Source organism: Pantherophis guttatus, chromosome 4 (assembly GCF_059756535.1).
Source record: "Pantherophis guttatus breed Tessera chromosome 4, ASM5975653v1, whole genome shotgun sequence".
NCBI classification, from domain to species: domain Eukaryota; kingdom Metazoa; phylum Chordata; class Lepidosauria; order Squamata; family Colubridae; genus Pantherophis; species Pantherophis guttatus.
This window is the reverse complement of record NC_142066.1, coordinates 117,281,387-117,569,744: the sequence shown is the minus strand read 5'-3', so window position 1 is coordinate 117,569,744 and position 288,358 is coordinate 117,281,387. Positions and strand designations below refer to the sequence as shown.

The window sequence follows — 288,358 nt, the reverse complement described above, 5'->3', positions numbered from 1 at the left end:
CATCCTGCTCTCCTGAAGTCCACAAATCAGGAAAGGTAGGAAGTTTGCCTTCCACGCGTCCACAAATGTACACATGTTATATGTGTTATGTTTCCAACTAAGAGTGATAATGAAAGCTGTAAATTTTGGAGCGGTGAATTTTTTTTTCATGGAAAGTATCTTGGTTATCCCATTTCATACACACCCCTACAATCTTATAAGCAAATAGCACAGATTCCAAATGTGTGGGCAACAGCTCTCATAGATTCAACCAGCTTCCTTGGGACTGATGGTAGATGTCGTTTGAAGCATTTGGAAAATACTGTACGGTTCGCAAAATCATAAACTTTAAGATGCCTGAGTTTCAATTCCCAGAATTCCGCAGACAACATCGTATGACTGCATGACTGGATAGAAATGTCCACACGTCCAAAAATTGCTAAGTTTCAGAAATCCTGTTCTATTGTGAAAGGCCAGTGTAGCAAAATTCCCAAAATCCCTTCCGTACCATACTCGACAAGGCCCCCTGAGAATCAACTTCCTCTGCGGACCTCTGCGGATTTGGCGACCAGCGGGGGGGATTAAAAGAGCCCTCTCATCCCCCAAATGGGCGGTTTCGTCCTAAGGTGTCAATTCCGCTTCAGGCAAATCCAGGTGATTTCTTAACCACTTTGATGAGTCAAATATTTACAAGATTGCTGTGCCAAGGCGTTGCGCTCGAACTGGGGGAGACTTTGGAGGCTGAAATTCACATTGCCTACATAGAGAGAGAGAGAGAGAGGGAGGGAGGGGAGGAAGAGAGAGGTTGGTGTAATGGAGACCAAGGGATCTACATTATTGTGGTATATAGTATTACAGATAATACAGTATACAGTATACCTGTATTATCATTTGGGCACGAAACCATCTCTGTGTGTTTGGGCCAGTCATACCTTCAGTGCACTAAGAAATAGGCAAGGGCAAACCGCCCCCCATAAATATTGCCAAGAAAACTGCGTGGATTTCTCTGGATAATCTCCAGGAGTGGCTCCAAAGCAGTATGTATGTATATATGTATGTATGTATGCATGTATGCATGTATGCATGTATGTATGCATGAATACACACTATCAGCCTCCGTCATGTCCCTGGTCCCTTCGAGCCATTGTCGTTTCCAAGGGGCTCCTTGCAATCTCTCCACCCTGCCAGGGATGACGCACCGCCTCCCCCACCGTGGTCAGAGGCAGAGATTGCGGAGCCCAGGTAAACAGGCTGCGAGGGGGCGGCGATGCCAGGCGTATTTTCAGTTAATAGGTAGAGAAAATGAGGTGTCTGAAGCGATATTGGAAACTACAAGATCGATGATCCGCCCTGTGTCCAATCAGCAGCCTTTAATTGACTGTATTTTCTAGGTAATTGAGCCATTCTGCCTCTAAATTGAAGTGGAAGATATAACAATACATCTTTCTCCCAGGAATTATTCATTACTTCATAATGAAATTTTCCTTTTGCTCCTTCTTCGTCTTTCGGGATTTTTTTGGGGGGGGGGGAGGGGGGGCGGGGACACCAATCCAAGCTGCCGCTTGGCAAGAGCTTCCAGGAGGAAAATGTGAACAGAGCAAGATGTAGGAAAAATTATTCTTGCGCGGGGGGAGGGGAATGTACAAGGCAATGATGTTTCACACGGCTGAACCGGCCTGGGAAGTTTGGAATATGAAAGCGGAGGGTTTGGTGAAGGAAACTCGGAAGGCACTTGAAAGCTTGAGAGTGGGGTGGGCGGATGGGTGGATGAGCCCGTTTGTGTATAAGTCACGTATGTGTCTTGGTGTGTCTCAAGCCTTTTTCAACCTTCACAAGCCGCCCAGACCCCACGCAATCTGAAAAGATTTTTGCTCCGGAGGGCAGGGCTGGTGGAAGTCCAGTGAGAGCATTTCAGCCCAGATCACCACCGGGAGGAAAGTGAGTTGCTCCCTGCCTGCCTGCCTGCCCTCCTCCTCCTCTTCCCTTTTCAAGCTACTCGTCTCCCGGCCCCGCCTCAGTGCCACTTGCCAGCCAGCCCGGCTCGTCTCCAACAGGCCAGCGGCGGGTTGTTAGCGGGTGATTGATTGCCTTATTAAAGCGTGTTCTTGTAAGTGTGACCGAAGGGATTGCACTGCATATGTTAGAAATAATGCTCATTTTAAGCAAGTGAGGGAAGGAAGGCGAGCAGGCGAGACACGGGTCAGCACTCAATAATCCCACCGACCGAGTCGACCTGGAGGGGCGAAAAAGTGGCAGGCTCTGATAGGGGGACCGGGACTTCCCCTATCAGGCTTACCGGACCCTCCTCATTCTCGCCAAAAAGTCGGTTGAGGCAACCGGAGGGATGGACCTGCTTGCACCAAGGACATTTTTGCTCCCGGAAGGTCTATAATTGGGGACTCGTCACCCTCGTTTAATTCCGAATTGATTTCTTTCCAGGTGGGGTGAACTGTGAGTGCAGCGAGAAAGCCGATCCGTACTGGCCGCTGTGAACCAAGAATAGAAATCATGCTGCTTCGCATCACTTTGGAGGGATATGCATCTATTTTATTACTTTTACGGTAATAAAAATATTTAAATAACTGCAATTGGGCGAAAGATCCCGCCAAAATCAGTATTCGTAGCGACTCGAATAAATGATTCTTTCCATTCTGGGCGGAGAACTGAGTCAAAGAAAGGGTGATTGGGGGTTCCCTACAAGTTCCCTCCCGTTCAAGGGGCTATTGTGCAATCAGTGGAAAAAGACGATGATATGCGATTCCGTAACCGACAGAAGACCCGAAATAAACGGTTTCTTTAGGATCGGTTTTCTGTAGCCCTTCTCTGCATTCCTATCATCTTTCCTCCCCCACCCCGCCTGGTGGTTGGCAGGTTGGGCGGCAGCTGCACTGAAGGAGGGTGCAGGCCAGGGTATCCCTGAGAAAAGGAGTGTGTCCTTCCCATTATTCTCCTGCACTGCACCTCCCTCTCTAGTTGCATTATTTTAATCCGAAATGGAAGCACTGCAGCATTAGCCACCATATGCCGGGCTAAATGCACCAGTCTTGCCTATAATCCTGGCAAGGATTTCATTGCCCCTGATGGCAGATCAGAGTGCCCTTTGCAGAGTGGGGGAGGCCAAGGGCCCTATCCAGTAAAGCCAGATTTGGGAGAGAGGGGGTGTAGTAAGGCAGCAGGGCTGGTTTTCTAGTTCAGAAGAAAGTGAATTAGGGATCTAAACACAGGACCTAAGTCTGTTAAACTATATTAAAAAGCTTATTAACTTCTCCTATTTTCCCCAAATGGGAATTAAGCAAATGATCTTTCTTCAGATCCTTAATGTGTGCCTGAAAGTACCGTCCTTTCCAGTAAAATAATCCAATCCACATTCCAGACAATTGATGGAGATGGTCAATACAAAGGGAAATGAATGACTGAATATACAATATGGAGAACGGAGAGCCAGATACTAACTCCTAAATTATTTTTTCCAATAATTCTGATAATTAGCCGAATAACCTGACTATACAGATGGGAGGTTGAACAACTAACCTCGTGGTGCGACCAGAACTGAACACACTCAAAACCATAGAAATGGTGGTAGACTTTTAGGAGAAACCCTCCCATACTACCACCTCCTACAATTCTTGACAACACAGTATCAACAGTAGAGACCTTGAAATTTCTAGGTTCTACCATATCACAAGATCTAAAATGGATACCTAACATCAAAAACGTTATCAAAAAAGCACAACAAAAAATGTTCTTTCTGCACCAAATCAGAAAGCTCAAACTGCCCAAGGAGCTGTTGATGCAGTTCTACAGAGGAATTATTGAATATATCATCTGCACCTTTATAACTGTCTGGTTTGGCTCTGCAACTCAACAAGACAGACACAGACTTCAGAGGATAATTAGAACTGCAGAAAAAACAAGTACTACCAACCTGCCTTCCATTGAAGACCTGTATACTGCATGAGTCAAAAAGAGGGCTGTGAAAATATTTACAGACCCCTCGCACAGTGGACATAAATTGTTCAACTCCTACTCTCAAAATGATGCTATAGAGCACTGCACACCAAGACAACTAGATTTAAGAACAGTTTTTTCCCCCGAACACCATCACTCTGCTAAACAAATAATTCCCTCAACACTGTCAAACTATTCACATTAGGCTGCATTACTAGTACTATTAGTCTTCTCATCGTTCCTATCATCCATCTCTTCCCACTTGTGATTGCATGACTGTAACTTTGTTGCTTGTATCCTTGCGGTTTATATTGACTGTTTCCTAATATGATTTGATTGTTTATTTATACCCTATGACTATCATTAAATGTTGTACCTTATGATTCTTGATTAATATATCTTTTCTTTTATGTACACTGAGAGCGTATGCACCAAAGACATATCCTTGAGTGTCCAATCACACTTGGCCAATAAAAATTCTATTCTATTCTATTCTATTCTATTCTATTCTATTCTATTCTATTCTATTCTATTCTATTCTTTCTATTTCCCTCTCCCTGACTTCTATTGACAAATTAATTATTTAGGGCCAGTTCCCAATAATTCATGATTAAATCAAGTTGATCTAGCAAAAAGATTCTACCTAGAGTCCACAAGAGGAAAATAATCTGCTATTACTGTGCACAAAATAAATGTGGGGGTTGGAGGTTGTACAGCAAGAGCATAAGATGAATGGTCCAATTTTTCAGGGTGTTTATCTTAGAGAAATAGGCTCAATGCCACTGATTGAAATTTATGTATTTTAACTTGCTTAGGAAGCTAAGCAGAGTTGGATCAGATTACTACAGATAGTCCTTGATTTATAACAGTTTGTTTAGTGACTGTTCAAAGCTACAACAGTGCTGAAAAAAGTGACATGTCCATTTTTCATCCTTATGACTGTTACAGCATCCCTATGGTCACGTGATTTATATTTGGATGTTTGACAATTGATTCACATTTACAATGGTTGCAATGTCCCGATAGTCCCAGAGTCATGAGATTTCCCTTTTGCGACCTTCTGACAAGCGAAATCAATGGGGAAATCAGATTCACTTAACAACCATGTTACTAGTTTAAGAACTGCAGTGATTCACTTAACAACTGTGGTGAAAAAAGTTGTAAAATGGGGCAAAATTCACTTAATAAATTTCTAGTGACATACATTTTGGACTCAATTGTGGTCATAAGTTGAGAACTATCTGTACTTTGGTGAGAGACCATCAATGGATATTACAGCTACAGGATAGAGTGAAAGGAGAAACAGTACCAGAAGCTGCCGCTGTAATTGCCGAAAAAACTTACATATCCATGAAATCACTAGGAGAAAAACTCTTCATAGCAGAGTTTTTCAAACATAACTCTTTAAGGTGAATGGAGTTCAATTCCCAGAATTCTCCAGCCAGCAAGACAGTTCTTTAAATTGTGTAAAAAACACTGTTGTATAGAAAAACAAAGAAAACATTTTTCTTTAAAATAACAATTATAGTCAGCTAATCTGGTTTGCACCTTGGTTTTAGTCTAGACTGAGAAATTTAACATTATTCCCCAAAAGATAATGGCAGACCACTTTGGTATGGTTGCCTCCAGACACAAGTAAGTCCCTGAAATCATCCTGAATGGAGCTGGATGAAAGGCCTTTTTCCTAATAATTTATTTGTGTCATCATACACAAATCTCTTCAATAAATTTCTGCAGGAAAGAGTTCAGGTAAACTTCGTGGCTTATCTGCTCTGAAAGAAATCATAAAATGGCAATACATAAGCATGTTTGGAGTTGGAAACTTTTAACTCAAAATGGGCCAAAAACCTGTTCTTTGGAAAAAGGTTTGAGATTAGGATTATTCTACTGTTCCTAAGTACCTTTCCTGTTTGGAGATTTACCACACATAGGTTCTCGTTGCACACTTTTATTATGTATCTCACCAAAATCTAAACTCTGCAGAGCTCCTAAGATCATCTTCATAGCCATGCAGAAAATTCACTCAATGGTTTTCTTTCAGTAGTGGGTGGGGGGCAGGGAAGAAAAAGAGGCTGCTTTGCCTGGGGAGAACAAGATTGCCACTTAAAATATAATATGAAAGCAGTAAGCAATTATTTAAAAGAAGGCTGTTTAGAAAAAATATTTGTATTTATTGCAGCTGCTTGATTGGCCTCGTTAAAGCTCGGAGAGCACTTAAATTGTGTTACAATCTCATTTAAATCCAGCATCGTTCCAGCAAGATGAGGCGCCTGAATAGACCAATCACTCCATAATGATGATGAATGAGAAATTAATTCAAATACAAGCGAGACAATTTAAGCCTTCATCTGTTTAAATAGCCTTTCAAGATTATTCGCAACTGCAGGTCACAGATTTAATCAATTGTCCAATCTTGTGAAAGTCATATCCCTTTGCAACTTCATTCAGATTATTTATAGAGAAACACAAGACCAATAAAACCAAGCCAAAATGAAGTGAGGATAGCATTTAAAGGATTGGACGGCTTGAGGCAAAGCTCAGCTTGTCCCCAATCTGAGATTTCCACTTCGGTGGGCTACCTTGCCCATTATCACCCAGTGAAGACAGTGATAGACATTGTACTACAAGATGTTCAGAAGGTGCCCAAGTGTGGAACATTTGATTATGAAGATAATTCACAAACCATATTTGGATGGGTTAAAACTGGGAATTTATCTTGGTGGGAGTGCCCTCACAGTATGGTCAAAAGAATCAAAGATGGCCACCACAATGAGATAAGCCCCACCTGATCAAGGTGCATAATTAGACCCAGCCAAAGTGAGGTGCGGAAGTAGGTTGGTGAATGGCAGATTAAACCCTGGTAGAGAGCCGCTCCTCATCTGACGTCACATGCTGCAAGCTCACACTACCTTCCAGATTGCTTTTAACCACATGGACAACATCTGAAGAGAGTTTTCAACATGCACATTTATTTCAGAGTCCACACAGTGCTTTTACAACTCTAATTTTCTGCAAATAATCAGTGGGGCTTACTCACGTAAGAAGACACAGGATTGCAGCCTATAATTAATAAGCACAGTATTAAGTATGTTTACCAAGCAAACATTTCCATTAAGGTTAATAAGGCCTACTCCATCCCGAAGATGAGATCATTGGACTTAAAATAGTGATCCCCGGAAGTCACCATTTTATGCATATTTGGGGTGTTTGTGATAAATTCCATTGTTTTATTCCCAATTTACGAAGCACATTGACTAGGAATAAAATTGAAAGCAAACTGCTCAGAGCAAGTCTATTCTGCTTCAGTTGAAACGAAACTGAGTGTGGAGAACAGCCAGGACCAGAAAAGAAAGTTTTAGCAAGCTTTCCCTGATAAAAAGCTAGCCTTTTTCCATGTAATAAAAGTGCTAGGAAAATAAATATCCATCTGTCTGTCTGTCTGTCTGTCTGTCTGTCTGTCTGTCTGTCTATCATATATATATCTTCCTACCATCTACTATCTATCATCTATCTACCATCTATCATCTATCTATCAATCTATCTATATCTACATCTTCTAGCACTAAGTGTTGGCAGGGTTAGAGCAAAACCAGCAAGTGAAAAGCGGCAGGAAATCTTCCTTGAATTGCACAGGGAGAATTGTTAAGAATGCTCTTATTAAAAGTAATATTAGTGCAGGCTGCAAATCCAACTATCCCAGCTTGAGTGATCTTGCTCAATAAGCATGTAAAGCAGAAGGTGTAAAATAGGACTTCTTTTAGAGATAAGCAAAAGGCTTATGCTGTAGACATTCTACCCTGGAGCCGTGTTCCTCTATTTCTTCTAAAGAAATAGAAGGAATAGTAACTTTTCTGACTAACATTTTATTAAATCATTGAAAAGTAAACAGCTGTTTTGCTTTCTCAGGTTAACTTGGTGCAAAAAAAGAAAGAGCATGCTATACTATACACCCCTATAGTCAGTGTTGAAGAAGAGGAGTTTAGCTTGTATCTGCTCAATCTTGTTTGTGTGTGTAATTAACCATCATGTCCAAAGACACAGTCTGCTAGCTTGGAGAAATGTTGGGTATTATAGAAAGAAAGAACTCAAGCTAGGGAGCCTCACTGTTTCATTCTTCTGGGTTTTGTTCTTGTGAAAACATGTAGCTTTCTTTAAATTATAATCCACCCTGAGAGAAAGGTGACAGAAAAGCTTTCACAATAAATAAAGGATGATCCCATATTTTGGCATTTTCCTAGTGTTATAAGGGCAAAAGGACGATTAGAAGATGTTTTTGAGAAACAAACCAAGTGAAACTGCCAAGTCATAGCAAAGACTTGCCAACTGCCAAGTCATAGCAAAGACTTGGCAGCAAAGAAGGGGCAGTAGTCAAGTTATATAAGGTTAATGAACATCTTTAAACGCCAGCTGAACAGAAGTCCAGACAACTCATGGATTGGTGATAGGTCTGTGTAGATCTGATGAGGAACATTACTAGGGCTATGGGTCTTTAGCAAAAACTGGACAAGTAGTAGCAGAATCTTAGTAAGTTTGTTTGCAACTTATTGGGAACAATTAAACATTAGATAATGATTACAATGGCTGTATTCAATACGTTAAATTTAAAAAACCATCTAGAGTTCTTGTGGTTAGAGTCCTTAACATGCTCTTTTGAGAGTAAATTCCATTGAACTTAATGCCTGCAAAGTAGAACTGGAGGGGATTATTCACCATATGTATTTATTTATTTAAAAGCAAACTTTTTTTTCAAGAAAATGTCAGTATTAGGTTTCTAATAGCAAACCCATGCAAAGGAACCAGTGGAACTCATCCTCCAGGTGTGCCTATTCAGAATCTTCCCTTCCCTTCTGCAAACTGGATTATATGTCAGTACTTAGAGCCTGAACCAAAAGGCTCTGATGTGTAGTACATTTTACTTTGTTCAGTCGCTGCATTCATACAACATAGTCTTCCCTCATTTTTAATCATGTTTAATTATGCTCGGTCTGCATCCTTAAACCACATGCACAGGTGGTAAAAATCTGGATGGTTACTAGGATGGCCACAAAGAGATATACAAAACTAACCTAAAAAAGGTTGTTGGCGGAAGGCGTTTGGTCTCTTTTAGTAGCATGGATACAGTTTCCTAATTTGCAGGAGTCATGGGGCTGAGTGCAAAGGACAATTTGCAATCCAGTGAGTGTGTGTTAGATTTATATCCTACCTTTCAGTTTAGAAGCTCAAGGCTGCATACACAGAACTATTCTCCTATTTCCCCGCCCAACTCCTCTGTGAAGTAGATGGCTGAGAGCCACAACGTTAAGTCCCCAAATCCCCCCAGTAAAATACACTACCTGAGGATGGGATTTTTCATCTCAATCCAACACACCAGTCATTATTTTACACTAATTTCTGCAGCAATATCTGCAGGAAAAGGGTCAAGATGGTGGCCATAATAGTGTGGCTGGAGCTTCACTTGTTTCTATGTGCAGCATTCAAAGCAGGTGGGGCTTCGATTGCACCAACCCGGGCACCTTGACGTTTTTTTATCATGTTCTGGGGATACTCCTGGAGTCCTGCATTAATATGTGAATTTTTATATAGTATTTGCTCTAAAGCCAAAAAAGGAAAGTTTTCAATAAACCTATACAGAATCGCCCTTTCAATGAAAAACCTGTGAAAGTGCAGAGTGCAATCAGTTGTTCTTTTCAGGAGCCACTTAGGCTCGGGAACAACTCAGCTTCAGAGCAAATTAATTGGCTAGGAGACCTCCGGGCCAGTGAAGCTAAAAGTGGGTGGAGGAAGAGAGCCGCCGCCTCTTGCGGCGCAATTAAAAAGCGAGAAGCAAGTCGGCGAACAAACCTTGACGAGGCGGTGCGGTGCGGTGTCTGCGCTTAAACGAAGCTCAACGAGAGGGATTCCTGAAGCTCCAAGGGACTCCATCTTAGCAGTGGTTTTGACGTATTGCTGTCCAATTAATACCTTTAATTGGTGTCTTTTGGGGCAAGCAGAGAAATCCGAATCCTGCAATATTCGGTACGAGCTGTAGCTTTTCCAGGGACAGGCTTTTCCTATTACTGATAATTGTACATTAGTTTTACTTTTGTATACTGATCAACACCTAGTAGTAAAGACTACACTAATAACTTTGAAGGAGAAATGAACCTAAATTAAGGGGCTCCTTCATTTTAAATCACATTTCAGAGATTTTAGCATTTGTATTACCTGAAATAAGATTAAGACAGATTTTAGGAATATAATTTAACAAAGAGTTAAGTGTAAAAAACACGAGTTCACATGCAGCAGTAAAGGCTCTTTCCTTGTTTAGGATAAAACAGACAAGGATGGGAAAGCACAACCAGGGGAGACAAGGATTCACACAAGGTCTAGTTAAAACTTTGAAAATGGTTTCCTTGGTGGTTCAATTGAAGCTCTGTCCATTTTTCAATGTAGGTTGCAGATAAAATGGCCTTAGCTTTGATCACACCACTGTGGCCACCATCTTTTCTTTGTTGACCACACATATGGGAAGTGTAACCTCAAACTGGGAAAGTGGTCAGCTTGGGAAAAGCTGCTGGGTACCCTGTATATTTAAGTCCTGCCCTTGCAATTTTATAGTTTGGTGGCCTGTATATATACCTGAAAGCCTACAGAAAACAAAGTGAGCTTTGACAGTTTTTCCTTTTTTTAAAAAATTTTTTGGAAAAATTTTGAAAAGTGAAGGAATGTATTTATTCTCATGAGCAAAACAGAGCAAATACATTCCTTCACTTTTCAAAATTTTTCAGAATTCACAAGTATAAGTGAAGGAATGTATTATTTGCTGTGTTTTGCTCATTAGTATAAATAGGCAAAATACAGCAAATAATACATTCCTCCACTTATACTAATTAATATTAGAACTGGCATGATTAAAAAGTCTTATGAATAATGACAATCTCTTATCCACCACCCCTCCAGAAACGTTTCTTGTAAATGGAGGAAGATTGTGTTGATCATAACAAGTAAATGCATGTAAGACCAGAATTTACCCTGTAACCATGATAGGATAAACAGAGCAAACACTAACCTTAAGCCTGCCAGATACCTTGTTTAATTAAACTAAAGGCAAGACAAAAGTGATTCCAATCCATTAACAATTTACATAAACCTTGTGAAAACTAACCAATGTTGGCTTAGTAGAGAAATACCAGTTAATCAAACCATAATTTAGCATGCCATATAAACTCAGCTGAAAACTACAGGATAGTGCGTAAATGTGTTTCACATGTGGGTTAAAATCAAGCAATATTACAATTAAACTTTTTCTATTCCCATTTGTAAGCTTAAGGCTTGAAGGGTTTTATCACAAACTAGCTTGGGGAATGTTTAAGGGGATTATCAATCATTCAGATCATAGTTGTCCAAAAAGGAACTTGGTATTTTTTATTTATTTTTTTTGAAAATATTTTGCTTCTCACTCAAGAATCTTCTTTACTTCAGTGAAGTGAAATATAGTTATACATATATTTATTTTATTGTTTTTAGTTTCTACTTTTTATAAACAATCAAAACCAGAATACGGTCATAAATATCAATATGGCTAAAAGGAATCAGCAGAGAAAATAAAACATCAGTAGCAAATTTTGTCAAATTAATTATGATTACCCATGTTTCCTTTTAGAAAATATTCTAGAACAAATGAGTTTAATTCAGTCTACAAAAGTTATAAAAGTTCAGAAATTGGGAGGGTGGGGAGGTGGGGGGGAGAAAGGAGGGACTCAGACATTTTTGCTTCATTAGCTCATTATCCAATCAAATAGAGTTGATCCAATCAACTCAGTAGAGTTGATTTAAACATTCAGCCATAATGAATCAGGAACAGAGTCATCCAAGAAGAGAAATCAAGTTAAAGATATACATGCTAAATTAAAGCTGCAATTAAAACATACAAACTGTATATATATTGTTCTAAATAATAGTATTGCATATGTAGTAATATAATATTGCCTAAAGGTCTAACATTTTTCTTTGAAAAAAGATAACCATGATGGCTGTGACGTTGATTGTTATGATTATGAAGATGATCGTGATCATGTTAACATCGAAAGTGAGGATGATAATGAATATGACAAAGACTAAAAAGATAAAGAAGACTAAAAAGATGAAGAAAAATAGAAGGAATAAGAACAAGCCTAAGAATAAGATCAAGAAAAAGAAAAACAAGAAAAATAATAAAAGGGTGAAGAGAAATAAGAGAAATAAATAATAATTTTTGGAACTGCAGTTTAAGAGATGAAGAGTTTGCATTTGTCTTTTATTTCCCATCATTTCCCAGTAAAGTCTTTAAGCTAGAAATTTAATGAAGCTGATTTGCCAAACTATATACAATTTTCTATGTTCTAGCCTAGAGCAATTATTATTTTTGTCAAATATCTTGAAATTATTACTTTTGCAGAAATAGGGCATTTTTATTTTAATTGGGCCCTTTATTGACGATTGTTAATTTATTTATGACAAACATAAATCTGTTTCCAGGAAAGACTTCTAGGTTCCGGCAATGTTAATATACTTAGAAGAAAACTGAAAGAGAATCTGTCAAGTATCATGTGTGGGATGGATGCAGTGGGTGTTGTAACCCCTGGAGTGTCCAGCTTTAAATGAAACAATGATTTCCTTTTGTAATAGCTAATCAAATTGTTAAACATTGTACTTACTGGGAAAATGTGGTTTTATGGGAATCAGCTTAAGGGTGTTGAATTTGTAAAGACACGATAAGAACAATGTGTGATCAAAGGAAGATTAGAATTGTCAAGGCATGATGGTACTTCAATAAACTGCAGTAGGAAAACTGACTTGGTGTCTAGGTTATTGAAATGGGGGGAGGCAATCCTTCAAAGACGAATAACTTTAAGAATTTCTGTCTTTTTAATTTTTCTTGGGCTTTCTGAAAATTAAAATACAGGGTTCAGAGATCAAAGAACAGCTTGGATAGCCTAAATCTATATTGTACTGACAATACAATACAATACAATATGGTGGCTCAGCAGACTGATAGCATTGTGATTAACACCAGCTGTCTGCAATTACTGTAAGTTCAAATCTCACCAGGCTCAAGGTTGACTCAGCCTTCCATCCTTTCCAAGGTAGGTAAATTGAGGACCCAGTTTGGGGGGGGCAATAAGCTGACTTTGAATAAATATACAAAAGTATGAAGGCTATTGCTTAACGCATTGTAAGCCACCCTGAGTCTCCAGAGAAGTGCGGCATATAAATAAATAATAATAATAAAAAAGATTTACAGGAAGCTTTGAAAACATGGTGCAAGTGGTTTGGTGGTCACAAGACAAAAAAAAAAGGTACAACATAACCTATATTGGGCTGTGATCCAACTTCGTACATGCTATAAACACCAAATCCTATGGAGGGGGCGGGTTTAGGAGGGCTATCCACAGGGGAATTTAATAAAGTCAAGATTATCTCTGCGATTCTGACTTTTTTTTTAAAAGCATAGTACTAGTAAAAAGGGAACAGGGTTTCATTTGCAGACTCTCAATTGTCTTGACCCCCCACCCCAACCCCATCCTTGCACCAGGAATTTATACATGGAATTTATGGGATATTAACTCTGAATCTAAAAATATTAATTTTTTCCAATTACACTAATGTCTAATGGCCATCTATATTGGGGGGAATGTAGCCATTTTATTGTCCACTGAAACAAACATACTCATGGTTGTAGAAGCATCAATCTTGGTTTCATCCCATGGAAAGCATGAATTAAAGTAAAAGTTCACTGCAGAGGAGCTAGGGAGAGGGGAAGCGATAATCCTTCCTGTACTGAGTCTATTTTGCCACCTTCTTTCGATACTTCAGATAGATAATGTTACTGAAGATGTTTCACCTGGTGTAAAAACTAGCCAGCCCATTTCAGTTAATGGAAATATTGATTCCCCAGCTATGCCAATGAGATATAAACCTTTGAGGACCAGAATTGCAGTAATGAATTTGGGAAGAGTTATATCCAGATACTCCTGTCCTTGTCAGATTGAGAATTATGGCTTATTACTAATTCCAAAAGGAAATGAAAGAAATGTAAATATATGTTCATTTTTTAAAATACATTTGTTCATTCCCATTATTCCTGTCTCCTAGCTTTAGCATTCAAATAGCTTCATCAAGGCATAATGAAATTATTAATGCCTAGGGAAGGCAAAGTAAAATTCAGTATTTGTATTAATTATGTCTTCTTACATCTGGAGCGGGGGGGAGGGGGGAGGGAGAAATAGACCTATATAATAGTGAACTTTTGCTGAACAAGATGAATATAGTCTCATTTGTATTATGAAATATCTGTGCAAGGATTTTGTATTTACTGTCATCTTTGTTATTATCACCGTTTTCTGCCTTATGACATTCTAGTTTGTGGGGTGATATGAGCCATATGTTCACATGATATGTCAACTAATGACAGCTATAGATCGATGGATTTTGGATTGCTTAGAATTCATAATCAGATAATCAGCCTATATGGTGGACTGTAGGACACACTTGATTGTGCTTATAGAAACCAAAGCCTGCACATATTATGGAACATCTACATAGCAATATGTATAGGTGGGAGGAATGGATATAATTTGGTTGATTTGCTAATGATGCCCCCTCTTGACTGATTATACAAACATCAAGAGACAGCTCCAGAGAACAGAAATGAACAATTATCTTCAGAAACAGCCAAACATTTGTATGATTTCGTGTGAAAGTATTTGTTTTTTCATGCCTCAGTTCTAACAGTTTGTCACAGCTAGATTGCACAGTAAATTCTGAACCTAGAGTTGGAAAGATAGCAAGCAGGAATCCGAAATAAATATTCAGACACTTCTAGTCAAAGGTAAATGCTGTATGTCAAACTAGATTATTAAAAACAGATTTCTTGCTAAGGTGTGTAAATGCTTTTGTCTAATTCACTATTCTAAAATTCAAGGAAAGATTGTGGGATTGGTTGAGAACCAGGCATTAAAACGTAACCTGAGTTAAAATGGGGGTGGGGGTGGGAGTTTGAGGGAGGAGGTTCCAATTCTGTAAATGTGGTAGCAATCCCATTAAAATTTATTTTAATCAATTGACAGTAGAGCTTTGATTCTGCAACAATCTTAATTGTTAAGGTAAAAGCCTGGAAAATTTTGGATTGGTTTATATGACTTTTTTTTTTCTATCTGTGTGAGTTCTAATGAGAATGGTAAGATATATTTGCTATAGTTCATCAATGTTCCTCTAGAAAACAGTGCAGTAGGAATACTCTGTAAAACAATTCAGGAACATATTATATCTTGCATACATTTCTGATCATCTTACTTGAATAGCATCATAGGGAATTTGTTTTATTAAAGGAGAACAATTGAATTTTACAGAAACCCAGATTTGAATAAGATGTAACATTACCTGGGGTTTATTTAAAATGGAATTGATTATCTAATCGACCAAACTTTGGCCTGTGTGACATGCAGAAATGAATATTTGCAACAGACAAACAGCTTTGTTTTAAAACAGACCTCCTTTTTTTCTTGTTTGTTTTAGTTTTGGTTGCCAAAATGAAATGCCAGGTTGATTCCAATTATGCCCATAGAATAAGGCTATCAGGTATAATTACATGAGACTCACCATTTTATTTATAAGATCATTTTTATTCTTGCTACATCATTCAAGTGCTGCTGTATAATTATAGATCGAATAGCTGAGTTCTTTCTGCAAAGCCAGCATGCACCTTCTGCATCCTGACTTGCATATTAATACAATGTTGGAAAGTCTTAGAGAAGGAGAATATAGAATCATTTGGCTATTGAAATAAATGATGACTGCCTCACGCTCAGTTCTGGTGGGAACTGGATAGACACAGAATCTAAATCTGCATGCCACAGACATTCATTTCTAGTCAAAGCAGCTATGTGAAGATTTTGAAGCTAACATCAATATCTTAATTATCTAGACTTTTAATTATGACTAAACAGGAATCAAAGTGACTCTGTTATTTGTTATGGGCAGCAATCTATAATGACTAGAAAATTAAGGCCCATTAGCCTAAAGCTGTCAGATCTTATAAAAAAAGATAATAGTGTCCAGGCTAAAATTTGATATGTAAAGTGTGGGTGGACAGAAAAAACTATCCCTTTTCCCTGGGGTTGTATCTGTCTTTTAATTTTTTTCCCCTCTGAACAGCCCATTCAAATAATGGAACACTTGCATTTTTTATGTTTCAAATGTACCATATGGCATGATGAGTGTGCTGTTTAATTATACATTAGCATATCCTTACAGCAAAGGCTGGCTTGGTAAAGCAGATTGACCAAATGTATCTAAACTCCTTTGAAGTAAAGCTTTCTTGCCTATTGTTACTAGTTTAAAATCTGGGCCTATGGTATTCCCTGGAATCTACTGAAGATAATGAAGGTAATTCTCATTCCTCCTTAGAAGTAACTTATTTATCATATTAAAAATCAATTTTTATAAGAACTCTTAATATCTGCTCCCCTTCAGTGTTATGGAAGAGATCATTTCTACTAAATGTTGTACGATCAAGGACTAGCCTTTATTCTCACTAACCATATATTTACTTTTATTAGTTTATTATACTTGCCCAGGTCTTCTTAGATTTTACAAATGATCAGAGATATTATTGTTTCTTTAAAGAAAATGCAATAATTATAATGAACTGAAAAAAGGGCTATGGAACAACTCATAACATTCAACTCACCATGACCAACTTGCCACATCCAACTCATTGCGACCAACTCACCATGGCCAACTCACCACAGGACAATTCTCCATGCCCAGCTCATAGCGAAGAAGTAAAATAGAATAATAAAAGAAAGAATACAGAAAGAGGACCTAAATGAAATGTGCATGACCAAAAATTGTTGAATAGGCCTCCGGAAAGTTTTCCTGCAGCAAATTGACTGTGGTAAATTGTCTCATGGTAAGTTGATCATGGCTAACTGGCCAAGGTGAGTTGACCATAGCAAATTGACTGGTGAGTTGGTCATGAACAAGTTGCCTGTGCTGAATTGTCCCATTTTGTCTCATGGCACTTTTCCCCATGTATATTCTGAGCTATAAAAACATATTGTCATCAACTACTCTTATTATCTCCTGTGTCTATAAATAACCATGTTAGAAAGTTGCCTTTAAGGGAACAAAAGCACTGTACCCTCATAATCTCAATAGCCCATACTGAAATCCATATTGCAATTTCTATCTGCAAAAAGCATTGTTTTTGTTCTATTGTTTTGTTCTATTGTTAAATAGACCAAATTTTCATGATCATAAATTACCATCATAAGAAAGAGTGATATCAGATATTTGGAAGAACTTCAGTGATTACAGAAATGTAAAAATATATTGGGAGAAAATTACTTGGTTCTATTTGTGATGGTAACAATGGGAATCCTGAAACAGATCAATAAGGATAAGGTACTTTTGACAACTGAGAGCATAGAATAGGAATGGGAAAGAATATCTAGAAGGCATCCAAATGGTTTGGACTTTAAACAGAAGCTTACCTTGCTGCATTTTGCAAGTGTGTGTGTGAGAGAGAAAGAAAGAGTGAGAAGAAGTTACTAATTAATGGAGAAATGCTAAAGATATGTACTGATGGGACTATGCCATTGCATTTACAGGCACCAAACATCTGTGGATTGTATAGATTATACCTGCAAATGTATTTCAATAAGGGGAGTGGGTTACATAAATACGGGACTTGAATAAAAGATTTGTGGGTCTGCTACTTACTCCTTGGTGAATACCAGTCATAAAACAGCAGTCAATGACTGGTGAATCATTTCTTCTGTCCTGGCATGATCTAGGCAGGATAGTTTAACCTATAGGCTTGTAAAATGGGAACAGAACATGACAGATAATTCCTTAATATTAATTTACTTTTTTGGACCACACTAGGTTTGCTTTTCCAAGGGTAATCCAGCAATTTTCAGGAAGTGAATCCTCTGAACTACCTCTTGATTTTCAGGACCCTAAAATATCTCTGTTTTGATTGCCACACCATGTCTAGAAAGAATTTTGCAATCCACTATCAATTTGGAGGATTAATACATGGGAAACTATAAGAATGACCAGATCAGTATAGTCCTTATAGAAACAGAATGTTCCAAAGTTAAAACCTACACCCCATTTAATATGCCCATACACAAATATCATACAATTGATAATTAAGGTGAATATTCTTTCAGCTGAAAACAATCTGCATTATTGTTTCTTGTGGATCAGTTTTTCTTAAATGTTTCAAAATTGTATAACAGTAGCATCTGTAAATGAGGGATACTTATTACTAAATAGAATATTGAAATATAATATAGTCATCATCATCTGTATTGCCTTTACTTTAAAACATCAGCTGTAATGTACCAACTCCGCTATGTGAGCTGCATTGGTTACTGATGAGTTTCCAGATGCAATTCAAGGTGCTAGTTACCTCATGAGAGATCACTTCCCTCCCATCACTTTTGTCCATCCCATAAGATCCCACTGGATCCCTTTCTCTCATTAAGAATGTCACAGTAGCTGCCTTTTGGAATACTATCCCTCTAGAGATTTAAATCTGACTCTGCAAGCATTTAGAAAATTGTTTAAAATGTGACTCTCTCACACACCCCTCCAAGTTCTGGAACATGTTGATACTGTGCCCATTTAATGTGATAAGCATTTGTTCCTGTTACATGCTATCTCCTTTTTTTTTGTTTATTTAGTTTTCTTTTTAGGTATTTTATTTGTTTTGATTGTACCCTTCCTACAGACAGCTTTGATCTGGACAACTCTGTAAACCTAAATTATAAATATATCACAATTGGAAGTATAAGCTTGTATATGTGACAGTATATTTTGGTAGTGTCGAAGTGAGATTAGTAAAAGAAAATGTTAGAGTCAGCATAACATCCTGCCTATTTGGTCTTGCCTGAAATGGCTGGTGAACATCCCTTTCACAAGGTATGTTGAAAGAAAAAAATAATAAAATTTTCACTACCTTTTCATTTTATTTCAGGTCTCATTGAATGCTCATGATGTTCTCTATGATGCTTTCTGTGAACTTTTATCCACTTGTTTCTGGGTGATACCTGAAATCAGATCAGCTACTGCCTTCATGGTAAGTATAATTAAATGGATCTCAAACCCACAAAAAATTATCTTGGTCTTATGAAATTATTCATAGAGAATTATTAACTTGTTTGAAGAACAGTGAGATATTTTAAGAAATACTATATTTAGATTGTTTCAGAGACTTCTGTATACTGAAAGGATAGACCAGGGGTGGGCAAATGTGGCCCTTTTACAACTTGTGGACTTCAACTCAGCCAAGCTGTCTCAGGAATTCTGGGAATTGAAGTCCACAGGTTATAAAAGGGCCACATTTGCCCATCCCTGGTTAGACTATAGATACTTCTTAAATGGGGCATGGTGGCCTAGTGGTTAAGAGGATGGGTTTGTTGATGGGAATGTTTTCAGTTCAAGACCCAAGTACCGCATGATGTGGTGGTCTCCCATTACTTGCCCCATCTCTTGCCTACATAGCAGTTCAAAAGCATGCAAATGCGAGTAGATAAATAGGTGCCACTTCGATGGGAAGGTAACAGTATTCCGTGTGTCTTGGCATATAGTCATGCTGGCCACATGGTCATAGAAAGGGTCTTCAGACAACAATGGTTCCCTTAGCTAAGAAATGAAGATGAGCACCACCCCCTAAAGTCAGACAAATCATATAGGGGATCTTATAGATTCGAATAGCAGCATTTATTGCTGCGACTGGTTTGGTTCTGGACTTAAACAGTCATAGATACACGAACACACACATACAGATATATAGACTTCCATGAAATTTTTAAACAAGGAAAATACAACAATAACAATCAAGTGTGGTACCCTATCAACTGTAGATAGACAAATTGAATTAAGATGAGGTTCAGGCAGTACACATATATCCAGTTCTATTTTTCTTTTTGCTTGCTTCTTATCTTTCATCCTATTAGGAATGTCATTCATAATCAAGGCTTCAATGAAGAAACCAGATGGTTTTCTCTTCCCCTCCTTTCCTCTCTTACTCTCTTTTTTATTTTATTTTATTCCTCCCCCTCTTAACTGTATATTCATCCTGGGGCTTTACAGAGATTTCTAAAGAGCAAATAATTAATGGAAACCAGTAGGGAGAAGGATGCTCATTACTAACACAAATAAATAAAAACGAAGAAACCAGCATGTTTCCATAATTTCAACATATGTCCAAATATTACTTGTATACATTTAGCAGTTTTTAAGATAATAAATGAGAAGAATCTGATACATCAGTATTCCAGGCATTTTTAATAGTCATAAATTAGGGGAAGCTCTCTCTAAAAATATATACCATATTTTTCAGACTATAAGATGCACTGGAGTATAAGATACACCAAGATTTTGAAGAGGAAAACAAAGGGGAGAAAAGTTTTTGGGCTCCGTGCCAGTGGTGAAATTAAAATATTTCCCTACTGGTTCTGTGAGTGTGGCTTGGTGGTGGTGTGGTCCTGTGACTGAGTGGGCATGGCCAACTTGACGTCACTTACAGCCAGGCCCATTTAGTCACATGACCCCCCACCACCAAGCCATACCCACAGAACCTGTAGGAAAATTTTTTAAATTTCTTTTTTTTAAATTTTTTTTATTTGATTAAAAACAAACTAACAAAAAACAAAACAAAATACAGTTATGACAATATACAACATAGACAAAATACATTTAAATCAAGTCTTGCAACTTGAGCCTAACTAAGTAAAGAAAGTTACGTCAGTATTCTATACTTCTTTATCTGTATTTCTACATCTTTCACTATAAAACGATAATTTAAATTTGTTTTTCCATTTATTGTTTCCTTGGTTGGTATTCCCTTTCTGTCCTATTTCCTTTTCTCCATCCAGTCATACCATCGTTGCCAAACTAAGTAGTAGTTCATGTCTTCTTTTTCTTGTATTTTTTTGGTAAGCCTGTCTATTTCTGCACATTCCATTACTTTTGATATTATTTTGTCTTCCGATGGCGTGTCTTCTAATTTCCAAGTTTGCGCAAATGTAATTTTTGCTGCTGTCAAGATATGAGTTATCAAATATTGTATTTCTTTTTCATAATAATTTGTTAATATTCTTAATAAGTATGTTTCTGGTTTCAATAGAACTCTCTGGATGGTAATTTCTAACTGTTTATGGATCATTTTCCAAAATTTTTTTGCTTTTTGGCATGACTACCACATATGATAGTATGTCCCTTTTTGTGATCTGCATTTCCAACAGTCATGTGAAGTATTGGGGAGTATTTTTTAAATTTCTATTCTGCCTTTTTCCTTGTCGCAAGATGCCTGCAACTGCAGCCTCTTTTTTTCGGTGCGCCTCCAGGCGCTTCTCACACCAAAAGATGCAGTGGCTCGCAGGCTTCTTGCAAGCGAAAGTTACCATGGAGCCATTCCCCTTCTTAGACGTGACGCTGCCATTGCTGCCCTGTTCCATGCGCTGGCCACGCAAGTGCACACCCAACCTGCCACTGATGAATGATGAATGAATAAATAAATAGGGTGCACGCATGCATGGCTGGTGCATGGAACAGGGCAGCGATAGTGGCAGCACGTTCAAGAAGCGGAGTGGCTCTGGTAACTTTTGCTTGTAAGAAGCCTGCAGCTGCTGCATATTTCAGCGAAAGGAGCGCCTCCAGGCATACTGAAAAAAAAAGGCTGCAGGCAGCTCGTGACAAGGGGGGCAAGATGTGGGCTGGTGGAGAGACCAGTAGTGACTGCTCAGCCCTGGCTTGCCTTCCCTAGCAGCCAGCCATGGGAGGAAGGTAAAGACGTGCTCTGTTGCGAAGGGAGAGTAGGCAGTGGGCAGCGGGCAGCGAGTCAGTGGCAGCTCTGGGGCGACAGGGAATGGTGTGTCCCTGGGCCCCAGCCCCCCACCCAAGGCGAAGGGCGAATAGGCGGCATGCATTGCTTACCTTTGGTGAGCTGAGTGGTGAGGCAACTGGCGAAGTGAGTAGCTGGGCTGTGTGGTGAAGGGAAGTTATATAGTGCAGAGGTTGATGGGTGGGCCTAGCAGCTGAAAGCGTCGAGCGGCTGGAAGAGGTGAGTGGCAACTGGGCAATTGGGTGACCTGGCGGGCGTGGGTGTGGCCAACCAGGGGGGATTGATACTAGTTTGGTGAACCAATGCCAATCATCCCTAGCGGTTCTCCCAATCGGGTCTCAACCGGTTGGATTTCATGCCTGCTCTATGCGTCCAGTTTTTGCCCTCCCCGACAAGAGCACTTTGCAGGACTCCCAAACCCTCTGCACATCCCATTTTTGTGAAAAACAGGCCTGTTTTTGGCCTCCCAACCCATCCACATGTCATGTTTTTGCCCTCCCCAGGCCCCAGGAGCACTCTGCAGGGCTCCCAAACCCTCTGCACATCTTGTTTTTGTGAAAAATGGGCCTGTTTTGGCAAAAACAGGGCACATGGGGCAGGGTTTCTGGAGGCCAAATATATATATATATATATAAACATAAGACTGAAAAAGGAAATGTAGAAGAGCATCTCTATTATATGTGAAGAATAGCCATGTGTAGTCACAGAATGTTTTGAAATAATTGTAGCTCACTGGTACAAATCTTAGATACATACCAGGGGTGGGTTCTACTTACCTTTACTACTGGTTTGCAATGGGAGCGCGCACGTGCGCTTCTTTGCATGTGCAGATCGTACCTTATGATGTCCGGGTGGGTGGGTAGAGCCTCCTCCTGCTTCTACTACCGGTTCTCAAGAACTGAATAGAACCGGAAGCGCGTGCGCACTCCTGTTGCAAACCGGTCGTAAAAGTAAGTAGAACCCATCCCTGTCTCACAGGTGTCAAACTGGCGGCTCGCGGGCCAGATGCATCACGCATAGGCCACACCCATCCCAGCTCCGTGAAGGAACAAAAATGTCACGAAACATCAAGTGATGGCAATGTGATGCCGAGGGTTTGTCACTCTTAAGAAGGCAGTTGAATAACAAAGAAGTAAAAGTAATAATTAATCTACAAATTATGGCAGGCCCTGACTGTTACACAAATATCCCTGTGTCATTAACATGCAGCTCTAATAGCAGCAGCCTAATGAGAGGGAAAGTCATTGTCCACAGTCTTTACTAGCCAAAAGAAGACCCATAAACATTAGTTTTGGAATAGTTCTTCCAGCTTTTAAAACAGGCCACAGAATAGATGTAAGAGTTTTACTTTGAATGTGAATGGGCAAACAGCAGGACAGAAACTAAGGAACTGCAAAGATCAATTATAGCTAGTAAATTCTAAGAAGGAAAAAAATCTGGGTGAGTCAATGGTAAGGGCTCATCTTAACCATGTGCTGAGTTTATTTCTCTGGATACAAATCCCCTTAACATTAAACACTTACATTTCAGCAACTTGTAAAAGTCACTTCTTTTGTTATTCTAAGTTTATCAGACATCATTAGATCTTACATTTTGGCTGAGAATGTAAGGGCTTGTTTCTTTTCAAAAAATATGAGGTAAAATACTTAGCAGCTGTAGACATCTAAAGAAGAACTTAATATGGTTGAGAATGATGGATCAGCTGGGAGCAGTCCATGGAATGAAATCTGTTCCAATCTGAATGTTTCTGTTCACAGAGATTAGCTGTATAGTGTGCTATATATCTCTCCAATCTGCTTTTTTTTTTTTTGCTAAATCACAAGCAAGCCTCATAGGAAATAAATTAAAAATCAAAGCATCCTTTTGCAAGGCAAAACTGTAACCAGTACCTTGCAAAGAGATTTCACATACTTATTTTTGTCTGGAAATTTGGAATGTATACTTTTACAACTTTATTTGGGTACTGGCAATGTTAAATATTTTGTACTAGTTCCCATTGTTGTTTGTGTGTCAGTATACAGTAGAAAGGGATGTTTGCCAATGCAGACTCCAGCTCTAAATAATTTTCTCAAAGTTAGAGTACCTATACCTGCGATGGCGAATATATGGTACGTGTGTGACAGGTGAACCAGTAGTAAAACCGGCAGGAGGCTCCGCTCACCGACCTCGACGACATCAAAATGTTTCTGCGCATGCACAGAAAAGCGTGTGCACACGCGCATGAGCAAAGTGAGCATGTGCGCAGCCCCATTGCGAACAGGTAGTAAAGGTAAGTAGAACCCACCCCTGATGCGGAGCCATATTGGTGAGCACATGAGCGTTGCCCTAGCTCAGCTCTGGCCATATGCGCGCACTGGCCAGCTAATTTTTGGGACTTCTGGGCCCACCACCGGCAAATGGGCCATTTCTGACCTCCAGAGGGCCTCCAGGGAGGTGGGGAAGGCTGTTTTCGCCCTCCCCAGGCTCCAATAAAGCCACTGGAGCCTGGGGAGGGCGAAAAATGAGTCTACTGGGCCCACCGTGCCATTGCGTGCCAAAAGCGTGGGGAGCATGGGGGGGTCATGCGTGCATGTGCAGAAGGTGAGGTGCATTGAATTATGGGTGTGGGCTACACGCACGTGACCCCCCCACGTTCCCCCCACTTTTGGCACGCGATGGCAAAAAGGTTACCCATCACTGACCTATATGAATCTCTTCCAGGTGATGCACATATTCCTGAAATGTCCAAGAAATTGGTTTGTTGGTTTTTCAGAGTGTAAAATGGTTGCAGTCTCTTATTCTTCTTGGTTATTGTTCACCTCTAATTGAAATGTGCATGATGCTAGTGACAAGGGATTATCTAAGTGCTATTTCAAACATTCCAGGATGGTTACTTCTGCATTATAAAAATCCAGCCTGGATAACATGTCAAAAGCATCAAATCCAAGAGGAATAGGAAATCAGTAAAAGCTTCAAAATGTATGGTAATGTACTAATGTTACTGTACTAACAAACCAGACAGAAGTAAGGATGGTGCAATTCAGCATAGGCTGAATACAATTCCCATGGATTGATGGACATTTCCCAAGTCCAGTTGTATTTCTGTCTTAACTGAACTGACAATTGGTTTGTTGGGTCTCATCTGATCAGTGATCAATGATCATGTCCAGATACCTGCTGAAGTTATCTACCATGGCTACAAATTTTTGGATAGTATGATGTTTCCACTTTCTACAGACAGTAGAGCGACAATTTTATCCTTTTAATATCAGCTTCTTTCTGATATATTGCTACTAACTTCCTTATAATTGGGCCTTATAACTGGGTCTTAACTAAAAGTCTGTTGTGAGGGCATTTTTCTATAGAGAAATAAGTATTTCTACACTCTTTAAAGTTTGGCCTGCATATTTCATTGACTAAATTGCTATTAAACAAAAGAAAGAGAAGTTCCCTCTTCCTCACCTCTCCTACCATAGCAGTTGGTGGTCCGACATGGTGCATTTAACTTGCTTAGCTAATTTATTTAATCTATTGATTTTGATTTCAGGCTGCTTGCTTTCATTGGCTAAAATGGCTTATCTGATTTAACAATTACAAGATCATGGGAGGCATCGTTAAGATGGAACTGCTCTGATGTTGTGATGAAAACAAATGCAAGGAAGGTTTCACTATGGTTTTACTATTACAGGAACAAATTATTTCGCTTCATTTATTTTTCAATACTATGGAAGGTTGCATTTGCTTAACAGCTGATGTTTGCTTATGCCTAATGATTCAAATCATGTCTGACTGGATTTTATTTAAGAAGATATTAAAAACAGTGAAAAGTATTTTTAAAAATTGCAGAGTAAACATAAAAGATCAGCAGAAATCAGATAAAATAGTCTTCATTCTCCTTATTAATTTTGTCTATACATCAAGTGCTTTCTTGCCCCCTCCATCCAATATTTTATCCTGACAATATTTTATCCTTTCAACAGAATTGGATATCCTTTCAGAAGTCAAGGACACATTTAATACGTATTTTATTTTGTATTACTTTTTATTAATAAGTTTGATTAATATATGAAGATTGCGAAGTGAATGCTGTAAATCACATTTGGTCAAAGTGAATCTTGGACCATCCTTGATATATTAAATTAAGATTTGCACACATTTGTTACCTTATTTAGCCTACAATTATTGTATTTTCCCACCTAAAATTGACAGAGAATTCAGTTTTTAGCAATCAGATCAGAGAGGAATTTCAGGGATTGAGTAGATGCAAATTGTCATCACTGCCTTTTAAGGATTCTAGGATGACAGTGACAGAGCCCTGATGACCCTATGAGCTTTATGATGAGCAGAAATTACCCTAGTCCTATTCCAGATACTGTTTTCTAATTTCTGATTAAACCACTACATTTGCAGTCATATCTGCAGGAGAATTGTTTGCCATTACATTCTCACATTTTCTTCTTTTTAAAAGAACCTCCTTCCAGAAAAACAATCAACTTTTAAATAAGAAATACATTAGAATTATTTTTTTAAAAATAGTTTTTATTGAATATAAATATTAAAAAAGACATACGTAACATATACACAACAAACATTTATACAACATATACACAAAAAGAGTGTAATTTCTTCTTAAGCATTTTTTCAGAGTGACGTTCTACAATTCTACTTATAATATATTCCTTCACCTCTCTTTAATCTAATAATATTTTTTATTACATATATATGTATCAATCGGTAATATATCCCCTATATTTTTTGTATATTTCTAATTTTTAACCAATTATACCAATTATTCCATATTTTATAATAGTCTGATTCTTCTTTTTCTTGTAATTCTTTGGTTAACCTATCCATTTCAGCGCATTCTAAAATTTTCCCTATTACTTCTGTTTCACTTGGTATTTTTTCTTGTTTCCAATTTCTTGCGTAGGTTATTCTTGCAGCAGTTAATATGTGGATTGTAAGATATTTGATATCCTTAGGGTATGATTTGTTAAATATTCCTAATAAAAATGTTTCTGGTTCTTTTTCAATCTGTGTTTTTGTTATTTGTTCCAACCATTTTTTGATGTTAGACCAAAATTTCTTTGCTGCCAGGCACGTCCACCATAAATGATAGAAAGTCCCTTGTGCCTTTTTGCACTTCCAACAAATTGGGCTATTTTTAGGTTGTATTTTTGCCAATCTGGTTGGAGACATATGCCACCGATAAAACATTTTCAGTTGGTTTTCCTTGTACGCCGTTGCTTTCGTTAACTTTAGGTTTACCTGCCAGAACTTTTCCCATTTTTCCAAAGGTATTGTGTGTTTGATATTTTGAGCCCACTTGATCATCGTTTCTTTGACTGTCTCTTCTTCCTTTATAGCGTAGGAGAAATTTATAAATTCTACTAATTAATTTATTTTCTGAATCTAATATAATTTTATCTATTTCTTGTTTTTGATTATAAATTTCATATGTTTTTATATGTTCTCTATATTTGGATTGTATTTGAGTGTAAGTCCACCAGTCTATTCCTCTGTGTAAATCTATCTCCAATTGTTGTTTTGTCTTTAGTTTGCCTTGATAGTCAATTATATCTTTATATCTAATTATTTTTGTCTTATCTGTTTGGGTGCCTAATTGATTCAGCCGGTGCTAGCCAATTTGGTATCTTCATATAATATTGTTTTTTAATTTTAAGCCAAATTTGTAATAGTGAGTTCCTTATTGTATGTGCTTTAAAATATGAATGTGTTTTGTATTTCTCATCCCACATAAAGGAGTGCCAGCCAGTTTGAAGTTCGTGTCCCTCAATTGTTAAAATTCTAGAGTCCTTTAATTCTATTCAATCTTTGACCCACGATAGTACTGCTGCTTGGTAGTATATCTCCCAGTCAGGGAGTGCAGCTCCTCCTCTATCTTTTGTATCCTGAAGCAGTTTAAATTGTATTCGTGGCCTTTTCCCTTGCCATATAAATTTAGATGTTATTTTATTCAGCTTTTCAAAAAACGGTTTATCTATTTTAATTGGGGTGACCTGAAACAAATATAAAAATTTAGGTAATATAGTCATTTTGATGGCCGAAATTCTTCCTAGGAATGAAATGTGTAAATTTTCCCATTTTTCTAAGTCTTTCTTTGTTTGTCCTAGTAATTTATCATAATTGTTTTCTTTAATTGCTGATGTTCTTGTAGATAAGCAGATTCCTAGATATTTTAATTTTTTTGTTGTTTGAATTTGTATATTATCTGTCAAATCTTTTGTTTGGATTTCCGTAAGGTTTTTAACGATTAGCTTTGATTTACTTTTATTGATTTTTAGTCCAGCCACTTCTCCAAATTCTTCTATTTTTTGGAACAAATTAGGTATAGATTCCATAGGATTTTCTGTCAAAAACACTAAGTCATCAGCAAAGGCTTGAACTTTGTATTCTTCTCTATTAATCCTTAAACCTTCAATTCCTTGGTCTTCTCTAATTTTTTTCAACAGGATTTCCAATGATAGAATATATAGTAAGGGGGAAAGTGGACAGCCTTGTCTGACTCCTTTTGTTATATTAAATTTGTCTGTTATGTCATCATTCATAATTATCCTTGCTGATTGCTTGGTATAGATTTCTGCTATAATTTTCCCAAATTTTTCCCCAATTTGCATATTTTGTAGTTGTTCAATCATAAATTTCCAATTTTGGTTATCGAAGGCCTTTTGGGCGTCAAGAAAAACCAACGCTGCCTGCTTCTCCGGGTGTGATTCATAATATTCTAAAGCATTAAGTATTATTCTCATGTTGTTCTTTATTTGGCGTCCCGACAGAAATCCATTTTGGTCTGGGTGTATATATGTATTTAATATTAATTTAATCCTTTCTGCCAAGATTGCTGCAAATATTTTGTAGTCGGCATTCAATAATGAAATAGGTCTATAGTTTTGTATTAACTGGAGATCTGTGTCTTCTTTTGGAATGATTGTTATTATGGCTTCTGTCCATGAATTTGGTATTTTGGCTTTCTCCATAGCTTCATTATATAATCGCAACATATTCTCTCCCAATACTTCTTGCATTGTTTTATATATTTCTACCGGTAGCCCGTTGCGTCCCGGTGTTTTATTGTTTTTTTGCTTTTTCAGTACTTCATCTAGTTCTAGTTTGGTTATTGGCCTATTGAGAGTGATTCTTTGTTCTTCTGTGATTTTTGGCATTCCTGATTTCCCTATGTACTGTTTTATTTTGTCTTCCTCTATTTCCCCCTGATTATATAGGTTCGCATAAAATTTCTTAATAATTTCTTTTTTGGCCTCTTTACTATGTTGAATTTCTCCTTTATCATCTTTCAATCTTTTTTTCTGTTCTTTTTTCAGTTTATAGGCTAGCCATCTGCCCGTTTTATTTGTGTATTCGAAATAGTTTTGTTTTGCCATTTTTATTTTTTGGGCTAGTTCTATTTGGTTTATCAAATTCAATTTATGCTTAATCATTTCCCATTCTTCTCTTATTGTTTTGTTCTGGGGCTTTTCCTGGAGTTTTTGTTCTATTTGTTTTAGGTCTTTCTCTAAATTATCTAATTGTTTTTTCTTCTCTTTATTCTTTTTCCTCGTATATGCTATTACTAGGCCCCTTATATATGCTTTTAAAGTATCCCATGTGTTTTGTAAAGAGGTTTCCTCTATTTTATTTATCTGGAAGAATATTTTTACTTCCTTTTCTAACATCAAATTAAATTCTTTTTTTTTACATAATCTTTGGTTCATTGTCCATCTCTTACGTCTTCTTTCCCCTTTCCAATTTATGAATAGTGGATTGTGGTCTGCCCATTGGTTTGTGCCTATCTCAATTTTTTCTACTTCTATTTTGATATTTGGGGTCATCCATGCCATGTCCAGTCTTGACCAGGAGTTATGCAGATGGGAGTAAAAGGTGTATTGGGCCTCTTCTTCATGTGTTTCTCTCCATACGTCTGCCAAGTTTAGTTCTTCAGCCATAGTAAAGAATTCTTTTGGAAGTATTTCTTTTTTCTTTTGTAGTTTTGTAGTCTTTCTTTGCATTTACTATTGCATTATAATCCCCTATTACACAAATATCATCATATTCTAATTCTGCTAATTTTATATGTAGGTCTTTAAAAAAAAAACTGTAGTTTTTGGTTAGGTGCATAAACCCCTACAATTAACATTTTCCTCTTTCCTCTTTCTAATTCAACCATCATCACTCTACCTTGCTCATCGGTATAGACTAGTTTAGATTGTATTTTTTCTTTTACGTAAATCACTACTCCTTTTTTCTTTTTTTGGGCCAGAGATAAATATAGTTTTCCTAATTTGGGGTTTTCTAGGATTTTTTGATAATCTTTTTGAATGTGTACTTCTTGCAGACATATCACATCTGCTTCTAATTTTCGTAATTTTGTGAAAATTTGATTCCTTTTCTTTGGGGCATTTAAGCCATTAATGTTTACCGAAAAGAGTTTGATCTGTTCATCCATTGCCTATTGTATCTGTTTTTTTGTGTTTCTTGTTTCCATCCGTTCCCTAGGTTTTGCACCTTCTCTCTGTTCTCTCTCTTTTTCTTGCCTCTGTCTTATTTCTTTTTCTTCATTTGTTTCTACTGGTTCTTCTTCTTGACTTTTACTATCTGTTTCTTCCTTGCTTTCCTGTTCTACTTCTAGTCTAAAATGTGTGTTATGAAATTCTCTTGCCTTTTCTAGAGTGTCTATTTTATATTTTTTGTCTTCCCACGTAATTAAGATCCCCTCTATTGGCAGCCATCTATACATTATCTTATATTTGATCAATAGTTGTGTTAAAAACTGATATTGTTGTCGTAGATTTCTTACTCTTCAGGGTATCTGTTTTAAAATTATAATTTCTTTTTCATTATAGATCACCGTTTCTTCTCTAGATTTCTTATAGGCTTCATCTCGGATTGATTTTTTTAAAAATTTAACATGGACTTCTCTTGCCAATCTGTGTCTTCTTATATAATTTGTTTGTACATGATAAGTTTCTTCCAATTGTCCTTTTATTTCTTCTGGCTCTTTTTGTATCATTCCTGCAATAATCTCCACCATCTTTCCTTCTAAATCCTCATTTTTTTCTTCTGGGACATTTTGAAAACGCAAGAAGTATGAGGCCTTTTCCATTTCGAGCATGGCCAAGGAATCTGACATTCTTTGTTTAGTTGTAGGGTTTTTTGTTCCATTGCTTCTACTTTTAATTCCACGTGATCTATTTTTGTTTCCGTTTTCCTAATTCTCTGTTCATTTTCTGCTATAGAATTTTGAATGCCTCCAATTTTATCCTTCATGGTCTTGATATCTTCCTTAACTTCTCCTAATTCATTTCTAATCTCTGCATGGAACGTTCTCATTTCTTCCTGATTTTCAGCTATTTTTTCTTGTGTTTGAAACAGTGTTTCCTGGATCTTTTGAAACATATCTTGTATTACATTAGGTGCCATTTCCAGTTTTTCTTTTTCTTTCCCCATCATGCTATCTATTGTTTTTTGTTGTGAGGAGGAAGGAGTCATTACTAACGTATTGGTTGTAGGTTTTTTCCCTATCTTTGTTATGGTGGATATTGTAGACATTTTTAATATTCGTGTAAAGCTTTCCAACCTTAACATCAATTATTAAGTTATTCCTTAATATCTCTTTTCCTCTCCAAATACTACTTATACACCGCACAACTTATATATAGTTATATTATATTATATTGCCAGTTATCCCAGTTGAGCAATTAATTCTTATTCACAGTATAAATCTATTTACTTATCAATCAAGATTTTAATTTAATTTTCTTAATTTTCTAATTAGCAATCTTTCCAATTACCCCCTTTTTCAATCAGTCTATCTCAGAGATACAGTCAACTCATCTGTTATTTTGTATAAAAATCAGTCTTTCACTTTAACAATAATTCCTTGTCTAACTACAATTTCACAATACAATTTATAGCTATAAAAATATTGTCAACTTATATATTTCTTTCAAATATTAAACTTATTAATTAATTAAACGGTTCAAAATTAATAATTCACTTAATTTTTATTTTCTTTAGTCCTTATTGTCTTCTTGCTTTACCTCTCTCAATCTGTTCTTTCACAGTAAAAAAAAACGCGATCTGTGTCCATCTCAGTCAGTTTTTTTTTTAATTCTTCTCCCAGTAATCGGATCTCTGCATTCAGTTTTCAAATCTTTTTTTTTTAACTTAAGTTCTTATTGTCCAAAGTTATTTGTAAATCCAAAGTTCAAAATCCAGACAGGTCTTCTGTATCCGTGAAATTCACCACTTAGTCCGGTATTTCAGTCTCTGCACTCAGTTTTCCGATGTTTGGGGTTCGAATCAGTTATAATTCCCAGGTTCAAACGGCTTGTCTATATCCACCGAGTCCACAGGCTGCTCCTTTTACTCAGCTGTAAAAGTCCGCACTCACACCGCTTCGAGCGCTATTTCTCCTTTTCTTATGTTTGCTTAGTCATTCTATGGGATTCTCTCTTCCATGCTGTAGTTGTTTCCCCTTTTTTCCTTCTCCTCTTGTATCGCCGCTGTTGTAACTCACTTGTCTTCTTCTGATTCGATCGCGCGTCCCGTTTGCCACCTCTATTGTAGGTGATCTATCTGACAGTCACTCGGATTTGCTTCCACTTTTTGCTTCGATCTAGGCGGGCGCCATCACTCCTGTCCGCCGATAAGGCCGACTTCTTCTCCACCAATTTAAGAGGTTGATCGCTCGACCTCCCTGATGACAGCGCAACACCAGGGGGCTTCGCGAATTCCTCTTTCGTTTCCCGATCCCTCCAGTTCGGGAATGCCCTTAAAGAGCAAATAATGAGGAAATTTGGGTTTCAGAGACGGAGCCTCCGTTTCCTCACCCATTCGTGATGACGTCACCGCCGGAAGTCTCCATTAGAATTATTTTTTTAAAAAAATATGCATCTAGGAAAGCTATCTATTGATGACCTGAAGATAGGCACTTTATTTTTTGGGGTATAAGATGCACTGGAGTATAAGATGCACCATAGCTTTTGGGGAGAAAAATAAGAAAAAAGCTAATTGGCAGGTGGATCAGTCTCCCAGAATACCCCCAATCAGCTGTTCCCAGAGATGAATTTTAGCAACAGGTTCCTTGGCTGTGAGCTCTATGCCTTGCTTTTTTTTCGCCTCTGAAACTTTTTTCTGCCTCTGAAAGCCCCAGAAACAGAGCTTCAGAAAAAAAGCCTCTGAAGCTCTGTTTGGGGGTTTCTTTTCTGGAGCTCTGTTTGGGGGCTTCTTTTCTGAAGCTTTGTTTCTGATGCTTTTTTAAGGTCTGAAACCTCCGTTTGAGAAGCTGGGTGGGGCTAAATTCGTAGTATAAAATGCATCCAGATTTTCACCCTCTGCTCTCTTGTGGCGGAGCAGGAGGTCCCATGGTGTCCCAGGGCCACTGCGAGGCGGGGGGGTGGAGCTACCACAAGTGTCCCACACTGACTTACCTCAGGGCCCCTACAGCCAGGCCACCAATGCCTGACACCTGCCTCACCTCGTGGCAGCAGCCCCATCCAGCAGGACCCCAGGTGACCACTGGTGTCAGGTATGCTTCCTTCAATATCCAGGAAACTCAAACATTTTGAAGAGATTAGTACTTTTACTGAATATGAAATGATCGCAACCCAGGTAAAGCTGGAAGTGAGCAAAACGCGTGAAATAGCATCTACTAAGCTTCTCCCCCCCCCCCGTGTCCATTGGTCATCAGTCAATCCAAAGGTCTCCCAAAGGTCAGGTGGCATCATGTCTGGCAGCGCCATTCATCAGGAATGTAGGGCAGTTGGTCAGCTGTTCCCTTTGAAGATTCACTTTCGATTCTTTGGAAGACACCTCCTGCAATGGAAAAAAACACCCCCTGCTTCTTCCCCCCCTTCGCCCCCATAACTAATCCCTCCCCGTTTCTTATGGCAGCTGAAGCAGGCAAAACTGAGGCTGACATTCGGCCCCTCTTGCAGAAGAGACGTTATTCCTAAATAAGAGGAAAGAAAAGAGAGAGAAACAGAATATATACAATAATTAAGGTTTATCTGGGTATTTGGTATAGAATTGCTGTACTTTCTTGGGAGCTCGGACATCCCGTTTATTCACCCATTCAGCCTGAGACAAAGGGAAATGTTTCCAGACAATCAGATATTGGACTTTACCATGGTGTTTTCTAGAGTCCAAGATTTCTTTAACTTCAAAATATTGCTCCCCCTCTATGAGGATGGGAATTGGAGGGGTGCTTTGGTCAGCCCTTAGGGGAGATGAGTGTTCAGGTTTCAATAAACTAACATGAAATACAGGATGTATACGTCTCAACGTTTTTGGCAATTCCAATTCAACTGTTACTGGATTAATCAGTCTAATCACACGAAATGGTCCCACATACTTAGGCCCCAACTTTTTGGACTTCTGGGTAGTCTGTAAGTATTTGGTAGATAAATAGACTTTATCCCCCACTTTATAAATGTGAGCTGGGGACCTTTTCTTATCAACTTGCGCCTTATGAGCCCGGTGTACCTCATCTAATGCCTTCCGAGTCACTGCCCATGTGCTCTTTAATTGTTCAATCCAATCCATCAAGGAGGGATTTTGGGGACCATCTTGTGGTAGTTCGGGAATGGGTATGAAATCCTGGCCCGATGCGACCTTAAAAGGGGTGAATCCGGTGCTACTGTGTACGGAATTATTATATGCCACTTCTGCAAATGGCAACAAGTCTACCCAATTGTCTTGCTGGTAATTTACGTAACACCTCAGGTATTGTTCGAGCACCCCATTGGTTCTTTCACAGGCCCCATTTGTCTGAGGGTGGTGACTGGAACTTAGCCTCTGTGCGGAGCCTATCAATTTCAAAAACTCTTTCCAGAAACTGGAAGTAAATTGCACTGTCAGAAATTATTCTTTTCGAAGATCCATGTAATCGGTAAATCTGCCGAATAAACAGTTTTGCGAGGGTTTTTGCTGAAGGGATCTTTGAGCAAGGGATGAAATGTACTTGTTTGGAAAACAAATCAGTTACTACCCAAATGACAGTGCAGCCCTCACTCTCTGGTAAGTCCACAATAAAATCCATAGATATTTCCTTCCATGGGGCGTTCGGTCTAGCCACACTTTGCAGTAATCCAGGGGATTTTCCTGGAGGTCTTTTAGCCGAGGCACATACTGGACAACTAGCCACATATGCCTCTATGTCCTTTTTAAGTGCAGGCCACCAAAATTGTCTCTTAACAAGATGTAGAGTCTTGACAAATGCAAAGTGTCCTGCGGCCTTGGCATCATGAGCATATGTCAATACGGTTGTCCTTAAAGTGGTTGGAACATACAATTTCGATCCAACCCAAGCTAGTCCGTCACGAAGTGTGCATTCATTCGAGTGGTTCTTAAACCACTCCTCAGTTTTTAGCGCTTCTCGCAATTTTTCGAGTAAATCCCCCGAGAGTTCTGGTTCAGTTTTACTCTGCGCTCTGGTAGTGACAGGTGTTGCCAATTGTGTCAAGGGGATCATTGGTTGAACCACTTCCTTCTTGATGCTGTTGTACTGCAGCAATCTGGAAAGTGCGTCCGCCATGAAGTTTTTCCCACCAGGAAGGTAACGTAAAGTGAAATTGAAACGCTTGAAATGTTGGGCCCAACGAGCCTGTTTTGGTGATAGTTTGCGTGGTGTTTTTAATGCTTCTAGATTCTTATGATCAGTCCACACCTCGAAAGGATGTTTCACCCCTTCTAAAAATTGTCTCCATGTTAACAGCGCCCATCTAACTGCAAATGCCTCTTTCTCCCATATGGCCCATCTCCTTTCCGTGTCTGATAGTTTACGGGACGTGTAAGCACAGGGTTGTAATATCCAGTTTTCATTCTTTTGCAAGAGTATTGCTCCTACAGCTACGTCGCTGGCGTCAGCTTGTACTACAAAAGGTTGTTCCATGTCGGGGTGTTTGAGCACAGGTTCAGCCGCAAACAGCCGTTTCAATTTTTCGAAAGCAGTTTGACAGTCCATAGTCCATTCTAGTGGTTTCGAGGGTTTGGGCCTTACTTCCCCTTTGGTTTTTAGCAAGTCTGTAATTGGTAATGCGATTTTCGTGAAAGAGGGGATAAATTGTCTATAAAAGTTAGCAAACCCTAAGAAACTCTATAACTGTTTACGGGTGCGCGGTGCGGCCCATTCCAGCACTGCCCGGACCTTTTCAGGGTCCATCTCTATTCCCTCATGCAATATACGATATCCAAGATAGCCGATTTTGTCTTGGTGAAATTCACATTTAGAAAGTTTGGCATAGAGTTCAGCTGCTCTGAGTTTCTTCAAGACCGCTCGAACCAACTTTACATGGTCGGCCATGTTGTCAGAATAGATCAGAATGTCATCCAAATAGACCAACACCCCCTTATACAGGTGCTCGTGCAATACTTCGTTGATCAACTGCATGAATACAGTCGGGGCTCCCTATAGTCCAAAAGGGAGTACTCTAAACTGGAAACATCCCAGTGGGCAATTAAATGCTGTCTTCCATTCATCTCCCTCTTTTATTCTCACTCGGTAGTATGCCTCTCTTAAATCAAGTTTGGTGAACATTTTTCCCTTCCCTAAATGGGCTAACATGTCCTTCATGAGTGGGAGGGGGTAGACATTTTCTACGCAAATCGCATTCATATTTCTATAATCAACTACTAAATGAAAGGATCCATCTTTCTTTTCACGGAACATTACTGACTTGGGTTTGAATTCGGTCTTCCCGCCAGTCATCTTGGGTGCCCCCTTATGGTGGAAAGAGGATGACTGGTCCCCCATCCGCCTTCCTCGGAGTTCGCTTCATCTCAGCTCGATCTCTACATCCTCAGCTACTATGTACCATCTATCCAAATCATCGGGGACCCCCATGCTTCTGCAGTCTTGATATATCTCTTCATTCAACCCATCCTTGAAACTCTCCAAAAGAGCCATTTCTGACCAGCCTGTCATATAGGGTGCCAGTTCACGAAACTCTTGGATATACTCTGCCACCGGCCTCCAGCCCTGCTGAATGCTCTTCATTCTGAGTCTCGCCTTTCGTTCAGCTAAATGGTCTTCAAAACACCTCCTAAGGGCCCTCATGAACTGGTTGTAATTTCTCAGCAAGAGGGAGTTGTTATTGTGGAGAACCACCATCCACTCAGCAGCTACTCCCTCTAGGGCATTCGCGATGCTTCTGACTTTAGCCGCCTCTGTTTCATAGTCCTCCCCCCAATCCTGCATGTGGTTCCACACTTGGGTCAGGAAAAATCCCAAGGCTTTAGGATTCCCATCAAACTTCCCAGGAAGGGGGGGGATTTTTGGCTTTTTACGTCTGCGGGGGGTGGGGCTGCAAGGCTGGGGTTCTCTGGCCGGCTGCATCTCTCCCTCGAGCTGCCGAAGCCTGGGATGTTTCCTCCTCAAACTCTTCCTCTCCCCCGCAGGCTGTCTCTTCTGGCCTACCCCCTGGGGCCTGCTCCCCCCTTCTCCACAGGAATTCCAAAAGACTCACGGTTTTTTCTGCTTTCTTCTACATCACGGATAAGCTGCAAGGCTTGTTCCATCATGAGACATTCCTTTTGCTCTTGCATCCACACTGCCTCCTTTTTACGGGGTCTGGAAGTCGTCACTCCCCAGGGGTCCTCCCCCCAGTCCGGCAGTCTCCCCACTCCTTTCGACCATCTAGCTTCCTCCGGCTCTAAACGGAGTCTTTCCAACCATTCTGCAGTCTCTTTCTCCACTTGGAGGGTGGCTGCCGTTGAACTCACTGCCCCCGTTTGCTCTTCTCCATCACTCCCTCGATCTGACATATTTTGGATTTACAGTCCCCTCGGTTTTTGTCCGGGATGACCGGATGTGACTTCCAGTTTAATGTCAGGTATGCTTCCTTCAATATCCAGGAAAGGAAAACCCAAACTCAAACATTTTGAAGAGATTAGTACTTTTACTGAATATGAAATGATCGCAACCCAGGTAAAGCTGGAAGTGAGCAAAATGCGCGAAATAGCATCTACTAAGCTTCTCCCCCCCCGTGTCCATTGGTCATCAGCCAATCCAAAGGTCTCCCAAAGGTCAGGTGGCATCACGTCTGGCAGCGTCATTCATCAGGAATGTAGGGCAGTTGGTCAGCCGTTCCCTTTGAAGATTCACTTTCGATTCTTTGGAAGACACGTCCTACAATGGAAAAAAAACACCTCCTGCTTCTTCCCCCCCTTCGCCCCCATAACTAATCCCTCCCCCGTTTCTTATGGCAGCTGAAGCAGGCAAAGCTGAGGCTGACAACTGGCCCACTTCTGCTTTCTCACAGCCACAACAGAGCAGGAAGCCAAGCGATGTGCTGATGCTGTGGCCATGAGGTGAGGTGGGTGGGTGAAGCTGCACCATATGCCCTGCACTGACTTACCTCAGGACCTCCTCAGCCAGGTCATCCATGCCCCAACAGCTGCCTTGCCTCACGGCTGCGGCACCACCAAACCACTCAGCCTCCTGCTCCGTTGCAACCACAAGCAAGCAGAAAAATGGGCCACCAGCCATGTGGGCTCCTGCTGCATGAGGCGTGGTGTCCAGCAGACGTCCAGGTGTGGATGGCCTGACTGTGGGGGCCCGGAGGTAAGCTGGTGTGGATTGCATGGGGCAATGCCACCCCTCCACCTCGCCTCATGGCTGTGACACCACAAGCAACCAGATGGAATGGGATGCTGCCTGGCTGCACATGCTCTTAAGTAGGACTTATTTTGGGGGTAGGGCTTATATTAGGCGTACATGTAAAAATATGCTAGGGCTTATTTTCAGGATAGATCTTATTTTCAGGGAAACAGGTATTTCACATACATGTTTCTTCTACGTGCTCAGGAAATTGATAACATGTGCTGTCATTGTGACTATTCCTGGACCAAGAGACCATGATTATAGTGGCTCATGTCTTAGTCATCTCGTTTGGATTATTGTAATTTGCTCTTCCTGGGCTGCCCTTGAAGAGGCTGATTGGAAACTAGATTGATCCAGAATGCAATGGTGCAGGCAGTTTTTGTGGTATCTCATTAAATTCATATAGCACAATTATTCCTTGAGCTATACTAGTTCCTAGAAGGCTTCTAAGTGTGATTTAAGGGGCTATTTATCATATGGTAAGTGCTCTGTGGTATAGAACCAGGCTATTTTTGAGATTGCTTCTCCTCCATTGTTTTTGATTGGCTCACCAGCTCTAACAGAGAGCCCTTACATTAACTCCCTGAATTGAGGAGTTGCATTTCTCTCTGGGAACAGCATCTCCAGATGGACCTGATCCTATTAGCCTTTCATACACTTTCTCTGAAGACCTACTTATTTTTCTACATAGAAATTTGGGCCAAATTTGGGAAATTTGCTGGAGATGTGACTTACTGTTTCAGTCTTGGACATCATGACTTATTGTACAATAATCCATTTTATTATATGGGCACCATATAAATAACTTAAATATATAAAAATAAATAAATATATTAATACATGCACAATAATATATATACACACAAGAAGCCACACACACCCACCCACACACACACACACACACACACACACACACACTATCAATAGCAGATATGCTAAGGAGAACCTGTGCAAAGTGTAGATGAGCAGGTTGTCCATCTTGTTTAAGAGTGTTATTGGACTGACTGACAGAGAGAGCTATCAGGGATGAAATGCTCCCGGTTCGGACCAGATCGGACGATCCGTTAGCGATGGCGGTGGATAGTTCGGAGAACCGGTAGCAAAAATCCCTGCCCCTCCCACCCATGCCTACCCAAAAGCCTGGTCCCCACTTGCCCACTTGGGAGCTTGTTGCTTCTTTCGGGCTCGCTTGCTTTTCCTGCCTTGCTTTGGTTGCTGCAATCCATTGCATCAGCTAGCAACTCAATCTGCCTGACTGCAATCAAGCCAATTAGTGAGTAACTCAATCTTCCTGCCTGCCTGCCTTGTGCCTTCAATTTGGTAAATAACTGGGTTTTTTTGTGAGGGGGGGGAGAGCTTTAAAACAAATAATTAATTAGGGTTTTTTTTTTTAAGACATAGCAATTTAAAGTTAAGGAAGTTTTATATTTAGCTGCTTTTATCTAAAAATATAAATAAAGTAAAATAATAAAATAAAATATTTGTGCAGCTTTCTGAGATTTGGTGTGTTCTGTAGTGTTTCATTCTAACTACACAAACACACAAAATCTCACAAAGCTGTATGTGGCATTTTGTGTGGAAAAAGTGTGAAAGTTGGTTTTTGAGCTTCTTGTGGCTGTGTGAGGTTCCTGCTTGTTGCAGGGGGCATTTTGGGTGAAGTGCAGCTGCTTTTACATTGTGTGTGAGTCAGTTGTGTTATGCTGTGTGCGTGTAAAGTGTGAAAATTGGTTTTTGAACTTTTTGTGGCTGTGTGAGGTTCCTGCTTGTTGCAGGGGCCATTTTTTTTTAAATTTGATTTATATGCCGCCCTTCTCTGGAGACTCAGGGCAGCTTACAATGTGCTCACAAAATCTTACTCTGTGTGAGGTTTCTGCTTGTTGCAGGGTCAAGTGCAGCTGCTTTTATATTGTGTGTGAGTCAATTGTGTTGTGTTGTGGTGTGTGTGTGTGTGTGTAAAGTGTAAAGATGGTTTTTGGTACCTCTTATTGTTTTGTGTACTTTGTTTATTATTTTTATTATTTATTATTATTGGCCATGCCCACCAGGTCACCTGACCACCAAGCCACGCCCACAGGATCACCTGATCACCAAGCCACACCCACCAATTAAGCCACGCCCACAGAACTGGTAGGGAAAATTTTTAGATTTCATCCCGGAGAGTTATTATACAATTGTTGTGTTCAATAGAAATGACTGTGGAAAAAATGGTGGAAAAAACTCTTGGTGTCAGTTTCTTTCTGATCTAGTGCCCTGTTATGAAGGATCGAGGAAGGACCCAATAACTTACAAAGACACCAATCTGGATTGAATCAGATCATTCTTTTATTTACAGATGTTTCTCTTAGCAGGTATCAGCAACAACCACAACTGGAACGGCTTGGAGCGACCTTAAATACCCTAGAGGCGGAGCTTCAGGTAAGGAGTGTTCAGGGAAGGGGAGGGGACCAGAGGTGCATGGTTTAACCCTTGAGGGACCGGGCTAGGGGAAATATATTGAGCAGGTATGACATTTATCTGTGACAAATCCCCTAGTCTAACCTTCGAGTGTGCTGGTTGTCATAATTGGGTGTTGCTAAAGTGAACTCCTAGTATGGATGTTAGGTAAGAGTGCTGCTTAGATTGTAATGGCTTGGTGAGTATATCAGCTGTTTGTTCTTTGGTGTCACAGTGTATGGCGCTGATGAATCCTACCTTGGAGAGCTATCTTACGTGTTTGTGTTTGATGTCTATGTGTCTAGATCTTTGTCCTACTGTGTCTGCCATGGATATTTCAATGGCGGCCTTATTGTCTTCATATATGGTTATTGGGTATGTGGGTTCGGTCCAGATGCTGGAGAGTAGGTCGTCAAACCAAATTAGGTTGTTGGCTGCCTTGGACAGGCATATGTATTCAGCCTCAGTGGTGGACGTTGCTACCAAGTTCTGCTTGCCCGTGTACCAATGTACAGGGCTGTTGTTCAGAAAGAACACGTATCCTGATGTACTTTTCCTACTTTTTTCATCTCCAGCCCAGTCGGCATCTGCATAACAGGTGAGTGTTGGTTGTTTGGTCGTATCTGGTTCTAGTCGCGGTAGGCTTCTGAGCTATGCTTCAGGTATCTGAGTATCCTCTTGATGGCCTCCCAGTGGTAAGTGGTTGGATTACTCACATGCCTGGATAATAAATTCACTGGCAGGGCGATGTCCGGCCGAGTCCAGTTGGCGATGTACAGGAGGGACCCGATTGTGGATCTGTATAGTGTGTTGTCCTTGAACTCTGGGGTCTAGCTGTACATATTTTTCAAGAAGTCTACTTGCATGGGCGTGTCGCTCGGTTTGGCTTCGGCCATGTTGCACTTATGGAGTAGTTCTGTGATTTTCTCCTTCTGTGATAGATGAAATCCCTTGGGCATTTGGTCGATCTGTACGCCCAGGTATTTGCTTACTTTCCCCAGTGATTTCAGAGAGAAATGTTCGCCCAGTTTGTCTGCAAAGATGTTGCAGTCCTTCTTGTGCTTGCTGATGTAGAGGATGTTGTCTACGTAGATAAGTACGTACTCTGGGGAGTCGTTGCTCTTCTTGATGAAGAAGCAATTGTCTGCGGGTGTTGCTTTGAACCCTAAAGACTCGAGTACCTTAACCAGACACTCGTACCAGCGCTTTCCGGATTGTTTCAGGCCGTATAAGCTTTTGTTGAGTACCCATGTGTCACCTTTGTAAGTGTCTTTGCTGGGAGGGGCCTTAACATAGATTTCTTTATCCAGCTTGGCGTGCAGGTAGGCGGTTTGTACATTGAATTAATGTACTTCCAGGCCTAAGATGGATACAATGACTAAGGTGCTCTTGACACTCTCGGCCCTCACCGTTGGGGAGTAGGTCTCGGTGTAGTCCTCTGGGTACCTTTGTGCGAACCCCTGGGCTACCAATCGCGCTTTGTATAGGGCCTTGCCACCTTCCAGTGTTTTGATCTTGAATATCCATCTGGTCCCTATGGGGCTTTTGCCCTCTGGTACCTTAGCGGGTGTGAAAACGTTCAGCTCCTTGAGACTGTCCATCTCCTTTTCCATGGCAGCCTCCCACTTGGACCTTTCTTCCCTGGGGAGTTTGATCACCTCATCATAAGAGTTCGGTGTGATGGGGCTGTTGTGTAGGTGCATCACATAATCCTCGAATCTCTTGGGCATTTGGTTCCTGGTAGCTCTGACTGGCCTCTTGGGAGAGGACTCAGTGTCATGCAGATACCTCGCTTCCTTTTGAGTAAGTTAGTCTATCTTCAACTTGGGAGGGCCTTCTTTCCACTCGTTGGTCTTGACCTTCTGGCGTTTGGGCCCTACCCCCTCCTCGCGTGTGTTATTGTGTGTGATGGTGTTGTCTTGGCTTTGTATGTTGTGGTTGTCTCTTGCCTGTGGTATATCTCGTTCAGGTGTATTTTAGACCAGTTGGCCTGCTCATGGAATGTGGCTGTCCTGGAAATTATGAATCGGTTGTTGTTATCTATGAACCTAAACCCTTTGGTCCCTGGCTCATAACCCATAAATCTTAACCTTTTGGACACCTTTGGTCTCCCTTGCGGCGCAACTGCTTGGGGATGTGCACATCGGCGGTGACTCTGAATACGTGCAGGTGTGCTATCCTTGGCTTCTTGCCATACATTAACTCGTAGGGCATCTTGTTGATCACGCTGGACCATAACCTATTGAGGGTATAGTTGGAGTACATCAGGGCTTCGGACCAGAAATGTTAACTAAGCCCGGCGTCTTTTAGGGTGCACCTCACCATGGTCTGTAGTGTGGAGTTTCTTCGTTCTACGACACCATTTTGGAAGGCCGAGAACGGGGAGGAAGTGAAGTGTAGGATGCCCTTTGACCTTAGCCAATGTGAAAAATCCCTGGACAGAAATTCTGACCCCCTGTCGGTCATTATTTGTTTTATTCTGGAGTTATTTTGGACCTCTACCCATTTGTAGAACTCTTTAAACTTCTGATATGTTTCACTTTTGTGTTTTAAGGTGTAGACAAAGCCGTAGAGACTGTAGTCGTCTACTATGGTGAGGAAAAATCTTTTGCCGTATTTTACGGACGGCCTTAGGGGCCCCACTAGGTCCATGTGTACTAAGTCGAATGCGTGGTCGGTGGTGCGTGTTGCCCTCTTGGGTTTGGGTGCGACCTTGAGTTTTGAACACTTACACACTGAGCAGTCAAGGTAAGTTTCGCAGTTTTTTATTTTTATGCCTTCGGTACAATCAGTCATCTTTTGTATGACTGGGAAGCTGGCATGCCCTAGTCTGCGGTGCAGTAGGTGAGCGCACTCATCGTGGATGGGCTTCCCTGTGGCGATCTTCCCTACGTTGCGTGTGCAGGTGGTTTTGTCTGTTTCTGCTTCTACACTGGTGTTAATGCCAGGCGTGTCAGTGTCTTCTACGTGTAGGTAAGGTAACCCCTTTCTGACTATGACTTTCCCTATGTTCTCACTGTACTTGTTCATGAGTGCCTCCCCACCTTTAAATAGTATTTTTATTCCTGACTCCTTGCTGAGTTTCAGCGCTGCTAGGATGTTGTGGGGTATTTCTGGGACTAGCAGCACTCCCTCTATCTTCCCTATCCCTGGAAGAGTCACGTTCCCTTTTCCTGTCACCTGTACTTCACTCTGGTTGGCTACTTTGATTAGAAAGTTCTCCTCTGTGAATGAGAGTAGCCCCTTGTCCTAGGTGGTGTGATTGGTGGCCCCGGAGTCAATGAGCCACATGGTGCCACCTTGGTCTAGCTTTGGGGTTTGTGAATGTCCCCCTATCCCATACATTGAGCCAGTTCTGCTGTCCCTATTCCCCCTTCTGTCCCTTGGGGTTGGGGAGTCCCTGCGCCTGTGCCTGTTGTCTTGTGGGCGCCTATCTTAGTATCTGTTCCAGTACTCATGCCTATCTCTCTCTCTAAGGTTTCTGGGGCAATCCTGCTTATAGTGTTCCCTGGATCCACAACTGTAGCACTCTGTTGGGTCCTGTGGCCCATCTTGGAAAGCTACTCTTTTTGTTTGTCTGTGTTCCCTACGTGTTGGTTGGCGACTTTTTCTCAGGTTGTCTTTGGCTATTAGCTTGTTAGATAGTCTTTCTATGGATATTTGGCCTAGGCTGTGAGTGTCTAGGTGCGCAATGAAAGTGTCCCAGGTGGAATCTAGAGAGTTGATTATCACGCTCTTCATGGTTTGTTCTGGCACAACTTCCCCCCTTAGGTGTAGCTCTACCCTGATGGCATTCAGTTCCAAAAGGTGTTCTCCCATGGGGGCCCCGGGCCTTATCCTGGCTGAATAGAAATCCTTGGAAATCCTAGTTGTAGTGGCTACACTTTCGCTGTAGAAAAGCCTAAACATTTTTTGTGTCAATTCAGATACAGTTAGATAATGTTCAATACTGGGGTACATGGGTGGTGAAATGCTAGAAATTAGTAGGTAGAATGCCCTGTGATGCATGCAATCCTGCTCGAGAGTCCAGGGCTTCTCTGGGGGGTTATTTAAGAACAACAATACATTTTCCTTTAAGAACACTACCTGGAGTTGTTGGTACCACTCCAGCAGATTAGATCCATTCATTTTTAACTTTGGAAAGTCCTTAGCTAAATTCCCTGCATTATAGTTCACGTTACTTACAGCAGGTGTCTGTCCTTGGTGTTGAATGTGTGGATATCCGCAGTATGGCAAGGTAATGCTTGTTGGCAATTTAAAAGTCCCTCGTTGCGTTTTTTTTTCTTCTTCTCTCCATAGGCTGTTCTGCACATGCGCGAAGTCCATTCCGGCCATGGAGTCGTTGGGAAAGGATCTCACTGCGGTGGCTCTGGAGGAGAGGCCTCTCCTGGTTGCTCTGGCCTCCACTCTGCCTCCGATGGTCCAGTGGTGGTCTGGAGATGTCCGAGGAGTTGCTCCCTCACCGTGATGGTGTTCTGGTCTTCTCGGGCGTGCTCGTAGTGGCGGTGAGTGTTGGCTCTGTTCCTCGCATTGCGGTGCGCTCGGCTTCGATCGCGTGCATGGTTGGGCCTTCGGGATGCCCGTCATCATTGCTGGGCTGTCGTCGGTGTCCGTGTCCCTCGATCGGGTGGTCGGAGGTCTCCTCTCTCTGCCTCTCATCCCCTTGGCTGTCGGCTTACTTTGCACTTCTAGTTGCGGCCCAAATGCGGCAGTGAGAGTCTTAATGGCTTCTTCTATCTGCCGATCGTTTGGGTGCGTTGCAGTGTCCGGCCCAGTATCTTCGTCTCCTTAGCTACCACCTTCTTCGCTGCTTTGGGGGTTGCAGATTTTTCGCACCGGCCATTTTGAATCCTTAAATTTGGTTGGCTGGTGGTCGGCCATCTCGGCGGACCACATGGTCAAATATGGCCACCGTTTAAAATCTGGCACAGCATCGATTCCCTCGGTCTCGGCGTTGGATTCGATTTGGGCAGGCTCGCTTACTGGGCAGGTGCCTCTCGGCTTCGTCGATCGTCCGCCACCTTCTTTGGCTGCCTCGCAGTCCTGGAACAGTTTCCGGATCTTGGTTACAAGGTCTTCATTGGCTGCAGTCGACCCCAGTAGGCTCAGTATCTCGCGTCTAAGTTGATTGCAGTCTGAGCAGTCGGTTTCCTCGTTGTTTAGGCTTTCGACCCCCTCTTCTTCCTCGGAAGTGGAGATCTTGGGGTCTGCCTTGTCCTTGGGCCTCCCGGATGTCCCTGCCGGGGAATCACCATCCTGGGGGTGTAGTTCCTCCATCTTTTTTGTGTCTGATCTCGTGTGAGGTTTCTTCCTTTCTTCAACAGGTGCTTGTTCCTTGGGCATGTCTTCTTGTTATTGGTCCATTAAACCATCTTCTGCTACCATCTTGTTATGAAGGATCGAGGAAGGACCCAATAATTTACAAAGACACCAATCTGGATTGAATCAGATCATTCTTTTATTTACAGATGTTTCTCTTAGCAGGTATCAGCAACAACTACAACTAGAACGGCTTGGGGCGACCTTAAATACCCTAGAGGTGGAGCTTCAGGTAAGGAGTGTTCAGGGGAAGGGGAGGGGACCAGAAGTGCATGGTTTAACCCTTGAGGGACTGGGCTAGGGGAAGTATATTGAGCAGGTATGACATTTATCTGTGACATACCCTACATTTCTACCATGTATATCTGAAGACAACTGCAGTATCACTGGAGAGATATGCTCTGGGGGTTGATGAACACAAATGAGTGAGTTTGACCAATTCTTTCATCCTTTCTTCTCTTTTCCCTTTATCTCTCTTTCTGTTGTTCCTGAACTGATTACTTGAGAAGTGCTCCAAAATTTCAAATAGCTCCTACTTTTGTGCTACTAGATGTTCTCTCTTAATGCTAAAGCGATTTATAGGGATGTATCTAGATGTTACCTTAAGCTACAATAGAGAGAGCCTCTGGATAACCTAACGACCCAAGAAGAGAAGTGGTAGTTTTCTGTTAAAGCAATATTAAATAAAAACGTTTTCAAATGAATCAGTGACAATGGTAAAGCTCAGAGAAAAGAAAAGAAGTGGTGTAATGTTGACAGAAAACTTATTTTCAAGCATGCAGACTAAATACATCTATATTCTGCAACTCTGGCACTGTTATAGAAAATCTAACTGGGCAATGCAAATTTTTTTACCCCTAAGTGCTATGTGCTCAGCATAGTGAAGGTCCTCCCTGTGATATAGTTTCTCCAAACTGTAGCTAATTAGATACTCCTATAATAAGCAAATTTAATGATGTGTAATATAGGTGGTGAAAAGTTTCTTTTAATCTATTTCATTGGTATATATGAGCAATTCCTAATTTTATTTTTAGAACAAGCATTTGCTTGTCAAGCTAATAAATGAAAAATATTGATCTGATATCAAATAGAAATTAAAATATCTTTGCCTTCAAGAATTTCTTTCTTGATGATATATAGGAATTGTTTGGTGACAGTTGAATCATAAGGCTGCAGTTCTTGGTCCTTTGTGCAGCCGTTTGCCAGTTCATACAAATCTTTTGTAAGATATCAGAGCTATGCACTCAAATAAAAGCTTCTTTAAAACATCATGTTTGCCTAATAAAAACCACTAACTGAGGAGTGTTTCATCAAAGAACCTTCACAAGTTGTTTACTTTCAGCCAGGATGGTTAAAACAATAGTGATAGCAATCAATAAAAAAATCTTTTCATCAGTCAGATTTTATTATCCCAGGTCACCAACATTCAGATAAACTCAACTTTAGTTAATATAGTGGTTGGTATGAAATTCCTTTTAAAATGTTGCTTTCCCACTGGAACTTTCTTAATGTGCGGATAGATCAAAGGAATGCAAAGGATCACTAATCCTTATGGCTGGTTCACAATGGACCAAACCCATTCTCTAATAGATCCCTGTTCAGTTTTTGAAATGTCCCAGTTTTCTGAAAACTTGATTTCTAACTTACTAGTGGTTGTAAAGAGATAATCTAATACTGGGCAGGGAAGCTTTTGTGGACCATGCTTAAATTTGGAAAGTGGAGAAACTTAGGGCATAGTAGGCAGTGTGATAAGACAGCGAGAACAGATTTGTGTCTAAATTTTCAGGGATTTGCCTGCATTTTAAAAAAAATGTTTTTAGGTTATATTCAATATTATAGACATTATAGTATAGAGTTCATATAGCAGAAATTATCCAGCAGTTTTCAACAAACATAACAAGAGGCAAGAGGGAGGGAAGGGGGTTCAAGTGTTCCTGGACTACAGTATGTCCATTCTTCCATATACTCAATATTCCTTATTCCGAATGTGGTCACTTTTCCAGGTCTCAGACTCTCCCATCACTTCCTATGTCATCTTAAATTAAAACAAACTGAAATATTTCTACAAAAGGCAATCTGCCACTCACCATATGCCGCTCCCTTTTTTTGGTTCTTTAACCGTATGATTTCCAATCATCTAAGGCCTTTAATTTATTTTCCTGTCTACAAGGCAACCATAATCCATTACTTTTTTTGACTTTCCGATTCTTTCTAAATTTCAGCAGTCTCGTTTGTTCTCATTATATCATTTCATTTTTAAAAATAATTAAGCAGGTAATTAACCTTTGGACTTTTATAATTTTTCAGATGACTCCCTTTGACCCTAATCCACTGCAGCTCTCAGTATGTTATAATGTGGCTGATATTAAAATGTAACTCATACCTGCCGAGAGCAACACTATACTATTTATGAAACCATACAGTTTTAATAAGCAAACTCAGCAAGATTTTATCACTCTCCACCTATAATTTAGAAGTGCCGAATCATCAGCCCATAATTGCAGCTTGCCAAAGCATTGCTTCACTAAAACTAGCAAAGTGGCAAGCTATTGTAATACTGCTACCTGAGCACTTCACAATCTTTCTTTTGTCTCTGAGAGAATCCTCTCCAGAGGATTACAGTTAAATTTAAAAAGGCAGATTAAATCCAAAGGAAAAAAAATAATTCAGTGAGAAATTCTTCACTATCCGACTCAACAGAAAGATATATAATTTTAATACCATTATAATAAAGTAACTTTCACAGATATAAGTGTGCCTTATGTTTCAATAAGTAGGTATTTTCAAAAGCAGTTTGCTTTCTATCTAAGCCAAATTTCTGAGTGGAAATGGTTGTATACTTGTCTTTCTGCATTATTATGACATATTTATGCTATTCTAAACTCCCTTTTTATGACCTTGTAATCTCTTAATTTGAGGTAGAGTTGGAGCAACTAAACGGAGCTGAGCTTTTACTGGCCAGATGCACTTATACTAATGATCCCATTTTATAGATGCATCAACAATGTTGTAAGTAGCAGAAAAATATATTGACACTACTGTTGGGTAGATGGATTGAAGAGACTGGAGACAAGCTTCAGACAAAAGCTCTTTATTCAGCAATTATTTACAATCCAGCAGCTAGCCTCTCTGACAGCCAGCCCTTTTATAGGGAGCTGTCAGGGAAACCAGCCAATCACATTTAAGCATTCTTCCCACCTAAAGAGCGGACCAGAGAGAAAACCATCCTGTCAATATCTAACACCTCTCCCCTCTTAGTTGGAGCAATCCAATTTACATAAGTAGTCGTGCAAGTAGGTGGGGCGTTTGCTAGCTCTATTTGACCTGCGTGGCTCAGTTGGCATAGCAGGGGCAGGCTGAGAGGTTGTGCCTGCTGCTGCCTCTTCTCCTCCCATGGAAAGTCCTGGAAACTTTCAGGTGGGGTCTTGGACTCTACAGGAACAGGGTCACTGGAGGAGCATCGCTGGATTCCCGGTTCTTCAGATGCGTTCTCCAGTTCCATTGGGCTTGAATCTGCTAGGAAGGGATTAGAGTTAAATTCTTTTTTTTTTTTAATAAAAAAGTTTTTATTTTCTGATCAAACAAGTATACAATATAAACAATCATTCATACTATCATCAGAAAAAAAGAAAAAAAAATCAATTTGGTAAACTCAATCTTCATCCCCTCCTTACCACCCCCCACCCCCGACTTCCCAGAACAAAAACAGGGCATAGATTTCACCAAACATTCGCTAAAATAAACTAGCTAACTACAAGATTTAATAACTCCCAAGACCCCTTAACTCCCCTTTTACAATTTCATCAACCTCCCTTTATATAAACACAAAGTAACATGTAATCCAATAACTCTAAGAATTTTAAAACCATTAACAAATCTTAAACATTCAAACCTAAAAACATTTTTCCCCCTCCTATTTTTCTCAAAGTTCAGATATTTTGAAATCTCATAACAAAAAATAAACCTTAGATATTCACTAATTAAATTTCTACATTTTTATAATTAACCATTAGTACATTAACTAGAAAACCAAAAAAGATTAATCAACCATTAATACATCATATTTAAAGATCAATATTCAACTTTATACTTTTTCCCCCTCAATAGTTATAACACCTAAAACATAATCAATTTAAACCATGAATAGAACAACTGCAAAGCCAAAAAAAAAAAAATAATAATAATCTTCCATTCTTGGTTTCTTATTTTGAAATCTCATAACAAAAAATAAACCTTAGATATTCACTAATTAAATTTCTACATTTTTTAAGTTTCTAAATTTCCCCCTTCATTATTCCTCCCTCCAATTTTTAAAATTTAAAAGATAATCAACAACATAATTAACCATTAATACATAAACTAAAAAACCAAAAAGGATTAATCAACCATTAATACATCATATTTAAAAATCAATATTTAACTTTATACTTTTTCCCCCCTCAGTAGTTATAATACCTACAACATAATCATTTTTAACCATGAGTAGAACAACTACAAAGCCAAAAGAAAAGGTTAATCTTCCATTCTTGCTTTCTTTTTATATTTTTTCCAATCTTTCTGCATCCCTCCTACTTCTATTTTGAGGAGGTTTTTCATTTTAATTTGAGGTTGATATAACTGCAAAAATTGTCCCCTTTTTAAAAAAGTTTCCTCTGATTTAGAGCCCCCAAATCGCCTCTTCATGCTTATATAAATCAGTTCATTCCTTCGTCTGTAAAACCAAAGTTTGTCAAGAGTTTGTGAAGAAAAATTCAATTGTTGCTTTTCTATTAAATGTATAGATGCCACTGACAAGTCTCCTTCATCTTCTGAAACTTCGAAAGTCTGATCATTTACTACTTTTTTCCAAACCAAGTCATAATTTTGAAGGATTCTATCAATTTTTCCGAAAAGAGCAGAGAGTAAGCTCGAAAATTCTTGAGAAAATTCTTCCACCCTCTCTGCTGCAATATCTCCTGAGTTGTCATCATGCTCCGTAGTTGTTTTGATTTCCTCAGTCATTTCTGTTGTTATCCCTTTAAGAATTGCTATTTGGTTACTTATAGCTGCAGTATGATTATTCATGGCTTCTTTTATAAATTCTGTAAGTTCTGCATCAAAATACTTACAACTCTGTAAATCAGACAACTGTTTCGTTTCTGACACCTCCAAATAGCATCCAGCACTTTCAAGATCTCCTTTCTTAGAAGCCATTTTATTTTAAAGAAATTTTCTTTCTTCCCACAACCATAAAATCATAAAGTCAGAGCCATCCTTTTGAGCAGCATTCAGCAATTTCTTTATAAACAATCTTTTCCCAAACAGCTCTTCAAAATCTATTCCAGCAACTTAAAGCCAGTCTCTGAGCACGAGTCTATTAGCAAAAACTTTTTCTAACTTTCCCTTTTAAAATCGCAACAAAGAAACGCCATCTTAACTTCCAGCTCAGAAAATCCAATTAGAAACATTGTATCCCCGGAGTTAAGTGTTATACTTGCAAAAAGCTTGTCCTCCTGCTTCTGTTCCGCCTGCTTTTTTGAAATCATTTAATCTTCTGTTTGACAGCAGAAATTGGACGCAACACCTAGCTCTGTAAAAAACAGAGTCCCCCCGGATCCGGAGCTTCAGTGGGCTGAACGGGGAGCTCTCACCCTCCTAACCCCTGGAATTAATCCAGGGGTTTTCAGGGAGCTCTACCCTCACCACCTGCTCTCCTCCCCTTCTTTTCCCGAAGGGGAGATTTTCAAGCCGTTTGACAGCTGATTAACGCTGTCAGAACGGCTCAACGGAATCACGGGGGCGGCGGTCTAAAAAGACCGTCAATGGTGCTGCGGAGCCAACCCGGAAGTCAATCAGAGTTAAATTCTTGTTGTTCAGTTTCTAGTTTTTTATTGTTTGGACTGAGGTGGCTACGTAGTTGGTCTATGTGCTGCCTCCATTGGCGTCTGTCGTTTAGCCTAACTATATAAGACTTGGGGCCTGTGATTTTTTTTTCTACTTTGCCAGGTAGCCATAGGGGTCCTTCAGCAAAGTTTTATGAGTGAACCAGGTCCCTGATGCTAAAGGACCTGGTGTGGTTCTGCATTTCATTTGTTGCTTCGGGGGCATAATTTGGGTGCAGGCAGTCTAAGACTGATCAAAGCCTCTGACCCATCAGAAGCTCTGCTGGGCTTTTGCCTGTGACCACATTGGGTGTCATGTGTTGGTACAGGAGAAATTTGTCTATCCTCTCTTGCCAATCACCGAGTGCCAACCTGCCCAAAGCCTCTTTGGTAGACCTAACAGACCTCTCAGCCAGTCCATTACTGGCCGGATGAAAAGGTGCTATGAGGGCATGGTATATTCCGAATTCTGCCAGAAACCCCTCAAACTGGGTGGCCATAAATTGCGGCCCATTGTCCGATACGAGGACATTGGGCAGACTGTGGATGGCGAACAGTTTGCGGAGTACTTTGATTACTGTGTCTGCCATAGTGGTTCCCATTAGGATGATCTCCATCCACTTGGAGTAGGCATCCATGACCACTAAAAATGTTTGGTCATGAAAGGGTCCAGAAAAATTGATATGAATCCTAGACCAGGGGGCTTGAGGGCGATCCCAGTCTTGGAAGGCTGCCTTAGGTGGAGCGGCCGTGACTTCTGATAAGGTTGGCACTTTGCTACCCAATCCTGTATTTCCTGGTCCATGTTGGGTGACTACACAAAACTTCTGGCCAGGGCTTTCATCCAGACAATCCCTGGATGGCCATCATGCAATGCATTTAGTATAGAATACCTTAGACTTGGCAGTATAATTATCTGGTCCCCCCATAATGAACATCCCCCTTGTGTCGATATCTCATGTTGTCGAATCGCAAATGGCTTAAACTCTGCGCCAAAAGAGCCCTTTGGTCATCCCCTCCAAACCCAGTTCAAAAGATTTTGAACGTTGCATTTTTAGCCGAGTGCTCAGCCACAGTGGCAGACACCACGAGGCCAGAGTCCAGGCAGTCAGTAAGGAGAACAGGGATGCCCGGGGTCAGGTCATCCAATAAGTCAGGCAGGGGGCATCTGCTGAGGGCATCGGGATGTCCCAAAGTCTTTCCTGGCCGGTGTACCAGTTTGTAGCAGGATGCCAACAAGAAGATGGCCCACCGCATAAAATGGGGTGACAGGGCCACTGCTGTAGGGCGGTCACCCGCCAAGAGTCCCAAAGCGGCTTGTGGTCCATAACCAATTTAAAATCTCTCCCGAATAAATATTCATGAAAACACTTGACCCCAGCCCCGCAGCCAGTGCTTCCCTGTCCAGCTGGCTATAGTTTCTTTCTGCACTGAACAGCGTCCAGGAGAAATAGGTGACCGGGGCCTCAGTCCCATTAGGGAGACAGTGGCTAAGCACAGCCCCCACACTGAAAGGAGGACGTCACAAACTAGTACCAACGGTAGAGTGTCATTGTACTTAATAAAAAAACTGTCAGCCGAAAGGAGGCATTTAACCACAGCAAAAGTGGCAGCTTCTTTGTGCCCCCAGACCCAAAGGCTCTTCTTTGCCAGTAGTTTGTGAAGCGGTTCAGCTACGGTGGCCTTATTTTTCAGAAAAACGCTATAGAAGTTGAGCAAGCCCAGGAAACTCTGCAATTCAATCTGGTTCCGTGGAGCTGCGGCTTCCTGGATTGCCCTTACTTTGCTTTGAGTAGGATGTATGCTATCCCCATTTATTCTGTACCCCAGGAACTCGATTTCAGGGACTCAGATCTGGCATTTGCTGCCTTTCACTCGGAGCCCTGCAGCCCTGAACTTTGACAGCACCTCCCTCAAACGGGAGTGAAGTTGTTGCTCGTAACCAGCAGTAAGAATAAGAATAAGAATAATTTTATTTCTATACCGCCCTTCTCCCGAAGGACTCAGGGCGGTGTACAGCCTATTAAAAACACAAGACAACATCAGTTAAAATAATTTAAAATTATTAAATGAATTCAGCTCAATTTAAAACCCCAGGAATTTAAAACCCAATTTAAAATTGTTATGTTGATAGCCCAGCCTGGCGGAACAACAGGGTCTTGAGTGCACAATGAAATACCCGGAGGTCAGAGATCTTACGCACTTCCGGGGGCAGTTCATTCCACAGGGCTGGGGCTCCCACAGAAAAGACCCTCCCCCTGGGTGTCACCAGCCGACATAACTTGGCCGATGGCACCCTGAGGAGACCCTCTCTGTGGGAGCGAACTGGCGGGTGGGAGGCTATTGGTGGCAGAAGTCGGTCTCGAAGGTACCCGGGTCCCATGCCATGGAGCACTTTACAGGTGGTAACCAACACCTTGAATCGCACCCGGAATACCACTGGGAGCCAGTGCAGCTCACGCAGGAGGAGTGTTACGTGGGCACAATGAGTTGCCCCCATAACCACCCGCGCGGCTGCATTCTGGACCAGCTGGAGCCTCCGAGTGCTCTTCAAGGGGAGCCCCATGTGGAGAGCATTACAATAGTCCAGCCGGGAGGTGACAAGGGCATGAGTGACCGTGCGCAAGGCGTCCCGATCCAGAAAGGGCTGCAACTGGCGGATCAGGCGAACCTGATAAAAGGCTCCCTTGGCCACGGCCGTCATATGCTCTTCTAAAGACAGCCGTGCATCCAGGAGGACACCCAGATTGCGAGCCCTCTCTGTGGGGGGCAAGGATTCACCCCCAATAGTGAGCGATGGCACCTGCTGACTATATCGGGACGCTGGAAGCCACAGCCACGCAGTCTTGGAAGGGTTGAGTCTGAGCCTGTTCCTCCCCATCCAGACCCGCACAGGCTCCAGGCAGCGAGACATCACATCAAGGGCATCATTGGGGTGGTCTGGGATGGAGATGTACAGCTGAGTATCATCAGCATACAGATGACACTTCACCCCAAAACCACGGATGATCTCACCCAGCGGCTTCACATAAATGTTGAACAGAAGGGGCGAGAGGACCGACCCTTGCAGCACTCCCCATGCGAGACGCCTCGAGGTCGATCTCTGCCCCCCTGCCAACACAAACTGCGAGCAGTCAGAGAGGAAGGAGGAGAACCACCGCAGAATGATGCCCCCTATTCCTAACCCTCTCAACCGCTGCAGCATGATACCATGGTCGATGGTATCAAAAGCCGCTGAGAGATCTAATAGGACTAGGACAGAGGAACAACCCCTGTCCTGAGCCCTCCAGAGATCATCCACCAACGCGACCAATGCCGTTTCAGTGCTGTACCCCTGCCTGAAGCCCGACTGGTACGGGTCCAGATAGATAGCTTCATCCAGGTGCCGGGGAAGCTGTCGTGCCACCACGCTCTCAACAACCTTCACCACAAAACGAAGGTTGGAGACTGGATGGTAGTTGGCTAATTCAGCCGGGTCCAGGGAAGACTTCTTGAGGAGGGGCCTTACTACCGCCTCTTTCAAGGCAGCAGGAAAGGCACCCTCACTCAGAGAAGCACTTATAATTCTCTGGAGCCCGCTTCATGTAACCTCCCGGGAGGCCAGTACCAACCAGGAGGGACACGGGTCCAATAAACACGTGGCGGCACTAATCTTACCCAGAACCCTGTCCACATCCTCGGGAGCCACAGGATCAAACTCCTCCCAGATAATATTCTCAAGACCTACCCTCATCTCCTCCCCTGGACTCATCCAATCGGAGTCCAAGCCATCCCAAATCTGAGCGACTTTATCATGCAGGAATTGCACAAAATCCTCAGCACGACCCTGCAAGGGATCTTCCCGCACTCCCCCCCGAAGAAGGGAGTGGGTCACTCTAAACAGGGCGGCTGGGTGGTTCTCTGCAGATGCGATAAGAGTGGAAAAATGGTTAGATTTTGCCGCTTTTATCGCCACTAGGTAGGTCTTGATATAAGACCTCACCCGTGTCCGGTCGGAATCGGATTGACTAGTCCTCCAAATGCTCTCTAGGCATCTTTTCCGACGCTTCATCTCTCTCAGCTCCTCAGAGAACCAAGGAGCCAATTGAGATCGGCATCGGGTCAGAGGTCGCAAAGGCACGACGCGGTCCAAAGCTCCGGTGGCTGCACTCTCCCAGGCGGCCACCAGGTCTTCAGTCAAGTCGTGTGTCAGAGTCTCAGGAAACGGCCCAAGCTCTGTCAGGAACCTTTCAGGGTCCATCAGGCACCTGGGACGGAACCACTTGGTCAGTTCCGTCTCCCTGCGGCAAGGGAAAGCGGTAGGAAAGTCTAAGTGGAGGAGCGAATGATCTGTCCATGACAAGGGTTTGATGTCTAGGTTCCCTCTACCAAGATCATTCAACCACTGACCAGAGACAAAAATCAGGTCCAGAGTGTGTCCCCCTATGTGAGTTGGGCCTTGAACTAACTGGGTCAGGTCCATGGCCGTCATGGAAGCCATGAACTCCTGAGCCACCTCTGACGCCTCACCCGCAGACGGAAGGTTGAAATCCCCCATGACAATAAGTCTGGGGGTATCAACCGTCACCCCGGCAATGACGTCGAGTAGCTCGGGTAGGGTCACTGCCACGTGGCAGGGAGCCAGGTACGTAGTCAGCAAACCCATCTGCACCCCACGGCCCCACTTCACAAAAAGGGACTCACATCCGGCTATCTGAGGAACAGTGGTCTCCTTTGGACAAAGACTTTCCCTAATAATCACCGCCACTTCCCCACCCTTCCCCTGGGCCCTTGGCTGATGAAATGCACAGAAACCTGGTGGGCACATTTCCATGAGGGGGACCCGCCCTCTTGGCCCAGCCAGGTCTCCGTAATACCTGCCAGGTCCTCACCCCCCTCCAAAATAAGATCACAAATGAGGGGGGCTTTATTAACAACCGACCTGGCATTACATAACATCAGCCGCGGACCCTGGGCCTGAGATTCTGCACAACCCCGGACATGACTCGCGCATTGGGGGCCGGAGTGCATAATTGCTCGTAAACAGCATGTGCGCACCCCCAACACATGATATGGCCCCCTGCATCTGTCATACCTTCCCCTCCCACTCATTGTTTCAATTACCCTGTCCTTCCTATCGTCCCCCTGCTCCCCGGTTAAATTTCCTTTCACGACCCCTCTGTTGCAGCCAATCGACCCATCATCCCGCTCAGTCACTATCTGAACTCCTCCAGGTCCACTTTTACAACCCCCACCCTTCCTCCCAGGTCCCTTTAAAATTTTCATTAAAAATTTAGCTAAGAATCCAACAGAGTCCTAGGACAGAGGGTCTTTATATAAGTAGCAACCCGGAATCCCCTGCTCTCTCACAGCAGCGGAAGGAGTTGGTTTATACAGTCAGCAGGGAAAAACGTTTTTTTTTCGGCCACCCTCTCACAGTGGCCGGCCAGATGTCCAAGGCAAGAAATTTGATGGTATCTTCCCCTCTGGTAAAAGATGGTTCAAACAGCCAACTTCCCTCAGGGTCCACAAAATATTGTCCAAGTCCCCATCTGCCAGGAGTTTCGATGGAAATAATTCAGTTTGATTTAATATAATTTAAAGCGGGGTACAAATAAAGATGCCCAGTAGTTCCGTAGGAGGATAGATGTACATAAAAGGGAGAAGGGAGGGTGAGGGGGGGAGTAATTAGAACATCATCAAAATATGGCACTACCCTGGGAATTTTCTGCAGTAGTCTTTCCATCACACTCTGGAAAAGACACAGGACAACGCTAACGCCAAATTGTAAATGATTACATTTGAACACCCCTCTGTGCGTTACAATGGTTTGGGCCTCGGCAGTAGCGCCATCTATAGGCAGCTGCTGATACATCTGCGCGAGGTCCAATTTTGAGAAAATCCTTCCGGGGCCCAGGGAATGCAGAAGTGCTTGTCTATGGGTACTGGGTACACACTCTGCTGAAGTGCCTTTTTCAATGTGCATTTATAATCAGTGCAGATGTGCATAGAGCTCTCACTTATGACCGGAGGGGTTTCCCACTTAGTGTGGTCAACTGGCTCAAGTATGCCCTGCCAGATCAGTTTATCTAGCTTCTTGTCTATCCTGGTTTGAGTGCAAAAGGAACCCTCCAGGGCTTTAACCGAATTGGTGCTACCTTGGGGTCTAGACTAAACGAAATAGGAGTACCCACATACTTGCCAAGTTCTGGTTTAAACACATCCTGGAACTCCCGGATCAGCTCATTGGCCCACAAGCTGGCAATGGCGTTGATACGGTCACTCCCAATCAGAGGGACTCGAACTAGTCCAAGCCGAGCAGGTTTGGAAGGTTTTCTCTGATGACTGTTAGGGTCAGGTCACCCAGGAATTTGTTGAACTGGACTTTGAAGATTCTGCAGCTGATAACAGGGATCCAATTCCCCTGGTAGTCATTTAGATGCAAGTGTTGTCACTCTAGCTGGCTTTTTTGGATTTTTGGAATGGCAGCCTTCAATGACTGCCAGGAGATAATGGTTACTGATGACCCGGTGTCAATTTCCATGTCACAGGGCAACCCTTCAATTTATACAGTGACATGTAATATCTTCCTGCAGGGGGTGCTCGCCTGCCCTATTCTTGTTTGGCAGTTCGTTTCTGGTACTCTTGTGTTGACAGTTTTGCACCTTGGCTTCCATGATTCCCACTTAAAAAGTTTTGGGGCCTCTGATTTTGGCATGTCTGGGGCTGCACGATGACAGGTGGGCAGGTTTGCCTAGCAGACTCTTGCCAAATGCCCGTTTTTATCACAATGGCAACAGATGGCATCCCTCCAATGGCAGGATGCCCGAGGGTGCTGACCCCCACAGCTGGCACATGGTTGGCTTTTACTATCTTGCTTTGTGGGTCTCCTCCTTTTTGTGCGATAGACCTCATCCTTGCTGCTCTCGCTGCTTGCTCTTATGAATGGAGGTGGTTGGTTTTGTTGCTGCCAGAGCTGTAGCAAGTATGTGAAGGGACTCAGCTGCTCTGTTTGATGATTTGGTTGCCCTTGCTTTGTCCAGCGAGGGCTGCAGGTTGGCCTTGGCCAAGAGCCTCCGCTGAAATTGGAGGTCTTTGATGCCCCAAATTATTTGGTTAATTAAAATATCGTCCAAGTCCCTGAACTCACAGTGGGCAGTGGCTTTTCTTAGTGCAGCAACAAATTGATTGATAGATTGACCATTCTGCTGCATCCTGTGCCTAAATTCATAATGCCTCACTTTTTGGATGGTGCAGGAGCATAGTGGGTCTTTAGTGCATTTTGCAGCACTTGCCATGGTACGGATTGTACAGGAGTTGGTTCAGACAAGTATTCAGCAGTGTCAAATATGTTGTGCCCACAGTGGCTCAGGAACAGTGCTCTTTTCTGGTTGTCCGACAATCCGAGAAGGTTGTTCGCTTCCATGAAGCACTCAATTCTCCATTGAGGGTGGAGACAGCAGCCATGCTTGCTTGGGTAGTGACTCATACGATCAGATTAGAGGACTGAGCCTGTAAAAGTTGACAAGTCCTGCCTCTGTTGCCAGGGATCCCAGCTTTTGGCTCAGTCCTTCAGACTGGACAGTCGTGTGGTTTTCTGTCTCTGACAATTTTACTAATTTTCCTATTTCTCTTTTTCAGATGGTTGATATCAAGGTTTGACTCGGATTTCTCTTGGACTATTCTTTCGTGAGTGTGGCTAATTCTTTGTCCCTTTTTACCTCAGCAACCAGCGTTGCTGGGTTGCTGGGGGGTGGGGGTGAAAAGGAATTCTCTCTTCCACTTCTATATTAATTTTAAAAACCTTCCCCTGACTGAAGGGATCGTGGAGCTTCGCGCCCCCTTCCTTATTTGGTCAATCCTTTACCTCACCTTAAATATATTGTGGTAGCTGGAGGAGTGTTTGCACTCCCTACATTGTGTCCCTCTAGTCACAGAGCTTCACATTATAGCCTGGAAGCCATTTTGTCTCATTTACTGCTATTGAATTGTAAAAGAGATTTACCATCTCCAGCCTGTGTCTTGGCTTGCCTTATTATCTGATTGCCCTTTTCGCAGTGTTTCCACTTACTTAATTGATTTGAAGGCTCTGAGGCAGTTTTCGTTCTTGCGGAGCTTCGCACCCCTGTTTTTGATTGACAGGTGGCCATTTTGAGTAGGCATTCACCCGAAATCGCTGCGGAGCCTCGCACCCCCTTATTTGATTGACAGGTGGCCATTTTGGATAGCAATTTACTCAGAATAGCTGCTGAGCCCCTGTTGCCAGGGGATTTCAGCGTTAGAGTGTATTTTATTCATATCTGATTATTCGGTTTTGACCATTGGACTTCGTATTGGACTACTCTTCTTCTTACGGTAAGATTTGAACAAAAAATTTTACTTCAACCTGCCTCGATTAACAGCAGAGGCACATTGAAACTGGTCAGTTTCAAAGGTTAGTGGAGCTTTCCGCTCCCGGGGGTGATCCAAAGTCACCGGCTTAGCTGGTGAGATCCTAACAATTAAATAATGTTACCAGCTGTGGAGCTTTGCGCTTCCATATCGATTCTCCCAACAACTATAGCCATAAACTTTTCCATTTGAGGAGTTGTCTCACTCCCTGATTCTTGCCGCTTGTCGGCAGTTTTAACAAAGCACAGAGTTTTCCCTGCTATTTTAAACTGCCTCACAGCTGATTGAAGCTAATTAACATTTTTGCTACGAGGCTTGACTCTCTCTGGCTATCTCCGTTTATCAGAGCTTTTAGCAGAAGTTACTTTCCCCCTAATAGGCTGTTAAAGTGCTACTGCTGCTTAGCCTAACTGCCTCTCAGCTGATTGAATTTGGTGCTGGCTGTGAAGTGGAGTTTCGCACTCCCAAAGGCTTGCCACTTGTCGGCATTTTTTACAAACAGGCTTACTGCTTATTAATTGACTGAGACTAATTGTGTGTAGTCTCTCTACTCTGACAGTGCTTTGATTATTTGGCCAAATTAGACTGTTTAAGACAGATCTGCCTTCATTTGAGACTGAGCAGTGTTCAGTTTTTGCCAGTTATGCCAGCTTGAGCTCTTAGGTGACTGCTCGGCCGCCATTTTGTTTAAGGGCAAGGGCACCGTTTTTTTCTATCAAGCCTCCAATCCTTAGTTCTATGCCGGCTATAAGCATATTCTGCCCTTATAAACTAAGACTGCCACATCTGGCTACTGGAAATTGAGTATTGGATATATAATTTACATCTATAACACATTTATATTAATTTAAACTACTTTTAAATTTACATTACCCTATTACAGGGCTGATAAAATTTTAGGGGTGTCCTTTCAACCCTATTGATTAATTACGGCCAGACATGCCTAAGGCTCTAGCCAAGTCAAAACATGGCCATAGTGCCACAGTGCGTGAGCAGTCAGCGGCTTCTAAGATGGAAGCTTCCAAGCATACACAAGGGGAAGGAGTAGCAATTAAGCCTTGTTCTGAGGCTCCTCCTAAGTGCAAGGAGAAGCTACTAAGAAAACCTATTGTCAAAGACAAAGGCACTGGTTCTGCCCCATTGGCTATAACCGTTGGGTCTCCAGGAGAATGTAGACATGCCTCCTCTCTGACCCCGGATCAGATGTCAATGCAAGATTTCCCACTATTAGTTGAGTCATCTGATTTATGGGGATCTCCTCCTCCTGTTCGGAGTAACAATAATGTGGAGTCTAGCGCTTCCACCCTTACGGTGGCACAGTTTGTGGATAGCTAGCTCTGACAGCTTTCAGAGTTAGAGTGTTTTCTTTCATACCTGATTCTTCGGAATTGACCTTGGATGTCGTACTTGGCTATTCTTTTGTTTGCTGGACATTCTGTGAACCTTTTTACCTCAGGAAGCCTCAGATTACAATTCTGAGGTCTCGTTGAAGCCATTCTGCCATTCCATCCTTTCATCGAACTGATAAGTTTCTGTACGTTGGTGGAGCTTTCCGCTCCCGTGAGTGGCTCAAAATCACCGGCTTTGCCGGTGGAGCCCTGCGTTTTAAACAGTGGCTTCTCTTTGCAGAGTCTTGCATCCCCATGGTCTTTGGGCAGCCATTTTGTCACTGCCAGCCACATAACTGTTAGTGGAGTTTTTTGCACTCCCTGCCTCTCGCCGCTTGTCGGCCTTTCACCCAGTGGCGGCTTTTCTCCAGCAGACTCAATAGAGCCACTTCTCAGCTGTTTGAGACTAGCTGCCGGGTTCTGAGTGGAGTCTTTGCGCTCCCTGACTATCACCGTTTGTCGGTTCTTTTCCTCCAGGCTCTGATTCTTTCCTGCGGAAATGAACAGAGCTCTGCCCACTGTCACTATTAACCGCTTCTCAGCTGATTGACCTTGCCGCCGGCTTCAAAGTGGAGTTTTTGCGCTCCCTGTGGTTTGCCACTTGTGGCCACATCACAAGGGCTTGGTGAACTGTAAAATCGCCCTGATTTATTCCTAATCAACTCTTTGACTTCTCTTACCGGTCCGCATCTCAGCTGTTTGACATTGCTGATCTGCTCAGTAACGGAGCTTGGTGATCCCTGAGTTGGCAGCTTTGGCTACCATTTTGTTTAGGGGTGAGGCGACACGTTGAGCTTCTCTCAGGCCTCCAGTCTTTCTGACTGTGCCTGCTACCCTGGCCTAATCTTGCCTTCAGCCCTTTTGGCAGCCATTGCTGCACCTTACAGGCTTGGGGTTAATTGCCTTCTCCTTTCTCTGTTGGTGCCTCACATATTTATCATAGGCTGCATCTAGAATTTGACATTCCCCTGATACAGGACTGCCTTGCTTAACACAGAATCTATTTTCTACTCCTTGGGTGTTATACGGCCTATCATGCCTAAGGTTCTGGCCAAGTCAAAACATGGCCACAAGGCCACAGTAAGGAAGCAGTCAGTTGCTTCCAAGCATAAAGATGCCAAGCACACGCAAGGGGATGGAGTATCCATTAAACCTCAGTCTAAGTTTTCTGCTAGACGCAAGGAAAAGCTTCTACGGAAGCCTGTAGTCAAGGCCAAGGACAGTGGTTCTACATCATCTACAACAGCCAGGGTTTCTCCAGGGGAACGTAGACGTGACTCCTCTCCGACCCCAGATCAATGTTGCTGCAAGACTTCCTGGTGTCAGTTGAGTCAGCTGACTTATTGGGATCTCCCCCATCTGTGGGGTGTCAATGCTGTGGAGTCTAGCACTCCAGCTGGGTTGGTGGTTCATCCACCTGTATCTTATGCTCTGGTCTGAGCCTCTATGGAGGCCAGCCCAGCCCGAGACCATGTTTCTACCCCTTTACGTCCAGAGGACATTCAATGTATGATAGCAGCAATGGTGCAATGATCCCTGTCGGCTCATCCTTTTTCGACTGCCAGACCGATTACAGTGTATTTGGTCCATTCGGACTATTTGGCTTCGCGCAGATGGTGGCGGTCTCCAGCCATTTCTAGGGGCTGCCTTTTCTTTGAACCACAGTGGCTGGTCGAGTCATCATTAAACATCAACTGGCTTGAGTTACATGCAGTTTATTTAGCCCTTCGAGCCTTTCAACATCTAGTGTCCGGATCTCACGTCTTAGTTCTTACAGATAATGTGACGGCAAAGGCGCACATTAATCGCCAAGGGGGCACCAGGTCCAGAGCCCTTATGTGGGAGGCCAAGGGATTGGGTCTCTGGGCGGCGCGCTGGCTGGCTTCTTTGAGGGCAGAACACATATCAGGGGAATTGAATGTACGCGCAGACTGGTTAAGCCGACAACTAATTGATCACGCAGAGTGGCGTCTGAATCCTCGTTTGTTCCAGGTCCTGTCATCCCGGTTTGGCACTCCAGTGGTCGATTTGTTCGCATCGCCAATGAACTCCCAACTTTCACGATTTTTCACGAGATTTCCAGCACACCAGGCGGAGGCTGTGGATGCTCTGCGCTCCCGTTGGCCCCACGGGTTGCTTTATGCATTCCCCCCGATTCCCCTCATCCCGAGGGTTCTGCAGAAACTCATACAGGAACAAGCGGAGTTGCTCCTTCTAGCTCCACACTGGCCGTGAAGGTCGTGGTTCGCCGACTTTCTGCAGTTGTTGGTGTCTCCCCCCCTGGAGACTTCCCTGCCCTGTGGACTGCCTATCTCAAGGGGCGATACTGCACCCAGATCCCCAGTGGTTGCAACTGACCATTTGGAGATTGAGTGGGACGCGCTGCTGTGAGACAATCTCCCTGCCACGGTCATAAAGACCATCCAGGCATCTAGGCGCCCATCCATGGACCGTATTTACTCAGCCACTTGGCAGGCATTTTCTACTTGATGTATCCTACACAGCGTTGCTCCCATCTGGGCCTCGATAGTTCATGTTCTCATGTTTTTGCAGGATGGCCTAGATGAGGGTCTCTCTCCCAATACTCTCCGATGACAGGTGGCAGCTCTCACTTCGGTCCTAACCTACGGCTCCCTTCCTTCGTTGTCACAGGATCCTTTGATTCGCCGCTTCCTCAGAGGAGCCTCTAATTTATGCCCACTGGTGTTACATAGGTACCCCACTTGGGACCTTTCTATTGTTTTGACTTCTCTCACAGGTGCACCGTACGAGCCGTTGAAGTCTACCAGCCGGCGGCTTCTGTCTTGCAAAGTGGCCTACCTAGTGGCGATTACGACAGCTAGGAGGATTTCGGAAATCGCAGCACTATCGATGAGAAGCGACTTATGTGTCTTCCATGCGGACCGTGTGGTCCTAAGGCTAGATCCTACCTTTGTCCCTAAAATTAACTCTGTGTTTCACCATTCACAGGAACTTATCCTTCCAGACTTTTGTCCTCACCCAACCATTTTGTCAGACAAGAAGTGGCACACGTTGGAAGTCCGGAGGGCTCTCTGGATATACCTCAACAGAACAGCAGCGATCCGTCATTCAGAGTCCTTGTTTGTCTCCTTCCTTCCTGTCTTCGTAGGTTCTAAGGTATCCTCTTCTACCATCGGTCGCTGGATTCACCAGACGATTGCTACGGCCTATGAGCTTTGCTCTTCTCCTGTACCGGCAAGGTTGATGGAGCATTCAACATGCAGCGCGGCAACATCCGCAGCCTGGGCCATGCAAGCTTCCTTAGTGGACATTTGCAGGGCAGCAACCTGGACTTCTCCTTCCCCTTTTGTTAAGCATTTTAAGTTGGACAGGTTTGCCTCACAGGAGGCATCTTTTGGACGTAGTGTGTTACAAGGGGTTCTTGCGGGAGGAGAGTCGTTGGCCCTCAGGACTGAGCCCTCCCTTGCCTTACACTGTGAACTTGGGTATGTCCCAAGCATGGCTGCTGTCTCCACGCTCAATGGAGAAGGGGTGTTGGTCCTACCTGACACGTTCCTTCTCGTTGGGTGGAGACAGCAGCCATCCCCACCCATTTTCAGTCTGGGTCTTTGGGGTATTGTTTTTTTCTCTTTCTGGTACTCTTCACGAATGTTTCTGCCACATGATGAGCCTGTTTCCTTCCGTCTTCACCAAAAGCTGGGATCCCTGGCAACAGAGGCGGGACTTGTCAAATTTTACAGGCTCAGTCCTCCAATCTGATCGTATGAGTCACTACCCAAGCAAGCATGGTTGCTGTCTCCACCCAACAAGAAGGAGCGTGTCAGGTAGGACCAATGTCTCATCTCATCATATAAGTGCCCCATTTTTCCTTCACTGGGTCGAACAGTGTAGGCGGGTGGAACACAGACATGCTTGCCGCAATTCCGCATGTTTGAATTTGGCACGCAAGACGGCTGCCGTTCATTCTTTGCCGCCGGGCTGGATTGTCTCATTGTCAGCTCTTTTTGGTCTTAGTGATTCTTCAGTATCCCACCTTTGTCGCCAGTATTGGATAGATGGATTGAAGAGACTGGAGACAAGCTTCAGACAACAGCTCTTTATTCAGCAACTATTTACAATCCAGCAGCTAGCCTCTCTGATAGCCAGCCCTTTTATAGGGAGCTGTCAGGGAAACCAGCCAATCACATTTAAACATTCTTCCTGCCTAAACAGCGGACCATAGGGAAAACTATCCTGTCAATATCTAACAACTTCCAAGTTTCTTGTATGTCAAAAATCCAAATGCAATTCTAAAGAAATTTCAAACTGTGCATCATAGATACAAAACAGAAAATACAATAATAAGTCTACCTCTTCGTTGTCAGAAAGAGAAAACCTGCCAGAAGACAATGTTGCAGTTCTCTCTCTGGTAAGCCTATGCAACCTTTTAGGGACTAGAAGCTTGGCTTTTTAATTATGAATAACTAGGGAAACAGATGCCATAATGACTCAAGTGTAATAACATTTTAATGTCACCAAAATCATATACAGTATATTCTTGTGACAGCACCCAGATCAGGGCATTTCCTGCTATGACAAATCAAGTAGTTTCATCCTGGTAAATAGTAAAAACTGCACTGTTTCTTCAGCTCTTTGATAAAATGTTAATTTTTAAAATTTATTTTAAAGAAGATTCTATATTTACTTTTATTTGGTTGAGATTTGTTATTTTTACTATCATCATTTATACTTGTACTTAATTTGGGACATTTATTTGACTGAATCAAATCAAAATGATCACAAGAACTCTAAGATTACAGTTGGAACTCTAAACTAGAAATTGGAAACAGTGGTGGGTTGCTACTGGTTCGCCCCGGATCAGGCAAACTGGTAGTGGCGGTGGTGGGAGGCTCTGCCCACCCGCCCAGATGCTTCCGTCCATGTGCAGAGGCAGTGCGCATGTGTGTGAGCGAGCGTGCACCCACAAGCTAACCAGTAGTGACGGGTTTTGAAACCCACTCCTGATTAGAAACCTAGAAGAAAAAAGTTCAAATAAGAATTTGTACATTGAGAGAATAAGCAAATAAATATTCTGGGGCATATTAATATTTCAATGAAAAAATCAAGAAAACTATAAATTCATAAAATCCTTGTCCTCGTTTTCTATATATTAATTCTGAAAGTAATGGGAAATAAAGAATTTGAACTGAAACTCTTATTACAGGAAGACCAACACAATTTGGAAATTCTAGCTGAAACCTAATGGGATGATTTGCATAATTGCAACACAGCAACTGAAGGATTGGAAGAATGGGTGAAAACCCAGATGATTTGAGAAATATATCTTAAAAAACATTAAAAAGGAGGACTCTGTAAGCTTCAAACCTACCAGTCTGATATCAGTAGCTTAGAATGTTCTTAAACAGATCAAATAGCTATTAATCCACATTTATCCAGAAATCAAGTCAGAAACGAAGTCTTGACAAAGATGAAAGGTTCTTCTCTTCAATAGATAGAATAGCAATAGCACATACTTATATACCACTTTATAATGCCTTACAACCTCTCTGAGTGGTTTACAGAGTCAGCATATTGCCCTCCAACAATCTGGATCTTCATTTTACTGACCTCAGAAGAATGGAAGACTGATTCAACCTAGAGCCAGTCAGGATTGAACTCCAGACTGTGGGCAGAGTTTTTCTGAACTACTGCATTCTAAGCACCACCAGGGTTTAATCGGAATACCGTGGACATAATATATTTGGACTTCTCCAAATGGCCTCTTATTTAGGAAGCTGGTTAAATAGGTGGCACACATTACTATTTCATAAACTATAGTCAGGGTGCTCATCTATGGTTTCTTATAAACAGTAACGAAGAAACAGAACTGTAATGACACAAGATTCTGTTTTCTGTCTAAATGTTTTTAACATTTTAATTAATTACCTAGATAAAGTAATTGAAGATATACAATTACTTTTATGTAATTGCATAAAAATGGGCATTAAAAATTGCAGATTAAAATTTCAGTGACACAAAATGGGCAAGATACTATCTACTATTCTTAGACAAAGAAAATGAAGTTCAAAATAATTTTGATAGTTTAAAGAAGTGGACTGAAGATAACAATTAAATTTAATAGAGACCAATTAGAAGAGTTCATGGAATTGTCAGAACTGATTATGATTTAGAAATGTGGCATAGCTACAAATGGAATTCAGTCTATATCAATATATATGAACAGTTTCAATAATTTTGAAACTATGGAAAGTAAAGTAGTCATTCCATATGATGCTGCATTGCTCAGACCCTACTTCAAGTATTTTTTGGTACCTGGAATTCTGAAGTGAAACATTGCATGGTATATGGAATAATAAATTTAAATTGTAGGAAGGCAGATTCCAGTTGAATGTTAGAAAAAGCTTACCTAATGACAAGAGCAGACTGACAATGGAACTGTGACCAAAGTAACTGATGGATGTACTCAATTAGGAACTAAACAATTAATTGAAGTGGGGCATAGTTATATTTGGATTACTGCACTGCACAAAGGTTGTATTTGATGGATGAAATGACTTCTTGCAGCTCTCTGATTCTAGGTTTCATAGTACTCTATAAAAATAAGTTTTATACAATTTGTTTCATTCTTTTAGAAGATTTGACTATTTTCTTTTACAGTAATTTGTTTTCTGCATTTAATGAAATAATGATTCATATGAAGATCTATACTCTTGATCAACAGATACTAAATTTATTCAAGAATCTTTGTCATTATTTTTTGTTGTTGTAATCTGGCATATGTAAAAATGTCCTGATGGGGACAAGGATCTATGTAAAGGTAAACTAGAACTCACAGAAGTTCAATCTACAGCTGTTTTGTACTTAAACTCTTAAGAGCAAATCTTGCGTTATATTGGCTTGGAAATATTTTTTTAAAAAAACATAATTTTGCCACTATCATATTTGATATTGTTTTCAATATCTCTATAGTTTAAATAATAATACTTTAGAGATCTGCTTCACTTATGCCTTTTAAAAAATAATAAAAAGCTTCAGTTATGCAAGCATATAGCAATGGACTCAAAATCTCTTGTGACAGAGATCACTTTGGAAATTTAGGGAATATTAGCATTCAGAAAAAAGGACTGCCCTTAGAAGGCATATCATTGCCAAATGACTGTCATTGTGAGTGAGTTCTGTCACAAAATTCCTGTTTACAAGAAAAAGATTGAAGATATTACCTATTTCCCCCATGGAAAGCCTTCATATTTTTTTCTAGGTGAACATTGTTCCAAACAAAATCCTGAGCTCCAACCTCCCTTTATGATTATTTTTTAAATAATGGGGTATGGGCATGAAAACCCAGATGCATTTTTGGCAATGAAGATGGTGCTCTAGTTTGTATAACAGCAGTCCCTTTATTTCTAATTAAAAGAATATTTTGAAATATTACGTGGGACAGAAAACCTATTAAGTTAAAAGTACCTAATATAGGACTAGAGATTTATTAAAATATACACATGCAGAGCTTTATGGGAATGACATTGAAGTCTGCTAGCAAATATTGGTACTCCAAAAGTTAACTATAATTCCCATAATCCCAGCTGTTATGAATGGCACTGATGGGAGGTGATCCAAAAATAATTGGAAATCATTCCAACCCTGAGCTAGACTTTCATTTTAAGTTGCAGATCTCAATATCTCAATTAAAGAGTACTTTATTTATATATTTATTTGCCTGTGATTAGAAACCTAATCTTTAAAATCTGATAATTTAAAAGTGATCATCACATGAAGGAAATGAATACAGTATTGCTGATGAAAGGCTCTCAGAAGCAAAGTGAGTCTCTTGGTTTTTAGGACCTAGGATTCAGATGACATTCACTCTTCATCCTACTGACCAGCTGAGTATCTAGATCCATCTTTTGCAATTTGGTGTCCTTTTACAAACTTGTGAGAATGCAACATGTGAACCACTGTTTGGAATTCTGGACACCATATTTTTGAGTCATCTGGAAGGCTCTATCCTGGGGAAGGCATATTTGTACAAGAACTAGGAGGAAGCAAAATGCATTAGTCAGTTTGGGGCAAATGCAGAATAATAAAAAAGTCTTATCTTTTATTTGATTTCCTTAAGCATTTTTAGGCTGTACCATTAATAACATTAAAGAGGAGATGGACAATAAAGATACAGGAGGAAAGTATATTTTGAGAAAAGGTCCTCTTTCAGTGTCTTCCACCACTTAGTTCAATTCTTTGTGTACACATCCTTTTATTCAGAATCTTTATTGCTGTTTGCCAAAAGGGGAGGTAGGGAGGCAATGCATTGAAGAATGTGAACAAAGGAGAAACTAGCTTTTTCAAGCTGCCTCTCTGTGTGCACCAGGTATTGCTCATAACACCACAGCTTTCTGCCTTCATATTTTTCAAGTCCTTTCCTTGATGTAACCCAATACTTCCCTTGCAAATAAAGGAAGTTGCCTGACAAATTGTATACTTCCCCCACTCTGGTGGGGCCACTCAATGACTTTATTTTTATAAAGAGAAGAACGAAAAGTTTATAATAGGATCGGTTTTGTTTGCAATTTGTTTCTAATAGATGCCAATAAGCCAGTTAACTAGGCTCCAGTTAATGGAAATTTTATTGTTTTTCCCCTAGTGTGCATATGACCTTTCCTTAGAAGATCATGTGTTTCTTGAAAACATGTATCTGCTGCTTCACATCAGTCCTTCTTTCTGTATGACCATTGACTTTCCTGAACCTTTATTCCAAGTCATTGCTTGCCAATTTGGTGGGGGCAGGAGGGGGACTTTGATTGGCCTGTCAGAAGCAAATTTAGAGCAACATTCAGCTTTTTGTTTCCTGTGTATTTCTCCAAATATAATATCTCCCCAAAGAAATCAATGATGCTACTCAACTAAAGAGCATGGTAACATCTCCAGAGCAGTAAATTAATGGTATTTCTTGGATAGATGGTTAGAGATTTCATAATAAAAAATGGATAAAAGATTACATATCACACAGAGCGAAACTTTTAATAACTCAACATGACTTTACTTAATGGGTTTTATTCATTTTAATCATTATAGTGTCAATAATGATTATAGCCTTATTAGATTCTAGTGATTGAGGAGCCCGTTTATGAGATATTGAAAATCTTCAGTCACATCAGTGTGCAGGCTCTGTTGATCTGAGTGCAACTTCATCTGGAAGAAGATGGCTTGTCAGAAGGTTTTCAATTAATATTTTTAGAGAATGGTTTCTGTCTCCGGTGACCTAGGTCACAGATGACTTAAAGATTCTACCACATCAGCTTCTTTAAACAGAAGACTAGTTTAGCAGCAAAGATAAATCAGATGAGAAAAAAAAAAAGCACAGGATTTTTTTTATAGTAAGGAGCTCTCTGAGAAAAAATTAAAATCAAAATATTCTGCTTTCTGTACCATTGATAACATAATTATTTGGTTTTGCTTAATCTCTGTACTTCTAAAATGAATATCATTAATCATTTCACATGTAAAATTCTACATGTATTATCTCTCTCCGTCATTTACACAGTAATTATTTTCTGAATTTATCTGCATAAGATATTTGAGAATCTATGTAGTATCATGGTTAAAATGTTGCACCATATATGGGAAGTCCATATAGAAATTCCTGTTCATGTAAAAAATACACCAGTCATTAGAGAATCTTTAACCAAGCAGTGACATGGATTAGATTTCTTACAAGCTACAACCTAAAATAATCACAGAAGCTAAGTAGGATTGATCTTGATTTGAATGGAGAATCATTGGAAATTCTGGGTTTGTTGGCTAGGCATTAAAGACAGTAGCAGCAAACAACTTCTACATCATAGTGAGGAAAATGATATGGATGCTGTCCTCAAAAGTCTAGCTTAAGTTCATGTAGTCTTTATTCTTTGAACTGTGAGTGTAAGAATTTGGAGATCAGAAAATAATGCCCACTCTTCCAAGTCCTTTATAGGAAAAGCAAAAAGTGAACATTGCTAAGAATACATACAGTGTGTAAATCTGAGTCATGCTGAAAATATTTTCTTGACTAGGAGGCACACCCAGCCAGCATCTTACGTTATTCCCGTCTAGTTCTCATTATTATTTTTATTATTAAATTGCATTTATATGCTTCATTGCACCCACTGACTTGACTGGTTTGACTCTCTGATAAGAAGTAAGAAAATCTTGTCTAACTGAGATACTTTGGCAACAGCTTGCAAGATCTATACTGGAGGATACTACAGCCTCCCTTTGTAAATTTGACTGCCTTGTACCTTTTAAGTTTCAATATCAAGAAAGCAATTGTCAATAATTTTTCTTCCTATGGCAGATTTTGAAGGATAATTATATCTGATGTTTACTTGAGTTCAGAGGCTAGTTAGGAATATGGATCTAAGGCAGCAATTGCCCCTCTAAATTAATTTAAATTTAAAACATATTTGCTATAAGATCTCTGAATAATCTTTATTATTACTTTATTTGCTTTCTTGCTTGCTTACTTACTAAAAAACATAACCTATCCTTTTCCTAAGACTCTGAATGGCTTACATGCAATACATATAGTCAAAATCCCCTAACATAAATAATAAAACAGTACTGAAATATCAGAAGACATTGTCAAAACATAATAAAAACAGTGACATAAAATCATTCTTTTTCTCTTGCACAAATATTTTCCTAAAGGAAGAAAGTAAATCAGGGATGTCTACTTACATTTCCTTCTTTTTACCAAGAATACAACTTTTGTAAAGATTTAAGTATACCCAGTTCAGTACAAACTACTTGTGAGAAGCCTCTTAATCTGACACACAGCAAAAAAGATGACTTTTGGACTACTTCTTTTATTGCAATTTAACACACATTTTACTGTTTTCACTTATAAAAATACTACAGTTTAGAGACAGTGGCTCCTTCTTGCATCCATGTATAAAATGTATGAGAGACTTCCAGAAAGCAAACACCAAAGTAAAAATATGTGATTTAATCATACACAAACAATATTTGTGAAATTTGCACTGCAGTTTTATTTTAGTTTCGATATAGTGGTTTCATTATGTTGGGATTGAACTATGATATCACAGTACAATCAACATATTATTGTATATTATGATGAGAACTGCCTCAATCAAATTAATCCTAACTTTCAAGGATTGTACAAAGAATAGAACCAGAGAGCAAAAGTGACTGTCAATTTATCAATTTAAGCACATTCAAAGACATTCTTGGAAATAAATGTTGTTGATGTAAATGTTCTATCATCTTTGAGGGGAGGACATGAAAACTTGCTAAAGGAATTACCTCTTTCTTGGGCAAAGAGAGCATTTGGGAATTGCTTAAGGACTAGTAGGGAAGTCTGGTGATGTGGAATCTTAGATCTTTCATTTCTATAGATCTAGATTGAATAGTCTTTTCTTAGTTTTAGACCTGACTTCTCCAAAACCCAGTATAAATGAATTGTGAATTGAGATACTTTAGTGAAGCAAATCAGAAGTAAATTGCTCCTTCCAATAAGTATACTTTGGTCCTTCCTTGAAATGGTGGATTCACATGCAGCTTCATCAAGCCAAAGCCAAGCTCTAACTAGAGAAATGAATCAGCTGCTTAGCATAGTCTCGTGAATCTTGATTGAACTGTTTCCAATACAGATATGTCCTTATAAGCACAAAAATTGCAAGCCTTAAGACTTCATGTTTGACTGGTTTAATTGCTGCTGGAATACAGTGATACTCTACTTTGATAGCTTGTAATTCTGATTATTGCATTATGAACATTCACAACCATGTTGTAAGCTTGATGTTTTCAAGAAATAGAAGAATGGAAATAAATGCCAGTAAAACCCTTAACTTGCTCAACTTGATTTTTAAGTTGAATAGACTTTGATATGATATTTAGAAAATACAACCACTTTCATTTGAATGATCAATTTCTATTTTTTCATCACAACAGTATACATCAATGCATATAGAGCTTGGTAAAATCAAATTTGGGATACTAGTAAGTATCTCTACTAGTAAGTTACTCTACTTAGTAAGTAGAGTAGAGTAGAGTAGAGTAGAGTAGAGTAGAGTAGAGTAGAATAGAATAGAATAGAATAGAATAGAATAGAATAGAATAGAATAGAATAGAATATTTGGCCAAGTGTGATTAAATATACAGGGAATTTGTCTCCAGTCCAGAAGCTCTCAGTGTACATGAAAAGCAACGGAGTAATAATAATCATAACAATAATATCAATAAGAGGGGGTAGTAAACAAGGTAAGGAGAATAATAATAATAATACTACAGCCATGTAACGTGGGTAAATACACAGCTGGTCCTTAACTTACAACAGTTCTTTTAGTGGCCATCCAAAGTTATAACAGCACTGAAAAAATAGAGCTATGGTTGTTTTTCACTCTTATAACCATTGCAGCATCCCTATGGTAATGTGATCAAAATTCAGATGCTTGGCAATAGATTCATATTGATGATGGTTGCAGCATCCTGGAGTCATATGATCACCTTTTGTGATTTTCTATTAGAAAAGTCAATGGGTTGATTGGCAGATTCATTTAATAATCATGTTAGTAACATAACACTTTCACTTAACACTTGTGGCAAGAAAGGTTGTAAAACGTGGCAAAATTCACTTACTTGTTTCACTTAGCAACATAAATTTTGGCCTCAGTTGTGGTTGTAAGTCAAGAACTACCTGTGCTTAGGCATAAAACAGTATTGTGAGAATTAGGTATTTAGTAGAGTGATGGCACAAGAAAAAAAAAACTGTTCCTGTGTAGTAGTGGTGCCCTGAGGGGACGAGTTGAAGCAGTTGGTGTCCTCCTTCTGACTCATGCAATGCACAAGTCTTCTATGGAAGGCAGGCTGGTTGCAGCTGTTTTTTCTTCAGTCCTAACTTTGGAGTCTGTTCCTGTCCTGCTTGGTGGCAGATAAGTAAGCAAGATCATTAGGAGTACATTTCAGAGAACTTGCCAAAGTCAGAGAGTAGTAGTCACAACTGAAAAACCAGTTGTGCAGTTAGTAGCATAGATTTAAAACAATAAAGAGACCAAAATAATCTATACTTGACTCCTTTAAGAGTAGAGAGAATATGCATTTCAAGATGTCTTAGTGTTTTTGTGCACAAAATCACATGCTGTAATGTGGCCATTTTTGCCACCAAATTTTGATGATGTGATGTCAGGCTGTTTTGGATTGTGAATAGGATTCTGAACAATAAGCTATGGCAGGGGTGGGCAAATGTGGCCCTTTTACAACCTGTGGACTTCAACTCCCAGAATTCCTGATACAGCCAAGCTGTCTCAGGAATTCTGGGAGTTGAAGTCCACAGGTTGTAAAAGGAGTACAACATGTAGTCTACTGCTTATGAGTTGCTATCCCTCCCCTGACTGAATGCCTTATGGTAGTATACAAGTATCTAGAATAATAATCATATTTAGAATGTAGTTGCATTACTTAAAGGCAGATCTAGATATGCAAAACCTTTGGCAGACACTTCAGACAGGAAACTTGGTAATAATGAAGATGTGTCATGAAGGCAAAGTATTTTTTCCAACTCACATAGAAAGTGAATTTCTTCTCTTGTTCTGAGGAAAGTACATGCCTGAAAGCAAGCAAACTCAGCCACCTGCTTGCATAATCCAGCAATTGATTTTAATCATGCAATTTCCCTCACAATATTTCTGAAAGTCCAAAGAGTTGTGATAGCCTGTGAAAGCATCAGTGGGGAATTAAAGGGACAATTAGCAACACACACTTGTCAGCTATTGGTAAAACCAGTTGTCAGCTATCCATCCATCCATCAATCAGAATAGAGCTGGAAGGGACCTTGGAAGACTTCTAGTCCAACCTCCTGTTCAAGCAGAAGACCCATTTCAGAGAGGTAGCTGTCCAGTTTTTTCTTTAAAACTTCCAGAGATGAAGCACTTATGACTATTAGTTGCTACTACCAACTATTATATGGTGTTCTTTAGCTTTTTAAGGATTTATAGTTGTTTTAGAGCATACCACTAGGTTCATCACTACAAACCAGGTTTCCATCAGGTGCCTGGAAAGTTTCAAAACTCATTGAAAGTTCAAAAGACCAGCCATTGTCATGTTCTTATTTACTTACAGGGCAGAGAAAAGGATTCTAATTTAACTTTATCCTGATATCTGATAGAACTTCATCATCACTAGGATGTGTCTCTATTTAAACATCCCTTTCCTGTGTAATCTAATGGCATGATTCTCACTTTTTTCTAGGAAGAGACTGCATTTTGTTTTACATAATTTTAAATGAACACATAAAGGCAAAGGTTTCCTCTGTCCAGTTGTGTCTCACCCTAGGGGGTGGTGCTCATCTCTGTTTCTTAACTGAGAGTGCCAGTGTTGTCCACAGACACTTACATGGTCATGTGGCCACTATTTGCTGAGGCACACAGAATGCTGTTATCTTTCCACCGAAATGGTACTCATTTACATACTTACATTTACATGCTTTCCAACTGCTAGATAGCAGAAGCTATGGCAAGTAATGGGAACTTACCCCATTGACTGGCGCTCAAGTCTTGAAGCTGAGATGGCTGACAAACTCAGTGTCTCTAATCACTGAGTCATCATGTCCCTTTAAAACAGTGGACTCCAACCTGTTGTATGTCCATTCAAGTTGTCTTTAGCAATTCCAGTTTTAAAGCAATGTTTTCTCTTTTATTCTAACACATCTTTTGCAGTGTTTGTGGAGATTCTCAATCATTCATGTCATAAATGTCTCAAACGTGCTTTTCAAAAGGCAACTGGACTGCTTTTTCTTGAGGAAGAAGAACAAAGTGTTTTGTTTCTCATCCAAGAAACTTCATCAGTTGTGATGGTATTGGTAGGGGAGTGGGGAAGAGGGATGGAGAATAACTACTGTGTTTCCTTGAAAATACGACCTACCCCCCAAAATAAGCCCTAATTGACCCCGCCCACTCCAGAGTGCAGGGGGTGGGTGAGGTGCATATGCAAAAATTAAGCTAGAGTGGGCTTGGGGGGATGGAGCTTCCCTATGTATCAGGACTCGCACCCCTGATACCTGCTTTGCCTTGCTGGCCAACTTCTTCTGTGGCCGCTTGCCGCTGCTTGCGCACATTTCCCCCGGCCTCCATTTCACTGTCAAAGGCCTTCCAGAAAGCCCTCTGTAGCCGATAACAGAGCTTTGGATCAATCCGAAGCTCTTTTATTGACTACAGATCCTTCTGGAAAGCCCTCTGCAGCTGATAACAGAGCTCTAGATCGATCCGGAACTCTGTTATCGTCTGCAGAGGGCTTTCCGGAAGGGCCTCTGATGGCAAAACAGTGTCAGCCCTGGAGGCCATCTTTTTCTTTGGATCTTCAGGGATACCACCCTTAGTGCTGTGGGGAAACGGGAGGGGGTTTACATGGAGTTGGTGGATATATATAGCCGTAACAACATTCTTTTCTCTGGGAGTCAAGGATGTTCAACCTCTACCTGGAGAGGTGTGACTGGGGGATCATCTCCAGTTGGGACAGTATATTGATTGAACCATGTAATGGACATGTGGGTGCAAGGGAAGGGACTTTGACTTTCTTTCTGGTGGGGAAAACCAGGGGGCTTTCAGATTTGGCTTTTCCCAGATGTGCCAATATGACATCTCTAATAAAATGGAACTTTGAGGAACTGCTGGCCTTGGAGATTTCATTGGTGTTACTTGGAACCCTGACAAACAGAGGTCAGGGGGCAATGCACTCATCAATCCAGACCTTGTTTCCTGGCTGCAGAAGGCTTTCCAGAAGGCCTCTGACAGCAAAACAGGGGCTGGGAGTGACATGCGCGAGTGGCAGCAAGCAGACACAGAAGAAGTGGGATGGCAGCAGGCCACTGCTGGGCAGGCCTGTTGGTGCCACCACTGCAAGGTGAGTCAGTGTAAGACACCCCCCCCTTCCACCCTGAAAATAAGACCTGGACCAGGTCTTATTTTTTGGGAAACACAGTACTGCCAGTTGATACTGGGGTGTGTAGGAGGATGGAAGGATAGATTCTGGCCAGATTGGGGTGGGGAGGGAAGGATTGTGTTTCTTTGCAGTCATCTGGTCCATTAGCACTCTCTATAAAAGCTCTTGAGGCCACTTGGGGTTTATCTTTGTCCTCAGGGTGTGGAATCTTTTTGTCACTGCTGCAAGAGCTGCATGAGATAGGTGAGCGTGTTATCCCTCTCCCTCTGTTGAAAGAGAGCTGCCCAGTGTTAATATAAATGGCCTCTTTTAGCTTCTTTCAAACCTATGATCCTCTCTATCTAAAATTTGGTCTTTGCTGTCAGCAAAAGAGTGACCTTTCTCTTTCAAATGCAGATAGACGGCTGAATCTTGTCCTAATGGGTTCAATCTCCTTTGTTGTGCCATGAGCTTGTGAAGTGGTTTTGTTTCACCAATGCACATGCACATGAAAAACATTGTATTACAGACTCATATCCGTGCTTTGATTCCAGTGCTATTTATCGCACTGGAATAGTAGTGTAAATAAGAACAAGGGTTGGTCCTGACTCTGCACATGGTTTGCGGTTAAGGGTGTTCTTTTTTTAGCCAAGGCAGTGTGCACTAACTCTAATCATGGCCTTTTTGGGTCCCCTGTTTGCGAGATAAGCTAGTACTGAATTCCCATTAAAGCATACCTTATTCTTTCTGGATTGAAATTGGTCAAGTTTTCCAAACGTGGCTGCACTTCCCCAGCATTTTCTGGGGAGGAACACAGGAAGATGTACTTCATCTGCCTCTGCACGGCTGCATCATTGGTGTTGATGAACTACAACTCCCAGCATCCTTCACTGGCCAGCTGTAGTTACAGTAGCCACATCTGAAAAAGTGGTGTTTCTTAATTCTGAAAGAAGAGAACAGGGGCAGCTACCATGTGGAGGAGATTTCCCTGGTTTCAAAACTTTTGGACAGCCATTTGTCTAACATAGTTGAAGGTCTCCTTCTTGAGCAGACGCTTGGACTAGATGACCTTTAAGTGCCCTTCCAATTCCATTATTCTTTCAAATCTTTAATGTCTCACTGCATTGTATTACATATATCACATTACTCAGTTTTTGTCTGGGTGTTTTATCCTTGGGGTTGATTAGCTTCTGCCTTAATGTATTCTTGGGTTTAAAGTGTACGTATATGTTTTGTTAGTTGAAAATTCTCCTGAGCTTTTCAGATATTCCTGCAATGTATAGAATGATAACATTGCTATCTTTGTTGTTCTCTTCTTTTTCTGTAATGGAAGAGCTCCTGCTGAATCTTTTTCTGGATTTGATGAAGGCCCAGTTAGGATAACCACAAGTTCTGAGGGATTCCTTGATGTGTTTTAGTTATTTTTCTTTTTCCTCTTTGCCGGTAGGCAAATTTTCAGCCCAGTGGTATAGGGTTCCGATCATTCCCATTTTGTGCTCCAATGTGTGGTGAGAATCAAAATGTAAATACTGAAATATTTTATTACTATTCTTTTGCAGTGGAAGTGATGTACTCTCTTTACCAAGGATTGATTATTTGGTCAAAGGTTAGGATTTATCTATTTTCCATTGCCATTTTAGGATAGAGCAGGCTTCCCCCTTTTGTCTGGTAACTGGGCACTGCCCTCCCTGACCATTTTAGTTTGGAGTGCAAATTGCCTGACTTTTCTGAAATTCTAGCCGAGTCTTATAGGACTTCCCTATAGAGAAAGGATTAGTGCTCTCTTTTGAACAGTGTATCCAAAATATGTGTTTAATTAACAACACTATTTTTTTTTTTGACGAAGCACTAATCTTGTATGCAAAGCCTTGATTGAGAGACAGGTGTGTGGCCAGTTCTGTCATAAATTAGCACATGACTGATTTTTTAAAACTGCTTCTGCTGATGAGGTTTTGAGTAGTTATACTTTTTAATTTTCTTTGCTACGGTAATGGGCCATTTTGCACATTCTATATTGGTTTGGGATGCAGCCGGCAAATCGGCCCAGTTTCATTAAGGAGATCTATTTATGGCTGTGTTCCCAACAGCAAGGGACTCACCATGGGAGGAGAAATGAAGCTAGGGGACTCACCAATCACTTTCTTGAACTTGTTCTGAAAAAACCTGTAAGGACGCAGCAGCATCTCCGCTATTATTGAGTCAGAAAAACACATTTTTTATGAGTGCACTTTTCTGCCAGAACAAGGACTGGTAGAATGCAGTATATAGATTGATATTCAGGCAGAATTGGAGAAGAGAAAATTGTATATAACTGAGTTGCAAAACTCCAAATGACTAATAGATACCAGCAAATTATCTCCGTGTTGCCCTTAAATTGTTAGTGGCATAATAGTTAAGGCATCAACTAGAAGAAGATTAGGTTTGGGGTTCTAGTCTTGTGTTCTTCATGAAGCCAGCCAGGGGAGCTTGGGCCAGTCAGTTATGCTTAGCCCTAGGAAGAAGGCAATGCCAAACTATTTCTGAAAATTTTTTCCAAGCAACTGCAAAATTTTACTGTATCTAAACAGATCAAAATTTATAAATAGATGGCCGGATGCTATTAGTTCTGTTAAAAATGAATATCCTAGTTTTCTTCTTTCAGAATTCCTTATATAAACAAAGCTATCTCCTTCATTATTGGTCTTCCTGATAAAATCTCCAACTGTGTGTAAATTTTCATCAGCTTTATGGGTGAGAAACTAGGCTTATTTACTTAAGGGCTATACTGTATTCATTCAGCCTATAGTTGCCCTTCCGTCTTATGCACGAATTCAGCTTAAAAAGCAAATTTGGTGTAAATGGCTTCTGCAGAACTTCAAAGTGACAGTCAAGATGAGAGCAGGTTTTAAGCAAGGAAATGACATATCTGAGCAGTGATCAGTTTTGCTCTCTAGGCAAGCCTATTTACAACCACTTTCCATTTTAAATATAGTAATAAAATACCAGGCTAGCAAGCCTCCTGATAAGGCTAAAAGCAATACATCCAAATCCAATCTAAATTTGACATTGCCTAGAACAAGAATTCACATTGATAAGTTAGGACTCATTTACAGTGCAATAAATGGGTGGGTAGCTATAATATGGGTATTAAACTTGTAAAATATATTGATGGCAAGCAAGGGCTAAATAAATAATTTACTGTGAATAGATTGGAAATCTTTACATGGTACTTAATTGACCATTCATGCTCCTGTGTTCTTGATGGGTTTCCATTTTGTATTTTCTTATAATTCTCTCTCTCTCCCTTTCTCTCTCTCCTCCCTCCCTCCCTCCCTCCCTCCCTCCCTCCCTCTCTCTCTCTCTCTCTCTCTCTCTCTGTGTGTGTGTGTGTGTGTGTGTGTATACTGGAGCTCAGTTTTCCTGTGTGCATTTCATTTACAACACTGATTAACTCCCTTTCTAACTTGTCCATCAATTACATTCTTCCAGACATGCCTGTTTAGAATAATTGACTGTCTTTCCTGCATATGAAGCAACTCCTTTCATTTCTGAATTCATCTTGAAAGTGATGTGACTGTTCTTTGTGAATGTTTCTGGGTCAGAAAATTATTGGCATCATAAAAAACAATGTTTCTATTTTAATCATGGCTAGTTGTATAACCCACAATACCTGGAGTTATACATTATTTTAAGCTATAAACCATGGTCACTAATCAAAATGGATAGGTTCATGCAACATGCTATTCTCAAAAAAGACAAGTCTGGTACTGGTTAAGGTACCAGGAGACTATCAGTTCTAGTCCATTTAGACAAGAAGCCACCTGGTTGACCTTGGTTAGATACTCTTTTTCAGTTGTAGAAATAATATTAATAATAACTTTATTGTCATTGTACGTATATACACAGTATACCCATACAACGAAATTCACTTAACACCCAAAGGCCAGGTCCAACACACATAACAATCCCCAAACACACTCCCACCCACCACAATTCCCCACCCCTAAACCAGCCAAACATCCACACAACAGACCAAGTAATGCTGTCCAACAGCTCACTGATGGTGAACCTTTAGTTCATTGTTGAGTGCAATTATAGCACTGGGATAAAAACTATTCAGAAAATGTGTGGTCCGAGTTTTAATTGTTTTGTGTCTTCTGCCAGAAGGCAACAGTCCATAAAGATTGTAAGCAGGATGGGAAGAGTCTCTGAGAATGTTATGCAACTTCCTCAAACAGCGAGATCCGAAGCAGACAATTGCAAATTATTTCCAAAGTCATGCCAAAAAAATCATCAGGAGTCAAGGCTGACTTAAATAATAAAATAAAAGTAAAGTAAAGTAAAATAAAGTATTCCCACCATTATTCAATGTATTCCCATACATTGAATAATGTATTCAAACTACATTATGAATCAGTCAATGTTTTCCTGTCTAGACAAGCTATGATAAATAAAGTAACAGGGAAGTAAATTCCTGTTAATATTTCCAATTTTTCACTCATCTGAATACTAACATGGTGTACTTAAAAATGACTTGATGGCACATAATCAATCAATGACAATAAAAGCAAAGAAGCATAATCTATGCAAATGTTCCATTGTGACCATGAGTTTGGAGCCAAACCTCCTTAAATCTCTGGTACAAACTACAAACTATACCCTTTCACTCTATTCCAGTTTTTGAATTCTGAAAGCACCACAATGCTATTTAATTAACTTAAGAAAATGATTGTCTGTGCTATGTGGTACAGGAACTATTTTTAAAGACAGCTTCCTAAATGTAATGTACCATAGAATTTTATAATGGTTTGATGATATTGTCAGATGTATTTTTATTCCATTCTTTGGATACTTATCTTTTTCACAGATAAATATTTTGCTGAATCTCTGCTGGAATTCCTGTCTAATTACTGCCAGTTCAGACATGATTGTCATCTGTATGAAAAGAAAAGATCCAGATGATAAACCTAATTTCAAGATTAGTTCAGGTAGGTGAATACAGCTGCTGAAGTCTCAAGATGTTTCTGTATGATAGCTTAGTCTTGACAAAAAAATATATCAATTAGTATTACACTATTTCACTTCCTTTTAGACCCTATAAAGGTCCCCGGTAGTAATCCATACAGATAAAGTCATCACATATAAAGTATTAAACATAGCAATGTATCCTAATATAAGCAAGATATTTGGAGAGGGCAAGACAGTTAAGCTTCAGCTAGCTCAGGGGTGTCAAACTCAATTTCATTGAGGGCCGCATCAGGGTTGTGTTTGACCTCAAGACGGCTGGGGGGCATGGGCAGGGTGGGGGTGGCCAGCTCAAAATCAGTCATTGGGGGCACCTGTGGTGGCCCGAGCACTCTGCCAGTGAAAATGGAACTTGGGAGAGCCATGTGTGTTTTTGCTGGCAGAGACACTGCAGGCCAGTCCTTCACTATTTCTAGGGCAGCCCTACGGGCAAGATCTAAGCCTGATTTTGACACCCCTGGTCTAGCTCACCCAATAGTAAAAGATTATGGGAGTTGTAGTTCATAAAATGTTAAAGCTGCCAAGTTTTTCTCTTTTCACCTAGCTGAAGCCTTAGTACAGCCTTTTTACTTACTCGTTTTCTTTCTTTCAACACAGTTAGCCCTATTTCCATTTGCTTACATCATCTGTTTAAGAAAAAAAAAATCTGCTCAGTCCCAACTGAACTCATGCATTGAAAAATCTACCTCAAAAAAACAGTCATAAGAAGGCACGGCATGATTAAAATTTTACTAGCTGTTTTCATAAAAGCCAGAGATCTTTCTCCATAGGTATCAACTCGCCCTTTAATAACTAAGATAACAAAACTGTGTGTATACTTATAATATGCATATTGTATCTACTAAGTGCAAACAAAACATAACAGAATTAATTGAACAATCACAGCAAAGGAGGTCAAAACCCAACAAAAACTGAAGTACTCATAATGACCCTAGAGAATTTAAACAGATGGACTCTTGTAAAGCTAAGAGGATCCCTGCTGGTGAGGATATCTTAGGTAAAATTCAAAATGCCTCATTAAATTGCTGGTTAGCTATGTGGTGCCACTGATGTGGATCAGGCCAGGGATGCATCATCAATGTACACATGAATCATGCCCATATGTTAGGGATGGACTGACTTGCAAAATTCATGCCTACTTCCACATTTGAGCCCTTTTTGAAATTTCATAGGCAGAGTGCCTTTTGAGAGCTTTTGTCCAGCTCAGTAGAGTGGAAGAAATAAGAGGGACTCCATGGATTTGAAGCTTTCCTCTTTCCCTGTCTTGCAGTGGTGGTTCTAAAGGATTGCCGTCAGTCTTCGATTGCCTATGAAGGGGAAAACAAATTGCCTATGAAGGGGAACATAGGAAAAGTTGATAGACAACAACAGCAATCTGCATTTTCTTCACCTTAGCAGGAACAATAACCAATTTAGTCTCATACACCCTTTAGTCTTAGAACAAATTAAGGACAGACAGCCCACCCTGGAGTCCTATTGATGAGGGTATAAAAATTATTCAAATATAAAAAGCATCATGAAAACATGTGAGAGATTAAGAATCAATATTTTAGCAAAGCAGGCCAGTGTTTGTTTGCTACCAAGAAAATTTCAAAGGTGGTAGCAAGTAAGCATCCAAAAATTAATTGGATATTCACAACTTTAAAGGGCTCTAACAGTTGCCTTTCTCAGTTCAAATGAAATCCAAAATTCTTGATCTTGACCTCTCTAGACACTAAATTATTGCAAGCTCTTGGATGACTAAATTGCTAGTTCATCAATATAATTTTTCTCCTCAGAGATTTTTTAAAAAGTGGATAAATGAGAGAATAACTATGTAGTAAGATATGACTGAAGGTGAGTGGATTGGCAAGTGCGTGTTGAAATAGGCGATTCCTCAAGATATTATAGAAACTGTAGCTGTCACCAGAACTGTTTAGCTTATCATTGCCACATTTACATTTGGAAACATAAAAACACAGAATTATAAATCAAGGAGAGGCTGTTACACTTGGTTACTGCAGGAAAACAAAGTGAAGTATCTTGGAGAGATGACTATTTTGTCCCCACTAGAGACCATCAGAGAGAAGAGCAATAATAGCATTGTTTCTGTGAGGAGCAGCTGTTTTAAGGTGTGCTAGGATCTGTCAGCATAAACAATTTGTTTCACCAAGACTATAGGCCTCAGATTATTTCTTGAAAACAAGAATATATAATAATATCCTCCAGCTGCAACCAGGCCACCAGAAAGGCAGCCAGTCAGAAGTCATGGAAACTGTGATCTAGGAAAAACATAAAATCATTGTTGTGGCCAAAACAGAGGAAGGGATTGAAATCGGGAAAGCACTATAGTTTATTTCCAACTGGTTTACACAAAGGAATCTACCAGTTTAAGGTAACATTGAGAATCTAAGAATTATATTTCCAAGATTTGAAGAAGGATTTTTCCCAGTTGTTTCAAAAGATTCCAGGCCCTTAGATGCAAAGCATCAGGCTTGATAAGAAATATAGGCATTGTGTTTTTTTATTTGCTATTCCTTTGAATATGCTTGCTGAATTACAAGCTTACCTTTTAAAACCTTACAAAGATTTGATTCAAAGATGTTTTGCCTGAAAATTTATATATATATATATATATATATATATATATATATATATATATATATATATATATAAAATATATAATATATATATAATTATATTTATATATTATATAATATATAGGTCTTTGGTTATTCGGGTCTTCTCCCACGTAAAATTGGAAGTGTCTTGGCAATTTTACGTGGGAGAAGACCCGAATAACCAAAGACCTACATAAATTTGCATTTCACCATTTAATTTGCGGGGCTTGTATGATAAATGCAAGAAAGCAAAGATGAAAATTTGATTCAAAGATGATTCAGTGCACCAGATCAAATATGCTCAAATTGATTTGGTTATTCAATGGATTTTTGCATACAAGCATAGCTTTATTACACTAAAAATCTATGAGTTGATCTGGTAGTTTGAATAGATTTTCAGTACTGAATTGCAAATTTGAATGGAATCAACAAATCAATTTTCATCTTGCCTCTTATAACTTAACCGCTGCAGGCTCATGGGGATACATTTTCTTACTTAAGCTACTTGCCTCTATTTGCAAAGCTTTCCTAGGGATTCATTATCCCAATTCCTTTGATCCTAGAGATAGTCCTAGATTGGAAGAATGTGTAGCAGCCACTTCAGATAGCCATTTTGAGGAAGATAATTAGGTATGGGATAGCCTACTCCACATTGACATGGTTGTCCACTGATATGGCACTTTACTTTTGATGAAGGTGATCACTTCACAGAGACATTTTTTTCTAAAGTAAAGAATTAGGTAAACAAATAAGGTTATTGAGAAATAAAAATACAGTTAGGTAGCATATCCTTTCCTTACTATTAGCTCCATGGGGTAGATTTCAGGATTATTTGCTACGCGACTATCAGGCATATTTTTAATGTCTGAACAATAGATAACTAAAGCTGTAATTCAAGGTTCATTTATTCAAAGGATATGGTCCCAACCACCACGAAATTCAGATTTATTTCTGAGTAGACAATGAAAAAAATATTCTGTAATTAAAATGCTTTACTCCAGTATTTGTCAACATGTTGGCTAGGGAATCCTGGGATTTGAAATTCATACATCTTAAAGTTGCTGACTGCTTTAGTCCAATTATGGAAGAGATAAATCTTAAAACCATTAATATGTTACATAGCATTGTTCTTTTTTTTTACTGTTAAGGTTTAAAAGTAGAATCCAGTGAACTGCAATTTAAAATCATGTTCCCACTTTTATTTTTCTTTTCCCAACCACATTGTCATGAACCAAATGTACCAGTATGTTTTTGGAAATATATACTACTTTTAAAAGGTTTACTTATCCTAAACAAATTTCATTATCCTATAATATCAAATTATGTCTTCCAATAAATAGATTATATAATAATCTATTCAGGCTAAAGACAAACATTGGAAAAATAGGTTTGTCTTTCCCAACCTTGCTGTTGTTTCTCTGTACTGATTACAGTGACTATATTCCAGCAAATGGCAATATTTACCTGGCTTCACTGAGATGTGAGAGTAAGGAGAGTTAGACCTACATAATGCCTGATAGCTATCTGAGTAATTTTGAGAGTTGAAGTCTTAAAGTTATAAAGATTGAGAATTGCTATAATGTTTTTCTCTTGGAAAAAATTAATAGTACCTTATTTCTATAATATGGATGCATCGAAGCAGTCACTCAAGTTTTATTCAAAAGTATTATTACCTTTTTGCTAGTGCTTTTATTTCACCACTACCACCAGATAATTCAGCAGAAGCAGCATTACTTTAAAATTGACAAGTTAAAATGCCCACAGGATTGTTTTAATTGCAAAGAATAGTGGCTCTTTTCTAAATTAACTGAAAACCCATAGGCCGCCAGGGTCTCAACAGTAAGGCGAACATCCTTGCTGTGCGGAGGAAGATAAAACAAGAATGTCATCAAGGTAACACAACAGCCTAACTGAACGGATTCTAAGAGAGACCGCCAAAGAAGCCAACACCTTCATAAAGGTACGGGGAGCCGAGGACAGACCAAACGGTAAGGCCCTGTACTGGTAATGCACCCCCCCGTAACAAAACCTTAAAAACTGTCTATGGGAAGGGAGGATAGGGACGTGCAAATAGGCCTCTGTAAGGTCTATAGAAGAGAGGAGATCACCCCTCCTGACACCGGCTAGGATAGTGCTCAAAGATTGCATTTTAAATTTACAGTACACAACATACCTGTTCAATCGTTTTAGGTCCAGAATAGGTCGCTACCCCCCCGAAGACTTAGGAACAAGGAACACCCGAGAATAGAAACCCATACACTCCTGACCAGAAGGTACCAGCTGAATAGCTCTGATGGCCAGGAGATGCTGAACCGCAGAATCCATAAGGGACTTCCTTTCGGAGTTACGAGAAAGCGGACAGCAGACAAAGGTGTCCGGGGGGGTGGAGATGAATTCAATGGCTAGACCAGAACGTAAAGTGGCCTGGACTCACTTGTCTGAAGTGGACCTCTCACAGACGGCAGCAAAGAGGGTCAATCTGCGCCTATGGGGGGATCAGCAATGCAATCAGTGCCGGCGACGGATGGAACAACCTCCTCCCCCCCGAAAGGGCCGCTTAAACCCGAACGATCTGCCCCAAAGGGACCTATCTTGAGCGCCTTGTTGCCTACCAAAACTATTGTACAGCTGAGGCGAGGAAAAGGAAGAGAACCCCCCATATCTGCACCTCGAAGTTGGGGCCATGAGGGATACGGGGAGAAGCAGGAGTCCCCTCTGTGATACACCGCCGCCAGAACCTTCTTCTTGTCCCTAGTTTCCGTCAGGAAGGGTTCTAAAGCCTCCCCAAACAGATGGGACCCCCCAAATAGGATAGAAGCGAGCCGCCACTTATGCCTGGCATCCGCCTGCCAATGGCGGAGCCAGACCAAACGGCGAGCAGTGACCACAGAGGCTAACGATTTGGCAGCAAAACATGCAGCAGAAAGGGTCAAGTCCGCAGAAAACTGGACTGCAGCCACAATCTTATTGAGGTCCTGCTTGGCTCGAGCATCCTCAGGCAACAGTTTGTCCTGCAATTGGCGAAGCCACAGCAAGGTGGTGCGGTTAAAGAAGGATGCCGTAGAGGCTGCTTTAATGCAGCCCCCTGGTGAGCCCTCTGGAGAACCAGGTCAGCCCAACGCTCATCAGGTCGCAGGCCTTCATCAGGATCGCCCGGAACATTGGTGTTAGGCAGAAGAGCAGCGATGGGGGCATCCAACGACAGCAGTTGGAGAAGAGAGTCCAGTTCAGACGCGACATGGAAATTTGTATGGTCGGTAGAAGACGGAATAGGAGCTGAGCCCGGCGAAGACCATTGCCACTTCACAACGTCTAGGAAAAGCGGAGGCGTAGGAATAGACATGACCGGTTTAACCGGCTCCGCAAACATAGGGTCCAAAGCCCCAGGAGGCACCAAAGCAGAAGGTTGGGAGGCCGGAGAAGAGAGCTGTGCCATGTTCACGGCCTTAAATAGGAGCGACTTGAATAAGGCCTCTGGAAAAAGGCCCGAAAAGGCTGGTTGATCAGGTGGGAGATTTTCGTCATCTGACAACCCAGAGTCACTATAGTCTGCTTCCGACAAGGTCAAGACATGAGAAGCATGGGAGCAAGAAGGAGAGTGAGGAGCCCTGGAAGGCGCATGGTCAGAGGAGCATGGCCAATCCGGCGAGACCGACCGTGCCAAGCCAGAAACACTGGGAGGACGCAGTCCAGCAGCTAGAGATTTTTGTACTGCAGCCTCTATGAGTTTCTGCAGTTGGTCAGGCAGAAGTGGGCAACTCAACGGCTCTTGTGAAGAAGCTGGAACCGAAAGAGGCAGAGAAGCATCATGCGTCACTTCAGGAAGCGGAGCGGCCACGGGATCAGATGAAGCAGCGCCCCACAAGTTCGTAGTGGAAATGTTGACAGGACAATCTCGAAGGGACAGCTGATCTGGAGTAGCCGGGCAAATGCCCCGCGCAGAATCCAACGAGGTGGAATTCACTGGAGGTTGTGCTGCCGGAGACTGAGAGTTAGCGCTCACTTTCTCACAAAGCTGCGTGAGGACTTTATCTCTGCATTTCTCTACCCTGGACAGAGCACTGCCATGTTTCCTACTCTTATGCTGAGAGCGCAAACTTTGAATAGTAGGAGGTGGTGCAACAGGCGCCTGCAAAGACCCATGGCAGGAAGCAGACAAGTCATCTGATTGTCCATGCGTAGGTGAGCCGGCCTTTCAACCGTGCTTTGATTTAGCTAAGGCCTTCGGCATAATGACCGATTGCAGGCTATTAGAAAAAGTCACAAGACAAATAACAAGCAAGGGAGCGCAGAAACTCCACAAATGATTGTACATGCTCCACTGATTAATCAGACAATGCCAGGGGAGCGCAAAAGCTCCACAAAATGGCCGCTGCAGCTCAGACGATAATGCAAATGGCGGATAGCAATGCAGCAAGGAGCACACGTAGGTCCAGGAGAGAAGGAGTCCAGCTGCTGAGAGGAGAGAGCACGAAAACTCCACAAAGCACAGTCACAGTTCAAGGAGCAAGCAGATAATGCAGCAGCACCTAGCAGAGGAGCGGTAGGAGTGCAAAAACTCCGCTAATTGGCTCAGCTGTTCGTTGGGCTGTCAAAGGGCCAAAACAGGAGCCGACAGCGGTACTGGAGCCGCTAGCACAGGAGGCAGGGGCAGGAACCAGTCCACAAGTTAAGAAAAGCAAGCAGGAGCTTCCAGGAGGGCTGAGTAGCACAGCGATAACCAGTCCAGCAAGAACGACTAGTCCAAATTTAAAAAACTCCGGGAAATGAAGGAAACGATCTCCAGTGGCGCGAAAGGTGACAAAATGGCCGCTGCAACACAGACTGCACAAAAAAACACTGATAAAAAAGTGGCTGAGGTCCTGAGGTCCTGAGGTAGACGGAAGGCAGAGAGGGTGTCTGATCCTCCAGAAACAACCCCCCAATCCGATAGCAGCGCTCACACACGCCTTCAAACAACCCCTAAAGGGGGAGAAACCCTGGATGGCAAAAAAAGCCTCTTTCACTTAATCAGAAGCACCCCAGTCACAACGAAAAGCAAAACTTGCAGAGTCCAAATGCAACCAAAGTCCAAGGGATAAGGCAGAAGAAACGTCGTAAATAGTCCAGATCAAAAAAACACCAGAAATCCAAAGCAGAAGAGACAAATTTGAGATTCAAAGAGAGAGCTAGAGATCCACACGCCAGTCCAACTGAAGGACTGAGTCAAAAGCTGGCCTGCCCCGCAACAAGGGCGGGACTTAAAATTAATGGCAGACTCAGTCCTTCAATCTGATTGGGCGAGTGCTACCCACACTGGCTGCTGTCTCCACTCTCAATGGAGAATTTAGCTTTCTGCTGAGGGACCAAACATGAACTGTTGTACGTGATATTTGTCACAATCTAAAGTTCATTGGTAATGTGTTGGTGGATGGGTATGTTCATACATTTTGGGACAGGACTAGAAGAGCCATATCAATAGGATTATTTTCAGCAAAATTAAAATGGGTGCAAAATGATGAGCTATGTGTAGTGATATCATCATGCGATGCTACGTTATGTACTTGCAATCTGATATCGTGATATCATTTGCCTCCCCTGCGAACCCCAAACAAACTAGACAAATGATGAGTAATAGTTAAAGAGGTCCTTTGTCTCACTGTCCTTATGAGTTTCCAATATAGGTGGCCCAGAATATTCATCTAAATAAGCCATTAGCCTGATTCAGGAAGGACAGGGCCTGACAGGACCATGCGAGATCCTTGAGCAAACTGGGAGATTATCAAGAAAGATACTGCAGTCAACACATGGCTGGGAGATTGCTGTTTGTCCATCTCTGATCTAACTAATGGTTAGGAGCAATGTTTTTTCACTCAAAGAAATCCATAGAGTAATTGTGTTTATTTGTAATAAAAACATTGAATCAAAATAACACGCTAAAAATTAAGTGCATATTTTGAGGCAAGGTCTCTGCTCATATCATCAAACATATAAGGAATTGTAGAAAGCTCCATTTTGAAAAAAAATGTGAAAAACTATTTATTTGCCTTTCTCTACCCAGTTTTCTGAACTAAAAAGTTCCAAATATATAATCATATGGAATGTGCTCTCATTCCATCCACATTTTGATTGTGTCTTTCTATGCTTTTTCCAGCTATGGTCCACGTGATAAAGTAACAGCTCCTTAAATTGGTCTGACATTACTTGTTTACAGTTTACTGTATTCTCTATGATTGCTGTACCTAAACAAACTCCAAGAATCATTAGACTTCATTACTATAGCCACAGTCCATGGCCTGTTGTATCCTATCCTAACTGCATATGAATTGTTTTCTATCATTATAAGGTACAAAGATAGTTTTAATGATTCCATCTGATGCATTATTTATTACTGATATTTTAATATCTCTGAGCTGTCTAGAAATCAGGATAGATCAGTGGATACAATTCAAGCATAAATTGCATAAATGAGTACAATAAATGTTGTTCCTTTATTACCTTATTTAAATTCTATGGAAGAAATCCAAGATAGCAAACAGTTACAAATTAAAAGCATTTCCCAAATGTAAAGACACCCTAATAAGAAGGAATGCTGTGATGTTAAATAGAAAAAAAAAAAAAACCTGACATATCTCTAAAAAATTTAACCTTGAAGATGATTCAGTGAAGTTGATGACCTGCCAGATTTACTGGGGACCATATTCAATATGTGGGAACACACACACACACACACACACACACACACACACACACACATACACACACACACACGTGTAAAATATGTTATATATTGTAATATATAAAAAGATGAGTAAAATTGAGGGGAGAAACAATAACATAAAATAAGTAGGAATGTCTTGGGCAGGGAATTGGGAGAGGGCTGAAAAAACAGTTTAGTGTTTTCTTGGTTATGTGAAGCCTTTGTTAAAGTTGGGTGTTTCCAACCTCCATATGGTGGGCAATTGTGCCATTGTCTCTTGGCAGTTGTGATCCAAGGAGATGCATAAAAATTGTCAGTCTTTCAAGTGGTCCTGCAAATTGACTCTGTTTGCCAGACAACTTTATACAATAGTTGTCCACTCATTCTTGAGGAAGTGAGAATCAAATCTTTACTTAGTGGTGAAGCTTTGTAACCTTTGTACAATTTCCCAATATCTTTTTGCTTGCCTCACAGTGTCATTGTGACAATCTCATGAACATAGGAAGAATCATTCACATCATTGGAATAAACAGTGTTCAAATTGGAAATAATCAGATACACACAAAAAAAATGGATATACAAATTGAAGAATGGAGCAATTCACTGATTTGCATTAATAAAAAGAAATCAATATAAAATACTGTGCTTCTTTTTTAAAAATCCTTTTTTTGCTAGAAGCTACAAGAGCTTAATAAGAGATATCTGCAAGATATGGTCGTAAAAGTCAAGATGTTGATCACAATGTATATAAAAAACAAGAAGAGCTTCAATCATACAATTGCAGCTGCCATCTTGTCTCTTTTTTTAAAATTACACCCTCCAGACATCCTTGATTGGTGAGAAAAAGCTTTGTTTAGTCTGCAGATAAAACAAATAGAAAAGCAGCCTTTTCCCTTGGTGGTGAATGTTGCAATATAACCCATGTTTACCTTATGTTGCTAGGAACAGACAGAAGGGCAGAATAAGACTGGTAAAAGCTTTCATATTATCCTTAAAATGTGTTGAGGCAAAGGAAAGGCCATGTAGGATATTTGCTTATGCCATTGAAAAAAGCAAGTCTTGTTAGGGAAAAAAATATGTATAGCAAGGCTCCTGGGAGCAAAGATAAGTAAATTTCAGTAAACATTGTTTTGCTAAACAAAATCAGAAAGATTTCTTTTGCAAGGGAACAAAAACAAGAATCTAGCATGGCTAGAAATGTATTTAAAGACCATAACTGCCTATCCCCAACCCATCCCCACACCTCCCATATTAAATGGGAGGCAAGTATAACAAAATGGCTACCATAGCTTCATATTTCTTTTATTGGATTCATATTATTTCATATGTTTATACAATTTTTATAATTTTTGCCCATCTTAAGATAACTCTATGTTGTCATATCGATTCTATTCCCTAACATATCCTAACAATTAAAGCATCCACAATAAATCAACATTTATCTGAGTAACACCAAGGCAATTAATTAATTAATTAACCAACTGGACAGAAGTCCACATTCATAAAAATATATGTGGACAATATTAATAGATTGTGCGCACATAACATGTTTAACCAAGTCAGTTAAAGGTCGGTTGCTTATACACTCACACAACATGCCACTTTAGTTAGTTTTTTGTGGGTTAGCATGTAACCACCACCTTTTAGCTAATTTTTAATTACTGAATTGCAGAAGCATATAATTCAGTAATTGAATAAATATATTGTGTGAATGAAGTCTGTGAGGTGTTAGTCTGATTACTGATTGCTTAGAACAGCATTAAGCAGTCTTCAGGCAGCACATCATCCACAGGTTCTGAAATGTTCCAAGCAAGGGCAAGGAATCTTGAATACTGGAAATGACATTCTTGGCTGAACCATAGCTTCAAATGTCAGGTGGGAATTATTGAGTGACATTACACAAGTCACATACAGAGAAATACAGCAGAAGTATTAATGATCTTATTTCCTGGATTGATTGCGCGATGAGTATACACAATTTGGGTCTTTCTCAGTTATAGCATACCAAAGAAGAAAATGTGACTTCACTGTATTAAAGCAACCAGAGAAAGCAACAATGACTAAGAAAACTGAAGAAGGTCCAGAAAAAGAAGTATTAAGGCAATGCCAAAAAAAGATTTCTTAAATGATGACATTCATTCTTTATGCCTATCTGGATTTTTAATTGGAACCTACAATTTCTACCCTTCAAGCAACTTGTTTTTTCAAGCTGCAATCTTGATCCATATTGTTCAAAGAAAAGTAGCCAAAAATCCAACTGATGACATCTTTATGTTTTGTTATTTATTCAACTTATATGCCACCCCTAGAGGTGAGTTTAGTTCAGATATAACTCCTGAGTAGAGAGCCAAATATGATTGTTATTTTCTTTAAGAAGTATTATTTTTTAAAATGTGTACCTCTTTCTTTTTCCCTCTAAATCAAAACCAGGTCTGGAAAATTACTGTAAGAAAAATCAAATGCATAAATTATATGGGGACAACAGACAAAACACTCAAGTGGTAAACATTCTTTACATAGGTAGAGATTAAGTTTATCCACATTATGCACACCATTATAAATTAAGTGTATGTGAAAAGAAAAGATTTGTTTTCCATTTCACTAGATTTTTCTTGAGTAAGAATGGAAGAGCAAAGACTGTTATTCCCTGCTTAATTCTACACTTCTTATAAGATTGGAGATCGAGGACTTCCGGTTTGTCTGCCGCCGCCGCAAGACGGTCCCATTTTTGGACCGCCAGCCCCGCTGTCTGTAGAGCCGCTTCGATTTAAAGAAGCGGCTTGAAAATTCCCAAATCTGGAGGATTTGAGGAAGAGAGTGGGCAAGGAGCAGGTTGAGCCCCTGTGAGCCCCCAGAAAGTCGCTACTGGGGAGGAAACAGGCGCGGCTCCCTTTCAACTTGCTGAGACTCCGGACGGCGTGGGACGACTCTGCCCAGCGCAGAGCAAGTCGGCTGCAGCAACCTTTCAGTTTAAATGAAATCAACTCCAATCACCATCGGGAGATAATAACTTGAACCTCTAAACCTCGAAACTGCAAGTATTATTATTTCTGTGACTTTTTGACTCAAAGTATAAGCGTGACTGAGCGGAAGCGGCTTGAAAAATGGCACCCGGCTTCAGCGTTACAAGCTGAAAGTGAGAGTGGATTTTTAATGTTATTTCAACTAGCTACAAAGTTGCCCTGTCTGTAACAAGGAGGAAAAAGAAAAGAGAAAAAAAATTAAAATAAGTCCGAGCTTGCTTCAATTTAAATTCTATCCCGAACTTGATTAAACCTGGGGGATTTTTTTAGAGGACTTTGTGGGGTGGAAAAGGAAAAAGGATCTCCTTTTTCAGAAAAGCCAGTCTACGTGGCAGAATGGCTTCCAAGCCTAAACAGGAAGGAAAGGCAGCAGGGGGGGGGATCCCCCACACGTAAACCTGAGCAGCAGCAGCCTCCCAGCCAGCAGAGTCAGAAAAAAGATTTTGATGTTGAAAGTTTAAAAGATTTCATTACTCAGGCTCTGGATGATAAATTTCAAAAGTCACAACAGGAAATTAAGCAGGAAATTAATGAAATTAAAAAGGTGGTGCAAGAGAAATATGACAAGGTGACTAATAAATTAATGACTGTGGTGTCTGGTCTATCAGAAGCAATTATCCGAATGGATTCTAAGTTGGAAGAATTTAAATCAGAAATGAATGTTAAAATGAAGGATACCGATTATAAAATTTCTGATGCTGATAATAAAATGCAGAGAGTTGAGAACAAAATTACGATGATGCAGTTCAGGTCCATGGAATTTGCCATAAGGCTTAGAGGAATTAAAGAGAATGATAGACAAGACTTGAGACAGATTTGTGCTGATGCTCTGGCTATGCTGTTAAAAATTACTTCTGAGGAGATTTTTTATAAAATAGACAAAATTTACAGAGTGAATTCGTGGGTGGCCAGACAAAGACAACTGCCTAGAGATGTGGTGATATACTTTACAGACAGAAGAATGAGAAATGATATTCTGCAAAAGTCTTTTCTCTCTGCTGTGCAAGTGGAGGGAACTCAGATTGGAGTCTATAAAGAATTACCACCCAAGATGTTAAAAGATAGAAAAGATTTTGGATTTTTAGTGAATGAATTAAAAAAACAACAAATTCCATTCTGGTGGGATGCCCCAACTGGCATAATTTTGAGGTACAATGGAGAAAGACATCGATTAAACACTGTTGAGAAGGCGGAACAATTCTACTTTACTGTTTTTAAAGAGAGATCACCATCCCCACGTACATCCACCGTGTTGGAGATAAAGGAGAGTGACAAGGAGAAGCAACTTCAGCAAGAGATGGAAGAGCAGCTTAAGCAGGTGGAACCTGAGGCAGCGGAAATACAGGGTGCTGTAGGAGGTTTTCTGGAGGAGCCTCTGTTAGAGCCTTCTCCGATTTTGACTACAAGAGATGTGGCTTTGGACCTAGTCCGGATGGCTGAAGCTAAAGACCAGTGTATAACTCGAGCAATTTCTAAGCAACTTAAAGAAAAACAACAACAGGAAAGACCTAAGGCACAACAATATAAGAAGGGAGTCAAGAGTACTACACAAGAATGTGAAGCCATGAGGGGAGCAAAGCCAAAGACTTCGGAAGATATTCGACAATTCTGCTCGTCGCTTCAAAAAAGTCTACATGATGATTAAGTTTCTATCTTGGAATGTGAATGGACTAAATTTACCACAGAAAAGGAAGAAATTATTTACATATTTGAGACAATTTAATAATGATATAATTTGCCTACAAGAAACTCATGTTAGAACACAAGATCAAAAATACTTGATAAATTCAAAACTAGGAACACACTTCATAGCCTCAAATTTGGAAAAAAAGAATGGTGTGGTTATTTATATAAATAAAAGACTGTCAGCTAAAATTATAGAAGCAGATGAAGGAGGCAGGTTCATAGCAATTGAACTGCACACAGTAAATGGCCAAATTCTAGTGATTAGAATTTATGCTCCTAATCAACAACAGGATCATTTTTACAAAATTTTGCACACCAAAATACTGCAATGGGATTATAGATCTATTTTAATCATGGGAGATTGGAATGGAGTAATTGACACTAAAATAGATAAAAAGAGTTTGGCGAAGTCAAGGATTAGATTACCACAGACTTTTTTTGATATGAAAGAAGATCTGGAATTAAAGGACATTTGGAGAATACATAATCCAAAAGAATTGGACTTTACTTTCTTTTCTGATAGACATAGATCTTTTTCTAGGATTGACTTTATTTTATTATCAGATGATTTACTTGTTAAGACAAAAAGTACAAAGATTCATCCAAGAACTCTAACCGACCATAGCCCAGTATGGATAGAAATTGAGATGGGAAAGGTTGAGAGAAGATCATGGAGATTAAATGAGAATTTGTTTAGATATGAAAAAAATATAACAGAACTTAAAAAGCAGATGAAAGAATTTTTTGAAATGAATTTGAATAAGGGTACCCCGATTGAAATTGTGTGGGATGCGAGTAAAGCGTATATGAGAGGGGTACTCATTCATATGAACTCTAAACATAAATTGAATCGCCAAAAGAAAAGATCTGAAATGGAAGCAGAAATAAAGAACAAAGAACAGTTACTTATTAAAAACCCAACAGATGAAAGAATACGTGGTGCTATAAAACTTCTGAAAGATCAATTTCAAATGCTTATGGTGGAACAAACAGCAACAAATTTACAATATGCGAGACATAATACATTTTGTAATGCTAACAAACCGGGCAGATGGTTGGCTTATACACTAAGGAAGAAGCAGAGTATACGGACTATTGATAGTATTGATATTGGAGGGAAGGAAATTTTTCAACAAAAATTAATTAAAGAAGTTTTTGTAGATTATTACACTAAATTATATGCTAAAGATGACATGCAGAATGGACTTATAGAAAAATATTTAGAAAATAAAAGAGTAACAAAAATTACCAATCAACAAAAGGAGAGAATGAATTATCCTATAACAGCTGAGGAGATTATTGCCGCAATTAAACAATTGAAAACAGCTAAAGCTCCTGGAACGGATGGTTTAACTGCGGTGTACTACAAAACTTTGCAAGCAGAAATGGTTGAACATCTTAGAGATTTATTTTGTAACATACAACAAGGGGGGTAAAATACCCCCATCATGGAAAACAGCTTACATTTCTTTGATACCAAAAGAGCAAACAGGTCCTAAAAAACCTGAGAATTTTAGACCAATATCTCTTCTGAACAATGACTATAAAATATATGCAAAAGTATTAGCCAACAGGTTGATGCCAGTTATCCAAGAGGTGATTCATGGTGACCAAGCGGGATTTATAGAAGGCAGATATATGAAGGACAATGTAAGGCAAGTCATAGATTTATTGGAATATCTTGAGAAGAATAAGCAGATCCCTGCAGTGCTGTTTTTTTTGGATGCGGAGAAGGCCTTTGATAGAGTGGATTGGAATTTTTTCTTAAATACTTTTAAAAAGATGGACTTTGGGGATCAATTTATACAGGCAGTTTCAGCAATTTATCAAGAACAAAAGGCACAGATTATCATTAATGGAAGTTTAACAATAGATTTTAATATTGAGAAAGGAACAAGACAAGGTTGTCCGTTATCCCCATTGTTATTTATTTTAACACTTGAAGTCTTGTTGAATACAATACGGGACTCGAGTATCTTGAAAGGAATAGTGATAAGGCAAGAGGACTACAGAATAAGGGCATTTGCAGATGATCTGGTTGTTACCCTAACACAGCCGTTGGAATCAATAATCCAGATGAAAGACATTATAAAAGACTATGGTACAGTATCAGGATTTAGACTAAACCAGAAAAAAAACTAAGATGATAGTTAAAAATATGACACAAGATCGTAAACACGAACTTGAAAGGAGGGCAGATTTTGAGACTGTACCAAAGGTTAAATATCTAGGAGTTCAGGTTGCAGAATCAAATATGAAATTGTTTCAAAATAATTATGAGGTGCTGTGATGTGGTGTACAGAAAGATATGCAGACTTGGAAAAAACTGCAGCTGTCTTTACTTGGAAGAATAGCAGCAGTTAAGATGAACATTTTGCCAAGATTTCTTTTTTTGTTTCAAATGATTCCGGTGCTTAAAAGTGATAAACAATTGAAAGAATGGCAAAGAGAATTGAACAAGTACGTCTGGAACGAGAAAAAACTGAGAGTGAAACTGAAAATTATGCAAGATGTTCCAGAAAGGGGAGGTCTTAAACTTCCAAACCTACAGTTATATTATGAAGCAGCGGTTTTGACTCAAGCAAGCGATTGGTTTGGAAGGAAAAAGACTGGAATATTGAATATAGAAAGCTTTGATCTTGAATTTGGTTGGCATGCTTACTTATTTTATGAAAACAAAGTGGATAAAGTATTTAAAAGCCATATATTCAGAGATTCTTTGATGAGAGTTTGGAAGAAGCACCGATTTAAATGGGATTACAAAATACCGCTATGGCTGGATCTTGGTCATATTATGTGGAATACAAATATAATGTCACTTGGGGGTTTTTTATATAAAGAAGTTCTTTTTACAGATGCGGGCAGATGGCAACTGAAGACATTAGAAACACTGTTGGATGAAGGGATTAATCTAACTTGGTTACAGTATAATCAACTTCAACTGAGATGGAAAGAGGACCAAAAAATTGGTATAATGATGCAGGAAGGAAGAATTGGTTAGACATATAAAAGAGAAAGGTCCAATGCATATTAAAAGGCTTTATAATGTTTTGTTAGAAAGGGATTCAGAGACTGAATTGGTTAAAGACTGCATGATTAAGTGGGCACAAAATTTTGCAGAATCAGTGATGTTGGAAACATGGGAAAAAATATGGGTTCAGAATGTTAAATTTACACAGTCGCAGAATCTGAGGGAAAATTTTTATAAAATGTTTTATAGATGGCATTTAGATCCTAAGAAATTATCATGCATGTACCCTAATGTTCAACCAAAATGTTGGAGATGTGATTGCTTAGATGCCACATATTATGTGTGGTGGACTTGTAAGAAAGTGAAGGCTTTTTGGATAAAAATTTGGTGGGTTATGCAGAATGTTTTGAAGAAAAAAATTCAGTTTTCTCCACAATTGTTTTTATTGGGTATAGTTAAGGGTTTTACATTGGGTGAAACAAAGTTGATATTGTAGATGATAACAGCAGCGAGATTACTGATAGGTCAATACTGGAAAAATGAAGCTATGCCTACTATTGAGGAATGGACTTTGAAGATGGCCAGCTTTGCAGAGATGGCAAAGATTTCAGCTTATCTAAAAGATCGCTCACAAGAGATTTATGAATGAGAGTGGAAAAAGTGGATAGATTATGTGCAGAACAAATATCAAACTAGGAAGTATCAAATAGCTTTTAACTGAAAGTATTATATAAAGATAGAAATATTTGAATTTTGTGAAGATGAAAAAATATATGGGGGGTGGAGGGGTTCAAGTTTTATAAAAAGGGGATTTTGATTTGGATTATATTCTGTGGAAGTCCGGGGGGGAGGGGTGGGTTAGGGAGGGTTGGGGGGGTTGGGGAGGGTTAGGGAGGGTTAGGGGGGGTTGGGGAGGGTTAGGGAGGTTAGGGGGGATGGGAGGGATGGGGGGGGAAATGGGGAGAAAATGTAATTGTAAAACTTTTCCAATAAAAAAAAAAGATTGGAATGGATTACTGAGTTGTTCTGAATTCAGTAAATTACTGTACAGTATATCTAGGCTAAAAACTGTGCACACTGTCATAGGAAATAGTTCATTTGAAAAAGCCTATAAAGGTTTGTAAATTTAGTAATACTTTAATCCCACTGAAGGCATTGGGGCTTTAGTCAGCTAACATTTGACAAGGCTGATACAATCCAATGCATGAAAAAAAAATCAGAATTGCAACATTTAAGTTTTTAGTTTATACTCTATTGAATTTATTACACCATATAAAAATGGCAAAAATTCATTTCCACAATGCTGGTATAAAGTCTTTTAAAATCATGAGTGTGAAATAAATACATGGATCTTAATAAATGAATCATTTTTGTTTGGTTAATATATTTATATGCAAGAATACTTATATATTTTATTGTGTGTTTTTCTATCTTTTTGTATTGATTCTGATAAATGGAAACTTTAACAATGTGCAAAGTTTGTCAAATATATTTTTGGCATATTACCTATTGGAACAAAATATTTTTTAAAGATATAAGATTAAGTAGACTATATCATTCAAGTTAATGTTGTATCCTATAGATAAAGTAATGATTATATCATGTAAATGTGATGATAAAAAGGAGATTAAAATTTAACAGTACAACACTCAAAGTAGTAAAGTGTTTTACCTTCCTTACAATTACTCATTAGATGAATTTGCTTTGTCAATATACAATAAAAGAGTCTTGATCCCAAAGGTGCTTTTTCAAGAAGCTCTGAAGCTTCTTGGATGAGAAGCAAAACGTCTTAAAAAAAACAAAGTCCAGTTGCATCTTGAAAAAGCACCTTTGGGACAACCATGACCTGGATGACTGAGAATCTCCATTTACCAGAGTCTTGATAGCTGAGAGGTGGCCAAGGAAGAGGAGATAATTGTAACCTATTCCATATACTAGACTTTGTTTGGGAAAACAAAAACGTATTCATGAACTAGATCTTAAGGAAAAGGGAGGGCAAAGGGAGGGAGGCCATCGTATTAATTGTCTAAATCATTGGTCTTTCTCACCAAGCAATCACTACTTGTATCAGATAAATTTGTGGTTTACTTGTTCCATAGTTTTCCAAACAATTTTTCTCTCTTTTTGTGCTTTGAAATCACTTCATATCATATTTAAATTAACATCATAGTCAAGCAAGCCTACAAGATTAATTCAAATCTATGGAACCAATTACCTATTTCTGCACTTCAAGCATCCTCTATAATTGTGGTACTTTCTATTTTTCTTTGAATGTTGTTTTGAAAAGATCTTCATTTCCTTTACTCAAAGAGTCATGAGAGAGCAACATGAAGTCTTTTAAGTTGCAGAAATAAAAAAAAAAAATCAGTGCCCTAATCCATGTGGTTTTTTTTCCTCCAGTCATTTTTATGTGCTTTTTTTTTTTGCTGATCTCTTTAAATAGAACAGGAACTTGTCCCTAAATTATTTATTGTACCTCATTGACATATATGTATGTATCTGGATGTGTGTGTATGTAGATGTATATGCATAAACTATGTAAAGTAATGTACTGTATGTTTATACATACATTATTTTATATATGTAAAATATGTGAAACTGAAGAAGAAAGTGTATAGCTACTTCAATTATTGTAATATATCCATAGAGATGTTCTCTTTAGCCCCTTGTTAATAGTGAATGGATCATCCAATCACTTTGCCATAAACACAGCTTCCATATTTCATTTCCATTCACAACACAAGATATACAATGCTGTAGAGAAGAAATCCTACTTAGAGCAAATGTCCATCACAGCATGGTGAACTGTAGCTGTATCTATATGGAAAAAATCCCATAAAGGACCTTTCACAATTGCTGTTAATGACAGCAATTTGCCAGAACAATTTGTATCTGCTGTGAATACTAAAACTAAGAAATCATCATCATAACTATACTATATTCTGAAAATAAACAGAATATCTGATTTTTTTTAAAAAAAAGCAACAATGGCTCTGATGTAATAAGAAAGTTTTCTGTAGCAATACCTTCCTCCCCACAACAGTTACTTATATTGACATAATTTAATTTGTTCAAAATTAAAGGCATGTAAATTACTCACTGTAAAGCTGAGGTTCACCAATGTGATACTTAAGCCACAATGTACTTGTACACTTCACCCATTGCCTACCCACCTGCCTCACCTAATTACTTTGTAATTAAAAGAATGAGAAAAATGACACAATATAAACAAAAGCCAATTTGTCAAGAGCCACTTTGTCTACATTGAGCCAGTTTGGTCTAGAAACATAGGCAGTAGGCTAGAAACCACGTAACTATGAGTTCTAGTCCGGCCTTAGGCATGAAACCTGGATGGGTGACTTAGGGCCAGTCACTCTCTCTCAACCCCATTTACCTCACAGGTTGTGGGAAAAAGAGGAAAAGAAAGGAGAATTAGTATATTCAACACCTTGAATTATTTATAAAAGCAATAAAGAAAGGATTAAAAAAATATTTAAAAGGTGTTGATGACAACTGTATCATGAATAACATAAAAACATAAGCCATACCTGCTAGTTCAGTCTCTTGGCCCATGTAATCTACCAGTCTGTTTTCATTGCACCCAACCAACTGCACCAGGACACCCACTAATTTCCCTACTGCTGGCCTTCAGAAGCAGACAATTGGTCCCTATGAATTGGTCCCTAATAGTTCTTGGTCCACATGATTTCCAGGGTTTTGGGTCTCAAACAGGACAAATAAAATGCAACCCAGTGTTGGGTATCCCAAGTTAGTGTGATCTGGTTATCTTGAATTACATCTCCAGAATTCCAAATTCTGGAATCTGCAATTATCAAATTGCAGCTGGTAATTTAAAAGGAAGTTTTTTGCCTTAAAAAATAATAATTTGAAAGCAGAAGTTTTGGAAGCCTAAGCTCCCCCCCCCACACACAACCTTTGGATATGTAAATATGGTAGCATTAAATGGTGTCTCCAGGAGCAGAATGGAGCTAAATTTTCCTCATTTTTATATACAAGCCTATATAATAAGCTTAGGCTATTATTATCTACATTGTTATAAATCTATTTTATTACTCATGATTAATAAGAACATATGTACTTCATATGCTTTCTCCTGAGAGGTTATTTTGAAGATTCATGGTCTTAACTGATTAATTATAAGATTACAAAGTCTATTGTTATCTGAATCCACTTAGGAAGTCAATGTTTAATATATGTGCAATGTTATAACTATTAAAACTGATTATAGTATATGTGTGAGAGACAGTTTATTGAATTTTCAATTCAGGCATTAGTTCTTCAAAACACTGCCTTTATATTCAAAGAATAAGATCAAGATTAGGTAGATACAGAGTCTTTCCTGCAAGTAATCAATACATTGAAAAATGGATGTGTAGGAAAAGATGACAAGACTGTGGCTTGGGATTTTGTTTGGAATATACAAAAGCTATCTTGAAAAAACTGAAACTTGAAAGAACAATAATCATTCCATTGTCCCTTACAGCTTTCTGCTTCAGCTCCATGAGATAGTAACAGAGTATTGGGTATTTTTTTTAAAAAAAGGAGTGGATTATAGAGTGATATCAGAAGATTTTAGAAGAAAGGAACTAATGATAACATTCAGTTTCAGCTTGAATATTTAGAAATATTATGTATCTATAATAATTATAAAAGAAAGCATGTATCAAGAGCTTATAGAGAGATAAAGTGTTTCTTAGCTGGAAAATGATATTGAAAAAGAAGAAATTTAAATCTAATTATCTAGAATTAAGCACAGATTGCCATTTTTGTCAGTGCCTAGTAGGATCAGGTTATGTACACAATTTCTTTTTTTACTGTTTATTGTCATTGGTGAAAATATCTGGCCAAGAATTTGGATCAACTTTTCAGAAAATTTTCAGAAAGTAAACAGATACAAATGGACCTGCTGATATTTTATTTTTTAAAAATATTTCAAAAACAAAAGAACATTAAGGCAGCATGTTCATAAAAAGGCAACCCCACAAAATTAAAGATCTTAATGAAGCAATAAAACAAATTGCAATCCAAACCATCACATGAATAAATTTAAAAACCCCAGCAAATTAATAAGTGATTTAAAAAAAACCTATTATAGCCTGAAATGAAAGAGGTCCTCTGTAAAGACTTGTTGCAAAGCTGGCAAAAAGAGGAGCAAATGCAGTTATCTTGCAAGCTCCTCCATCATTTAAGGCCTGCTATTTTTAGATAACATAAAATTTTACAAAATGTGGCAAATGCCAGAAAGGAAACCAGCAAAAAGGCACTTTGTAAATGCATTCCAGAAGCTGTAATGGATTTGACCCCGCATTGATCTTGTGTGTACCCAGAGTCAATGGTCAAGGCAGAGAATTGAGCATTGTGGAAAGAACACTAGAAAATGTGCCCTGAATTCTAAAACATGTGATGAGCATCTCTGTGGAGAGATGAGAGTCTCTGTTTACTGGATGGGTTTGAGTCTGCTGTATGTAATTCTTCCAAATGGAATGCAATAGGATGGATAAAGAAAGAAAAATAGACCTACTGAAATATCAGGAGAATAAAGTATAAAACAATCCTTGGGATGGATATATGTTTATATTCAATATACGGATTTATGTTTTTACATTTGAAGACTCAATTACAACATTTTACCAACTTTCTATCAAATATTGTAACCATGGTAGATATGACTTGAACCCATTGTTATATTGTCCTCTTTTTTGAACTGTCTCCTACCTTTCTAGGCAAAATATTTTTTAAGAATCTGAAGCTGTGCCCACAATATTTTTACCCTAACTTACATAATAATATATTATTCAATTCATGTGGAACTTAGCTCCATCTTATGATACCTTAGCAACCTTCAGAGGTATACATTTCAACTCCCAGAATTACCATGCTGGCTGGAGAGTTGAGAACTACTGATCTAAGCTATCATTATCAGATCATTCCAGGAAATCCCAGTGAGTCAGTCAGTACCAGAAGAACACACCTTGGGTTAAGTTGAACAGTATGAAATGCCACCCAAAAAACTATTTGAAGTAAGTAGCCAAGATTGCTGTATGTAACTTCTAAAAATGTAGGGTTTTACAGACCCACAAAGAAATCTTATTTATTACAGTGAAAGCAGACTGAGGCAATAATCATCAAAGTAATATTTACCCCTTAATAACTGTCTATTTTTATACTGGTGCTAGAGGTTAATAGCACTGTTATTTACTTCTCTGCCAAGAAGTACTGAAGGATGTGAAATGTAGCAGTCTATAAAGCAGAGCCGTCAGATAAATAACATTCATATTATTCCCTGACAAATTCTTTTGCAACACAGGGATATAAATAACTCTAAGAAAGCAGTTTCTGCATTACAAGTTTACTGATGTGTAAAATGTAATTTTAAAAAGAGCCCAAAGCTCCAGAAGCATGACACATTGCAATCTGATATATAGGAGGAGACCTATAGCATATTTACCACCTATGAGGGGAAGAACATGGGAAAGTGAGACATCTCTATAGAGATATTTTAGCATGGTGAGTAAAACTGCATGAAGAGACACAACTGTATTGTTGGTTAGCAGCTTTGTTGACTGATGGAAATTTTGTTTATATTTGTTTAGAACCAAACATAAATAAAAACTATGGCACTGAGGCTTCAATTCTACCATATTAGGGGAATTGGGCATATGAGTTGATGTTAAGCATGGCACTAATAATTTGAAAGAATCAGAAAATGCCAAAGATACTGTATCAGCTTCAAGAATATATGGTTTATAAGCAGTCCTCAACTTATGACCGGTGGTTTAATGACCATTTCAATTTATGATAGCTTAAAAAAGGTGCTTTACAGTCTGTTGTAAAACATCATACCATGCACCCTGGATTATGTGATCATGAGCTGGATGATTGGCAATGTGCTCATTCTTATGGCTGGTTACAAAGCACCCTGTGGTCATGTGATCTCCACTTGTAATTTTCTCTAATGGCTTCCCCAGAAAGTCAATTTTTGGGGAATTGAAGAAGCCAGGAGAGAAGGTTACAAGTTGCTGCTGTCTGCCAAAGCAACTTCTTGTCACTGGGGGTTGACTGAAAGACCTGTCTATGAAGGGCAGCTGTAAAGTAGAGAAACAATGCTCAGATTGTATGTATGTATGTATGTATGTATGTATGTATGTATGTATGTATGTATGTTTGTATCTATCTATCTATCTATCTATCTATCTATCTATCTATCTATCTATCTATCTATCTACCTACCTACCTACCTACCTACCTACCTACCTATCACATTTTGATACTTCTATGACTCTGGGCAATTTGTTTATTTATTTGTAGCACACCTTTATTATAACTTTTTGTTCCCATAGAGGCCTATAGAAAGCAAAAGTACAATTTGCACTACAACAAACCTTTATTTAGCATTTTCCCCACCCGTTCATCAATTTTCAGTGGAGAAGAAAATAAAATTATCAGAATGGACTGTTGTTTAAGGGATGTGTGAGTTTTCTGACTGTAATTGCATCAACATGGCTCCAGCTTTCTGCAGTCTCCATTATTTATCCCCCTTCAGTTATATCTTAAAGGAAGATATGACGGAGGAATGCCTCATATGCAATTTTCTATGAGCACAATGCTGGAACAGTCAAGAAGGCTGAAATGTGATCAAGGGAGGGAGGGAGGAGGCCCATTGACATTTTGCAACAATAGGAAAGGCTCAAAAATACCTCCAAAAGAAACCAATAAAAAGCATCGAAAACAGTCCTACAATAAGGCAGAAAAACATGTCTATTTTGTAGGGGAAGAAAATGTTGAAGCAACTAAAACATAAATCCAATTTATCAATAAATCATTAGCAGATTGGTATAATTCATTAGCTTGATCAAGGCCATCTTGGGGAAATAAATACAATAATTCATTAATCTGATCCAACACTATCTTGGGCAAATCCAAGGTCTTAACCTACTTTGAAAATCTTCTGGCTTTTTTGAATTTCTCTTTGTATTTTATACTGTATTTTGATAAACCTATAAAAAAAGTAAAAACAAAAATCTTCTGGCTTTCAGTAGGTGTTAGGGATTCTTTGGCTGACTCACAGCCTATGTACCAGACGTTGTGACCAGTGGTGGGTTTCAAATTTTTTTGCTACCAGTTCTGTGGGTGTGGCTTGGTGGGCATGGCATGGTTTGGTGGGCCTGGCTTGGTGGGTGTGGCAGGGGAAGGATACTGTAAAATCTCAATTCCCTTCTCACTCCAGGGGAAGGTTACTGCAAAATCCCCATTTCCTCCTGATTAGCTGGGACTCGGGAGGCAGAGAATAGATGAGGGCGGGGCCAGTCAAAATTTTTACTATCGGTACTCCGAACTACTCAAAATTTCTGCTACCAGTTCTCCAGAACTGGTCAGAACCTACTGAAACCCACCTCTGGTTGTGACACATTAGACTTAAAACAATCGTTTCAGAATATTCTGAGCTGTGTAGGTTCTGCTTTTTGTTCCCAAAATGGTAAAAAAGTGAGTCTTCACAAATGTCATAACGAATGAAATTGAATGGTCTGTATTACTTAAAGTAGTGACTAAGATTTAATGAATGAAATAATTTAAGCAAGAGTTAAATCTTCAGCAGTGAAATTGCACCATCGTGTATTGCATAATGGTTGTCTTGCATCAAGAGTTTACGAGGCTCAAATGATATTAGAGATAACAGTCTTCCCCATCATGTCTTTGTAATTCTAAAGGTAAATAAATTCTTATTTATTGCTTTGTCCCCAGAGGCAGTTTTGTTCTTTTACCTTCAAGGCACATTTATAATCTAATTAACAGGACCTTTAACTGATTTTCTGATTAATCTAATTACTTAACATTAACTAATTTCCTGCCTCTTTGTCTGAACAGTTGCAACTGCTATTAAAAAAAAAAAATCAGTATAATGGTAGAATATTGTCTTTCCTTTTCAAATGTATTTTTGTACTTACTAATATGCAAAATTAAGGAAGGATACCATATTCAGCCTTTCTTCCAGCATTTTAAATGCAAATGGGTCTACATGCTGATCTTGCATTTAAATTCATGAAAATTTCTTTTAAACAATGTCATATTTACAGGAAAACCACTCCACAAAATATTTGTTCTTATTTCTGAACCAATAGAGTCCTCAGTGGTGCTCAGCAATAAGACAGTGAACACTATAGGCTTAGGAACTGAATATATCAGAGAACATCTTCTCAAAGTATATATCTATTGGAACAGTTGAAGTGAAGAAAATAAATCTAACTAATCTAACAATTAAACTAACTCCATCCTGTCTTCTGGATAGGAATAAAACCCAGTACATCTCATTGTCTAATTGCATCAGTCCCAAATTGACAGACAGGAATTTGGAACCTATTTTCCATAACATCTGAGGGCCAGACAAGAAATAAGGCATGGAAGCTTAACAAAGAAAGATCTAATCTAGAATTAAAGAGAAATTTCATGTCAGTGAGAACAATAAACCAGTGGAATGGCTTGCCTTTAGAAGTGTTTCAACACTGGAGGTTTTAAAATAGAGACTGGACAGCTATTTGTCTGAAACAGTATAGGGTCTCCTGCTTGAGCAAAAAATTGGACTAGAAAACCTCCAAGGTCCCTTTCAACTCTTGGAAGTTTTAAAGAAGAGATTAGATAGGCTCTCCTGCTTGAACAGGGCGTTGGACTAGAAGACCTATAAGGTCCTTTCCAACTCTATTATTCTAACTTCTGTAAATTAATACTCAAATCTAGGTTTAGCATCAGGAACTGTGATTGGATGACCCTACCTACAATCTCTTCCACTGACTTTTTGGCCTTGGTTGTTGATGCTGTTGCTTCTTCATCTCCTCTCTCTGGTTATCACAATGATAAGAATGGAGAGGAAGGGCAGCAGTCTCTGTTTTCTTCTTTCCTTTCTTCTAGGAACTGATACAGATTGAGATCAGAGCGAGAGGATTAGCAAATGTGGGAAGAGGGAAATGAAAGGCAAGAAATGAGCCATTTCAAGGACGTAAACGAGTAGAAAATGTTTCAATCTGACCATCAAATCTGGGACTGGCTTTGTCTATAAATAATATGCAGTGTGCCATAACATATTCTCTGTAGTTATATAGGGCATTAAGAAGGGATTCTGTTGGTTTTCTAGGCAGTTTATTTGATAAGCTATTCAAATTACTGATTCCCAAAAGGTAATGTTAATTGATAGATCAGTCATCTGTACCTTTTATAAATACATACATACATACATACATACATACATACATACATACATATTGTAAAAAGGGTTTATTAATGTTCAATTAATTATTGAATAGTTACAACACAGTGCAGTGGTTTTATCATTCACCTATGTTGTAAAGATTTTAGAGTTATGTTACTTTAAATTTATTTTCTTTTAAAAAATATGGATTGAAGTATTTGGCATTTATCTTGTTGCAACTTGGTTGTTTTTTGGGTTTTTTAAAAACAAATTGGTCTCTGTTTTGGGATTACTTTTAATGATGAAAAAGAGGTTAGACTTTTCATAAATGAACAGCCCGCTATATGACTGCAGGTCCCTAATTGATCTTCCTTCTATTTAGATGGCCAAGGCTTTCTTTAGAGGAATAAATCATGAAATACAAATAAAATTATGCAACTTGCAGACAGCACAGTATATACAAAAAGCAAACATGATTCCAAAATTTCAGAAGTGAAATGTAGTTTCTAAAATGCCACAGGCTACCTTATCCAATTAGAAATAAAAGCAGAACAGTTCTGGAAATGTAACAATGGAAATAAACAATTGTACAAATTAGTCAAATTTATAGGAAATACCAACTTCAGATGAGCAACAATTAATTTAAACATGTAACCAAATTATGCTCCTTTTAGTAATTTCCTCATTCATCTGTTTTTATAATTAGTGATCTGAAATCTCAGCGTCACAATCTAAACAACCTTTCTTTTTCTAAATGAAAGTTATAGTCTATAATATATACTAAACAAGATTATGATGGTGATGGTGATGATTTTGCAGCCCAAAGCTCCCTACTATCTCATTTATTTAAAACTGTGTTTCAGACACAGTGACTACCATAAGCAAAAGAATAAATTTTGCAAACCTTCTGAATGTATCCATTTGGGAAGCAAAAAACAAATATGCTGTAGACCCAAATTTTGTCATAGATAAATAGAGCTTTATGTAGCAAGCCCAGGAGTATTTAGAGCAACCTTGCAACATCCAATGAAATGTCATCTTAAGATGGCAGTGTGATCATTTATTGTCAGCTAAGCCTGTCATCATTTACAGCCATCATTGGAAATATTGCCAATGATTGATACTGATGGCAATAATGATTACTCTTACAATAAGCTTAATTAAAATAATGAAGTACTCTTGCATGTAACTTGGTTGGTGCTCAGTCAGGATAATGTATAAAACAGCGCAAGGAAGTCACAAGCTCAGAGAGTGCTCATATTTTAAAGCTGACAAAACGGAAAAGCCAATAAGATACTGCAGGTTCTTTCCATCCATTCCCCATATGCATACATGTAAACATAATTGCTAAGAAATGCACAACTAGAGAACTACATCAATATTAATCTTATCACAAGCATATGAGGAGTTGTGCATTGCTGTGAACTAATGACAGTCAGCAGGTTTTCTGAAGAGTTTCTGGGGTGGCATTTTTAAAAACAGATTTAATGATAACTGCTTTACTTTGAACAGCCAACATTCATTGGTTGCCAAAAGTACACAGGAATGGCAGATATACTTGGTTCCTCAAGTGCAAAGTAAACATGAAACTAATTATGTTAATACAGGGATCCCCAAGTTTTTCAGAATGAACTTACTAAATCAGTGTTTTGGGTGACATTTTACTGTGGATGTATTGTTCCCCCATCACCAAATATGGCAGCCTTTCTCATGCATTCATGGTCACAATCTCATTCCTATGTTCCCCTCCTGTGGAAATACCACTGTGGTGTGCTGATGGGATATGTGTCTACAAAACTGTTGTAATTGTGGATAAGAACATAAATAAAACAATATGGTGAAGATAACTATTTCTTATAGACATGAATAAGTTACAAATATCAACCCGCTTCTTCAAGACTTTTGTCTGATACTAATGTCTTAACACATACACAAAAATCCACTTATTGCAGGTCTGCAAAACTTTGCAACATGCTCTGCTTCCAAAAAAAAAAAAAAAAAAAAACACCCTTTGTGTAAAACTACTTCAGAATTGCTCTATGAAGCAATGCACTTCTTTGCAACTCTCTAAGACACTCACTTGGAAGTTAAAGTGGTTGGAAGAAGAAAATTGTGTTGTTTTGCATAAAGTGCCTTATGGAGGTGAAACACTGCTATATCACAATATCTCTTAGTCATTTTTTTTCACATACACACCCACACAAACAAACAAACATTCAACTATCGCAAGTATGATAGATATAGATTTTCTCCTCCTTTGCCTCATAGTCCCACTAATCCATATAATTGCTTTCTGTAGCAATTTGCATGTTAGTATAGGGTTTTTTTTCTTTTTGGCTTTCTGCCCTCACCTAGGAACTCAGCAGTTAATCTACTTCTTCCAGTTATGTTAGATGATACCAGTGTACCCCAGATCATCCACAAGTTGCCCTGTTGCCATTTCCAAGTTACCTCCCTCTTGCCATACAGATTTGATTGCTTCTTTTTTTCTGGTCATTGAGGAATGCTTCAAAGTAAAGTGAGATTTCCAGTTCTAGACAATCTTTACTGTAGAGGAATGCTTCTACATTAACATGTGCCCCATTATGCATCCTAAGCAATAAAGATGGCAACCTAAACAAAGTAATGAATAAATGCAGGATTGATAGTCAAATTAAATAAATTAGAACCATATTTAGTGGGTGATTCACATGGTCATTACACTGGATACCTGCAGCTACTCCTGTACCTATTATCCCCAGAGAATATGGCCAAATCTTTATAAATGATGGGAGTTAAGTCCAAAAACATTTGAAAGATTCATGTTTGCGCATCTCTTCCTTACTTTGGCAATCTATACTTCTTGCAATAGCGGATTATAGAAATCAGTTTTCTGAAAATAAATAAAAATAAGATTAAGACCATATTTTATTCTGTTTGATGGTATCAAATTTACTGCTCATGCTCTTGACCCAGAAGTGTACTTTATGTATATGCTTGTATGAATTTAGTTAGCATGCACTATCAATCATGTCTATGCTTACATAATTTAGCAAATCAGAGCCACAATATAAATTACACGTTGATTTGTGGCCATGTTGTTATTTATAAATAAATATATAATCAGTGCATACGATCACTTGGTCAGAAAGGACTCTGATGCCACCCTGAGATTTGTTACCCATTTTAAGAGTACAGAAAAGACTCTTATATGGTGCACAATATGGATAAAATGCATCCAGAATTAGCTTTTAACAAAACCAAAAAGATTTTTCATAAATTACAGAAAAGCTTCCTGAGAAGCTCTGTAATTATTTACTAGAGGTAATTTAATCAGTGTTTAAATAATCAAATGTAAGAACTGAATGTTTAATATTTAAATTGAATTAATTAATTTATACTATAAGTGACATCACTTTGTTCTAATGCTTTGGACTAATGCTTACTGCATGTAGGTACAGTGATTACATTATTTTTATTTCATCAATTCAATTTTAATATTTTGCTTTGATTTCACATGCACCTTTGCTTTGACCTAACCTATCTATCTGGACATTTAAGGAAAAGCAAAGGATTTGGATATATCAAACCCAACTTCTACTATAGCTTTTGGAATAAGGAAAATTCATGGAAGTTTGCTGGAGGTGAACTTATTTAAATTCAGTGAATATACTAATATGACTGATCTCCATTATGACATTATTTAAATGGGGTTGTCAGAAAACTAAAATTAGTTTAACAGTGGCTATAATGAGAAGGAATTGTCCTGTGGAAGTGGGAAAGAAAGTTCATAGGTTTTAAATGGAAATGGAAATAAGAAGGTGGGACTAATACCCCATTATGTTAACTTAAAATAGGAGGACTCAGACATTGGGTTAAAGCCTTGTCTCAACATCTTGGGGCCACAGAAATTGGCCTAGAGCATGAGCTATCCCTTATGACTTCCCACCAATTTCCACCGTTGACATTTTCAATACTAAAACACCCCTTTACCAGAAAGGCCTAAAACTGGGCATTTATTTATTTATTTATTTATTTATTTATTTATTTATTTATTTATTTATTTATTTATTTATTGGTTCGATTTATATGCCCTTCTCCGGAGACTCATGGCAGCTTACAATGAGTTAAGCAATAGCCTTCATACTTTTGTATATACTTGCTTAGTAGGGCTTTCGCCCTCCTCCCAAGCGGTGTTCTTTTTTATACAAAGTCAACTTATTGCCCCCACAATCCGGGTCCTCATTTTATCTACCTCAAAAGGATGGAAGGCTGAGTCAACCTTGAGCCTGGTGAGATTTGAACTTGCAGTAATTGCAGGCAGCTGGTGCTATTTAACAGTACTTTAGTCTGCTGCGCAGCCAAGGCTCTTGGTAATAGGTTAGGCAAAGAAAGTCTGTGGGTCCAATGGACTACAATGTCTCTTTTCCTTGTTATGGTTGCTTACAACATTTACATTATCCTTTGAACTGCGTTAAATGTATTGAATTGCTAGTAAGCCTTTTGTTAGTGCCTTTGGGAAAAAACATACAGTGGGATCATGGGTAACATACTGCAGTTTTCTGAATTCTGATATGCTATTTATCTGCTGATAGGACTTGTCAAATGTTCCACCACAAGTTTAGTAGCCTGTAATGTGATTGTGATGCTGCCCTCTTGTGATCAGGAGAAACAGCAGAGCAAATAGCTTGGGTAGGGAAACCAAACATCTAAAATAATGGTGATCTCATTTGACATCTCTCTTTCAATGCCATGGGCAGGACTTGTAAAAAAAAAAAGAAAGCAAGATACTGCATATATTGGTGAACATTAACAGAAGACAAGTTTCATAATAGGAGAAAGAACCAACCAACCAGAAGAGAAGATGTGGAGAAATCAAAGCATCAGGGACAAAAGTGAAACCTTCTTAGTGTAAATAACTTATAATCAGCAGCAGAAATACAGAGAAGTCTTTTAAAAAGTTTATATCATAGATTTAACAGAGTTGTTTCCTCAGAGTATAGAAATGCTTTGTAGGGCATGAGTAAGAAAAGCTACCCAATCTTTCCATTGCATGGCATTACTTGAGTTCTGCCCCTAGCAGATCTTTCTAAGACTTGGCTAATACCTTTTCAGTCAAAGTATTAATTAATAGTCAGCAACTGAAGCAGGGCAGTTAAATGGTGGAGCTTTCAGTGCTCAACTTGGCATCTTCTAGGATGGTTTTCAGGAATTAAAAATTCCAGTGGTTTGAGCCACTGGATCTGAGGTTCTCTCACTTCATGACAGTGGTTTATTTGTACTTGCCTTATGTTGCATCACAGTGATTTTTTTTTAACCATTATTTACAGATAGGTTTGTTATGGGAACTGAAACAATGGTGACTCAATCAAGAAGTATGGTTAAGCAAATTTAGCAGAATATGTGACCCCAACCAAAACAAATCCTATCTGCATATGCTCTGCAGCTAATCTGCAGCTAATAGAATCTTCACTGTGATATTAATTAAGCCATATTAATCCATTGGGGCCTTTTAGATTTTAGATTTAAAATCTAAAAAGGGAGAATACCATTATTAGGACTAACAAAATAAAGCAAAAGGATGTGGAAACTTTCCAGTTCTCTGAAAAGTTTTATCAAGTAAGAATACTGAAGAAGTTGAAAATATCCCCATCCTTTTTTATTAATCTGATGGATCTTAATTGACATCTAACATTTAAATCACATGGAGACATAGGAAAGGGCAAAAAGACCTCCTTTGTGATAAATTTTATGCTGGAAAAAACTTGTTTAGAGAAAGCATTTGCGTTCCAATTAGTCAACCTGTAAGTGTCCGTCAATAGTATAGTATACACACTGTTATAATCTGCTGCTCTATGTTCTGTCTCATGTCTAGTATCCAATAATGGGTTTTAAGAGAATAGCTGTCCACTTTTATTGAAACTAATCAGAAGGCTTGAAGAAAGAAAATAACTCTCACATTACTACAACAGTTCAGGTTTTTTAGCATTTAGCAAACTGCTGGGATCAGATCAAATCTTTAAAAACTTCATTGATGAGTTCAATCTCATTTTTGAAATATGGATTAGTCAGAAGGGTCTGAATTCAGCATTTCTAAGAAATGTTGTTCCATTGATTCTCAGGCCAGTTGGCTTTAATTTTAGACAGATACTAAAAATATATATTTTAAAACTTTACTTAAAAAATAAGAGTCTTTAAATCATTCAGAAATAAAAGGCACAGCTTGCCTTTTCTTCCTTTAAACTTTTAACCTCTTTTTAAGAACCTTCTCAACTCTCCAACTATAATGTTCTTAGTTTTCCACTTGACCTATTCACTCTTCTTTCTTAAATTCAGTCATTTCTCAATATATAACCAACCCACCTTAACATACTTATTTTCTATTGCCATTCATTTTTGTACTCTATCCACCTTCATTTGCTACCCCATTCATTGATTCATTGATTCCTTGATTCATTCAGGAATGACTCTATTCTTCTTGAATCTTTTTCACCAGATATATTTCGTGTGTTCCACCATATTCAAGTTATATATCTATATTTCTTCTGACATACGCCCCCATCATTTCCATTTCATAACTATGCAGAAATATTCTGTCATAAATAGTAATTTTTGCTTTTTTCTACAAATATCCATTTTGTTCATTCACTCCATCACTTTATTTTTGAGTCTGATGGAATTCTGTGCTTGATTAAAATTTTTTAATCAAAATTATTAATTTTCAGATCCCATTGATATTAAAAACTAAGTTAATGGACTCCTATTAGCCATAATTACAGTAAACCAGTGAGACTTACCCATACCTAATTTATTTTCACTTGTTTTAAATTTTTCTATCAAATTAATAAAGTCTAGATCTATCCTGCTGCATCTGTCACCATACTAAGGTGAGAGGGAGGGAGGGAGAGAGGGAGAAGGAGAGGGAGAGGGAGGGAGGGAGGGAGGGAGGGAGAGAGAGAGAGAGAGAGAAGCAGTTGCTTTTATATACTTAATATGTACTAGCCATTTCTTTAACAACAAATTTATCTAATCAGCAAAAACCTAAGTCAACATTTCATTTCCCCCCCCCTCAAGCACAAATCTAGAAGTAGTTCCCAAGTAGAAACAAAGTTAAATGTGTTCTTTTCTTTGCTTAAAGCATTAATTTACCCATCACTGCTAGTTTTATCAGTTATACCAGCAATTCATCCATTTTTCCTTTCTAATTTTTATGCCGGTAGTTTTCTCATCATATTTATTAAAAACTATTAAAAACTTCCAGCAACCAGTATAAGCAACAAAGGAGATAAGGTACTTCCTTGTCTCATGCCCTTTTGAGACTGTAGAGTTATTTTTAGCCCAACCCATTCTATTGGTCACTCCTTATATATAAAACCTTTTGAGGAAGTGGACAAAGTCAGAACAGAATAAGAGAGCTGAAAGGGACCTTGGAGGTTTTCTAGTCCAATTTTTTGCTCAAGCAGGAGACCCTATACTGTTTCAGACAAATAGCTGTCCAGTCTCTATTTTAAAACCTCCAGTGTTGAAACACTTCTAAAGGCAAGCCATTCCACTGGTTTATTGTTCTCCTGTCAGGTCCTTGGTTTGACTATTGTTCACCTGGTTGCAAATGAAAGTCAAAGACAATGAATGTTGTCTGCTGGAATATCTCATAACATTAGACCAAATGTTGCAAAACTGTATTTGCAACAGTTGAAGCAGATGCATATTTAGTAAACTGCATAGCATCATGGAACCAAAAAGGAAGTATGATTCAATGATTACTGTAGGTAGAAAAGACCTAATGTGACTCCATCATATCTATTTCTTTTTTTAAAAAAAGCCATTTGTGTTGACCAGCAACCATGAAACAACATGCCTGAACTGAATTCGAAAAAAGGGAGGGATGATGATAGATTCAGCTAGAGTGATGAAGAAATTCAATCACCAGCTGCTTCAAGAAAGACTCAAAATAAGTGGAACATTCTTTGACCACATGAACTCCTGCAAAAGGAGACACAGACAGATCTTATGTGGCAAGTTTCCACTTCATGGTAGCTGGCAGAAGACATATGTTTAATTGTTACTACCTGCTTAACTTCACCATACTTTCAAAAGCTAGACTATTGAATACTGTACATTGATTAACAAATGTAATTTTCAATGGATCAGAAGGAGGAAATTAAATTATTGCTATGTTATGATGGGCATTCAATCATATAGTGCTTTGACCTAGTCCAAGCTATCTTTGAATGAGGTCTCTGGCATGGGATTCTAAGGATGGCTTCATCTCACCAGCGGGTTATGCAACCTTAATTTAAATCAGATTTATGCTATCAATAAACGGAACCTTGACTAGGGCTATCAAATTTGAACTGCAGAAATATGGATAAACACTAGATGTTGGCAAAAGGATAAAATCATAACTTCGTGTTGTCATCTGGTGGTCACTGATAGGGGTACAATCAGTAGCATAATTTAAAATAAAGCCAGTTGAATGTTGTCCTTCTCATGTTTTATCTGATTTGCACTCTCCACCTTCTTTCTCTGCTTCAGTAGCTGATGTGTTTAGTATGTTAATGGCTGATCAGGTGGCAACTAGCCTACAATATGCTAAACATAATACATTTTGTAATGCCAATAAACCAGGTAGGTGGTTGGCCTACATGTTGAGGAAAAAACAGAAATCACGAGTCATTGGTAAGATAGAATTTAGAGGTAAGCAAGTTTACCAACAGAATATGATCAAAAAGGCTTTTTTAGAATTTTATACAAAGTTATATGCTAGTGACTCAATACAAAGTATAGATATAGATACATACTTAAAGGAAGGGAATATTTCTGAATTAACTTTGGAACAGAGGGAAGGATTGAATCAACCAATAACTTCTGATGAGATTACTGATGCAATTAAGCAATTAAAAGTAGGGAAAGCTCCGGGAACAGATGGATTAACAGCTGTTTATTATAAGAATTTACAGCTTGAAATGGTAGAACCGCTTAGAGTTCTATTTTGTAAAATTCAATTAGGAGGAGGAGTCCCACCCTCTTGGCGAACAGCTTTTGTTTCACTGATCCCGAAGGAAGATCAAAATTGTACTAAACCTGAAAATTTTAGGCCAATTTCACTTTTGAACACGGATTATAAAATTTTTGCTAAGATATTAACGAATAGACTAATGCCAATTATGCAACGAACAATTCATAATGATCAATCAGGCTTTATAAAAGGGAGGCAAATGAAATATAATGTTAGACAAATTATAAACCTATTGGAATATTTGGAAAAAAATAACCAGGTCCCTGCAGCGTACATATTTTTGGATGCAGAGAAAGCATTTGATCGATTGAACTGGCAATTCCTGTTTAAGATAATAGAAAAAATGCATTTTGGGGAGTATTTTATACATTCAATTAGAGCAATATATCAGGAACAAATAGCACAAATAATAGTTAATGGAGGTTTAACAGATGCGTTTAAAATTGAGAAAAGTACTAGGCAGGGTTGTTCCTTGTCGCCATTATTGTTTATTTTAACTTTAGAAGTTTTGTTGAATAAGTTACGTGACTCTGATAAAATAAAAGGAATTGTAATTAGACAGCAGGATTATAGATTAAGAGCGTTTGCAGATGACCTGGTTCTTACTTTATCTCAACCTATAGAAGCGGCTCCCTATATGTTGGACATAGTAGCTCAATATGGCAAAGTATCTGGATTTAAAGTAAATCTTCATAAGACAAAGATGATAACTAAAAATATGTCCATAACGCAAAGAGAAGACTTAGGGAGAATAACGGGGTTTGAAGTAGTTCAAAAGGTTAAGTATCTAGGAGTATATATTGCAGCCCCAAACACGAAATTGTTTAAAAATAATTATGAAATTCTTTGGCAAAAAGTACAGAAAGAAATGGAAAATTGGAAAAAGTTACAACTATCATTACTGGGAAGGATAGCAGCAATAAAAATGAATGTACTACCTAGGTTTTTATTTTTGTTTCAAATGATACCAGTGCTTAAGAAAGATGGAAATTTGATAGAATGGCAGAAAGGGGTTAATACTTTCATCTGGGCTGGGAAGAAACCAAGAGTGAAACTGAAAATTATACAGGATATACGTGAGAGAGGAGGTCTTAAAATGCCTAACTTAAGATTGTATTATGAAGCAGCTGCTTTATCATAAATTAGTGATTGGTTTAACTTAACTGAAGAAAGAATACTAAACATAGAAGGTTATGATTTGTTATATGGATGGCATGCTTACTTGTTATATGAAAAAAAATGGATAAAGTGTTTAAGGGTCATATACTCAGAAATGCGTTGTTGAAGGTTTGGAAGAAGTACCAATATAAGCTAAACTATAAGATACCCATATGGGCAAATCCCAGCATGCAATAGAAAATATAAGTATAGAGCAAAATACAGAGGTGATTACTTATAAAGAGCTTCTTTTTTTTTGGAAAGGGGTAAGTTGCAACTGAAATCTTTAGATGAATTAAAAGAAGAAGGGATAATTTATACTTGGTTTCAGTATGGTCAGCTTCAAGCTAGATGGAGGGAAGATCAAAAATTTGGTGTTATGCAAAATGAGGAAAATCTGGTGAAACAGATTAGAGATCACAGCCAGATGCATATTAAAAGGTTGTATAATGCATTATTGGAAATAGATTCAGAAACAGAATTGGTTAAGGATTGTATGATAAAATGGGCACAAAACTTTCAGGAACCAGTGATGATGGAAACGTGGGAAAAGATTTGGGTCAGAAATGTTAAATTTACGCAAGCACAAAATTTGAGAGAGAATTTTTATAAAATGTTTCATAGATGGCACTTAGATCCTAAAAAATTATCATGTATGTACTCTAATTTGCAAGCTAAATGTTGAATATGTGAATGTAATGATGCAACCTATTATCATATATGATAGACCTGTAAGAAAATCAAGGCATTTTGGATAAAAATTTGGTGGGTGATGCAGAATATTCTGAAAAGAAGGTTGAAATTTACTCCTCAATTGTTCCTATTGGGTATAACTACGGACTGTACAGTATCAGAGACTAAATTGATTTTGAATCTAATATCAGCAGCTAGGCTGTTGGTAGCGCAATATTGGAAGAAGGACTCTTTGCCTACTATAGAAGAGTGGATACTGAAAGTAACGAACCTAGCAGAAATGGTGAAAATCTCAGCGTACTTGAAGGACTATACACAAGAAAGATATGTATTGGAATGGAGAAGATGGATTGACTATATTCAGAATAAGTATCAGACAAGAAAATATCAAATAGCTTATAAATGAACGTTAAGTATTAGAAGTATTATGTTATCTATAGTGGAGTTAAGGTTTCAGGGGGGGAGTTAGTAGTCTGAGGATAAGTAGGTTAATCTAGTTTATGATTGTTAAATGAAACACCTTGTATTTTGCTCTGGGAAGTCTGGGGGGAGGGTGGGATGAGGGGAGGGAAAGGGTGGGGAGAATATGGGGGGGAAGAAAATTTTTGTTTTTTGTAAAACTTTTCAATAAAAAAAAATAGCTGATGTGTAGTGGTTGATGACAAGTTCGTACAGACTAAACATACTTCTTTTATTTATATATGTATGTATTTATTGACAAAAGCATTCCTTAGTATTGTACAGTATTGCCTATGTTCATGGGATACATACTGTACTTTTATTCCTGAGCCCATTTATGCCAATCTCAATGGAGAACAGTTTAATTGTTTAATCACATAATCATTTAAATCACCAGCAACCAATTAACTCCCAGTTATAGGCTCTGAGGTAACACTTATGCAAATGTTCACTGCAAGCTATTAATAGCCATATTTTAAGTTCAAGTTGACAGTGACTGATTTTAAGAGGGAAGCAGTAGATAACTTGCATTTAGTGACCAAACTGAAAGAGGCTGCTTCTTTAACGAGATTACTTAGGCTCTCAGGAATTTAGTAATTCTCTTAAATATCACAAGAAAATCTGATACATTTGTCCAAGAAATAATTTTAGATTTTAAAACTATAGATACACTTTCCTTTCTTTTTCAAATGCAAAGAGAAGAAAGGATAACAGACATTAGAAATCAAATTCCCAAACTGCCAGAGTTGTATTCTAGCATATGCCAACATTCCAAGTTTTTGGAATGCCAAAAACTCCATCCAATAATTTCATCAGCATATTTCTGCTATGTCTGTTTCCTAGAGTTGAGAGAAACTGGTCCATGGTCATTCAGCTGATTTTGTGCCTAAGGCAGGGCTAGTGCTTATGGTCTCTATACTTTCTATCTTGATGCTTGTAACCACTAAACGAAACTGGCTCTTCAAAGTTTTCAAAAGGATCTCCTTTAAAAAGATTAACTTCATCCTCACACACTTGCTATTATACACATCATTGTTCTACCTGCTGAGATTTTATGTCTCCACAAAATCTTAAGTGTATTGCTGGCCAAAGAGTGAGAAATCCCTGCCTTATTTGTTCTGTAGATACTATACAAAGCTCTGCTGACATTAATGATATAATTCCAGCTTTATATAAGGTATTGATTTGGTCCCCAATTAGCAAGTATGCATCTGAGATGCTCAATACATTTGTTTTTTCTTTTTCAGTCTATGGAACATAGGAGCATAAAAATTTATAAATTTTCATTTCTTGTTTAATTATTGTTCATGAGTGTATTTAGGATTTCCAAAGATATTTACAAGCAAAGAATCATGGAGAAAAATATACAGAAGTCTAGGTTTGTGATTCTCCTCACTTGCTACTTTTGATTGTTCATGAGATCATGTTTAGCTAGCACTTTGACTTGTATAAGAATGTTAGGTTTATTCACAAATGTATTGTCTAAATTAGAAACAGTTTTGTATGGTGGGCATCTTTGGTGCATAATGTAGAAATTCAATGTATTAAAATGTGTGGTTCTTAGAAGGGAATTTTTTTTGAAAATATAAACTTAGGAAACTGATGAGCTATAAGAATTGTAATTTGCACAAATTGTTCTACTTTTTGGGTGGGCAAAGTCATTGTCAGTCACATGTGCAAATTTCATTAGGGCAATTTTGGACTGATCTAAATGTTTGGTTTTATAACCAACCAATTGGCCTTTGGGAATTCAAGAAAAGCTGTTTCATCTACAAGAATGGCTGTTTTCACTTTGGCAGCCCTGTATCCAGATTTATGGTATTCCATTAAGGAGGAATGCATTAAAGCCTGCAACTGTCATGACATCCTGATGTCAACAAAAATGCACTGTATGGCTTTGCAGACTTGATTGATGGCATGAGGGCTAGCATCTCTCACAGAAGCCCCAATATGAAAGGCAAGCAGCTTGATCCCCAGCAAAAAGTGAACACCGATTTGCACTCTAGGCAAATACTCGTGATGTTCTTTACAAATATAACGAAATATCTCATTTTCTCCTCGGAAGAAGAATTTACAGTTTGCATGTGTTGCATTTCTTTAATGCAAACATGAGTAACATTTACAACCCAGGAACAGATCCAAATGTCAGGGTAACTGTTCATACCACATAACCCCACTGATGACTATCTCTGTTCTAGCATCACGTTGATCTACTTATTTATATCTGAGCTGGTCTTTGCCAGGCAAGAGATAGCAAAACCAAACTGCATGATTAATTTCCATCCCAACTTTTCATGCTTTCTGAGTTGTGCTTTGCTTGCAGAAGTTTCATTACCCAACTTAGTAACATCATTAATGTTGGTGAATGTGGTGCTTGCTCCCTTTTTATATACAATAGCTTGCCCTGTTAGTGTTATTAAGGCTGTGGATTTCTCCATGGTAGTTCCTTGATTAGGATATTGTTTTCTGCTTGATTGTTTGCCTGATGTTAATCCCTACTTATCTGGATGTTGGCTGCTGGACAGCTTTATATGCTTTCTGAGCTCTGAGAAAATTTGTCCCTTGCTAATTATTAAATCACACATTCTGCTGTAAAAGATCGGAAGCAGGACTAGACAGACTTGGCTCATTATATTCCTACAGTATTCAGAGAATTTTGTTCATAGTACGTGCATGTTTCATTTGAAGTATTTACACTAAAACAATTTTCTTTCCTATTTCAGCTGAAAATGGGACAGACATCCTTTTCATTATTCAAGCCATATACAAAAGTCCATAAAGAGAAAGAGGAATTATGTCTCTGATTTCTCCCCAATGTACATTAATTGTACAAAAAGGGGATGCTATGGCTCAGTGGCTAAAGTGCTGAGCTTGTCGATCGAAAGGTCGGCAGTGCCTAGTTCCATGTAATGGGGTGAGCTCCCGTTACTTGTCCCAGCTTCTGCCAACCTAATAGAAAAATAGGAACTACTTTTGGTGGGAAGGTAACAGCATTCCCTGTGCCTTTGGTAGTGCTGGCCACATGACTACAGAGATTCTTCCGACAGCGCTGGCTCTTCGGCTTTGAAATGGACATGAGCAGCGCCCCCTAGAATCGGGAACAACTAGCACATATGTGTGAGGGGAACCTTTACCTTTACCTAACATTAATTGTGCTTGCATTATGCACTTGTACAAGTGTAGACACACCGATTGGGGATATTTGGGAGTTGAAGTCCACACATCTTAAGGTTGCTGAGACTAAGAAACACTGAATTAGACTGACTAACGCTTTCATTTTTGAACCTCTATGACATCACTATAAATGTACATTTTAGCTTCATTTTGAAGTTCAAATGAAGATTCCAGTCGTTCAATGTTGCTTCCTTCATAGAGAAAATAAATAAATTAGTAATAGATATTTTTTAAAAGAAAAAATATGGAGACATTAAATTGATGCAGTTGTGTTCCCCAAAATTAAGTTAAACCTTTTCCGTAGAAAATTAGTCATGTGAAATTAATTTTGATTTTCTAATGTTGTATTGATAGAGTCCATCTCCATGATAACTGAGTGTTCAATATCAGAAGATATTGGATACATCTTAAAGTAAAAAGCAACATGTAACTAAAATTCCATTGGGTAACAGATAAATGCTTGATAACACTGAAGAAACACTTTCTACCTGCAATCGGAAATTAGAAATAAAAGTTTTTGACAATAAACATTTTGGCAACAGCAAGCTGAAGGTTCCATTGTTAATATTTCACTGCTGGGAGATATACATACATACATACATACATACATACATACATACATACATACATACATACCTACCTACGCAGGCAGGCAGGCAGGCAGACTTTATTTCAATCATAAAATTATATAGCCAGCCTGATTGTTCTCTGCAGAACTTCTCTGCAAGTCATAAGATATTATACTACGTCTATCATCAAATAGATGCTTTTATGGAAGTATCAATTAAGTAATATATCAAATATTTTTAAGGGTCACTCGAAGCTTTAGGTTTGAAAGTAAATAGGCTGAGCTTTTGCTATAAAGTCTTGTTCATATCATTCAGAATCTAGTTTTGCTTCTTGTAGGAGGAGTCCAGTAGATCTCACCACTTAATCTCACCACTTCTTTGAACTTCTTTGGATATAATGTTAAGCACAGTTTAATACTGTAATGTTGAGCTGCAACAATTCTTAGATAGTGCTCTGCTACCATTTAGTTGCAAGGAGAGCAAAAGAGAAGCAGATGTAATTATTTCAAACTACAATCATCTATAGGAAATCAGGGTGAGTGGGGAAGAACACATGATAAAGACTCCTTACTTTCATTCAATCTTTCATGCAATGATTAGAAATGAAAAATCTATGCTTCAAGGTAGCATGTCTTATTTATCATAGTCCATCTAATTTGGGAACTACGGAAAGGCTTACAGCTGAATGTTCTACCTCTGATTTATTTTAGATAGAAACTTTGTGATGGGGTGGAAGTCTATCTTAACTCTGCTTCATTTGCATTTTAACAATTATTACAGTAGATTGGCAAGATTGAAATGATTTGTATTTTTTGTTTTTGCTTTGAGTATATTTCCCTTCATCTGACACAACAAATGGGTTACTTTTTCTAATGCCTGGTTGTTGAGCCCCTTTTAATTTCTTTGATGTAAGGTAAACATAAGAGCATTGCTGCAGCATGAAATTAAAATCATTAACACATAAACTGGGGGTCAATAAATTCCATTAACAATTATATTGTTCTTATCTGCTGCTTAATTTCTTTAAGCAGAATCGATAACATAAACTACAAGGCAAAGTATGGATTTCAAATGATAACTAAATTATAGCCAAGAGACAGGAGAATTATTCATTCTGAAACTCCCAAAGCCACGGTAAGAAAATGTCTTATTAGAACCAACTAAATAGGCTCAGAATGGTAAGCAAACTCTCCAGATTTTTTGTAAGCTGTTAAAGAAAATGGGAGGAAAGGGAGTAGAGGAAATTCATGAAGAAAACCTAATTAGCTGCTTTGTGTGTTTGGGCCTGAACAGATGGAAAACTAAGCCAAGCATTTAGTAAGTGTCCTCTGACCTACCAGACAGGGCCCTTGCCTTATACATCTTGTATATCTACACCAATTTCTGAAGCGCCATCTGTAGGATACCTGTTTACTGGATTGGTAAGCAGTGACTAAAGTGCCACTTTCCATAGTCTGTGTGGAAAGGGAGTGCACAGTGAGAAGGAACCACAACTGATTTTTCTCTCTTCATGTGGCACATCATTTTTCCTGCCGTTAGTGTGGCTGAAGCCCCAAAATGTGCTGACTATAATCTTAAAAATTCATGCAGGGTTACCAATTGAAGGTTAATTTGAAGAAGATAAGTGTTATTCCAACAAACAGAACTTCTATGCTGAAAGGTCTCCAACAGCCAAATAATAGCCACAGGTTCCATTAGTTCTGAAGTATGTCCTCAGTATTCTGACAGACCTGTGAATCACATATCTAATGTTGTCCTAATATTTTCCATCCTGTTACTAATGTGCTAGATTCTATTTATATATTTCTTATGATGTAAAAAGGAAGGAAGATAAATGCTTAAAAGTAAAATGTCTCTCTATGTCTTCAGTTGACTGTATGAGCAACTAGAATTTTTAAAAAAATACTTACATTGCTACAAAAATCCTGCAGGTACCTCATATTGTTCTAGAAAACAGATTAATTATAATCTGCATAATTAACAGATTAATTATAAAATGATATTCATTTCTTCCCAGAATTAGACTCTGTTTCAGACTGGCAGCCTAGTTCTAGCCTGAAAGTAATAAAAAGCTAATGACTATTCGCTATTCTGGAGTTTCCAACCGTTTTGGCTTTGCAGACTGGCAGAGGGGGGAAGGGGATGATTCCACATGAGTGGGTAGGATGTGTGCATGCATGCACATACTCATCCACCACTTCTGCAGCCCTGTTCTAAAAGGCTCAAGGCCTGGTAGTGGGCCATAAGGTTGGGGACCCGTGCACCATACATTACATGTGCTGATATTGATATATACCTCCCCCATTGAAATGGAGGCAGAGGTTGACTGAAAATCAAACGAACTGTTGAAGAAGAAAAGCATACACTGGTTTATTACATAAAAGACAGCCAAGAACAAGCACTGATGCAAATTAAATATTAGAACTTATTAAATGTACAGGAAAGAAAACATGAATATTGAAATAATGTAATGAAGATAAGAACAAAATGTTGGCAAGGAAAAATATTATCTAGTCAATTTCAAATATATAGATAAATATATATTGATATCTGTATTATATAAATAATAAAGATAAAACCTGGCAATGGCCTAGAACCAGGATCTTTTTAAAAAAGAAACTGAAGGCTTGATTTTTGTGGCTCTAGGGCAAGCTTTTCGAATTAGTGCAATCAAGGCAGAAATGAAAAACTGTCAAATGATTCAAAGTGCAAATTGTGTAAAAAGAGAGAAGAAACAATAGTGGTCATTCAATAGTTATTAACACACTTGGTGTCATACCAAAACAACATTGACAATCTGTGCATTGATCAAATTTCCATTTGTCAACTAATATATATATATATATAATTTGTCTACTAATTTGTCAACTAATACACACACACACACACACACATATACACACACACCCATATATATATACACACACTATGCTGATATATGATACATCCTAGGAGGAAGTCAATGCAAATTTGTATAGGTGGATAAAAATACTTAATCCAATCTAAACATGTCACTGTGCAACCCATCATAATAATTAAAATATGTTTCATTAGCAATAAAAAAGACCAGAATTGCTGGGATAAAAAAAACTAATGGTAAGTTAAAAATTCCTTTGGCATATTTTCTAAGCATTCTCTTCTAATAAGATTGGGTCATTTTTACCTTGGGGGAATTTTGTTTTGATGAAATTCTCAAGGATGCATATAGATTTTTAAATTTATCTTACAAAGTGACAAAGGGATGGGTAGCAGTACTAAACCAGTTTTCTTCAGATTTATTTTTCAGAAAGTACAAATAATACAATGGAATAGAAATATGTTGTAAACTATCTTTAAAAGCTATATGAATAAAAAGATTGAAGAATACAGGGGAAAATAATCAGAAGAAAAAAGTGATTATACAATATATTTACTAATTTTTTACTTTAGCAAAAATAGTAAAATCATATACAAAACAGAGCTAATATTTGAACATCATAATTGAAAGCATAAGATATTATATTGTCCAATCTTGCCTCTCAGCATTACAAAGTCTATTCAAAAGTTAAGCCAATTTTGTTCAGACTGCCTTCAGAGATTAGTATCTACGCACTCATTCTTCTAAAGCCATATGGTTCCTTATTTATAACAATCCAGACAGTCAATACCCAAAGTTCATCATAATGGATACATTTTTAAATTTTGGAATATAATTCAACAACACTTCATAATTCAACAACAATTCACTTTCTTTTATCACTCTTCAAAAGAAGATAATAACTGATATAGGGTGAAGCTTGGGAAACCTCTGAGATACTTTCCTCACCCTCCATCCCTGCTGCCTATTGGTTGGGTTGATCTGTCTTTCAAAATTCAAAGATCTGGTGAACATAAGAAAAAAGATCAGTTTGAAAGATGTAGGTTCTTCTAATATCCACATCATCATAGTCCCAAATTATAGTGCCTAGAGACCAAAAAGATAGAGATAGTCTCACCCACTTAAAACAATCATTGAAACTGAGCCAACTCAAACTTGATCATGTCTCCAATAGAATGATTGACAAAGATGTCAAATTATATACACAGACAAATATGTCTGGATAAAAAGGGAAACATTCCTTTATTATCAGAATAGCTATGGAGGAAGGACTAAAGGCTGCCTCTGATATGGCTTGGTGACCATATGAAGGCAACATTATTAGGATCTGACAGAAAGAAAAGACTGCTTAGGCATGTTGTGTCACAATTCAGTGCAAGTAAGTGAAAGCTCTGCATCATCAACATGTACATTTGTTTTCTCTTACTATCAAGTAATTATAACTATGGTTATTCTAGACTCAAATATTGAGAAAAGTATCATGAAAGAGATATAGTGTTCACTGAAGTATTTACTACTTCAGTTGTTTTGTTACTATTGGAGTATAATAGATTTATTATCTGGTTTATGTGGTGCATGGCCTTTAAAACTTTTTAATTATCCGAGTACAGATCATACATCATTCCTGAGTCCCTTAGGAATAGGGCGGTATATAAATTTAATAAATAAATAAATACATAAAACAAAACAAAACCTTCTAAACTACCCATCTATGTGTCCAATGCACTCCAGAATTAATTACCATCAACAAATACTTTTGAAATAATCAGAATGTTACAGTACATAAAAGGTTACGATTTTAACCTTTGTTGGTAGGAAAGCAGGCACCTGTCTGTTTTAAACTTATGCTTAGCTTCCCAATTTATCATAGGACGATGCCACAGTAGTTAGTGTGAGAAAGAATTTGTATAGCATATTTAAAAAAAGGATCATTAAACTGAACTGAATATGCTTTAGAGCCTTCCTAAAAGTTCTATGTGAAAATTCCTGTTTTTAAGAACCAAGAAGCTGAAATAGTTTAGTAGTGGCAAGAAGCCATGTGCAGCAGTGAATAGAGCTGTTATGGTAAATAAAAGCATAACACTTCATCTTACAGGTCCCTGCCAATTACAAGAAAGAGGATGTCTGCCAAGGAATGTGCCTCTGACTCCAATTTATGACCTATGTGTCTATCCTCCAGCACTAGTTTCCTTGCTTTGCACTGGAGCACTGAAGAAGAAGAAGGGAAAAAAAGGAGGGGAGGCTCTAAGACTAATTAGCCCCTTCTGTGTAAGTATGATGGCAGCTCATACATAATTGCCACTATCTCCTGAAAAGTGTTTGGCAAATCTTTCTTCTCTATCTGTAAATCACATTTTCCCACAAAGGTAATTTAGCAGCTGGATTACAAAGATTAGCTTGGTTTATTTTAAAACAATTAGAAGCCATTGTTGCTGTATAGGTGTATAACATTTACATGGGAACGCAGTGGTTAATTTCTGAGAATTTTGCATAAATTAGCAAGGATTTCCCATTTCCCTTGCTTTAACAGAAGATACTTTTTCATTCTGAAACAAAGTGACTAAGATCAAGAGCGCTTGTACAGAATAAATATATGCGTGGACAGATCTTTGTTCTCATGATAATTCAGTTTTTGGAAACAATTTCAAGCACTGATTGTGGATTCAGAAGCACCTGGTTTTCAAGTCTGTCTCAACGACTGTTTAGTTCTTGATTCCATCACTGGAAGACATTTGAGTTCTAATGAAAAATAATAGCTCCTGGAAGTATAATATTTGATTAATCCTAATAATATCTCCATTCTTTGGACGCAACACAGAAGTAGGGAGTTCTATGCACTTTCTGGATCACTTCTTTGTTATCTTTTCTCCCTAAAAATGATAAAATTGTACTGAATTTCAAGAAAAACTGACATGAAAATGTCATGAAAATTTCCATTTTGTTTAGCTAGGAAAAGAAGCAAAATTGATACTGTATATAATCCTTAGTTCTGATTTAGCACTTAAACACATCCATTTATTTAGTTTATCCAACTATGTTCTATGTTCCTATCTCATCCAATGTTTTTTTTTAATTTTTAAACTTTTATTAATTTAAGAAACCACATAATACATTTATAAATGCAAGTAAAACAATGTTTTAAAGTGCACTCCCACCCGCTAAATACCATATTTTTTGAAGTATAAGACACACTTCCCCCCACAAAAGAGGGTGAAAATTTGGGTATGTTTTATACACCGAATGTAGTCCCCCCTACCCGCTGGCCCCCACCCTTTGGCCTCTTCCTCCCAGCAATTTACCTCGTTGCAGCAAACAGCAAACAGCCCGTTTCAGCTTCAGAACACCCAGATTAGCACAAGCAGCTGATTATCGGTTGGATTGGCCTCCCAACCCTCAACTGTTTCAGGCTGCAGGGATTGCCATTGCCTATTGCCTATTGCCGCGTGGGCCTCCACTGTTTTTAGCAAGGAGGCAAATTGCTGGGAGGCAGATCTTTTTTTTCTTGTGCTAATCAGGCTGTGCTGAAAATGAAACTAAAGCAGGCTGTTTGCTGCAAGGAGGCAAATTGCTGGGAGTCAGAGGCAGATTTTTTTTCTTGTTTTTCTCCCCCCAAAAAGTAGGTCCGTCTTATAATCCTCAGTGTCTTATACTCCAAAAAATACGGTAGCTTGTTTTGTTAGCAAAGATTGCTTTCATACATTGTAATTAGCAAATTATTTTGTTTTTATAAAAAGTTCTCTTCTAAATCATCCTGAATTCTTTCCTAATAAAAGACTTGAACAGATTGTTGCTTGAAACCTAGATTCAGACAGTCATCTAGATATCAATCATTAGAAAGTTGTGAAGTTCTGATTTGTTCCAGCCACTTCAATTATATAGACAGAGGTCTGGCATCGCTCTGGTTTTCTGCAATATGTTGACAAGATAATTTTCAAGGAGTTGAATCCAATTCAATTCTTCTGAATTGAATTGATATTGTTTGGTTGTATTTTATTTCTGTTTGCTGTCCAGACTTCTTTTAGTAGACAGGAATAAGGCTCTATAAATTTGATAAATTAATAAATAGTACATATATATACTTTGCCTGCAAGAATTCCAGGGTTAGATGTACAGTTAGGAATAGTAAGGAAGTTGTATTCTGGCTGATTGGAACAACCTACACATGACTGATAAATTGATTAGTTGAAGAATGAAGAAGACAAGCAGCTCTCTAGGCCACATGAGGAGAGCCCTACAGATAGATTTGGGGTAGACCTGTGATATAGATTAAAGAGAAATCACACAGTAAATTGGTCTAGTTTTTCTATTGAAAACTGATACTTGTTTCAATTTAGTTTAGAAACACCATGGATTATATAATTATGCAATCATATCCTGAACTACATATTAGGACTTATATTATTATTATCTGAAAGAGAAAGAAAAATAATTCATAGATGTTCTTTTGTCTTCCATGACAGTATGGTAATCATTGCTGGTATATTAAAGATGAGTTAATACTGAAATGTAGAGTCTGGCTTAAAGTTGGAACAATGATCTAACTACAGTGGAGAATAGTCACATGGGATTGTTTCTGTGCTTTCGTGTTTATAAAAAGGTACCATTTTGAGTGGAAGTTGGAAGAGATCATTGACCTGCAATAACGTAAGAAAGAACTCTTGGCTGTGTATATTTTTTTTAAACTGCCAACATTTATATCAAGTATTTTTAACTTAGTAAAACAATGCTTCCTTTCCTCACAATACAATGCTTCCTTTCCCTGTAATACATTTCTTTGAGAATCCACACAGATGGTTTCTAGCAGCTGATCTGCTTTTCCAGTTAAGTAAATAAAATAATTTGGATTGGGTTTCAATTCACATAAAGGCTTGCTGTTCGTGTGGAGAAAAAGAACCTCTGGTAAAATAAAATGTACCTTTAATTCCTTGTCAAAGTTTTAGGTATCATTAAATGCTTGTCTTTGGTTTTCCAGAAGACATGACCTTTGACCAAGCTTTTAATTATATATTCCTCATATAATAAAAGTGTCTATTGGGGCTTGAATGGCTTACTAGAAAGATGATGAAAACGAAGAACTGAATTCAATCATTCTGTACTTTCCACCTCATACACAACTGTAAAAAATAATATCAAATAGTCTGCTTTTCAAAGTCACTGGAAGATCTTTAGTACAATGGCTTCCTATTGAAATTTAGGGTTTTATCAATAATGTCATGTTTTGGAAAGAAGGAGGGTATGAGAAAGATATAGCATTTCAAAATTAATGCACTGGCAATTTCATTTCAAAGATTTCAGCCAACAGATTCCATCAGTGCCACCCTGCCAGTCCTATCAGGTGGTAGGACTTTTAAAACATTTTATGGCATCCTTCTCTAAATTGGCAACTTTCAAAAATCCCCATCATGCACAATCAGCAGAGTAGTTTCGAGTGATGGAAACTGTAATACTGCAGAGTAGGAGGGTGTTAGATTGGAAAAGGCTATTTGTGTGTGTGTGTGTGTGTGTGTGTGTGTGTGTGTGTGTGTGTGTGTGTGTATACCAAATATATCTTTCTTCCATTGCTAGTATCATTACAAAATATCCAGTTTCTCAATTTCAAATATTTCCTATTGGCTAAACAGAGACATCTTGTCCAAAATGTTCAAATACCATATGCTTAATACATTATTTTAAATATATGAGTAGTTCTGTATAATTTAGAAGCCAAGCTTCTAAAAAGCAAGAATAAGAAAATCAAATCATTAGAGATCATGGTTCTCTAAAGAATCAATTATGTTTACTTACTTACTTTTTTTAAAAAAATGGAGTCTGTAGGCCATTATATGTAGTTTAAGGATTTTCAGTTCTCTCAGGCAAGGAATTCAAATTCTGAGGATGAAATTGTACAATTATCTATTTTCAGAATAAAGTTTCACTGTAACAAATAAGTTTACTCTCCGGTAAGAATAAATAGTATTGCAGCCCAAATCTGCAGAGGGGTGAAGTATACATTTTGATAAGCTGGTTTCTAGGCTGTGTTTTTTTTTTTTCTTTGCTCTCTCACAAAGGATGTAAAATGCTGTACAGTGTTGCCAAATTTTTCTCTCATTAGGCAGGTCTCATTCTTATTTTTTTATGATTCCCAATTTTGTAAGTTTTTTCAAAGTTTTGTGTTTTTTTAATTTAAATTTCATTACATAGCAATTTAAATTTCATTACACTTAAATCTTCTGTATTGCACGAAACTTTAACAAGATTGAAAAAATAAAAAATAAATGGACCAGATTAAAATTTATCTATCTATCTATCTATCTATCTATCTATCTATCTATCTATCTATCTATCTCTCAATCAATATACACACACACACACATATATATAAACGGGCTAAAATGCCTTAATTATCCTAAAATACAAATCACTAAAGTCTACTGTTTAAGATCTATCTGTTTGTTTTATTGAAATCAAAAGTCTTCACCGGCACAATAATTACAGCAATTATTTCAACTATGTCAATTAAAGAAGCATGCTTAATTGATATGGCATAGAGAAAAAGACAAGATGCTGGACAGACTTTTAAATTTTAACAAAATATATGCCTCATACAAGGTCAGACTACCTACACAAACTTTTAAAGGATTTACTCTTTACTTGAGTCTAAACTTATTAGAATTTGTGGCCCAGCAATGGGCATAGACAAATGTAGCCCAAAATAAGCAAGATCAACCAAAAAATTCGCTTAATGCCATAAAGGCTAACATATTCGTTATAGCATACACTTTCTCAGTTTTTACACAAAATCTTCTGTTGCTTTTGATACAATTTAAGCCATTCTTATATTAGGGACAATAACATATTGAGGTTATTCTTAGATTGCATTTTAATTTCTCATCTTTGCAGTGCTTGTTCTGAAAACAGATGGGGCCAATGTATGCCCACAGACTGCTTGTCCATGAACAGTTCCCTCTCTGAATTTCTTTATGTCAAATCTAGAGAATATCTACTTCTCATTTAGTCTTATCTGCATCAGCTGAATTCAGAGACACATTGACATACATCTATGTGATATAAAAATTGTTTAAATGCAAGCTTATACATAAGGGCCTAAAATACATATAATTATGGAGTACAATTAAAAATTAATCAATAGGTAATCCATGGATTACTTGAATAGCAATATTATAGCAATAGCATTCAGACTATATACTGCTTCACAGCCCACTCTAAGCAGTTTACAGAATCAGCATATTGCCCCAACTATCTGGGTCCTCATTGAATGTTGATTGCTTACGTTTCCTCTGGGTACCACCACTCTGGTTTCTTTCAGATCGTATAAAACCCTTGTGTGCCTTGGTATTTGATGCACAAAATGCAAATGTTGAATTGAAATCTTATCTAGCTTTCAGTTTGAGAGGAGGTTACTCCATATTATTCTACCAACGGAACAAAGGCTGTTCTGAAGCAACTTTCTGAGCACCACTTTCCAGTCTTATGTTTTTAATGAAGGCATTTTTTGAAGATAGCTAAAACTAAACTAACTGCACACATGGCTCACTTTCATATTGATATTCATATTGAATCTTAGTTAATACATTAAATCCTTTCCTACAAACTGTAAAATGTGCACACTTTATAGTTTACATGTGCCATCTATCAAAAATACATAACTACTATGATTATCAGTTGACCTAGAAGGTCCCTTCCAACTCTAATCTGTTAATCTGTATCATTCCATGTGTAGTTTCAAAGTTATGCTACTTGAGAATTCCAGCAGATACAGTGTCCTAATGCATTTTATCTGCAGGACACCTATCATAGTAAGGTTTCGGATAGAATTTCTTAGGTTGAAGGAGTCAATTGGAGAGCCCAAAGGAAATGTCAAAAGAATTAACACTGGATTTACCCATTATTTTTGATGCTGAAGCTACTGTGTTATTCCTATTTCTTTATATATTTATTGTTGTAAATTTTAGACTGCTTAATTCAAAGATTCTGCCACTGACATCCATAAGTCAGATATAGAGGGTTTTTAATCTAGACTGTCATTGTTCTACCACAGCATGCAAAAGTGAATGCAAGCCCTATTGTTTTATTATGATTTAAAATACTGGAATCACTGTCTTAGAATGCTAAAAAAACCTAAATGAATGTGGCAAGTTGCCATTAATATCCCTCTGGATTTTCTATTGCATGGAACAAAAAATATAAGTGAGTATATGCTTTTAATATTCGTATTTTATATATTCTGACATTTTTAATATTTATGAGTTTATTTTAATTATATTGTTGGTATTCCGTTTTCCTTGGTTTGATCTAATGAAAGAGTGAGGCATAAATTCTTTAAAAATCACCATGTGAGCAACAGCAGTCTGAAATGTCTGAATGACAAATTTAGTAAATAGTTTCCTAGGATTATTTGAGCAAGGTGAAAATGGGAATTATAAATTTTTGTATCCCAGATATTAATCTCAGATCAAGAGGTAGGTATTTTTATTTAAAGATACTGTTTTCACTGGAATTAATGCTATAAACTCCCATATTTGGAATGTAGACCAGTGGTTCTTAACCTCAACAATTTTAAGATGTGTGAATTTCAACTCCCAGTATTTCTCAGCCAACTGGAATTGTATTCCACATATCTTGCTGAGGTTCAGAAACACTGAACTAGACAGGTATGAATTAATCACTGATCAATCAATCATCAGTGGTTTCTGGTCCATATAATGTAAGACAGAAAGAATTAAAATAAAACAGACCTTTTAAAAGTGTTGCTACCCCATAATCCTCTCAGCGTTTTATGGAAATTCACAATACACAGTATTCAGATTCTGATCTATTTTCCATTGTTATTTTTTAAAAAGAAAAGACATTCATTCTCAACACACCTTCGATATAAATGTATTCACATGTAGAGGCCTGGGGATAGATTAGGAATAAAGAAAATGAAGTCCAAGTTTTATTTCAAAAATAAAAACAATATATATTTAGCGAAAATATGCCTTTAAACATTGCTGTGAAGATTTTGTAAGTTTTCCTAAAGGAAGCTGAATGTAGTCAGAATAATATAATCCACCTCTAGAAAACATTTTCTTGCTTAGACTGTTCCCTAGAACACAGTGTTAGAGAACTGGGAGACATGGTTAGAGTTAGAGAACTAAACTGGGACATGGCTTTCTGACATAGGGAAATATTTACCTTTTTATTTTTATCCTGACTTTTATTACTTTTATAAAAAATTTGAGGTAGTGAACATACCTAACACACTGTCCTCCTCCTATTTTTTCCACAACAACATTGTGAGGTAGATTATGCTGAAAGAGAGTGATCAGCTCAGCTATCCAGTTGACTTTTCATGCCTAAACTGGGTCTAGAATTTAGTCTTCTGGTTTTTAGTCTGGTCACTTAATCATAGACCAAACTGGCAATGATGTCATATACAAGTGATTTCTTGTTCAAGGGCAGGGAATATAGATCTTGGTGGGAATAATGAAGTATTATAACAATTAGAAACAGAAGATGATGTTTCATTTTAAAAAAAATCAAATCAAATCAACGATTGACGAAATATATTTAACAACACCAGCACACTCATTTAAATTCTCAAGTGACAAAAGATTAATTTAATAAAAGATAAAATTAATTTAATGATGCATTATAAATAAGTTGTAAAGTATCCTATAGTGTTATCATTTTTCTATATCATAGCAAGATAACTGGTATTTTTAAAAGTGACTGCTTACTGAATTGGACAATAGCTTTTTAAAAAATGCTGAAAAGTAAAATTGGGGCCACGGTTTCCTGTGATAGGTGTATTTCTTTTGCTTCTATTTTTCAATGAAGGATATAAAATGTGCAAACTACGTGGCATTTTAACTGGGGAAGATAAACAAATTGCTCAGCTTGGTTCTTTATTATGGTCACTGATCAATAGGAGGGGATAGAATGAAACTCTGTCATGGGTATCCTTAACTAGCCGATAGTATGGTTTCATACAGCTGTTACTCTTTGCATCAAAAGAGCGTGTCATTGTGCTAAAAAACATGCTAGCTTCTATTTCCAAATTCCAGCCCAAGCACAGAATGTCTGTACATCAAAAAGGCCAAATATAAATATTCTATCAGGCTTTCTTTTAAAATACTGGAACATGTGAGTAAAATGGAAAGTAAACAACTCCAGTCTTAAATATGTCTATTTAACTTTGAGTATAATTACCTAATGGCCATTTTTAGCTGACGGAAATCTACAGGACATTGCACAGCTTGTTGAGGCTGGCCAATAGGCTAAAACATACTGCTTTAAACAAAGTAAATCAGGGCTACTGAGTGTTTAAAACTAATCTGTTTACAAACCGGCACAGCTGGACAGGCCTTGGCAACTTCCTATGAAAGAAAAGAATCCGCTTTTATGGGCATCTGGTTGTTTCTGAAAGGGCAGTTTAACCTTGTACTGCTGCTTCAAAGAAAGATCAAAAGCATTTATTACTTCTTTTCAGGACCAAATGACCAACATATTAAATCTTTTTGGTACCATGTTTGTATGCAGCTTTTCTGTATGTTCAATTATGTATGTAATTTTTAAGGTAAAGACTGCAGTATAAATTTAAAGTGTGCAATCTAAATTGCTAGAAACCTTTGCCAGAGTTAGAATTGTTTAAAAATTGACCTAAACTAAGTTATCTTTCATCTCCATATCAGACTAATAAATGAGTTTTAAACATTTAATAGCCCAAAGAATCTTGGTTTTATGCATATTTATTTTATGAATATCTCATCTCTCATCTTGTATTTAAGAATCTTTTAGATTATTTTAGAATCTAAAAGCTTTCTTCATGTGTACTTGCTTGGTCCAAGATCTTTATCTCTATGTAATAATGTGGATGGAATCTGGGCTGCCCTTTGTTTTGTGATATCTTTTTTCTGCTCCTTTTTCTTTCAAGACACTGTATCAGAATCTGAGTTGTATGATGTCCTGAGATTCTGCAAATAACAGGAACTCAATTTAATTGATCAAAGGCAGTAACCTGAAGGTAATTATGATTCACACTAGATAATATTGGGCTAAATTGGTAAATAGCCAGACTATCATAAAGCAAATTACACTACAATGCTGTGAAGTTCAAATATTCTCCAATACCCAGTTTAAGAAGTTCATTTACTTACTTACTTTACTGTTATTCTTAATAAAGAAATTTTAAAAATATTTTTACAAAGTAAATATTATTGATAAAAAAGAAACTCATTTCAACCATTTCATTTCACCTTGAGGTTGAGGTTCAGATTCATACCAACTTGAATATATCTTTCCTGATTGAAACATATATGAAATTGATTTGAAATAGAAACAAGCACTACTACTGTAACAATCTGAACAAAGAGTCATTGTTACTCAAGGCACTTACAACTGCTATGGATTCTATGGATACTGTATGATTTTTTAAAGCTATCAAACTCAAATTTGCACATGACCAGTAATGCTAAATATGACACTTAGCATGAAATATAGCAGAACCATATGTATATACATTTGTGTGTACATTTGCACATTTTACACTGATGTGGTATCTAGATTTTCCAAGTATGATTACAGAACAAAGGAAAACAATGCCAAGTCCTGCAAATATTGCATATTTTCCCCCTCCCCCACACTAAATTGCATTGCAGTATATGTGAAGACGCATAATTCTGGTTTTTCATAATCGTGAAAAAATTCAGAGAAATAATACCCATCAAAATATTGCTGAAACAATATTTTGATGTTATGCAAACATAACTATCATGCAATCGTTGTGAGAAGTTTACTTTGCTTGATGATGCATTATTCACCAATGGCATCTCTACTGGGGAAAAAAAAGAAGGAAAACTTGCTCTTGCTCAGATCCAACAAGCTTTCCCCTGTATCTTTTTATTTTCCTTTGAGGGGCCAGAGATAATTTCTTAACAAGTCTTCACTGATCTTTCCATTCTTTTGGCTTACAGCAGATTGAACATTAGCCATTTCCCTGCTGGTCAGGGCAACATGGTAAATGCCCCCTTGTCTGCTTAAGTCGTGTAATATGCAAAACAGTCAGATGAACAAATGTCAGCCCAGGTGGAAACCTGGAGAGCTACATTAGGTCATAAAAGCAGAATTTAACCAAACACCAGGGTCCTGGCAATAAAACTACAAAACCCACACTGTGTTGCCAAAAACAGAGGCTCAGGGGGCTTCTGTCAAATCTGAACATATTGGCACAAGGATTTGGTATCTCAGATTGCAGTCCTAGTTGGAAAGACTTTTTTCTTTATCGGTTTGCTTCACAGAATAGTCCACATGTGTTCTCTTGCAGTAAAGAAAAAAATAATAAGGATCACTAGGTTCTTTTTTTCAGTAGAGCAAAAGCTGTAAACATTTTGAAGAGATGTTAGTCTCAAAAAAGCGTGGTTTATTTTTAGTACCCTTCTATATATGCTTTAAATCTTACATACTGATTTTAAAGGGATCCCTCCTAGATAAGCAGAAGTCTTATTTTAGTCTTATTTAATAAAAGTTCCAGAAGATATAATTTTCCAATACAAGTAATCCTTGACTTATAATGATTCATTTAATGACTTCTGAAGTTACAACAGCACTGAAAAAAGTGACTCATGAGCATTTTTCACACTTACAACATTGCGGCATCCCCAGAGTCATGAGATCAAAATTCAGATGATGAGCAACTGGCTCATATTTATGACAGCTGCAGTGTCCTGGGATCACGTGATCTCCTTTTGCAATCTCCTGACGAGCAAAGTCAATGGGGAAGCCATTATCAATCATGTTACTAAGTGAACAACTGCAGTGATACACTTAACAACTGTGGCAAGAAAGATCGTAAAATGAGATAAACTGTCAACTGTTTTAACAACTGTCTCACTTAGCAACAGAAATTTTGGGTTCAATTAGGGCTGTAAATTGAGGATTACCTGTATATCATTGATTGTCAATGAATTACCATTCATGTTAAACAAATTAAAATTGCTATTAAAGCTACATAAAGTATCAATATCAGAAACCATACTCAGCATAGTATAAACAACAAAATGAAATTATGAATTACGATAAACTATTCTAGGTTAGAAATTAAATAAGTTTAAAATATAGACTTTATGCACACAAAAACATGTATCTTGTGCATATTGAATTAGAATCTGGAAATGTTTACTTTTAGATGTGAAGTTATTCTGAACAGCAAAGTATATTTTGACAGTTTGGTTATCAATTCTTCCATAGAATGCATGAAACATTCTTTCCAATAAGAGATATATAGTATTATGCAACAGTTACTATATACCAAGCCAATATTTGACGTTTAATAAAAGTTTAATTAAAATAACACAAGTTGAAATGGAACCTGAAATTGATTCATTCTGGCATGAATCATTTTCCAAAACTGTGAGCTTTACAATATTGCTTCCAAGGGTGAAGGAATGATCCAAGCTGCTAATTACATTTCTAATAATATTTAGATAATAAATTATTTGTTTTAGCAATAAGGAATGGATTAATATAACAACAAGAGATCTTATATCAGTTTACTGTAAATGTAACATTTGGACTATTCTTCAACTGAAATTCCAGTTGTTGCATATCTGTTATTTCATCTAAATTCTTCATCCATGCAATCATATAATTGTTAACTTTTTGGTTTCCGAATCATAATCAACAATTTATAAATAAGATCCAGCAGATGTTCCAAGTTACATGTTATAGGATTTTCAAATCTAGTACTTTTAGTACTGTTATTTATTTGAAGATAATGAAACCAATCAGGTGAACTAAACTATTGTGTCTCAAAAGATATACCGTATTTTTCGGAGTATAAAATGACTTTACCCCCTAAAAGAGGGTGAAAATTTGGTGTGTTTTATACATAGAATATAGCCCCACCGTCGGCCCCCACCCTTTGGCCTCTGCCTCCCAGCAATTTAACTCCTTGCAGCAAATAGTTTCAGCTTCAGCACAGACTGATTAGCACAAGCATTGATTGTTGGTTGGATCGGCCTCCCGACCCTCAGCTGTTTCAGGCTGTTTCAGATTGCCATTGCCGCCTCCACACGCCCCAATTTCGGCCTCCGCTGTTTGCTGCAAGCAGGCAAATTGCTGGGAAGCAGATTTTTTTTTTCTTGTGCTAATCAGGCTCTGCTGAAAATGAAAATGAAACTAAAGCAGGTTGTTTGCTGCAAGGAAGAAAATGGCTGGGAGGCAGAGACAGATTTTTTTTCTTGTTTTCCTCCCCCCAAAAAGGTATGTGCATCTTATAGTCCGGAGCATTTTATACTCTGAAAAATATGGTAATCTTATTAAAAATCAAATCTTACAATCTAAACTACTGAACAAATATGTGTTCTCACTATAAAAACAAAGCAAGCAAGAAGAAATCTAGACTTATTTCTTTTCCCATATTTATCCTTGGCATTAAATACCTTCCTTATTATTTCATGATCTTTTATAAATTGTTTAGTATTTATGCAGGCTGCCTGAAAGTCCCACTGTTTACATAGAGGTAACCAAGGTATGGGATGGTTATCTTTCCTAGGCTTGCTTTCCCTTTGAGGGATTGATTTAACATGAACTTAATCATTTCTATGTAAAATTTTAATTGAATGATGAAAATGTGTACTTTCTTTGATTATATACCACAGTACTTTGGATTTGATTTATTTTTTTTATTTCTTTCCTGATTTTGTTCAGTTATTATGATTTTAAAATTGTGTAGCTTCCTTGCTAAATAATGCTATTTATCAAGTGTGATTTATAAATGGTTATCAATATCTGAAATAGTTTGAAATGCTGAAGCTGTTAGTTGTTGATGCCTCGTAAGAAATTATCTAACAAGAACAAACCACAATGAACATTGGATCAAAGATATTTAAGACTTGGTATCTCTTGGTATCAGATTGGTAAAAGTTCCACTTGCACATACATGCTAGTCATTCCTGACTCTAGGGGCACTGCTCATCTCAGTTTCTAAGCCAAAGAGCCAGCACTGTCTGTTAACGATTCTGTGTTATGTGGCCGGCATGACTAAACACCGAAGGTGCATGGAGCGCTGTTACCTTCCCACCAAGGTGGTTCCTATTTTTCTACTTGCATTTTTACATACTTTCGAACTTCTAGGTTGGCAGAAGCTGGAGCAATTAACGGGAGCTAGGGATGCTAGGGATTCAAACTGCCAACCTTTCTGATCAACAAGCTTAGCGTCTTAGCCACTGAGCCACCGCATCCCCTTTTGGTATCAGTTTGTTCCAAATTATATATCTTCTCTGTTCTCCACCTGAAATCTAAATGTAATTCATGTGCAGATTTGAGTTTATTAACCTGTACTCTTAACCTTCCTGCAGATACAGACCACATAATCCATTTCATTTATAATTCATTTCATTTATAATCTGCTCTTTTTTCAGAGGTTCACAACCATGTGAGACAAGGTAGGCCAAGAGTGACTGGCCGAATTAATCCTTTCTGGGTTTGAATTTGAATGGAATCTCCTTGATCTTAATGGCTGGAATTGAAAGGTTCAGAGGAAGTGAATCCAAAATCCCTCTATGTAATAGTTCCCCATACATTCATGTTGAAAAAGGGGGAAAATATTTGCAGAGGCACATTCTATTCTCAGATAATGTAATCTTTCTCATCTCCAGAGGAATAGTTGCTGTAATTCAGCAATTGATGAGTTAACTTTTATTTTCTGTAAAATTGGGTACATTTTCTGATTACTAAGACTATATAGTTACTCACAAAAGTCCCACTTTTTATAGGAACTTAATACCAGTGGTGGAATTCAATTTTTACTACCAGTTCTGTGGGCATGGCTTGGTGGGCGTGGTGTTGCTTGGTGGGAGTGGCTTAGTGGGAGTGGCAGGGGAAGGATACTGCAAACCCTCCATTCCTACCCCACTCCAGGGTAAGGATACTGTAGAATTTCCATTCCCACCCCACTCCAGGGGAAGGATACTACAAAATCCCCCTTCCCTCCCCACTCCTGGGGGAAGGATATTGCAAAATCTCCATTCCCACCCCACTCTGACGCCAGCCAGAGGTGGTATTTTCCGTTTCTCCGAACTATTCAAAATTTCTGCTACCAGTTCTCCAGAACTTGTCAGAACCTGCCGAATTTTACCCCTGCTTAATAGCCAACTAGCAGATATAATTTAATTAACTCTGATTAGTTACATTATTAGCAAGGAGAAGAGGAAGAAACATTAAAATTTTTTACTTTAACTCCATCTACAAAATCCAGTAGTCAAAGCATACTTTTTACTCAGATATCAAAAAATAAGCACCATGGTTAAAGAAATTGCAGAAACAAGGACTGAGATTTGAAACCTTCAATATCTTTTTATGTATTTAATAAATCATGTGTTTCTGTTGTTATGATACAATTTATGATAAATTATAAAATCAGACACAGGAGTGATAGATCTATTACAGAAATGATCTATTTTCTGAGTGGTAGCCATTTTAATTACTAATTTCACAATTTAGTTTGGGTTTCAAGAAGCTAACTGTTAAAGAGATGAAGTCACCCAATACACATTTTTATAATATGACATGCTTTAAAAAAAAAAAGAAAAGCAAACCACTTCAGAAACTTATTGCTCACAAAATGTATAAAACTTCACGGACAGAAATAAAACCATACTCTTTACATTGGATAAGCAAGATGGCATCTCTAGATATTTAACATAATAATTTACATAACTTGAAACCACTATCCTGCTCAAAACAATAGTGTTGCTTTCAATTATGGATTATAGTCCCATTTCTCTGAAAGTGATTGCCAGCCAACAGAATACTTCGTGAATTTTATCTTCCGATTCATTTGAAACTGCCACCTACACAAACTTTCATAATTAAGTATTGGCAAGGGAGAAAAATTGACATATCCCTATACTCCTCTATAATTCTGCCTATAGGACCATTGTGTGATGTTATATTAGGCAAAGCACTGAAATACCATTTTTGTCCTAGCATTAGTTAGTGTTCATATATCAACACTAATATTTGGGTATTTTCCGTTTTTGTTCACCTTCTTTTTCTTTCAGTAGAATCTATCGCCACAAAACTGAGGTTGTTTCAGTTACTAAATCATGCAATTTTATGTATTGACCTGGGATGGAAACATGGAACAGAACTCAAAGAAATTTATGTGAGTAAATATCTAAATTTACTTATTAAGGGACATCATAAGACTGCACTTTTTCATGTTAAATTGTTTAGCAACAAAATCTATCCTATGTAACTAACTGCAATTATCCCAACAAGGCTTCATAGCCATTCCTTTTAATGAACTAGTAATACTATATCAGGATTTTTTCTGGCTCTATTCCACCAAAATGGCTTTGGAATTTTTTTCAAATTCTGGAAGAGTTGAAAGATGTTAACAGACTCTTAATCTACTATGGGATTTGTTTGTTTTTTTTAATTGTACCACTGTAGAAAATCAAGCGCTTAAAATTTACTTTACATTCATAGCATGTAGAATACCTAATTGTAAAACAAAACAGAAACAATCCCACGTAGTGCTTGGGAAACAAAATTCAGAACTCCCAACCCAGTAAGGAAGCCACTCCATGAAAAAGAAGTCTTGTATCCCTATCCTAAGTACCTTTAATTAACAGGGTGTATTTTCCCCCAATAGCCTTGTCTATCAAAATGAAAGAGGAAGCTTCATCCATTTCACATTTCCAGTATTCTTAGTTGGAACATTTTGACTGCTTACTTTCCAGAATGTTCCATGTGTTTATGTGCTATCTTTATCACATCTGCCCTACCATCAGATCTACAGAACCAGCATGGAACTTTCTTCAGTTTTTTTTACTCTATATTTTAAATCACTCAGCAATTTTTCTGCTGCCATATTGTTCATTTTGACCACACTTAAACCTTCAAAAGAGTGATCTGAAATCAGTTATATGATTATCACTAATTATAAAAAGGATTATTAAAAAATTATATTGCTTCAGTTCTAGGATTGAATAGATCATAGTAACAAAAAAGAAGAACATGTTCCAAAGTGATCCAATTCAGTTGGTAATTCATTACCTTTTTATAGGAATGTTCATAATTTGTAGGTTGATCAACTGCCCTGTTAAAAGCTATAGTGATCAGGTAATTCTGATTAATGTTTATTATTTCTCTTCATGCAGAGTTTCAAGAATTACTGTAACAATAAAGAACAATAAAGAAAAATGTTCACAAGCTCTGTTTATGATACCAGGAGATTAATAATCTTATATATTCTATCTATTTCAATAGCTGTAGACTGCATTCTTAACAAACAAGAATGGAAATTTAATGAACACACCAATCTACAGACCTTTACACTATCCCTCTTGTTTATACAAAACAGGTCTTTAATTCTTTTATGTATTTTTCAAAATGCATTTTTATTGGTATGACCATGCGTAGAATCTGATCATAATAAAAGCAAGAGAATACACCCCTTACAATAAGCCCATATATTTCTTCTTGTGATCTTTACCTTAGATTTCAAAGGATTTATTTATTTAGATTTATAACAATACCAAGATCTCTGCATGTCAGTAAAGGAAGTAGACATGAATCTGTTGAAAAGTTGAGAAAATTAAAAATGTATAAAGTTAAGCTACTGAGGAAAAAATGTTAAACATGCAGCACACTGTTATTTTTACTATGACTTTCCAAAACCATAAGCACCAGATTTCAAATAAATTGCAATCGTTAATTAATACAAATTTTTATCATTAATTCTTCATTATAATAATTTTTTAAAAAGTAAAGAAGAATATTACTTAGGAAGTTCAGGAGCTCTTTAAACTGTTATACCTCTACAGTTCAGAAAATTTTTTCCCAATTTAGAGCCCATGCCCATTTTGTAATCTTAAAGTTAAAATCCATTGCATCTGGAGATAACAAGTTTGGAAAACCGTCATTTGGAAGTATGTATGTAAATACAAATATACTGGGTTTTCTTTAAACTCTACTACTGCACTTTTTAAAAAGTAAGTTATATATAAATTATAAAAAAAAAAAATTCCACTGTATTTGAAAAGATAGGAAATCTTGGAGTTAGCAGTGACATTAGAATACAGAAGTGAGTGAGATCATGATTCATGATCTTTGATTAAACTCATGTATTTGATTAATCTGAAAGAAGCTCTAAATACACGTTTTTTTTAACAATGTCTCTAGTTAAAAGTCAATAGAGAGTTCACAAGTTTTCTTCCCGTAAAAACTGGAATACAGATGAGAAGTCTTTTTGGGCATAGCCCTTGGCACACATGATCCTGTAAATCTGATGGGCTAGGGATCCAAGCGGGACTGGAGACTTGGTGTTGGTGGCAGAAATCTGGGCCAAGCCAAGATCCTAAAAATAAGGAAAATATTTTGAGTGGGAGAATGAAAAAAACATATTTATTATAGAATAATATCTATTACCAAATATGACAGTAATATTGAAGTCTACTATTCCTTAGGAAATGATTTAAAAGTGTATGAAAGGACTTAGGTTCAATATATAGACAGAGCTAGAAAAATTCCTATTGAAAACTGGAAAGTTTGCTCATGGCCACTCATGCATTAGATGAAATGAAATGTCGCCACTCCTGTTCAACATTTATGTGAAGCCACTGGGTGAGATCATCCTTGGATTTGGGGTGCGATGCCATCTGTACGCTGAAGACACTCAGCTGTACATCTCCACCCCAACGATGCCCTTGAAGTGATGTCCCAGTGTCTGGAGGCCGTGTGGGTCTGATGGGGAGGAACAGGCTTCGACTCAACCCTTCCAAGACCGAGTGGCTGTGGATGCCGGCATCCTGATATAGCCAGCTGGCGCCATCACTGGCTATTGGGGGCGAGTCATTGACCCCCACAGAGAGGGCTCGCAACTTGGGCGTCCTCCTGGACACACGGCTGTCTTTAGAAGAGCATATGACGGCCATGGCCAGGGGGGCTTTTTATCAGGTTCGCCTGATACGCCAGTTACGCCCCTTTCTGAGTCGGGATTCCTTATGCACAGTCACTCATGCTCTCGTCACTTCTCGCCTGGACTACGCTAACGCTCTCTACATGGGGCTCCCCTTGAGGAGCACCCGGAGGCTCCAACTGGTCCAGAATGCGGCCGCGCGGGTGATTACGGGAGCGACATGGCGCTCCCATATAACATCTCTCCTGCGCAAGCTGCACTGGCTCCCGGTGGTCTTCCGGGTGCGCTTCAAGGTGTTGGTTCTCACCTTTAAAGCGCTCCATGGCTTAGGGCCAGGGTATTTATGAGACCGCCTGCTGCTACCGATAACCTCCCACCAGCCAATACACTCTCACAGAGAGGGCCTCCTCAGGGTGCCGTCGGTCAAGCAATGTTGGCTGGCGGCCCCCAGGGGGAGGGCCTTCTCTGTGGGAGCACCTGCCCTCTGGAACAAGCTACCTCCCGGAATACGGCTGTTTCTGGATCTCCGCACTTTCCGTAAGGCTCTGAAGACGTTTTTATTTCAGCAAGCCGGCCTGGCCTGAATAGGTTTTAAGGGTTTTTTAATTGTATTGCTAGGGGTTTTAAATTGGGGTGGCCATTTAATTTAATTTATTCTTAATTATTTTAACTTTTATATTGCATGTTATTTTAATTCTCGGCTGTTCACCGCCCTGAGTCCCTTCGGGGAGAAGGGCGGGATATAAATTTAATAAATAAATAAATAAATAATAAATAATGGATAAAATGAAATTAGATTAGTTGGATTCCTGCCAGAGGTGGGTTGCCCCGTTTGCACTGGTTCTATAGGACCAGTAGTAAAATCGGTGGAAGGCTCTGCCCACCGACCCCGATGTCATCAAAATGCTTCTGCACTTGCGCAGAAGAGTGCACGTGCAGCCCTGCTGCGAACCGGTAGTAAAGCTAAATAGAACCCACCCCGATTCCTGCAATGAATTCTATGTGGACATCCTTCTGAAGACCACCAGATGTGCAACTGGTCCAGAATGCAGTGGTGCATACAGTTCTTGGTACCTTGTGGTTTGTCCAAGTTAATTGTTTTCATGTGAGCTGCACTGGCCCCCAGTTGCTTTCTGCATGGAATTCAAGGTGCTGCTTATCACCTTAAAGCTCTATATGGCATTATTTGCCAGATTGCCTTGTCTTCAGAATATTGGCACATCCTATTATGTCAGATAGAGTGGATATACTCCAGGGGTGGGTTCTAAATTTTTTTACTACCAGTTCTGTGGGCGTGGCTTGGAGGTCATGTGACTAGGTAGGCGTGGCTAGCTGGTCAGAGTCATTTTTGGAAGGTCCTCGCACTTACGACCAGTCCTCGCACTTACGACCCAACTCATTTGTTTGCTTTTAACACTGATCAGCTGTAGGACGGCCCTTTGAAGCCCTGCGGCAAGAATTTAAACAGTTTTTTTCCCTCTAGTCATCAGCTGGGATTCAGGAGGCAGCAATAGATTGGGGGTGGGACCAAATAAAAGGTAAGAATAACGTGGGTGGGTGGGTGGGTGGGAGGGCAGGGGGGGGAGAACCGGTTCGGTGACGTCATATCGTCACCACTACCGGCTCGGCCGAACCGGACCAAACCAAACCGGGAGGAACCCATCACTGATATACTCCATGTCCTTTCTCTTAAATGTTAGTAGATATGTGCCTTCTTGGTAGCAATCCCAGATTAGAATAGCTTCCAACCAGAGATATGAGAAGTCTAGCTTTCCAGAAGGCAATGAAGACTTGAATTTGCTAGTTCTAACCATGCTGTTTTACGTAGCACAATCATTTCTGGAGAAAACTGGAATAATGGACATATCTCTGAAGGAAAGTAATGTGATTGTCAGCTTCAAGGTAAATCAGACTAGGAATTCAATGTCATGTAAGCCAGTACTAGTTTTATTGTAAAGCTATAATAACAGAATTTTGCAAGACTCCCTGCCTCTCTTTATTGTTGTGAGAACCAAGGAGAGGCTTGTTTGAGATGTTTATTCAGGTTGCATTCCTACCCTGAATCCAATCCTCTTTTACCTAACTATTGTTTTGGTAGAAGCTTTTCAGAAAACCAGCAGAAAACCTGCAGAAGACTAGCATGACAAAGTTTACCTAGTTAGATCCCATGGAATGAGACCTTCAATATCAAAATGGAATAAATTTTCTCATGTTGAATGTATTCAGAAATTGGGTTGGTGTAGCAAAACATTCCCATAATTGCTTCAAGGTGAGGTTTTATACATATACACACACACACACACAGACACAGACACAGACACACACACACACACACACATATATTGCTCCTGGAAGCACGAAGCCGAGAACACCAGCCTGAAGATGACAAATGAGACTTCGTCGAAACGTCGCCAAGACACTTCCAATTTTACGTGGGAGAAGACCCGAATAACCTTAGGAAGCTATACAGAAAGAAATATAGATTGGGATCTGAATAATCTAATTTTTCTTAACTAAGAGTTTTAGCATGAATTCTCATTTGTTAGGCCTGGATCTTAGATAACTTATTGTGGACACTCTTATGCAATGGTGGCTGCTTTGTATCCCCTAATACAGAGGTGTCAAACTCAAGGCATGGAGACTGAATCTGGCCCATGGGGTACTTAGTTCTGGCCCGTGGGGCTGCCCTGGAGACAGCAAAGGACTGGCCTGCAGTGAAAATGGAGCTCAGGAGGGCTACATACGGTTGCAGAGGCTATCACAGCCAAAAATGGAGCTTGCAAGGGCCACAGGCAGCACTCTCAAGCTATTTTCACTGGCAGAAGGTTGCACAAGGCCGTTACAGCCAAAAATGGAGCTTGGGAGCCCATTTTTGCTAGCAGAGCGCTAAGGCCCCCAACATGACTGTCATTGAGCTGGCCACGCCCCCAGGCCCCCCAAGGTCAAACACAACCCTGATGCGGCCCTCAATGAAATTGAGTTTGACACCCCTGCCCTAAAACAAACACCCAATTTATCAAAATGCTCCCTGCTATCCTCTACTAGAAATGTCGTAAGATTATGCTTATGTGGAGCCTTTGAGGGGCAGACAAAGAAAGCATTAGCTGCAAATACACCTCAACCTTATGAGTCCATTTTGGAATTTCGCATTTAGCAGCATGCTAACTTCCTATTTTATAAAATTAAAATACATTAATTTTTTTACTGACTGTAAAAAAATTAGAGTTAGTAAAACTAATTTTGGGCTTACTGACATTCTAAAACAATACAATGTGCACCTCAGATTCTAATATTATTTTTAAAAAATTTCATATTTTTAATTAATTTTCTTGCATTGCTGTTTAGAGAAAATTCCCAAAAAATTTCAAATAATGTGAACTAAACATACACACATATATAAACATATGCACATTAACTGTAGATCAAAGAAAAATAGCAAAATATATTAAACATTCAGAGTGAAATCATCAAATTATATAAAAAGGTAAGAGTTTGTCTAACACAGACAAATGTAAAGGGGGACATATTCCCTCAAAAAAAAAAAATCTAAACATGAAGATCCATTATATCCAAACATGAAGATCATTTTATTTTAATTTTTTTTTAAAGGTAATTTTTCAATATTGTATAATGAGAGTGTATTGCACTTAAAACTGGAAGTTTTTGTGTATACGTGATATACTAAACAGAGTAATGATGGGCCACAAAATATAAAGAAATAGACATTAATTCATCTTAGGTATGTCAGTGTAGTGGAGAAAATTCTACATATCAACTTGAAGTTCAAAGGAAATACTCAAAGGAAACATTTGTTTGAAACAAAGTAACTCAGTTTATTATACCAATATATGTTATTTTTGTATGCATATAGATACATACCTTTGCCATAAGGGTTGTTCCAAAGCCACCTTGATAATTATTAGCAGAAGGTACCCCTTCCATTACTCCTGGCACAGGGTTGTATATATCACTTGACCAACAACGGCCTGAACTCATATTTAAAATTTTGGCCAGAAGCTTTGGGTCAAGCCCTAACCTGTCAAAGGTCAAAAGAAGAGAAGTGTTCATGTCAAAATGCACATGTCATGGATGACTTCTTTTTATATGTTGACACCATGTTGTCATTTCTCTACATTCACTGGGAGACTTGAAAAATGACCTAGAGCGGTGATATTGAGAGGAAAACTTGTCTTTATCATCAATCCTTCATACTGGTCATGCATGCTAATTATCAGATGAATTGCTAGACACAAAATAAAGATTCTTCAGAAGTAATAGCTCCCTTTGGTCATTCTATATAAGAAAATGATTCAAAAGGTATTGTCAGAAGCATAAGCTACTATATTAAGACAAAGGGAAATTCTCCTACAGTAAGCTTCCTTTTTTATCAAACAGTTATTATATTCAGATGTTCGAGAAATAAGTCTACTGTGACATATGTTCCCTATCTATTCAGAGACATGCATTACCGTTCTGGGTCAACTGCTGAGAAAGTTACAGATCTTGATAAAACAAAGCTTGTCCAAGCAGAAACATCATTTGTTCTATTGCTCTCACCAACTGATGGCACAAACCCCAGAGCAGTTGAGACAGACTGAAAACATAGTGGAAAATATTTCAGCAGATTAGGCTTTTCTTTTTTTAAATAATCAGGCATGACAATGGCTATCAGCTTAACTGTGTGCAATTTCATAATTATACTCCTTAAAATGAAAAGCAAGAACATTTTAAAATTGAAATATAACTAACTATACAAATATAAGCAAATAATTATAGAAAGGAAATGGTATAGGATGCAATCCAACACATAAACCCAAAGGAAAGTAAATGAATTAGGCGCTTACTTCTAAATGTACACATTTATAATTTACTTCAAAAAAAGCAATGTATTCACACATAGTATTAATGCAAAATAGTAATGAATGGAAGTAAAGTTACAATGAAAACTTCTTCCACTATTATACTGCTTGCAACAAAATAATGCCTTCTTACTTTAAAAAGATGGATTTTTCAGTGACTATGTTTATAGCATGCCATATAAGAAGCAGCAACACTGAAATACTAGAACGATAAATTATATTAGCCCTTATTCTAACAATTTATTTTTCTACCTTAAATGTGTGTTGCCTATGGCTTGATTTCCTATTATTTTTTCCAATAGAAAGAATATTAATTATACCTTGTTGCTATTGTTCATAATCAATGATACTTTTCACTGATGAGGGTGCTTTACAAAAATTATCAATATAAACTAGAAAGAAAGTCATGATCCATAAGAAAAAATAAACACTATGCAGAAAATTTTGGTCGTTGTTCCTACCAGTTCTGAAAAACATTCTGAAAAGAAATTACTTCTGGAATTTCTTTCAAAGGACAGAATTGAGTGGAACATGGTATTCTTGTGCTTTATAAATTATAACGTAGTTAAAGAGTATGCTTGTATATTACTGTTCATTATAACCTAAACAGTCTGAAGCTTTCCTTGCTGGTCATTCTTCAATTAAATCCCCAAAGAAAACATTTTCAGATAATTTCTTCTATTGGCCTTTTTCATATTGGAAAGCCAGAGAGATTACAGTATGGTAGCAAGATCTATAACAAAATATCAGCAGTAGTAAAGTTCTTCACTGCCACTATTTATTTACTAAATGAAACTCACTACCATTAAGTACTTCATTAAAAATAAAATTAGAGAATAAAATAAAAGTCTTTTTTTGAGTGTAGAATTTTTTTCAGAAATTGCAAGACAGATATAAAAAGCTCTTTATCAAATGTCAGAAATGTTCCAGGGTTTCCTCCTTGTGTAAGAAAATTTGATGAATGAAGCCCTAGGTTTGGCAAAGTTTCCCCTGTCCCACATTGCCCCTTCTTCATTCTAATAAAGAGAATTTTAAGAGGAATCCTTGTGAAGATTATCTAAATGAATAGGAAGCATATGCTAGTATTGATGGATATACCTTTCAAAGGCCCATTGAAATGGACTAGTGCATGTGAAATGCAGTCTTAAATGTTCAGCTCCAGTAACACAAAACAGATGCCAAGTTAAGGATGGATCCCACAAAAGGAGCCTTATCTTAAATGTATATAACACCACAAAGCCTGTAAATGGCTTCCTGTTTACATTTTATTTATTTCTTTAATTTATTAACTGCCTAGTACCAAAATGCTCTGCACTTAATAATAATTTATTAAACTTGTATGGCATCAGACTCCTAATGACTCCATATCAACACAGTTCAAGGACCTCACAAAATTATAAATATCTAGATACCCATAGTTAAATTAGTGGATTGGAATGTTAATTTAGCATGACCTGAATACTAATAAGCACTTCGAGATATCAGGATCCTTTCACTCAAGTTTGCAAATTCAGAATTTATCTGTTAACATCATATTCTTTTCCAGAACCAAATTCTATTGTAAAAGGAATTTAGACACCGAAGACACTTATAGTGAATTGCAGGACTTAGCAACATGATATCCAAGGTCAACAAAAAAATTATAATTGTCTGTCAATAATGCTTGTGAACCTCCATAATTTACTGCTTTTTAAAAAAGGATATACTTTCATGACAGGACCAGATTGTATGTTAAATTTGGATTGTTTTTTCTGAGATTTTGTATAAGATTGAAATCTTGTGTGAGATTTCATAGGATAGGAATCACATGAGATTTTGTTAATTGAAGGAGGGAGGGACAAAACATGCCTAAACCATATGTGAAATCATGCAATGTACCAATACATTCTACCCATGGTCTTATGTTTACAGCACAGTGAAGCCCTCATTAGAAATATGTAGCCTTCGGCCAAACAATATCACTAGGAATACTTTTATAAGTGTACTTAATTTAATATACACTTGAAAATCACAAGGCGATCTAGATATAGTCAACGTATTTCTAATGCTGGTAGAAAGAAAAGGTAAAAAATAAAATCACCTGATGCAGTTTCCTTCAAGATACTCAAGACCCTTCTTCTCCCTCCCCTTCCCTTTTATATCTTGTAGCAAGTATATCATTAAAAGGAGCAAGTTGGAAGTGTTTTGCATTTTATCTTTCTGAGGATTCACCTACTGGTGCGTAGATAACTGACAGCTAGAATTAGACAAGTATAAAAATCTGTTACTGCAGAAGTCCTCTGTCTTCCACTGTGCCCATAGCTGGTAATGGTTTGAAAGCAGATAGAATATACCGTAATTGTCATTCAGTAAGAGTCTATCCTCAAAAGTCATGCCTCAGTGGAGAAGACTGAGTTTCCATTTGAAATCAACAAATTAATCCAAGACAGGTATCTGAAAGGGCAAGCTTAATAGGAAGCAGCTACGGGGCTCTCAACCATGATAAAATGTTATTGCTGTTTCCCTGTAAATTGGTTCAGAACATAGAATACTTTCTGCATAAGAGCTCTATTGCTGTTCAAGAGATATACTGCTCAAACTATCAAAACAATGACAGTCAATCCACATAATAACTTGCCATTGGACATGGCAAAAGAATGAGCATGCACACATACATTTTACAACTGCCAAGGTGTTCCACATTTTGGAGTCTGGAGAGAAAGTAGGAATTGGGACACAAAATCAACACTCAGCTTTTAAATGCTTCAAAGGCAATTTCCCCCCTCCCTTAGGTTTCATGTTTTAGTTGTAAAATGTCAAAAAGCATGAGACCCCAGATAAATCCAGAAGTGACCAGGTTCAGACATTTGTGCTAGGATAAGGCTTGTTTTAATCATGGGTGGTTTAATAACCAATAATTGGATGAAACTTCACACCTTTTGCTAAGGCATAAATGATTTTGAAAAGAGTTACATGGATTCATGCAATACTTCAGTCCAAATTAAACAATCTTATAATAGGTTGTTAGGATAATGTAGGAATTTAAATATTATTATATGGATTATTCAACAGATTATTCAACAGAATTTGTTGAACATTATGCTAGTTACTTCATAGCGAATGTTTGATGATTAAAAAACATAGGTCATACCCTGTTTACCCCTAAATAAGACATCCCCTGATAATAAGCCCAATTGGGCTTTTGAGCGCATGGCAATAAGGCCAAGCACTTATTTCAAAGTTCAAAAAAATATAAGGCAGGGTCTTATTTTTGGGGAAACACGGTACATTTTGGGGGGCAGGAGTACCACAATGAATGTAACCATAGTGAAAACTGAATAGGGACATATTGCATATAAACAGGCAGGTCTAAAAAAAAATTTATATATATATATTTTTTTTTATTGCAAAAGTTTTACAATTACATTTTCACCCCTTTTTTCACCCCCCCCACCTCCCTCCCCAAACTTCCCGTCCTCCCTAACCCTCCCTAACCCTCCCCCCCCCAGACTTCCCTATTATGTACTCATAACTAATAACACTGATATATATACCTGAACCCATCCCTCCCCCTATATAATTTTCCCTCTTTGTCTCTTTATATTAAAATATTTCTAATACATTGTTTTTAAATAAAAGCTATTTGATACTTTCTAATTTGGTATTTGTTCTGAACATATTCTATCCACCTTTTCCATTCCCATTCATAAGTCTCTTGTGAGCAATCTTTTAAATATGCTGAAATCTTCGCCATCTCTGCAAAACTGGCCATCTTCGAAGTCCATTCCTCGATAGTAGGCAAAGCTTCATTCTTCCAATATTTACCTATCAACAATCTTGCTGCTGTTATCATATACAATATTAATTTTGTTTCATCCCGTGTAAAACCCTTAACTATGCCCAATAAAAACAATTGTGGAGAAAATTGAATTTTTTTCTTCAAAACATTCTGCATGACCCACCATATTTTTATCCAAAAAGCCTTAACTTTCCTACAGGTCCACCAAACATGATAATACGTAGCATCCAAACATTCACATCTCCAACATTTTGGCTGAACATTAGGGTACATACATGACAACTTTTTAGGATCTAAATGCCATCTATAAAACATTTTATAAAAATTTTCCCTCAGATTCTGCGACTGTGTAAATTTAACATTCTGAACCCAAATTTTTTCCCATGTTTCCAACATCACTGGTTCTTCAAAATTTTGTGCCCACTTAATCATGCAATCTTTAACTAATTCCGTTTCTGAATCCCTTTCTAGCAAAACATTATAAAGCCTTTTAATATGCATTGGACCTTTCTCTCTTATATGTCTAACCAATTCTTCCTCATGCAACATAATACCAGTTTTTTGGTCCTCTTTCCATCTCAATTGTAATTGATTATATTGTAACCAGGTTAAATTAATCCCTTCATCCAACAGTGTCTGCAATGTCTTCAGCTGCCATCTGCCCGCATCTGTAAAAAGAACCTCTTTGTATAAAAACCCCCCGAGTGACATTATATTTGTATTCCACAAGGTATGACCAAGATCCAGCCATAGCGGTATTTTATAATCCCATTTGAGTCGGTGCTTCTTCCAAACTCTCATCAAAGAGTCTCTAAGTATATGACTTTTAAATACTTTATCAACTTTGTCATCATAAAATAGGTAAGCATGCCATCCAAATTCAAGATCAAAGCTTTCTGCATTCAATATTCCAGCCTTTTTACCCCCAAACCAATCACTTGTTAAAGTTAAAACTGCTGCATCATAATATAACTGTAGGTTTGGAAGTTTAAGGCCTCCTCTTTCTGGAACATCTTGCATAATTTTCAATTTCACTCTCGGCTTTTTCTCGTTCCAGACGAACTTATTAAGTCCAGTTTGCCAAACTTTCAGTTGTTTATCACTTTTAAGCACCGGAATCATTTGAAACAAAAACAGAAATCTTGGCAAAATGTTCATCTTAACTGCTGCTATTCTTCCAAGTAAAGACAGTTGCAGCTTTTTCCAAGTCTCCATGTCTTTCTGAACCTCTCGCCACAACACCTCATAGTTATTTTGAAACAATTTCATGTTTGATTCTGCAACCTGAACTCCAAGATATTTTACCTTAGGTACAATTTCAAAACCTGCCCTCCTTTCAAGCTCATGTTTACGATCTTGTGTCATATTTTTGACTATCATTTTAGTCTTTTTTGAATTCAGTCTAAAACCTGAAACTCTACCATAGTCTTGTATAATGTCATTCATCAGGATTGTTGATTCCATTGGTTGTGATAGGGTAACCACCAGATCATCTGCAAATGCCTTTATTCTATAATCCTCTTGCCTTATCATTATGCCTTTCAAAATTTTTGAGTCCCGTATTGTATTTAGCAAGACTTCCAATGTTAAAATAAATAAAAGTGGGGACAACGGACATCCCTGTCTTGTTCCTTTTTCAATTTTAAACTCTGTCGTCAAACTTCCATTAATAATAATCTGTGCTTTTTGCTCTTGATAAATTGCTGAGATCGCCTGTGTAAATTGGTCCCCAAAGCCCATCTTTTTTAAAGTCTTTAGTAAAAAATTCCAATCCACTCTATCAAAGGCCTTCTCCGCATCCAAAAAAACCAGCACTGCAGAAATCTGTTTATTCTTATCAAGATATTCCAATAAGTCTATTACTTGCCTTACATTGTCCTTCATGTATCTGCCCTCAATAAATCCCGCTTGGTCCTCATGAATCACCTTTTGGATTACTGGCATCAACCTGTTGGCTAATACCTTCGCATAAATTTTATAGTCTGTGTTCAAAAGAGATATTGGTCTGTAGTTCTCTGGTTTTTTAGGACCAACTTGTTCCTTTGGTATCAAAGATATATAAGCAGTTGTCCAGGATGGGGGTATTTTACCCCCTTGTTGAATATTGCAAAATAAATCTCTAAGTTGTCCCACCATTTCAGCTTGTAAAGTTTTGTAATACACTGCAGTCAAACCATCCGTGCCAGGAGCTTTAGCTGTTTTTAGCTGTTTAATTGCTACTATTATCTCCTCCTCTGTTATAAGATAATTCATTCTTTCCTTTTGTTGATCAGTAATTTTTGTAACTCTCTTATCCTTTAAATATTTTTCTATAAGTCCATTCTGCACCTCTTCTTTAGCATATAGTTTAGTATAATAATCCACAAAAGCTTCTTTAATTAATTTTTGTTGAAAAATTTCTTTCCCTCCAATATCGATACTGTCAATAGTCCGCATACTTTGTTTTTTCCTCAATGTGTAGGCCAACCATCTGCCCGGTTTATTAGCATTGCAAAATGTATTATGCTTCGCGTATTGTAAGCTTGTTGCAACTTGTTCTGCCATAAGCATTTGGAATTGGTCTTTCAAAAGTTTTATAGCACTTCGTATTCTTTCATCTGTTGGGTTTTTAATAAGTAACTGTTCTTTATTCTTTATTTCCATTTCCAACTCAGATCTTTTCTTTTGTCGGAACAGTCTATGTTTAGAATTCATATAGATAAGTACCCCTCTCATATAAGCTTTACTTGCATCCCAAACAATTTCAACTGGGGTACCTTTATTCAAATTTATTTCAAAAAATTCTTTCAAATGCTTTTTAAGTTCTATTATATTTTTTTCATATCTAAACAAGTTCTCATTTAATCTCCAAGAACGTCTCTCAACCTTATCCATCTCGATTTCTATCCATACAGGACTATGATCAGTCAAAGTTCTTGGAAAAATCTTTGTTCTTTTTGTCTTAACAAGTAGATCATTTGACAACAAGATAAAATCAATCCTAGAAAAGGATCTATGTCTATCAGAAAAAAAAGTGTAATCCAATTCATTTGGATTATGTATTCTCCAAACATCTTTTAGTTCCATATCTTCTTTCATATCAAAAAAGGTCTGTGGTAATCTAATTCTAGACTTTGCCAAGCTCTTTTTATCTAATTTAGAATCAATTACTCCATTCCAATCTCCCATAATTAAAATAGATCTGTAGTCCCATTGCAATATTTTAGTATGTAACATCTTGTAAAAATAATCCTGTTGTTGGTTGGGAGCATAAATTCCAATCAAAAGAATTTGCCCATTTGCTGTAAACAATTCAATTGCTACAAATCTACCATCTTGATCTACTTCTATAACTTTTGCTGTTAATTTTTTATTTACATAAATAACCACACCATTCTTTTTCTGCGAAGTTGAAGATATATAATGTACTCCTAGTTTTGAGTTTATCAAATATTTTTGATCTTGAGTTGTAATATGCGTTTCTTGTAAACATATTATATCATTATTAAATTGTTTCAAATATGTAAATAATTTTTTTCTTTTCTGTGCTGAATTCAACCCATTGACATTCCAAGATAAACACTTAAAGGTCATTAGCCTCTTTCTGGAGCGCAGAGCAATATGCTTGAAGTTCATCCGAGAGCTTCGATCTCGCTCCTCCCATAGCGCCAATCTCTTGTGCAGTGCTCTTAACTGCCTTCTTGTCTTGTCTTTCCTGTTGTTGTTGTTGCTTTTGTTTAAGTAGCTTGGATTGAGCTCTAGTTATACGTTGATCTTTAACTTCAGTCAACTGAATCAAATCCAAAATTGGAGAAGAATCCAGCAATGGCTCACTCAGAATACCTCCTTCTGCACCTTGCACGTTTTCTAATTCCTGCTTAGACTGTTCTTTCAATTGCCTCTCTTCACTCTCCTTAATCTCCAAAACTGTGGATGTACGTGGAGATGGTGTTCTTTCCTTAAGAATAGTACTGTAAAAATGTTGCGCCTTCTCCACGGTATTCAACCGATATCCTTCTCCCTTATATCTGAAAATTACCCCAGCTGGTGCATCCCACCGGAAGGGTATCTGTAAATTTTTCAATTCCTTAACAAGAAAATCAAATTCTTTTCTAGCTTTCAGCATTTTAGGAGGTAATTCTTTAAAAATTACAAGCCGTGAGCCCCCCACTTGTATAGAAGTGTGAAAAGATTTTTGCAGGATATCATTTCTAATTTCTCTCTCAGTAAAGTATATGACCACATCTCTGGGTAATTGTCTTTGCCTGGCCACCCAAGAGTTCACTCTGTAAATTTTATCTATTTTGTGAAATACCAAATCAGGATTAACTTGTAAAATCTTAGCCAGGGCTTCAGAGCAAACTTGTCTCAAGTCCTGTCTTTCCTCCTCTCGAATTCCCCGAAGCCGTATGGCAAATTCCATCGCCCGGAATTGTATCATAACAATCTCATCTTCAATTCTCTGCATTTTATTGTCAACTTCATCAATTTTATAGTCATTATCTTTCATCCTAACATTAACTTCTGATTTAAATTCTTCAACTTTAAAATCAACTTTCCCAATAAAATCTGCCAGGCCAGACGCCACTTCTGATATTTTTTTGGTCACCATAATTTGATTCTGTTTCACCATGTCTTTAACTTCATTAATTTCCTGCAAAAATTCCTGATGTGATTTTTGAAGTTTATCATCTATCTCCTGATGTGATTTTTGAAGTTTATCATCTATCTCCTGTTGTGATTCTTGAAATTTATCATCCAAAGTTTTAGAAATAAATTCTTTTAAATCTGCCACATCAAATTCTTTTTTCTGAGTTTGTAACTGTTGAGCAGGGGGAAGTTGCGTTTGATGTTTATGTGTGGGGGATCCCCCCCCTGATGCCTTCCCTTCCTGCTTCTTTGAAGCCATCGTGCCACGTAAGCTAGTTTTTTTGAAGAGGGAAGTTCTTTTTCCTTTCCCTCTTCCACAGAAACTTCTAAAGAAGTCCCCCAGATTTAATCAGGTGGAACTAGAGTAAAGCAAAGTCAAATTTTAGCAAAAGAAATTTTTTCTTTAGATAGAGCAACTTTGTAGCAATTTTACAACTTTGTAGCAAAGCAGGGAGGCTTCACAAATCCACTTTCACTAGCTCGTTAACTCAAACGCTGGACGCCATTTTTTTTCAAATCACTTTCACTCGCTCACTTTCTCTTTTGATTTAAAAAGTCAACAAAGCGCCAATACTTGCAGTTTTCAAGTTTCTGGATTCAAGTTGATATTTCCGCTGTTTGTTAAAATTAATTCCTCTCACTTTAAAAGTTTGCTGCTGCCGGCTTGTTCTGCTGAAAGCAGAATCGTCCCACGCCGCCCGGAGTCTCCGCAGGTTGGAAGGGAGCCACACCTGTTTTCACCCCCAGAAGCAATTCCCTGGGGGGGTTACAGGGGCTCAACCTGTGCCCTGCTGTCTCTGCTCCTGCAATCTTCAAGATTTCGGAGTTTTCGAGCCGCACCTCGTTCGCGGGGCGGCTCTACAGGCGGCGGGGCTGGCGGTCTTTAAAAAGTCACCGCCGTCGCCGAAGCTCGCAAACCGGAAGTCAAAATTTATATATATTTTTGAGGGAAATGATAAATTATACTTTCTGTATTTGTTCTGTACTTTAGACATGTCCTATTTCAAAATGATAGAAGCTATATCAAACAAAGAACCAAAAATTTTATTGTAAACTCGCCAGAATCACTTAGATAAGACAAGCAAAATAGAAATGTGGTGGATGAATAAATGGATGGATGGATGGACAGATAAGAGATAATAGATAAACAGATATTATTTACAATGCCACCCACTTGAGGCGCAGTCCAGCCACAATAAAGAACAAAACAGCAGTAAAAATTACATTAAAAGGAATAAGATTAATATATGCTAATATACTTGTATATATTATATGCTAATATACTTTAGAAAATACAAAAAAATGTTATCAAAGGCAATGGTCTTGTAAAGTTGTTCACTTATTTTACACAGAATTCCTAACAAACAGGAAGCAGCAGGTGAAGCTAAGCAGAATCGCATCAGATACCTGTACAATTAGCACAGGGGCCTCCAAGGCTGTGTGCTCTTCCCACTTCTCTCTGTATACCAATGACTGCATCAGTGGTGGGTTGCCCCTGTTCACACTGGTTTTATAGAACTGGTAGTAAAGCCGGTGAGAGGCTCTTCCCACCGACCCTGACGTCATCAAAACGAGCGAAGCCAGCAAGCAAGCGCGGTCCGCTGCAAACCGGTAGTAAAGATAAGTAGAACCCACCCCTGGACTGCATCTCTAACAATCCATCTGTTAAACTACTGAAGTTCACAGATGACACAACAGTGCTCAGTCTCATTCGAGACAATGATGAATCTGCATACAGATACGAGGTTGAACAACTAGCCTCATGGTGTGACAGGAACAACCTGGAACTGAACATAGTCAAAACCGTAGAAATGGTGGTAGACTTTAGGAAAAACCCTTCCATACTTCCACCTCTCACAATACTAGACAACACAGAGACTTCCAGTTGGCGCCGTCGTCGTCGCTAGACGGTCCCTTCAAGACCGCCAGCCCCACCGCCCGTAAAGAACCGCCTCTACAGCTGAGAGGCGGCTTGAAAAACTCTGTGATCCACAGGAATTGGGAGGCGTGCCGGCGAGACAAGGTAGAGCCCCCTACGAAGTCCCCAGACTGTTTTTCTGGGGAGGAAGCAGGGTAAGGCTCCCTATCCAGCTCGCCGAGGCTCCGGACTCCGGGGGCAACTCTGCTTTTTGCAGAGCCAGACGACGCGACCAACATAACGAACGAAAGCCAAAAGAACCTTTCAAAATAAGCAGGGTGGAATCTGGACTCGAAATTTAAATCGCAAGTATTTTGATTAGCCCTGTGAATGAATCTAACAACTGAGTGAAAGTAAACTTGTTAAAATGGCGTCCGGCTTTAGCAACAAGGAAAGCTGAAAACGAAAGTGATTTTGCTTGAGTGTCTAAGGCGCTACAAAGTAACGAAAAGTAACAGCGCTGGCCAGAAGAAAAGGGAAAAGTTCTTTTAAAAGTGATTTGATCTGTTCCCTCTCCCTTGGGACTTGACTAAAGCTGGGGAAATTTCTGAAAGGTTTTTGTGGTGGAAAGGGAGAGAGGACATCTTTCTTAGAAAGAATCAGGCTGCGTGGAAGAATGGCTTCAAAGCAGACAAAGCCAGCTAAAGCTGCAGGGGGGGGGGTTCCCCCACTCACAAGCCACAAGAGCAGCCTTTAAGTTCGCAGACACAGAGCCAAACACAAGAGTCTGGATTTAAAGATTTGAAGGAATTTATTGCTGTGGTTTTGAGGAATCAAAATGAAGTTTTAGACCAGAAATTTGAAAAATCTCAGCAGGAATTTAAGGAGGTGGTTCAAGAAAAGTATGATAAGATGAAACGGGACATACTGACAGTTATGACTGGTTTGTCAGAAGTTGTGGTCCAGATTGATAAAAAAGTGGAACAACTTAGCTCAGAAGTAGAATCCAAAATGAAGGAAGCTGATCATAAAATTTCCAATGTTGATAATAAAACGCAAAGGCTTGAAAATGAAGTGACAATGATGCAATTTAGATTTATGGAGTTTGCTGTAAGACTCAGAGGCATAAAAGAGAACAATAGAGAAGACTTGAGAAGGGTTTGTGCTGATGCTCTTGCTGTAATGTTAAAGGTTGATCCTGAGGAGATTTTATGCAAGATTGACAAGGTCTATAGAGTGAATTCCTGGGTGGCAAGGCAAAAGCAATTGCCCAGAGATGTGGTGATATATTTTACAGATAGAAGAAAAAGAAATGATATCTTACAAAAGTCTTTTGTTTCTACTATTCAAGTGGATGGAAGAGAGATTGGGATCTACAAAGAGTTGCCACCTAAGATGTTAAGAGATAGAAAAGATTTTGGATTTTTGGTGACTGAATTAAAGAAACAACAAATTCCATTCAGATGGGACACTCCAGTTGGTATAATATTGAGGTATCAAGGAGAGAGATATCGGTTAAATACTCTTCAAAAAGCGGAAGAATTTTATTTCAATGTTTTTAAAACTGGTGCAGCATCTCCACGTGTCAGTGTTAGCTATAGTGGAGGGTGAGAAAGAGAAGCAATTTGAACAAGAGCTTGAAGAGCAGAGGAAAGAGATGGAGAGGGAGGCAATGGAGACTCAAGGAGCAACAGGTTTTTTTTTTAGATAAACCGTTGCTGGATCTTCCCTTAGAGCCTATAGGTGAACCACCTAAAAATACAAGAGAAGTGGCAGCGGATCTTGACCTGATGTTGCATAGTGCTAAAGATCAGCGTATAACTCGAGCAGCTTACAAACAGATTTTAGAGAAACAACAACACCAGAGCTCTAAGCTACCACAAGACAAACAGGGAGTCAATGGTAAAGCACAAAAATCTGAAGCCATGGGAGGAGCTAAACTGAAGACTACTAGTTTGGAACAGCAACTTCAGCAAATGCTCTTAACGCTTCAGGAAAATACAAATGACAATTAACTTTTTATCTTGGAATGTGAACGGATTGAACTCACCACAGAAAAGGAGGAAGATATTTCATTATTTGAGACAATTTAATAATGATGTTATTTGCTTATAAGAAACTCATATTAGAACATAAGATCAACAATATTTGATAAATTCTAGATTAGGAACACAGTTTATAGCTTCAAATTTGGAGAAAAAGAATGGTGTAGTGATTTATATAAATAAAAGACTTCCAACAAAAATTATAGAAGCAGATGATTGTGGAAGATATATGGCAATAGAACTTCTTACAGATAATGGTCCAATTCTGGTGATTGGAATTTATGCTCCTAATCAGCAACAAGAAAACTTTTATAAGTTATTGCATTCTAAAATATTACAATGGGACTATAGATCTATCTTACTAATGGGAGATTGGAATGGAGTAATAGATCCTAAAAAAGATAAGAAGAGTTTGGCAAAATCATGTGTTAAACTACCACAGATTTTTTTTTGATATGAAAGAAGATTTGGAATTGAAAGATATATGGAGAGTGCATAACCCAAAAGAATTGGACTTTACTTTTTTTTCAGATAGACACAGATCCTTCTCTAGGATTGATTTTATTCTACTTACGGTTGACTTACCTTTAAAAACAAAGAAAACAAAGATATTTCCGAGGACTTTATCTGACCACAGCCCGGTATGGATAGAAAGAGAAATGGGAAAGAATGAGAGAAGATCTTGGAGAGTAAATGAAAATTTGTTTAGATATGAAAAGAATGTAAATGAACTTAAAAAACAAATGAAGGAATTTTTTGAAATGAACTTGAATAAGGGTATCCCTATTGAAATTGTTTGGGATGCGAGTAAGGCGTATATGCGGGGGGTACTGATTTATATGAATTCTAAACATAAATCAAATCGACAAAGAAAAAGATTAGAACTGGAAGGGGAGATAAAGAAAAAAGAGCAGTTGCTTATAAAAAATCCAACAGATGAAAAATTACAAGGAATTATAAAACTTTTGAAAGATCAATTCCACATGCTCACAGCGGAACAAGCAGCAACTAATTTACAATTTGCGAAACACAATACATTTTGTAATGCCAATAAACCGGGCAGGTGGTTGGCTTACATACTGAGGAAATAGCAGAGTACTCGGACTATTGGTAGTATTGAGTATAGAGGGAAGGAAGTATTTCAACAAATACTAATCAAAGAAGCCTTCTTAGATTATTATACCAAACTATATGCTAAAGATGATATACAGAATGAACTTATAAATAAATATTTAGAAGAAAAGAGAGTTATAAAAATTTCTAGTGATCAAAAGGAAAGAACAAGTCTACCAATAACAGCTGAGGAGATTATTGTTGCTATTAAACAACTGAAAACAGCTAAAGCTCCAGGAACAGATGGTTTAACGGCGGTGTACTATAAAACTCTACAAGCAGAAATGATTGAACATCTTAAAGACTTATTTTGTAGCATACAACAAGGGGGGAAAATACCCCCTTCATGGAAAGCAGCTTTTGTCTTTTTGATACTGAAAGAGGAGGTAGGCTCTACAAAACCGGAAAATTTTAGACCACAATCTCTCCTGAATACGGATTATAAAATTTTTGCGAAAGTATTAACCAACAGATTAATGCGTTATTCAAGAGGTGATTCATCATGATCAAGCAGGATTTATAGAAGGCAGATATATGAAGGATAATGTGAGGCAAATTATAGACTTATTGGAATATCTTGAGAAGAATAAACAGATCTCTGCAGTGCTGGTGTTTTTGGATGCGGAGAAGGCCTTTGATCGAGTGAATTGGAACTTTCTATTAAAGACTTTAAAAAAGATGGACTTCGGGGATCAGTTTGTACAGGCGGTTTCAGCAATCTATCAAGAGCAAACAGCACAAATTATTATTAATGGAAGTTTAACTACAAATTTTAGTATAGAAAAAGGCACAAGACAAGGTTGTCCGTTATCCCCGTTGTTGTTTATTCTAACTCTAGAAGTCTTGTTGAATACAATACGGGACTCGAGCACTTTGAAGGGAATAGTGATAAGGCAAGAGGATTATAGAACAAGGGCATTTGCAGATGACCTGGTTGTTACCCTAACACAGTCGATGGAATCAATAATTCAGATGAAAGACATTATAGAAGAATATGGTATGGTATCAGGATTCAGACTGAATTAGAAAAAAACCAAGATTAAAAATATGACAGTTGATCAAAAGAAGGAACTGGAGAGGAAGGCAAGCTTTGAAATAGTATCAAAGGTGAGATATCTAGGAGTTCAAGTTGCAGATTCAAATATAAAACTGTTTCAAAATAATTATGAGGTGTGGCGAAAGGTACAAAAGGATATGGAAACCTGGAAAAAACTGCAGCTGTCTCTACTTGGAAGAATAGCAGCAGTTAAAATGAATGTTCTACCTAGATTTTTATTTTTGTTTCAAATGATTCCGGTGCTTAAAAATGATAAACACTTGATGGAATGGCAAAAAGGAGTGAATAAGTTTGTTTGGAATGAGAAAAAGCCAAGAGTTAAACTGAAAATTATGCAAGATGTTCGTGAAAGGGGTGGTCTTAAACTTCCAAACCTGCGATTGTATTATGAAGCAGCAGCGTTTACACAAGCGATTGGTTTGGAAGGACAAAGACTGGAATATTAAATATTGAGAGCTATGACCTTGAATTTGGTTGGCATGCATATTTATTCTATGAAAACAAGGTGGATAAAGTATTTAACAGCCATATATTTAGAAGCTCCTTGATGAGAGTTTGGAAGAAGCACTGACTCAAATGGGATTATAAAATACCGTTGTGGTTGGATCTTGGTCATATCATATGGAATATAAATATAAAGTCACTCGGGGGGGGGGGGGTTATATAAAGAAGTACTTTTTAATGATGGGGGCAGATGGCAATTGAAGTCATTAAACACACTGTTGGAAGAAGGGATTAACTTAACTTGGTTACAGTATAATCAACTTCAATTGAGATGGAGAGAAGATCAAAAAATTGGATTAATATTGTATGAAGAAGAATTGGTTAGGCAGATAAAAGAGAAAGGCCCAATGCATATTAAGAGGGTTTATAATGTTTTGTTAGAAAGAGATTCAGAAAATGAATATCAAACTAGGAAGTATCAGATAGCTTTTAGCTGAATGTTATGTAGAAATGCATAGTATATAGGGGCTAAAATAGCATATTGTTATGTAGAAATGTATAGTGCACAGGGGGGAGAATAGAGGGGTGGTAAAGTATGATATAATATAATGTGGATGGATTTCACCTTGGGGAAGTCATGGGAAGAGGGGAGGGTTGGGGGGGTTAGGGAGGGATGGGGGGGAAATGGGAAAAAAATTGGTTTTTGTAAAACTTTTTCAATAAAAAAAAAATACTAGACAACACAGTGGAGAGCTTCAAATTTCTAGGTTCTACCATATTGCAAGATCTAAAATGGATAGCTAACATCAAAAACGTCATCAAAAAAGCACAACAAAGAATGTTCTTTCTGCGCCAACTCAGAAAGCTCAAACTGCCCAAGGAGCTGCTGATCCAGTTCTATAGAGGAATTATTTAGTCTGTCATCTGCACCTATATAACTGTCTGGTTTGATTCTGCAACCCAACAAGACAGACACAGACTTCAGAGGATAATTAGAACTGCAAAAAAAAAAAAAAAAAAAAAACAATTGCTACCAACCTGCCTTCCATTGAGGACCTGTATACTGCATGAGTCAAAAAGAGGGCTGTGAAAATATTTACAGACCCTTCCCATCCTGGACATAAACTGTTTCAACTCCTACCCTCAAAACGACGCTATAGAGCACTGCACACCAGAACAACTAGACACCAGAACAGTTTTTTTTCCGAACGCCATCACTCTGCTAAACAAATAATTCCCTCAACACTGTTAAACTATTTACTAAGTCTGCACTACTATTAATCTTCTCATCATTTCCACCACCCATCTCCTTCCACTTATGACTGTATGACTGTAATTTTGTTGCTTGTATTCTTACGATTTTGATATTGTTTCCTGATTGCTTATTTGTACCCATGACTATCATTAAGTGTTGTACCCTATAATTCTTGACGAATGTATCTTTTCTTTTTATGTACACTGAGAGCATATGCACCAAGACAAATTCCTAGTGTGTCCAATCACACTTGGCCAATAACTATTCTATTCTGTTCTATTCTATTCTATTCTATTCTAATTAAAATAAGACAGATCAAGACAATTCAAATTATTTATATCTTGTACGCTTTGATTTCTGCTAGATGCAAGCTACAGAAAATATGTTGGGGTATTGCAGAAGGTTCACAGAATTATAAAAGAAAGCATACTAAATAAAGATTCATGGTTAACTATAAACAGGAAATTGGACTGCTTAAACAGATACTATTATATCTGAGAAGGTCTTTTTAAAAAGTTCTGTCTGTTGGAAAATTTCTCTAAAATGGCTGCTGGGATCATCTTCTGCAGGTTTCCTCAGTTTACTGAGTAACTCCAGGAGATGAAATGACAGAAGTTATGACTAGAGCACTGATGGAGAAAGAGAAGTTAACATGACCTAGCATGGATTATTAGTTGAAGTTTAAAAGTTAGTTTTGGGGAGGGGATTCACATATAGTTCCTGCCTAGTCAGTGTGCAGCCCCATGTAGAGTGCACTGCAGTAGTTCGTGAGAGAGGACACAGGATGAATGATTGAGAGAAGGGCTTCCTGATCCAGGAAAGGTTGCAGCTTGTGCACGCACACAGTTGAGCAAAGGCCCTCCTAGCTACAATTGCTCAAGGAGGATCTCCAGATTACGCACTATATCTATCTCGGGCATCCAAGATCAAAGAGAAGAACCTCAAATGAGAAAAGTTCACCACCCACAGCCATTCCATCTCAACCTGGGTTCCGTTGAAGCCTGTTCCCCATCCATACTAATACAGTCTTCAAGCACTACAAAAGAATATCCACAGCATCCCTTAGTTCATCCAAATTGGAGATGCACAATTGGGTATTGTTCACACACTGATACCTCAAACTGTAGTAATGGATGATCTCAACCAATGTGATGGCATGTAGTAAAGAGATGGATTCCCAGGAGGCAGAGGTACATTCCAGAAAAGTGACAGGTAACTAGAATCTGGATGTTACATCTGAGAGAAAGAGGGTTAAGCCCCTCCCTACTTTAGATTGTAGATGCAGACCATACATTCCTAAATTTGGAAAGTTTTTGTTTATAGGTGTGAAAACAATAAGAACTCAGTTTAAGAACTATGACACATTATCTTGTGTCATAGTTTTGGGCCTGACACCCAGCAGCCTCATGCATATGTTAAAAAGGAGTGGAGCCCTGTGACACCCCTCAAAGCAGGGCCACAGGCTGGACTTGTCCTTCCTATCAACATTAATTGGGACTGGCTTTGGAAAAATGAGGTGAACCAGCACAAAACTGTGTTGTAGGATGGGCGGATAGAGGCCTTGGCTGGTGGGCTTTGCTTTATTCTGCCTGGTGCACTAGTTACAACCCTTCCTATAGCAGGATGACATTACCAGATATAGCAATGTGCTGAATTTGTATGAATGTGTGACTGCTTTTTTCCTTGTATTCCATGTCTTGTGTATGTGTGCAACTGAAAAACACAAGATGACTTGCATATGGCCAAGTCACCCGACCAGAAAGAAGATAAATTAGGAGATCATTTTCTGGAATGTTTTCCTCTTGAGCCCCAAACCATTTTTTAACTTGATATTAACTTGACAAATACAAGAGGAAAGTTGCTATATTGCATAGTGAAATACCAATCCCTAGAATAATTTTTATTTGAAAGAATGCTTCTGAGACTCAAATGGGACACAGCAACACCCTTAGAAAATAAACATGGAGTCTGGTTACAGCTTAATGGATTGTTTGGAAGCAGTGGTGCTATTCAGCCGTTCTATCCGGTTTGGGCGAACCGATTGCGGCGGCTGTGGGAGGTTCCACCCACCTGTCATCACATCCCGCTTTTGATGCTCTGTGCATGTGCAGAAAGTCCTCCGCATGCGTGGAAATGGCGCATGTGAGAGAAGCAAGCATGCACGTGCTCCCATTCGCGGACTGAAAGTGAAGGTAAGTGAATACCACCTCGGTTTGGAAGTATATCCACTTGCCCAGAAAAATCTCATAAGTGGCAGCATGAAGTATTCTGATAAAATGCTACATTAGTACATGGTGTATCCTCCCACCCATGTGTGCAGACCATTTTTCGGCACACATCTGCAGCATATTCTCAAAATTCTAAATGTATATGTTATGTTGTGACATGTAATTATGATTATTTTGATTTTTTTAACCTAAAAGTTATCTGACAGAAGAAGCCAGCAATGCAAATATATTAGAACTTCTTTTGTTTAAAGCAACTTCTGAACCAGGAAATAAGAAAATGATGAGATAGCCACACCAGTTTCACAGAACTTGTTATTTGTCATTTGCCAAAGTTGGGACGTTGGCTGGACCTACTTTGCAACAGCTGAGACTTCAAAAGCATCAGAAAATACTCTAAAGGGGAACTAGGAAAAAACATGGGAACAAAGAAGCAACTTGTGCCCTATATACAGGTAATTCTCAACTTATGACTACAATTTTTGTTGCTAAGTGAGGCAGTTATTAAATGAATTGTACCTCATTTTATGATCTTTTGCCACAGTTGTCAATCACTGCAGTTGTTAAGTGGATCACACAGTTGTAAGCAAATCTGGCTTTCCCCACTGACTTGGCTTGTCAGAAGCTGACTGGGAAGATTATAAAAGATGATCACATAGTCCCAGGGCAGTGCAATTGTCAGGAATACATGGCAGTTGTCGAGTCCCCAAATTTTGATCATGTGAACATGGAAATGCTGCAATGGTTGTAAGTAGGGAAAATAGTCACGAGACACTTATTTCAGGACTGTTGTAACTTTGAATGGTCACTAAACAAATGATTATTAGTACCTATAAGCAACCTTTTATTCTGGATTAATGGAGTAAGAGTGGACTATTTGCTACTTTACCATATTTTGTCATAACTCAGATACAGGTATTCTCTTTACAATTATTTGTTCAGTGACCATTCAAAATGCTGAAAAAAACAGACCTACGACTGGTCCTGAAAGTTACAATTGTTTTAGTGGTTCCATGGTCATGTGATAAAAGTTTGGATGTTTGGAAGCCATCTGCACTTAATGAACACAGAAGGGCTTCACTTACCTCCATCCCCATCAATACCCTTTTCGCTTCCTGTACTCTGTGGTCCCTGCTGTCCTAACTGACCTTCACTGCCTTCTTATTCTAACTGGTGATGAAGCCTGGATGTTTGTGATGCAGTTATTGCACACTGGGTCTTTCAGAGGCCATATGCCTGAATTGGATTCAACATACAAAGCCTCATGAGAAAGTCACATACAATTACAACAAGGCTGTGCATTATTTGGAGAAGGTGTTGGGGCTTCCCAAGCCTTTGATGCTTCCTGTTGGGCAGCAGCTTTGCACCACCTTAGCTGAACTAGCAAGCCAGCTGGGACCGTTGCGGCTTAAAGGGTCACCTGCTGCTTTGCACTGCAACTCAGGGGCCCCTTGCAGCACCAGTGCACGGCACACCAAAAAGATCCTGAGCTTTTTGTAGAAGAGTAAAAGAGTAGAATGGTATTATTAAATTATAAATATATCCATTCATCTGTTTGTTATGATCTTAATAACCTTAAGATCTTAGTAACTACATTGACCATCTTTTCTATTAATCACAATTTTGCATCTATGAAGTGCTTTATTATACCAAAGGAAGGCAGGAAAAATTATTTTGAAGCAAACCTTTCTTAAATTGTTTTATTATGTCAGATTCAACATAATTACTGGCTCCAAATTGTATAAATTACAGTTAGAGTACAGTACTGTACTGTACAAATTACCTTGTTGATGGCAGTCATTTTTCCCATTTTTAAGCAATTGCAATTTTAGTGCCCAGTTTCAAATTTATAATCATTTCCCAATCTTTTTGTAGCAACAAAATGAACAGTGAAATGAAAAGTGTGCAGGTGATAATGATCTTCTTTCACTATTATTTTTCCTCAAATTGTATTATTTTGATAATAAAGATAAACCAAACAATGTATTTACATAATTGAACCTTAAGATGTACATATTTATAACTTAATTTTTGAAATTAAAAAAAACAATTTAAAAATAAATGCATAAGAGTTCTATGGAGATACATTCAATGCTCAATGAACAAACTTCTGCTTTCTTTCATTCTATCAGAGCATCCTAAAACCACCCTGAAAGGTGTCCCAAGCTATAAATTGCATGATGGAAATATTCATAAGACTCCTGTTCTTTTAATAGACGTCATTCTGTCAGGGAACAAGCACTGTGGTATATAACCTTCAGAGTTCAAAGTAATACTCTCCTAGCTCCATGTCCAGTCCCACTTTCCAGCACTTCCTGTTCTTATTCCCATATAAGACCTGTAAGGATCTGACATTGGACAGAAATCTCACCATGCCATGGATTCATGCAACAACTTTCAACTTGCATAGGTTACAAGTATGTACTAGCTGCTCTATTCTGCCATAATTTATTATATGTATCAACAAATCTTATGTTGACAACTATATCCCTCCCTTCTTTTAAAAACGGAATGCATTAAAACTGTGTATTAAATATGAGCCTAAAGATTCAAAAAGGTATATATGCTGTTATGCATCTGTGACAAAAATAGTACATTATATTCTTCAAATTTTAAAATAAAAAAACACATTAAAGGTGAAGAAACAAAAAGGATTTAAAAAAAAATAGACTACTTTAATTAAACAGTCTACTCACATAAACAGAACTCAACATGAATATAGTCATATCATGATAATTTATTCATTCCAGAGAGAATTTACTACAGAGAAATTCATACTTGCAAATACAATTTTCTTTTTTCAATCTTGTGAAAGCTCTATAAATTATATCTGCTACATGAATTTTATTAGAGGAGAATTCTGTCACTTCAGAAACACACTTGTCAGACTGAAAAGAAATTGATAGCAAAAGACTTCATTTCTCAGTGGGCTTTAAACTACTTGAAGAAAGTAGGCAGGCGAGTGCTCAACTTACTGGCATTCATGTGCACAAATGCACATGAAACTAATTTGCACTATTTTTCTAGCAAAGTTACCACAACGTTCTAGAGTGCTTTCTTAGTTCAAGGTGCAGAATCAAAGTAGCTAATTTTCCAACATGGATCATTTGTGGACCAGCAGTGTTCTTTCTTCTCATTAAGGCCTACTGTTGAATTCTGCACTTTAATTCATCCATGTCTCTCCTCAGCTGATACTACCATCAAGGAAAGTATGTATTTGGCATTTTACAATGAAAAACAATGACTACATGGAAAATGCACACATATGGGAAAAACTATAACTCAATTTTGTAGACTGGGAAACAAAGATTAGAGATCTTATATAATTAAAAGAAATACAGTGGAAAAATCGCAATCACTGGCATTGCAACAATTTCAACACAAGTGAACTTCAATGTGAAAAAAACTGAGGAAAGGCAGAATTTAGATTTCATAAAAATTCCTTATGATATAGATTAGTCCTATAGGATATGTGCGTCACCTAACACTGGGATGAATCATTAATCATCTACTTCATTCAGAACCATTCAGAATTTTAATAGACTGTTGAATTCAAAGCATTAATAAAGATAAGGGGAGGGAAAAATACACCTCAAATTAGAAAATGAAAACCAAGAAAGATCCTGCATTTTGCAGTAGCTGCAAACATCAATTAAGATTGCATATGAGACTGTCAGTTCTTTTAGTATTCTGTGCTAGCTGAACATTTTCTTTTATAGCTGACAATATGAGCTTCTACTTCAGCTAAATACATTAAAGTCATAGATGATTGATTTTTTTTATTAAGCAAACTATGACTTAAAACTGACTATGATACAGCTTTACAATTCTCAATTACAGCAGCAGTAAACCACCTTATGGGTTTTGTTATGGCTTGTTAAAGATACGTTTTCCTATCTTACAGATGCTCAATTTTAAAATGTAAATGGTACAGGATATTGATAAACCAATTAGCACTGATGCAAAGCAAATTCCTCTTTTATCTCAATTACAACATGACAACTTAATAGGTCAAGATAGTCTAACATCTGAGACAAGGGCAATTCAATAAAACAACTGCATCTTGATATGGTAATTAAGAAGAAATGTGAATCCATTATCCTGTCTTTTGGGTGCATGTCTGTTTCCATGTATTTATAACATTCATGTATCTTTTTAAAAAAATAAAATAAAGCCAAATCAGATATTTATTCTTTAGTATCAGCCTTCAGAGTGGTAGTAATGTGTTTAGTTTCTAGCAAGTGGCTGAAAGGATGCACTTAAAGGATGTACTAAAATCATGCTGTGAAAATTCAGAGACGCACTCTGCAAGGTCTTTAAAACTTCAGCTAAAATCCTACCAGTGACTTTAAAAGTTTTTCTTATAGCAACGTTTCGACAGGCTCACAACCCTGTCCCTTCTAATTGAAACAAGAGCCTGAGGATGACAGGGTTGTGAGCCTGTCGAAATGTTGCTATAAGAAAAACTTTTAAAGTCACTGGTAGGATTTTAGCTGAGGTTTTAAAGACCTTGTAGAGTGCTCTGTAAGGATTTTTAGAAGATTTTAAGATGGGATTTTAACCAGAATTTTAAATATTTTAACGAACTTATTTACAATGATGCGGGAAAACACCCGAGATTTTCATTTTTTTTTTGTGTGTGTATATATATATATATATATATATATATATATATATTCATTCTGAGGTTTTCGCGGGTGTTTGTATGTAGGTCTTTGGTTATTCGGGTTTTCTCCCACATAAAATTGGAAGTGTCTTGGCGACGTTTCGACAAAGTCTCATTCGTCATCTTCAGACTGGTGTTTTCGGCTTCGTGCTTCTAGGAGCAATGTGTGATCGCAGCTGTTTCTTCCTTTTAACTGCCAGTGGGGGTGTAAACTGATTGGGTGGGAGCTTGGCTGTGTTCTGATTGGGTGGAGGTGTGTTCTGATTGGTTGGGGGCTTGGCTGTGATCTGATTGGATGGGGGTGTGTTCTGTTTGGGTGGGGGCTTGGTTGTGCTCAGGTTAGTCTGAGTTACAGGGGGATTTGAGCTGGTGAGCTGCGTTGCTGTTGTTTGGCTTTGCGTTCGTGGTCGTGCCACATCTTCATGGTAGGTATCAGTTTGCTTCATGTATGGATTGGAGGGATTTAAAGTGGCTAATGATGCAGCTGTGGTCTGGCTTCTGGTTTCTGGTCGTGCCTCATCATCTGTGTGGGTTTGAGTTTGCTTTTTGCGTGGATGTGTGGTGATGACATCCTGTGTGGTTTTCATGTGTGTGGGTCTGGTGTCATTCTTTGTGTTAGGGACTCGTTTGTCAATAAGGGCGGGTTTCCAAATGGCTGGTAGGCGATAGGTGTCATCTCGTTTATTCATGCTGTGTGGGCGTTTTTCTATCTCGATGGCTTCTCTGATTATTCTGTTGTTAAAGTGTTCAGTTTTGGCGATAGTTCTTGTCTTTTTAAAGTCAATTTCATGTCCTGTGGCTTTAAGGTGTTGGACCAGGGAAGAAGTTGGTTCCTCTTTTCTGACTGAGTTCTTGTGTTCTTCAATGTGTGCACTTATTCTTCTGTTGGTTTGTCCGATGTATGTGGTGGGGCAGGCGGTGCATGGGACATCATATACTCCTTGATTTTCTAACTCAAGTTTGTCTTTGGGGTTTCTTAGGCTAGTGGATATTTTCCGGTTTGTGCAGAATGCTGTCTTGATGTTATGTTTGTGGAGGATCTTGCTGATTCTGTCTGTGGTGCCTTTTATGTATGGGAGGAGGGCTTTGTCGTTTTCTTGTTCTCTGTCTTGGATTTTAGTGGGGGTTTCTTTTTGGATTAGGTTGGTAATCTTATTTCTTTGGAATTTGTTGGATGTTAGTACGTTAGTGAGAGTGTGTAGTTCAGTTTTTAGGTATTGTTCGTCAGCTAAGCGTTTTGTTCTGGAGATGAGTGTCTTGGTTTCGGAGTTGATCTGTGCTGGGTGCTGGTGTGAGAGTGCTTGCAGATAGCGGTTTGTGTGTGTTTTCTTCTGGTAGATGGTGTGTCCTAGGGAGCCATTGGATTTCTTGTAGACTAAGACATCCAGGAAGGGAAGTTGCTTGTTAGTTTCTATTTCCATGGTGAACTGTATTTTGGGGTGTAGGCTGTTGAGGTATGTAAGGAAGTTGTCCAGTTTTTCTTTCCTGTGTGGCCAGATTATGAAGGTGTCGTCTATGTATCTGAGCCAGAGTTTGGGTTTGTGATCAGATTTTTCTAGAGCTTGGGTTTCAAAGTGTTCCATGTAGAGGTTTGCAATGACAGGTGAGAGGGGTGATCCCATGGGTGCTCCTTCTATTTGTTTGTATTTTTGTTTGTTATAGATGAAGTATGTGTTGGATAGGCAGTGGTTGGTCAGATCTAGGATGTGCTTGGGGTGTTATATTTGTTTTGGATAGCTATCAAGGCTTCTTTGATTGGCACTTGGGTGAAAAGGGATATGACATTGAAGCTCACGAATAGGTCGCTGGGCTGTAAGTTTTGTTTCTTTATGATCTCTATGAACTGGAATGAGTTTTTTACATGTGAGGTGATGGATTCTGCATAGGGCTGTAGTTGTTTGGTGAAAAATTTGGCTAGGTTTTGTAGAGGTGAGCCTATGGAGCTGACTATGGGTCTAAGTGGGGTTCCTTCTTTGTGTATCTTGGGGAAACCATAGAGTTTAGGGCATCTGGATGATTTCTCTCTGGGAATGATTCTTTGCTGGATCTCTTCGCTGATGGGGGAGGCTTTTATTTTGGATCTAGTGGTTTTTTCCAGGTAGGTGGTGGGATCTGTGTTTAGGGGTTTGTATGTGGAATCTTGGACTAGGTTGGTTAATTTGGTTTGGTAGTCAGATGTGTTCATAACCACGGTGGCGTTGCCCTTGTCTGCTGGTAGGATTATTATGCTGGTGTCTTCTTTCAGGTTAAGTAGTGCTGTCTGTTCCTCTTTGGGTAAGTTGCTTTTGGGTGGCTTGCTGGTGCAGAGGATGTTGGTGATTTTGAGTCTGATTCTGTTAGCGTCGTCGGGGTTGATTTTGGTCAGACTGGTTTCAACTCCGCATATAATAGTTTCAGTGGGGATGTGTTTGGGAGTGATTGCAAAGTTGAATCCTTTGGAAAGGACATTGGTTTTGGCTTTGGTGAGGATACTATCTGAGATGTTATGCACTGTGTGTTTCATGTGTGGCTGTGAGGGGGGAGGGGTTTGTTTCTGGCGTTCTTGTAGTCTTCAGAGTTTTTGGTGTGTGTGTCTGTCTTGAGGGTGGTCTGTGTTTCGGCTCTCCAGACAGCAAGTTTGGATTTGTCCCAAAGTGCGGGGTGGATCTTATTGCTGAGTTTGAGGTGAAGTGTTAGGAGATGTTTGTTGATTCATCTAGGAGGAATCTTTTTGCGTGAAGTTCATTTCTGATTAGGGCCAATTCTGTTCTTTTCAGGATGCGTTTGGTGGGTGCAGAGTTAGAGTGGAATTTCAATTGGAAGCATGTGGGGATTAAATTTTGATCTCAGCAGTTGCATAGGAATGCGAGGTCACATAAAATGGAAGCTCTTTGGACTTTGAGTTTTTCATAGGTCCTGGTCAGGGGGTGAATTTCCTCCCCGTAGAGGTACGATATTTGTTTTCTGAGGTTTTCGTGGGTGTTTGTATGTAGGTCTTTGGTTATTCAGGTTTTCTCCCGCGTAAAATTGGAAGTGTCCTGGCGATGTTTCGACGAAGTCTCATTCGTCATCTTCAGGCTGGTGTTTTCGGCTTCGTGCTTCTAGGAGCAATGTGTGATCGCAGCTGTTTCTTCCTTTTAACTGCCAGTGGGGATGTAAACTGATTGGGTGGGAGTTTGGCTGTGTTCTGATTGGGTGGAGGTGTGTTCTGATTGGTTGGGGGCTTGGCTGTGCTCTGATTGGATGGGGATGTGTTCTGTTTGGGTGGGGGCTTTGTTGTGCTCGGGTTAGCAGGGGGATTTGAGCTGGTTGGTAAGATTACCAACCTAATCCAAAAAGAAACCCCCACTAAAATCCAAGACAGAGAACAAGAAAACGACAAAGCCCTCCTCCCATACATAAAAGGCACCACAGACAGAATCAGCAAGATCCTCCACAAACACAACATTAAGACATTCTGCACAAACCGAAAAATATCCACCATCCTAAGAAATCCCAAAGACAAAATTGAGTTAGAAAATCAAGGAGTATATGATGTCCCATGCACCGCCTGCCTCACCACATACATCGGACAAACCAACAGAAGAATAAATGCACGCATTGAAGAACACAAGAACTCAGTCAGAAAAGAGGAACCAACTTCTTCCCTGGTCCAACACCTTAAAGCCACAGGACATGAAATTGACTTTAAAAAGACAAGAACTATCGCCAAAACTGAACACTTTAACAACAGAATAATCAGAGAAGCCATCGAGATAGAAAAACGCCCACACACCATGAATAACCGAGATACCTCCCGCCTACCAGCCATTTGGAAACCTGCCCTTATTGACAAATGAGTCCCTAACACAAAGAATGACACCAGACCCACACTCACGAAAACCACACAGGATGTCACTACCACACATCCACGCAAAAAGCAAACTTAAACCCACACAGATGATGAGGCATGACCAGAAACCAGAAGCCAGACCACAGCTGCATCATTAGCCACTTTAAATCCCTCCAATCCATACATGAAGCAAACTGACACCCACCATAAAGATGTGGCACGACCACGAACGCGAAGCCAAACAGCAACGCAGCTCACCAGCTCAAATCCCCCTGCAACCAGACTAACCCGAGCACAACCAACCCCCACCCAAACAGAACACACCCCCATCCAATCAGAGCACAGCCAAGCCCCCATCCAATCAGAGCACAGCCAAGCCCCCAACCAATCAGAACACACCTCCACCCAATCAGAACACAGCCAAGCTCCCACCCGATCAGTTCACACCCCCACTGGCAGTTAAAAGGAAGAAACAGCTGCAATCACACATTGCTCCTAGAAGCATGAAGCCGAAAACACCAGCCTGAAGATGATGAATGAGACTTCATCGAAACGTCGCCAAGACACTTCCAATTTTACGTGGGAGGAAACCCGAATAACCAAAGACCTACATATATATAAAAATATAAATTAAATACCAATGTTATATTTCACTGATAAAGAAATAAAGGAAGACTAGTATAGATCTATTTCAAGCTATTTAGCTCTCATCAGCTAGCCATACCCTTACTTGGATTTGAACTTGGGTTGCCTGCATGTTAGGCAGTTGTATTAACCTCTGAGACACAAGTTCTCCTCCCTTCATCAGTTTAAGCCAGGGGAGAGATTAAGTGTTTTTCTATTGAGACACCTGGTCTACCCTAACATGCAGGCAACCCAAGTTCAAATCCAAGTAAGGGTATGGCTAGCTGATGAGAGCTAAATAGCTTAAAATAGTCTCCCTTTATTTCTTTATCAGTGAAATATAAATATTGCAAATATAACCAGCCTTTTAACAACAATATAACTTTTTAATTAAAAATACCCTGAAGTTGTTTTTAAGAATAAGAACTGATTATAGCACTTTTCTTTTGGTACAGTCTGTTAAGACTATGGTTCAGACTCTACATGGCCTGTGATCTTGCATTCAAAAGATTGATTCCTGATGGATTATAATACAGCATGAACAGCATGGGACCTAAACAGAGCTACATGTTTCATCTGATAATAAAAAAAAAGGGGTTACACGTATTCTCTTGAACTGAAAATGCACTTTTATTTTGTAGCCCTGAAAAGAATATCCCTGTACATTAAAATTTCTAAGTTAACAATGGTTTTAAAAAACATGAAATACTGAACTTGTACTATGTTTGCTACTCTAAATTTTTGAACCATTATTCCATCACTATGAAAAGGCCAGTCACTTAAATATTATCAAGATATGTAATCAAAATGTAATCAAAATGTAAAATTCAACACACCTGATTCCAAGATTCATGGTCTCAGCGGTTCCAATCATACTGATGGCTAACAGCATATTATTGCAGATTTTTGCAGCCTGAAAATAAATGCAATAACCTATAAATTTCTCTATTTTACAAATAACAACCCATCAGGAACCTAATTTTATTAGAAACTAGTCAACCTATACCCCACTGCATCATCGTTTTAGGAATATCTTCTTACCTAAACAGAGAAACAGAAGGACCAAGGGTGGGCAAAAAAGTAGTGGAAGAAGTGACTTCCAATATTCTACTGACTTCCCCATTCAACTTCTTTATTGAAAGCTGGCAGGGAGCATTGGAAACCAACCAATCTTCCTTCCTTCCTTCCCTTCTCTTTCCTTCCCCTACCCTCCTCTCCTTCCTATAATTTAAGAATTTCATGTTGAATTCCATCATTATAGACTACACTCATTCTCAATTCTATGCTGTTTTAAAAATCGAAATTAATCTGAATAAATTTGGGCTGTTGGTTGAGGACTGGCATTTAATGCCCAATATAAAGAAGGATTTGCCCTTGCATAGTCATAGAAGGATTCTATTAATTCCTTCTGGAAGGGCTTCTTAGCCTCAAAGGATGTCACTTGGAAGATGTAGTTTTATTGTCTGATATTTTTCTTGAACTAGTTTGTAACAGGTAAATTGAGAAGTTCATTAGGTAACAGTTGCAAAATGTCTGTACTGACCTTCAGTACAATCTATACTGACAAAAATTGGCAATTTTGTCCAGGGACAGATGTCATGAAAGTGAGGACAGATTTTGGCCATGGCACCAATATTAACAGAAAGTCATGCATTTTGCTGTGTTCATTGTGGATATTGTGGAATCCACAATGTGGTAGCATTAAAGAACTTTTGCAAATTACTTTGTCACATATTCTTGAGCTGATCTTTCCTTTCCTTCTCCAACTTTTCTTGTCCCCTCATTCTGTATCCTCCTTTTGTGATTTTAGAGATGTACAGCACTATCATACCACATTTCTTCATTTCTTGTCTCCGTTGCCACATCCTTTGATGATACGTTTGGTGTCTTTCTTGACCATGACGTCCTCTCTTTCTCCATGACATAATTATGCTGATATTTTATTTTATTTTAATTATTTCTGTCACAATGTTGTGTGTTGCTGTTCTCACCAGAACAGTTTAGACTCCCAAAATATTTTCTACTGAGTTGTAGGAAGCTGTTAAAAATAGGATCACATCATTTCCCGAAGGCTAGGATGGGACCAGTCTATGGTACCTGATCTCTAGCACCTGAAAGAAGGACTTTCTTTCAGGTGCTAGATTTCTAATTTCAGGGTAGGAAACAGTTGAAAAATGAAACAGGATGGGCAAAATCTAAAGTATAGTGACTAATATATTTGCCTGATATCAGAGAGACCCAGTCTATTTGAGGCCACAGCAGCTCACTTAGTGACTTTCTGCCCCACCTAATCCCAGGGTTGTGAATAAATGTAAGAAGTTGAAGCATTGTATCTGTGCCTTGAGTTCCTGAACAAAGATAGGATACAAATACATGTACATGTTTGTGTGCAAGTGGACATAAAGCAATAAAAATATACATGCCTTCCTATAGGCACCTTAAAGTTGTTGCTTCTTTAAGAGACACATGATGCATCAATTCCTTGCTGTTGGTGGGGGAGGGAGTGAGGGATAGCAAGAGTGGCTAGGAAACCATCACATTCAAAATGAAGATAATTTTACCAAAGTGAAGATTATTTTAGTAAGATAATTTTACCACCAGCCCAACTATAGCAGCAGCCTGAAGTAGCCACAACTTTTCCAAATTTCATTCCTTCAGGAATGTTGGATGAACTGTCTATGTCATCCTATTTGAGGCACTTTGGTACACTAATTATTCCTCTATGAAGGATCATTTTGTTCAGTTAATGCCAATAACAGAAAAAGTTTTAATATATAGAAATTTTTGTTCCATAACCACTCTATAGAGCATAGATTGGCAATCTTTTGGGTGTCACATAAATGCTCACCTGCATGCAATTGCCACTTTTCCTAGGTTTGGGGGAGTATGTGGTCTGGTTTTCAAAGCAAAATAGTTTTTCAAAATTCTTGTCACTTAAATTAACCAATAATAATCATGGAAACCATAATTCTCATCTTTCAGTAGAGGCTGCCCAGCGCAAGAGGTTTCCATGGATCATCACTACCAAACATCTTCATTTAGAGCCTTCTACATATGTCTTCAGCAGAGTAAGCCACTAATACTTGTATCATTTGTGCAGATCAGGTACTTGTGTCATGTTGTGTCTCACCATGTCCTCCTAAGCAACCAATTTTTCTTCTCTCTAATCTGTACTGCTGGAATTCTTAATTCTTGTATTTGATTTTAGAGTTTACTAGTATATTTCATAAGCAACCAGAGATATACAAATAATTGAACATTGTACCAGTTTCAAGTAAAAACAGCTCTTCTGCATTCAAAATGGTTTGGAAGTGTCTTAAGGTTGAAAAAAAAGTTGTTTCAAACTTGAAACAGGATATTTGATATTTGAAAGACTTAAAATGCAAAACATTTTGTCTCTATAGGCAAACTTAATATGTATTGTCAGTTTCACTTTCTTTCTGATTGAAAAAAAACTGACCTGGTTGATTTTTTCTATTTACAGTACACTTACCAACTTCTGCCCCTCTCCCCTAGTTTTCAGGTGACCATTATATTTCCAAATCTACAACATCATTGCCATTATTGAATAAATCAGCTTGCTGCATGTCATAGTTTTCAATGGGAATTTCTATCTAAGAAGAGATATGCTTTTATCTACATAGCAACATCTCTGAATGTTCTGTAAAGTGTCAAATGAATGCATATATCAGACACTGAAAATACCAGGCATTGGGCAAGGTAGAGAACACAACGCTTGGTTTTTTTTCCCCTTTTTTTGTGTGGAGTCAGGCTACGGTAACTTTTGTTTCTTAGGAGTTGTTGTAGATTGGGACTGGGACCCTATTGGGAATCACAATATTTGCATTCTCCTGTTTGCCAAGGAAATGGTTCACTATATTCCTAGCCCATAGTCATCCAATGTAAAAAATTACCGTATGGGCAATTGCAAAATGATTTAGGAAGATTAGGATGTAGAAATAGTGCCATGTGGAAGTGCCCATACTACATCCCAAACAACTCATAGCATTATAGCTTTAGACTCCTACTATAAACTTGTATTTTTCAGTGCAATTTTAAACAAAATAATACAAAAACACTCTAATAGTCCCCATCTCAATGTTACTACCATTTAAGAACCAGCCTAAAAAGAGTAGAGTTGGCAAGTCATAACAAAACAGTATTCATAAACTAAGTTGGGGTGAACACCCTTTGGTTATTACGACTGTGTTTAAAATGTTTTGTGGGGACAAAGCCAACAGAGCAGCAGCATGATAACACAAAGCAAATACATACACAAGATTTCAAACTTATTTTCTACCAGGTTTTAGACAATATAGTTGGATAGTATTCTGGGGGAAACACACACACACACACACACACACACAATTTGTTGCTGCATATGGCCTTGGGCTACAAATTTCCTACCTATTGAAAACCCAAGGAGTTGAGAACATCATGAGATTTAATGAAATGAATTTAGTTATATATAATAAAAGGGACTAAGAAAGGCAGAAAGTGTGCATTTTAGATATAATGTTCCACATTTTGGTTTTGGTAACTTAGTTTATTTTTTATTTTATATTATTTCAGGTTGCCAAAGGAGATGGAGACTTTCTGTGATGACAAATCACTTTGATTTGATTTATGAGGTACTTTAGGACTTTCCTGTGTTTTCTTTTTCATTCAGAAATAGTATAAGATGCTTTTCAGTACATCTAAGCAAAATAATTGTTAAGATAAGTTAACATTCAGAATACAGAATACAGATTCTGGGTGATACGCAGAGGTTGCTGCACTCTAATTTTAACACAAATAATTTAAACCCACAAAATAATTTGATGGGTTTGAATAGTTGATTTGAGTTGATTTGAATAATTACAATCAAACTTCTAGAATACCACATCTACATACCTACCTTCTAAACAACTAAATCACAAATACAACTGAAAGAAAAACAATGTGATACTTGCCCGCAGCACACTGAAAAAGACAAAAATGTCTGCAAGAAAATGCAAAACTGCATTTTGTATATGAAATTTGCATGTGAGCCCTACAAACTCACAAGAAAAGTTTCAGTTTTCTTACCTATGCTTCAGATAAGGTGGCATTTTAAACAGGGCTACAGTAGTATATCTTACTGGAAGTGGAGAGAGGATAGAACAAATGTCAATTAATTACCAGTTTAATGAAGAATTTCACTATGAAAGTAAATTTCAGTAAGTTTGGAAGGTATCTTTGGCTTATGAAGCACATTAATGCAATGTGAAAGGGAAGAGACACTAAAACTTATAACATGCCTAGGAATGATCTGCATTTACCTGTCCAGTTCCAACTTCTCCACAATAGACCACATTGGAACCCATACATGTGAGCAGCTCTTTTGCAGCATCAAATTCCTGCTCTACTCCCCCGACCATGAAGGTAAGATTTCCTGCACGAGCAGCTCCAACACCTACCATTAAATTAAGAATAACATAGTCATTAATTATTTTTAAGCTTCTTTTCACATCACTTCCATTTGAAACTTCCTTTGTGCTTATCATCTGTATAGGAATGAAATTAAACAGCTCTCTCCACTACTTTTTCCAGTCCTGCCCTGTATGTATTTACTTAGATATTAATCTTTGAGTTCTCCGAAGCTTACAACTATATACATCTCTTTTGTTAGTATAATGGTCTTTCTCTATACGTACAAGCACACAAATACATGTATACATATGCATACATGCATACACATTTTTACACACACACACACACACGCATTACTGCAGGTCTCTTTGAAAATAGTCAGACTTCAGAATTTCCATTTCAGATGAAAAAAAAATGCACTAGTGAGTTTATTTGTGAAATGAATACTAACTTAAAATTAGATGACTGTCACAGTAGACTGTCATCTAATAGCAGGTAACAGTAGTCCACTATGACAGTCATTTAACAGCAGGTAATGTCACTTTTTAACGGAAGAGTTTATTCACACATTCTCCTTTTTATAAGGCATTGTTAAATGGCATTTACTACTAATGCTGTATCCTGACCTCCTACCAATATGAGTTAAAAGTTAACAGAAGTTCTCTAACATTAAATATTATAAATAGCGTTTTAAATTATATTTTTAATTTTTTTCCAGGGAGAGTCATTATACATCTATAAGAACAAAACAGATGTGACAATAGTTTTCAGCTAGTTAATATTTTGACAAGAGCCAGTTTGGTATTCGTGAGTTCAAATACTACCTAGGGACAAAACCAGCTGGGTGACCTTGGGCCAGTCACTTTCTCTCAGCCCTAGGAAGGAGGCAAGGTAAACGACTTCTGAAAAACCTTGCCAAGAAAACTCAAGGACTTTTCCAGGCAGTCTCTAAGATTCGGACATGATTGAATGGAAGAAGAAAAAATATTGACAAGTTACTGTCCCATCTATCTAGCATATTTTATATTTCAAGTTGGCACAAATACAGCATTAAAAAAAAAACCTCAAGTATTTTGTTTAGAGGAATTTCCAAGTTTTGTCTGTTTTCCTTATCAAATTAGAGGCCTCAAATAAACTCAAGGCAGTCTCTTACAATGAAGAAGAATGCATTCAAACTACAATTAGTGCTTGACTGCATGTCATGCTGAAAAAGAAAAATAAGTAGGGTGTATAACTGCTCAGGATTAGGAAGGTTCCGCCCCATCAGTTCAGAATTGCTGAAGAAACCTTGTCAAGTTTCTTGACTACTCCACTTCTGTGCCAAGTGGAAAGATGCTCCTGCTGCTGCTATGCAGCTGATTTATTTCTCTCAGCTTAGTTCATTTTCTTTGCTACTAAGCAGGGAAAAAGCCATTCTATCCATCAGGCAGAAATGGTAGATATTATGTTGGTCTGTCCCACTGTATTTTTACAAGCAATGTTTCCTAATTGTCAGGCTGCATAGTAACAGAAATACTAGATGAAGTGAGGACATCTAACTTCAAACTCCACTAAGAATATGATTCATTAGTTAATTTGATGCTCATTCTACCTATCTGAAAGGTTTTTGGGAAATAGAGCAAAGTTGTGCATTAGAGTTTTTTTTAGAGGAGAGGGAAAATACATACTAATCAGATAAAATAAATAATGTATATAAACTGGAGTTAAGTACAAAATAGTGATCCAAGATGGAGAACACATTTTCTATAAAGGTAAAGGTTTCCTTCTCTGTGAGGGCTCCAACCCTTTGGAATGAACTGCCCCCTGAGATACGAAATATCCCTGATCTCCATGCTTTCCGCCATGCCCTCAAAACCCAACAGGCGGGGCTAAACATATGAACATGTGAATGTTTTTAAAATGTTATCTAATTTTAGGTTCTATTTAATTGGGCCAAACTATGTTATAATAATAATTTTAATTAGCAATTTTATGATGTTTGTGTATCTATATTTTTCTTGACTGTACACCGCCTTGAGTCCTAGGGGAGAAAGGCGGTATAGAAATATAATAACTAACTAACTAACTAACTAACTGAATGAATGAATGAATGAATGAATGAATGAATGAATGAATGAATGAATGAATGTGTGCTAGTCGTTTCCGGCTGAAGGGGCGGTGCTCATCTGTTTCTAAGCCAAAGAGCCAGCGCTGTCCAACGACGTCTCTGTGGTCATGTGGCCAGCATGACTAAAAGCTAAAGGCGCATGGAGAGCTGTTACCTTCCCACCAAAGTGGTCCCTATTTTTCTACTTGCATTTTTACATGCTTTCAAACTGCTAGGTTGGCAGAAGCTGGAACCTTCTGATCGACAAGCTCAGCGTCTTAGCTACTGAGCCACTGCGTTTCTTACATTTTCTATAGCCACCACAAAAAAAGTATCAGGATATCTATAGATTAGGAATTAGTTTTTTAGTTTCAGAACTGAAATAAATGTCTTTGTACTCATCGAGTCATTGCTTTCCCGCAAAGTTATTGGGTCCTATCAACTTAAACAAGGATAGGTTGATAGGATTGGGTCCTATCAACTTAAACAAGGATACGGTGATATATCCACCGTATTGTTAAATCACCAAAACTCACCAATCTGCATGGAACTTCTCTAATCATTCTTAATCTAGATGTTATTCAATTACCTACTGCCAAAGGCATTGTTCTACTTCAAAGTGCTGGCCAACCTCTTTCAAGCAATCCTTCTTAATCTGGCAATGGAGTATGAGAAGGAATAAGGTCAGATGGAAAGACCCTGAGATGAGATAGGTCTGCTGCAATAACAGTGCACAGTTGTCAACTGGCCCTCCTACAGAGAAATGAACAGCTCTCAGTCTGCTAGGCCACATAAGAGTCGATCTAAGATATGAACCTGGAGATAGACAGGCAGATATGGCTTGAGTCTTATAGTTGGCAATTTCCAGCTTTAATTAAGGCTTTCCTAGTATCAGTAATACAACTAGTTTATCAAGGAACTGTGTACCTGAATCTCCTCTTGTTTGTCTTCACATTCAAGTAATCGTCTGGGAGTTAATGAAGCCTGATAGATAGTATGCAATTTCCAGAATTTTAAAGGTAGCCTGTCACAGGGTATGCTATTTGATGAAAATACAGCATTTAAGCTTTGAATTTATCTTTATACTGTAAGCCTGTGTACTGATTCTTTATTATGGATCTTGCTACAAATCTACCTCAAGTTCAGTGGCTAAAGTATTTTTAGTTGTGTCATGCTATCATCAAGAGGGAAATGAATACACTGAGCAGGAGTGGAAATGGAGAAAATGAAGTCTGCAAGGAGGAAAGCTTAATCTTATCTCTTCCCGAGCAAACAAACATTAAAAAAAAACACCATTCAGCTTTGCTCATCAGAATTCAGCCTTTTCCAATTATCCATACAGTACATTTTCCCTGTAGCCACTGATCATTTTCTGATCATAAGACGTGGAGCTATCAAATAGCACCAATGATTTTCCATGCCCATATCTAAGCTCGTTTTGCCTAGCCCTTGGGCAAAAATCCAATGTCAGATTACTCATCCTCTTCCATATTATCTGGTAACTGTGTTTGCTTTATGAAGATGCTGCCCTAATAAAATTCTTGAATTCATTTTAAAGTTAATGAGAAACATTTACTTGTTAATATTTGTGACACAGACAGGAAGAAAGAAATAAAATCCTAGGTATATCATGATAGCATTTATAGAATAATTGATCAAGCAGTAGAATAAATTGTAGTCTCTAGTTAACTGCAAAATTACTAATATACTGATATTTTGTTAAATTGGTAACTCTACTCCCTTCCCCCATTTCACCTCCTCCAAAAGACTTGTCATCTGTCTATCTAGCAGTCAGAGAGAAAAAATGCACAAAAATCACAGAAATTGAACGGAAAGCGACAGTCTTACAGCAGGCCAACTAGAACCCAGTAGGTCATTGACCTTTCAAAGACGATTCCTGCATACAACATAGGATGTCCACATGGGAAATCTTCCATTTTTCCTATGGAAAACAGTCTCCTGCAGATAACTTTGCTCTCCCTTCAGCCAGCCGCAGTAGCAGGCTGGCATTAAAAAGGAGATCCCATAAGAGTGTCATAACTCCAACAAATGGTATGTGGGCTTTGAAATGTTCTCAGGAACATTAAGCAGAATTTTTTTAAAGAACCATCAAATTGTATTTAAAATTAACATGTCAAGTTTTTAGCTAGTTTTAGAAACAAGTGAGCTTGTCAAAATTAATCATGGCAATTTGCTTAGGTATTTTTTAAACAAACGTCCACATTAAAAATAAACTGGAATGATTTCCTGATCCAATCTTAATTCATGCTGAGATCTGTATTAATTTTAATCTTTAAAAAAGGCGTTACATACATTAAATTCTACCCAAATGATTTTCTTGGGAAGGCAATATCCATAGGCCTCTTTTGAAATGGACGAAAAACTTAATGTTTTAATCTAGTTTTGACCATACATTTGTTTATAGGAAAAATCAAGAAATGGAAATAAATTTCAATTGTTTCCAATGTTACAAAAAAAGACGTTGAAGAAGTTCTCTTGCTGTGCTTATGGAACCAAAAGAAAGCCTGATAGTTATAACACTTTTGCAAACAGTTTATTAAAAGAAGTATGATATTACTGTTTACAAATAACAACTTACTCCTTTCTAAGTGAAATTGCAATTATGTCATTACTTATCCAAACATTTTGCACAATGAAATCAACAATGAAACATAAACACTGAAATGAAGTATTATTATGCTTGAGGAATTAATATGTAGTATAGTCCAGATTTAATTCTTCATTGCACATAACTAAACTGTAACATACGTTCATAAGGGTTTTTTTAGATTTAAATGTGTGATGTTATACATTTTGTGCTGAAAAGAAGCATGCTGCAAGACATGATTTAAAGGTTTTTTCATTCTTCCATTAAATAATTAAATGTACTAACATGTACTAATATATGGTTAAATGTTTTAAACAGTCTATCCTAAAATGAGATAAAGGAGAGGGCTAAGGGGACCAGGCTGTTGTTTGAACTACCTTTAAAATGCAATTGTTTTAATCATTTTCTACAGATGCAGCCTCATAGGGTCTGCTGTCACAGGGACCATTTACGACTTGTTATGGTGTCTCTATTGTTCACCAAAGACATTCAGCTAAAAAGGTGACAGCTGGGACAGAAAGCTGCTACCCAAAAGAACAATATAATCCTGTGAAAAGTAATCAACAAATTTAAGAGTGTTAATTAACTTTACACTTTATCATGTTCAATTAGTTGTCTTTTCTCAGAAAAGATTGCCGTGCACAATCGGTTTAGAGCATGCCATGTTTGATTTGTAAGTGATCACTGTTTCGGTTTCAAAGTCGATATCAGCCACTCTCTTGGGTTTTGGTGACACAGATGAATGGTGCTACACATGTTTCAGAGGTGATTTGGTTTAATGTAAAGTAGCACAACATAACCTCTTGTTAATGTATGGTGGTTTCACACAGAAAGAAAACCAGCAGCTTATGCTTGTTCTCATCTGGGAGATATGCAAATTTATTTTTACACATATACAAAAATGATGGTTCTCCCAACAATAAAATCAAAGTTAATTTTCCTCTGAAACAGAAAGTCTCTTAAATGAATAATTTTTCATCATTATTTCTCAGGAAAAAGTTTGTTTTTTTGGGGATACATTTGAGATCACTTCTTCTCAGCAAAATTTCTAATTTTGCTGTATTATGTACTATACACAAACATGCTTTTTACATTACATATAATGTGTGTTACCTTTAATAATGGCAGCTGAAATAAATGTTGCATACTGGCACTAAGCACTGCAAGCATAAATATGATGGTACAGTGGGACTTTTGCATTTCTAGGATAAATTTTTAAGTCTAGAGTTCTAGGAAATGTAGATTCATCAACGTTTATAGTCTCTTTCTACCTATTTCCTTTACTATAGCCTTGTTGCTTGCTTGCTAATGGGACATGGGAAAACATGACAAAGTGATGATGTATTTTTAATGAACACCACAGAAGTTTGTCAGTACTGACAAGCAGGGTTGCAGATTGTAATATTTCTCACCACTATTATGCCAAAACCTTTAAAGAAAAAAAAAATCTTCAGAGTTTGTACGAAAACTGTGGAAATATGTTGTCATATCATTTAAAAATCATTATTGCATATAGTTATTACAAATAGCTATCAATGGTACACATTTATATTCCTTTAAAATAGTGCTAGAATTATATACAGAGGAAAAAAATAGTCAATTGAATATTTCCACTATATCAAAATATATAAAACATAGTTAACATGCAAATATAACTGTTGATCAAATCTTTCTCGTAGAAAAATAAGTAAGCTTCCAATAAGAAAAAATAAATTCTGAAAGCTAACAATTGACTAAGTTAAATATTTAAAGAAGAAAATTGTAATATACTTCTACAAGATCTGCAGTGACAAAACGCAACATTAGATAGATTTCTGCAGATCTATAGAGAAAAAAGAGAAGCAGTCAATAGATCTTTAAATTGGGTAGCAATAACTGTTCTACTATCTCAAGTTGGCAGCTGCTACATTTGCAGGCTTGGTTCATTATTTACCCATAATGACCATCAAGCTCCAGTCAACGTCAGATCACAACAACTGTCAGCAGTTCTTTTAATTAGCCTTGTTTGAATTCAGATAAATATCACAATGGCCCAACTTTTGCTGAAAGAGCAACAGCACTGTAAACAATGAGCTATTCTGGCTTTAGATCTATCCACATGGAGATGTATAAGGAGCTATGCTGTGCAAGCAAATTTAATTAAATCTCATATAAGAACAGCGAACACCAGTCTCCCAAAATGTTCTTAGTTTTCAAAAATACTTGTGTCTCAATCTCCTTTCAATACAGAGATCTTTAAAATATAATGTATTGACTATTTTTTCCCTGTAAGTATAGTATTATATATTTAAATCTAAATATTCAAAACATTTTCCTTTAAAAAGGATAATTATCAAAATTAATCAAGAAATGAAATAAATTAACTTCTTGTCTACTTCATCTTGTTAATTCTGTTCCTCCTTAGAGATCATAATCTTCTATTGTATGATCAGTTCCCTTTTTTTGTGCTCATGCCATCAGAATAATGATTTCCTTACCAATGGTGACCCGACTCAAATTAAGACTGTGTCACCACCAAGACCTAGGAAAAACAAACATTTGCATAGAAGTGTCAAAGGCAAAAAAAGAATATTATATGTAAGTTTGTACATATGTCACATTTTGATGTTAAATCCACTGACAGATGCTGAAGCATGATAATATAGCCATATAAATTCTTTGCTGTAATAATAGCACCAATATATTTTCTATTTTAAAACTCCTTGTATTACCCGTATTAGTGCTTCTCCGGAAATTCTGGGCAATATCTACTCTTTTATATAAGTGCCACTATAAAACATCAGCTTCTTAATGATGATAGCCTTCTATGTCACCAAGATTTTGTGTCCAGATGTAAACAATGCTGTAGGAAACAGCATACAAGGTAAAGCGTAGCCAAATTTTTATCAAGAACTAACCACAATTTCATTGTTGATTTTCGAGGTAAAAATTCTGGGGTATATTGCTTTAAGTCCAGCACCATTTGCTGTATTTTATATTCCAAGAATAATTTATATAAGATTTAGACTACTATTTTGCAATAGGTAGCTCAAATAGAAAAGTGCCAGCTCTCATTAGAAAACAGAATCTCTAAAAGCTGCATAAATGTGAACTTCTTATTTTATACTTTTCCAGTATATTTTTCTAGTCTCTAGGGGGGGAAATCTAGGATTATTATGAGACACTTCAAAGAATTAGAGAATTTGCCTTGCAATCATCATACCATATTGTAAGCCTAAAAAAACATAAAACCTGTCATTCAGTATAGTACTCATGGGAGGAAGCTGCGTGACTCATGAGAAACAAGAATGTAAGGATTTATGCTTCAAAATAAGGTGATGAGTGGTTGTAAGAGTTTAAGTATTTGAACTTGGCCATGGACATAAGTGGGGGGAAAATGTAGAAAGGGAAGCCAACAAAGCTGCACGGGAAGTTGCATCTTGATCCCTGGAGACAGAAAACAGATCTAGGGAATGAAAAATTCCAAAATTAATATGAGCCAAAAAAAATAATTCAGCAGAAGAGTCAACTTTTCATCTTTGTTCTAAATTCCAGATTAGTACAAAAGAAAACTGGCAAGATAGTGTAGTATATATTACTCATCACCACATTAATAAAAGGTTAATTTATAAGGTAACATACTTTATCCTAGTCATGTCAGATAATGGTAAAAAGAAATTGTTGTCAGCCCTGGAGGCCATCTTTTTCTTTGGATCTTCAAGGCTGCCACACTTAGTGCTGGAAACTGGGAGAGGCGATTGCATAGAGTGGTAGAGATATTTAACCATAATAATATTCCTTCTCTGAGAATCAAAAACATTTGAGCCTGCACCTGGAGTGGCGTGACTGGGAGGCATCTCCAGTTGGGATGGTGCATTGATTGGACCATGTGATAGACATGTGGGTGCAGGGGAAGGGACTTTGACTTTTTTTTGGGTGGGGAAAACCTGGAAGCTTTCAGATTCGGGTTTTCCTAGATGTGCCAATATGACATCTCTAATAAAATAAAACTTTGAGGAACTTCTAGCCTTGGAGTCTTCTCTCGTTGGGGATGTTACTTGGAACCCTGACAACTGTAGCACTTGAAAAGTTACTGGATACAGTAAGGAAAGCCAAAGAACTAGTAAAGGAAAAATCTGTCTGGACTAGAAGCTATTTTAGAACTGTACTCCTTTGTATTTCCCAATGTTGGAACTTGATCCTAAAATAAGAACTGAGTTCTGATACTTATTGTTTCAATACTCAAATTACAAAACATGAAACTGGGCTATATTTTAGAGTTCCAAAAGAATGTAAAAAAACCAAAATATTTTCCAAGATTAGCAGAATTAAAAAAAAATATTTCTCAAGGTAAACATTAGGAATTAATGCTGGTTATACAAAAATATTTTAACAAACATATGCAGTCATCCAGAAATATCCAAGGACTAGATATATATGCATGTTGGAAGCTTTAATATTATTTTTTTCAGCAGCACTTCTACAAATTACTTTAGCAGTACTTCAAGGATTTAGTAACAGAGCTTCTGAAAGTGAAACTGATAGAAAAAAATTACAATATAAGTCCAGGTTGTCCTTACCTAACAATCCTAATTGGGACTGGGGTTAGTATTGCAAAGTGATGAGGTAAAACACCACATGACCACAATACTAAACAATAACAGGTTAGGTAATCTTGGTTGTGATTGTTAGGCCTGGACCTGGATATTATTCGGAAGGATTTCATGCTTCTCTTGCTCTGTCATCTTTGCCTCAACTTTAATTCCCCCACTCATTAATTCCCTCCATGTCTGCCCTTTCAGCCACCTAACCTACTATGCTGCTCCAGCTGACCTTCACCATTTTTATCTTGCTGCTGCTACTGCTGAGGCAGGCCTGGCCCTTTGAGAGGTAGCTGCTGCCTGTACAAGGTCTTTTTGAGGCTTTTCAAAGAATCAGTAGGATGTGCTTCATCAGCAGCAGCAGTGATGGGTTACCCCCAGTTCGCACTGGTTCTATAGAACTAGTAGTAAAACCAGCGGGAGCCTCCGCCCACCAACCCCGATGCCTTCAAAACGCTTCTGCCCTTGCGCAGAAGAGTGCGCATGTGCGCGGCCCCACTGCAAACCGGTAGTAAAGGTAAGTAGAACCCACCCCTGATCAGCAGGAAGAGAAGGACAAAAGGTTGGTGGATGATGATGGTGGGCAGGATGGCAGAAGGCAGGACAGATGCCAGAGCACCAAGGGCAGAGGAATGGGGAGGAGCAGAGCAAAACAGCAGAGATGGGGAGGAGATAGGTAGGTGGGGGAATTGAAGTGCACCCTGTGGTCATAGATGTGGGCAGGCTGCCAAGAGTCGACATTTGGATCATATGACTATAGGAGTACTGCAACAGCCATAACTTTGAGGACCAGGCAAAAACAACATTCATTAGTGTCATTGTACAACTTAAGTGGGAAGAGCCTCATCTTATACTGCTTTTCACAAGTTTTGAAGACCTTTCCCATTTCTGATACTCATTCATTTCTGACATGCCTTACTTCTTTCCGCTTTAGCCAATGAATTACAGAGGAGAAATTGTTTGTTGTCTATTGAAAAAAAGGCTTTTGAGAGCTGTATTTCATCAGTTAGCTTGTTCTTCAACTTGTGAACATGATCAATAGCATAGTTTGACAATGAATTCAGAGATGATATTATTCACTTAAAATATACAAGAATCATATAAGTACTTGTTTATCCAAAACTTTCATTAGTTTAGGGAGCAGCCTTAACATTTAACTTGTAAGCAACTGCAGGGCTCTTAATGTATTGTAACTGTTCACTAATTGTTTTTCTGAATCGACTTTTACACTATTTTTGTATGGGTCCGAATCCAATTGAACTTACTAGCATTATGTGTATTACCAAAGGCTTGTAAAATTATTTTTTCTTCACAGATGCTTACATAAGATTACTTGTCAAATTATCAAATAGACACAAAATTGTATTTACTGAATGGAAATGCTTAAACTCTATCTACCCTGCAAAGAAAACAGTTTTTATGCCCAAGCATATTTAATCTATGTATCATTCCACATTAATTTTAATCACAATATTGAAAAAAATCAAGTTGTGGTTCACCATTTGAAATCCAATCTATCATCTCCACGTATCACATTGCAGTTTTTTTAAATCTACCCCACCATGTTTTTAGTTTATATATATATTATTACATAGTTAAAAAGTCCCTTTTATCAAATGTTTCATTATGAAAAATCTAGTTTGTTGATAAGGGTGGATGCTGCATTTGCTGGGAACAGAATCAAGAGGTAACAAAGTTAATTATTTCCCATAATAAGTAATTATGACTAGATAAGAGAGTCTTTGGTAATGACCTACTCTATGATTGAAGACCCACTTCTAAAGAAATATAATAATATATGAGCATAACTATATATGCAAAGTACATTGGACTACTGCCTCACTTAACTTGTCAGTGAGTGATTAAATAGGAATTCATAATTAGGAAAGTTCATTGTGTAATTTATTAGCCTTTTTGACAGTTCTGGTTTGTTAAAGGTTGATTACTAAAGACTGACCTCTAGTGGCAAAGTAATATCTGATGGTAATTTGTATTTCCTTATGGAGAAACAACTCCATATGAAGTTAGCATTTATCTCCAGAGGGAGTGAATACAAATTTTAAATCTGTATCTTTTCTTCTGAACGCTCAGATCAGTTTTTGATACTGCATCATACAATGAAGGCATCAAGTATGTATTTCAAATAATTAAAAAAAATCTATAAAATTGAGTCGTATTGTTTGATTTGATTTCCAAAATTTTTCCAAATCCATCCATCCATATCAAAAGCCACCCAATTAAGGCTGTTAATTTGTTATTGTCATTAGAAGTCAGTTCAATAGAACTTGCTATGAAGTCACATGTGTATATAAAGCAAATAAAATGTGCCCTTTGCTATAAGTGGATGGTACTATTTTTCTTTCATTTATTGGACTGAACTTCAAATGCCTACTTGATGCACTAGTTAAATATTACCAAGAAATTCTATTACAAATCAACTGCAGTATGTCAAAACTAAAATTCTGGTTTTTGAAAAAAGAAGTTAAAAAAGTAGAACATGAAAATTCAAGATAACTATGTGATAATGTGGACCATTTTACTTATTTGGGCATTTTATTTAATCATGCCTGTCCTGGCAACATAATTGCAATGCAATACTTCTGACAGCAACATCTACTATGATGGTGTTGCTTCAATATTTTTATTCAAAAGGAGATTTGTTCCTGCAGCAATATAGGTTTTTAATGCAAAAATCGCACCTTAAATTCTATATGGAGCTTCAATTTGGATTATATCTGCTAATAAAAGCAGTCATCATTCAGCAATAAGGAACCAGAATTTTCATTGTTAAACTGTTAAATTACACTGACTTTCCCATTGACTTTGCTTGTCAGAAGTTGCAAAAGGTGATCGCTTGACCCAGGCACACTGCAACCGTCATAGATACACGCCAGTTGCCAAACGTCTACATTTTGATTACATGATAATGGGGCTACTGCAATGGTTGTAAGTGTGAAAGCTGGCCATAAGTCACCTTTTTGGTTGCACTGAAACTTTGAATGGTCACTAAGCAAATGGTTGTAAATCAAGGACAACCTGTATAAATAGATGATCCATAAGATCAGGCAGGTATCAATTCTGATTATTTATTTTCCAGAAGCATGACATTAGCATTCCATTATAATATACAAAGTTTATGGGATAATTCAGTATAGGAATTAATGGCTAAAGCTAAAGTTCAATGTTTATCTATATCTTTTGAATTTAATTACAGATATACATTACAGCTCCTTAAATATCTTAATAGTTTAGATTTAAGTAAATACAGAGCAGTCTTTGTGCCATCCGATATATGGTAATTTCAAAAAGTCTTTATCTGTCAAAGATTTTATCTCCATAACGCTATTAATCTTGAAACAATGGGTCCTATTTTATTGTACTGTGAATAAGAGTCTTCGACAGAATGCTATTTGGCTTAGTTTAAAATTAAAACCAGGAAGAGGTATGAATATGTCAACATTTTACAGTACTTATAGATGAAAATCCTAAAATTACAAACACAACAGCTATTATTTTTAATAGTATCTATAAAAACACATTAATCTGTTAAGAGTTTTTAAAAGTATATTATGTAACATTCATCAAATAGTTTGGCAAGATATTTTATCTAAAGTCAAATTTTAGATTACATTTGTAATTTGCTATTTGATCCTTTTGCATATAAATATATTAATCAATAAGTTAATAGTACACAGAATTGTATGTTGGAAAGCCAATATAAGAAATTGCAATGTCTACTAAAATTAACAAAATTATTAAGAGAAAATAGAAAATCTATATTAAATTAACAAAAAATTAATTCTATTAATTGTTTAATAGAAGTATCATAATAACTTGGTATTTTCAAATCTAATTCTATTTAGTTTAAGCCTTTTTTGTATTTTGTTGGAACCCTGACAAAAAGATTAGCTTGGTTTAACAAAATGCAATTCTTTCTTTTTTAATGGGAAAAGTTAGAAATCAGTTGCTACTTTTCTACATCTAGGAATAACAGATTAATTTAGCCAGTCTGCAGCAAGTCTGGAGCATAAATAAGTTGTATGACAATTTTTAAATGCTAAAATTACTGCTATTAACAGGGCAGTTCTGATGTGTTCTTGAAGATGGAATCAAGATACAGATGCTGTGTAAACAGACACTTGTTACTTTGGAGGTGTACAAAACAGATGGGTAAAAGTTCCAGTTGTTTTCATGATGATTTAATGTATGGGTTGAGTAATGAGTGCTGCTTCCCACAACAATCAAATCACCATTTAATACTATTATCCTAAATTCATGACCACCAGCATGAAATGTCAACTTTATTAATCTCAGCTGAACATGACTGACCTCAGGAGAGAAAACAAAAGCCTGCCAGCAGAATATTGTTATTAATTATCACTTTGTGTTCATTTCTGATCTTTCTTATCTAAAATAATGAAATTGGTAGAGGAAAACTCTAAAAATAAATATCTAACTGGAATTTTCTTTTAATTTTAATTAAGTGGTAACACAACATATTGTAGGTACTGTAAATTAATTTGTTTGAACATAATGGTTTGTGAATTATTACCCACTAAAACCAAATGCATGAAAATGTGGAAAAAATAAAACTGTAGCTAAAATTAAGAGTACCATACATTTTTTCAGCTGAAGTGATTTCAATATGTAGCATTGTAAGTTATTTTGCACTAACTATAGTTAAATGGATGCTATCATGATAATGAATAGCCCACTGCTTAGTCGCTGTGCAAGATCCAAAGTGAAGAGTCCTTGATGCTCTCTGTTGTTTTCCTGCAGACATTTCATTAACCAAACTAAGTAACATTATCAGTGCATTGTGACCTATAATTTGCATGAATATCACAAGAACTGTCTGGATGATCACTGTGACACAAAGGTTTTTTTCCTGTCTCCTGTCTGTCTATGCAATTCAATCTGCAAATAGTTCAGCTTTGTACCATGAGTGGCTTTATAGGTGATAAGAAGCAACTTGATTTGTACCTGGAAGTCTATTGGAAGGCAGTGCAACTCATAAAACAATGGTATTACATGGATATACCATACTGAAACCATAACTATCTGTGCCGCTACATTTTGGATCAACTGGAAGATGTTCAAGGCAGATCACATTGCAACAGTAGGAGATGACAATGGCACAAGTAGCCATGTCCAGACTTTCCAAGAGATCCAGAAAAGGACAGACAGGCAGACAAGATAAAAGTTTGACAAATGTCTTGTTGGTCACAGCTGCCACTTCAAGCAGCAGTTGTGATCACAAGAGAACTCCAAATTGTACACTAATACAATACACCAAGAGCAATCCTATAGAGAGCAATGGTAGAAAGTGTTGAAAGTCTTCTCATCGTTCCTATCACCCATCTCCTCCCACTTATGATGGCATGACTGTAACTTTGTTGCTTGTATCCTTACAATTTATATTGATATTGTTTCCTGGTTGCTTATTTGTACCCTATGACTATCATTAAGTGTTGTACCTTATGATTCTTGACAAATGTATCTTGTCTTTTTATGTACACTGAGAGCATAAGCACCAAATTCCTTATGTGTCCAATCACACTTGGCCAATAAAGAATTCTATTCTATTCTATTCTATTCTATTCTATTCTATTCTATTCTATTCCATTCCATTCCATTCCATTCCATTCCATTCCATTCCATTCCATTCCATTCCATTCTATTGTATTCTAAATCCCGAAGGGTCTTCTTCAGTTTTTTGGGGAGGTTAAACTGAAACAGATTTATTCTCAGCTGGATCCCATAATACCAGACACTGAGAAAAACCCTGATGCATCTCTTGGTCATCCTGATGTAGATATATACAACTGCATAATCAGTACATTGATAATAACTAATTGTATATTTGTGACTTAATGTAGCTGTTAAATAGACATGGCTATGGGATCTGGTAATAGAAGCAGAAGGAATGCAGAGCTTTAAGGAATCCCACAAAGAAAGGTATAAGGCTAGATCTCTCCCCATTTGCCAAGCCTTTTTGGAACGGTCCCAGTAGGAAACGGAAAAACCAATGTGTCCCTTAATCCTAGCTCCTAGAGACAACCCAGATATGGTACTATGTTTGATAGTATTGAAGACTGCTGAGACATCAAGGAATGTTATACCACCCCAATCCTTGTCCTGCTAATACACAAATTCAATCAATGCATCTTAGTGATATATTTGGTTTGAAAGATGATTGGAAAAGGTTCTGTTAATTTGTTTCTTTTGCATCCTTGGGGCCATAAACCAACTTATCTTCTCGAAAACTTTCAGTAAAAAGGGAAAATTAAAGAAAGGGTGATAATTGTCTAGAACCATTAGATCCAGAAATGGTTTCTTGGAGAAGGGATAGATTACTGTTTCTTTAACAACTGGTGAAATCTCATGTTCCCTCAAGGATCCAACCACACAACAATGCCTGAGGTCATAAACTATCAGGAGGGTCATGAATCTAACAAACAAATTATCAGATTTACAGCCCCAAGAACATTGTTTGCTTTATAATCCTGCTGTAAGGCTTGAAATCTCCCAAATAACTATGCTAATCTTGATCTTGTCAACTCCAAGGGACCTAGACCAGGGATCTGCAACCAATAATTTAATAACTGGTGACTGGGTGGATGTGGCCAACCCAACGTCACTCACTCCCACCCAGTCATATGACACCTCCCCCCCACAGTCATGCCTACCAAGCTGGTCATTAGGGCAGAGAACTGGTTAAATTATTTGCCCCACCCGGCCCCACCTAACCCCACCCCTCCCAGCCACCGCTTGTCACACCCAGCCTCAGGTGTGTTGTTCACCAGCCTCTCTTTGTCTCTGTCTCTGTCTCTCTCTGTGTCTTTCTGTCTTTCTGTTTGTCTGTCTGTCTCTGTCTCTGTCTCTGTCTCTCTTTCTGTGTCTCTGCTTCTGTCTGTCTGTCTCTCTCTGTGTCTGTGTCTGGTCTGTGTCTCTCTCTGTATGTGTTTTTCTCTCTCTCTCTCTCTCTCTCTTTCTGTGTGTGTGTGTGTCTTTGTCTCTGGGTCTCTCTGGCTCTATTTCTCTCTGTGTGTTTTTCTCTCTGTCTGTGTGTATGTGTGTGTATCTGTCTCTCTTTCTCTTTCTCTGTCTCTTTCTTTTTTAAAAAAGAATAATTCTTTATACTCTAGATTCTGTTCTAGAGTATAAAGAATTATTTTTTAAAAATATTTTTTTAAAAAGGTGGTAAAAATCCAAGTTTCGCATGGAAACAACTTGAGGATAGAGTATTGCCATCTAGATTTGAGCACTAAAAAGAGTTCTTGCAATGCATTTATATAGATGTAAATCTTCATATCATGAAAAAGCAGAGGATTTATTGTCCATTGTAAAAACCAGTTCTTCTGTTCAGCAAAATATAATTATTCCCCACAAGAACCAAGATTATAAGTAAAATATTAGGAATCCATGTTCATATGGATTGGCTAAGCTATTAGAAGAGTAGTTTTACTGAACAACTCAAACAAATTGCTTTATTTGGCAAGCAGGATTGCCAAATTTGCCCATTTTCAATAATCCCTATTTTTCTACAAGAATACAACACAGGACAGATGTCCTAAAAGTTAACTTTTAAAATGATTTATATGAGGACAAACTACAGCAGTTTGAAAAATAATCACCAGCATACTAATACGAAGAAAAGAATTTCAGTTCTAAACTTTAAAATCTATTTATGGTTATTGTCTTTTTTTTTTACAATTTTACTATACATCCAAGACTTTCATTTCCAAAAGCATGGAATTTACTAAAAACTAATAAGGGAGGCGAGAGGAAATAGTGTATCTTTAAAATAAAACAGGATCTTCCAAAATCACACAATCCAAATCCAGCATGACTACAAATTATTCCAGAGAGCTGTAATTCTAAACCATCTGGAAGTTAGCAATTTAGGAACTTCTGCAATGCCGAAATCAAAGAATAGACACACAATAAAGGACTGCACCAAACATATACTGATAGTTATAACTATTAATTCAACAACTGTCTGAAATTACAACAGCACTCAATGAAGAGATTTATGACCTGTACCTGAAATTACAACTGCTGCAGCATTCCCACAGTTATATGCCCAAAATTCAGGTGCTTGGCAAACCACCCACCCTTATGACCAACTACAGGGATGTTGTAGCTGTCCCCACCAACATATCTTCTTCCCCATTCTGCCCCCAATAGATCCTTTGAACTTACCTCCCATCCAGCTGGGTCCCCACAAGCCTTGGGCCTGCTTCCTGCCATAGTTTACAACCATAATTTTGGCCTCAGTTGTGGTTGTAAGTCAACAATTATCTGTACACCACCGAAGTTGGACTGCCTAGTTTCCATTCTATCTGATAAAAAACAACATGCAGACTTAACAATAAAAGATGCTCTCTACAAACAGAGATAGCACAAGATATTCTGCTAAATTATATTGGGAAGAAAAAAATTATTTAAGCAGAAAGTACACCCTACTACTTTATAAGTTGCTTATATTATTTGTTGGATTGGATAACTGAATGTCCTTACTCTCTTGTCTGATATGGTGAACTCTCTATGATTTCTCTATGTGATATAAATGAAAAATATATCTCTTTCCTGGCAGCAGCTGTTTCTAACAAACCACAAAGAAACTGAACACCATTTAAGTAAACCTGCCTATAGAAACCATGTGTCAGAAGCAAGAACTGAAGCAGGTAATTGTTCATATGCTCTCAATAAAAGTAAGCAAAATCTTCCCAGAAAGTTGGAAAACAATATCACTTTTAGTTTTTTAATGGGTCTTTTAAAAACATTAAATCAAAGGAACAACAACAAAATAAGTGATTATAAAATCAAGTCATCAAATCATTTACATGATATTAATTGAAAAGCAGAGTAAAAAGAGCAACCCGGAATTGTAATGGAAAAGAAGAGAGTCTGATTTATTTACAGATATTGGTCCTCTAAGAGAGGAGTTCCCAACCTCAGGTCTGTGGATTGGCACCAGTCCGAGGCATGCCAGCAACTAGGCCGCGCAAACAAGCAAAGCCTCATCTGCGGGATGCAGGCAGCATGCAAAACCATGCCCCCTCCAGTCCTTGGAAAAACCTTTCTCCATGGAATCAGTCCCTGGGTCCCAAAAGGTTGGGGCCACTCCTCCAAGAAGAGAAATTGAATTCTCAAATTTAACACTGCATTGGAATGTTTTCTAGCACAAACCAAATTGTCAAATTGATATCAGTTCTTGAAAAGTTAAAAACAACATATTTTAATTTAAATGTCTAAATTAACCTGCATTCAAACTGAGAATCTTAAATATCAATTATTCTGCATATTTGTCCAGTAAAATAATGAAAAACAAGAGACATTGGTTGGTTTCCTGATTCTGTTCAATCCAGATGTTTTCATGGCAACAATAAAAAAGAAATGAAAATTATTGATGCATATATAATTCCAAGTGGAAAAGAATTAGAAAAGTTTCTATAGTTTAGGAAATATTTTAAACATTTAAAAACCATTTTAATTACACAGACATATGTTCTGAAAGTACTTAATTTCCATTTGGAAGTTGATGAAGGGTATGGGATAATCATTTACGGAAGCAACAGCTTTATTACGTGTAATTTTGTAGGAAAGCTATATAAATTTTTACTTTGATGGAACCTATTATATTATTTCCACATTATCATCTAATAAGAGGCCTTATTAATACTATCTAATAAGGGATCTTGGAGTCCTAGTGGATGACCACTTAAACATGAGCCAGCAGTGAGTGGCTAATACAATACAAGCTAATACAATCCTTGGTTGTACAAACAGACCCACAGAATTTTTTTAAAATGTGAAGTATCAGTGACACATTATAAATCCTTAGTAAGACCACACCTGGAATACTGAATCCAGTTTCGGTCCCCACATTTAAAAAAATGATATTGGGATTTTGGAAAAAGTACAAAGAAGAGCAACTAAAATGATTAAAGGCCTGGAGACAAAAGCATATGAAGGACAGTTGCAGGAATTGTGTATGACTAGTATAGAGAAAAGAATGACTAGGAGGGACATGATAGCATCCAGTATTTAAGAGTCTGCAACAAAGAAGATGGGATCAACTTATTTTCCAAAGCATCTGAAAGCAAGACAAAAAACAATGGATGGAAATTAATCAAGGAGAGAAGCAACCTGGAATTAAGGAATTAAGTTCATAACCATGAGAACAATTACCGTATTTTTCGGAGTATAAGGCACACTTTTTCCCCCTAAAAGAGGCTGAAAACCAGCAAACTAATGTTCTGAAGCTGACCAGACTAAGGATGCTAGCCAGATGAATACCTGGTAGGCAGAATTTTTTTTCCCTATTTTCCTCCCCAAAAACTAAGGTGCGTCTTATACTCCGAAAAATATGGTAACCGGTGGAACAGCTTGCCTTCAGAAGTTGTAGGTGCTTCATCAATTATGGTTTTTAAGAAAAGACTGAACAGCCACCTGTCTGAAATGCTATCGGGTCTCCTGTTTCAGGATTCAGGGTTAGACTAGAAGACCCTCAAGGTCCCTTCCAGCTCTATTCTGATTGATTCTAGGCAGTTTTGGTGAAAATGCAATACGTGAGAATATCCTGAAGATATTCTAATCATAATCTAAACATATTGCCAGAGTATATTAACTAAAAGTAAAAAAATATGGATATTAAGTGTATTGAATATGTTACCTGAGAATATGTTTTAAGAATAGCTAATACAGTATTTCTAATAAAATCTAACACAAAAATATATATACATTGTTCCTCTGAGCATTTCTTCCTTACCTCAATTGTAAGCATGTAAGTACCGAAACTAGAAGCAATGTAGTACTGGTAGTAAAATTTACCATCTCAGCTGTCATATGAATTTCCCTGTTTTTAAATCGTTACAGACTGTACTTTTAAAGTATTAAAACTATAATGGATAAACAAAAATGAGCTGTGGGTTTTTTTAAAAAAATAGCAAATACTAAAACACAAACAATTTGGGTTTTTATTTGCTTATTAGATCTCACTAATGATAGATCTCTATTGAATTTATCATATACATCTAATTTAAATACACTGATATTGATATAATTATAACTTACATGTTACATGTCACTGGAGAAAGCAATTACGCTTGGAAAAGTTAGAGATAAAAGGAAACCAGACCACCAAAGAACACAACAGCCGGACACCATCAAAGCTGACACCAGCCCAAGCATAGAACAACTCAAAGAAGTAGTACAAGACCGGAAGACGTGGAGAGATCTGGCTCACAAAATTGCCAAGAATTGGACACAACTGAATGGATAACATCATCAATGTTACATCATCATCAAAAATACATAATGGCCATATTACTTCTGAAAACATGCCAAGGATATTATGTGATTCCTTGAGTATTTTTGTGTAAAGAAGAGAATAGAGTAAAATTTCATTACTCTGTAGGAATAGAGGAAAGCTCCTCAACTTGCAAAAATCTCTCCTTAGACTCAAACATGACACATTATAGGTAGTCCTCGAGTTACAACCACAATTGAGCCCAAAATTTATGTTGCTAAGTGAAACATTTGTTAAGTGAATTTGTCCTATTTTATGACTTTTATTGCCACATTTATTAAATGAATCACTGCAGTTGTTAAATTAGTAACACAATTGTTAAGTGAATCTGGTTTCTCCATTGACTTTGCTTGTCTGAAGGTCACAAAAAGTGATCACATGACTCCAGGACACTGCAACCGCGATAAATGTGAATCAGGTGCCAAGCATCCGAATGTAAATCATGTGACCATGGGGATGCTGCAACAGTAAGTGTGAAAAATGGTCATAAGTCACTTTTTTCAGTGCCACTGTAATTTCAAATGGTTACTAAGCAGGGTGGATTTGATTTAAATCGAGTTGATTTAAATCGAGTTGATTTAAATCGAGTTGATTTAAATCGAGTTGATTTAAATCACGATTTAAATCATGATTTAAATCACTAGTAAAAAGGTTTGATTTAAATCAACTCGATTTAAATCATAATTTTTAAAGAGCAACTGTCATCTCTGCTACTCCTTTGACCCACTGTTGACTCACCGATAGTCCCAGTGTTCCAGAATATACAGCCTCATACTATATAACTAAGCTCCATTTAATGCTGAATAAACTAAATTATTTATGTATCTTAAATAGAAAAATATCTTACGATAGATTTTTACCCCAGAAGTTTTTTATTAAAATAAATTCGATAAAAATCAAAAAAATCCGATTTAAATAAAAAAAATCTGATTTAAAACAAAAAAATCTGATTTGATTTTTTTAAAAAAATCATTGATTTTTATCCACCCTGTTACTAAGTGAACTATTGTAAGTCGTGAACTACCTGTATTTGGTGATACAATGTGCATAAGAACTTTATTGTCAGGGGCTCCAATTATCATCATGGGTGATAATCCTTTTGGAATGACCTTTTGGGATGATACTCACTTCCTTACTTAACTTTCTGCATTTTTAAACACATTTCTAATACTTCAAAGTGAGCTACTAGCCTTCGATACGAAGTTTCAATATTTAGCATTAGTTTCAATAATATTTGGATGACCTAAATGTTTTCTTGAACAAAAAAAGAAAAAGAAATAGAAATAGAAATACATCCACCTACTCTCAAGAAGGACCAAAGTAATCAAGGACAGCACAAAAGTGTTTGGGGATAAAGGAGGTTTGGAGGAAGTGATGGTAAAACTATGCTTACTATTTATCTACCTTCTCTGACAGCTATTTTGTGAGACTATCCACAACATATTCTGATAATTACAAGTGGGTCAATATCTACAATAGTTATAAACAATTTAACAAATAGGTTCTATAATTGAAAACATTTTGTTGATGTTATGCCTGTTTCTTCTTTAAATCAAAAATAATAATTTGAGATTGTATAAGAAATCTGCTTACACAAATTACAGATTACTTACCAGTTGAAAAGTGGAAAATTCACATTTTCACATTTAAAGTGGGGAGACAGGACAATAGTCTTTCAAGTGAAGACGTAACATCTAATAACATGACCAAACTATAAGTTAGCAAGGCTGCCAAGTAAATAAATCTCTGTCAAATTTAGTAAAAATAGACTAGGTTCTACTGGACACATAGCAATTTGCAAAAGGCTATGCACTCAAACATCTTTTTGTTAATTATACAAAAAGGTGGCAAAAGTGACTGGATTCTAAACTACAAGTAGGAACAGAGACACTGACTGTTGCTGTTGAAGATAACTGATATTCTTTTTAATTTGTCCACCATTCATTCTTTTATGGATGTGCTTATATATTTGTTTTATTTGCTTGTTTTAACTGCATAATCATTCTAAGTACTGTACTTGATGTTTTAATTGTGGGCTGGGTTTGCACTCCAAAAGAGTAGACAAACACAGAATATTAAGTACAATTTCATATTTATATTCATGTTCATACCTATCTTTAATCTGATTAGTCACCAGTTATATATAGTGTATAACTTTTACTTTCTGTGCCCTTAAATTTTACAATTACTATGTAGCAATAACTTTTCAAGATCTCCATAGGTTTGGGGGCACTGATTACATACCTTTGTTTTACTGTAAAAATTTAAACTGAGAAGACACTAAATTGTACATACAAAATATGTACCCTAATTTCCATCTGAAATGTCACAATTCTGAATGTAACATCATAGCCCCCAAGAGATATGGTAGATGTCCCAAACTATATTAATAATACAAAATATGTATTTGGTCAGAGAACAAGGTTATACAAATACCAGCAATAGGTGTGCTCGCTGCCAGAAAGGGCATAAATGTATCCTATTATCATACCACAGGAATGGACATTTTTATATAGCTAAAGCAGTTAGAAGCTAAATATGTGAAGTTCTCTGAATTTGGATGCCACACTTGGAATTGAAATTTGTTCAAGGTTATAAGGCTTTTTAGGTTCAGTTCTTCTTTCTTGTACTGCCTAATTAATTGCAGTGCATTTCAGGAAATGTCTTCAGTATTGTGTCACTGAGGTTTTTAAAGATGCATCTCAGAGAGAAGGAAATAATTGTTCAGGACCAAATACTGAAGAAATTAATGGCAAGAAAGGAAATGGGAGATATTCTAGCTTACTTGTTATAACAAAAATATAGTAGGTTTTCATTTTCCTTCCTTTAAGGTGGCAGAGAAGATAGATTTCTAATTTAAAATATTTCTTTTTCCAAGTCAATCTCTAGGAAATAAGTGATCATCCTGGATTGATTTATCGATAAAAATATCTCATTTATTTAGTTATTTTTATTTATTTATTAAATGTGTTTCCACTCATCTTGCCACAAGGCAATTCTGGGCAGCTTACATTAAATATGTATCAATATTAAATGTTTGATTCCTTCAATCCTCACGGGCTCAAAGTTGACTCAGCCTTCCATCCTTCTGAGGTTGGTAAAACGAAGACCCCAGATTGTTGGGAGCGATATGCTGATTCTGTAAAGCACTTAGAGAGGGCTGTAAAGTGGTATATAACTCTAAGTGCTATTGCTATCACAGAGATCTGGCTAAGGAAGGAGAATAATTTATTTCACTCAACCGTTTACCAGGTTATCCCATCTAAGGTTGGGGGCTGGAGTAAAGGATGACAGTAGTAAACAGAAATTCCAGCTCATTAAAAAGATTAGCAGATTGTTGGAAAACTGCCAAATCTCTTTCAGAAGCTGCCTGGATCTTTTAGATGCCTGGAATAAACCATCTTAATGGATTCTGCAGAGATCTTGAGTAGCCATAACTGGTATCTGGTCCAGGAAGTGACCTGTCCATGCCAAAGAATTCAGTCTAATATTCTCTATACTCAGATTATAATTCAAGCATTCCAAAGTAAAATGAAAACTAATATGTGCTCATCTCTATGTGTTGGTTCACATATTATTTAAACTCATTGTTGCCATGGAAATCTCCTACTTTAGCTTCCTACTTTTATAGTTACCCACAGATTCTACCCTGATACCTTCTCTTCTATCACTCATTTATTCGAGTATTTTATAAGAACAGCGTGCAGAATTACCAAAACAAAATTTAAAAGTATCTTAGCTATTGATGAAAGGCCAAACCATCTGTTAATATAGATCAGTATCTAATACAGATCTTTACATTTGTTGGGACTGTGACTCTCAAATGTCCACCCAACACATCTGGAGAGCACCATGTTGAAGAAAGCTACTACAGATTATATAGTTCTGCCATTTTAATACATACATTTTATTCCTGAGTATCTCAAATATACCTGGAAACTCAGTCACCAGCCGTTCTGAATCCGACTGAACACTGGTAAGGTCTTATATTAAGACCTACCTGGTGGCGATAAAAGAGGCAAAATGTAATTATTTTTCCGCTCTTATTGCATCATCAGATAATTGCCCGGCTGCCCTGTTTAGGATGACCCGCTCCCTGCTCCATCAGGAAGCGCAGGAGGACCCCTTGGAGGGTAGAGCCAAAGACTTTGTACAGTATCTGTATGACAAAATCGCTCAGATTCGGGAACACCTGGATCTGACTGGGTAGATTCAGGGGGGATGATGGAGGCAGGTCTTGAGAATATTACCTGGGAAGTGTTTGATTCTGTGACTCCTGAAGACGTGGACAGGATACTGGATAGACTGAGCGCGGCCACATGTTTATTGGACCCATGTACCTCCTGGTTGGTGCTGGCCTCCCGGGAGGTTATGTGAGGCTGGCTCCAGGGGATTATTAATGCTTCCTTGAATGAGGGTGTCTTCCCCGCCGCCTTGAAGGAGGCAGTGGTGAGGCCTCTCCTCAAGAAGCCTTCCCTGGACTCGGCAGTCTCGTCCAGTCTCCAACCTTCACTTCGTTGCGAACGTTGTTGAGAGTGTGGTAGCGCGACAGCTTCCTCAGTACCTGGATGAATCGATTTATCTAGATCCGTTCCAGTCGGGCTTCAGGCCTGGGTACAGCACGGAGACGGCATTGGTCGCATTGGTCGATGATCTCTGGAGGGCTCGGGACAGGGGTTGCTCCTCTGTCCTGGTCCTATTAGACCTCTCAGCAGCTTTTGAAACCATCGATCATGGTATAATGCTGCACTGGTTGGAAGAGTTAGGGGTGGGGGGCACCGTGTTGCGGTGGTTCTCCTCCTTTCTCTCTGATCGGTCGCAGTCTGTGTTGACAGGGGGGCAGAGGTCAACCCCAAGGCTCCTTGTATGTGGGGTGCCACAGGGGTCGGTCCTCTCACCCCTTCTGTTCAACATTTATGTGAAGCCGCTGGGTGAGATTATCCGTGGTTTCGGGATGAAGTACCATCAGTATGCTGATGACACTCAGCTGTACATCTCCACCCCGGATCACCCCAATGATGCCCTTGAAGTGATGTCCCGGTGCCTGGAGGCTGTATGGATCTGGATGGGGAGAAACAGACTCAGGCTCAACCCATCCAAGACCGAGTGGCTGTGGTTTCCGACGTCCCAGTATAGTCAGTTGGTGCCATCACTGACTATTGTGGGTGAGTCGTTGTCCCCCACGGAGAGGGCTTGCAACTTGGGTGTCCTCCTGGACTAACAGCTGTCTTTAGAAGAGCATTTGACAGCTGTGGCCGGGAGGACTTTTTATCAGGTTCGCCTGATCCACCAGTTGCGTCCCTTTCTGGATCGGGACTCGTTACGCACGGTCACTCATGCCCTCTTCCCGCCTGGACTACTGTAATGCTCTCTACATGGGGCTCCCCTTGAGGAGCACCCGGAGGCTCCAACTGGTCCAGAATGCGGCCACACGGGTGGTTACAGGAGCGACATGGCACTCCCCACTCACCTTCTGCGCGAGCTGCACTGGCTCCCAGTGAGACCACTGCACTTCAAGGTTTTGGTTACCACCTTTAGAGCGCTCCATGGCTTAGGACCGGGGTACCTACGAGACCGCCTTCTGCCACCAATAACCTCTCACCAACCAGTACGCTCCCATAGAGAGGGTCTTCTCAGAGTGCCATCGGTCAAACAATGTCGACTGGCGGCCCCCAGGGGGAGAGCCTTCTCTGTGGGGACACCTGCCATCTGGAACGAGCTCCCCCCAGAGATACAGAGGATCCCGGATCTGCGCACTTTCCACCATGCCCTCAAAACATTCTTATTCCAGCAGGGACTGGGACTTCTGGTGGCACCAGAGGCACCGAAAGCTCTCCTTTTGCGAGCGCCAGCCCCGCGATCTTGTAAAACCGCTAGAACAGCGCAAATCAGCTGTCTAGCGGCTTGAAAACTTTCTCCCCGGGAAAAGGGGAGGAAGAGAGCAGACGGGCGTAGGTAGAGCTCCCAAAGGAGCCCCAGGAACAATTCTGGGGCTCGAAGGGTGAGAGCTCCCTGGAAGCCTGACAGAGCTCCGGATCCAGGATGCTTCTGTTTAAGCAGAAGAAGATGCCGCGACCACCCCTGCAAACAACGCTCAGAATAAACATCATTCGGAAGCAGGCTGAGCAAACTCAGGAGAGATCAGATTTGCAAGTACTGAACTTTAACTCCAAATGTGTATTACTTCCTTCTGACTCATTAAGGGGAGAAAGTGAAACCAAGATGGCGATTGAGCTTTAATGGGGTGTGAAAGCAAAAATTAAAAAGGAAAGTTTCGTTTAGCGCTGGTAGCCCCTGTTCAAAATTAGAGATTTTTGCTTAAAAAAAAAAAAGAAGATTAAAGGCTAAAAAGATTACAGCAGTGATTTTTTTAAAAAGGATTGATATTATTTAAAGACTGGGAATTTTTGGATTTGGTGGATTTGTTGTTCTGGCTGCTGAATAAATTCAAATTGGAAACTAAAAATGGCTTCAAAACAAATAAAAGACTATTGTCCCCAAAAGTGCTGGGACCTCGCCAGCTCAAACGTCCAAATTGCAATCTCTCTCTGTTCCAATGGAACCACCAATATTAACACTTGAAATGTTGCAGGTAGCCCTTAAAACACAAGCCTCTGTTACAGAAAAAAAAATTTACTGCGGTGTTTTTAGGATAAAATTCGAGATGTTGCTGAGGAGATAGTTCAAATTAAAGAGATTATTCAAAAACGTAATCAAGAAATTAGAGAAGATATTATCATGGCAGTTCAAGGTCTGGCAGGCCATATTGAAGCAATAGATGAAAAAGTGGAAGAAATTAAGCAGTCTAATGAGAACTTGGAAAATAAAATGGGAGAGGTCCAGAATAAGATGGAAAGAGTTGAGGCCGATGTGATAATGATACAATATAGAGATATGGAATTTGCTTTGAGAATAAGAGGCCTCAAAGAAAATATGCAAGAGAATTTGAGAGAGATCTTTTCAGAAGCATTTGCACAGATAATGGGAAAAGCAAATCTTGAATGGCAAATTGACAAAATTTACCGTATCAATTCATGGGTTGCCAGACATAAACATAAACATCTACCAGTCTATTTGTAGTCTATTTTACAACAAGGAGAATACGCAATGAAATCTTACAAGTCACTTTTAAAAACAAACTTCAAGTGCAGGGGCAGGAGGTTTTAATACTGAAAGAAATCCCCCCCAAAATGTTGAGAGCCAGAAGGGATTATGCCTTTCTGGTGGAAGAATTGAGAAACCGTCAGATATAGTACAGATGGGAGGTTCCAGCTGGACTAGTGGTGAATTATTCAGGAGAAAGATATCGTCTTAACTCAGTGTGGATGGCAAGAGATTTTTACACCAATGTACTAAAGGCTGGATGCCCACAGTCCCCAGAAGCTAGAAGGAAGACGGAAGCAGAGGGGGCCAGAAAGGGGGAAAAGGAAGAATCGCTGGGACAGGCCCAAAGAGGAGCTTTGATTACTCAAGAAGATTTAAAACAACTTTCAACTACTGCTCAAGCTTTGGAGGTGTTCGACAAAATAGAAGAACGTAAGGATCAAAGACAGACCCGAACGGCAGCCAAGCATCAAGAAGAATTAAGCCTGCAGCAACTACAGATGATTCAAGAAACTACAAAAACAGAAGCAGTGGGAGGAGCAAGACCAAAAAGTAAAATGCATGGAGATTTCCAGCAGATGCTCCAAAAGCTTCAGGCGGCCAAGAATGGCAACTAGATTTCTGACTTGGAATGTTAATGGCTTAAATTCACCACAAAACAGGAGAAAAGTATTTCATTATTTGAAACAGTTTAAAAATGATGAAATCTGTTTACAAGAGACTCATATTAGAAGTAAAGATCAAAAATATTTAATAAATGCAAGGTTAGGTATACATATTCTTATCTGCTCCCGAGAAGAAGAATGGTATAGTTATATACCTAAAAAAAGACTTAATTGCCAAATTAATTGAAGCAGATGATCAAGGAAGATTTATAGCAATTGAACTTTTAATAAAAGGAGAAAAAATACTTTTAATTGGAGTATATGCACTGAACCAACAGCAGGAAAAATTTTATAAGCTTTTACATTCCAAGTTATTACAATGGGATTACAAATCATGCATTTTATTGGGCGATTGGAATGGAGTTTTGGACACTAAAAAGAAGAGGCTCTTGCAAAATATCTCAACGCGTGCTAGATTGCCAAAATCGTTTTTTTTAATGATGGATGACATGGAGTTGAGAGATATCTGGAGAGAGCGGAATTCTGAAGAAAAAGACTTTACTTTTTTCTCTGATAGACATCAATCTTTCTCTAGGATTGATTTCATATTAATTACTAATGATCTTTTTTCTAGGGTGAAGAAGAAGAAGATCTGCCCAAGAGTTTTAACGGATCATAGTCCAGTTTGGATGGAATTAGAGTATGGAATGGGATTTAAGAGGTCTTGGAGATTAAATGAAAATCTGTTTAGATATGAGGAAAATGTAAAAGAATGCAAAAAATTTATGAAAATTTTTTATGCATAAGGGTACATCTATGGAAATGGTTTGGGATGCAAGTAAAGCATATATGAGAGGTATTTTGATATATTTGAATAATAAACATAGACATAAACATGAAAAAAAAGAGGAAGGATTTAGAAGAGGAAATTAAAAAAAAAAAAAAGCTTTGATATTGAACCCAGCAGACAAGAAAATAATAGAGGCAATTAACTTCTTGTGAGGGCAATTTAATATCTTAATGGCAGATCAGGTCGCAACTAATTTGCAATATGCTAAACATAATACTTTTTGCAATGCTAATAAACCAGGGAGATGGTTAGTATATTTGTTAAGGAAAAAACAAAAGTCACGGACCATAGAGAAAATAGAATATAAAGGTAAAGAGGTTTATCAGCAAAATATGATTAAAAAAGCATTTTTAGAATTTTATACGAGGTTGTATGCTAGTGATAAAATTGAAAGTATAGATATAGATAGATACTTACAGAAAGAGAATATTCCTACAATTACAAAAGAGCAAAGGGAGGGTTTAAATCAACCAATAACTTCCGAGGAGATTATGTTTGCAATTAAGCAGTTGAAAGTGGGTAAAGTTCCTGGGACGGATGGTTTGACAGCTGCTTATTATAAACACTTGCAGTTAGAAATGGTGGGACCATTCAAAGAATTATTTACTAACATACAATCTGGAGGAGATGTACCCCCATCCTGGAGGACAGCTTATATCTCTCTGATTCCAAAGGAGGAGCAAGAGCACACCCAGCCAAAAAATTATAGGCCTATATCACTTTTAAATACAGATTACAAGATTTTTGCTAAAATACTAGCAAATAGGTTAATGACAGTCATGCAACAAATGGTTCATAATGATCAAACTGGTTTTATAAATGGTAGACAAATGAAGAGTAATGTAAGACAAGTTGTTAACTTATTGGAGTATTTGGGGAAGAACAACCAAATCCCTGCGGTGCTGATATTTCTTGATGCGGAGAAAGCATTTGATCGATTGAATTGGCAATTCTTATTGAAAATAATAGAAAAGATGCAGTTTGGGGAATATTTTACACAATCTATTAAGGCAATATATCGGAAACAAACAGCGCAAATAATAATTAATGGTAGTTTAACAGATACTTTTAACATAGAAAAAGGAACAAGACAAGGATGTCCTTTGTCTCCATTGTTGTTTATCTTGACCTTGGAATTTTTGTTAAGTAAGATACGTGGGTCGGACAAAATAAATGGAATTAAAATTAGGCAGTATGGCTACAGATTACGAGCATTCACAGACGACTTGGTTGTTACTTTAACCCAACCATTACAGTCGGTTGTAGGTTTAATGGACATAATTAATCAATATGGACAAGTATCTGGATTTAAAATAAATGCAGGGAAAACGAAGATAATTAAAAATATGACTATAAATCAAAAAGATGAATTAGAAAGACTAACAGGATTTGAAATTGTAAAAAAAATTAAGTATTTAGGGGTCTATATCATGACATCAAATGCGAAATTATTTAAGCATAATTATGATCCGTTGTGGCAAAAAATACAGAGAAAGATGGAAAACTGGAAAAAATTACAATTATCCTTGTTAAGAAGAATAGCAGCAGAAAAAAATGAATGTTTTGCCTAAGTTTTTGTTTCTTTTTCAAATAATACCAATTCTTAAAAAAGATGAGCATTCGAAGATATGGCAGAAGGGTATTAATAATTTTGTCTGGGCAGGGAAGAGACCGAGAATAAAACAAAAAATAATGCAAGATATACGTGAAAGAGGAGGTCTCAAAATGCCCAATTTAAGACTATATTATGAGGCAGCTGCCCTATCAGCAATGAGTAATTGGATGAACTCAACAGAAGAAAGAATATTGAATATTGAGGGATATGATTTGGTTTACGGGTGGCATGCTTATTTATTATATGATAAGAAACTGGATAAGACTTTTAAAAGTCACATATTAAGGAATGCTTTATTGCGTGTCTGGAAAAAGTATAAGTATAAATTAAACGAGAAGTTACCAATGTGGGCAATATCCAGACATGCGATAGAGAATATAAGTGTAAAGCAAAAACAAGATGTGATTACATATAAAGAGCTTCTTAACAAGGAAAGAAGTATACTACAATTAAAATCTTTGAATCAACTAAGAGAAGAAAGGATAATTAAAACATGGTTTCAATATGTACAGTTACAAGCTAGATGGAGAGAAGATCAGAAAATTGGTATTTTGCAAAATGAGGAAAACTTGGTAAAACAGATTAGAGATCAAAGTCAAATGCATATAAGAAGGTTGTATAATGCATTGGTAGAAATAGATTCAGAAACGGAGTTAGTTAAGGACTGTATGATAAAGTGGGCACAAAATATTGAAGAACCAATAATGATGGAAACGTGGGAAAAAATATGGGTTAGAAGATAAAATTTACTCCACAGTTCTTCTTGTTAGGTATAATTACAGATTGTACTGTTATAGAGACTAAGTTGATTTTAAATTTAATAACAGCAGCCAGACTTTTGGTGGCGCAGTATTGGAAGAAGGAAGACTTGCCTACTATTGAAAAATGGACACTAAAAGTAGTGAACTTAGCAGAGATGGCCAAAATTTCAGCGTATTTGAAGGACCATTCAAATGAAAGATATATATCGGAATGGAGAAGATGGATTGACTATATTCAAAACAAATATCGGACTAAAAAGCTTCAAATAGCTTATGAATGAAATCGACTTTTTCTTTTTGAATTATGTTTTGTTAGTTGAAAGGGGAGTTAAAGAGCAAGAGGGAATTAAGAGCCTACAGAAAGTTAGCATATTTTAGTTTATGTTTGTTAAATGTTATACCCTGTATTTGCTCTGGGAAGTCTGGGGTGGGGGGAGGGGGGTTGGAGGGAGAGGGGGGGATGGGGGAAGGGTGGTGGGTGGAGGAGGGAAGGGGGAGGAGGGACGGGGAAAAATTGTTGTAATATTTGATAAAACTTTTTAATAAAAAAAGTAAAAAAAACATTCTTATTTCAGCAGGCTGGTCTGGCCTAACCTTCCTTTTTAATTGTTTTTAAATTGGTTTTATGATTGGGGTGTTTTAAATCTGGCCAAAGTATTTAATGTATTTTAAATGGTTTTTAACATTTGTATTATGTATATTTTACTTTCTGGCTGTTCACCGCGCTGAGTCCTTCGGGAATAGGGCGGTATATAAATTTAATTATAAATAAATAAATAAATAAACCTTAAATTAATCTTACATTTGTTGGTACAGTTTGCTTCTGCATAATAAAAAAGGGGAAATGAAGGGGTGTGTCTAACAAGAGGAAGAGGAGGAAGAGGTAGAGGAGAAAGAGGAAGAGAAAAAGAAAGAGCATTTTAAAAATAATAGTTTTGTTCAATGTTCATTAAAACTTTACTCCTACATTTACAAGCTGGAGAAAGATCCAAGTCTTTAACATTATAATCATGAAAATATCATCATCATGAAAATGAGAGAAACAAATAGTTCAGTTTTTAAAAATTAAACAGCAAATGAAATCTCTTTCTTGATAATTACGTTTTTTAAAAAGTATGAGAGATTAATAATAAATTAGAAGTGATATTTAGCATGCACACAAGAGGTTTTCTTTATCTTTGTTCAAGCATTAAAAGCATTTTTGGAAGGTTGTCTCCACTGTAAAAATAGCATCAACAGAACCGAAACAGATTTTTGAAGCACTTTAGCAAACCTCAGAGGCAATGTGTTATGGCTTCTGCTGGTTTTCCCTGCAGGTTCTGTAACCAGACAAGCAGTGTACAAACAGCAGTAACAGGGATATAGGCTGTCAGAAGCCACCAGCTGGCCTACCAGGGCTCTGCAACTGAATGGGGCAGCTGACAACTTGGGTGTTACTGACCATGCTGAGCTACATGCCACCCAGCTGCTGTGTGGTCATGTCCATCTGGAGATCTCTAGCCAGACAAATCTCTATGCCTGTCAAATCTTCTCAGTGAGCCTTGTTATGCAAATTCAATTATTCAAGTGTACCCCATTAATGCTCCTTCAGCCAATCTCACACTGACAATGGCGCTCACTTTTTAACTCACCAAAATATGTCATTTATTTCTGCTTAACAGTGAGCTTTATCAGTAAAGCAGAATAGAAGTGTCAAAATCCACAATGATGTAACATCTCTATATTGAGTAACTAACTGTTCTTGGGAGACAAAAATGTAAAAGAAAACATAATACTATCTTCCCAAAATGATATATGATCTTACTAGAGCTGCTAGGCCCACACTATTAGTTTATTATATATGTGGACTTAAATATACACACATTGCTGCCAAGAATAGTACCAAGAGCCTTGGTACTACAGTGGTTTAAAGCACCCTGTTATTAACACAGCTGCCTGCAATTTACTGCTGGTTCGAATCTCTCCAAGGCTCAAGGTTGACTCAGCCTTCCATCCTTTCTAAGGTAGGTTAAATGAGGACCCAGTTTGTGGGGGCAATAAGCTGACTTTGTATAAATATACAAAAGTATGAAGGCTATTGCTGAATGCACTGTAAGCCGCCCTGAGTCTCCGGAGAAGGGCGGCATATAAATCAAATTAAAAAAAAAAAAAAAAAAGAATAGAGTTAGACTTATATACCACTTCATAGTGCTTTACAGCCCTCTCTAAGGGGTTTACAGAGTCAGCATATTGCCCCTAACAATCTGGGACCTCATTTTACTGACCTCAGAATGTACCATTGGTTTATTTAATTTAAAAAGCCTAAAACAATAGGATGGTGCATTAATTACAGCAATTCAATTTCAAATCATCTGCTTAGAAACAAAACCTTCCAAGTTAAAAAAAATCACACTGTAGACTAAAAATATTCACCGTCCTCCCTGAATCTATTTATTTACCATTACAGATAGTCTTTGATAATGGGACTGTAATGAACCTGCCCATCAGTCGCATATTGCAACAGTCATTAAATGAGGCAGTTTAACCAAAGACTTTTTCATCCCTGTTCTCCCCAATGAATTATTAAACAAATGTGCAGGTTGTTAAGTGGAGAAAGGGCGTTGACCCTTTCTAGGGGAGCGAGGGGCCAGTGGTCATGAGAGGAACATGCCAAAGCCCATGATCTATAGGGTGGGATTCGCCCAGGACGTGGAGGCCTGATCTGCGCAAACCTGCTGAAGCACCCGACGGCCAAAGGCCGCCTCCGCCGAAGCGAAGCGATCGATTTTATAATGGCGGATGAACGGCATCAGAGACGCCCAAGTGGCTGCCCAGCAAACTTCTTGCAGGGAGGCCTGGGTGGCCCATGCCGCCGAAGTCGCCACACTTCGTGTGGAATGGGCAGTGATACGCCTCGGGGCTGGAAGAGACTGTGCCTCATAGGCCGAGGCGATAGTCGCCCGTAACCAACGTCCCACCGTGGAGGAGGAAACTTGAGACCCAGAGTGGAGGGCTGAAAGGAGACAAAAAGGGCCTCCGACCTACGGAAGGAAGATGTTTGACATAGGTAAATGCGTAGGGCTCGGCGAACATCCAAGGAGTGCCAAACTTGTTCTCTGGGGTGGGCGGGGTGGGGGCAAAAGTCAGGTAGCACCAGTTCCTGGGTGTGTTGATTTTGGAGATAAAGGTTGGGTCCAAGCGAAGGACCACCCTATCCAGGTGGAACATGCAAAGGTCTGCCCTTGTGGAGAGGGCAGCCAATTCTGAAATTTGCCAGGCGGAGGCAATTAAAAAGGAGACCTTATAAGAGAGGAACCTTAAGCCCACCATGCAGAGAGGCTCGAAGGGGGCCCATGTAAGGGCATCTAACACCTTCGGCAGATTCCAAGTGGGGTAGCGGTGAATGGCCGGGGGTCGAAGGTTCGACACCCCCCTAAGGAACAGCCATATCAGAGGACGATGGGCCAGGGAGCGCCAAGATCCCCAACAAAGGATGGAAGATAGAGCAACTACTTGCCTGCGTAAAGTGTTGGGGGCGAGACCCGCATCCAACCCCTTCTGGAGAAAAACCAGTACCTGTGTGGTGGAAGCCAATCGCGGGTCCAGACCTTGCGATGTGCATCATCTCGCGAAGGAGCGCCAGGTAGCCTCACAGATTTGTAGTGTGGCAGGGCGGTGAGACGCCAGGATGGTATCGACTATGCGACCCAGAAGCTGAGAGCTAGTTAGGAGTTGCCGCTCAACTGCCAGGCATTCAGTTGTAGCCAGGTGGTGTCTAGGTGGCGAAGCGAGCCCTGGCGAAGGATGACGTCGGCGGGAGGAAGACGCCAAGGAGGATGAATCGACAGAGCCTGAAGATCGGCAAACCAGGGCCGGTGAGGCCAGTGGGGCGCGACGAGGATTAGCTCCGTCCGCTCTTCCAGGAGCTTTCGGATGACCCTGGATAGGAGAGGAATGGGGGGAAAGGCATAGAGGAGGCCCAATGGCCACCTGCAATGGAGGGCATCGACAGCCTCCGCCATCGATCCAGGAACCTGGAGAAAAATCGGTCCATTTGGCGATTGTCCCGCGTCGCAAAAAGGTCCGCTGTCGGAGTCCCGAAGCGGCGTGTTATCCGCAGGAACAGAATCGGGTCTAGCTGCCATTCGCCGTGGTCCACCGCGGTGCGGCTCAGCCAATCGGCTTGGGTGTTGACAAGTCCGGAGATGTGAGACACCCGCAGGGATCTCAGATTGGTCTCCGCCCAGGCTCCCAGCCTCTCGGCCTCCTCCATGAGACGGTGAGAGCGGGTCCCCCCCAGGCGGTTCACATGGGCCTTGGTGGCCATGTTGTCCGTTTGGACAATCACATGTCAGTCCTTGACTATGTCCTTGAAGACCCGGAGAGCCAGGTGGATGGCTGGGAGCTCCAACCAGTTTATGTTGTGGCCCCGGTCTTCTGGGGTCCAAAGACCCTGGACCATGTAGGATTGAACGTGAGCCCCCCAGCCATGAAGGCTGGCATCCGTTGTAAGAATAATCTGATTGGACTCCCTGAATTCCCACCCCTTGAGAAGGGCCGGGGAAGACCACCATCGGAGGGACTGAAGAACAGTCAGGTTAAGGCGAACAATTTGGTTGGAGGCCGAAATCCGAGACTTCTGATACGGGAGAAGAAACCACTGCAGGGCCCTGCAGTGGAGACGGGCCCATGGCACAATGCCGATGCATGATACCATCTTCCCCAGGAGGTGAGAAAGTGTTGCCAGGGAGACCGGAGTCCCCTGAGCAACAGAGCGGGCCAGAGACCGCAGGCTGGACAGACGCTCCTGGGAAAGATAGACCCTGCTCTCGACCGTATCGATAACAGTCCCGAGGTGTTGGATGCAGGTCGTGGATACCAGATGGCTCTTGGCTCGGTTGATTGAGAAGCCGTGAGCCGTCAGGACCTGGAGGGTGGATTCCAGATCCTGATGCGCCAGAGCCTCTGAGCTCGACTGGATGAGAAGGTCATCTAAGTAGCACTGGATTCAGACCGGTCGAGCTCGGAGATGTGCCGCAAGAGCGTCCATCAATTTCGTAAACACTCGGGGAGCCGAGGAGAGGCCGAATGGAAGGACGCGGTACTGGTAATGGCGACCCGCATGACAAAACTGAAGAAATTTGACGTAAGCCGGATGGATGGGGACATGTAAGTAGGCCTCCGTCAGATCGACTGACATGAGAAAGTCCTCGATTCTGATACCCTCCAGGATGGTTTGAAGGGACTGCATCTTGAACCGCCGGTACACTATCCAGCAGTTCAGTGACTTGAGGTCTAGAATGGCTCTACAGCCTCCCGAGGATTTCTGAATGACGAACTTGCGGGAGTAAAAACCTTGTCCGTGCTGCTCCTGCGGTATCGGCTTGATGGCCCAGATTTCTAAGAGATGTTGAATGGCTGCTACCAGCAGGAGCCGTTTCTGCCGATCCCGAGAAAGAGGGCATCGGAGAAACCTATTGGGAGAAGTGGAGAGAAATTCTAGGGAGAGACCCCACCTGACCGTCTCCCAGACCCAAGCATCCCATGTTATTGCCTCCCACTGGCTGGCAAAAAGAGCCAGGCGGCCCCCAATGGGAGAGCTGGATGTGCAGTTAGCGGGACCTGCGGGGAGGCCGGCCATGGCCCCCTCAGAATGGGCGCTTGAAGTGTCCTCTTTGAGCCTGATAACCTTGGCGATCTGGGGGTCGGGAGCGGGGCGGGAAAGCTCTGGGTGACCGAGCCCCTGAGTATGAGGAATTAAAGGGATGAAAGGAGCGAAACGGAGCAGCGGACGACCGCTGTTCCGATCTCCTGGAGACATTAGGAAGGGTACGTTTTTTGTCTTTTGATTCTATTAGCAATGGTTCCAAAGGGGCTCCAAAGAGGGAAGGGCCATCAAATGAAGAAGTGGCCAAGCGCCACTTAGATTTGGTATCCGCTTGCCAATTGCGGAGCCATAGCAAGCGGCGAGAGGTCACAGAGGATCTAATCGCCTTAGCCACAAAACGGGATGAGTTAAGGGTCGCATCAGCGGAGAACTCTAGGGCGGCTAAGATTTTGTTAAGGTCCTGATGGGACCTGGTATCCTGGGGAGCCTATCCTGAATTGGCGGAGCCACAAAATGGATGCCCTGTTGAAAAATGATGATGCCATGGCAGATTTAGCTGCCCAGGCCAAGGCCTGATGAGATTTAACTAAGGATTGTTCAAGGCATTTGTCCTCTGGATGGAGGTTATCCTCGGGAGAACCAGTTAGATTGTAGGGAGCCGAAAGAGCCGCCACCGGAGCCTCTACGATTGGAATTTGGAGGAGGTTAGCTAACTCCGGGGCAAGGTTATAAAGGCATCTGTCCAGCTGATTGGGGTTAGGACCCGAGGCTGGAGCCCACCACTGCTTCTTTAACACATCCCTGAAAAGTTTGGGCCCTGGGATCTCCTCAGTCTCGATCACTGAGGGGTGCTTCAAAGAGGGGTACCAAAGTCTCCACGTCCTCCCCCCGGGATGAAGGGGGCTGTGATGTTCCCAGCCGGGTGGCCAATTTTGCTTTATGCAAAAGGGATCTAAACAATTGGGGTTTGAAGAGGCCCACGAAGGATGGTTGGTCGGGGGCCAAGTCTTCATCATCAGAAAGGTCCCTGTCCCGTGCATCCTCCTCTGTAAAAGAAGGATGTCTGGAAGAAGCGATGGATGGAGCCGCGACCCCAACTGGAACCTGGCCCTCATCTGATTGAGAGCCCTCTGCATCAATGTGGGAGCAGGCAGAGCCTGAAACCCAAGAGGAGGTTCTACGTTGTAGCTCTGCCTGAACCCCTTTCTGGATTGCGTCCTTAATGAACAAGACTAGGTCCGGGGAAATATTGGGCCCAGCTGAAAGGCCCTCAGTAGACGAGGCCTGCAAGGCAGGGGGCTCTAAGGGCAGAGTTGAGACCGCAGTAAGGGCCCTTGGTGGGGTAGGCTCCGACTGAGGCCCGAAGAGACCCTCCCAAACCTCCCCTTGTAGGGGAGAAGAATATTCCCCTCCATCCGGAGATAAGAGAGGCAAAGCTTGAGGAGGATCCATAACCTTTTCAGGCGGGGGAGGGGCCAGAGGTAATGGAGGAGCAATCCCCGGCTGAGGGGTCCCCGGAGCAGGTGAAGTTGAGAACTGGCTAACAGATGCCTCCTTGATGGCCTTTTGGATAGACCGTTCGATTGGCTGGTGCAATCGAAGCTCCTCTTTAGCCCGCGCCGCTGCCGCTTTTTTCCACCTTAGAGGACGTGGTCTTCTTAGATTTTTTGATGGGCCCGTTGAGGAAGACCTGGAGTGATGTCCTCTGCGGCATGGCGTTTAGGGGCCTTGGGCTGGCGAGCAGCCATTGTGATTCCTGAATGAACGGATGTGGCTCTTACGGCCTCGAGGCATGTTCAAAATGGCGGCCGCTATTAGTTAAACGCCTCCAATGCCCCAAAATGGCGGCTGAAGTTCAAAAGGGAAGGGCTCCCAAGCCGAGAAAGACATTATCAGTTGCTGAAATCGCTCCGAAATTCGCCGTTGGTGAGAAAGGCATATGGGGAACGCGTCACTCCGGTGATCGCCTAGGGGTCGATGAAGCTCCACATTTGGCATTCAGAATCAAAGACTCTACTGTAGGCAGAAGGCTGCAAGTGGAGAAGGCAGTAATTTTAACCGCGCCAGTAAGAGGTGCCGTCGGCAAGCGGAGATAAGCCCCAACTCGCTGGAAAGGAGAGCAGCCTATCGGAGCGAAGTCGCCAGAGATATAAGGAGCCTGCGACTCCCAAGAGGAGGCTCCTGCAGCGGGCTCAGGCATGAACCCTTCACGCTGCAGAGGGGAGAGGCTCGACTGAAAGGAGCCTCAATCCCACTCAACCGTAAGCGGTCCCCAGCGGCCTCGGACCGAAGCCCTTCTCGCTGGTCGCACCTCAATAAAGGAATCCTAATTATGCAATTCGTTGTAAATTCTAAATTTGGAATAAGGAGAACAGTAGGCCAAAATGGCAGAGATATGGCTGGGTGCGTCTGATCCAGAGCAGATCAAGTCAGAAAGCTGGGAAGCAGCAACAGGAGGAGGAGCTTCTCAACTGTCTGACTCAATCCAGCAGGATCTGGGCACTTAACCCCCCTCTCATGACCACTGGCCCCTCGCTCCCCTAGAACAGGGTGCCTCAGAGTGCCAGAGGCCCTTGAAGGCCTAGTATAGGCCCAGACCCGCCTGACCTCGCCCATCCAAGTCCTCCCCCATCTCCAAGATGCCCCATGCTCCGTTTCCTGCCCCTTGGGTCCCCACAAGCCTTTACCCACTTCCAGTGGGTCCCCTGAAAGGCCTACTTTCCCACCACCACTAGGGCAAACACTCTCCTCCTAACTTTTGAAGGCTTTCAAGGCGGCTGGAATACATTGCTTCATTGCACAGCCACATGGTGTGATTATGGAAGTTGCCATCATGTTTTCAGCGGCAAAATTGCATTTTGGCATCTGGAATCAAGCTGTGTGGAAGCTTCTGCAGTGATCTCATTAAATCAGCTAAAGTAAGAGGTTGTCTGGCAGCCTCTTTGTCTGCATCCACAAGCAGGTGGAACAAAATGGCAGCCAGGTTTGAGTTGCGCTGGGCAGCCCGGGGACCCTTGCCTGACTTCCTTCCCCAGCTAGAGGTCTGCAGACCTTCAAAAGGTAAGTGCAGTGGATGATGGGCATGTGGGAATAGGCCAAAGCTGCTGTGGGATACGGAAGGGGGAGGGAAGTGAAAGGGGGTCCCTGTGGCCAGTTGTAAGGATGAATGACCCAGGGACATTGCAGCCGTTGTAACTTGGAAACAGGGATATATGCAATTCGGAGACACTGACTAATGGCATTTAACCAGTGTGTTCCTTCTGATTTGGAAAACAAAGTAGGCCATTAATACTAGCAATATATCAAAAGACAAATCATCTTCTCTATCATTTGTTTCCAATTTATTTGTTTAAATGGCTAGCTAGACCTTTTATTATTAAAAAGACAGCAAGTGTGCATATGCAGAGATATTGTGTGTGAGAGAGAGAGCGGGAGGAGGGGGGGAGAGAGATGGAGAGTATGTGTCAAATCTTCAGAAACAGACTCAAGGATACCAAAGCCTGAAGCAGATTATGGATGGGAAAGGAATTCTTGTTTGAAGCAACATTACTGCTTTTTACTTAGCATGCTGTTTGATTGTGTAACACACCATAATGGATTAATCACAATGTCAGTTTTGGTTGTGAAAATAAGGCAACCTCAAACTTAAAATACAAAGTTAGTTTGCGTCAAATGAAAACAGCATTAACCACACTGAATCTGATATATGCAGAATTCTGCTGTTATGCAGAATTTGAAAAAGTGAGAATATTCTGTCTACTTCTAAATTGTTCTGATATTCTCTATGCTCATGTTAAAATTCCATCCTGGTATACATATATTCTGAATACTCATAGACTACATTTTCATTTGCCAATTCATTCCTGTTTTCTCCCAGTTGTAAAAACACACATTTTTTCCAGAACAGTAATACATTTATTAGTGAGGAGGCAAGAGAGTACTACTAACAATAAACAAATAACTGATGTGATAAGAAATCTGGGAATAAAGGCTGTAATCAAAATGAGATCACTCCTAGACTACACCACTTAAATTTGGCAACAGAACTGCCAATTTTGAGGACCTATGTGTTAAACCTTCACATTATTTTTAATTCTCGCAAAAGATTGAAAAAAAGCACACAAAAAGGCAAGGCTCCCTCGCCTGTGACACCACTGTATAACTTTCAAAGTTCCATGTCCTTTTCAAAGCTCAGAAAAAAGCTTCATTACTAAACAAAATGATGCTATTTCCCTGCTGTCAAGGTAAAACCAATGGAGTTTAAATGAAAGAATATTGGATCTGGACTTCTAAATTGGATTCATAGCCTACACAGTAATGATATACATTAGGTGACTTTGTGGCTATCACTATCTCAACTTTACTTACCTTACAGAATGGGATAATGTCCTACACAAAAATTTTAAGCTTTTTTTTAAAAAAGAGGAAAAGTATTTTTTAGATTCAAGCCTGGAAGTCAAATGAATTTATAGGGTTATAAGTAACAAACCTAAGCCCCAGCTATAAAACTGGAAACAGTACTTGAAATACCATGTTTCCTGAAAATAAGACCTGGTCTTTTTTCTTTTTTTTTTGCCTCCAAAAGAGGTATTAGGTCTTATTTTTCAGGAGATGTCTTTTCCACTATCTCACCTCGCTGCCGCAGCACTGAAAGCCCCACCCAGCAGGCCTCTGACAGCGAAATGGAGGCCGCCATGTGCATCAATCTGGAGCTTGTTTTTCAGCTGCAAAGATCTTTCATGAATGCCACTGATGGAGAAACAGAGACCAGGGGTGACACACACATCAAAATGGAGCTTGTTTCTCAGCTGCCGAGGCCTTCAGGGCCTCTGTCGGCGAAATGGAAGTGAGGGACGGTCCACACTTCAATCCAGAATTAATTTCTCGGCTGCAGAGGCCTTTTCCGAAGGCCTCTGATGGAGAAATGCATCACATGCATCAATCTAGAACTTTTTTCTCGGCTGCAGAGGCCTTTCCTTAAAGGCCTCTGATGGCAACAGAGAGGCTGGGGGTGATGCGAGCAAGAGGCAGCAAGCGGCTGGCAAGAAGAAGTGGACTGGCAAGGCGAGACAGGTGTCGGGGCGTGGGAGGTCTGACTAACTATTCTAAGGTGAGCAGGTGCAGAACATGTGGGGCAGCTCCACCCCACCCCCCATAGCTTGATTTTTACTGGTGCATCTTGCCCCACCTCATGCAACCAGGTCAACAGAGTGGGCGGGGTTCTTAATTAGAGCTTATTTTGGAGGAGGGCTTATATTGGGTGCACGTGTAAAATCAAGCTATTGGGGTATTTTTGGGGGTAGTTCTTATTTTTTGGAGAAACTCAGTATCACACTGTACAAAGACAATGTTCTATTTTAAGGTCCTCTCTATTTGAACAGATATTTTTCAGAACTTTTATTTATTTTTTATTTATCATATTTTAAAATATCCCATCCCCCTGGTGGTGTACAAATAAAACATCAAACCATAAAAATAGTATATAAAATGTACTGGGCAAGGATAAATTAAAAATCAGTATGAAATTTAATAAAAACGCGGGGGAGGGATTTGAGGGTACTAGCTAGCCCCATACCTACATGCTCCTATGTGAGCCCTAAGCAAATCTAGAAGGGTCGGGGCCCACTTCACTTCCAAGGGCAGAATGTTCCAGAGGCAGGGGCAATAGTAGAGAAGGCTGTTTTCCTAGACCAGCCAGTTGGAATTCTTAGGTGACGGGACAACACCATGCTTTTCTTGCCTGATCCTGTGGGGTAGGTTGATGTAAAGGTACAGACACAGTTCCATAGGTTACATGGCTCCATGCCATGTTACTGAAATCAACAAACAGGTCCGATATTGTTTAAAATCTGGAAATGTAAACCAATAGCATTCCTTTAAAAGAACATTTCTTGGTGTTAAACATTCCATTAAAAATCATGATTAAATTATCTAATTGTCTAAAGTAGTCAAACAGAATTAACATAGGCAACATGTTTAAGTTACATGCCAATATTAAAGTCTTCTTCATTTTCACGTACTTTATGGCTATAATCAATTTACCTGTTAAGGGTTCCTACTTCTACAGCTTATGAGATTCAAAATACCTACACAAATGCCATATACAAAGTAACAGGACAAAGCAGAAGTAAGTGTCAGTTTAAGAACTTGTGCTGGTAAATGATAGAATCTGAGAGCATGAAAAATCTGCCCCTTTCCCTCCTTGCAGTTCCCCACAGACTGCATACCTATACCTTATGGAGTTTGTGGCTAAAGCAGGTTATTTTGTTAATTAGCATAAGCCTTTACTTGACTCAGATAAAAATGAACCAGCTATTCTTCCAAGTACCACCCAAATTTACATCAATCTGTTAATCAAAGGCAGACAATTATAGCTTTACATATTAGAATATACTAGAAACAGAAAACTAACAATCATTTCACATGTACCAAAGCTTAGGAACAGATGGTTGTATCATATTTAGAAGTTTAACACTCAGGGTCAAAAGTCGCAGTTGCCTTATATTGTTGATGTCTATCAGTGTATATGTCTGCTTTAAGTGAAAAGCATTAACAAAACAAATAATTGTTAATTATAACAACTTCACGAAGTTTACAGGTTTAGTATTTTGAGATATAAAATATTTTTTTAAAAAAACAAGATGACCAGAAGATGGTCCTTGGTTGAGGACAAGGTTGGAGGTCAGAGACACTTACTTTGAAAGTGTATACATTTTGCAATCTATTACACACATTAAATACTTGAAGAGAAAGTGTAATGGTGTAAGATGAATAGCACTTCATAAACCTGTTGAGAAAACTATCACCATCATGAATTAAACAAGGATCAAACATGAACAGGGTAAATAATATGTAACCAGAAAACACTTTTTATTCATTTTCCATATAAATTAAAAAAATACAATTTCTCAAATTATATAGTTTTTTTAAAAAAACTGATATGGAATTTGTGAAACAATAAATCTATCTTTCTATATTAGAGCATTTTTAAAAAAATAGTACTCAAGAGAAAAAATAAATGATTTCTTTTCTAACCACATATGGATTAGACCAGCAGCCCCCAACCTTTTGGGCACCAGGGACTGGTTCTGTGGAGAGAGGCTTTTCAGCTGACCAGAGAGGGTGTGGTTTCACGTGCTACCTACATCCTGTGGATGGCACTTTACTTGTCTGCGTGGCCCGGTTTCTGGCATGATGTGGCCTGGTGCTGGTCCATAGACTGCAGGTTGGAGATCCTTGGATTAGACTGTTTATTTCAATTACAAGAGATGAAATTCAACGTCTTTGGAATTACAGGCCTTTGGCTTAGGATAGCCTGATGTAACAATATCTCCCTTTCAAACATCTGGTCTAGTTTTGACGCACTAGCCGCATCCAGTGAATTGATACATATAGAGATAATAAAAGTTAAATTCAAATCTGTCCTCTGCATTTTTAATGGAAAATTGATTAATTAATGTAGGGTGCACATAATCTATCTAAACACTCAGATATGGTCAGTAGCATTACTTTCCATGTATTATTTATCTATCCACAATAACATTTTGCACTGTATTCAAAACTCACTGCATTACTTTTTTCGCTTGTAGCAACATTCTGTACAATGTGAGGCACGGAACTTTTGCACACTCTGTCACATACACACATCACGCTGTATTTGCCTTTAGTGTCTGATTTGGAAGAACACTTTAGACAGGTAGAACCTTATTGGATAATTACAGCATTTCTTTATTGAAAGTAAGTTTAAAGAGAAATCTTATTTTTACACACTAAGGATTCATTTTCTATACCAACACATTGTTACTTCACATTTTACCTATCAGTCCAACAATCAAGTAATTATACTCTGCTCATATATGAACATGTTCAGATGATGCTTCAAAAGATCTTATCAGAAGCTGCAGTAAGGATTTTATTTTAAAAGAATATTTAATTTACTATTTTTGTCATTTTTTTCAATTTATACTTTTCTGCTTCAAATGTTTCTACAAATAAGCAGCTACTATTTTAAATCAGGCTTGGTTACAATGCCACCTGGTGGTGCAAAACATGAATGAATTTCTTTTGAAAAGAGAAAAGTCCAAGATTGGAAAAAGAAAAAAGCATGTTTATGTCCATTATTTACAATCTAGAAAAAATGTTTAACATTTATGTATATAGGAGATACTAGTACCAGGAATTCCCAATTAGTTCAAGCCTTTTGAAGTTGAATACCTGAATCAAATGAGAAAAAACATATTTTTTTTCTTCATTCAAAGGAAAAAAAATAAAAATGTGAAGCTTAAAGAAGGGTTCCTGAATGGCTTTGTAAAATTACATTGGATAATTAATTCCATAGTAAGAATGTTTTTATGGTGTGTTTTGGTGACCCCTTATTACCATCAAGTTCACAATGCTGGTGGGCTGCCTTTTAATCCTTTTGCAGACAAAGACCCTAAATAAACACAGATCCCTTCCTGGGAAAAGAAGTCCATTCTGGTTAAATGGTAAGGAAATGAGTAAATCATTAGTAATCTTTAAAGCCAAAGCTATAAACTCAAGTTACCTTAACTTAAAATGAAAGTGTCCTGCAAGAGTTTCAAAGTTCTGTCACAGATAGAAATCTCTAGCTTTTGACTCCAGACTAGGCGCCAGCTGATAAACAAACAATTTAAGTTAAGAACTGGAGAATTCCCAGCTTTTGAATTTAATGGCTTTGACCAACAGTATTTATTGCCTTCAGTTTTATTCTCACTTAGCTCTAAGAGGAAATTTAAACTCATCATCTTAAAATTCCATATGGGAAATGGTCAATTCACCTGATATAGTGCCTTTTACCACGTAACTTTTAGTCCTCAGTTGAAGTGAGGTAATAGTGTAAACTAATTAACTGCAGTTTAAAGCTGCCTTTTTAATTAGTTAAATAATTTTTTTTTATTTGATTTATATGCCGCCCTTCTCCGGAGACTCAGGGCGGCTTACAATGCGTTAAGCAATAGCCTTCATACTTTTGTATATTTATACAAAGTCAGCTTATTGCCCCCACAAACTGGGTCCTCAATTTACCTACCTTAGAAAGGATGGAAGGCTGAGTCAACCTTGAGCCTGGTGAGATTCAAACTTACAGTAATTGCAGACAGCTGGTGTTAATCACAATGCTTTTAGTCTGCTGAGCTACCAGGCCCAATTTTGAGCAAATTTTGTTCAAAATGGTTTAACATCTCTTTGGGACAATATTAATGCTGAAGAATGGAGCTTTATCTAGCTTTTCAACCTAGCTTTCTAGGCTTGAGTAAGTTCTAGTAGTAGTGACTCATAAGCCTTGGCCAGTAATAGCCAGTGATACAGTGTTAAGATTTTGGTCTGGAGATAACTGGGTTCAAAGACCTTTCTCACCATAAGACTCACTGAGTGCCTTTGTGTAAATTTCCTGCTTTCAACTCAGTCTATGTCAAAAAGCTTATTATGACAGAAAAATTTTAAAAATTCCTTAGAAAAATACCTTTGTACGTTAGATGTGAAATCTTGTATCTAGATCACAATTACTTCTTTGCTGTGTCTTAATGTTTATTATATACACTGACTGAAAATATTGATACTTTGCCTTTCTTTTATATACAACAGTGTTCAAGGCATTCTGCAACTAACATAATTGAAATCACCAAATTCATACCAAACAAAACTATAGTAAAAAGAGATAAATATAATGCATAAATGTAACCTTCAGTTGCCTGATTCCAGGTTATCTGACGTTTTAAAATGTAATGATAAATACTTCTGATTTTGGCTTGGGACTGTATTATCCATATCATTCTGGATTGACTGGAAACAGTGAATGAATTGAACTGATTTGCAACTATGTATATCATAATAACTATAACTTGCAACAATGGCTAACAGCAGAGGCTGCTTAAACCATTTATCATGGAATGATATTGTCTCCGGTCCCAGAAATGGGTTGGTATAGAAGACCTCCAAGTCCCTTCCAATCCTGTTATTCTATGTTCTAAACATGGCCATACAAGTAATGCTTGGCTTCATCAGCTTCCAGCAATATGACTAATAATCAAGAATTAAAATCAATATCAATTCATGATGGCAAATTGCCATGCATGATTAAACATTATTGGCAGTCTTACAGTTAAGTGTTACAAATAAAACCTAATGAACATTTGTTGTAAAATGTGCATAAATTGTTAATATTGATAATCTTCCCACCCCCAAAAAACCCTACCACAGCAATAGTTGCTACTATAGCAAAAAAAATAAAAATAAATCCCTTCACATTCTCTAGTTAATGCACTCTATGTTTGGTTCTCAAGACTGTAGTCTACCATAAAGGAATGCTGCTGTTCACAAAAAAGGAACAGTGTTTGGTTTTATAATTTAAAATTTTGGCCAAAAAATATTGAAAACGATAGGATTTTTAAAGATATATACTAAGCTTATCTAAAAAATTCAGCCATTTATTCTACTATACAGAAGTCAATCAGCCTGACTTAAGTATTGGTAAAGGACAGCACCCTCTACAGGCAGTCCTTGACATCACTGATTAAGTAACTATTTCAAATTACAAGGAAGCTGAATGAAGGGATTCATTACAGCCATTTTGTGCGATGAAAATGCACTTACTGCAGTGCTCTGAATTACCACCTATGCCCTCCCCTCCTTCTTTCTTCCATGTATGGCTTTTGGCTCCCTCCCACCCTGCACTCCACCTTCCCAGCTGACTTTTTTCACTATTATCTGCCAGGCTGTGTAAAACTGGCTTTGCACTGTGAAAAAGAATAAAAAACACAAAGCAGTTCCTCTAAACAAGAGTACATACCAAAAATGCCACGGGCTGCAAAAAAAAAAAAGAGAGAGAGAGAGGAAAAAAGCCAAAAGCAGCCTGTCTCCCTGCTGGCTCCATACAGCCCAGCAACTAGGCTGGGCATGCCTCAGCGGCAGCAAGACCAAAAAGTTAGAAGTGAAAAGCAGCTAGGAGGAAGGAGCATAGGGCATAGGGCTCTCAAGACTGTATGGTGGCAAAACCGATTGGGACTGGGTTGGAGGCGTGGCACGCTGCCTCAGGGCTATACAGTTCTGGGGCTGTTTGCTGCCCACAAGGCAGAGTGCAGGGCAGCCAAAAGGGCAAAAAAAGAGGGGTGGGGAAATAGGTAGGTGGAGGGAATTGGAGGCATTCCCTTATCTTATTTTGAGGCTTGGACGGGAGTAGGCCAGCGATGGCGAACCTTTTAGACACCGAGTGCCCAAACTTCACGTGTGCGCATGCCCAAACGGAAAGATGTGTTGCGAATGCACAGACATGCATAAATGCAAACACATACATGTGTGGCGCATGGGCAGACATGCACAGTAGAGACCTGAAGACCAGATAGCTGGTGGGAGGCAGGATCCCAACATCGGCAGCACAGCAAGAGGTAGGATCTTTTCCTTTTGTGAGCTTCTGGTTCATCATTTGCAGTGAAACAGAAGCTCGCGAAACACCACAGAGATCTGACCTGGGGCGATGGTGCACGTGCCAGCAGAGAAGGCTCTCCATGCCACTTCTGATACGCATGCCATAGGTTTGCCATCACGGGACTAGGCCCACAGTAGTGTGGATTGGAGCAACTCCTTGGCTAACAACTGATAAAGATCTCTTAACATTGGCAATGGAATTTGCAGTCAATAAGTAATGTGATCACATTGCATCTTGTTTTATGATTGCAATGCTTTAGGACTGAAATTCTGGTCCCAATTGTGGTAGTAAGTGAAGGACTATCTGTACTACAGCTGAGGATAACAGTCTAGATTTGTGATGCAAGTCAGAGCGCATAACAGTTCATTTGTAGGCAGTTCACTCTAGGCCCTTAAAAGAATGTACTCATGTAAGAGTGGAATAAGAAATAATTATTATAAAGTTCTGAATATCCATCCAGCCATCCAAAATATAGCTGCCAATCTACCCAAAGGAATTCTGGCTGGTGAACAGAATAAAAATTCTAAAAACAGACCATTTAAAATAATAAATAATGAGGAGGCCCTGCTATGAGATGTAAGATTTTGAATTCAAGCAGTAAGTAGATAATTCATGTAATATTAGTGATCAAAGTGAGGAATCACACAATTCAAGTTTAATATTTTTGTACATTTGACAACTATGATTGTAGTATGTTACATGTAACAGTACTTTTGCATAATGAAGCTTTTAAATGAAGCTCACACAGAAGCCAGTTTTTCACTGGTCTTTTTATTTTTCATGCAACCATTACAAGGTTTATGAATATCATACAGATTTTTCAGCAGTAGAATGTTTTCAGTATTAAGCAGCACTTCTTTTCTCAGAAGTTTCCACTATTTACAACACAATTATGCACACAAACTCAAAATTAAGGTCCATTGAGTTCAGCAGACTTTGCTCTGAGACAGAGGTGCCCAAACTCTCTCAGTTCATAACACCCTTGTAGGTCAATAACTTTTGTCACAGGACCCCAATGCTCCACAAATAAGTTACAGTGATATCCTTGGGCACCACAGCTAACCTACTAACAGTTTCATGTAAGAATTAGTAAAATATTATGCAGTACCTCTGTGAGTCTGCTGAAATGCCTTGTGGCACGTAGTTTGGAAACTATAGCTCTAAATGGGATTAAGTTTGCTGCTAAAGTTGCAACCTAAAGTCCAATCCACTTGAGTGACAATAATTTAAGAAATTAAGAAACTAACTTAAAACTTAGGACCTGAATTTCAATTAAAGATGCTCACCATTGGCAAAATAATACTTTACACTTTTATTTGTGGCAAACATACAAAAACAATGACTTTATATATTATGGAAAAATAGCTGCATACAGAGATATCATTTTCAGTTTTCCAGGAAAAAGCAGAACTGATTTTAGATTGCTCCAATTGATCTTTCATGTAGTAATGTCTTTAAACATATAATTTATTTTCTGAAACTAATATATATATATTTATGTATCTATGTACACATACACATACACACACACACAAATATACAGTAAGCTTCTTTATACTACAATAATGCATTCTAAATATCTTCCAGAATATTAATCTGACTCAGCAATAATAGGAAATATGATTCCATCTGAATATCTTAAATTTGTCTGATAAAACTATTACATCCAATGTAATAGTTCCTTCTTATCCAATGGCTGGGCACTGATAGAAATAAGCAAATAAGAATGAATTGCCTAGGCATCTACTGATAATTTCCACCAACCTAATTTCCAAGAAACATTTACTGTATCAGTTGACTTTCATTTTACTTGTGCACTGAGTAATGTAATACCACTCTGAGGCATTAGGGAAAATTACAGTGGCAATACCCAATCATCCAGTCTCTACCATTGCCAAGTAAGTCCATCAAAAGAACTTCCTCCCATCAGAGGAAGGTCAAATCTTTTTAAAGAAACCAAATTCCAACTGGGTACTCCGGAAAAGAAGTTAGATTTAGCATTTTTCCTTCCCAGAGCTGCTAAGTAATGGCATTATATGCTTTCTGGAAGTGCCCTGCTAAGTTAAAATTAAATTAAAGTCTACATATTCAAAAACCTCCTAATTCAATATTAAAAATACATCCTATCTTTTTAGGGTTTTTTAAAAAGAATCTACCTTCAAGATTTTTCTCTTTCCTTTTGACCTTTCTAAAACTCTTGATATTTGCAACACTGCGATCCTGTGGCTACTTAACTATTTTCTATAACTGCATTATAAGTTGAAGAGGCATACATAAAGCACAGCTATTTAGTAAGGATGGCACTGCCATGTAGATTTCACATTCCCTTTATTTGGAGGGATAGAAACTGCAAGTTTCACAATAAACCAATATATAAATGACATAATATTTCAGGAGACCCATGTTAGGCAATGAGTTTTGGCATTAGCTCTCAGATTAAAACAGTTGACATTTTGGTAAGCCTGGGCAAAAAAGAAGTTGCACCTGCAGTTGCATACCAATTTCTAGTAGGAAATTCTTTCAATACATATGATGAATGTTGCTTTAGGAAGAAAGTCAGATGATTTAAAGCCATACTGCTACCAACTCTTGTTAGTCATTGTAATATAAAATCAGATTGACTTCTTTGCCATATTTCTTTTGATCTGGATTACAATTTATAATGCTAGCTATCATTTTTTAAGATACCTCAAGCCAAATAATTATTCTAATAATCTGGAAAAGGCTACGAGTTTAGAGCTGGTTAGATTTACAGTACAATTTTACTGTTTTTCAAATTTGATTATAAATCAGATCTTCTTGTAGAAATGTGAATTGTGTTGATACAACTACAATTTTCCTGCCATGGCTATGCTAGATATTTGGAAGACAATAAAATTATCTAGACCTTAATCAGAAATTATATTTTCCTCTTTTGGGGGGAAGGTGTAAAAGAATATTATTACTTCAATTTTTTTTAAAGTTTAAGATGGCAACAATGCATGCTATGTACCACATGGAAACAGTAGAAATACCTTAATTCAAATGTAAAAGGTGGGTGGAATAAATAGTCCACTAAAAAGCACCTTCAGATACTTTTTTCCTCCACTTCATAATTGTTACTTTAAAAAATTCATTACACAATTAGGCAATTAGGTTAATTAAAGAGTGAAATATTAGAACACACTAGGAAATGTATCCTCTCTTTCAATACTATAAATCTAAACCAATTTAACAGCTGTTAAGTCAATTTAAAAATAGAACATATAGTAGAAAAAAAATAATTCTCTGAATATATCCTTTGTACTTGGCATCTAATAGCAAAATCTCCTTGGAGCATGGATGGAAGATACAGATAAGCTCTTATTGCCATTATAGCTAAGTGACAAACATGTCACTTATACTGGTTTCAGCTCATTTGTTCCTATAGGAAAAAGATTCAATTTCCCCCTTCACTTATAGCTGGGAATAATAGAAATAGTTATTGAACTTAACATCGATCCCAACACCATATTTTGAATATTTTTAACCATCTTGTTCTAATATATTATGTAAAATCCAGACTCAAGTTTATGAGTAGGTAGTATCTCTACTTTCAAAACGTGAAGACAAAGATGCAGCACTGATTTTCAGAGTGAGTAAGTTGTGTAAGGTCATGAAAAAAGACAGGACAGGAAGAAACAAGAGTTATGCAAATAATCCTTCTTTGACCTGAGAAATGCAGAAGAGCAGCTATGAATTTCAGAATGCATAGATATGTCTTTGTTGATGAATTTGAAAAACTGAACCATAGGTACTGCTCAATTTACAACTGAACATTTGAAATTATGACAGACGTACTCCCAAAAGGTACTTATGACCCAGTTTCTAAGTTCCCATGACTGCCCCCTTGAACTCATATGACTGCATTTTGGCATTTGGCAATGGGTCACATTTATCGCCATTTACAATATGACTATCTCCAGAAGATAAAAATAAAACAGAAAATAATATTAATAGGGTAGACAAAGGGACTGAAAATAATGGAATGCAATCTACCAAGGTTTAAAAATACCCTATTTTCCGGCATATAAGACAACTGGGTGTATAAGACGACCCCCGACTTTTCCTGTTAAAATATAGGGTTTGGGCTATACTCACCATATAAGACTACCCCTCTTCCAACGCACACCAAATAAAAATTAAAAAACATCAACTGGCTCACCCACAATGTAAAAGCAGCTGTGCTAGACCCAAAATGGCCCCTGCAACAAGCAGGAACCTCACACAGCCACAAAAAGCCCCCCAAAACAACTTTCACACTTCACACACACACACAACACAACACAACAGGCTCACCCACAATGTAAAAGCAGCTGTGCTAGACCCAAAATGGCCCCTGCAACAAGCAGGAACCTCACACAGCCACAAAAAGCCCCAAAAAACAACTTTCACACTTCACACACACACACAACACAACACAACACAACAGGCTCACCCACAATGTAAAAGCAGCTGTGCTAGACCCAAAATGGCCTCTGCAACAAGCAGGAACCTCACACAGCCACAAAAAGCCCAAAAAAACAACTTTCACACTTTACACACGCACAACACAACACAACTGGCTCACCCACAATGTAAAAGCAGCTGTGCTAGACCCAAAATGGCCCCTGAAACAAGCAGGAACCTCACACAGCCACAAAAAGCCCAAAAAAACAACTTTCACACTTTACACACACAAAATTCCACATACAGCTTTGTGAGATTTTGTGTGTTTGTGTAGTTACAGTGAAACACTACAGAAACACACTAAATCTCAGAAAGCTGCACAAATATTATTTTATTTTTATTTTTATATGAAAACTAAATTTAAAACTTCCTAAACTTTAAATGGCTAGGTCTAAAAAAGACCAACTAAAAAAAAAACCAATTAACTATTTTTTTTAAAGGTCCCAAAGGGGAAAAAAACTTACCCAATAGAATAGGGGTCTCCAACCTTGGCAACTTTAAGACTTGTGGACTTCAACTCTGTTTTTCCTCAGCTTTGTTTTGCTGGCTGAGGAATTCTGGGAGTTGAAGTCCACAACTCCTGCTTGCTTGATTGCAGCTAAGGTAAGCAAGCTGGAGGGGGAAAACTTTTTTCCTTTTACAGGGCTCTGGCATCCCAGCTGAGTTGCCTGATTAGCAGGCAAAGCTGAGATCATCAGAGCTTGGATCGCCAGAGCCATTTAAGGCTCGTCAGAGTCTTTCGGGCTGGTCTGCCTGGTTACAGGAGAATGACACCCGGCGTATAAGACGACCCCCGACTTTTGAGATTTTCATGTGTTAAAAAGTCATCTTATATGCCGGAAAATACGGTAAGTTTTACTGTAGAATAGGAGTCCCCAACCCATGGACTGTGGCCTACTTCAAGGCCTTGAGCCAATCAGAACCGAGCTGGGGAAGTGGTGGGGAGTGCGTGCGTGCATGCATCCTCTCTTGTACGAGAAGTGGGCAAGCATGACTCCATTTGAACAAGTGGCTGGTGCATGTGCCCGCCGTTCATACAATGGAGCAGTGTGCACACGAGCACACTTGCCCGTTGCTTACACAGAACCATCCCCTCTCCCCCTCCCCTTCCAGTCCACAAAGGTGGAAAGGTTAGGGAACTCTGCTGTAGGACATCAAATGCACAGTTATAAGAAATGGTTTGTAAATGGTACTTGCAAAATAAACCTTAAAATAATGAGTTAATTACAAACTGCATTATGAATCAGTGGCATTTGACTGAAAAAAAGAGAATTACAGATTCCAAGACAAAAAAAACTCTGCACTAATCAGATTCCAATTTGTAATTTGTGTCCAGTTCTGAAAACCACTAATTTAGTTCATATAAACTGGAACGGGTTAAGAGGATGGCTAGGATGACAGGAATCTGGAAAATAAATCCTGTGAAGAGAAATTGAAGACTGGGCATGTACAGTTTTCTGTAGCATAGATTAACGAACAGAATTCATTAAAATATCTGAAAGGACGTTATAGAAAAAGGGAAAACATGTTTTTTCTTTGCAAAATGCAAAATATACAATAAAGTACTCATTTTAGCAGATTCTAATGGGACATTAAAATATTATTTTCGATGATATCTGAACCATTGTTAATATGAATGTGCAAAAAGAACACAGTTTAAAGATAAAATATGTTGGAAAATATAATGAAAACTTGGAATGTATCAGGAAAGAATTTTATACTTGAAGTATAGCCAAACAGATGGTTTTATTTTCTTGGAAAGAAAGTCCTGATTTACAATTCTAGACTGAAGATTTGCAGTTGTTTTCAGCCTTTGAATTGGCTCTCTGTCAACAAAGCTTTGTATGGATAAGATTTAAACCATTGTTTAAAAGCACAATCACCACTTGTCAACCCTTCAAATTAGAAGAGTCAGGAAACAGGCTGTGTAAGGACTACAGGAATGACTATTACTATGGATATAATAACAGAATCTTGAAGTCTGTCAGAGCTTCCATCTGACCTCTTATACTAAACAGAATCAAGGGAAAGGGAGAGTGGGCGTTGGTCTTACCTGATACGCCCTTTCTGTGATAGGTGGGCATGGCAGTCATGCCTGGGAGTGACACTGCCTTGCTCCAATGGGACCGAGTGTGCTGAAAAGTTCTTAAGTCCCGCCTCTTCTTGTGTAATCCAGTTTTGAGACGAGGTAGATCAGCAGACTGTCATGTCTGGAAAATTAGAACATACATGAGATTGCCACCCACCCCCACGCCCGGGAACGGCCCAACAGAGAGGGTCTGACTGCCGTGCCCACCTATCACAGAAAGGGCGTATCAGGTAAGACCAACGCCCATTCTCATGACAGTGGGCACGGCAGTCATGCCTGGGACATACCAAAGCCAATGTCCCATAGAGTGGGATCCGGCCGGACCCGGGCAGCAGTCTCCAGATGAATTCCCTGCAACACTCTCCTTCCAAACGCCACATCAGCCGAGGCGTAGGCATCCAACCTGTTATGTTGGATGAACGGAGTAGGAGAGGACCAGGTGGCTGCCCTGCAAACTTCCTCCAGGGGAACCCTGGTGGACCAGGCCGCTGATGTGGCCGCGCATCAGTATGCCGTAATATTCCGGGGAACCGGCAAGACTTGGACTGAATAAGCCGTAGCTATGGAAGCCCTGATCCACCGGCCAATGGCTGAAGAAGACAGCTTGGCGCCCATGGAAGAAGGCTGGAAGGCGACAGAGCTTCCGTACGATGGAAAGAAGACGTGCAGGCAATGTAGATCTTAAGGGCTCTGCGAACGTCTAGAGTGTGCCATGTCCGTTTTAGTCGGTGCCAAGGAGAAGGGCAGAAATTGGGAAGAACAAGTTCTTGCGATCTGTGAAAGACAGAGTTGATCTTAGGAATAAATGCCGGATCCAGATGCAGGACCACCTTGTCCGCATGAAAAATACACAGGTCTTGTCGAACCAATAGGACCGCTAACTCAGAAATCCGGCGGGCTGAGGTTATGGCTACCAGAAAAGAGATCTTGAATGACAGGAATTTGAGGTCCACCTCCCGAAGAGGCTCAAAGGGGTGTCTAGTGAGTGCTGACAATACCTTGGTAAGGTCCCAAGTAGGGAACCTGTGTATGACTGGAGGCCTGAGGTTAGTGGCTCCAGGTAAAAAACTGCGAATCAAAGGATCTTTAGACAGAGAGACAGCTGACGAGTAAGACAGAATAGACGAAATAACCGATACCTAGCGCCGTAGAGTATTCGGAGAGAGAACTGAAGAGAAACCGCTGTCGAGCCTCGGTTGGGTCTCGCCATCACTAGGGAGGACGAGGAGGAGAGGGCAAGCTGTTGGACTCTCCGGGGGCGTGTCATCAGCTGTTTGAGAAGTCTTTACCACCCGCACACAAAACGAAGCAAACTCTTTCATCGGAGATGGGGGGGCATGGTGTTTGCAGATGACGCTGCCTTGTGCTGTAACAGAGGCGCGCTCCTCCTACAGGCCAGCATGAGGAAGGAGGGATGATGTTTGATTGTTAATTGAGTTATTGTGCTCCTCCTTCAGGCCAGCTAGGGGAAGGAGGGGTGATGTTAACTGTTTAATTGCCACTTGATTTATTGCTGTGTATATAAAAGGCGCTACACTGCGATTGCGTGTAGCGCTAACTTTAAACCTTGTTTCCGGCTTGTGCCTTTCTCCTGCCTGTGTTTGCTGTGCTGAACCTAATTAAAGGATTGCAACTGCTTTATTCCGTTCTGGTGTTGGCTTGTTTCCAGTGCAGTTGGGTGGACTGGCCGAGAACCGCCTTGTAGGAAACCAAGGACTTGAACTACCAATGCTGACGTGGGAACGATATTGCGCCGTCTACACCATCTGGAGAAAGCAGACCATGTGGCATCGTAAATGCAAGTGGTAGATCCGCGTCGAAGGCTTGAATGGTTGCGATGACATCTGGTAGAACCTGAGCCTCCGTCAAGAGGAACCGCTCAATCTCCAGACGGCTAGCTGGAAGGACTGTGGATCTGGATGAACTAGCCGTCCTTGTAGGAGTGATACCTGACTGTCTGGAATTCTCCAGGGCAGGGCCACCAACAGGGACACTAGTCCGTGAACCACGGATGACGAGGCCAATGTGGGGCCACCAGTACCAGTTCCGCCCTCTCTCTGATCAGTTTCCAGATCACCCGGAAGGGAGGAAAGGCATAGAGAAGGATTCCCTTTGGCCACGGGTTGCGTAAAGCGTCGACTGTTTCTGCTCCCTGGGTGGGGAGATGGGAAAAGAAACGGGGTAGTTGATGGTTGACTGCCGAGGCAAACAGATCCACTTGAGGATGGCCGAACCGTTTGGAAAGCTCCTGGAACAGACGAGGATGTAGGCTCCACTCTGCTGGGTCGATTGTAGTGCGGCTGAGGGAGTCCGCTTGAACATTGGACACCCCCGAAATGTGTTCTGCACGGAGAGACATTAGGTGGGACTCGGCCCAGAGCCCCAGCCGAAGAGATCCCGAAGAGATCCTGAAGAAGAACGGGTCCCTCCTTGTCTGTTTATGTGAGCTTTGGCAGTGATGTTGTCCGTGAGGATGAGGACATCCCTGCCCTGGACCTGGCCCCGAAACCCCTGAAGGGCTAGGAAGATCACCCTGAGTTCTAGGAGATTTATGTTGAGATCACATTCCTGTGGGGTCCACCTGCCCTGAATCATGTGCGTCTCCAGATGAGCACCCCAACTACCAGGCTGGCATCCGTGGTTATGACTAACCGTTGAGGTTCCAGGAACGAGCTGCCCTTGGAGACATTCTCTGGTGTCCACCACTTGAGAGAGTCATTTGCTGGTCGGATGAAATAGGAGGGTGGAGGGACTGTTGAGGTTTCGCTGGTAGGGCAGAAGAAACCACTGCAACTCCCTGCTGTGAAGACGAGACCAGGGTAGTATACCATAACAAGACACCATCTTGCCTAGCAGGCTAGACAAGCTCAGTAGGGAAGCTGAGCTGGACTGAATAAACCTACGGGCCATATCACAAAGACTATCCTGTTGATCCTGGGGTAGGAAAACCTTAGCTGACCCGTATCTATTACAGATCCTAGGTGCTGAAGACGGGTAGATGGAGCCAAACGACTCTTCTTCCAGTTAATGGAAAACCCATGGGTTCTTAAGATATCAAGGGATGTGGCCATGTCCCGACGAGCCTGAAGCTCAGATCAGGAAAGGATCCAAGTAAAAAAGAATCCTGACCGGAAAGGAGGAAATATGAGAAATAAGGTCCGCCATAATTTTAGTAAACGCCCTAGGTGCTGAAGATAAACCAAAAGCAAGAGCCTTGTACTGGTAATGTTTACCATTGTAACAGAACCTGAGGAATCTACAATGGGCAGGGAGAATAGGAATGTGCAAGTAGGCTTCCGTTAAATCAATAGAGGACATAAAATCTCCCTGTCTAATAGCTAAAAGAATAGTGTGGAGAGATTGCATCTTGAACCAGCGGTAGATTATATACCAGTTCAAAGATTTTAAATCAATAATAGCCCTCCAATCCCCCGAAGGTTTCTGCACTAGGAATAAACGGGAATAGAATCCCTGACCCCGTTGGGAAAAGGGTACGGGCTGGATGGCCTGTATCAGCGAAAGGTGTTCAATGGCCGTCTCAACGCGAGCAAGTTTGGTTCTATCCAAGGACAAAGGACAGCGTAGAAAACAATTGGGGGGACTGAAGCGGAACTCAAGAGCTATGCCGAATCGTATAGTGTCTTTAACCCAAGAATCTGAAACCGTGTTATCCCACATGTCAGCGAAAAAGGATAACCTGCCCCTAATCCTAGAATCAGGAGGAGAATTAACGGGCTTGGCGAAAGGGCCGGCCTCTAGATCCTCTAAAAGGTCTCTTGGAGGAGAACCTGTACCCCTGTCTGACCTGAGATTCCTGTTGGTGAGGTCCTTGTGGATGAATTGGCCGATGGGGACGTTGCTGGTAGAAACTGGAGTCGTGGGCCCGAAAGGATCCCGAACAAAAGGAAGTCTGTGGGCGGATCTCCGACCTTCTAGAAATAGATGGTAAAATCTTACGATGATCCTTAGTCTCCACCAGGAGGGGTTCTAGAGGAGCCCCAAACAACTTGTCACCCTGGAAAGGAGAAGAAGCTAGGTGCCATTTGGCTCTTTGATCTGCCTGCCAATTTTTGAGCCAAAGGAGACGCCTAGATGTAATTGAAGAACCTATAGCTTTAGCAGAGAAACGAGCTGCATTAAGAGTGGCATCTGCAGAGAATTCCACCGCTGCCAAAATCTTGTTTAAGTCCTGGTGACCTATGATCAGTGGCTGGAATTCTCTCTTGAAGCTGTTTCAGCCATAGGATGGTAGCGCGGTTGAAAAAAGAGGCCGCAGAAGAAGCTTGTACAGACCATGAGGAAGCCTGATGTCCTTTAATGAGATTTCACTCCGCTCTTTTGTCCTCCGGGCGCAAGACCTCTTCAGCTGGGCCTGAAACTGGAGACAATGAAGACTAAGCTACTACAGAAGAATCGACCGAAGGAACCTGTAATATATTGGAAAAGTCAGTTGCCAAGTTATAGAAACGTTTGTCCAGAGAATTAGGAAGAGGACCAGTACTTGGTAAATTCCATTGTCTTGAACTACATCTGAAAACAGTTTGGGAGCAGGAACAACTCAGTTCGAACAGTGGGTTCCAGAAAAACAGATGTTGTTGGATCAGAGGACAAAGAAGAGGAACCACACCTGGAACTGGGAAGACCCATACGTGTAGTGGTTTGAGCTTTGAATAACAATGATCTAAACATCTGAGGCTTAAATAGGCCCACAAAAGCAGGCTGGTCTGGTTCTAAGCTTTCATCCTCAGAAAGTTCTTGATCTGGAATGATCTCACCCTCAGATAGAGAATCCTGACTTTCAGATTGAGGAGAACCATGAGATTCCTGATGAATTACAGTATTTCTGGATTCTTGATGCCTATAAGAATGACTCTGATGACTCAGCATCTCTGAAGCCTCAGAGGGAGCCCGCTGATGAAGACCTTCAGCAATGCCCTGGCGGATGGCCATAGAAATGAGGGAAGCTAAAGCAGGAGAAATTTCTGGAATATCTTGGGCAGAAGTAGAATGATCTCACACACACACACACACACACACACACACACACACACACACACACACACTTCAGAACCTGACTGAACAGAAGCAGTCAGAGCAACATTCTGAGTTTCAGCTTGAATAATGCTGGACTCTGCTGTGGATACTGGAAAAACAGTGGAAGCATCTGCCAAATTTGTATCACCTTGCAATGATCTATCTGGAGATAGAGAAGGAGTATGAGATGGCTGAGATCTAGCAGCTTGAATTTCTGTGGGAGGAGCCATTACAGAAAGGGTGGGGGCCTGGGGAGGACCTGGGGCTTTGTTCTTATCAGCTTGAGCCTTTTTAAAAGCCCTTTCCATGGCTCTATGGCGTCTTTCCTCATCTTTAGAGGATTTAGATCCTTTAGAAGCAGATGAGTGAGCTATTTTAGCAGCAGGGTGTGTGTGGGAAGAGCAGCCCTCCCCTGGATCAGGCCCATGCTGCTGCTTTCTTTTGGATGACTTGCAAGGAGCCTTAGAAGAAACAGCGTCGGCCATTTTGAATTTACAAGTTTCAATTTCCAGATATTCTTAAAGGTACAGAAGCCTCCCACAGCACTAATTAGCACAAACAGTCACAAAATAAGCAATCACAAGCTCCAGGGGATTGAAAAATCCTAAATACTTGCTGTTGTAATGCTCCTTGAGAAACGCTGCAATCTCTAGCCGTCCGGCTTGGCGCGACAATCACAGGCATGGTAAAAACCTTCACGCCAAACAGCTGTAGAGCCGAAGCCCTTAAATCAGCTCACAGCCCTTCAAACGCTCCAAAAACGGCTCCAAATGCCTCCAGACACCTCCAAAAGCCTCCAAACAAATATTAAGGGCTCAGAAATGCCGCGGAGCAAGCTTGTGGGTGGAAAATGCCTATGGTTCTGCCAGCCGGCAGACCCAAGCCGCTCAAGCGGCTCAGAGCGGTTTCTGGTAAAAACCTTTTTCGCTCTAGCAATAGTCAATTTAGAAATAACAGAAAATAAAAGAAAAAAAAAAGCAGAGTAAATACTCTAATTATAGTAGAGAAACTACAGACACGACTGTCCCAGAGAAGACCGAGTCGAAAAACTGGACTACACAGGAAGACGTGGGACTTAAGAACTTTTCAGCAGACTCGGTCCCATTGGAGCAAGGCAGTGTCACTCCCAGGCATGACTGCCATGCCCACCATCATGAGAATATGTTGTGTCTGTTTCTCATGCCCCTTCTTTTCCCAGAACCGAGTGGTCATTTACTTTCCCTCAGCAGTTTACCTAACAATTCTTGCATACTTTTATGAAGACTACCCCTGCATTTCCCTACACCAGTATGTATAATATGTATACAGGTAGTCCTCAACTTATAACAGTTCATTTAATGATTATTTGAAGTTACAATGATACTGAAGAAAGTGACTTATGACCATTTTCCACACTTACGACCATTTGCAGAAATCCCATAGTCACATGATCAAAATTAGGACACTTGGCAATTGACGGTTCTGTGTCCTAATCACGTGAGCCAGCACTCTACACTCCTTGGTTGTGGATATATAGTCAATTAAATAAATTCAGCCAGGTCTTTAACTAATGAGTGAATGAAGGAGTGTATGTGTGTGAATTTCTACTACATTATGTGAAAAATGATAATTAGTTAAAAGGTCAGCTTGCTGCAATAGACAAAATGGATCTGAAGGAATTTGGAAAAGAGACCTAGTATTTTTCTCTAAAAATACAGAGCCTTACTTTGTTAACTGGTGGCTGAAGAATTCTATACTTGCTGCCAAGTCTTTACAGAAAAGGGTGGACACCATTATATTCAAGAACATTAATAAATTAATTAAACTAGGGGCAAGTAAACTGTAATTCTAATGAATTCTAACCTCCTTTTACATTCTTAAAAATGACTGATGATTCCAAAGAGATTTGGTTCATTTGGATCAAGTCTTACAATATTTATTGTACAGTATTAGAAATTAAAACTGAGGAATTTTAAAATACTTGTTTATTTAACTTTGCAAATTTCCCCTAGATCACATTTTTTCAAACACTGATTAAATAATACTGTCTTATCCAATAAATCTATCTGGACCCATGGGTATATTTGATGTATTTTTAAAAATCAATTAATTTTAAATTTAATACTTATTAAGTATTAATTAAGGTTGAAGATGAAACTCAAATACTTTGGCCACCTAATGAGAAGGAAAGACTCACTGGAGAAAAGCCTAATGCTGGGAAAGACTGAGGGAAAAAGAAGTGGACGATAGAGAATGAGGTGGCTGGATAGTGTCACTGAAGCAGTAGGCATGAGCTTAAATGGACGATGCAGGATGGTAGAGGACAGGAAGGCCTGGAGGAATGTTGTCCATGGCATCACAATGGGTGAGACATGACTTTGCAACTAAGAATAACAACAACTTATTAAGGTACAAGACCAACTACACAACAGATCTGCCATACGTCAGAAACATTTCAGAAGCTGTAGAATGCAGCTCACACAACCCATTAGCTCATATGAGGACAAATTATGCACTGTAAAGATCGCTTGGAAGTGGGAGATACTTCCAATATAATCTATCAAATCCCCTGCATGGATTTCCCCTGTGACTATGTAGGATAGACGGGGAGGAAGCTAACCACCAGATTGCAAGAACACAAGCGAGCAGTCAGACGAGGAGACCTGAACTCATTGGTATCCTCACACTGCAATGAACAAGGACACACATTCAATTTTGCAGTTACTAAGATTGTTAGATGAGCAGGCACAAAAGCAGCCAGGGAAGTGATTGAAGCCTGGAAAACAGGCCTCTATCAATCTACAAGAGTACTCATTTACCACCAGCCTATCACGTACCTAGGAAGCAAGGGCTGGGCAACACAAGCAAATGACAGCTAACAATTTAAGCCAACCACACACCCAAAACAACATACATCTAAAAAGCCACATGAAAGGCATTATAAATACCGCCCACAGAACAGCACACACTCTGCTAGAGAGAAGTTCCCTTAAAATGGGCCCCAGCACCAATCTGAAAGCGAGGAAGACAAAACTCTCTGGTCTTGGTTTCTGACCCCGATTAGATGCTGCAACATTATCCCGGGACACATATATTCGCCTTCATCTGTGAATACTTATTAAATGCGATTTCCTAGCTTAAAAGTTTATCCAGAAAAATGGAAATGTTAAATTGAAATGTTTTCCCACAAAAAGCCATTTTGAAATTTAGTAAAAGTTCCAATTATTTTAGAACTTAACTTCAAGAGTTAATCAAATACTTACCATCAGTACAAATTAAATCAGCAAGATTTGTGTCAAACATAGAAGTGACCCAATCTTACTGAAATTAAATTTTGAAACAAAACAAAACCCACAGCTATACTTGGAAACAGCACGCATAGAACTTGAAGCAAAGAAAAAAACATGCCACTTATAAATTTCTCCAAGGGAAGGTTTATAATGGAAATGGCAACAGACTCTTAACTACAGTGGTGCCTTTCTATGCCAGCATATAAATAATTTTAGCTTTTATAGTCACATCATAAATTAGATTCAGTGCAAGTAGAAACAGTAGAGTGCTGATTCAGTAAATAGAAAGACCAGGAGCACATGTTTGCATTTTTAAAAGACAGGCACTGACTTGATAGTGAGTCTGAAATGAAGTCTGTAAACAGGTTTGAGTTCTTTTTTTAAAGTACCGTACTATAGGCAAGTCTTGAATTTTTTAAGCTTATAAAAATAAGCATCCTTTACACGTTATAGTGACTGTTTCAAATCTTCTAAGAATCATTTAAGTAGGTTAGTAAAAATGGCTCCATTAACCCATTAGTTTTTCCATTGTGGGAAAAAAATTACACACAAATCCACTCACAATCTCTGCACATTCCAAAAGTAATGTTTTAGTTTTGACTTTAGCAAGTGTTGCAAATGCCACTTGAGTAACAAAGTTCGTACAAAGAAATATAGGTGCTCAAAGATGACTTTCTAAGTTTCTAAGTTTACACTTAGAATACAATACATGCCAGATTCTCTTTTCACAGAGTTGTAATAAGAAGGCAACTGAATCCAGGCAGGATGGAGGAATTCAAATTACCTATACATGCATATATTTTCTGTTTACTTAAAAGTACCTAATGGAAGGTACTGATCATTTAATCTTTATTCAATGTTTTTCAACTGTGGGAATCTTGTGTGGACTTCATGGCTGGCTGGGAAAATTCTGGGAGCTGAGGTCCATGCATCCTGAAGTTGTCAAGATTGAGAAAAAATGCCTCAATCAAAAGGGATTAAGTATAGTTTGTGAATTAGCTGCTTTAAAAAAAAAAGAAACAAAAGTCCTGATGACTCTTCTTAAACCATAACTGTCTCTTAGTTTATGGGATTGTCTGTCATACCTTTGAGTGGTTGCTAAATAATCAATTGTAAGTCTGGCCCATGGATAAAGTATAATAGTAAAACAATAAAATATAAAAAGTATCTTTTAAAAAATTAGAAGTAGGGTTCATAAAATTGATTCATTTAGCGCCATTACAACTTTTGAACACTGAACACAAATGGTTGCAAGAGAAGGACTACCTTGTGAATTCATATGAATAGGAATTTGTAGATGGACTTGAAAAAAAGGTTTCAAGAGAGGAAAGATGAAATATATATTTTTTCATATTCAGCAAGCTGTACACCTCTCCACAAAGAACATGTTTGACCAAAGTAGTGTTCAAATAGCCAAAAGGAAGCAACTGAGAAAAAAATGACAAAGACTTACCACCAGAAACAGGGGCATCCATAAAAACAGCTCCCATTTTTTCAGCTTCTTTAGCTAGCTCTTTTGAAACTTCGGGATCAATAGTACTGGAATCTATTAATAGAGAACCTTTCTTCACTTTCCTGAAGCAAATGAAGACAAAAACAAAACAAAACCCTGAGGTATACTCACAAGCAGTAAAATGCAGAGAATTAACATTACCTCTTTTGATGTTGCTACAATTTGCTCATAACTCCAGAAGAAGTCACAATATTCAAGCCAATTTGTAAAACTTTTTCATAAGTAAGGTTTTTGACACTATTTCATAAATTCACAATAAATTATCTGTAGCTTGCAAAAACATATACTAAAGTTATTGTCACAATTATTGACAATTTTTTCTTTGAGCAGAAGTGGAAGAGGGCTCTATTTCCAGGGATGAAAATGCTGTACAGCTTCATAGAATTTTTATTTATTTATTTAATTAATTAATATGTCACCCATCTTGCTGGTGAGAGATTCTTCAGGCAGCCATTTTCAATCAGTTTATCTCTCAGCTCCAATTTTCTCACAAAATTGTTATAGTGCAGATACAGGCAGTCCGCAAATTATGACCACAATTAAGCCCAAAGTTTCTCTTGCTAAGTGATACAGTTTTACAATTTTTCTTTGTTAAAAAAATCACTGCAATAGTTAAATTAGTAACATGGTTGTTAAGTGAATCTGGATTCCTCATTTACTTTGCTTGTCAGAAAGTTGGAAACGGTGACCAGGACATTGCAACCGTCCTAAATATGAATCAGCTGCCAAGCATCTAAATTCTGATCACATGACCATGGGGATGCTGCAATAGTTGTTAAGTGTGAAAAATGGTCATAAGTCACTTTTTCAGTGCCACTGTAACTTCAAACAATCACAAAATAAATGGTTGTAAGTTGAGGACTATCTGTAAAATTAAGCATAACCACTACATATGAGCGCTCAGAGAAAAGTAGGATATAAATGTTATAGGAAACAATATAACACATCTAGATAATGTTAACTATAATCCCAAGAGTCCCAACTAGTTTAGTCATTAATAAGATGTGCTGGGACTTGTAAGACATCAAATTGCTCTAGAAAACTATAACGATAATTAACTGTGTGCAATGAAACATGCACATTTTTCCATGATGATAGCTGGATACAAACACAACAACCTATTTGTCTAGAGAAATTACTGAACTGCTACATGCATTTAGTAACATTCAATAAAAACACAAGCAGAACATTAATATAAAGAGAAAAGGGGAATCTTACTTGAGAATTCCATTGGTACCTATGTAAACTTCTATTGCATTAGGATTAGATGGAAGCATTGTAATAATCCTATCTGCTTTATCTGCTACATCTGCTGGAGACTCACCCACCTTTAAAAAAATAAAAGGAAAGAATGTTTTTGAAGAGAGATTTGAAACGAAAAACGAGCGATTCAGAACAAAGAGCTCTGAAAAGGTAAAAAAGAAAAGAAAAGACACCTGAAATGTCTGAAACAATCAGACAGTTATACTCATGTTTCACACAGGTTATATGGTAAAACAACACTGACATAGATTTTGTTTCAATGAAAAGCTTCCCAAAAGGAATAAATTTATCTGAAAACTTATTTAAAAAGAGAACTGTACTTAAAAACATGTTTTAGGACTACAAAAGTTGACAAGATAAAGTAATGACAAGTAATTTGTCATCAAGATTTTTCTTAATTCTTAATTATATAACTAACTGGACTGCTTCCAGTCAGGTTTCAGGTTTGATTATTGGACAAAACAACACTGGTTGCACCTATTAATGATTTCTGGCGAGAGTAGGATGGGAATAATGCTGTCCTTGACCTCTCGGCTTTCAAATACTGTGGTATCCTTTTTGATATCCTTATTGGGTTAACTACACAATTTGGGGCTGAGAGATGCAGTTTTGCACTGGTTCCTACTGGGGTTTGTAGAAGTGAGATATCAAGTCAATGTCTACTCCTTTATGGTGTGCTGTAGGGCTCTGTATTCTTTCCGCTCATTTTCAGCATCTACATGAAGCTGCTGGGTAAGATCATCCAATACCATGAGATGAACTATTATGAATATGCTAATGAAATCAACCTGGTGACCCAAGTATTGCTGTTGCTGCACTGTCATGGTGCCTGGAGACTGTGGGGCCCTGAATAGGGACAAAAGATTTCAGCTGAACCCTGGTAAAACGGTGGCTATGTGAGCCTCAGGATCTGAGAGTTTAACATCTTTAGTCTTGGATAGTATTGCATTGTCCCAGGAAGACCCAGTGTGCAACTTGGGAGCTCTCCTAGACTCACCATGTAGAACAGATAGCAGTCATGGCTACTTTGTGCAACTTTGTGTTGCGCCCTGTCCTGCAGGATGAGACCTTGCACTCAGTTACTCATGACCTGGTCATCTTTTGGACTACTGCAATGTGCTCTATATGAGGATCCTCTTGAAGAAAAGTCAGAAATTACAGCTGGCAGAATGCAGTTGTGCAGACAGTTTTAGCGGCCCCTAAGGTGGACCATGTAACACTGCTATTGCACGAGCTGCACTGGTTGCTAGTTCGCTTCTGGGTCCAGTTCAAAGTTGGTTATTACTTCTAAGGCCTTTTATGGATCTATCCCACTTCAGCAGAAGCGGATGGTACAGACCCTGTCAGCTAAGGAAATTTGCTTGGTGGGTCTTAGAGTAGGGCCTTTTCTGCCATGGCTCCTGTACTTTAGAACATTATGTCCCTCGAAGTGAGATTTGCCTCCACCCTCCTGGCCTTCTGAAAGAACCTGAAAACATGGCTCTGCCTATTGGCTTAGGGCTGTTGATCTCCCACCAACCCCAAGGTTAGTAGAAAAGACCTCACCTCCACTCTGTTATACATTTGTTTCTATTTTACCCAAGCTATGTTAACTTGCAATGTTCCATGTTTTAATGTTTTAATGTTTTAATCTTTTATATTGCTATTTTTATGATACTGTAAACTGCCCAGATTTGCTCAATAGTGAGATGGGTGGTATAAATGTAAGTATGAATAAATAATACTCTGATATAGACTCAAAGGTCTATTTTAAGGAATTTGTAATATGATTTTATCAAGCTAGGTTTGTGTTGGATATGAATTTTACAGCATTCAAAGCAAGACATAAGGATATATACTATCTGTAATTAAAGATAAGAATGATAGAACTGTAACAGGCTTGTAGATTTTTCATTGTTAGACCTATTAATCTATGATCATTCATTTAATGATAATTCAAAGTGATGGTGGCCTTGGAAAAAGTGACATATGAACCATCCTCAAAGTTACGACGATGGTGAAATGATCGCAATGTGGGCACCTGGCACTAACTCACATTTCTGATGGTTATACATCTTGTGGTCACATGACAAAGTCAATTGGAGAACGGCTTTAATTAACCATGACATTCACTTAACAACAACATGCTTCACTAAATAACCAGTGATTTGCTTAACATGGTAAAATGGTCATAAAATTGGATCAGATCACATGACAACTTACTTAGTGACAATAATATTATCACTTAGTGACCGAAACTCTGGTGTCAATTGTGGTAATAAGTAAAGGACTACCTATATCATCATACTTTACATTATTGTGTTTTTATAGTAAAACACAATACGTTTATAGTTTTTCATTCCATATTTTCATCCCAGTACATATCCGGAACAATTTTAAATAAGGCTTAGTATAAATCATGTGGATTAAATATTTATAATTTATCAGTTTACGGGTGAGGAATCTCTGGCTTCCAAATTATTTTGAAAATGGGAAGCTCACAGAAACCGTCACATAAACACTAAAATAAAAGTAAAGCAATTTAAGAAATAAATATTTCCCCCCCATGTCCCACAGTGGGCAATTTGATTTTTAATGAGGGCAATTCAAAAATGAGCTATTAACTGAATTTTTGAAAGCCCGCTAATTGTTCTTATATATTTGTGATGAAACAGCTGTGTTTCATTTACCTATTGTTGTTTTTGTTAAAGTGCATTTCCTAGGGCCTGGTCTGAAAAGGATATCCCAGCTGGGGGAAAGAAGGAGCAACTGCCAGCCAATCAGGTGTTTTCTCACTAAGGATCATGGGACTGGCAGAGTCTCTCTCTCTCTCTTTTCTGTGGGCTTTGCTGCTGGGTGATTGCAGGGAGAGCTGTTCTGTGGGGAGACAGAGCGGATGACTGCCGTGGGAAGCCCAGCACTGAGGATACAGAACCAGAACCCAAGTTTAAGTAAGAAATTGTTAGATTTACAGTTATTTTTAGGCTGTGTTTTCCCAGGCTGTGTTTTACAAGACTTTTCCTCTCAGAGCAATCTAGGGCTAGGCCACGCATGCGTGAGCCTTGCCAGGCCTGTGCGATTCACCTCCACCTACTGAACTACTAAAGCATTTCCCACTAAGCTGCAGGTTCAAACCGAGCGGGCGAGTAGGGGGGTCATAGGTTACAACCCCCCTTTCGTTCATGACAATCTTATTATTCATAAATTAAGCTATGAATATTTTTGAAGTTTCCCTCTTTCTGCGCCATCTTCTTTTAATAGTTATTTCTTATTATTATGGTACGGCTATGTGATGAGACAGAAACTAAATTCAACCTACTTTGCAAGAAAACTGCTATAACCGTTCCCATCTTCATATTTAGCTGAATGTGGCTTTAGTGCTGTAAATGGTTTGCTATTGAAGAAAAGAAATTGACTGGATATCACTGAACAAGGAGACTTGAGAATGAAGCTGACTAAATTGGAGCCTAATATAAAATCTCTCTGCAGCAGGCATCAAGCACAAGGATCTCACTAATTTAAGTAGTCTAAAGCTGCAATCCTACAACATTTTCCCTTAGTAAGCCCCATTGAAGACAGTGGTACTTACTTCTAAGTAGACATGCATAGCATTGCGTTATAAACATGATCTTGAGATGAGCTCAAATTGTATTTTGAATTTGTTAGGTACCTTTATTTTAATATGTATAATTGTTAATATGATCAAAGTATTACAGAAAAAGATTTCATTAAAATTATTTTATATTTATGCATTTCAGTTCTCTATTATATGTTTTGAAACTTTGTTTGCGGTTTTTTCATATCCCTTCATCCTATTATTTTTTAAGTTCCTCAGTATTTCTACTGTCTTTCATTCTTTTATTTTTCTCTTTCATGGATGCCATGTTCTTTGGAACCTTGTTTAAACCAAGTTAATGGCCTTTTAGGCTTCTTCCACGTGAGTAGAAGTTCACTTTTTAAATAATAAGAATTATATGTCACCGGGTTGGGGGGGGGGAAGAGAGACAGGATTTTAGAGATGCTTAGGTGGGGCATGGCCAAAAAAAGGTTGGGAACTACTGTCCTACACAGAAACTATACATCAGTGTTTTCTTCTATTATTTGATGCAGTACTGTAGTCAAAGATGGGCTGCTGCCGGTTCGGATTGGTTCAGGCGAACTGGTAGTTGCAACCTGTGGGTCGGCCTGCCCACCCACTCGGGCACTATCCCGTGCTATATCACTGTGTTTTTGAAGCCGCGCACATTTGCAGAAGACCGCACATGCTCACATTTTCGGTGCTGGGCAAACCAGTTGTTACAACCGGCAGCAGCCCACCACTGACTGTAGCTGTAGCTTTCATACCATTCTACTATTAATAGATACTCACCTGGTGGCTGGCTCCTTATGGCTACAGAAAGAAATTGTGCCAGATAAGAGATCAGATCAAATTGTCTATAGCAAAAGAACAAAATGAGAATTGCCAAGGCATACAAAAGTGTTTCATTTCACTTTTTAAGAAATTGGACAAAAGCATAAATGGATTTTTGTGTGTGGCCTCTTTCAATGACTTTTCACAATCACATTTTTTTCAAATTTCACAGTCACTTTTTAAAACTAAAATAGCAATGAAATGTTACTATACCTGGGTACCCAGCTCTTGGAATTCCTTACATGCTTCTGGAAATACATCACATGCGATAATGGGGTAACCATGTTTCACAAGGTTTTTTGCCATTGGATTTCCCATGTTTCCCAAACCAATAAATCCAACTGGAGTTTTGGAAGCCATTGCCCTAGAAGACACTAATTGAAATGCAAATGTTTCAGTAAAAAAAGGTTTTCTAATCTTACATCAACCAGAATGCAAACTTAATTTTCTTTTCTGCTAGTTGCATATTTTAGTTATACTAAAAACAGCTTATACTTCAAGACAGATAAGAACACTGACAACAGCAGAAACTGGACGTTGTCTTACCTGAACGTCCCTTTTCTGGGCGCTGCGTACACTATCCATGAATGGGAATGGGTTAATGCTTCAGGGTTAATGCTTCAGCCTTTGGCAAACAACTGAGTGTTAAATAAAGACAAAAACAAGGACTTCCCCTTTCCCCGCTGCCCAGTCACACCCCCATTCCCATAATACCCCAGTCTGAGCGAAGGTGTGGCGAAAAACCAATGACAAGACCAGGATGTAGTAATAACCATAAACTTTATTAACAAACCAGATTCAACATGGTCAAAACTGTATAACGGAAGATCATCGCCGGGCAGGAAGCCCAAAGATATGGGTGGGAATGGATAGTGTACGCAGCGCCCAGAAAAGGGACGTTCAGGTAAGACAACGTCCATTTTCCTGTGCGCTGCTCCCACTATCCATGAATGGGATATACCCAAGCTTAAACCCCCTGGGCAGGGGGCTGACTGCCCACAGAGTCCTCTCCAGTCACAACCCGCTGGAGTACCCGGCGGCCGAACACCACCTCGGCTGAATCATAAGCGTCTATCTTGTAGTGCCGAATGAAGGGCGAGACGGAGGACCAGGTCGCTGCTCTGCAAATATCAGCTACAGAAGCCTGTGTAGCCCAGGCTGCAGACGTGGCCGTGCTTCTAGTTGAGTGGGGCAGAATGTTGCCCGGCAGCGGCCTGGAGTTCAAGTCATAAGCTAGCGCAATGCAGGCCCTGATCCATCTGCTGACCATGGGGGCCGAGATCTTCTGGCCCATGGAAGCAGGGTTGAACGAAACCAGGAGGGCTTCTGTGTGACGGAAGGAGGCAGTACTGTGTATGTATGTCCGAATCGCCCGACGGACATCTAGGGTGTGCCAGCGCTTCTCCCTGTGGTCTTTCGGCGATGGGCAGAAGTCTGGCAGGATAAGTTCCTGGGCCCGGTGAAACCAGGAATTCACTTTTGGGATGAAGGTCGGGTCCAGACGGAGGATCACCGAGGAATCCTTGAAAATGCAGAGGTCTTTGCGAACAGAAAGAGCCGCTAAATCTGAGACTTGCCTCGCTGAGGTGATCGCTAGGAGGAAGGCCACCTTGAGGGTCAGGTGTTTGAGGGTGGCCGAGTCCAGCGGTTCGAAAGGAGGGCCTGTCAGGGCCCGTAAAACTAGTGATAGATCCCAAGTCGGGTAACGGTGCACTGCCGGTGGGTGTAAGTTCGTTGCCCTGTGAAGGAACCCTCTGATACGTGGATGATGTGATAGAGTCTGGTATGGTGCACAAGAGATGACCATCGATAAGGCTGCAGTCTGATGCCTTAGGGTCGCTGGGGCCAGCCCCTTGTCTAACCCTGCTTGTAGAAACAGTAGAATGTCTTGAATCGTTGCCGTGGTGGGATCCACATGGTGCCCCGAACTCCAGCTGCAGAAGGCCTTCCAGGATGCCTCGTAGATACGAGTTGTTGACGGGCATCTGGCCGCCTGAATAGTGTTGACGACGCTATCAGGTAAGTTGTCCTTCTTCAGGATGACCCGCTCAAGTGCCAGACGGTAATTGGAGCCACTGAGGTTCTGGGTGGTTGACCTCGCCCTGGCACAGAACCACCTGGTGTGGCGGGATCACCCACGGTTGCTCCGACAGGGCCACCAGGTCGGTGAACCACGGCCTTCAAGGCCAATTTGGGGCCACCAGGAGTAGATCGGCGTTCTCTGCCAGCAACTTCCGAACCAGGTGAGGGATCAAAGGGACTGGTGGAAATGCATACAGAAGGCCTGCTGGCCACTTGCAGTGAAGGGCGTCGTGGTCTTCTGCTTGTGACGTAGGGTAGTGTGACACGAATCGAGGGAGCTGGGCATTGGTTGGAGACGCAAACAGGTCCACCACTGGTCTCCCGAACCTGGAGGCGGGGGTGGAGTTGCCATTCCGCCTGGTCTATCGTTGTTCGACTGAGCCAGTCTGCTCTTGCGTTGGCTGACCCTGAAATGTGGTCTGCCTTGATCAAGAGTAGATGTTTTTCTGCCCACTCGAATAGGACCTCGGATTCTAGCATCAGGGTGCGAGACCTCGTGCCTCCCTCTCTGTTCACGTGCATCTTGGCCGAGATGTTGTCCGTCAGGACCAGTACGTGTCGGCCCTGAACCATGGTCTGGAAGTGGCGCAGGGCTAATCTGATCGCCCAGAGTTCCAGCAGGTTGATGCTGTTGCGCTGCTCGCCCCTGGACCACTGGCCCTGGGCCACCCCGTTGTGCAGATGTGCTCCCCACCCTCGAAGACTTGCGCCTGTGGTGAGGATCAGTCTGTCCGGGTCCAGGAACTCTGAGCCCTTGAGGAGCGAAGTGGATGTCCACCATCTGAGGGAAAGACGCACCTTGGGGGTGAGGTGAACTTTGCGTTTCAAGTTGGCCCTCCCCGAGCGTTGGAAAGGGAGTAGAAACCATTGGAGTGCCCTCGAGTGTTTGCGTGCCCACGGAACTATGCCGAAGCAAGAGACCATTTTCCCCAGGAGGCATGATAGTTGGAGGAGGGTGGCCTTCCTCCCTGACAGAATTTGAAGAGTCAGTTGCTGGAGACTCTGGACCCTGTCTGGTAATAGGAAGACCTGCCCTTTGGAGGAATCTATTACTGCCCCTAAGTGGAGAATTCGAGTGGAAGGTTGAAGGTGACTTTTCTCGAGGTTGATTGTAAACCCGTGGTTTCGAAACGATTCGAGGACCAGGTTTAAGTCCTTGACTGCTTGGTCGTGAGTTGATGAGAGTATCAAGATGTCATCTAAGTAGCAGAGGACTCGGACTGGGATGGCTCAAAGCTTGGCTGCCATCACCGCCACCAGTTTGGTGAAGGTGCGGGGTGCTGATGATAGTCCAAAAGGCATGGCCCGGTACTGAAAGTGCTGGCCCCCGTATTCGAACCTCTGTGGTCTGGGTGAATGGGAACATGGAGGTAAGCTTCCCGAAGATCGACTGACTGGAGAAGGTCCCCCCGTCTCACCCCCGTTAGAATCGATTGAAGTGAATGCATTTTGAACTTGTGGTATCGCACAGACAGGTTCAGCTTTTTTAGGTTCAGGATGGCCTTCCATCCCCCCGAGTTCTTGGGGACGAGGAACAGGATTGAATAGAACCCGGAGCCCTGGTGGGCTGGTGGTACTATCTCTATGGCTCTCACCTCCTGAAGATGGGTCAGTTCTTGCGTCATTAGGGCCTGTAGTTCGGAGGACTGTGGGACCGGGCACCATACGAAGCGCTGAGGCGGCGGAACTGCAAATTCTATTGATAGTCCAAGTGAGATGGTGCGCCTTACCCACGAGTCCGATGTCGACCGGGCCCATTGCTGGTGGAAGAGGAGCAGTCTTCCCCCTATGGGCCCCTCGGTCTTGGAGTCACTTCCCCCTCCTGGCGGGTTTGAAGCCTGCTCCCTGGAAGGGTCTTCTGGATTGCTGATTCCTGCCCCGGTCCCGGAACTGATGCCTGTCATGTGATCTGTCGCCTCCCATGTAATTGGAGCGGTGCGAGAAGGACCCCCTGGGCCTTGAGCCAGGCCGAAAGGGCTGTTGAACTGGGTATGGGGAGTACCTCCGCTCCTGGCGGCGGTAAGACGATGGCAGTATCTTCCTCTTATCCCTGTCCTCGACTAGGACCGGATCCAGGGCTGCTCCAAAGAGATTCGGTGCCTTGTAGGGAGCTGTGGCCAGCTTCCATTTGGCTTTAAGGTCCGCTTTCCAGGGGCGCAGCCAGAACAGCCTCCTAGCCGTGACGGTGGAGGCTAGGGCCCGTGATGCAAACTTTGCCGAGTTTAAGGAGGCATCAGAGGCGTACTCGGTGGCTGCAATAATCTTGTTGATATCTTGTTGCAGCCTGGTGTCCTCCGGGGGGAGTCTTTCTTGCATCTGGCATAGCCAAATGAGGGCCGCTCTATTGAAAAAGGACGTGGCAGTGGATGTTCTGATCGCCCAGGCCACTGCCTGGTGTGTTTTACGGAAGGCCCACTCCGTCCTCTTCTCCTCCGCCTTGAGCCCATCCAGTGCCTCTGTGGAGACTAGCGATGGGGATGAGAGCGCTGCGACTGGCTGGTCCACATTCGGGAGGAGTAGAAGATCCTCCAGTTCTGGGGCCGAACAGTAGAGTTTCTTGTCCAGGCTGCTCGGTGTAGTTTGAGAAGCCGGTTGCCCCCAGGCGTTTTGGATGACATCAGAAAACAGCTGCGGACAGGGGATGCTGTCCTTTTCTTGTTTGGACGACTTGAACAGGGCATTGTGGGGCCCCGCTGCAGAAGGTGGGACTGACTTCACCTCCCCCGGCACTCCCAGGTTAGTCGTGAGTCGCGCTTTGTGAAGGAGCGACCTAAAGAGTGCTGGTCGAAAAAGCCCGGTGAACGCTGGTTCAGCCCTTCATCCTCTGAGAACTCGATGTCCTCAGGGGCCTCGTCTGCTTGATCTGACTCCTCGGAGGATTCTCGTGCTAAGGGGGCGAAGGTCTTGTTCTGGACTTGTTGGTGAGACCCCTGGACCTGTGCTGGCTGAGCTGGCGGTACCGCCTGCTGCCAACTGGCGGCTAAGAACAAAGACAGAGCCATGGAAAACATGGCTTGAAAGTCCAATTGTGATGGCGGTGGTGGGCCCCCCCCTGCGCTGCTGTGCATGGGGCTGGGCTGCGTGATGGCACCGCAGGTGAAAATGGTGCAGCTTCATTCCGGGCAGGGGCGGGGGTTCCGTCCCTTTGGGGCCCCCTCTCTGTCAAGACTGGGGTCGCCGGGGTCTGAGCTAAATCCGTCCAGGAGGCCATTGCTGAGTCTGACTCCCTAGGTGTGGAAGGAGCAGCTTTCTGGTCTTGGCCCCCTGGTGGGTGACATAGCCAGCGCCTTTTGGGCCTTGGCGCACTGCCTCTCGAGCGCCTGATGGCATCTTTGAGCGTCCTTGTCTTGGAAGGTCAGCCCTGTCCCAGATTAGGACTTGCGGCTAGAAGTTTCAGACTGCTTCCGGGAACTCTTTTTGGAGGATTTAGCCCCCTTGAGAGGTGGGCTCAATTCCAGCTCTGGGTCTGAGGAGAAAGGGGAGTCACACATGGTGAACTGTTGGGAGCAAGGCCGCCCCTCTCCTCTCGAGTGATCCGATCCGCCCCGTAAGGTGAGTAAAGGCAGCTGAGAGCCCGAAGGTCTCACCAGCTAACACCTTTTTTTCAAAAGGCACCGCGCTAGAAGGATGGCGTAGCTGAGCCTCTAGGAGCGGGTAGCAAATTCTGGCCCAAGATGGCGGCCCATGTGGTCTTCAAGATGGCGGGCGCCACGTGGTGCGGGGCTTGGGTGCTTTTTGTAAGTGACTGTCTTATGCTGGAGGCCCGAGGGTCCAGCCAGCTGCTGTGCCTTCTTGCTGCTTGAAAGGGTCCTTTTCTGTAGCGCAGCGGCGGTTGGCAGGGCTAGCTGGGCGAACCATGGCTGCACGCTGCTCTGTCCGGCGCGAACGGCATGGATCCGAGCCAATCGCTCTCCTCTTCGCCCCCCCCCCCCCCCGCAGCAGCTGCAGTTTGTTCCTGGGGCTTAGAGCGAATTTGAAAGTGGTGCCGGCTGCGACGAGCAAAAGCGCTGCGTGGGCGGCTCGGCTTTCCGAATCTGACGCCCAGCTGATCAGCGCTGCTGCTGTAAGCAGCGATGAAAAAGGCAGAGAACTAAAAGAAAAGAAACCCCGGGGAAAGGAAATACTCAAAAATAAAATAAAGTCCTAAGCATCCCTGAGGAGGGGAAGAAGAAAAAAACTCAAAGCAACAGGAGAACAAATACCTTAAAACAGGAGCTCCCGAGAAACACTTCAGCGTTTGCCAACAACTGAGCGAAGACTGGGGTATCATGGGAATGGGGGTGTGGCTGGGCAGCGGGGAAAGGGGAAGTCCTTGTTTTTGTCTTTATTTAACATTCAGTTGTTTGCCAAAGGCTGAAGCATTAACCCTGAAGCATTAACCCATTCCCATTCATGGATAGTGGGAGCAGCGCACAGGAAAAAATCACTGTTCATTTTATTAAGTAATATATAGTAAAAATGAGGCATCAACACTGAATTCACCAATACTGAATTTCACTGTGCTGCTCAAATATCTGCTTGGTATCTGTAATCCATCTACATGTAGATTCCCATGTATAATCCATCTGTACGTGTACAGATTCCCACATTAAAATTAATACAACTACACAATGATTTAAGACTTTATTAAAAATGCTTCAGACAATCATGGGGAATCAATCTAACATATATCTCCATGTTCTAAAGCAGTTGTGTAATTTCCTAGGATTACTCAGAACTCCAAAGCACCAGTTTTAATTGAATCCAAAGCATTTCATGGCTATAACAGATTATGTAAAAGAGCTGACACAAAGAAGATGCAAGTTTGAATGGGATACTACAACGATAAAATTTATGAGTGAAAATTTGCCCTATTTTGTACTTGAAATGATTAGGCAAAATAAATGCTAAGCTTTTACACACTTTGATCTTTTCTTTTTTTTAATTATCAAAAACTGTACTACTAAAAATCACCATTCTCCTGCTGCAATTTACAAAGCCACAATAATCAGTGAAAATCCTAATGTGTTTTTGAGGTGCCTTACCTTTATGATTTCAAAATCAGCTTAGAATGAGCATTCCTTTTAAATCTGAATTTTTTTAAAAAATAAAAATAATCACAAACGGAATGACTTGTTTAAGCTATTGCTTCTTCATTTTAATGGAGAGCCAGTTTGAACTTGTAGTTAAGACCAGGCTAGAAACCGGGAGATCATGAGTTCAAATCCAAGCTTAGCCATGAAAGCCAGCTGGGTGACGTTAGGCCAGTCAGTCAGCCCAAGTCATCTCAGAGTTGTTGTTGTTGTTTTGGGAAAAATAGAAGGAAGGAGTGTTATATATGTTAGCCATCTGAGTTGTTTATAAAAATAATAAAAGTGGGATATAAATGAATACATTAAATAAAAAGATAATTTAGCAGTCTAAAGGGTCACTGTCTACCTTGGTTTCACAAAATTTCAGATTTACCCATTTATCTATTGTTTTTGCTTACAAAGCAAGGAGCATATACTCAAAGGAAATTTAGAAAATTAACTTTCCTAAAAAGGAAAGTTAATAAAGATTCAGATTCCTTCTTTTCTTGTCTACAGATTCAGCCAACAACTGTAATTCAAAGCAGTAACAGCTGTCTACCAGAAATTGGGATGACTTATCACATGGCAAATTTCCTGGATCTGAAGATGATATTTAGGGAACATAATGGAAAAGCCTCACCATAGTTTGATTTGATCCCTTTGATCCCTAGTCTGAAAATTATTCTGCAGGTATTTACCCAACTATTTAAGCAGACGTTCATGAGATGAGACACTTGGATGTGAACAAAAGAAGAAACCTAACATAATCCCATCTGTACTTTGGTGTGCGTGTCTGTGTGTCAAGAAATGGCTGCCCTATCAGTTGAGAAGCACATAGCATTTTGGAATCCAGTTTGCACCTTCTTTGGAGGAAGACAAGACTTAGAGGGGGAAAAAGTTTTCATTGTCACATGCCCTGCCTCAACAATCAATTGTTCCTTTAGCAACATTATAGGAAACTCAGGAAGGGAATATAAAATAGTATGAAAAAGATTAAAGATATGAGATACTGTAATAAAGAGTTTATTACATTAGGCATTCTTGCTTCTTTAACAATCATTCATTTCTTGCATCAGTCCACTTTTGCCCCTCTTAGCCACCGGTGGTGGCGGCGGTGATGGCAGCTGATGTCGGGGCGGCTCCCAACGGCTTGCAGACCTGAATTACAGCATAGGATTCTTCAGCAGCAGCCTTAGACTGAGCTCTGGGAGATTGGAGAGTGTTGGACCCTTGGGGGAAGGGTTACCTCCATGGAGACCCAGAGACACCCCCCCCAGGACGAGCTGGATGGGGGGGGGAACGAAATAGGGCAGCATTATCCATCAGATAATGGTTGAGGGATTTGCAGGGGTCGGAAAAGAACTACAAACCTATGCGGCTTGAATTTCCCCTCCCTCTTCCTTCCTTTGGACCGAGTTTAGGCCTATGGGCCTTATTACGGCTACAGCTACCCATCTATCTTGGCCTGCTGAATTATTCCGAATTTTCCCCCTTTTCCATCTAGCCTGTCTGAACTCCCTGCCATGTAAAATCTCTTTGACGTGAATTTACGAACTTAAACCTCCTTCTGAGCAGGATACTTGGACTCCCGGATGCTACTAATCCCAGGAGGGATACTGGTTCTATGGACGTAAGGCCAGTGGGAGGCGGATTATGGCTATCTTCACGTCCGGATTTCCATCAGAGTTTCTATGGGTGGCCTAGGTGAGAGCATGGCTGCCCTAGAAACTTATGGGGTCGAATGATATACACCTCCTTGGCCATTGTCGTGAGAGGACAATGGGCTTGATGGCCTGACCATGGACTAGAATTTTCCCTATGTTTGTAACATCAGCGGTACTCCCTTCCCTTGGACTTTGGCTCCCCTGATGATTATATGTATTCGGTGTCGGAACTCCTCGCCCTGCGAGATTCTCCCCTCTCGCAGGTTTGGCCCTCCACATTATCGAGGGCCTATCTCGATGACAGACTTTGGAGTCCAGAGAGATGGCATGGAGCAAGGAAGAATTTGTGGGGTTTTTTAGGGAAATTTTTTAAGATTTTAAGGGGTTCTGGGAGGGGGGTTTGTAATGATCTTTCTAGAGAAATTGGGAAGAAGACTCTGGGGGATGGGGGGGGGAAATCCACCAGGGTCAGAGCCGAGCCCGGCACAGGGTAACGATTTGGGAGGTGTTGGTCGAGGGACTGGGAAAGGGATGGGGGACGATACCTATGAGGTCTGTACCATCAGCACGGTAGATGGGAGGGGCAGATATGGCGGGAGCAGGGGACCATATCATGTGTTGGGGGCTCGCACTCGCTGTTTGAGAGCAATTGCTTGCCCCGGTCCCCATGGCTCCTCTCGGAGACTAGGTGGCTTAGACACTCAGGATCTGGGCCTTCGGCTGATGTTATGCAATGCCAGGTCCGTGGTTAAGAAGGCCCCCCTCATTCACGATCTTATACAAGAGGGAGGAGCGGACCTGGCAGATATTACGGAGACCTGGTTGGGCCCGGAGGGTGGCGTCCCTCTGGTTGAAATGTGCCCACCAGGCTTCAGAGCATTCCATCAGCCGAGGGCCCAGGGGAGGGGCGGGGGTGGTGGTTATTATTAACGAGGATCTGGGTCCGAGGGAGACCACTGTGCCTCAGATAGCCAGATGTGAGTCCCTCCTTGTGAGGTGGGGCCGTGGGGTTCAGATGGGCTTGTTGCTTACGTACCTGGCTCCCTGCCGCGTGGCAACAGCCCTACCTGAGCTACTCGACGTGATAGCCACGGTGGCAGTAGATACACCCAGGCTTTTAGTCATGGGTATTTCAACTTGCCATCCGTCGGTGAAACGTCTGAGGTGGCTCGGGAGTTCATGGCTTCCATGACGGCCATGGACCTGACCCAGTTAGTTCATGGCCCTACTCACAGGGGAGGTCACACTCTGGATTTGATTTTTGTCTCTGGCCAGTGGTTGAGTGGTCTTGTTATAGGGGATATAGACATGGAACCCTTGTCATGGACTGACCACTCACTCCTTCGCCTAGATCTTCGAACCGCGACCCCTCGCCCTAGGGAGGCAGACCCAACTAGATGGATCCACCCCAGGCACCTGATGGATCCTGATAGGTTCCAGACGGAGCTTGGGCCATTTCCTGAGGATCTAGCACATGACTCGGCCGAGGACCTGGTAGCCACCTGGGATCGGGCGGCTGGTGGGGCCTTGGACCGAGTTGTGCCTTTGCGGCCTCTGACCCGATGCCGATCCCGTGCGGCTCCTTGGTTTACTGAGGAGCTGAGGGAAATGAAGTGCCGGAAAAGATGCCTGGAGAGCGGTTGGAGGGCCAGTCTCGCTGAATCTGATCGAACACTGGTAAGGTCGCATATTAAGGCCTACCTAATGGCGATAAAGACGGCAAAGTCTAACTACTTTTCCGCCTCTATTGCGTCATCAGGGAATCGTCCGGCTGCCCTGTTTAGGGTGACCCGCGCCCTGCTCCATCTGGGAGTGCGGGAGGATCCCTTAGAAGGCAGGGCGGAGGATTTCGGACAATACCTGTATGACAAAATCGCTCAGATCCGGGGGCATTTGGACTCTGACTGGGTAGATCAGGGCAGGGTGACGAGGAACAGTCTTGAGAATGTTATCTGGGAGGAGTTTGATGCTGTGACTCCCGATGATGTGGACAGGATTTTGGGGAGACTTAGTGCGGCCACATGTTTACTGGACCCGTGTCCCTCCTGGTTGGTACTGGCTTCCCGGGAGGTTACACGAGGCTGGCTCCAGGGCATCATTAATGCTTCGTTGAGTGAGGGTCACTTCCCCGCTGCCCTGAAAGAGGCGGTGGTGAGGCCTCTCCTCAAGAAGCTGTCCCTGGATCCAGCAATATTGGCTAACTATCGTCCTGTCTCCAACCTTTGCTTTATTGCGAAGGTTGTTGAGAGTGTGGTCGCGCAACAGTTTCCACAATTCCTGGAGGAAACATCCTATCTAGATCCGTTCCAGTCGGGTTTCAGGTCTGGGCACAGCACGGAAACGGCATTGGTCGCGTTGGTGGATGATCTCTGGAGGGCTCGGGACAGGGGTTATTCCTCTGTTCTGGTCCTATTAGATCTCTCAGCGGCTTTTGATACCATCGACCATGGTATCATGCTGCACCGGCTGGAAGAGTTGGGGGTGGGAGGCACTGTGTTGCGGTGGTTCTCCTCCTTTCTCTCCGACCGGTCGCAGTTTGTGTTGGCAGGGGGGCAGAGGTCGACCTCGAGGCCTCTCATTTGTGGAGTGCCGCAGGGATCGGTCCTCTCGCCCCTTCTGTTCAACATTTATGTGAAGCCGCTGGGCGAGATCATCCGTGGCTTTGGGGTGAGAAACCACCAGTACGCTGATGACACCCAGCTGTACATCTCCACCCCAGGCCACCCCAACGATGCCCTTGAAGTGATGTCCCAGTGCTGGAGGCTGTGCGGATCTGGATGGGGAGGAACAGGCTCAAGCTCAACCCTTCCAAGACTGAGTGGCTGTGGCTCCCAGCATCCCGATATAGTCAGTTGACTCCATCACTGACTATTGGGGGCGAGTCTTTGGCCCTCACTGAAAGGGCTCGCAATCTGGGAGTCCTCCTGGATAGGCAGCTGTCTTTGGAGGAACATCTGATGGCTGTTACCAGGGGGACCTTTTATCAGGTTCGCCTGATTCGCCAGTTGCGGCCCTTTCTTGATCGGGATTCCTTGTGCACAGTCACTCACGCCCTCGTCACCTCTCGCCTTGACTACTGCAACGCTCTCTACATGGGAATCCCCTTGAAGAGCACCCGGAAGCTCCAGCTGGTCCAGAATGCAGCAGCACGGGTAGTGATGGGAGCAACATGGCGCTCCCATGTAACACCGCTCCTGCGCGAGCTGCACTGGCTCCCGGTGGTCTTCTGGGTGCGCTTCAAGGTGTTGGTTATCACCTTTAAAGCGCTCCATGGCATAGGGCCTAGCTATCTCCGAGACCGCCTGCTGCTACCGACGACCTCCCATCGACCCGTGCGCTCCCACAGAGAGGGCCTCCTCAGGGTGCCATCAGCCAAACAATGTAGGCTGGTGGCCCCCAGGGGGAGGGCCTTCTCTGTGGGGGCTCCCACCCTCTGGAATCAGTTGCCCCCGGAGATAAGAAGAATCCATGACCTCAATGCCTTCCGTCGTTCCCTGAAAACCCATCTTTTTCAGCAAGCCGGGTTGGCTTAAGAAGAAATTTTTAAATTCTTTTAATTAGTCTGTGATTCTTAACTTCGGGCCAAAATTTATACATATTTTTAAATGTTTTAATATTTGTATTCTATGTTTTTTATCTTGGCTGTACACCGCCCTGAGTCCTCAGGGAGAAGGGCGGTATATAAATTGGAAATTAAATTAAATTAAAATTAAATTAAAATTTCTCTACTCAATTTTTCACTTTTAGTAAACATTCTACAAGATAAACAAATTCATATACTCGCTCTAGTTTTCACCATTAATGAACTTTTGCACAATTGGGACCAGAATTTTGATTGCTAGGAAATATAGTTGTTCACTGTATCACCCCTAATTTTAGGACCTCATTTGCCATGGTTGTTAATACAATAAATATGTATGGCAACTAATATGTATTTATTACAGTTGCAGCATCCCAGAAAATCACTGTTACTTGCTAAATGAATCATGCTGTCATTAAGCAAATCCAGCTTCCTTTGTTGATTTTGCTTGATAAGACACATGAAAAAATTGCAAATGGTGATCGTATGACCCCAGGACACTGCGGGAAGAGCCCTGGTGGCACGGCAGACTAAAGCAGACTAAAGCACTGTTATTAACATCAGCTGCCTGCAATTACTGCAAGTTCAAATCTCACCAGGCTCAAGGTTGACTCAGCCTTCCATCCTTTCTAAGGTAGGTAAAATGAGGACCCAGATTGTGGGGGCAATAAACTGACTTTGTTTAAAAATATACAAAAGTATGAAGGCTATTGCTTAATGCATTGTAAGCCGCCCTGAGTCTCCGGAGAAGGGCGGCATATAAATCAAATTTAAGAAAAAAACAAAAACATAAATACATGCCCAGTTGCCGAGTGCCCACATTTTGATCATGTGACCATAGGAGTGTACAATGGTTATTAAATGCAAAGACTGGTTGTCATCTTTTTCAGTGCTGCTGTAATTTAAAATGGTTGCTATACCAATAGTTGAAAGTCAAGGGTTACCTACTGTGATTGTTGAAAGAGGCGGTGGTGAGGCCCCTCCTCAAGAAGCCTTCCCTGGACCCGGCTGAATTAGCTAACTACCGTCCGGTCTCCAACCTTCGTTTTGTGGCGAAGGTTGTTGAGAGTGTGGTGGCACGACAACTGCCCGGGCACCTGGATGAAGCTATCTATCTAGACCCGTGCCAGTCGGGCTTCAGGCAGGGGCACAGCACAGAAACGGCATTGGTCGCGTTGGTGGATGATCTCTGGAGGGCTCGGGACAGGGGTTGCTCCTCTGTCCTAGTCCTATTAGATCTCTCAGCGGCTTTTGATACCATCGACCATGGTATCATGCTGCGGCGGTTAAGAGGGTTAGGAATAGGGGGCACCGTTCTGCGGTGGTTCTCCTCCTTCCTCTCCGACCGCTCGCAGTTCGTGTTGGCAGGGGGGCAGAGGTCGACCTCGAGGCATCTCGCATGGGGAGTGCCACAAGGGTCGGTCCTCTCGCCCCTTCTGTTCAACATTTATGTGAAGCCACTGGGTGAGATCATCCGTGGTTTTGGGGTGAAGTGTCATCTGTACGCTGATGATACTCAGCTGTACATCTCCACCCCAGACCACCCCAACGATGCCCTTGATGTGATGTCTCACTGCCTGGAGGCCGTGCGGGTCTGGATGGGGAGGAACAGGCTCAGACTCAACCCGTCCAAGACCGAGTGGCTGTGGCTGCCGGCGTCCCGATATAGTCAGCAGGTGCCATCGCTGACTATTGGGGGTGAATCTTTGCCCCCCACAGAGAGGGCTCGCAATCTGGGTGTCCTCCTGGATGCACGGCTGTCTTTAGAAGAGCATATGACGGCCGTGGCCAGGGGGGCCTTTTATCAGGTTCGCCTGATCCGCCAGTTGCAGCCCTTTCTGGACCGGGACGCCTTGCGCACGGTCACTCATGCCCTTGTCACCTCCCGGCTGGACTATTGTAATGCTCTCTACATGGGGCTCCCCTTGAAGAGCACTCGGAGGCTCCAACTGGTCCAGAATGCGGCCGCGCGGGTGGTTATGGGCGCAACTCGTTGTGCCCGCGTGACACCCCTCCTGCGCGAGCTGCACTGGCTCCCAGTGGTCTTCCGGGTGCGATTCAAGGTGTTGGTTACCACCTTTAAAGCGCTCCATGGCATAGGACCCGGGTACCTTCGAGACCGTCTTCTGCCACCAATAGCCTCCCACCGACCAGTCCGCTCCCACAGAGAGGGTCTCCTCAGGGTGCCATCAGCCAAGTTATGTCGGCTGGCGACACCCAGGGCGAGGGCCTTTTCTGTGGGAGCCCCAGCCCTGTGGAATGAACTGCCCCCGGAAATACGCAAGATCTCCGACCTCCGAGTGTTTCGTTGCGCACTGAAGACCCTGTTGTTCCGCCAGGCAGGGCTATCAACTTAATAATTTTAATTGGGGTATTTTAAATGTTTGGGGTTTTAAATCGGCCAAATCTATGTAATTATTTTAATTTTTAATTATTGTTGTGTGTTGTGTTTTTAAATTGGCTGTACACCGCCCTGAGTCCTTCGGGAGAAGGGCGGTATAGAAATAAAATTATTTATTTATTTTATTTATTTATTTATAAAGGAAGATCTTGATCTGAAGGAGACCACTGTACCTCAGATAGACGGATGTGAGTCCCTCCTTGTGAAGTGGGTCATAGGGTGCAGATGGGCTTGCTGGTCATGTACCTGGCTCCCTGCCACGTGGCGGCGGCCCTGCCTAAGCTGCTCAACGTAATAGCTGGGGTAGCGGTTGATACCCCCAGGCTTACGGTCATGGGGGATTTCAACCTGCCATCCATCAGTGAAACGTCTGAGGCAGCTGGGGAGTTCATGGCTTCCATGACGGCTATGGACCTGACCCAGTTAGTTCATGGCCCCAGTCACAAGGGGGGGGGGCACACGCTGGACTTGGTTTTTGTCTCTGGTCAGTGGCTGAATGGCCTGGATATAGAGGATGTAGTGATTGAGCCCTTGTCATGGTCAGATCATTCTCTCCTTCGACTCTTCAGACTGCTACAACCCACTGCAGGGAAGCGGAACCGACCAGATGGTTCCGCCCCAGGCGCCTGATGGACCCTGGTAGGTTCCGGACGGAGCTTGGGCCATTTCCTGAGGTTCTGGCTCACGACCCGACTGAAGACCTGGTGGCCACCTGGGATAGGATGGCTGCTGGAGCTTTGGACTGTGTCATGCCTTTGCGGCCTCTGACCCGGCATCAATCTCACTTGGCTCCCTGGTTTTCCGAGGAGCTGAGGGAGATGAAGCGCCTGGAGAGCGGTTGGAGGGCTACCCGTTCCGAATCCGACCGAACACTGGTGAGGTCTCATATTAAGACCTACCTAGTGGCGATAAAAGCGGCAAAATTTAATTATTTTTCCGCTCTTACTGCATCTGCAGATAACCGCCCAGCCGCCCTGTTTAGAGTGACCCGCTCCCTACTCCATCCGGGAGTGTGGGAAGACCCCTTGCAGGGTAGAGCTGAGGATTTTGTGCAATATCTGCACGATAAAAGTCGCTCAAATTCGGGAAGGACTGGACTCCGACTGGGTAGATTCGGGGGGGGAGATGAGGGCGAATGATCTTGAGAGTGTTATCTGGGAGGAATTTGACCCTGTGGCTCCCGAGAACATGGACAGGATTCTGGGTAGGCTTAGCGCAGCCACGTTTATTGGACCCGTGTCCCTCCTGGTTGGTGCTGGCTTCCCGGGAGGTTACACATGGCTGGCTCCAGAGGATTATCAACGCTTCTTTGAGTGAGGGTTACTTTCCCGCCGCTTTGAAAGAGGCGGTGGTGAGGCCCCTCCTCAAGAAGCCCTCCCTGGACCCTGGCGTTTTAACAAATTATTGTCCAGTCTACCTTCGCTTTGTGGCGAAGAGTGTGGTGCTGTGTGTGTGTGGTGAGAGTGTGGTGGTGCGATAACTTCCCCAGTACCTAGATGATGCAATCTATCTAGATCCACTCCAGTCGGGTTTCAGGCCTGGGTACAGCATGGAAATGACATTGGTCGCATTGGTTGATGATCTCTGGAGGACTCGGGACAGGGGTTGTTCCTCTGTCCTGGTCCTTTTAGATCTCTCAGCAGCTTTTGATACCATCGACTATGGTATCATGTTACGCTGGTTAGAGGGGTGGGGTGGGGGTACCATGTTGCGGTGGTTCTCCTTTCTCTCTGACCGGTCGCAGTTTGTGTTGGCAGGGGGACAGAGGTCGACCTCGAGGCACCTTATGTGTGGGGTACCGCAAGGGTCAGTCCTCTCGCCCCTCCTGTTCAACATTTATGTGAAGCCGCTGGGTGAGATCATCCGTGGTTTCGGGGTGCAGTTCCATCAGTACGCTGACGACACTCAGCTGTACATTTCCACCCCGAACCACCCCAATGATGCCCTTACCATGATGTCCCAGTGCCTGGAAGCCGTGTGGACCTGGATGGGGAGAAACAGGCTCAGGCTCAACCCTGCCAAGACCAAATGGCTGTGGCTTCCGGCGTCCCGATATAGTCAGCTGGTGCCATCGCTGACTATTGGGGGCAAGTCGTTGGCCCCCACAGAGAGGGTTCGCAATTTGGGTGTCCTCCTGGACGCACGGCTGTCCTTGGAAGAACATGTGACGGCCATGGCCAAGGTGGCATTTTATCAGGTTCACCTGATCCACCAGTTGTAGCCGTTTCTGGATCGGGACTCCTTACGCACAGTCACTCACGCCCTCGTCACCTCCCGTCTGGACTACTGCAATGCTCTCTACATGAGGCTCCCCTTGAAGAGCACCTGGAAGTTTCCAACTGGTCCAGAATGCAGCCGCGCGGGTGATTTTGGGAGCAACATGGCGCTCCCATGTAACACCTCTCCTGCGCGAGTTGCACTGGCTTCTGGTGGTCTTCTGGGTGCGATTCAAGGTGCGGGTTACCACCTTTAGAGCGCTCCATGGCTTAGGACCGGGTATTTTCACCTTCTGCCACCAAGAGCCTCCCGCCGGCCAGTATGCTCCCAGAGAGGGGCTCCTCGAGGTGCCGTCGGTCAAACAGTGTCGGCTGGCAGCCCCCAGGGGGAGAGCTTTCTCTGTGGGGGTACCTGCCCTATGGAACGAATTGCTCCCGGAGATAAGGAGGATTCCAGATCTATGCACCTTTCACCGTGCCCTCAAGATCTTCCTATTCCAACAAACTAGGCTGGCCTAACTCTTTTAATTGAGTAATTTAGTTCTTAATTTGATTTTAAATTGGGGGTGTTTTTAATTGTCATGGGCCAATACTATTTAATTTGTTTTAAACTATTTTTAAATTTTGTATTCTATGTATTTTTATCTTTGGCTGTTCACCGCCCTGCGTCCTTCGGGAGAAGAGCGGTATATAAATTTGAAATTTTCTTACTTCTTCGTAGGGTTTATGTGTGTTTTTCTTCTAGCCAGGTTTTCCCTACGTAGCCAAGGTTTTTTTTTTTTTTTTTTTTTTTGTAGCTCCAGCTCAGTAGAATCACATCTACTCGGTTCTGGGCTTTTTTCCTTTCTGATGTGATTCTACTGAGCTGGAGCTACAAAAAAAAAACAAAAAAAAAAAAACCTTGGCTACGTAGGGAAAACCTGGCTAGAAGAAAAACACACATAAACCCTACGAAGAAGTAAGAAAATTGATACTGTACCTTTACAGGGAGGATACATAAGATATGGGTGTGGCCTACTGATGACAGCTAACGAGCTAGAAATGGATCTATTTAGGTCTCCCACCTAGCAGTTAGAGCTTGCTAGGTGTTAGAAAGGAAAAAAGCCCAGAACCGAGTAGATGTGATTCTACTGAGCTGGAGCTACAAAAAAAAACAACAACCCTTGTCTACGTAGGGAAAACCTGGCTAGAAAAAAAACATATACACACACACACACATACACACACACACACACACACACACATCTGGACTACAGGGATCATACTACTTTCATCCTTACCGTACAATGTATCTATTTCTTTTTCTTTTATTCATTCATGCTGTATAAAATAGTTGAAAAAAATAATTTGCAACCAGTCTCACACTTATGGCCACAGTAGCATCCCCATGGTCACATGATTGTGATTCAGATAAATAATGTATTTATTACAGTTTTAGCATCCCAGCGTCATGTGATTGCCATTTGTGAACTTCCCAGCCAGCTTTCAACAATCAAAGCCAATGATGGAAGCCAGGTTCTCTTAGCAATCACTTCATAACCATGGCAAAAAAGGTAGTAACATCGGGTGGGATTCACTTAACAACCACTCTGCTTAGCAATGTGTAAGTCAAGAACTACCTGTAAAAAAGATCCATCCTAATACTGTATATGAAAAAGGAGTAAATTTTGTCCTGTTGTGCAACAACAATATGCTTTTTTATATGGATACCAGAGAGTTTGGACAGTTTTCACTGCTGTTTTTTTCTGGCAAACATAAATATTTTTAAAAGATGAATAATGCTAGGAACCAGAATCAATAAAGTTTACTGAAAAGTTTACTTTGCTATTCCTGCTCAGCAGCTAATCTAAATAAAAATACTGTACACATGGTGACAGAGCATTTATGAAATATTCCTCAACAAATTGGTTGCATCTGATGTTTTTATAGAAACTATGATTTTAAGCTTTTTGTCAACATAGATATATCTGCTTTCCACATAGGATTGTTAATGCCATAAGTAATGCAAATAAAAAAGTTTCATCATGATAAATTAGGCCACTGAAATGAAAAATTCTTTATGTAAACTCAGAGTTCTTCGAGGATAAAAGATTGTTCGTTCAGTTCTGACATTAAAATAAATACCATGAGTGAAGCCATGCTAGAGGTACCACCCTGTTCATTTGCTATTTCTAAGTTTGGTATCTAAGATACTATTTTTAATGGGTCCAAATGATAGATCTTACAGTGGTAGGGAGAGTGGAGAAATCGAATAGATCCTTTAGGTCTGTAGTCAAGTCCCAACCCAGAAACATATACACAGTAAGAATAAAAACCAGTCTGCATGAGTGGGTACACTTGTACTAATTTACCCAGCAGATGGTTTGAGTTTATTAAACAGCAGCTGTAGTATGCAATGTCTCAAACTATGTGTGCAGTTTCCAGGATCTGGATTTCTAATAACAGAAAATACACATGCAACAACTTTCTCAGTAAAAAGGAAAAAAAAAATGTAGGGACAGATTCAAAAGATTAACCATCTTTTTAAACAAACAGATAAATATGAATTGTTTTCTATCAAAAGAGAAAAAATCTTAGCACAACAAAAAGTCAATATGCTTAATGACAATTATGTATTAAGCCAATTACTTTATTGGCTTATATTAACATTAAAGAAATAACATGTTAGTTACAGTTGTTCCGAGTTACTTGGATAGATGAATAACATATAAATTGAATAAATAAATATATTAAATAGAATATTTAATATTCTATATTAAGGACTAGAAAGTGGGACACTGTAAATTCAATTCTCACCTTAGCCATGAAAGCCAACTGGGTGACCTTGGGCCAATCATTCTGTTTTAGCTCACCTCACCTCACAGGATTATTGTGGGGAAAATATCGGGGAGGAGGGTTGGATATGTTCGCCACCTTGGGTTATTTGTGAAAATAATTAAAATGGGATATAAATAAGAATAGCATTTTCAATAGTTTTCAAACAAAAAAAATGATTAGTTTATTGCTTCTTCTTCTTCTTGTGTCATATCTGTCATTGGTTGTTGGCGATCATGTTGGCAATCCTATTTTTGTCAACAGACATATGAAAATGTACTGCTGAGTTTTGTCCAAACCAGTCCCTTAGGTTTTGAAGCCATGATGTTCTTCTTCTGCCTGGACCTCGCTTGCCTTATTTATTAGTTTATTGCTATATATGGAAATAATATATTATTTTGAGGGTCTGATAGAGTACCCTCAAAACTAATGATTACAGGATTATTTAACAATAGAAAAAAGTAACAAAGTACCCAGCAAAGAGCTGAATTTACTGACCAATGAACTCTGAAACAAAATGTTGCAATAAAGAGCAATATTTCCAGAATCTTAGCACTTTCTTAGCACTTAAAATCTTTTTTTTTACTCAGAGGAAAGTCTGATGTCCTTACTGGGAACAATTATATCTGGATTGCAATATATGGAGCCATAATAATTTTATTAATCTTTTATTAATTTATTAACTTATTATTAATATAAAGATAGTAGATAATATAGTAATATAATAAGTAGTAATATAAAGATAGCTATAGTACTTTACAGTCCTCTCTAAGCCGTTTACAGTCAGAATATTTTCACCAACTATCTGGGTTCTCATTTTACCATCCTCGGAAGGACGGAAGGCTGAGTCAACCTTGAGTCAGTCAGGATCAAACTCCTGACAGTAGGCAGAGTTAGCTGCAATACTACATTCTAACCATTGCGCTAGCTGGTGTATACGTCTAAGTGCTATTGCTATAAAAGGTATGAATAGCTTAAGGCAGATAAGATATTAGAATTTACCTTAAGTAATCTAATAATTGTGTAGAGTTCTTTTTCCTCAGCTGAAGGCTGCACTAAACTATGCTATATAATACCTTGAAAAATACACTGATGCATTTAGAAAATTAAAGAAGGGAGGGGGAGAAAACTTGCTTATATAGCAGTTTTGCAATGTTTCCTGTAAATTTCCAGATAATCCTTACAAAAATATGTAATTATTTTTTGCATTCTTCATTTTTGCAAGCAGATGATGTATGTCCCCCAAAACAGCATGTAATTTTATATCACAGATGGCATTTGAATAAAAGTCATATTTTTCACTCTAAAAAAGTTTTATGGAAAACAAATTTACTTTATTGTAACCAAATAAAGTCAATTGTTTTAGTTTTAAAAGACTTAAAAGATCATTTGGACTACAGTACTAATAGCCATCAGATTTTGAAAAAATAATAGCATCCCCACTATTAAAGAGGTTAATGTACAGCTTTTGATGATCAAAGAACGGTTAGAGTTAAGAGTTTAAAGTATTAATATAAATATATAAACTCTCTTCATAAAGAGAGAATGTTTGGTTACTATATTGTCCAGTGAGAACAAGATAGGTATGTAGGAATGGACAGTATTGTTTAGTGTTTTATACTGCTACTACTACAATAGTCACCCACTTAAGACAGCCATACATAGGACATTGAATTATAATTCTCCCTTTAATGATGAAAGACAAAAGCTGAAGTCTTTATCTCACTTTGAGAATATACTTCAATGGAATTTTGAATGGTCAAGTATAGGATTCTACTATAAGACTTTATTCATTAGAAATATATTCTATTAAACACTAAAAATGGAGAGAGACAGATTTTGAGTGAACAAATATAGAAATATAGTCCAGGGAATTGCTTTCAAATTCACCACCTGAAGCAAGATCCATTAAATTATTGTAGTAATAATTATTTTGTGAATATATGTAAGATTCTACTTCAAACTAATTTATGTTGCAAAAATCTATAAACTGATACTTTATCCCAAACAATGAACATGCATAAGTTCAGCCCATGCAATGGTTTTTAATAGGCAAAATATCTCGACTCACATCAATTAAGCAAAATCTCCTTTTCTTCTTAAAAAGAAAAAATATTATGGAGAAAAGCAAATATGAACATAAACCATAGCTAGTTTTAAGCTGCTACTTTAGGATACAGATGTTACACAAACTTTTGTGACTTCCATATGTTTTAGATAAATCGCCATTTACCACCCAAAAAAACCAGGTATGATACCTGTATAAATGTTGAAATTGGCATGGGTTAAATAGATATGCAAAGATTTAAAAGTGCAAAACTAGAGTTCTCTGAAAGCATTACTCAACATCACCGCGCGTGCCAAGGCATACTTGAGAAGATTTAAAAGCAGACAGATTTGGAGAGGCACATCCTCTCGCTCTCTATTTCCTGAATGCCCCTTGCCTTACGGCCATCCAATTCTTGCCCAGGCGGGCATCTATATATGGAAGACCCAGCTAATAAGTTTGGCCACGGGATAGGAACCCCAACTTCTGCGAGGTGACAAGGAAAAGGGTTAACAGCTGCAACATATTTGTCTTCCTGGAGGGCCGAGCACCTTTTGGATTCTCCTATAAGACGCCGCGAACCAATTTACACCCTCTCGCCCAGCGGCGCGAGCTCAAATTGCCTTACCCCGAGCGAGCCAGTCTGCACAAATTTTCCCATGCCTGTGCAGCAAACTAACGGAGGCTCGGAACATTAACGCTGCTGCCATGCTGCTTGCCCGCCTCCGTTCCGCGACCTCTAGTAAGACGCCACCACCTTCGCTTGGCTTCACTGGCTGTAGCAAAGCACGGAAGGAGGCAGAGGGAAAGAGTGACATCCAAAGCCACCAATTGCCGTTTTCGATTGGCAGCAAATCCCCCAATCAAACCAGACGTTCTCCAGTCGGTGACCTGCCGCGGCTCCTCCCTATCCCATGATAGGCGTCGTTTTCTCCAGAAATATAAAACTGGTTTGCGGTGCTGGGTTTCTTCTTGGTTAAGTAAAATCCTTGCTATGAAATTTGTGTCGATGGAATGCAAACCTCCCGCCGCAAGCAGGATTGTATTACAATTCCTATCAATCCTAGCCGCAGGAATTATGGGAGTAGCAGTTCATTGCAGCTGTTCGGGGACAACTATAGAATTAAATAGCAAGAAAACGGGGGAAATGTTTTTTTTTTTAATGGTTAAACTGTCCTCTGTCATCCCTATATTTGTGCGCTTTTAAAAAACCCTTTCTTTCATCTCCTGCAGCTAAGGCACTGCAAGGGGAAAAAGTGAGTCAAATATTTTTTATATAAACTACCACTTTTACATGTAATTATAAACTATTATATAATATATATATTATATATTATATTATATAAACCTGTTACATTACATAAAAACTCCAAATAAATGTAACTGAAACTGACAGGAAAGTAATAGGCCTTTTTTTTTTACAATTTATCATCCATTTCATTGTAAAAAAGCAATCCCAAAGCACAAAACAATACAAACCAATCGAGCGTGAACATATGGTAATAGTTCAGAAAGAAAAAGAATAGAAGGTGCCTCAGCAATGATTTACTCAAAATTCCAGGTGAATAGAATGTCAAACAAGTTCCAAGTTGCCAAGGAAAACAACAACCATAACTGAATAGGGTAAGGTGTCCCACTCTTATAGCTGTAATCCAATCTTAAGATTGCCAGTAAAAATTTTTTTACTAAAGCCAGGTTAATGCTATCCAGGAACAAGAGAAAAAGGTATACCTTGCTAGACAACGTTTTACTTTTATTGAAAGTTAAAACTTCTTAGAAACACCTATACATACTGTGCATCCTAACCCTAACCCTTCAAAACAGGGCAGCTGCTTAATACACTGCTTAATACACACAAAGGAATTACATATTCATAATTTTATTTATTTATTATTTGATTTGATTTGATTTCTATACCGCCCTACTCCCGAAGGACTCAGGGCGGTGCACAGCCAAACAATAAAACACATACATACAAAATTTAAAAGTAGAATAAAATCAAATTAAATAATTTTGGCCGCGACAAATTTAAAACCCCAAACTTTTAAAATCAATTTAAAATTGAATGTTTAAATACTAAAAGATATTTAAAAATTAAAAATCTTTTATAAAAGAGGGAGAAAATTAGGCCAGGCCCGCCTGGTGAAATAGTAAGGTCTTTAAAGCACTGCGGAAGGTGCGCAGATCCGGGATCCTCCGTATCTCTGGGGGGAGCTCGTTCCAGATAGTAGGTGCCCCCACAGAGAAGGCTCTCCCCCAGGGGGCCGCCAGTCGGCATTGTTTGGCTGACGGCACCCGGAGGAGCGCCTCTCTATGGGAGCGTACCGGCCAGTGGGAGGCTATTGGTGGTAGTAGGCGGTCCCGCAAGTACCCAGGTCCTAAGCCATGGAGCGCTTTAAAGGTGGTAACCAAAACCTTGAAGCGCACCCGGAAGACCACCGGGAGCCAGTGCAGCTCGCGTAGGAGGGGTGTTACATGGGAACGCCATGTCGCTCCCATTACCACCCGCGCGGCCACACTCTGCACCAGTTGGAGCCTCCGGGTGCTCCTCAAGGGGAGCCCCATGTAGAGAGCATTGCAATAGTCCAGGCGGGAGGTGACAAGGGCATGAGTGATCATGCGTAACAAGTCCCGATCCAGAAAGGGACGCAACTGGCGAATCAGGCGAACCTGATGAAAAATCCTCCCCCACGGCTCTAAAGACAGCCGTGAATCCAGGAGGACGCCCAAGATGCGAGCCCTCTCCGTGGGGGCCAATGATTCGCCCCCAATAGTCAGTGATGGCGTCAACTGACTATATCGGGATGTTGGAAACCACAGCCACTTGGTCTTGGATGGGTTGAGCCTGAGCCTGTTCCTCCCCATCGAGATCCGTACGGCCTCCAGGCACTGGGACATCACTTCAAGGGCATCGTTGGGGTGATCCGGGGTGGAGATGTACAGCTGGATGTCGTCAATGTACTGATGGTACTCCACCCCGAAACCACAGATGATCTCGCCCAGCGGCTTCACATAAATGTTGAACAGGAGAGGCGAGAGGACCAACCCTTTCGGCACCCCGCATATGAGGGGCCTCGGGGTCGACCTCTGTTCCCCTGTCAACACAGACTGCGACCGGTCAGAGAGAAAGGAGGAGAACCACCGCAACACAGTGCCTCCCACCCCTAACTCTTCCAACCGGTGCAGCACGATACCATGGTCGATGGTATCAAAAGCCGCTGAGAGATCTAACAGGACCAGGACAGAGAAGCAACCACTGTCCCGAGCCCTCCAGAGATCATCAACCAACGCAACCAATGCCGTTTCCGTGCTGTACCCAGGCCTGAAGCCTGACTGGAACGGATCCAGATACGTCGTTTCATCCAGGTGCTGGGGGAGCTGCTGCGCGACCACACTCTCAACAACCTTCGCCACGAAGCGAAGGTTGGAGACCGGACGATAATTTACCAACATTGCCGGGTCCAGGGAAGGCTTCTTGAGGAGAGGCCTCACCACCGCCTCTTTCAAGGTGGCGGGAAAGTCACCCTCACCCAGCGAAGTGTTTATAATCCCCTGGAGCCAGCCTCGTGTCACTTCCCGGGAAGCCAGTACTAACCAGGAAGGACACGGGTCCAATAAACAAGTGGTCACGTTCAGTCTACCCAGAATCCTGTCCACGTCCTCAGGGGTCACAGGATCAAACTCATCCCAGATAACATTCTCAAGACCTGCCCCTGTCTCTCCCCCTGAGACTACCCAGTCGGAGTCCAAATCTTCCCGAATCTGAGTGATTTTGTCATACAGATACTGAACAAAATCCTCGGCTCTACCCTCCAAGGGGTCCTCCCGCGATTCCTGATGGAGCAGGGAGCGGGTCACCCTAAAGAGGGCGGCCGGGTGATTATCTGATGACACAATAAGAGCAGCAAAATAGCTACATTTCGCTGCTTTTATCGCCACTAAGTAATTCCTAATGTGGGATCTTACTAGTGTCCAGTCAGATTCAGAAAGACTGGCCCTCCAACTACTCTCTAGGAGTCTTTTCCGGCGCTTCAACTCCCTCAGCTCCTCGGTAAACCAAGGAGCCAATTGAGATCGGCGCCAGGTCAGAGGCCACAAAGGCACGACCTGATCCAGAGCTCCAGCAGCCGCCCTCTCCCAGGCGGCCACCAGATCTCCAGTCGAGGCGTGTGCCAGAACCTCAGGAAATGGCCCAAGCTCCGTCTGGAATCTGTCAGGTTCCATCAGGCACCTGGGGCGGAACCATCTTACCAGCTCCGCGTCCCTGCGGTGGGTGCAGCGGTTTGAAAGTCGAGACAAAGGAGAGAGTGATCTGACCATGACAAGGGTTCAGTAACTATATCCCCTATCTCAAGATCCCTCGACCACTGTCCAGAGACAAAAACCAGATCCAGCGTGTTTCCCCCTGTGTGGGTAGGGCCATGAATTAACTGGGTCAGGTCCATAGCTGTCATGGAAGCCATGAACTCCCGAGCCATCTCCGACGTCTCACCCACGGACGGCAGGTTGAAATCCCCCATGACCATAAGCCTAGGGGTATCAACCACCACCCCGGCGATGATGTTGAGTAGCTCGGGCAGGGCTGTTGCCACGTGGCAGGGAGCCAGGTACGTGATCAGCAAACCCATCTGAACCCCATGATCCCATTTCACAAAAAGGGATTCACAGCCGGCCGTCTGAGGAACAGTGGCCTCCCTCGGTCTCAGACCTTCTTTAATGATAACCGCTACCCCCCCGCCCCTCCCCTGTGACCTTGGCTGATGGAATGCTTGAAAACCTGGCGGGCACATTTCAACGAGGGGAACCCCCCCACCTCCTGGCCCAACCAGGTCTCTGTAATACCTGCCAGGTCCGCACCTCCCTCCTGAACAAGATCACAGATGAGGGGGGCTTTATTTACTATGGACCTGGCATTGCACAGCATCAGCTGAAGGCCTGGGTCCCGAGGGTCTATGCAACCTGAGGAGCGAGTAGAGCCTTGGGGGCCGGAGCACGCCACCGCTCGTAGACAGCGAGTGCGCACTCCCCTAACATGATATGGCCCCCTGCTCCCGCCATATCTACCCCTCCCACCTACAGTACTGATGTTCAAAAAACCATCCGGACAAGCTCTAACCCCCCCCTCGACCCCGGGTCCCCCACCCCCCACACCGCGCTTCACTGCCAGACCCGACCCTCCCCCTTGTGGGTTATCCCCCATACCCACAACCCGAATTCCAATCTGATCCTCCCCCTCCCTGGGACCCCTTAAAAATTTGACTAAAAATTTCAATAGAAAACCCCTCAATCCCCTAGTTTGCACATGCCACCTCTCTGGGTCCCAAAACCCGTCCTTGAGGTGGGCCCTCGGTAGTGAGGAGGGCCACATCTGCGAGAGGGGGGAATCTCGCAGTGCAAGAAGATCCGCTGTCGTGTACATCTCCAAGATACAGCGATGGAGGCATGGAGCTCAAGCAGGGGACTTCACAAAAGATGTAACACAGCCATTTGTTCATTGATGTACTATTGGTATCTCTACTGTCCTCCCACGACAGTAGGAGGGTCCTGATTATCTCATACAATGGGAACAGCCGCCGGCCCGCCCTCTCACGGCAGGGCCCCCAGGGGGCTGTAGATCAAAAAAACTTCTCCGACAGACGAGACTCATGATGTAATAAAGGACCCCTCAACAGTTGCATCAATTGGCTGACCCATGGTCAGAGGAAGAGTTTATCAGTCTATCAGTCAGTCAGTGAGTCACTTCAGGGGCAAAGATGGAAAATCCTCCATTTAATACCTCCATTTTGTTGAGATTTAGTCTCAGTTCATTGATACTCATCAAGCCTGCACTTAAGCAAATAGAAGTGTTTTGATTTGATATCAAAAAGTACCCCAGATATGATACTTTAGAGGATGTTTTTCTTACATAATGGCTTTTTATTGATATTATTGAGAGCTCATTTGCAGATTTGAATATCAGACAAACACCCAATATTTTTGAATATATGTTCATGTTTGGAAGTTTGGGCATGGTGGGAGGGACACAGGAGCAAAATATGCCACATGATATCATGATATATGGTATAATTGTCCAATGACAGTATGACGCATGTGATATCATTTTACTTTTCCTACTGAAACTAAATGATTGGGACTTCCCCATCCAAACTGAATCTGAGTTAAAAACAAAAAAATCCTGGATATATATATATCTCTTGTTCCTAGGAAATAAAAACATACAGTGACTGCTATAAGTTAAAAACATAAGTTATAAATAACAATTCATTTTCATATTGGCTGCCTTGTTTTGCTTTCTTTGAGTCAATAGCCAACCCAGTAACTCAGAAATGAAGCTTACAGCATAAACTATCAAAATTTATCATTTTTTACTTTCTAAGTTTCAATTTTGTTCCCAATTATACTTATGAATTTGTTCCTTGGAACTTGAGTTTCCTAACTTGAAACTTATATATATTTATATCATACTTAATTAATTTGTATACCGCCCTTCTCCAACAGGACTCAGGGTGGTGAACAGCCACAGTAAAACACAACATATAAAATTTAAAAGCAGTTTAAAAGACATTAAATAATTTTGGCCATCAATTTAAAATAACCCAGTTAAAACCAATTACAAATAAAACCGCAAGGATGGGGTCAAGCCAGCCCGGCTAGATTAAATAGATGTGTTTTCAGGGCCCGACTAAAAGTCCGGAGATCTGGTATCATGCGTATCTCTGGGGGTAGGTCGTTCCAGAGGGCAGGTGCCGCCACAGAGAAGGCTCTCCCACTGGGGGTCACCAGCTGACATTGTCTGGCCAACGGCACCCTGAAGAGGCCCTCTCTGTGCAAGCGAACTGGCCAGTGGGAAGCTATTGGCGGCAGAAGGCGGTCTCGTAAATACCCTGGCCCTAAGCCATGGAGCGCTTTAAAGGTGGTCACCAACACCTTGAAGCACACCCGGAAGACCACAGGAAGCCAGTGCAGCTCGCGCAGGAGAGGTGTCACATGGGAGCATCCCGTCGCTCCCATAATCCCCCGCGCGGCCGCATTCTGGACCAGCTGGAGCCTCCGGGTGCACCCCAGGGGGAGCCCCATGTAGAGAGCATTGCAATAGTCCAGGCGGGAGGTGACGAGTGCCTGAGTGACAGTGCGTAGGGAGTCCGGATCTAGAAAGGGACGCAACTGGCATATCAGGTGGACTTGATAAGAAGCCCCCTGGCTACGGCCGTCATATGCTCTTCTAAAGACAGCCGTGTATCCAGGAGGACGCCCAAGTTGCGAGCCCTTTCCGTGGGGGCCAATTATTTGCCCCCAATAGCCAGTGATGGCACCAGCTGGCTATATCGGGATGCCGGAAGCCACAGCCACTTGGTCTTGGAAGGGTTGAGTCGGAGCCTGTTTCTCCCCATCCAGGCCCGCACGGCCTCCAGGAACCGGGACATCACTTCAAGGGCATCGTTGGGGTGGCCTGGGATAGAGATGTACAGCTGAGTGTCATCACTCTGACTGCTGTTATTTCCAGATTATTGATTTAATTTGATTTAATATTTGCAATGTCACAGTTTTGGTCTTCACATATAATAAGACATGTGAAAAATTGGATCAAAACATTTATTATCCACTGACTTTTTCATTAATGGATGTTTCCCTGGCCTTTTGTTTTTGTTTTAAGAAAGCTGTATCTGTGTTAAACTGATGTTACAAATATGAAAAAAAAAGCCCACAAAAAGGTGAAGAGAATCATTGTACTGTATTGGTAAGGTTGCATTGTAATATAAATTCCCTAACAAAAGTCATTCATTTCTTTTCCCAGAAATTGCAGGATATTAAAATTAGAAAAAAATAATTAACTATTAACTGCACACCTTTTTCACATTGTAACATTTCTGGGTCCCATATATTAAATATTTATATCTAAAATATTTTAAAATATCTTTCAGTATGAAAGGTTAAAACAAATCTATAAAAATAACATTTAAAGTAAACTTATAACCACTACTTAGGCTTTCTAAAATTTATGCAGAGATCATACCACAAAAATGACCTGCAGGGATCCATGGGATTGCTGCTTCTGTACCAGCTTCCCTGCTATATGGCAGCTTCCCTACTTGGGCTCCTGGACCTCACCATGGGCTGGTGGTAGAGTTCTCCAGGCTTATAGTTCTGGGGAATTTCAACCTCCCATTCCTGAGAATGGGTTGGATATAGCTTGGCATTACATGGAAACTGTGACTTCCATGTGCCCATCCCAGATTATCTACAACCCAACTAGATAATCTTGGGGGTAGGAGGCACCGTACTACGGTGGTTCTCCTCCTTTCTCTCCGACCGGTCGCAGTCTGTGTTGACAGGGGGGCAGAGGTCGACCCCAAGGCCCCTCATATGTAGGGTGCCGCAGGGATTGGTCCTCTCGCCCCTTTTGTTCAACATTTATGTAAAGCCGCTGGGCGAGATCATCCGTGGTTTCAGGGTGAAGTACCATCAGTACGCTGACGACACCCAGCTGTACATCTCCACCGTGGACCACCCCAATGATGCTCTTGAAGTGATGTCCTGGTGCCTGGAGGCCGTACAGATCTGGATGGGGAGGAACAGGCTCAGGCTCAACCCCTCCAAGACTGAGTGGCTGTGGTTTCCGACATCCCGATATAGTCAGCTGGTGCCATCGCTGACTATTGGGGGCGAATCATTGGCCCCCATGGAAAGGGCTCGCAACTTGGGCGTCCTCCTGGATTCACGGCTGTCTTTAGAAGAGCACTTGACGGCCGTGACCAGGAGGATTTTTCATCAGGTTCGCCTGATCCGCCAGTTGCGTCCCTTTCTAGATCGGGACTCCCTACACACGGTCACTCATGCCCTTGTCACCTCCCGCCTGGACTATTGCAATGCTCTCTACATGGGGCTCCCCTTGAGGAGCACCCGGAGGCTCCAACTAGTGCAGAGTGCGGCCGTGCGGGTGGTTATGGGAGCAAAGTGGAGCTCCCATGTAACACCTCTCCTGCGCGAGCTGCACTGGCTCCCGGTGGTCTTCCGGGTGCACTTCAAGGTTCTGGTTACCACCTTCAAAGCGCTCCATGGCTTAGGACCTGAGAGGGGCTCCTCCGGGTGCCGTCGGCCAAACAATGTCGACTGGCGGCCCCTAGGGGGAGAGCCTTCTCTGTGGGGGCACCTACGATCTGGAACGAGCTCCCCCCGGAGATACGGAGGATCCCGGATCTTCGCACCTTCCGCCGCGCGCTTAAAACGCTTTTATTTCATCAAGCTGGCCTGGCCTAAATCTTCTCCTTTTTAAATTTAAATTTTAAACACAAATTTTAATCTGTTTAATTATGGGGTATTTTAAAATTCAGCCAAATTATTTAATCCGTTTTAATCTATTTTAAATTTTGTATCTCTGTGTTTTATCTTCTGGCTGTTCACCGCCCTGAGTCCTTCGGGAGAAGGGTGGTATAGAAATTTAATAAATAAATAAATAAATAAACTAGGGTAGTGGTTACCCACCCAATTTGGTGTTTTTGTTAAAGCAGTGCCTATGTGACCTGGAATTCATTGATATGTCTTTGATATCCCTGTCATGTTCAGATCACAGTCTGGTGGCAATTAATTTCTCTAGAACTGTACCCCCTCTCCACAAGGAGGCAGGGCCTGTTAGCTTGGTCCATCCCCATTGACTAATGGACCCAGATGAGTTTCAGAAGGAACTGGGGTTGTACCTGCTTGGAATAGGAAGATTACTGAAGCTCTGCATAGACTTGAGCCCATGCGACATCTTCTAACCCGTAGACCTTTTTGTCCCCTGTAGTATACAGGGGAATTAAGAGGGATGAAACAAATTAAAAGACACCTAGAGCACTGCTGGAGGAAGACAAGGGACAAAATCTGTTATTAAGACCTTGTGGCGAGGTCGGGTGGCAAATACAAGTATTTCTGTGTACTAATTGTATCCACAGATAATCAGCCAGTGACCCTGTATAACGTGAGCCATCTCCTTCTGGGGAAGGAGGATACAGAGGTCTACCTGAGGGGGTTTGCCAAGGAATTTGATTTTCTAAAAGAGAAAATCACTCAGCTTCATTCCCAGTTAGATACCAGCATAGTTGCTGGTCTGATGGAAGCACCCAGGGCAGATTCTTATCCAGTTATCTGGAATACTTTGACCCTGCTACTCCTGAGGACATGGACAGGGTCCTAGGGAGCATGAGCTCAAGTACCTCTATTTTATTTCCATTAGAGAAGGGAACCCTTGGGTCAAAAGGAAAGGAATCAAAACTTTTCTATCACATTTACCTGATATATTGTTTGTTTTAAATATTTTGCAGAGTTAAGGCAGGCTGAAGTTCATTCACAAGCTCTGTCTTTTGCTAGATTTGATGTTCCACTAGTAGATATTAAAGCCATATCACAAACTTAGGTTTGAAAATGAATAACTACTCATTGTTTCAATAATAATGTTTAGTATTCAAACATATTAATTAAATTTGGGGAGATACATTTATATATGTATAAATCTCAAATGGTCTGGAAAATGTTAAACTCCAAATTA

General features: G+C 39.6%; 1 protein-coding gene and 2 long non-coding RNA genes across 3 annotated transcripts; all 3 read right to left on the bottom strand.

The window, feature by feature from the left end:
• Window positions 1–65,839: 65,839 nt before the first annotated feature.
• LOC148114320 (uncharacterized) lies at window positions 65,840–140,467 on the bottom strand. The gene is made up of 2 exons (XR_015733987.1): window positions 140,360–140,467; window positions 65,840–69,790 (listed from the first exon to the last, which is right to left on the bottom strand). It is a non-coding gene; the product is annotated as an uncharacterized LOC148114320 (long non-coding RNA).
• LOC148114321 (uncharacterized) lies at window positions 72,577–76,855 on the bottom strand. The gene is made up of 2 exons (XR_015733988.1): window positions 75,313–76,855; window positions 72,577–74,667 (listed from the first exon to the last, which is right to left on the bottom strand). It is a non-coding gene; the product is annotated as an uncharacterized LOC148114321 (long non-coding RNA).
• Window positions 140,468–144,067: 3,600 nt separating the features above from the next.
• Window positions 144,068–278,897, bottom strand: HIBADH (3-hydroxyisobutyrate dehydrogenase). Its single transcript, XM_034402221.3, has 8 exons — window positions 278,462–278,897; window positions 256,192–256,352; window positions 251,544–251,653; window positions 250,266–250,387; window positions 185,307–185,440; window positions 180,843–180,919; window positions 151,522–151,678; window positions 144,068–147,081 (listed from the first exon to the last, which is right to left on the bottom strand). Exons 1-8 carry the CDS (start codon window positions 278,649–278,651, stop codon window positions 146,926–146,928), a joined length of 1,107 nt encoding a protein of 368 aa, XP_034258112.2. The 5' UTR covers window positions 278,652–278,897; the 3' UTR covers window positions 144,068–146,925.
• Between the last annotated feature and the right edge of the window lie 9,461 nt (window positions 278,898–288,358).

What these genes read in the sequence shown, in the direction of transcription:
- HIBADH (XM_034402221.3), bottom strand. Translation starts at nt 278,651, where the DNA reads ATGTCACTCTTTCCCTCTGCCTCCTTCCGTGCTTTGCTACAGCCAGTG. An exon ending in TGCAGACTGGCTCGCTCGGG is followed by an intron (nt 256,353 to 278,461) that starts GTAAGGCAATTT and finishes CATTTCAATTAG; the next exon opens with TGTCTTCTAGGGCAATGGCT. An exon ending in GGATGCCCCTGTTTCTGGTG is followed by an intron (nt 185,441 to 250,265) that starts GTAAGTCTTTGT and finishes ATTTAATGGTAG; the next exon opens with GTGTTGGAGCTGCTCGTGCA.